At 40.4% G+C, this 202,849-nt stretch overlaps 1 protein-coding gene and 2 pseudogenes across 6 annotated transcripts; 1 reads left to right on the forward strand and 2 right to left on the reverse strand.

Annotated features, from left to right (window-relative positions):
- Positions 1 to 25,671: 25,671 nt before the first annotated feature.
- LOC101013768 (zinc finger protein 92) lies at positions 25,672 to 163,771 on the forward strand. Of its 6 annotated transcripts, XM_031665435.1 has the most exons (8): positions 25,672 to 26,104; positions 70,820 to 71,093; positions 74,206 to 75,796; positions 115,909 to 116,019; positions 126,032 to 126,093; positions 150,535 to 150,661; positions 151,463 to 151,558; positions 161,025 to 163,764. In XM_031665435.1, the coding sequence occupies exons 6-8, from the start codon at positions 150,628 to 150,630 to the stop codon at positions 162,557 to 162,559; spliced, it is 1,665 nt and encodes a 554-aa protein (XP_031521295.1). In that variant the 5' UTR covers positions 25,672 to 26,104; positions 70,820 to 71,093; positions 74,206 to 75,796; positions 115,909 to 116,019; positions 126,032 to 126,093; positions 150,535 to 150,627; the 3' UTR covers positions 162,560 to 163,764. The 6 variants fall into 6 exon arrangements, with proteins under 6 accessions (XP_031521295.1, XP_031521296.1, XP_031521294.1 ...); XM_031665436.1 differs by lacking the exons at positions 115,909 to 116,019; positions 126,032 to 126,093; XM_031665434.1 differs by lacking the exons at positions 25,672 to 26,104; positions 70,820 to 71,093; positions 74,206 to 75,796; positions 115,909 to 116,019 and adding an exon at positions 132,104 to 132,363 and having other exon boundaries at positions 161,025 to 163,771.
- On the reverse strand, positions 95,050 to 95,541 carry LOC101014358 (annotated as a pseudogene).
- Positions 163,772 to 181,783: 18,012 nt separating the features above from the next.
- On the reverse strand, positions 181,784 to 183,378 carry LOC101013410 (annotated as a pseudogene).
- Between the last annotated feature and the right edge of the window lie 19,471 nt (positions 183,379 to 202,849).

The following is a 202,849-nucleotide window of genomic DNA, read 5'->3' on the forward strand; positions in this document are numbered from 1 at the left end:
GACTTCTTCTTTTCCTAACTGAATACCCTTGATTTCTTTCTCTTGTGTGATTGCCCTAGCCAGAACTTCCAACACTATGTTGAATAGGAGTGGTGAGAGAGGGCATCCCTGTCTTGTGCCAGTTTTCAAAGGGAATTTTTCCAGTTTTTGCCCATTCAGTATGATGTTGGCTGTGGGTCTGTCATAAATAGCTCTTATTATTTTGAGGTACGTTCCATCAATACCGAATTTATTGAGAGTTTTTAGCATGAAGGGCTGTTGAATTTTGTCAAAAGCGTTTTCTGCATCTATTGAGATAATCATGTGGTTCTTGTCTTTGTTTCTGTTTATATGTTGGATTATAGTTATTGATTTGTGTATGTTGAACCAGCCTTGCATCCCAGGGATGAAGCCCACTTGATCATGGTGGATAAACTTTTTGATGTGCGGCTGAATCCGGTTGGCCAGTATTTTATTGAGGATTTTTGCATCGATGTTCATCAGGGATATTGGTCTCAAATTCTCTTTTTTGGTTGTGTCTCTGCCAGGCTTTGGTATCAGGATGATGTTGGCCTCATAAAATGAGTTAGGGAGGATTCCCTCTTTTTCTATTGATTGGAATAGTTTCAGAAGGAATGGTACCAGCTCCTCCTTGTACCTCTGGTAGAATTCGGCTGTGAATCCATCTGGTCCTGGACTTTTTTTTGGTTGGTAGGCTATTAATTATTGCCTCAACTTCAGAGCCTGCTATTGGTCTATTCAGAGATTCAGCTTCTTCCTGGTTTAGTCTTGGGAGAGTGTAAGTGTCCAGGAAATTATCCATTTCTTCTAGATTTTCTAGTTTATTTGCGTAGAGGTGTTTATAGTATTCTCTGATGGTAGTTTGTATTTCTGTGGGGTCGGTGGTGATATCCCCATTATCATTTTTTATTGCATCTATTTGATTCTTCTCTCTTTTCTTCTTTATTAGTCTTGCTAGTGGTCTATCAATTTTGTTGAACTTTTCAAAAAACCAGCTCCTGGATTTATTGATTTTTTTAAGGGTTTTTTATGTCTCTATCTCTTTCAGTTCTGCTCTGATCTTAGTTATGTCTTGCCTTCTGCTAGCTTTTTAATGTGTTTGCTCTTGCTTCTCTAGTTATTTTAATTGTGATATTAGGGTGTCAATTTTAGATCTTTCCTGCATTCTCTTGTGGGCATTTAGGGCTATAAATTTCCCTCTACACACTGCTGTAAATGTGTCCCAGAGATTCTGGTATGTTGAGTTTGTTCTCATTGGTTTCAAAGAACATGTTTATTTCTGCCTTCATTTCGTTATGGACCCAGTAGTCATTCAGGAGCAGGTTGTTCAGTTTCCATGTAGTTGAGTGGTTTTGAGTGAGTTTCCTAATCCTGAGTTCTAGTTTGATTGCACTGTGGTCTGAGAGACAGTTTGTTACAATTTCCGTTATTTTACATTTGCTGAGGAATGCTTTACTTCCAACTATGTGGTCAGTTTTGGACTAAGTGAGATGTGGTGCTGAGAAGAATGTATATTCTGTTGATTTGGGGTGGAGAGTTCTGTAGATGTCTATTAGGTCCACTTGGTGCAGAGCTGAGTTCAATTCCTGGATATCCTTGTTAACTTTCTGTCTCGTTGATCTGTCTAATGTTGACAGTGAGGTGTTAAAGTCTCACATTATTATTGTATGAGAGTCTAAATCTCTTTGTAGGTCTCTCAGGACTTGCTTTATGAATCTGGGTGCTCCTGTATTGGGTGCATATATATTTAAGATAGTTAGCTCTTCTTGTTGAATTGATCCCTTTACCATGATGTAATGTCCTTGTTTGTCTCTTTTGATCTTTGATGGTTTAAAGTCTGTTTTATCAGAGACTAGGATTGCAACCCCTGCCTTTTTTTGTTTTCCATTTGCTTGGTAGATCTTCCTCCATCCCTCTATCTTGAGCCTATGTGTGTCTCTGCACATGAGATGAGCCTCATGAATACAGCACACTGATGGGTCTTGACTCTTTATCCAATTTGCCAGTCTGTGTCTTTTAATTGGAGCATTTAGCCCATTTACATTTAAGGTTAATATTGTTATGTGTGAATTTGATCCTGTCAATATGATGTCAGCTGGTTATTTTGCTCATTAGTTGATGCAGTTTCTTCCTAGTATCAAAGGTCTTATTTGGCATGTTTTTGCAGTGGCTGGTACCGGTTGTTCCTTTCCATGTTTAGTGCTTCCTTCAGGAGCTTGTGTAAGGCAGGCCTGGTGGTGACAAAATCTCTCAACATTTGTTTGCCTGTAAAGTATTTTATTTCTCCTTCACTAATGAAGCTTAGTTTGGCTGGATATGAAATTCTGGGTTGAAAACTCTTTTCTTTAAGAACGTTGAATATTGGCCCCCACTCTCTTCTGGCTTGTAGAATTTCTGCTGAGAAATCCACTGTTAGTCTGATGGGCTTCCCTTTGTGAGTAATATGACCTTTCTCTCTGGCTACACTTAACTTTTTTCCTTTGTTTCAACTTTGGTGAATCTAACAACAATGTGTCTTGGAGTTGCCCTTCTCGATGAGTATCTTTGTGGCATTCTCCATATTTCCTGAATTTGAATGTTGGCCTGCCTCTCTAGGTTGGGGAAGTTCTCCTGGATGATATCCCGAAGAGTGTTTTCCAACTTGGGTCCATTGGCCCCATCACTTTCAGGTACACCAATCAGATGTAGATTTGGTCTTTTCACGTAATGCCATATTTCTTGGAGGTTTTGTTCATTTCTTTTTACTCTTTTTTCTCTAAACTTCTCTTCTCACTTCATTTCATTCATTTGATCTTCAATCACTGATACCCTTTCTTCCATTTGATCAAATCTGCTACTGAAGCTTGTGCATGTGTCACGTAGTTCTGGTGCCATGGTTTTCAGCTCCATCAGGTCATTTAAGGACTTCTCTACACTGTTTATTCTAGTTAATCATTTGTCTACTCTTTTTTCAAGGTTTTTTAGCTTCTTTGCAATGGATTTTAACATCCTCCTTTAGTTTGGAGAAGTCTGTTATTACTGATCGTCTGAAGCCTTCTTCTCTCAACTCATCAAAGTCATTCTCCATCCAGATTTGTTCCGTTGCTGGTGAGGAGCTGTGTTCCTTTGGAGGAGAAGAGGTGCTCTGAGTTTTAGAATTTTCAGCTTTTCTGCTCTGGTTTCTCCCCATCTTTGTGGTTTTATCTACCTTTAGTCTTTGATAATGGTGACGTACAGACGGGGTTTTGGTGTGGATGCCCTTTCTGTTTGTTAGTTTTCCTTCTAACAGTCAGGACCATCAGCTGCAGGTCTGTTTGAGTTTGCTGGAGGTCCACTCCAGACCCTGTTTGCCTGGGTATCACCAGTGGAGGCTGCAGAACAGCAAATATTGCTGCCTAATCCTTCCTCTGGAAGCTTCATCTCAGAGAGGCACCTGGCCTTATGAAGTATCAGTCGCCCCTATACTGGGAGGTGCCTCCCAGTTAGGCTACTATGGGATCAGGGACCCACTTGAGGAGGCAGTCTGTCCATTCTCAGATCTCAAAAACTCCATGCTGGGAGAACCACTACTCTCTTTAAAGCTGTGGGTCAGGGACGTTTAAGTCTACAGAAGTTTCTGCTGCCTTTTGTTCAACTATGCCCTGCCCCTAGAAGTGGAGTCTACAGAGGCAGGCAGGCATCCTAGAGCTCAGATGGGCTCCACCCAGTCTGAGCTTCCTGGCTGCTTTGTTTACCTACTCAAGCCTCAGCAATGGCGGGCGCTCCTCCCCCAGCCTCGCTGCCACCTTGCAGTTCAATCTCAGACTGCTGTGCTAGCAGTGAGCAAGGCTCCATGGGCGTGGGACCCTCCGAGCCAGTCAGGGGATACAATCTCCTGGTGTGCCCTTTGCTAAGGCCATTGGAAAAGCGTAGTATTAGGCTGGGAATGTCCCGATTTTCCAGGTGCCCTCTGTCACGGCTTCCCTTTGCTAGGAAAGAGAATTCCCAGACCCCTTGCGCTTCCCGGGTGGGGCAATACCCCACCCTGCTCCATGGGCTGCACCCACTTGTCTGGCAAGGCCCAGTGAGATGAACCCAGTACCTCAGTTGGAAATGCAGAAATCACCCGTCTTCTGCGTTGTTCACGCTGGGAGCTGCAGACTGGAGCTGTTCTTATTCGGCCATCTTGGCACCATCCCCCTTTATATTTTTTTTTGAGACAAGCTCTCACTCTTTTGCTCAGGGTGGAGCGCAGTGGTACAGTCATGGCTCACAGGCATGAGTCACAATGCCCATACCAAATGGCATACTTTAAATATGCATAGTTTATCATATGACAAGTATACATCAATAAAGCTGCTTTTACAAGGGTATGGTGATAAGTAATTTGGCCAAAGTCCCACAATAACAAAATGCCATAGAGTAGATTCACCACATTTTTTTTTCTTTTTTTGAGAGGAAGTCTTGCACTGTCGCCCAGGCTGGAGTGCAGTAGCGCGATCTCAGAGCACTGCAACCTCTGCCTCCTGGGTTCAGGAGATTCTCCTACCTCAGCCTATCGAGTAGCTGGGACTACAGGTGCGTGCCACCATGCACAGCTAAGTTTTGTATTTTTAGTAGAGATGGGGTTTCGCCATTTGGCCAGGATGGTAGCGATCTCTTGATCTTGTGATCCCCCTGCCTTGACCTCCCAAAGTGCTAGGATTACAGGTGTGAGCCACTGCGCCTGGCCAGATTCACCACATTTAATGAGTCCTCTATGATTGGATATAGAGATTTTGTCAATTAGAAATAAAACTGTGATGCAATCTCTCTAGCTGTTTGGTATCTTTAATTATATTGAAACCTATTTCCCTTTTTCTTAAACCCAGTTTCAAGTAGAATTACTACATGGGTCAAAGACTATGGACATTTCTAAGGCTATTAAACAAGTGGGTCTACAGGAAGCTTGTAGGAAGACCATGCCATCTGTTCCTTTAATTAGCCCATGTTCCACCAGAACACTTCCTTACCATGAAGGAGTAAATAAGTTCCCTTTTATCTCTTATTTTAGCCCATGATTTCCCCATTCCTGACTTCCTGTGGAAATACAGACAATGAAAGGGTCCCTCTGAGCTCTTAGTTTGCCAGCCTGTGAGATGAGCTTATGACCCATCTCTCTCCTTGGTAGCTGTGAGGCATGAGGACAGCAGTGGTGGGCAGAGCCTTCCATGAGGACATGGGACTTGGACCAGTCCACTCTGGGATGCCCTTGGCTAAAATCAGCTCCCTGTGAGCCACATGCACCAGGAACAGTGCCCTACCTGCTCCCAGAACTAGGGAACAGTGTTGCTCTCCCCCATTTGTTGGTGTCCACCTCTAGAATGCCCATTGGATTGATTATGATGTTTTTGGACATCTTCTTGTACTTCCCAACCCACAGTGAGATGGTGAGCCGGTTGAGGTGCCCTGTGTACATAAAGGTCTCACTGTCCCACTTTTTCCATTCCAAACACCTGCAATCACAGGACAGAGGCTAAGCTGGCCCCACAAGGGATCCCAAGAGCAGCTCACAGCCCTGCTTTCAGAAAGAGGGAGATGGGAAATGAACCTCAATCCAGGCACTGGGAGAAACAAAACAAGGAAGAGGCCCCCTGTCACCTCCTTGGCTAGTGAGGCCTGCAGAAAAGCTAACAAGTTGCTACAACACAAGGCAGAATGAAGAAAGAACTAGAATATAGGAGCAAGGTGTTTTGAAAACATTAATTCCTTTTTTTCTTTTTTCTTTTCTTTTTCTTTTTGAGACAGAGTTTCACTTTTGTTGCCCAGGCTGGAGTGGAATGGCATGACCTTGGCTCACTGCAACCTCTACCTCCCGGGTTTGAGTGATTCTCCTGGCTTAGCTCCCTGAGTAGCTGGGACTACAAGTGTTTGTCACCATGCCCGGCTAATTGTATTCTTAGTAGAGATGGGGTTTCACCATGTTGGCCAGGTTGGTCTTGACCTCAGGTGATCCACCTGCCTTGGTCTCCCAAATTGCTGAGATTACAGGTGTGAGCCAAGGCGCCCGGCCTGAAAACATAAATCCTAACTGGGAAGTTTGAAAAAGGTTTTGTAATGGTGATAGTAGTGATTGTAAAAAAGAAATCATTACCACTACTGGGTATCCTCACTGTGCTAGGTGTCTATTGCACACTGTCTTGTTTAATTCTCTCAACAATCCCAGGAAGTTAGGATGACACCATTTTGTAGATGAGGAAACTCAGTGGCAAAATAACTTGATCAAGGTCACATAACTAGTAAATGGCAAAGCCCAGATTCGTAGCCAGGATTATTGAATTTCAGGTCTGGAAAAATCGATGGACTTGTGGTAATAGTCCATAGGATAATAGCTAACACCTACTGAGGCTTATTATATGCCAAGCCCTGTTCTAAACATTTGTATGTGTTAACTCATGTATCACCTTGAGGGAAAGAAAAGGGACAGGGAAGGACCACCAAGCCAATGAAATAAAGAGCTCTTGCAAAACCTCTAATGTAAGTGACTAGAGCTCAAACACAGAGAACAATTGTCCCAGGATGACAAGCCCATTAGGACCATTAGGAACACGGAAGGAAGTGTACCCTTCCTACTGAGATCTGTTGTTTTGACCAGCGACCACCATTTTTTTTTTTTTTTTTTTGAGACAGAGTCTCACTCTATCATTCAGGCTGGAGTGCAGTGAGGCGATATCAGCTCACTGAAACCTCCACCTCCCAGGTTCAAGAGGTTCTCCTTCCTCAGCTTCCCAAGTATCTGAGATTACAGGTGTTCACCACCACACCTGGCTAATTTTTGTATTTTTAGTAGAGAAGGGGTTTCTCCATGTTGGCCAGGCTGGTCTTGAACTCCTGACCTCAAGTGATTTGCCCACCTCAGCCTCCCAAAGTGCTGGGATTACAGGTGGTGAACCACTGCACCCAGCCCCTCTTCATCTGCTTCTAACAATCCCTGTCTTCCTTTGGCTCAGGTAAGGCTAATTCTACTCACTGTGCCCCAAAAGGCACATGACTAAAGGCTGATTTTATTCTCCTGGCTACAGAGACAGGTTTAGAGATGGGCCTATGACCCAAATCAGGCCAACAAGACTGGTTCTAGGAAAGGCACTCTGCCTTTGTGGGAGTTGCTAAGCCGAATCTAAGCCTGAAAACTTCTGGGGCCTCTACAGGAAGATAGGCTGCAAAGAATGAAGTCGACCTAGAGGAAAGGAGAGACAAGAAATAGCAGATGTATGAAAAGATGGAAATGGGGAAGAGAAGGATCCTGGGTCCAGCCATGCCTGATCCAGTTTTATTCCTGGACTTCAAAATCCCTTCTTGCTCAAGCAAGTATGATTTGAGCTTCTTTTACTCGCAACCAAAAGGCTGGTCAAATACTGGTCAGGCCTCCTAGGGAAAATCGCACTGGAGTTGGCCAGGCAAACAGCTCCACATGGAAAAGGGCTTTCCTACTATAAAAGGCCAGGGAGCTGGGAGAGAGCTGGTGTTGATGAAGGGATTCTTGTGAGTTAGGGGTGAAGGAACAAGTGGTTGAATTCCATGGCCAATCATGCCTCCCTTCCCAACTCTGCAGCCCCAGGACTTGATACAACCCCAGAGGTGGGAGGGACTGAGTTGGGGCACTGTATTTAAGCTAGAGAGTCACATGAAGTGAACACAGAAGTCAGAAAGCCTGAGGCACTGGGTGGACTGGATCCTGACTAGAGCCAGCCAAGATTTTACGCAGGGAGCCAGTGCCATGAAAACCTACTCTTGGGACTATGTGTAGGTCAAAGAGAGGTGTGGGGTACCTGGAAAAAGGGCAACTGATTAGACAGCTATTACAACAAGCCAGGGATGAGGCAAAGGAATCAGAACTACAGGAGGGAAGGGAATGGGTGGGAAGATTGTCAAGAATTTTGGCTCTGAAATCAGGGTAATCTGGATTCCAGCCCCATTGACTAGCTAGGCCATACTGGATACACCACTCACACCAGAAACTCAATTTTCCCCATTTGTAAAACCGGCACAAGACCTACCAGGGTTGCTGTGAGCATTAGAAATAATGGACATCAATGGCTCATGGCAGGTCCAGGGCAGTGGGTAGTCCAGCTGGGCCTCTTGTCTTCCTGCCCACAGTGAATCCTGTAGTTTAGTTGAGGTTAAGAAGTGCTGACTAGGCTGCTTGGAGCCAGGTCTCATGGGCCAGAGGTGAGTCAGATAAGTGTCCCTGATTTCCAGGAGCTCATAGTCTGATGGAGGAGACAGGAAGAAAAATGGAGAATCTGAACTCATGGAAATAGCTGGGAAAGAGGATGCAATTGAGGAGAAAGGGTAGGCAGGGCTCTGGGGCTAAGACTGTGACCAGCAGAACCAAGGGAAGCAGGCAAAGCGCCTCGAGACGCTGCCTTCCCCCAATCAGACCCGAGGTCTCATCTCTCATAGGAGTGGCTCTCCCCATCCATGCTCACGCTCTTGCTGCAGCACCCCAAGCAGAGCTCACAGAATACAGAGGCTGCTAGGCCTATGGAAGGGTGGCAGCAGGAAACAGAAGCTCTCTGCAACCTGATGCCAGCAAGAGAGGAACAGAAGGAGGGGCAGCGGGAGCCAAGACACAGCCCAGGCCCCACAACCAGGCCAGCCCTGGACGCAGAGTAGGCTCCAACTGGGACATGGAACAACTGCATCTGTCAAGGAGTGAACCCTCCCTCACCGGAGGCTATGAGGCTCTTCCCTCGGGATCCTGCGCTGAGTTCCACCTTCTTACTTTAGTCCTCTCCTCTAAACCGGACAGAAGCACCTTGCTCAAAACTCAAACCTGGCAGCAAGGACCTCTACAACCTAGCTCCAAGCTGACTTTCCAATCTTCTCCCCCTCCTGCCCTAGGCTTTCTCCTTTCCGGGCCTTTGCTCACACCATTCCCAGGCGCCCACACACCTTCGCTCAATCATTTCCTCCATTTCCCATTCTCCAGGCCCACTTCCGCCTCCCGAAAGCCTTTCCTCCTGTGAGACGCTTGGACCAGGTGAGTTACCTGGGTTTTTTTTGTTTGTTTTTTTGTTTTTTTGTTTTTTTGATGAGGAGTCTCGCTCTGTCGCCCAGGCTGGAGTGCAACGGCGCAATCTCTGCTTACTGCAACCTCTACCTCCTGGGTTCAAGCAATTCTCCTGCCTCAGCCTCCCGAGTAGCTGGGATTATAGGCGCCCACCACCATGCCCAGCTAATTTTTGTATTTTTAGTACAGACGGGGTTTCACCGTGCTGGTCAGGGTGCTCTCAAACTCCTGACCTCCTGATCTGCTTACCTCGGCCTCCCAAAGTGCTGGGATTACAGGCGTGAGCCACCGCGCGCGGCCTATCTTAGCATTCTTTATATCCACCCCAGGTACCCGCACATGCCCTGCACACAGCGTACACATCCGGGCAATGTTCTGTTTCCCTCGCACCCTTTTTTTTTGTTGTTGTTAATTTATTTGGTTCCAATCCCCCTCCAATGCCAGCTCTCCATGAAGTCCTGGCTCCCGCCTGCACCGCACCTCCCTTGCTGCCTTAAGTCCCGCTTTCCCTGTCACCCGTGTTCCCGTGGCTCTGGGTCCCCGGCCGCACCAGGCGCGCTCTTCTGTTTCTGGCTGTCCCGCTGGCGCTGCTTCGCTTACACACCCCCCGGCGCGCAGTCGTTGGTAGATGTGGAAGGTACCGAGAGTCGTAGGAGGAAGAGGCGCGCTGACACCCAGCCCCTTCCCGCGCACCCAGAGCAGGAAGAGCAGCGCCCACCCGGCCAGCGACGCGGCGGGCCCCACTGTGCCGCGCGCACTCCGAGCGGGGAGGATTCAGCTAGGCAGGAGATTCCCCAGCCACTGAGGGTGGAAAACTGGCCTTGACCTCAGCAGGTCACGTCACTCCGTGTGCACAAGGCCTCGAGAGACACTTTTTGAAAAAATTTTGAGGTACTTTTCTTTTTTGTCTTTTTCTTTTCTTTTTTTCTGAGACAGAGTCTCGCTCTGTCGAGACTCACACCACCTTGCTCCGCGCCCATCCCAATCCGCACCCGCCTCCCAGGAACCCGGGCTAGCCCTCCGCCTCACAATTGTCTCGGGGCCCGGAGGGTCGGTGGCCAGTGGCCCGGGAGGTGATCACTGAGCAGTCGTGCTGGGGAAATCAGACCAGGAACTCGCTGCTCTCATTGGCTGCGGGAGTCAGACCGTCCCACCCTCTTCTCCCAGCCGCCGCGGCAAGGCCGGGGCGAAAGGAACATGGGCGCTGCTGGGGTCCTGGGCGCTCTGCGGGTCCGGGACTCAGGGCTCCCGGCGGCTCTCAAGGCTGCGTAGCTTCCCCCTCCCCTCCTCCTTAGGTGGCAACTTGTGGACACAGCCAGTAAGCGGTAAGGCGTCAGGTGTCCTCCCGAGGGGTGGGAGGCGCCCTGGCCTCGATTCATCCTTCAGCTAGGCAGGAGATTCCCCAGCCACTGAGGCTGGAAAACTGGCCTTGACCTCAGCAGGTCATGTCACTCCGTGTGCACAAGACCTCGAGAGACAGTTTTTGAAAAATTTTTGAGGCACTTTTCTTTTTTGTCTCTTTTCTTTTTTTCTGAGACAGAGGCTGGCTGTGTCGCCCAGTCTGGAGTGCAATGACGCGATCGCGGCTCACTGCAACCTCTACCTCCCGGGTTCAAGCGATTCTCCTGCCTCAGCCTCCCGAGCAGCTGGGATTACAGGCGCCCGCCACCGCGCCCGGCTAATTTTTGTATTTTTGTATATATATATATTTTTTTGGTACAGAAGGTTTCGCCATATTGGCCAGGCTGGTCTCCAACTCTTGACCTCAGGTGATCCGCCGGCTTCAGCCTCCCCAAGTGCTGGGATTACAGGCGTCAGCCACCGCGCCGGGCCCAGGCGCTTTTCAAAAATGTATTTGAGCTGTGCGGCAGTCCTGGGCAGTAGGTTGTGGTGAATCTCATGTATTCCCGTTGCAATGCCCTACTCCCAAATAAACATCTTCTCTTTGAGAGAGCCTTTCTCTGTTTGTTATTTTGGTTGGCAGTTTGAAAACATATAATGAAGCCGGGCGCTATGGCTCACACCTGTAATCCCAGCACTTTGGGAGGCGGGTGGATCACTTGAGGTCAGGAGTTCCAGACCAGCCTGGGCAATATGGCTAAAACCTGTCTCTACTAAAAATACAAAACTTAGCTGGGCGTGGTGGCAGGCGCCTGTAAACTCAGCTACTCGGGAGGCTGAGGCAGGAGATCCCTTGAATCTGGGAGACGGAGGTTGCGGTGAGCTGAGATTGCACCATTGCATTCCAGCCTGAGTGACACAGCCAGACTCGGCCTCAAAAGAAAAAAAAAGAAAAGAAATAGAAAGAAAAGAAAACAGATAATAAGGAAAATTCACTGAACCTTGCTCATTATAATGAATGTTTGGAGACAATTTAAGTGTCTTTTAGTAACAGACTAATAGAATAAATTAAGCTACACACAGATGAGTGTGCATACACACACATTTATACACAACTAGTGTGTGTGTGTGTGTGTGTGTGTGTGTGTATATATATATATATACATATATATTTTAAACGGAGTCTTACTCTCTGGCCCAGGCTCAAATGCAGTGGCATCAGCTTGGCTCACTACAACCTCCTCTCCCGAGTTCAAGCGATTCTCCTGCCTCAGCCTCCTGAGTAGCTGGAATCACAGGTGTGCACCACCACACCCAGATACTTTTTGTATTTTTAGTACAGATGGGGTTTCACCATGTTGGCCAGGCTGGTCTTGAACACCTGATCTCAAATGATCCACCCACCTCGGCCTTCCAAACTGCTGGGATTACGGGCATAAGCCACCATGCCTGGCTTCTATCTATCTATCTATCTATCCATCCATCCATCTATCTTTTCAGAAGAGATATGATCTTGCAATGTTGTCCAGGCTCTGGGCAAATATATTTCTTTTTAACTTTATCATATTATTTTTAATTATTTTAAAAGTTTAAAAGATTATAACTTTATCATATTATTAGTAAATACACGTAACATGACTGAACTGTATAATAAAATATATTTGATTCTAAATTTTATGTTATGTATTTTTACCACAAACAAAATTTAAAATGACACCTAAAAGAGTTATAAACTTGTTCAAAATTTGCCTTCAAACCTCAAAAGTATTTCTCTCACACTAAAATAATATAAACAATAAATAGATTTTAAAATTAAGACAATTTCCATGACTACTCACCTAGACAGAACCAAACAATTATTGGCCACCAGCCAAGAATAAAAATATACAAATCATAAACAAAATAGAGGTAGTATTTATACAAGCAAACAAACACATAGATAATTATATTGACAATAGACATAGGGCTGATTCATATTTGACTTTTGTCCCACACTCTTAAGGTGTACAGAGTTGAATATTGTCATACAAAATTACAATATATAAATTAAAACTAAAAACACAATAAGCTGATGTGAAGTGGCTTACCCTAAAACACAAAATACAGAAATATAAAATTGCAAAACAGAGTTAAACATTAATCAAAAAAATTCTGACTCGTATACTGCACTTTGTAGAAACCAGAAACACAATAAACTGATGTGAGGCATCCTACTCTAAAAAAAATACAGAAATATAAAATTACAAAACATAATTAAGATAAGCTTTCACCCATAAAATCCTGAGTAAACATAGTGTTTATTCTAGATAACTACATTTTTATTTTTTATTTTTTTTAGACGGAGTCTTGCTCTGTCACCCAGGCTGGAGTATGGTGGCAGGATTGCAGCTCACTGCAACCTCCACCTCCCGGGTTGAAGCAGTTCTCCTGCCTCAGCCTCCCGAGTAGCTGGGATTACAGGCACCCACCACCATGCCCAACTAGTTTTTGTATTTTTAGTAAAGATGGGGTTTCGCCATGTTGGCCAAGCTGGTCTTGAACTTCTGACCTAAAGTGATCCACCTGCCTCGGCCTCCCAAAGTGCTGGGATTACAGGCATGAGCCGTCGCCCCCCCGACCAGAAAACCACAATTTTCAACTCTGCCTGTGCAGCCATGAAGAGCATGAGTTTTGAATCATTAGCCTACAGTTAGGGCAACAACATTTCAGAGAAAACACATTATAATTATTCTTAAAGAGCTTTGATGAGAAAGTTTTAAGGAATAAAAGTTTAAATAATACTAGAGAAATTTAAACTATGCTATTGATACATTGCTGCTCTTCTTACATATAGTAGTAAGGTTGTAATCTAGCCTTTAGAAGAAAAGTCTTACATTTCTAAATACAAGGACAATATAAATATAGTAAGTAGGGTATAAAATGTTGATATATAAAAAATTAGGAATAAATTGTACTAACATTCAGATAAAGTTTTAGGAACATGGATGGAAATGCTAATAATAATATTCTACCTATAGTTAATTAAACATACAAGCCAAATATCTTAATAAATTATTATGTTACTTTATTTTAACATACACGTTCAAGCATGTTATTTTAGAACTTTTGAAACCAAAATTACAGACAAATGTGACATATGACAACTCAGAAAGTGAAAACACAGCCATGGTAATCTTCATATTAAAGAAGACAGAAGTATAAAATAATAATTGAGAAATAAGGTAACAATTGGGAATTTACTATATGTATAACAATGTTCTAAGTTTTCTTATGGCATAAGTTTTTGCAAGAAATCTATGAAATGAGTACACACAGTAAACTCCCTTATAGTACAGGCTGTTGGCATATAGAGTTTAAATTTCTAAGATTAGCTCCTACTAAGAAAGAGAAAATTTTTAAGTGAAATAATTAGATTTTTCTCTGAGTCTTATGGCTGGGTACAGTGGCTCACGCCTGTAATCCCAACACTTTGGGAGGCCGAGGCGGGCAGGTCACGAGGTCAAGAGATCGAGATCATCCTGGCCAACATGGTAAAACCCCATCTCTACTAAAAATACAAAAAGTGGCTGGGCATGGTGGTGTGCCCCTGTAGTCTCAGCTACTGGGGAGGCTGAGGCGGGAGAATCGCTTGAACCCGGGAGGTGGAGGTTGCACTGAGCTGAGATAGTGCTACTACACTCCAGCCTGGCGACAGACTGAAAGTCTGTCTCAAAACAAAACAGAGTCTTATAAAAAGAATATAGGGAGAAATGGCTTAAAAGCTGGTTGGAAAAAATGGAAGGTTCTGATAAACTTTCACATTTCAAAGTGATGAAACAAACAGCACTACCAAAAAAGAATACTTCAAAAATTAGAAAAAAAGAGACTTTCAAAGATAAAAAAAAAAAAAAAGAGCTAAGGGTGTTCAACACCAGGATATTTCTAGAAAAAATGTTAAAGAGAGTTCATTATGTTGAAAAATGAAATGATACTGGACAGCATCATAAAACTGTATGAAAATATTAAGCTCTGTGTTAAATGTAAATATAGATGCAGATATACAATTTTCCACTATAATAATGATGGTGGATAAAATTGCTAAATCTCGACTTGGCACAGTGGCTCATGCCTGTACCCAGCACTTTGGGAGACCGAGGCAGGCCGATCACTTGAAATAGTCAGAAGTCCGAGACCAGCCTGGCCAATATGATGAAATCTCGTCTCTACTAAAAATACAAAAACCAGCCAGGCATGGTGGCAGGCACCTGTAATCCAAACTACTCGGGAAGCTGAGGCAGAAGAATCACTTGAACCCAGGAGACGGAGGTTGCAGTGAGTTGAGATGGCACCACTGTTCTCCAGCCTGGGCAACAGAGCGAGACTCTGTCTCAAACAAACAAAAAAAAATTGTTAAATCTCTGTTAATACACACACAATATATAAATTGTGATGTTAGTAAGAAAGTGGGAAAAAATTTAAAGTATACATTTTGTATATTAATGAAGTTGAAGGCAAAATCCTTTTGCCCTGGGGACCTTAGCACCAGGCAAGGGAGGAGGCAAAGCTGCCATTTTCTCTCTGTCTATTCTTCCATCTCCCCCATCGGAATTTTTCTTGGTCTGCAGGAATAGTCAACGGGGCCAGGCTCTGTCCTGTCACACATACACACACACACACACACACACACACACACACACACACACAGGCTGGTATGGTGTGTATGGATAAAACCTGGAATTTAAAAAAAGTTTAAATTTCCTAAAAGTGGGAAACAGGACTTTGGGCTGGGGAAAGGGTAAGTCCTTGCTTCCTGCCATGTGGCTTCTCAGCAGAGTTGTTGGGGCCTTCTCCCTGCAGGTGTCCCCCAAGGAGATGATGCAGGAGATTTATCTGGTGCTCATGGTCCGTGATGACATGTGTCACTGCACCTGCTTGTCACTGCACCTGGACAGCAACATGCCAGACCACTTCTCAGAGCTATATAGCATTGAGGAGCTACAGGAAGGCTCAGCGCTGTGCACAATGGAGGGTTGGTTTGGAAGTTAGGTGGTCTGTCCTGGCGAAAGTCCCTAGACACAGGGCCAGGCAGCACCTCACCACCCCTTCTGGGGTCTCTGTGTCACAGATGAGCACATGAAGGTGGGATTGGAGCCTAGGTCTGCATCTCAGGCTGTCACACCAGCACCTTCTAACTTCATGGCCCATGACTTAAAGAAAAGAGTTGTGATTCTGAAAAAAAATCAGGCAGTACCGAGCCAGGGCTTGACAGCAGCCCAATCAAAATTTGTAAGGATAAATCATGTTTTATTAAAAAAAAGAAAAAAAACCAAAACTTTAAAAGTTTCAGTCTTCTAATGCCGAAGTCTGCCCAGTACAGCACCACCAACTGGTGTGGTGAGATCAGGTTGGGTGTAAAGCAAAAGCTCTCAGGTACTCAAATTCCCTGGGGAGGAGCCACTCATGTTCCCAGGACCTATCTGCTTCTTAAGAGCAGTGTGGGAAACATCTGTAGCTCAATGGTGCCTATAACTGTTCACAGAACCTTTCTTTTTTCCTAAAAGAACCACCATTAAGCCGGGCACAGTGGCTCACCCCTGTAATCCCAGCACTTTGGGAGGCCAAGGCGAGTGGATCACAAAGTCAGGAGTTCAAAACCAGCCTGGTCAAGGGGGTGAAACCTCATCTCTACTAAAAATACCAAAATTAGCCAGACACAGTGGCAGGCACCTGTAATCTCAGCTACTCAGGAGGCTGAGGCAGGAGAATCACTTGAACCCCAGAGGCAGAGGTTGCAGTTAGCTGAGATCATGCCACTGTACTCTAGCCTGGGCAACAGAGGAAGACTCCATCTCTGGAAAAAAAAAAAAAAAGAACCACCATTAAAATCCCATGATGAGACTGGGAAGGAGGAGGCATCACCACCCAGGCGGTGGTGGAAAGGCTGGAGGAAACACCTAAACATGTGCAATCCCAATGCCCAGCTGCCAGGACCAAATCCATATCTCCCCAACATCAGATACCCTGGAGGTTCCAATCATGCCAATACACTCTTTCCTCCAGGCCCCTTTTCTTCTCTACCAGGAGCTCCCCAGGGAAATCCAGCTTTCCCTCCAGGTGGGCCCCCTCATCCTGTGCTACAGTCAGGGTATCCCAAATGCCAACCCTCAGGTCCCTACCCTCCTTTATACCCACCACCTGCCCCTGGAATGCCTCCTGTGAATCCCTTGGCTCCTGGTATATTAGGACCAGGAGTGATAGTGGACAAGAAGATGCAGAAGGCTGGGCATGGTGGCTCACACTTGTAATCTCAGTACTTTGGGAGGGCAAGGTGTGTGGATCTCCTGAGGTCAGGAGTTTGAGACCAGCCTGGCCAACATGGTGAAACCTGTCTCTACTAAAAATACAAAAATTAGCCGGGTGTGGTGGCGGGCGCCTGTAATCCCAGTTACTTGGGAGGCTGAGGCAGTAGAACCACTTGAATCTGGGGGGAGGAGGTTGCAGTGAGCCGAGATGGCGCCACCACACTCCAGCCTGGACAACAGAGCAAGACTCTGTCTAAAAAAGAAAAAGAAAAAAAAAAGACGCAAAAGAAAAGGAAGAAAGCTCATAAAAACATGTACAAGCACCAGAAGCATGGCCAGTATTCCTCCTCTTCCTCCTCCTCTTCCAGCAGTGACCTGCGTGAATACAGGCCCTGGACCCTGTATTCAGACCCTCAAGTCGCACCAGTTCTGCTCGCCCATCAAGCTTTAGATCCCATGTTGTATTGGAGGAAAGTAGCCCTTGTGCTCTCCACCCTTACCCACGCCTGGGCCTCACCCTGCAGTTCAGCCTTGAGTGCCTAGAGGAAATGGGAAGAGGATTGGATTGCTACGGCACAACTATCTTCTTGCTGCTTGGATAGATCATATAGCCGGTGAATTTAGCAGGGGAACTATTTTCCAAAGATGATGAGCTAAATGTTGAAGACAAGTTTACAATCTGTAAAATGTTATTTTTTATTGCTTCTTTTAATATTTGTGATTGGGGCCAGGTGTGGTGGCTCACGCCTGTGATCCCAACACTTTGGGAGGCCAAGGCGGGTGGATCACTGGAGGTCAAGAGTTCGACACCAGCCTGCTCAACATGGTAAAACTTTGTCTCTATTAAAAATATAAAAATTCGCCGGATGTGGTTGTGGGCGCCTGTAATCCCAGCTACTTGGGAGGCTGAGGCAGGAGAATCGCTTGGGAGGCAGAGGTTGCAGTGAGCCGAGATTGTGCCACTGCACTCCAGCCTGGGCAACGAGAGCAAAACTCCATCTCAAAAAACAAACAAACCAAAAAACAAAAACAAAACAAAACTTGTGATTTAGGGGTTTTGTAGAAATTTAATTATGATGAAAAACCTATATCTTTTTTGTAATGTTGGCATACCTCGGTAATTTAGTGGCAAATACATTTCCCAGTGGGACTTTTGTTGGTGGCACTAACTGCAAGGTTGCTGGGAAGTGGAGTCCATTTCGTGGATGAGCTCTGACTGCCGTTTTGGAACCTCACCTCTACTTATTAGCCCAATATGCTGTCTCAGGTCCTTGTCTCATTCTCCAACTCTCAGTTCAAATAAAGTTATTTCTCCTGGAAAAAAAAAATTCCGTGAAACGCCCATTGGATGACAGTACTGAAGTTGCGTGCCCTGGAAAGTCCTCAGGACACCCCTGCATGAGGGCTGCCCCAGAAGAGCAGGGCAAGGTTGTGGAAGTCTCAAAGCTCTGAAGACCCTGCCTACAGAAGACAGGAGTGCACACAAAACAGTTGGCCTGTGGGCTCCCCAAGACCTACGTGTACCTGAGAGGCATTTGGCAGAAGATTTGTTGTGAACAAAAATCCCTGCCCACTAGGAGGCAGGGGTGTGTGTGTGTGTGTGTGTGTGTGTTTGTGTGCACATGGGCACATGTGTTGAAACCAGAACTCCACCTTATGTGTTCATTGTAGAATTTGAAAATGGAAGCCTAAAGTTGAAAATTAAAATCACCCATGATAGCCGTCAACTATTTTCTGTGCTAGATGGGTTGTTCCAGGGTGCAGGGTCCTGGTAACACCCTTCTTTCTCCCTTCCTGAAAGAGTTACACATACTGCTCAAGGCCTGAATCCACAGGTACCACGTCCAAGCCCTGCTCAAGAGTCTGGACTCATCTGCCACCTTCAGCAGGGTCGACTGAAGCTGCTTGTCCTTCTTGAGCATTTTATCCAATGGTGACCTAAGAGGGATGGGAGGCATTGGTGCCAGGACTGAACAGAGGGAAAGGGAGCAATGGAGGCCAGGGGCTGAGGACCAGGCCTTCTGAGATGGAGGGGTCTGGCCCTGAGACACCCAGACCATGATCACATTTAGGTAGAAAGACAGCTGGCCCCGGTTGGCCCTGTGCTGACCACCAGCCTTGGGTTCCTCATAGATATATAGTTATCACAGATATTCCAACAGTGGGAATTGGAAGAATGGCTTGGAGATGGGCCCTGTCAACTGTGGGTCACCTGAGCACATCCTGCCAGGGACCCAGGAGGGGCCATTGTGTCTCCAGAACCATGACTGGAAGGTGCAACTCCTATGGGGAGCAAGGGAGAGGGTCCTCATTAGGGCAGAGGGTCACACACCAACAGGCCTGGCTTATTCAAACTTGGCCATTCCTGCAGCACTTCCAGTGCCTACCATGAGCAGCTGGAACCCACCTACTGGGAACTGCAAGATGCATGGGGACCTCATGTACCTGTCTGTAATTACAGTCAATGGCCAGTGAGGCAGCATCACTGCATCCACACGGGACTTTTACTGGAACCAGTAAGTATCTGCCAGCACCCCACAGGCTCTTGGGATGCCACTTGTTCTGGGTCTGTGGACAGACAACCAAGGCACTTACTTAGTGCCCATCCACTTCTTATAGGCCCACAGCCTATCACTCAAACCCAAGCCCACCAGCCCCGGCTTCCCAAGCCATTCCCACTGGAGCTGCTCAACCATATCAGCCTGAACTTCACAAAACCCTTTGTCATGCCATAGCAAAAAGGTGATGGCTTTGTCCCACTGTCCCTGCCTTGTGTCATGTCATGTGGGGGTATGGGATGAACTGGCCAGCCTAACTCCAGTGCTTCTGCCCAAAAAACTGCCCCCACTGCCTGAGTCCCCTTCTAGGGAGCTGTCAGTCAATGTGGGAGAGAGCAGCCCTGGGAGGGACCCCATCTGCTTCTGACTTCAGTGCCAAGAAGAACCTAGAGCAGGTAGAGGTCTCAGAGAAGAAGCCTGTGGCAGGGCTCTGAGCTTGGTGGGCTGTGTGTCTCCCTCTCCACTGCCTGCCATGGGGCCTAGCACCACCCATTCAAGAGGACAACCATCCCATTCCAGGTGTGCAGCTGGACGGCTCCCCAGGCAGGGGCTGCCATGACACTGTGTGCTCACAGAGGATGTCTACACCTTGAGGCTGGGCTATGAGGAGAACATTCCTGAACACGTGCACGTAGCCTGGCCCTGCCCTCACTGGGAACCCCCTTCCTCCTGGGTACCAGATAGAATTCTATGCCCTTTTCTGGAGGCTCCATGCTGGTCAGTTCATTTGCAAGTCTTAAGGCTATTAATGAAGAGGAAAAAAAAAAAAAAAACAAAAAAAAACAGAGAGAGAGACTTCTCAGAGCAGGTTGTGGAGCACAGGCTGAGCCCTTGTCTTCCTTCCTGGTCCCTCTGCAGACCTGGGATTGTAAGGAGTTGCAGATAATGAGGAAACTGCTCTGCCAGAAGTGGCCTGATCGGCTGCTTCAAGAAAGAGCCATAATCAAGGTGCCTATAGCCCGTGGTGACTGACTGGCGGCCTCAGGCCCAGCTGCCATCTGCAGGCAGGCTTTCTTGTGGACAGGATGAAAGCAAGGAAAGCTGGAATAAGCCCAGCCCTCTCAGGCACCCTGAAATGCTGTCTAGGTCTCCCTGCAAGGCCTTCTAGCCTTCTGCTTCCTGGCAGGCCACCCATGCACCTTTTTCTGGCCTCTTTGAGACCTTGATTCCTTGGAAGGAGGGGACTCTATTTCCCACTGGGCTGAGTGGCCAGGGCCTTCCCAGTTCCCATCTTCTACTAACAACCATGGGGCTCTCACCTGGGCACACACTGCCTAACCATGCCCCTTCTAAGGCAGGAGCTCATTTGTCCTACACTTTCAGCTTACTAGAACTTAAAAGTTATCAGTGCTGTTACTGAGATAGAGAAATGATGGGAGGAAGGTTACTTTCCCAGTATTCCCATATGGGGTGCAGGGAGTAGGGAGGCAAGTCAGGGCCTGTGGTTGTGCCTTTTGCTGTGCCTGAGGGCAGGCAGGTCAGGGCTGGGCACATGGATGTCTGGGGGACCACCACTGCTGACTCCCTCCCCTTTCCCCGGAGCTATAACCAGGCCAATCCATAATCTTATCATGGAGATAATCAGCACCAGTGACAGCATAGGTGAGGCTGCTGAGGATGCTGGGGGAGAGTTCCCAGCCTGTCCTGGCAGCCGGTCCTTGCCAGGGGTGGCTCATAACTCAGCCTCCGAAAGAAGCAGGCAGACATCTCTGCAGGAAACTGCAGGGCTGTGGCTCAGGGCAGCCCAGCCCCGCTGATGGTGGAGTGGAGCTACCTCCCATCAGACTGTGTCTCCACAGCAGACCCTTGGAGCCAGGAGGCGATTTACGGCGTGTGCAAAGCAGTCAGCTCCATCAGATGCACGGCCTTCAACATTCAATTCAACTCTGACATCTCACCAGAGAAGCAACGGGGACCAGCCAGTGTAAAAGCCCTGCAAAGTTGGACAGAGCCTCATGTTGGGGGGTCTGGGGTCCTCAGTGCTGGTGGGCCTGTCTGCCCATCTGAGCACTGCTCCCTGGGGCTGTGTTTGCAGGCCTCCTGAAGGAGGGCTGTGGGCTCCCCAAGTGAGGTCCTGAGTCTGTGGAACATGCCTGAGGCCACGCTCACAGTGATTTGCGCCTACTTGCACCTCCTTGACCATCCCACTACATTATGAGTGACTGTGCCAAGGTGGGTGTCAAGCACCCTCTGGGCTGTATCAGAAAAGGCCTTTGGACCTGGCCTGGGATTGAAAGATGGCAAATGAGGGGTCTGGGGTTGCATTGTCACCCTACATGGTAACAGGAAGTGAAAGCGTCCAGGCCTACAGGACTGGAACCCTATGGAGGGGGTTAGGAGGCTGTTCACTTTCCTCTGGGCCCATGTGGAGAAGCAGAGGGAGTCTAGGGAGACCCCGGGGAGACTCTTGTTCTGTCTGGGCGTCCCCCAGCTCCACCCTTTGATAACCATTTCCTTGGGAGAGCTCAGGAACCTCTTGTGCTCCAGTGAGGCAGGGCCTCCCCTCACAGGATATTGGTAAGGAGGCATTCTGAGAGTCTAGCTAGAATGAGAAGTTAGCACAGTGCCTGACAAGTACTTGTGGGAGCTGTCATCCTCTGTAACCATCACGTGGCCTTGTAGGGTTCAGACTGCCTGGCCTGGGGCTTGGCAAGGCTGTTTGGGGGTCAGCTGGTTTAGGCTCCCACTCTCTCCTCAATCAAACAGCATCTCTGTTTGGTGTTTATTTATGGGTTTAAAAAAACCTAAGATTTCATTTATAGTAGTTTCAAGCTTGTATGTATTTGTATAGATTTTATTAGAAGGAAGAGGGCTTAAGGCAACAACATTTTTGGCTGTGCGTGGTGGCTCATGCCTGTAATCCCAGCATTTTGGGAGGCTGAGGTGGGCGGATCAACTGAGGTCAGGAGTTCGAGACCAGCCTGAACAACATGGAGAAACCCATCTCTACTAAAAAAATACAAAAAGTAGCCGGGCGTGGTGGTGCATGCCTGTAATCCTAGCTACTCTGAGGCTGAGGCAGGAGAATCGCTTGAACCCGGTAGGCGGAGGTTGCAGTGAGCCGAGATCACGCCATTGCACTCCAGCCTGGGCAAGAAGAGTGAAACTCTGTTTAAAAAAAAAAAAAAAAAAAGAAAAGGAAAAAGAAAACAACATTTTTAAAAGGTCTCAGTGAGGGCATAGACTTCCATCTCACGAACGCTAATGTTGACCTTCTCTTGCTGCCTTTGTGCAAAGTATACATAGGAAGTGCAGCCAGAGGTGACAAGGCTCAGTGTCTAGAACCGTGCTGCTTGGGCTTGCTTGCTGCCCTGCAGCCAGTTGAACTCTGGGTGTGAGGTTATGCCCATCCTAGATCTACAACCCCACTCCCTCTCCCAGGCCCTGTGTAACCAACACAAGGCAGTGCTAATGAGCAGGCTAGTGATGGGCCTCAAGCACCCCAATACCATCCAGGAAGATCTGAATGCCATTTGTGGCTGGGGCTGCCTGGGGACAGGGGCTGTGGCTGCCTTGGCTTGTCATGGCCCTACCACAGATGCACCCGTCCTGTGCTGCTTCACCAGCAGCCAGCTGTCCATGGCCCTGAGCCTGTCACACCATGCTTGCTACCTCATGCTGCTCTTGTGTGAAAAAATTATCCCAAGATGGCGCTGCTGGATGTTAGTGCTGGAAAGGGGGCAGCACCTTTGTCCTGGGGGATTAGGAACTGACCAGATCCTTCCTGACTGACCCCCAGAACAAGTGGGGGTTGATGCTGCGTTGAATGATGACCCTCCCCAAAATGTGTTTGCACTGGCTCAAAGAATATACAATGCAAGGGCCTAAAATGAAGACACATGAATCGTGTTATGTGGAGATTAGCTTGCAGCCAGGAAACAGGTGTCTCTCAGGTATCTCATCTTCCCCAGCAAGTGTGGAATCTGTCCATGCCCATGGTGTGATCTGTCCTTCTTAACTTGTACACAACTCCAGGTCAGTTCTGAGTGAAGGACATGCAGATGAGATTTCTCAGGTCATTTGTATGTTTGACATTATGGCTGCTGCTTTTGCTGCCACTAGCCCTAGACCCAACCTGGCTTAAAGTCTAGGCTTTAGGTAAAAAAGGTGGAGGGCTTCCTGTGTCCTGTGATGGGAAGTCAGAGATCTGTGGTAGGGCTGGGGGTTGGGGTGCACTTTAGTTTTGTGGCAGGATGAGAGCTGCAGTGATTTTATTAATTGTGATTGGCCTGGCCTGGTTATAGCTCCGGGTGAAGGAGAGAGAGTCAGCAGTGGTGGTCCCCCAGACATCCAGGTGCCCAGCACTGGCCTGCCTGCCCTCAGGCACAGGAAAAGGCCCAACCATAGGCCCTGACTTGCCTCCCTACTCCCTAATCCCCAGATGGGAATACTTGGAGGCTACAATCTGAAAGTCTTTTTCTCCTATTTTAACCCCAGCTGCCTACCACGTCGTGGAGATAGGATGGGTGAGGGGCTTTAGGGGAACCAGGGCAGAATCATGGATCCTGGGGGAAAGTTAAAGATACAGGAGTGGTTTTCACCTCTCTGTGGAGCCCAGCTCTCTACCTGGTCATTGCCACACAGCACCTTCTACAGAGACTAGCTCTATGGTGATTGGGAATCCCAACAGCCCCAGGCTGCTCCCTGTCCCCTGCTGCCTGTGCTCCTTCCCTTGCCTGCTGTCAGAGCCCACATGAAGGAGGAGGTTGCCACCCTGTGAGCCTGAGGGAGCTGTGTCTGACTGGGGCTTCTGCCCGGTGTATTGCAAAGAGCTACTTATGGGTATGGTCTGTCCAGATACCTTGTTTCAAGAAGAATGGGTGCAAGCTAGCAAGTGTAGCATCCCCACAACTGATAAATACATTTTTCTTGTTTTTAAACCATCACATCTTTATACGACATTAGAATAAAGTTTTTAAAACCTGCTGCTCCAGTTTCACCTGGGTGGTCTGTAACCCAATCTCGCAATCAAACTGGATTTGATTGTGAGTGCTGTTGTTAGAAATGTTACTAAGAGAGGAATATGTATAAATTAGATCAAATTTAAGGTTATTCTTATAATGCCACTTGAGTGGAAAGCAAGAGGGTGGAGTCACAGGCACTCAGCTGGGGTTTACCTACCTTCCAGTTACTAGACTCATGAGGGTGTGGAACAGGTGAACCTGTCATTGGTGACAAAAGGAAAAAGGCTGGAGTAAAGGCCAGGTCGGGGAGGGGTGCTAGGCTGTGGGGTTAAACCCTGGGCATGTTGGACCTGTGAGGTCCCTGAACATCTAACTAGCTGGGTACCTGCCCTTGTCACATCAGTTGAGGTAAGGGGATTGGGCAGCTCTCTCTAGAAGTCACACTGCTGGGAGAATAGAGGAGTATCTAAAACTTGCCATCCTAGGGTAGGTTTTAGACCAACCTGGATTCTCTTAGACAGCTAATGAGATGGGAGGAAGGCAGTCCCCCAGGTGAACCTGAGGGACAGAGCCTATGAAGTCAGAGTGAGTGTGTGGAGGTGGCCTGTTCCTATGAGAGGGGGAGTCTAAGGCTCATTACTGCTGGTGGCTGCTGCTCAGCCATCCCTCTGCAGAAGAGGCAGGTCCTCGGCCATATATATAGTTCAGTGCCTTTTGGAGTGTTTAGAGAGTCCTTCATGTTTTAGGAATTCTAAAAGCAACAACAACAACAACAAATTCCAATTCTAATGTCTGTTATTTTTCCCGGAGCCAACTGAAAAAAAAATGTCCTTCACCTCAAAGTCTTAAGGGACACCCAAGGATAGCCATCAGTGTCTTGGCCATTGAAGCTTCATGTATGCTCTCTGCCACCAATTTGATTTGCAGCCTCATGGTTGTGTTGTACTAAATATACTTTCCTCTAGCCTTGTCCACATATATAGGTGTATGTGTATATATATATGTGTATGTGTGTATGTGTGTGTGTGAATATATCTTAGCGTTTCTAAGATGAGCATATTGCCTGGGCGTGGTGGCTCACGCCTGTAATCCCAGCACTTTGGGAGGCTGAGGCAGGCCGATCACTTGAAGTCAGGAGTTCAAAACCAGCCTGGCCAACATGGCAAAACCCTGTCTCTACTAAAAATACAAAAAAGTTAGCCGGGGGTGGTGGCAGGTGCCTGTAATCCCAGCTACTCAGGAGGCTGAGGTAGGAGAATAGCTTGAATCTGGGAGGCGGAGGTTGGAATGAGCCGAGATCCAGCCACTGCACTCCAGCCTGGGTAACAGTGAGACTCCGTCTCAAAAAAAAAAAAAAAAAAAAAAGCACGTTTGGGCAACATAATTCCTGCTTATCCGTTCCCAGCCCCCGCTGCCCCTCCATTTCTAATAGCCATCCCACGTTGTGGTCAGCAGTGTGGTACAGCATGCTGAGAGAGGAGCTCAGGGATGGGACAGGGGTCTTTCCTGCATTATCCAAATGATTAGAGAGTTGTTAAAAAAGGTGTCCAGTTGTTCTACTTTCTACTTTTAAATAGCGAATAAGATGCATTATACAAACAGACCCAGGTAAGGGAAAGAGCAAGTGCATTTCAAGGCTCAGCTCACTTCTTAATTAGCTGTGATACTCAGGGCGTGTGACTCCGCCTACAGGGGCCTGTTTCCCTGTCCATAAAGCGCACTAATGCTGGGGACGGTGGGTGTAGAGGAGCGTCCTGGAGCCTTATTCAATCTGTGGCGCCAGTGTAGGAACCGTCCAGGGACGCAGTTGGGGAGGAGGGCGTGGCTTCCGGCGTTTGGCTGGGCCTTTGTCTCCGGCTCGGGCCGGAGCCTGGGATCCATCTCTACTCTTCCGCGTGTTGCCCGTCGGGAGCCCTCGGTGACTTTGTCACAGCCTCTGTTGCCGTGAGATCTGCAGGTACTGGAAGATGCATAGCTAAGATGCCAGGACATCCTGGAAACTGGGAAATGGTGAGTATGCGGGGTTGGGCATCCCAAGAGGGGAGAGTGGGCTGGTTGAAACCGGCGGAACCGGCCTCCCCACGGTCAGCTCCCGGCTCCGCCGACCTGATTCCTAGCTGGCGCAGCTCCGCCCTCAGCCCCTTCGGAGGGTGGGTGGGGGGCGCAAGATGGAGGCTGGGTCAGCGAACTTTGACCCTTAGCGTCCCCTTCCCGCGCCGCGACCTGCCTGAAGCTCCCTGGGCAGCGGTGCACCCGCATCCCCTTCTCTCTCCCAGATTGTTCAGGGATGACAGGCGAGTTATCAGAGCAGAATCCCGACTCGGTGGGTGCGTGGGAGGACCTGCGGCCAGTGGGGTCCCCAGTGTCTGCTGTTAAAAATTTTTTTTTTTTTTTTTTTGAGATGAAGTCTCACTCTGTCACCCAGGCTGGAGTGGTGTGGCGCGATCTTGGCTCACTGCAACCTCCACCTCCCAGGTTCAAGCAGGAGGACATTGTCCAGTGCCTCCTGGGAAGAAGGACATTGAGTAATTTAATGGGCAGCATGGGGATGGGAGAATGTTTTGAGGGTTACCATGGTCTGACTTGACAGTTAAGTCAGACATGTTTGTGTTCCCATCAGCACTGCCACTCCCTGAGTTTGTCACCTTGGAAAGACTTTTTCACTTATTTCCACTTCAATTTTTCAATAACTGTGAATTATGTTTCATCAGTAGAGCTGAAATTTTTTTTATAAAGTCAAAGACCATGAAGAGTGAATTTCAGAAAAATCTAGTCATATGTTTTATTTGTTAAAAAATGTTTCTTTATCTTCATCAGAGTGATTTTAGTAAGTAAATTTCTTTCTGTTCTTTTTGGGTGGTGATTTCAAGCAATTCCAAGGCATTGCTTTGGGAGTGCTACAAGGGAAAAGAAATAGGAAAAATCTCTTTTTCATTATGGCTATAGAAAGTGAATACATTTCCACAAGAAAATATGAAAGATTAATTGATGAAGTGCATATATTTGTCAAAACATCAGCTCCCCTTTTTTGCAGGGTCTAAAATTTGTAACAGTGGGTATCTCTGTTCTGTATTCTGTTGTCTAAATGTCCAAGTTTAATGTTAAATTTTATGAGATAGAACTTGGCACCTTCTGGAAATGTTCACATATGGTTTATCAAACTATTTATCATGAAAGTATGTAAGTGACATGTTTAATGTCTGAAAGAGATAGAGACTTCAGCTTTTCCTGTTGAAGTATAAAATTTAAGTGCCTTACTATTTCCTTACAATATTCTATAAACACGGTGTTTGAGTGATTTTGCTGTTTTCTTTAAACACTGGGCATTAGTTTTAAACTAACGTTAGGCAGAAAAGGGCTTTCTTTCATAAAGAGGAGCAAACTACTAGAAGGTCAGAAAAAAAATGTGGGACAAGGAGGACGGGATAAAACATGGTGAAATCAGATCCTAGATCAGAGAATGTTTTACCTAGAAGTCAGCCTGTTCTTAAGAGGGACATAAGGAGGGGTTTTAAGGTTGGGTCGAAGTTTGGGGTCTGGGGAAGGAAAGAAACTTAAGAAAAGTTTGGTTCACAAGTATTTTGTTCTGTCCACTAGAGACAAACTTATTTGTTTATGAGACAAAAAAATTAAAATAAAATAAATGGGAATTTAGAGAGTCTCTGGCTTTGGGATATCAAAAACAGGAAGGGTGTTTCTTAGCCGTAAGATGCTCTTGAAAAACACAAATGATGGGGGATTTCTTTAATCGCAGCTGTTATCTACCCACCCCATCTTCTCCCACCACTTTTCCTTGCCTTGTACTTTTTTTTCATTTGGCTCTTCTTGATTTGTACCTTTTATAATAAACTGGTAAATGCAAGTATAGTATTTTGCTGAGTTCTGTGAATAGTTGTATCAAGTTATTGAACTTGAGAAGGAGGTTATGGGAGCCCCCAATTTATATGGGAACTCTCCCTTCCTCCACCCCTCTAACAGGCCCCAGTGTATGTGGTTCCCCTTCCTGTGTCCATGTGTTCTAATTGTTCATCTCCCAATTATAAGTGAGAACATGCAGTGTTTGGTTTTGTGTTCCTGCATATTAGTTTGCTGAAGATAATGGCTTTCAGCTCCGTCCATGTTCCTGCAAAGAACATGATCTTGTTCCTTTTTATGGCTGCATCGTATTTCATAGTGTATAAAGCAATTGCAACTGAAGCAAAAATTGACAAATGAGATCTAAATAAACTAAAGTGCTTCTGCACAGCAACAGAAACTATCATCAGGATGAACAAACAACCTAGAGAAGGGGAGAAAATTTTTGCAATCTCTCCATCTGATAAAGGTCTGATATCCAGAATCTACCAGGAACTTAAACAAATTTACAGGAAACAAACAACCTCATTAGAAAGTGGGCAAAGAACATGGAGAGACACTTTTCAGAAGAAGACATTTATATGGCCAACACACGTGAAAAAATAGTTCAACATCAGTGATTATTAGTGAAATGCAAATCAAAACTGCAATGAGATAACATCTCATGCCAGTCAAAATGGCGTTATTAAGAAGTCAAGAAACAGCAGGTGTTGGTGAGGCTGTGGAGAAATAGGAATGCTTTTACACTGTTGATGGGAATGTAAATAAATTCAACCATTGTGGAAGAGAGTGTAGCTATTCCTCAAAGACCTAGAATCAGAAATAACATTTGACCCAGTGATCCCATTACTGGGTACATACCCAAAGGAATATAAATGATTCTATTATAAAGATACATGCATGTGTATGTTCATTTAGGACTATTCACAATAGCAAAGACATGGAATCAACCCAAATGCCTATCAGTGATAGACGGAACAAAGAAAATGTGGTACTATTTCATTTATTTTCTTCTTTTTACCTGATTGCTCTAGCTTGACTTCTTGGTACTATGTTGAACAGAAGTGGTGAGATTTGATATGCTTGTCTTCTTTCTGATACTAGAGGAATAATTTGTTGCATTTCTCTCTTGAGTATAATGGCATCTGAGGCCTTAATATATATGGCCTTTATTGTGTTATAATGCATGCTTTTATATGTACATTGTTGGGAGTTTTTATCATAGAAGTGTATTAAGTTTTGTCAAATGCTTTTAATAATTTTTTTGAGATAATTATATAATTTTCATTAGTCATTTTGTTATTATAGTATATTATTTTTAATGATTTGTGTATGTTGAAACATTCTTGCATCCTGGGGATGAGTCCCACTTGATCATAGTGTATGATCCTTTTAATATGTTGTTGAATTCAGTGTCTAGTATTTTGTTGAGAACTTTTTCTGTATCTTCAAAGGGATATTTGCTTATAATTTTCTTTTCTTGTAGTGTCCTTAACTGGCTTCAGTATGAGGGTACTAATAGCCACCTCAAGTGAGTTTGTAAGTGTTTTTTCTCTTCCATTTTTGGAAGAGTTTGAGAAGGACTGACATTAGTTCTCCCTTAAATGTGTGATGCAGTTCACCCATGCAGTCATTTGGTCATGGGATTTTTAAAAATTGGAGATAGTTGGTTACTGCTTCGATCTCCTTCCTCATTATTGATCTATTCAGTACTTCTGTTTCTTTATAATTTAATCTTGGTGGGTTTGTTTCTAATAATTATTTCTTGAGTTATCAAATTTGTTGTCATATAATTGCTCATAGTAGTCTCTATCTTTTGCATTTCTGTGGGATCTGTTGAAATAACTTAATTTTTTATTTATAACTTTTTAAAAGTCCTCTCTCTTTTTGTTCCCTGGATTAATATAGCCAAAAAGTTTGTCAATTTTGTTTTTTTAAAAAAACTCAGCTCAATTAAAAAATATATTTTCTATTATCTTTCTAGTCTCTGTTTACTTTCTTTTTTCTCTAATTCTTAACATTTTCATAATTAAGCTAACATTGGAATTATTTTGGTCTTCTTGGTCAAGGTTTTTGGGAGTTAAAGTTAGGTTGTTTATTTAAATGTATTTTTTTTATTAGTGTAGGAGTTTATTATTATAAACTTCTGTCTTACAACTGCTTTTGTTTTATCCCAGAAGTTTTGGATCCTTGTGTGCTCAATTTTATTTGTATTGGGATTCTTTCCTATTTCCCTTTTGATTTCTTCTTTGACCCCCATTGGTTGTTTATGAGCATGTTGTTTAATATCCACATATTTATGAGTTTTCCAATTTTCTTCTTGCTATTGGTTTCTAGTTTTATACCATTAGAGTCAGAATAAAAGCTTGACATAATTTTAACCTTCTTAAATTTGAAAAGCTTGTTTTTAATTTTTTGTTTAATATATAATCTCTCCTGGAGAATATTTTATGTATTTTTGAGGTAAATGTGTATTCTTATACTGTTAGGTGAAATGTTATGTTTATATCTGTTTAGTGTATAGTGTTACACAAACACACTTTTTTTTTTTAAGATTTGTTTGAATAATCTGTCTGTTGTTTCAAGTACGATATTAAAGTTTTCTATTATTGTATTCCTATCTACTTCTCCCTACAGGTCTGTCAATATTTGCTTTATATATTTAGAAGCTCCAGTGTTGGGAGCATATCTAAATATGTTTTTTTTTTTAGACAGAGTCTTCCTGTGTCACCCGGAATGTAGTGCAGTGGTGTGATCTTGGCTCATTGCAATCTCTGTCTCCTGGGTTCCAGCAATTCTCCTGCTTCCTGCTTCCGCCTCCCGAGTAGCTGGGACTACTGGTGTGCACTGCCATGCCTGACTATTTTTTGTGTTTTTAGTAGAGACAGGGTTTTGCGTGTTGGCCAGGCTGGTCTCAAACTCCTGACCTTGGCCTCCCAAAGTGCTGGAATTACAGCCATGAGCCACCACACCTGACCAAGCATATATATGTTTAATTGCAATATCCTCTTGACAGATTAGCCTGTTTATTATTATATGGAGAACTCATTTGACTGTTGTGATAGATGTTGCCAGGAGGTCTATTTTGTCTAATTTAAGCATAACTACCAATGCACTTCTTTGGTTATTACTTGCACGGAATATCGTTTTCCATCTTTTCACTTATAGATGGTTGTCCTTATAGCAAATGCTAGTCTCTTGTAAGCAGCATATCATTTTGTCTTTTAAAAATTTATTCATTCTGTTTTAGTCTATTTTGTGCTGCTATACCAGAATATCACAGACTAGGTAATTTATAAAGAGTAAAAGTTTATTTGTCTCATGATTCTGGAGGCCAGGAAGGCAAAGAGCATGACACTGGCATCTGTTAAAGGCCGTATTGCTGCATAATAACATAGCCAAAGGTATGAGGGAGAGAGAACTTCCTTTTATAACAGACCCACTGTTGTTATAATTAATCAGTTCCCATGATGAGGACATTAATCCATTCATGAGGGCAGAGTGCTTATGACCTAATCAATTCTTTTTTTTTTTTTTCTGAGACGGAGTCTTACTTTGTTATGCAGCCTGGAGTGCAGTGGCGCAATCTCAGCTCACTGCAACCTCCGCCTCCTGGGTTCAAGCGATTCTCCTGCCTCTGCCTCCCGAGTAGCTAGGACTACAGGCATGAGCCACCACGCCTGGCTAATTTTTGTATTTTTAGTAGAGATGGGGTGTCACCATATTGACCAGACTGGTCTCAAACTCTCGACTTCATGATCTGCCCACCTCGGCCTCCCAGAGTGCTGGGATTACAGGCATGAGCCACCGTGTTCAGGTTTTTTTTTTTTTTTTTTTCTGAGATGGAGTTTCAGGCTTGTCACCAAGGCTGGAGTGCAATAGTGTGATCTTGGCTCACTGCAACCTCCGCCTCCTGGATTCAAGTGATTCTTCTGCCTCAGCCTCCCAAGTAGCTGGGATTATAGGCGCCCACCACCACCATGGTAATTTTTGTATTTTTAGTAGAGACAGGTTTTTGCCATGTTGGTCAGGCTGGTCTCCACAACTCCTGGCCTCAGATGATGCACCCACCTCGGCCTCCCAAAGGGCTGGGATTAACAAGTGTTAGCCAGTGTGCCTGACCAGTCCTAATCAATTCTTGAAGGTCCCGCTTCTTAATAGTATCATAATGGCTATTGAATTTTAACCTAAAATTTAGAGGTGACATTTTCTGTAGCAGTGTCTGTTTATTGGATAATTTAATCTCTTTATATATAAAATAGTGATAGGTTACTATTAATGTTACCATTAATAAGTTATTATTGTGGTTTTGTTTTCTGACTATCTAAAATTTATTTGTTTGTTTTTTCTTCTTGTCTTATCTTTCCTGTGACTGTGTTCATTTTTGTTGAGACAGGGTCATGCTTTGTTTTCTAGGCTGGAGTGTGTGGCATGGTCATAGCCCTCGGTAGTCTCAATATCCTGGGCTCAAGCAGTCCTCCCATCTCAGCCACCCAAGTAGCTGGGGCTACAGGCATGTTCACAACATGCAGCTATTTTTTGTAGAGATATGGTCTCCTTATGTTGCTCGGGCTGGTCTCAAACTCCTGAGCTCAAGTGATTCTTCCACTTCTGTCTCCCAAAGTGCTGGGGCTACAGGAATGAGCCACTGCACCCAGCCTTAACTTTTTGGGTTTTTTTTTTTTTTTTTTTTAAATATGCTTTAATTGCTTTCTCTTTTTCTTTTGTGTATCTACTACAGTTTTTTCCTAGTGATTATCATGGGACTTACATAAAACATCTTATATTTTAACAGCCTAGCTTAAGATGATAACAATTTAACTTCAATGCTATAGAAAAACTACAGGTTTTCTCCTTTCACACATTTTATGCTATATATCGCATTTTAGAACTTTTTATATTGTGCATCTAACAAATTATTGTGGCTACCTGTATTTTTAATACTTTTTAATAGATCTTACATTAGAGTTAAAAGTGATTTATGCAAAACCATTACACTATTAGAGTATTCTGAATTTCACTACTTACCATTTCCAGTGACATTTATACTTTATGTCTAATGTGTAATGTAATGTTTTTCATATTGTTAGTTAACATTCCATCATTTCAATGTGAAAAATTTCTTTCAGCATTTCTCGTAACACAGGTTAAGTGGTGATAAATTCCCTCAACTTTTTTCTTTGTCTTAAAATGTCTTGATGTCTTCTATGTCTAAAGGACAGCCTTATTAGATATAGTCTTAGTTGTCATGTTTTTTTCTTTTTAAAGCATTTTAAATATATAACTGAGTCTCCTAGCTTGCAAAGTTTCTGCTGAAAAATTCACTGATAACATTATAAAGGTTCCCTTGTATGTGAAGAATCTCTTATCTCTTACTGTTTTCAGGAATTGAGCTTTATCTGTGAATGCTGAAAATTTAATTATAATGTGTTCTAGGGCAATCCTTATTAGGTTCTTTTTGCTGTAAGTATATTGAGCTTCATGAAACTGGATGTTCATATCTTTTTCTAAATTTGGGGGTTTTTTGGTTGTTGTTGTTGGTTTTTTTGAGACAGGGTCTCATTCTGTCAGCCAGGCTGGAGTGCAGTGGCATGATCTTGGCTCACTGCAACCTCTGCCTCCCAGGCTCAAGCAATTCTCCCACCTCAGCCTCCCAAGTAGCTGAAACTACAAGCATGTGCCACCACACCTGGCTAATTTTTGTAGAGATGGAGTTTTGCTATAATGCCCAGGCTAGTCTCAAACACCTAAACTCAAGCCATCCCTGCACCTTGGCCTCCCAGAGTGCTGGGATTACAGGTGTGAGCCACCATGCCTGGCTTAGATCTGGGAAGTGTTTAGACATTATGTCTTTCAATTTCTTTTTCTTTTTCTCTCTCCCTTCTTCTGAAAATTCTAAAATGTGTTGATTTTGTTCTCTTTATGATTGGTCACTTTCAAATAGCCAACTTTGAGTTCACTTAATTTTTTTATTTTATAATTGAGTCTCCTGTTACAGTTTTCTATTGTAGTTTTTCAGTTCTATCATTTTTTTTAACTTTAGCTGCAGGATTTCTGTTTGGTTGTTTTTTATGGTTTCTATTTTCCTATTAATTTTTTTTTTAAATGAGCGATCTTGTAATGTTATCCAGGTTAGGCTTGAACTCCTGGCCTCAAGCAATCCTCCTGCCTCAGCCTCCCAAAGTTTTATTATTACAGGTGTAAGCCACCATGCTTGGTCTACTTCTCTATTATATTTCTCACTTCGTTTCTGTGTTGTTGTTTTCTAAAATTTTTGAGTTATCTATTGTGTTCTTTTGCATCTTATAAAAGTTTCTTAAGGTGATTATTTTCAATTCTTTGTCAGACAATTCTGAGATCTCCATTTCTTTGTAGATGTTTACTAGAGCCTTATTAGTTCTTTTGGTGATGCTTATGTTTTCCTGATTCTTTTTTATCTGTATAGTCTTATGTTTGTATGCCTAAATGTGAAAGAACAAATCTTCCAGTAATTATAGAATAGTTTTGAAAGATAGTTTCTTTTATTGGGATTGGGTCCCTGGGCTGATGAGATTTCAGCTGAGTGCATTTGAGTTTGTTGGAGCCAGATGACATGACTTCTACTTGGCCCTGAGTGGGTTTCATGATTGGCTGACCTGTTATCAGGACATCAGTTATAGATTCTGTCTATTACCTAGAAAGACTCAACTTTCTTCAGAATCTTTATTATTAGAGCTGGTGTTGGGATAAGAAATTGCACTTGTTTCTGCATATAGGGGTGCTTGACTCCTACTGGATCTCTGGTCTAACCCAGTCATTAGACAGTTCACTGGATGGGCAGGACTGACCCCTGATCAAAACTGAGAGCCACTGGAACTGATTCACAGGGCTGCTTCAAGATGTACAACTGAGACTAAAAGTCTTCAGTTTTGTCTCTGGGTCCATGATATATTTCCCTCCGGGTTTCTGGGTGGGCAGGACTGTTCCCAGACGCTGGCCAACAGGGATTAAAACTGGGTTACAGGGCTTGCTTTAAGATTCTCAGTGAGACTGATGTCAGCAGGCCTGCCTCAAGGGGCACAGACTTGGATGCTTTTAAACAAATCCCAGGTTGAGCAAAACTGCTCCTGAACTGTGGCTGCATGAAACAGAGCCAGGTTACAGTGCCATTTCAAGACTCACATCCAGAATAATGTTGATTGTCCTATATCCATGGGCACAGGTGGATGTTTTTCCCTGAGGGTCCCTTAATTTACATATGAATTAGCTGTATGCCTCTTACCTATAGAAATATCTGTGTTTTTCACCTGTGTTGTCCCTACTTTGTTTATGACATATTTCTTCTTGGCTTTCTTTTTTTTTGAAATGGAGTCTCGCTCTGTTGCCCAGGCTGGAATGCAGTGGCGTGATCTCGGCTCACTGCAACCTCCGCCTAGCAGGTTCAAGCGATTCTCTTGCCTAAGCCTCCCAAGTAGCTGGGATACAGGAGCCTGCCCCCACACTTGGCTAATTTTTTGTATTTTTTTAGTGGAGACAGGGTTTCACCATGTTGGCCAGGCTGGTCACAAACTCCTGACCTCAGGTGATCCTCCCACCTCAGCCTCCCAGAGTGCTGAGATTACAGGCGTGAGCCACCGTGCCTGCCCTTTTTTCTTGGTTTTCAATGATTATTTTATTATATCCAGGTGATAGTCAGGAAAATAATCTTAAGTTCACAATGTACTTATAGTTTGAATGTATATGATTGTGTGAGAAGAACACTTTTGTTATTTGAAGGTAATTTAAAAAAATTTTTGTAACTGTCTCTTAAGTAGTCTTAAGTGTTTAATTGTGGTTAAAAACGTACAATTGTCACCTCAAACATTATTAAGTGTACAGTTTAGAATTGTTAAGTACAAGCCTATTGTTTTACAAGAGGTTCTAGATAATTTTTGTCTTACAAAAGTAAAAGTGAGTACCCATTAAACAACAAATTGTCCTTTCTACCTCTTTTCCAGTTCCTGAAGAACACCATTCTACTTTTTGTTTCTATGAGTTTGATTAAATATTTTATACAAGTGTAATTATACAGTGTCTCCTTCTTTTTGATTATCTTATTTTACTTAACATAATGTTCTAAAGATTTATCTTTATTGCAGTACTTGTCAAGATGTCCCTTTTTTAAAAGACTGAATAATATTCCATTGTATATATGTGCCACATTTGTTTAAAATAGTCATCCATAAAGAAACATTTGCTTCCAGGTATTATTTTTTGTGAATAATACTGCAATGTACCTTTAATGTAAAAATAGCTATTCCATGTTCTGCTTTGACTATGGGATATTTTAAATATACTCATTTAGTACCATGTATATGCTCTTGATTTTGTTACCTGATCCTTTACGTTATATCCCCCAAATCATTGCCAAAACCAGTTGTCACGAAGCTTGCCCCTTCTGTATTGTCCTAGGAGTTTTACAGTTATAGGTTTTATGTTAAAATCTTAGTTCATTTTTTTAAATTGACACATGTAATGTTACATATATTGGGGTATAATTATATATAGGTTGTATAATGATAAGTCAGAGTATTTAGTGTATTTATTACCTAATGCAATTGTTATTTTTGTGGTGAGAACATTCAAAAGCCTCTTTTCTAGCTATTTTATCTTATCTTTGTTTTTTGGGTTTTTTTGAGACAAAGTCTTGCTCTGTCACTTAGGCTGGAGTGCAGTGGTGTAATCTTGGCTCACTGCAACCTCCACCTCTCGGGTTCAAGTGATTCTTGTGCCTCAGCCTCCTGAGTAGCTGGGATTACAGGCATGTGCCACCACACCCAGCTAATTATTGTATTTTTAGTAGAGATGGGATTTTGCCATGTTAGCCAGGCTGATCTCGAACTCTTGGCCTCAAGTGATCCACCAGCCTTGGCCTTCCAAAGTTATAGGATTACAGGCATGAGCCAACTTGCCCTTTCTTTCTTTCTTTTTTCTTTTCTTTTCTTTCTTGACAGAATTTTGCTCTGTCACCCAGACTGGAGTGCAGTAGTTGAATCATAGCTTACTGTAACCTCAAATTCCCAGGCTCAAGTGATCCTCCCACTTTAGCTTCCCAAGTAGCTGGGACTACAAAAACATGCCACCATGTCTGGCTAATAATTTTATTTTCTGTAGAGACGGAGTCTCATTATGTTGTCCAGACTGGTCTTGAACTTCTGACTTCAAGTGATTCTTCTATGTCAGCCTCACAAAGTGTAGGGATTACAATTGTGTTTCACCACACCTGGTCTCTTCTAGCTATTTTGTAATATGCAATTTTTAAAAATTAATTATTATCCTACTGCGTAGTAGAAAACCAGAACTTATTTCCCCTATCTAATTGTAACTTAATATTGTTAAGTAACTTCTTCCCATCCTCCCCGTTTACTCTCCTGTGACCCCTGTTGTATTATTTCCTTCTATAAACTCCCCTTTTTTTTTTCAGGTTCCTCATAAAAGCGAGATTATGAGATCATAAAGTATTTGTCTTTCTGTATCTGGCTTATTTCACTTAACATGAAATACTCAGGGCCCACCTATGTTGTTGCAAATAACATAATTTTATTCTTTTTTTATGGCTGAATAGTATTTTATTGTGTATGTCTACCACTTTTTCTTTATGCATTCATGTGTCGCTATACATTTCAGTTGATTCCATATCTTAGCTATTACAAATAATGCTGCAATAAACATGGGGATGCAGATGTCTTTTTGACACATGAATTTCTTTCTTTTAGATATATACCCAGTGGTAAAATTACTGGATCATATAATCGCTCTATTTTTAATTATTTGAGAAAACTCCATACTCTATAGTGGCCATAAATATTTATAATCCCACCAACAGTGTATATATGTTCCCTCTGATTACATCCTCATTAGTACTTATTTTATGTCGTTTTAAAATTTATAGCCATTCGGCTGGGCACGGTGACTCATGCCTGTAATCCCAGCACTTTGGGAGGCTGAGGTGGGCGGATCACCTGAGGTCAAAAGTTCGACCTGACCAACATGGAGAAACCCCGTCTCTACTGAAAATACAAAGTTAGCTGAGCGTGGTGGTGCATGCTTGTAATCCCAGCTACTCAGGAGGCTGAGGCAGGAGAATCGCTTGAACCTGGGGGGCAGAAGTTGTGGTGAGCCGAGATCGTGCCATTGCACTCCAGCCTGGGCAAGAAGAGCAAAAACTCTGTCTCAAAAAAACAAAACAAAACAAAAAAAAAAAAGAAAAAAAAATTATAGCCATTCTAATGAAAGTGAGGTGATATTGTAGTTTGGATTTGCATCTCCTTGATGACTAGTGATGTTGAGCATCTTTTTATGTACCTGTTAGCCATTTGTATGTCTTTTTTTTTGACAAATGTCTATTAAGATCTTCTTTTTTTTGAGATGGAGTTTCACTCTTTGTTGCCCAGGCTGGAGTGCAGTGGCACGATCTTGGCTCACTGCAACTTCCACCTCCCGGGTTCAAGCGATTCTCTTGACTCAGCCTCCCGAGTAGCTGGGATTACAGGTGTGTGCCACCACGCCTGGCTAATTTTTGTATTTTTAGTAGAGATGGGAGTTTCACCATGCTGGCCAGACTGGTCTCAAACTCTTGACCTCAGGTGATCCACCTGCCTCAGCCTCCCAAAGTGCTGGGATTACAGGTGTGAGCCACTGCGCCTGGCCATTTTTAATAGATTAAGTTTGTTTTCTTTTAAAATTTTAAAGTTTTTAATATATTCTGGATATCAACCCCTCTTCATATATATAGTTTGCAAATATTTTCTCCTATTTTCTAGGTTGTCTGTTCATTCTGATAATTGTTTCATATGCAAAAACATTTTAGTTTGATGTAATCTCATTTGCTTATTTTTGCTTTTGTTGCCTATGCTTTTGAAGTCTTATTTTAAAAATTTGTTTTCATTCTAATGTTGTAAAGCATTTTTTCTATGTTTTTATCTAATAGTTTCATAGTTTAAGTCTTTAATTCATTTTGAGTTGATTTTTGTATATGGCGAGGGAGAGAGGTCTAGTTTTTTCTTCTTCATGTGGATATTAGATTTTCCCTGTACTGTTTATTGAAGAGATTAGCTTTTCTGCAAAATGTGTTCTCACCATTTTTGTTAAAAATCAGTTGGTTTTAGGTGCATAAATTTATTTCTGGGCTTATTGGGCACATTGATCTATGTGTATGTTTTTATGTGAGTACAATGCTGTTTTGGTTACTATAGCTGTGTAGCAAATTTTGAAGTCAGATATTGTGATGCCTTCAGCTTTGTTCTTTCTTTTTAAAATATGAGGAGTATTTACTAGACAAGTGGCTGATTACGTTTTTCAACAAAGCCATCTTTGAAAGTACTGGCTGATTCCTCCTTAAAAGGTACAAATCAGTCTTTTAAAAAACGTTTATTTCAGAGGCCAAAGTGGGTGGATCACAAGGTCAGGAGTTCAAGACCAGCCTGGCCAAGATGCTGAAACCCCGTCTCTACTAAAAATACAAAAATTAGCCGGGTGTGGTTGTGTACCTATAATCCCAACTACTTGGTAGGCTGAGGTGGGAGAATCACTTGAACCTGGGAGGCGGAGGTTGCAGTGAGCTGAGATCGCGCCCCTACACTCGCCAGCCTGGGTGGCAGAGCAAGACTCCGTCTCAAAGACAAACAAACAAACAAAAGTTTATTTTAAATTCAGGGATACAAGTGCAAGTTTGTTTTATAGGTAAACTTATGTCATGTGGGGATTTGTTACATAGATTATTTAATAATCCAGGTATTAAGCCTATTACCCATTTGTTATTTTTCCTGATCCTCTTCCTCCTCCCACGTTTCACCCTTTGAAAGGTCCCAGTGTGTGTTGTTCCCCTCTATGTGTCCATGTGTTCTCATTATTTAGCTCCCACTTATGAGTGAGAACATGTGATATTTGTTTTTTTTTTTTTTTCCTGTGCTGGTTTGCTAAGGATAATGTCCTCTAGCTCCATTCACATCCCTGCAAAAAACATGATTTCATTCTTTTTCTGGCTGCGTAGTATTCCATGGTGAATATGTACCACATTTTTCTTTATTCAGTCTATCATTGATGGGCATTTAGGTTGATTCCATGTCTTTGCTATTGTGAATAGTGCTGCAGTGAGCATGCATGTACATGCGACTTTATGGTAGAATAATTTATGTTCTTTTGAATTTATATCCAATAATGGGATTACTGGGTTGAATGATATTTCTCTCTTTAGGTCTTTAAAAAATTACCACACTATCTTCCACAATGGCTGAACTAATTTATACTCCCACCAGGAGTGTATAAGTATTTCTTTTTCTCCACAACCTTGCCAGCATCTGTTATTTTAAACTTTAAAAAAATAACCACTTTGACTGGCATGAGATGGTATCACGTTGTGGTTTTGATTTGCATTTCTTTAATGATCAGGGATGTTGAGGTTTTTATTTTTTTATGATTGTTGGCTGGACATAAGTCTTTTTAACAGTGTCTGTTCATGTCCTTCACCTGCTTTTTAATAAAGTTGTTTGTTTTTGTTTTTGTTTTGTTTTTTTGAGACGGAGTTTCGTTCTTGTTGCCCAGGCTGGAGTGCAGAGATGCCATCTCGGCTCACCGCAGCCTCCACCTCCTTGGTTCAAGCAATTCTCCTGCCTCAGCCTCCCAAGTGGCTGGGATTATAGGTATGCACCACCACGCCTGGCTATTTTTTTTTTCATATTTTTAGTAGAGACAGAATTTCTCCATGTTGGTCAGGCTGGTCTTGTACTCCTGACCTCAGGTGTTCCTCCCGCCTCAACCTCCCAAAGTGCTGAGATTACAGGTGTGCGCCACTGCATCCGGCCAGTTATTTGTTTTTTCTTGTAAATTTGTTTAAGTTTCTTATCGATGCTGGTATTAGTCCTTTGACAAATGCATAGTTTGCAAAAATTTTCTCCCATACTGCAGTTTGTCTGTTTACTCTTTTTTTTTGAGACGGAGTCTCACTTTGTATCCCAGGCTGGAGTGCAGTGGCACAATCTCAGCTCACTGCAAGCTCCGCCTCCTGGGTTCACGCCATTCTCCTGCCTCAGCCTCCTGAGTAGCTGGGACTATAGGCACCTGCCACCATGCCTGGCCAATTTTTTTGTATTTTTAGTACAGATGAGGTTTCACCATGTTGGCCAGGATGGTCTTGATCTCCTGACCTCATGATCTGCCTGCCTCGGCCTCCCAAAGTGCTGGGATTACAGGTGTGAGCCGCTGCGCCCGGCCTCTGTTTACCCTTTTAATAGTTTCTTTTGCTGTGCGGAAGCTCTTTAGTTTGATTAAATCTCATTTGTTAATTTTTGCTTTTGTTGCAATGGCTTTGGCATCTTTGTCATGAAGTCTTTGCCTGTGCCTATGTCCTGAATGGTATTGCTTAGGTTGTCTTTCAGGGTTTTTATAGTTTTGGGTTTTGCATTTAAGTCTTTAATTTCATCTTGAGTTAATTTTTGTATATGATGTGAGGAAGGAATTCAGTTTCAGTTTTCTGACTATGGCTAGCCAGTTCTCTCAACATTATTTACTGAATAATAGAAATTATTGTTCTTTCCCATTTCTTGTTTTTGTCAGCTTTGTCAAAGGTCAAATAGTTGTAGATGTGCAGCTTGATTTCTGGCCCTCTATTCTGTTTCATTGAGACAAAGAAGGGCATTACATAATGGTAAAGGGTTCAGTTCAACAAGAAGATGTAACTGTTCTAAATATAAATGCACCCAATCCAGGAGCACGAAGATTCGTAAAGCAAGTTCTTAGAGACCTACAAAAAGACCTAGAATCGCATATGATAATGGTAGTAGAGTTTAACACACCACTGACAATATTAGACAGATCATCGAGACAGAAAATTAACAAAGATATTCAGGACCTGAACTTAGCTCTGGATCAAGTGGACCTGATAGATATCTACAGAACTCTCCACCCAAAACAACAGAATATACATTCTTCTCATCACCACACAACACTTACTCAAAAATTGGTCTTGTATTGTAAGTAAAATAATCCTCAGCAAATGCAAAGAACTGAAATCATAATAGTCTCTCAGACCACAGCATAATCAAATTAGAATTCAAGATTAAGAAATGTGCTCAAAACCACACAAGTACATGAAAATTGAATAATCTGTTACTGAATGACTTTTGGGTAAATAATGAAATTAAGGCGGATATCAAGAAGCTCTTTGAAACTGAGAACAAAGACACAATGTACCAGCATCTCTGGGATGCAGTTAAGAAGTGTTAAGTGGAAAATTTATAGCATTAAATGGCCTCATCAACAAACTAGAAAGATCTCAAGTCAACAACCCTAACATTTCCACCAAAAGAACTGCAGAACCAAGACCAAATGAAACCTAAAGCTAGCAGAAGACAAGAAATCACCAAGATCAGAGCCAAACTGAAGGAGATAGAGACATGAAAAACCCTTCAAAAATTCAACAAAACTAGAAGCTGGTTTTTTTGAAAAATTAATAAAGTAGATAGACCACTGGCTAGACTAAAAAAGAAGAAAAAAGATTCAAATAAGCACAATCAGAAATGATAAGAAGGAAATCACCATTGAGCCCACAGAAATACAATCATCAGAGAATTTATGCATACATAAACTAGAAAATCTAGAAGAAATGGATCCTTTTTTTTTTTTTACATACACCCTCCTAAGACTGAACCAGAAAGAAATTCAATCCCTAAATTGACCAATAATGTGTTCTGAAATTGAAGCAGTAATAAATAGCCTGCCAACCAACCAACCAAACAAACAAACAAACCCAGGACCAGATAGATTATTCACAGTGGAATTTTACCACAGGTACAAAGAAAAGCTGGTACCATTTCTACTGAAACCATTAAAAAATAATAATAATAAATAAAAAGACAGACTCCTCCCTAACTCATTGTATGAGGCCAGTATCATCCTAGTACCAAAACCTGGCAGACATACAACAAAAAATGAAAGTTTCAGGTCAATATTCTTGAAGAACATTGATGTAAAAATTCTCAATAAAATACTGGTAAACCAAATCCAGCAACACATCAAAACTCTTATCCACCAGAAAGAAATTGAATCCCTGAATTGACCAATAATGTGTTCTGAAGTTGAAGCAGTAATAAGTAGCCTGCCAATCAAAAACAACAACAAAACAAAACAAAAACCCGGGACCAGATAGATTCACAGTGGAATTCTACCAGAGGTACGAAGAGGAGCTGGAGCCATTTCTACTGAAACCATTCAAAAAAATCGAAAAGGAGGGACTGCTCCCTAACTCACTTTATGAGGCCAGCATCATCCTAATACCAAAACCTGGCAATATATAACAACAAAAAAAGAAAGTGTCAGGTCAATATTCTTGATGAACATTGTTGCAAACATTCTCAATAAAATACTGGCAAACCGAATCCAGCAACACATCAAAATGCTTATCCATATGATCAAGTTGGCTTCATCCCCAGAATGCAAGCTTGGTTCAACATATGCAAATCAGTAAATGTGATTCATCACATAAACAGAACTAAAGACAAAAAACACATGCATATTTTAATAGATGCGGAAAAGGCCTTCAATAAAATTCAACATCCCTTTATGTTTAAAACTCTCAATAAACTAGGTATTGAAGGAACATACCCCAGAATAATAAGAACTATATATGACAAACCCACTGCCAATATCATACTGAATAGGCAAAAACTGGAAGCATTCTCCTTGAAAACCACCACAAGAAAAGGACGCCCTCTCTCACCACTCCTATTTAACATAGTATTGGAAATTCTGGCCAGGGCAATCAGGCAAGAGAAAGAGATAAAGCGTATTTAAATATAAAGAGAAAAAAAGTCAAATTATCTTTGTTTGCAGTTGACCTAATCCTATGTGTAGAAAATCCTATAGTCTCAGCCCAAAAGCTTTTTAAGCTGATAAGCAACTTTAGCAAAGTTTCAGAATATAAAATTAATATGGAAAAATTACTAGCATTTCTGTATACCAACAAGAGGCAAGCACAGAGCCAAATAATGAACAAACTCACATTCATAATTGACACAAAAAGAATACAACACCTAGGAATACAGCTAACTAGGGAGTTGAAAGAGAACTTTAGTTCTCTACAAGGAGAACTTTAAGGGCGTGGTGGCTCACGCCTGTAATCCCAGCACTTTGGGAGGCTGAGGTGGGCAGATCACTTGAGGTCAGGAGTTCGAGACCAGCCTGGCCAACATGATGAAACCCTGTCTCTACTAAAAATATAAAAAGATTAGCTGGGTGCAGTGGTGGGCACCTGTAATCCCAGCTGCTTGAGATGCCGAGGCAGGAAAATTGCTTGAACCCAGGAGATGGAGGTTGCAGTGAGCCGATATGGTGCTACTGCGTTCCAGCCTGGACGATAGGTGACTGAGTGAGACTCAGAAACCACTTAAAGAAATCAGAAAAGATACAAACAAATGGAGAAACATTCCATGCTCATGGATAGGAGAATTAATATTGTGAAAATGGCCATATACCGAAAATAATTTATAGTTTCAATATTATTCTTATTAAACTGCTGTTGACATTCTTACAAAGTTAGAAAAAACAATTATAAAATGTATAATGAACCCAAAAAAGAGCCCATATAGTCAAGGCAATCCTAAGTAAAAATAACAAAGCTGAAGACTTCACACTATTCAACTTTAAACAATACTGCAAGGCTACAGTAACCAAAACAGCATGGTGCTGATACAAGAACAGACACAGACCAGTGGAAGAGAATAGAAAACTCAGAAATGAGGTCACACACCTACAACCATCTGATCTTTGACAAACTTAACAAGAAGAAGCAATGGGAAAGGGATTCCATATTTAATAAACAGTACTGGGAGAACTGGCTAGCCATATGCAGAAAATTTAAACTGGACACCTTCCTCTCCACCTTATACCAAAATTAACTCAAGGTGGATTATAGACTTAAATGTAAAATAAAAAACTAAAAACCCGACCGGGCATGGTAGCTCACGCCTGTAATCCCAGCACTTGCGGAGGCTGAGGTGGGTAGATCACATGAGGTCAAGAGATTGAGACCAACCTGGCCAACATGGTAAAATCCCATCTCCACTAAAAATACAAAAAATTAGCTGGGTGTGGTGGTGGGCGCCTGTAATCCCAGCAACTTGGGAGGCTGAGGCAGGAGAATTGTTTAAACCCGGGAAGCGGAAGTTGCAGTGAGCTGAGATCGCACCATTGTACTCCAATCTGGGCAACAAGAGCAAAACTCTGTCTCAAACAAACAAAAAAACCTAAAACTAAAAATCCTACAAGAGACCAAGCATGGTAGCTCATGCCTGTAATCCCAGAACTTTGGGAAGCCAAAGTGAGTGGATCACCTGAGTTCAGGCGTTTGAGACCCACCTGGCCCACATGGCAAAACCCTGTCTCTACCAAAAGTACAAAAAAAAAAAAAAATTAGCCAGGCATGGTGGCACAAACCTGTAATCCCAGCTACTTGGGAGGCTGAGGCATGAGAATCACTTGAGCTGGGAAGGCAGAGATTGCAGTGAGCCAAGATCACGCCACTGCACTCCAGCTTGGGTGACAGAGTGAGACTCCATCTCAAAAAAACAAAAACAAAACAAAAAAGAAAAAACCCTAGAAGAAAATGTAGGCAGTACCTTTCAGGACATAGGCACAGGCAAAGATTTCATGGCAAAAACACCAAAAGCAATTGCAACAAAAGCAAAAATTGACATATGGGATCTAATTAAACTAAAGAGCTTCTACACAGCAAAAATAACTATCATCAAAATGAATAGACAACCTACAGTATGGGAGAAAATTTTTGTAATTCATTTGGCAAAGGTCTAATATCTAGAATCTACAAGGAACTTAAACAAATTTACAAGAATAAACCAACCTCATCAAAAAGTCTCAAAAGAAGACATACATACAGCCAACAAACATTAAAAAAAGCTCAGGCTGAGTGCGGTGGCTCATGCCTGTAATCCCAGCACTTTGGGAAGCTGAGACGGGTGGATCACCTGAGGTCAGGAGTTTGAGACCAGCCTAGACAACATGGTGAAACCTTGTCTCTACTAAAAAACAATACAAAAATTAGCTGGGCATGGTGGCAGGTGCTTGTAATCCCAGCTACTTGGGAGGCTGGGGCAGGAGAATTGCTTGAACTTGGGAGGCAGAGGTTGCAGCGAGCCAATATTGTGCCACTGCAGTCCAGCCTGGGAGATAGAGCGAGATTCTTTCAAAAAGAGAGGAAAAAAAAAAAAAAAAAAGCTCGACATCACTGATCATTAGAGAAATGCAAATCAAAACCATAATGAGATACAATTTCATGTCAGTCAGAATGACTTTTATTAAAAAGTTAAAAACAACAGACCCTGATGAGGTTGTGGAGAAAAGGGAATGCTTTTATACTGTTGGAGGGAGTATGAACCTGTTCAGCCCCTGTGGAAGACAGGATGGCAATTCCTCAAAGACCTAGAGGCAGAAATACCGTTTGACCCAGCAATCCCATTACTGGGTATATACCCAGAGGAAAATAAATCATTCTGTTATAAAGATACATGCATGTATATGTTCATTGCAGCACTATTTACAATAGCAAAGTCATGGAATCAACCTACATGTCCATCAATGATAAACTGGATAAAAAAATATGATACATATATACCATGAAATACTGTGCAGTCCTTTGCCCATATAGTCAAGGCAATCCTAAGTAAAAATAACTAAACTGAAGGCTTCACACTAGAAAAGGAACAAGATCATGTCCTTTGCAGGGACATGGACAGAGTTAGAAGCAATTATCCTCACCAAACTAATGCAGAAACAGAAAACCAAATACTGAATGCTCTCACTTATAAGTGGAAGCTGAATGATGAGAACACATGAACATATGGTGGAAAACAACACTGGGCACCTGTTGCCAGGGGAGAGCATCAGGAAGAATAGCTAATAGATGCTGGGCTTAATACCTGTGTGATCGGATGGTCTGTGCAGGAAACCACCATGGCACATGCTTACCTATGTAACAAGCCTGCACATCCTGCACACATCCTGAAGGTAAAAGTTGAAGAAAAGTTGAAGAAAGTTGAAGTACAGGCAGACAAGAGGCAATAAACAAGAGGAGAGGGAAAGACAAGATGGAAGGGAAAGAAGAGGTAGCCTGGAATAATGAAAGGATCCCCAGGTGGTGTCAGAACATGAGGGCCAGAGGCCTGGCTCTGCCTCTGTCTAGCTGTGTGGCCTTGAGCAAGTCCCTTGGCCTCTCCAGGCCTCTTTTGTAAAAAAGGATAAGTGAAATAGCTGCTTGTGACATTGTCATGAGATTTGTATAAAGTATTAATCAAAGAGTTTTCTGTAAGCAACTGGAAAAGAGCTGTGTCATTCTGAGGACTGGTGACCTGCAGTCTCAGGGGATGTCCCAGGGCACTTGCCAGTTGCAGGCATTAGATTTGTATATTCCTGATGCCCACAACAAGCCTTCACTCTTATTTCTTGCTATGAAAATGTGTTGGCCATCTTTGTTATATAATGCACAGTAGGTTTCAATTTCCTAAGCTCTTTTTCATCCCTGTTATTCTGTCTGCCCTTGACAAAAAACTAAAGGTCAAGTAGGGCAACCCCAGAATCAAGTCAGGGCCTCAGCTCCTCACACAGAAGCCAGCTCTAACTGGAAGGTGCCACCCTGCCAGATCTTTGCTTACTTCCTCAGTTCATGTCGCCCTCAGCCTCACTCTCTGCTTTTAGAACATGTCATGCTTCATCCCACCTTGAGGCCTTTGCCCATGCCGAAAACCCAGCACCTGATAACAGTATCTTTCATGTAATAGGTTCTTAATAAATATCTTTTAAATGTTAAAAATAACAATTTATTTTTTAGCTCCACACTTTGCTTCTGTTTTTATGGTTTTAATCTCATTTTCTTCATGCATTGTTTTTCCTCTTTTGTTTAGTTTTCTGTTTTCTCATTTAGCTGATTAAGCATCTTTAAGATAGATATTTTAGCCAGGCACAGTGGTGTGTGCTTGTAATTGCAGTTACTTTGAAAGCTAAAGCAGGAGGATTGCTTAAGGCCATATGTTTGAGACCACCCTGGGCAATATTGTGAGGCCCTTTAAACATACATATATATATATATATATAAAATTATTATTATTTTTGAGATGGAGTTTCTCCCTTGTTGCCCAGGCTGGAGTGCAATAGCGTGATCTCGGCTCACTGCAACCTCTGCCTCCTGGGTTCAAGCAATTCTCGTGCCTCAGCCGCCCAAGTAGCTGGGACTACAGGCATGCACTACCACACCTGGCTAATTTTGTATTTTTACTAGAGACAGGGTTCTCCATGTTAGTCAGGCTGGTCTTGAACTCCCAACCTCAGGTGATCCGCTCACCTCGGCCTCCCAAAGTGCTGGGATTACAGACATGAGCCACCACACCCAGCTAAAAATATTTTTAAAAATTAGTCATGTGTGGTTACATGTTCCGGTAGTCCCAGGAACTCAGGAGGCTGAAGTGACAGGATTGCTTAACCCCAGGAATTTGATGTTGCTGTGGCTATAATTATGGCATTGCACTCTCGCCTGAGTGAGAGAGTAAGACCTTTTTTCTTGCCTTCTTATACTTTAATTTTTATTTTAGATTTGGGGGGTACCTGTGCAGGTCGGTTACATGGGTATATTGCATGATACTGAGATTTGAAGAATAAATCATCCCATCACCCAGATAATGAGCATAGTACCCAATAGGTAGTTTTTTAGCCCTTGACCCCTTCCCTTTTTCCACCCTCTATTGTTTTCATTTTTATGTCTATGTATACCAATGTTTAACTCTCACTTCTAAGTGAGAACATGCATCTTTTGGTTTTCTGTTTGTGAATTAATTTGCTTAGAACAGTGGCTTCTAGCTGCTTTCATTTTGCTGCAAAGGACAAGATTTTGTTCTTCTTTATGGCTAAGTTGTATTTTGTGGTGTAAAATACCAATGGTAAATCCAATTTACCATTAATAGACACCTAAGTTGATTCCATGTCTTTGCTATTGTGACTAGTGTAGTGATGAACATACAAGCGCATGTGCTATTTTCATAGAATAATTTTCTTTTGGGTGTATACCCAGTAGTGGGATTGCTGGGCTGAATCTTAGTTCAACTCTCAGTTCTTTGGGAAATCGCCAAACTGCTCTTCATGGTGGTGGAACTAGTTTACATTCCCACCAACGATGTATAAGTGTTTCTGTGCCCCTGAAACCTCATCAACATCTGTTTTTTGTTTGTTTGTTTTGTTTTTTAATTTTTTTTTTTTGAGACAGAGTTTCGCTCTTGTTGCCCGGGCTGGAGTGCAACGGCGCAATCTCGGCTCACTGCAACCTCCGCCTCCTGGGTTCAAGCTATTCTCCTGCTTCATTCAGCCTCCCGAGTACCTGGGATTGCAGGCATGTGCCACCATGCCTGGCTAATTTTGTATTTTTTTTTAGTAGAGATGGGGTTTCTCCATGTTGGTCAGGCTGGTCTCGAACTCCTGATCTCAGGTCATCCGCCCATCTCAGCATCCCAAAGTGCTGGGATTACAGGTATGAGCCACCGTGCCTGGCCTGTTTTTTAATTTTTTAACAAAAGCCATTCTGAGTGGTGTAAGATGATGTTTAAGTTTCTTACAGATTCTGAATACGCTTAACACTGCTTTTGCTGCATCCCAAAGATTGTGGTATGTAGTGTCTATGTTTTCATTTATTTCAAAAATTTTTTAAAATTTCTGCCTTAATTATGTTCTTTATCCAAAAGTCATTCATGAGCAAGTTGTTTAATTTCAATGGCATTCTGTGGTTTTGAAAGATCTTCTTTATATTAATTTTTATTGTTTTATGTGGCCTGGGAGTATGGTTGGCATGATTTTTATTTCTTTTGAATGCATTGAGATTTGCTTTATGGCTGGAATGTGGTTAATATTACAGTATATGCTGTGGGCAGATGAGAAAAATGTATATTCTTTAGTTATGTGTGGAGTATACTGTAGATGTCTGTTAGTTCCAGTTGGTCAAGTGTCAAACTCCAGAATTTCTTCATTTAGTTTTCTGCCTAATCTGTTAAACACTGTCAGTGAGATGTTGTATTCCCCAACTATTGTTGTGTGGCTATTTAAGTATTTTTTTAGGTCTAGAATTACTTCTCTTATGAATCCGTGTGCTCCAACGTTAGGTGCATCTATATTTAGGTTAGTTAAGTTATCTTGTTGAATTGAATCCTTTATGCAATGCCTTTCTTTGTCCTATATTGTTAAAATTCTTATTTCTTTAAAAAAAAATGCCAGGTGTGGTTGCTCATGCCAGCACTTCAGGAGGCTGAGGCAGTAGGATCACTCGAGACCAGGAGTTTGAGACCAGCCTGGGCAACACAGCAACATTCTCTCTGTCCAAAAATTAAAAACAACTATCCAGGTGTTGTAGTCATATGTACTCAGCAGACTTAGGTGGCATGACTGCTTGAGTTGAGAAATTTGAGGTTATATTTAGCTATGATTGCACCATTACCCTCTAGCCTGGGAGACAGAGTAAGAGCCTGTCAGTGTGGAAAAAGAAAAAGAAAAATATTTTAAATTTTAAAAAATTAATTCATAAATTTTCACTTTTTAGTGAAAAAAATTTCACTTTTGTTTTGAATATATGTTTTGTTCCTTTGACTGGGCTATGTTTCCTGGTTACTTTTATGTATTGTGATTTTGTTGAGGTTTTGGCCAAGTAAGAAACAACTACCTATTCATCTCTTATGGAACGGCTTTTTACAGGGGAAAATTGACAACATTCAGCTGCACTAGTCATTCTGGGAGCTTTTCTAACCTATTAGCAAAAATGTGTCTTCTCTGGACTACTGTGTGTATTTTCTTGTTAAAAAGGTTTACCTCGGTGGCTCACTCCTGTAATCCCAGCACTTTGAGAGTCTGAGGCAAGTGGATCACGAGGTCAGGAGATCGAGACCATCCTGGCCATGGTAAAACCCTGTCTCTACTAAAATACAAAAAATCAGCCGGGCGTGGTGGTGTGCCTGTAGTCCCAGCTACTCAGGAGGCTGAGGCAGGGGAATCCCTTGAACCCAGGAGATGGAGGTTGAGTGAGCCAAGATCATGCCACTGCACTCCAGCCTGGGTGACAGAGCAAGACTCCGTCTCAAAACAAAAAATAAGGTTTACCTCTTTTTCTGCTCAAGAGCTTTTAATCTCTTCCCTTGGTCACTGTTACAGGCACTGCAGTCTCTCTGTTGTTGCAGCAAGCATTTATCTTCATTTCCCTTGACCAAATCTCTCATTTTAACTGTATCTTTATTCTCTTCAGCAGGAGTTGTTAAAGGAAGCAATAACCAGTCTTTGATAGCCCAAGAATAACTCAGTAACTCAGAAATTTGGGTACACGTTCCACTTTTTTAGTCTTTCCTCAGGGAGAAACAGAAGTGGGAAGATTTGTCCAACTGCATAGTGGTATAGTGCACAAATGTAACAAATCTTCTAAATGTGGTTATTCTTGGCTTTCTGCTCACATGAGGTGTTGCAAACTCAACTGGTTTTGTTCACCCTGTTGTCATTAAAGTTAATATATTGGCTGGGCACGGTGGCTTATGTCTGTAATCCCAGCACCTGGGAGGCCAAGGCAGGCAGATCACTTGAGGTCAGGAGTTCGAGATCAGCCTGGCAAACATAATGAAATCCCATCTCTACTAAAAAATACAAAACTTAACTGGGTGTGGTGGCGGGAGCCTGTAGTCCCAGTTACTCGGGAGACTTGAGTCAGAAGAATTGTTTGAACCTGCGAGCGGAGGTTGCAGTGAGCCGAGATTGTGCCACTGTACTCCAGCCGGGGCAACAGAGCGAGACTCCGTCTCAAAAATAAAATAAAATAAAATAAAATAAAATAAATAAAATAAAATAGAATAGAATCAAATAGAATAGTTGATATGTTGAGAAAAAAGAGATCTCAGGTTTTTGATTCAACTATTATGGTGCTGTTCTTAGCTGGCCTAGTTTTGTGCGTTCGATTTATGTAATATATTTACTTCAATCTAGTAATTGGAAAATTTTAAAAATATTTTTCAGATATGTTTTCTCATTATACCTTAGATATGTTGAGAAAGTGCATAGAAGCTTTTTTCTTTTCTCTTTCTCTCTCTTTCTTTCTTTTCTTTTCTTTTCTTTTCTTTTCTTTCTCTCTCTGTCTCTGTGTCTCTCTCTCTCTTTCTCTCTCTCTCTCTCTTTCTCCCATTCTCTTTTGATGGAGTTTTGCTCTGTCACCCAGGCTGGAGTGCAATGGCGCGATCTTGGCTCACTGCAACCTCTGCCTCCTGGGTTCAAGCGATTCTCCTGCCTTAGCCTCCTGAGTAGCTGGGATTACAGGCTACCACCACCATTCCTGGCTAATTTTTTGTATTTTTAGTGCAGACGGGATTTCACCATGTTGGCCAGGCTAGTCTTGAACTCCTGATCTCAGGTGATCCACCTGCCTCAGCCTGCCAAAGTGCTGGGATTACAGCCGTGAGCCACCACATACGGCCCTAGAAGCTTTTTTTCAAAAAGTAATATTGGGAAGATATGGGAACTGTGACCTTGAGAATTTACCCTTAAGGAGAGTGGGGAAGTAAAGGGTAAGTGTGAAGAACACAATAGATGTTATGATGGCTATACCAAATATAGGACAGCTACCTATAGCAAACATCTCACTTCTAAAAGAGGTCAAGAATATGAAGTATTCCAAAGACAGCACAAGTTATGTCAATTGCTGTTTCTGTACTGTTGTTTTTTTGTTTTTTTTTTTAGATGGAGTCTCGCTGTGTCACCCAGGCTGGAGTGCAGTGGTGCCATTTGGGCTCACTGCAAGCTCTGCTTCCCAGGTTCACGCCATTCTCATGCCTCAACCTCCCAAGTAGCTGGGATTACAGGCGTGTGCCACCATGCCCAGCTAATTTTTGTATTTTTATTAGAGACAGGGTTTCACCATGTTGGGCATTCTGGTCTCAAACTCCTGACCTCGTGATCTGCCCGCCTCAGCCTCCCAAAGTGCTGGAATTACAGGTGTGACTCACCGTGCCCAGCCCTGTACCATGTGTTTCTACAAATATTGATATCAATTTTGAAACATATTTTTCTTTGAAATAAAACTTAGAAAATCTGAATACTAATCTAGACTACATTCAAAATAATTATATGAACCAATTAAAATATAAGACTGGATTAAATGTTCAAAAATATTTCTAAAAAGCAGATATTTCAAAATGAGAATATTTCTAAATACGATCAGTTTAATGGGTCCTTGTTAAAAGGTTTTCACCAAGAAACAATACCTTCTTCTGCCATAATCTACAAATTTCGTCAATATGAGAAGGTATTTATTTACCCCTTAATTATTACTTAGTCAATATCATGGAATAGATAATTGTGGAAAACATCACACATATAATACAGCTTTGACAACCAGTAGGGAAGGTTCTACACTGCATATTTACCAAGATATTTTTATTGAAGAAAAAAATTATCAGTGCAGTAAGTCTGATGAAACCTTGAGCCAAAGCTTAGTCCCTAGAAAACATGAGAAAACTCATGTTCTAGAGAACCACTACAATGTAAAAAGTCTGAGAAAGTCTTTTATTCTTCATCTTTATTATACATCAGAGTACCAGTGTTCAAGAGAAGTCATACAAATGTAACAAATGTGTAGAAGTTTTTAGCCAGTTGTCAAAACATACTCAGCATTAGAGAATCTATATTGGATAAAACTCAGATACAATAAATGTGAGACAGTTCTTAGTCAATAATCAAATCTAAAAAAAATGAGATAATCCGTAATGATGAGAAAACTTACCAATTTAAAGAATGTGGCAAAGCCTTTAACCATAGTTTACACTTTACTCAACACCAGAGAAATTCATACTGCAGAGAAACCCTGGAATTGTTAAAATGTGACAAACTATTCAATTGGTACTCAACCCTTACTTAACATAAGAGAATTCATATTAGAACTCCATAAAAGTAATTAATGTGAAAAGAATTTATCCAAAATATGGAACTTAGAAATCACCATAGAGTGCACACAGAAAGAAACTTCACAGATGTAATAAATGTGAGGAAATATTTGATAAAACTCAAGTATAAATGTGTCAGAAGATTTACACAAGAAAGGACTAAAGCACGAACATTTTCAGACTTTACATCGAACCAGGGTATTTATTATAGAGAATAATATAAAGTCAAGGCAAATAGATAATTTATTTGCTTATTTCTTTCACTCAAGGAAGAACATTGATGTTCTGTCATATTCAGTGGATATATTACTGATACTGGCAGTACTTGAAATATTTGAAAAGCAAGTATTATTGATATAATTCAGTTCTCAAATCAGTTTATGCTATAAATTAATTCCTAGTGTTTATATAAAAATATGAGGTCTGCTTTTTCTGCCTCAGTGCTATGAAAGGTCTATATTAGGTAAAAGTTATTAATGTCATTTTTTAAATTATACTTTAAGTTCTAGGGTACATGTGCATAATGTGCAGGTTTGTTACATATGTATACTTGTGCCATGTTAGTGTGCTGCACCCATCAACTCGTCAGCACCCATCAACTCGTCATTTACATCAGGTATAACTCCCAATGCAATCCCTCCCCCCTCCCCCCTCCCCGTGATAGGCCCCGGTGTGTGATGTTCCCCTTCCCGAGTCCAAGTGATCTCATTGTTCAGTTCCCACCTATGAGTGAGAACATGTGATGTTTGGTTTTCTGTTCTTGCGATAGTTTGCTGAGAATGATGGTTTCCAGCTGCATCCATGTCCCTACAAAGGACACAAACTCATCCTTTTTTTATGGCTGCATAGTATTCCATGGTGTATATGTGCCACATTTTCTTAATCCAGTCTGTCACTGATGGACATTTGGGTTGATTCCAACTCTTTGCTATTGTGAATAGTGCCGCAATAAACATAGGTGTGCATGTGTCTTTATAGCAGCATGATTTATAATCCTTTGGATATATACCCAGTAATGGGATGGCTGGGTCATATGGTACTTCTAGTTCTAGATCCTTGAGGAATCGCCATACTGTTTTCCATAATGGTTGAACTAGTTTACAATCCCACCAACAGTGTAAAAGTGTTCCTGTTTCTCCACATCCTCTCCAGCACCTGTTGTTTCCTGACTTTTTAATGATTGCCATTCTAACTGGTGTGAGATAGTATCTCAGTGTGGTTTTGATTTGCATTTCTCTGATGGCCAGTGATGATGAGCATTTTTTCATGTGTCTGTTGGCTGTATGAATGTCCTCTTTTGAGAAATGTCTGTTCATATGCTTTGCCCACTTTTTGATGGGGTTGTTTGTTTTTTTCTTGTAAATTTGTTTGAGTTCTTTGTAGGTTCTGGATATTAGCCCTTTGTCAGATGAGTAGATTGCAAAAATTTTCTCCCATTCTGTAGGTTGCCTGTTCACTCTGATGGTAGTTTCTTTTGCTGTGCAGAAGCTCTTTAGTTTAATTAGATCCCATTTGTCAATTTTGGCTCCTGTTGCCATTGCTTTTGGTGTTTTAGACATGAAGTCCTTGCCCATGCCTATGTCCTGAATGGTATTCCCTAGGTTTTCTTCTAGGGTTTTTATGGTATTAGGTCTAACATTTAAGTCTCTAATCCATCTTGAATTAATTTTCATATAAGGAGTAAGGAAAGGATCCAGTTTCAGCTTTCTACTTATGGCTAGCCAATTTTCCCAGCACCATTTATTAAATAGGGAATCCTTTCCCCATTTCTTGTTTTTCTCAGGTTTATCAAAGATCAGATGGCTGTAGATGTGTGGTATTATTTCTGAGGACTCTGTTCTGTTCCATTGATCTATATCCCTGTTTTGGTACCAGTACCATGCTGTTTTGGTTTGTGTAGCCTTGTAGTATAGTTTGAAATCAGGTAGCGTGATGCCTCCAGCTTTGTTCTTTTGACTTAGGATTGTGGAGATGCGGGCTCTTTTTTGGTTCCATATGAACTTTAAAGCAGTTTTTTCCAATTCTGTGAAGAACTCATTGGTAGCTTGATGGGGATGGCATTGAATCTATAAATTACCTTGGGCAGTATGGCCATTTTCACGATATTGATTCTTCCTATCCATGAGCATGGTATGTTCTTCCATTTGTTTATGTCCTCTTTTATTTCACTGAGCAGTGGTTTGTAGTTCTCCTTGAAGAGGTCCTTTACATCCCTTGTAAGTTGGATTCCTAGGTATTTTATTCTCTTTGATGCAATTGTGAATGGAAGTTCATTCATGATTTGGCTCTCTGTCTGTTACTGGTGTATAAGAATGCTTGTGATTTTTGCACATTCATTTTGTATCTTGAGACTTTGCTGAAGTTTCTTATCAGCTTAAGGAGATTTTGGGCTGAGACAATGGGGTTTTCTAAATGTATAATCATGTCATCTGCAAACAGGGACCATTTGACTTCTTCTTTTCCTAACCGAATACCCTTGATTTCTTTCTCTTGCGTGATTGCCCTAGCCAGAACTTCCAACACTATGTTGAATAGGAGTGGTGAGAGAGGGCATCCCTGTCTTGTGCCAGGTTTCAAAGGGAATTTTTCCAGTTTTTGCCCATTCAGTATGATATTGGCTGTGGGTTTGTCATAAATAGCTGTTATGATTTTGAGATATGTTCCATCAATACCAAATTTATTGAGAGTTTTTAGTATGAAAGGCTGTTGAATTTTGTCAAAGGCCTTTTCTGCATCTATTGAGATAATCATGTGGTGTTTGTCTTTGGTTCTGTTTATATGTTGGATTACGTTTATTGATTTGCGTATGTTGAACCAGCCTTGCATCCCAGGGATGAAGCCCACTTGATCATGGTGGATAAGCTTTTTGATGTGCTGCTGGATCCAATTTGCCAGTATTTTATTGAGGATTTTTGCATCGATGTTCATCAGGGATATTGGTCTAAAATTCTCTTTTTTGGTTGTGTCTCTGCCAGGCTTTGGTATCAGGATGATGTTGGCCTCATAAAATGAGTTAGGAAGGATTCCCGCTTTTTCTATTGATTGGAATAGTTTCAGAAGGAATGGTACCAGCTCCTCCTTGTACCTCTGGTAGAATTCGGCTGTGAATCCATCTGGACCTGGACTTTTTTTGGTTGGTAGGCTATTAATTATTGCCTCAATTTCAGAGCCTGCTATTGGTCTATTCAGAGATTCAGCTTCTTCCTGGTTTAGTCTTGGGAGAGTGTGAGTGTCCAGGAAATTATCCATTTCTTCTACATTTTCTAGTTTATTTGCATAGAGGTGTTTATAGTATTCTCTGATGGTAGTTTGTATTTCTGTGGGGTCAGTGGTGATATCCCCTTTATCATTTTTTATTGCATCTATTTGATTCTTCTCTCTTTTCTTCTTTATTAGTCTTGCTAGTGTTCTATCAATTTTGTTGAATTTTTCAAAAAACCAACTCCTGGATTCATTGATTTTTTGGAGGGTTTTTTGTGTCTCTATCTCCTTCAGTTCTGCTCTGATCTTAGTTATGTCTTGCCTCTGCTAGCTTTTGAATGTGTTTGCTTTTGCTTCTCTAGTTCTTTTAATTGTGATGTTAGAGTGTCAATTTTTGATCTTTCCAGCTTTCTCTTGTGGGTATTTAGTGCTATAAATTTCCCTCTACACACTGCTTTAAATGTGTCCCAGAGATTCTGGTATGTTGTATCTTTGTTCTCATTGGTTTCAAAGAACATGTTTATTTCTGCCTTCATTTCGTTATGTACCCAGTAGTCATTCAGGAGCAGGTTATTCAGTTTCCATATAGTTGAGCGGTTTTGATTTTCTTAGTCCTGAGTTCTAGTTTGATTGCACTGTGGTCTGAGAGACAGTTTGTTATAATTTCTGTTCTTGTACATTTGCTGAGGAGTGCTTTACTTCCAATTATGTGGTCACTTTTGGAATAAGTGCAATGTGGTGCTGAGAAGAATGTATATTCTGTTGATTTGGGGTGGAGAGTTTTGTAGATGTCTATTAGGTCTGCTTGCTGCAGAGATGAGTTCAATTCCTGGATATCCTTGTTAACTTTCTGTCTCGTTGATCTGTCTAATGTTGACAGTGGGGTGTTGAAGTCTCCCATTATTATTGTATGGGAGTCTAAGTCTCTTTGTAAGTCTCTAAGGACTTGCTTTATGAATCTGGGTGCTCCTGTATTGGGTGCATATATATTTAGGATAGTTAGCTCTTCCTGTTGAATTGATCCCTTTACCATTATGTAATGGCCTTATTTGTCTCTTTTGATCTTTGATGGTTTAAAGTCTGTTTTATCAGAGACTAGTATTGCAACCCCTGCTTTTTTTTGTTCTCCATTTGCTTGGTAAATCTTCCTCCATCCCTTTATGTTGAGCCTATGTATGTCTCTGCATGTGAGATGGGTCTCCTGAATACGGCAGACTGATGGATCTTGACTCTTTATCCAGTTTGCCAGTCTGTGTCTTTTAATTGGAGCATTTAGTCCATTTACATTTAAGGTTAATATTGTTATATGTGAACTTGATCCTGCCATTATGATATTAACTGGTTATTTTGCTCGTTAGTTGATGCAGTTTCTTCCTAGCCTCGATGGTCTTTACATTTTGGCATGTTTTTGCAATGGCTGGTACCGGTTGTTCCTTTCCATGTTTAGTGCTTCCTTCAGGGTCTCTTGTAAGGCAGGCCTGGTGGTGACAAAATCTCTAAGCATTTGCTTATCTGTAAAGGATTTTATTTCTCCTTCACTTATGCAACTTAGTTTGGCTGGATATGAAATTCTGGGTTGAAAATTCTTTTCTTTAAGAATGTTGAATATTGGCCCCCACTCTCTTCTGGCTTGTAGAGTTTCTGCCGAGAGATCTGCTGTTAGTCTGATGGGCTTCCCTTTGTGGGTAACCCGACCTTTCTCTCTGGCTACACTTAAGATTTTTTCCTTCATTTCAACTTTGGTGAATCTGGCAATCATGTGTCTTGGAGTTGCTCTTCTCGAGGAGTATCTTTGTGGCATTCTCTGTATTTCCTGAATTTGAATGTTGGCCTGCCCTACTAGGTTGGGGAAGTTCTCCTGGATGATACCCTGAAGTGTGTTTTCCGACTTGGTTCCATTTTCCCCCTCACTTTCAGGCACCCCAATCAGACGTAGATTTGGTCTTTTTACATAATCCCATACTTCTTGCAGGCTTTGTTCATTTCTTTTTCTTCTTTTTTCTTTTGGTTTCTCTTCTCGCTTCATTTCATTCATTTGATCCTCAATCGCTGATACTCTTTCTTCCAGTTGATCGAGTCGGTTACTGAAGCTTGTGCATTTGTCACGTATTTCTCATGTCATGGTTTTCATCTCTGTCCGTTCGTTTATGGCCTTGTCTGCATTAATTATTCTGGTTATCAATTCTTCCACTCTTTTTTGAAGATTTTTAATTTCTTTGCCTTGGGTATGTAATTCCTCCTTTAGCTCTGAGAAGTTTGATGGACTGAAGCCTTCTTCTCTCATCTCGTCAAAGTCGTTCTCTGTCCAGCTTTGATCCGTTGCTGGCGATGAGCTGCGTTCCTTTGGAGGGGGAGATGCGCTCTTATTTTTTGAATTTCCAGCTTTTCTGCCCTGCTTTTTCCCCATCTTTGTGGTTTTATCTGCCTCTGGTCTTTGATGATGGTGACGTACTGATGGGGTTTTGGTGTGGGTGTCCTTCCTGTTTGTTAATTTTCCTTCTAACAGTCAGGACCCTCAGCTTTAGGTCTGTTGGAGACTGCTTGAGGTTCACTCCAGACCCTGTTTGCCTGGGTGTCAGCAGCAGAGGCTGCAGAAGATAGAATACTGCTGAACAGCGAGTGTACCTGTCTGATTCTTGCTTTGGAAGCTTCCTCTCAGGGGTGTACTCCACCGTGTGAGCTGTGGGGTGTTGGTCTGCCCCTAATGGAGGATGTCTCCCAGTTAGGCTACTCAGGGGTCAGGGACCCACTTGAGCAGGCAGTCTGTCCGTTCTCAGATCTCAACCTCCGTGTTGGGAGATCCACCGCTCTCTTCAAAGCTGTCAGACAGAGTCGCTTGCGTCTGCAGAGGTTTCTGCTGCTTTTTGTTGTTGCTGTTGTGGTTTAGCTGTGCCCTGTCCCCAGAGGTGGAGTCTACAGAGACTGGCAGGCCTCCTTGAACTGCTGTGAGCTCCACCCAGTTCGATCTTCCCAGGGCTTTGTTTACCTACTTAGGCCTCAGCAATGGCGGGCGCCCCTCCCCCAGCCTCACCGCTGCCTTGCGGTTAGATCGCAGACTGCTGTGCTAGTAATGAGGAAGGCTCCGTGGGCGTGGGACCCTCCCGGCCAGGTGTGGGATATAATCTCCTGGTGTGCCCGCTTGCTTAAAGCGCAGTATTGGGGTGGGAGTTACCCGATTTTCCAGGTGTTGTGTGTCTCAGTTCCCCTGGCTAGGAAAAGAGATTCCCTTCCCCCTTGCGCTTCCCAGGTGAGATGGTGCCTCACCCTGCTTCAGCTCTCGCTGGTCGGGCTGCAGCAGCTGACCAGCACCGATCGTCCGGCACTCCCCAGTGAGATGAACCCAGTACCTCAGTTGATAATGCAGAAATCACCTGTCTTCTGTGTCGCTCGCGCTGGGAGCTGGAGACTGGAGCTGTTCCTATTCGGCCATCTTGCTCCGCCCCGCAATGTCATTTGTTTTAATGAAAGTTTAATGGCAAATGTAAAATACATAGAGAGAATATAAAGAAAAATACTTGAATATAAAACAGTAATGCATGTAAAAATATACATGTTCAAGACAGTACAAGGAATATTCTGAATTTTTCAAATTATTGCACCAATTGCTCTTTTTAAAATACTGACATATCTTTGTAGTGGAAGAAAGTAGCAGCATTGGGTACTTTTCGTGATGGAAGACATAGAAGACAAATATTATCTGATAATATTTCAGATATCAGAAAAGTGAAAATAATTTCTATCAGAATAATTGTAAGTTTATTCAAAATTAATATTTATTAGATAGCCTTATGCTTTAAAAATGGAGAAAGCATGAGTCCCTAATCACGGTATTGGAAAAAAAATGCCCCTTCAGTGTTGGTAATTGGATTTTGACCAGAGAGCATATAGGGGATTGTAAATGCTTCATTTAGACTATATGTGAACTTAATTTGGGGTTTCATTATTATTATTTTTTTGTTTCAATAGGTTTTTGGGGGACAGGTAGTGTTTGGTTACATGAATGAGTTGTGATTCATGTGATGATTTTGGTGTACCTGTCACTGAGCAATGTACACTCTACCGAATGTGTAGTCTTTTATCCCTGACTGCCCCCAACCCTTTGCCCTAATTCCCCAAAGCCCAGTTGTATTATTCTTATGCCTTTGCATTCTCATAGCTTAGCTCCCACTTATGAGTGAGAACATTAATGTTTGGTTTTCCATTCCTGAGTTACTTCACTTAGAATAATGGTCTCCAGTTACATCCAAATTGCTGTGAATGCCATTAATTTAATTCTTTTTATGGCTGAGTAGTATTCCATTGTGTGTGTGTGTGTGTGTGTGTGTGTGTATATATATACACACACACACACCATATTTTCTTCCTTTTTTTCCTTTGAGACATATTCTAGCTCTGTCATCAAGGCTGGAGGGCAGTGGTATGATCTTGGCTCACTGGAACCTCCACCTCCTGTGTTCATTCAGTTCTCATGCCTCAGCCTCTTGAGTGGCTGACACTACAGTCATGAGCCACCATTCCCAGCTAATTCTTGAATTTTTTGTAGACACGGGGTTTTGCCACGTTGGCCAGGCTGGTCTCAAACTCCTGGCTTCCAGTGATCCGCCCATCTTGGCCTCCCAAATTGCTGGGATTACAGGTGTAAGCCACCACACCTGGCCACATTTTCTTTATCCACTTGTTGATTGATGGGCATTTGGGCTGATTCCATAGTTTTGCAATTGCAAATTGTGCTGCTATAAACATGCGTGTTCACGTGCCTTTTAATATAATGACTTCTTTTCCTCTGGGTATTTACCTAGTAGTGAATTGCTGAATTAAATAGATCTATATATCTCCACACTGTTTTCCATAGTGGTTGCACTAATTTACATTCCCACCAGCAGTGTATAAGTGCTCCCTTTGCACCATACCCATGCCAACATGTATTATTTTTTTATTATGGCCATTCTTGCAGAAGTAAGGTAGTATCCCATTGTGGTTTTGAATTGTATTTCCCTGATCATTAGTGATGTTGAGCCTATTTTTCATATGTCTGTTGGCCATTTGTGTATCTTCTTGTGAGAACTGTCTATTCATTTCTTTAACCCACTTTTTAATGGGATTGTTTTTTTCTTGCTGACTTGTTTGAGTTCCTTATAGATTCTGGATATTAGTCCGATGTTGAATACATAATTTGTGAAGATCTCCCACTCTGTGGGTTGTTTGTTTACTCTACTGATTATTTCTATTGCTTTGCAGAAGCTTTTTAGTTTTATTAAGTCTCATCTATTTATCTTTGTTTGTGTTGCATTTGCTTTTGGATTCTTGGTCATGAAGTCTTTACCTAAGCCAATGTCTAGAAGAGTTTTTCCAATGTTATCTTCTAGAATTTTTATGGTTTCAGATCTTAGATACAAGTCTTTGATCCATCTTGAGTTGATTTTTATATAAGGTGAGAAATAAGGATCCAGTTTCATTCTTCTATGTGTGGTTGCCAATTATTCCAGCACCATTTGTTGAATAGGGTGTCCTTTCCCCACTTTATGTTTTGGTTTGCTTTGTTGAACATCAGTTGGCTATAAATATTTGGCTTTATTTGTGGGTTCTCTCTTCAGTTTCATTGATCTACATGCCTTTTTTATACCAGTACCATGCTATTTTGGTTACTGTGGTCTTATGGTATCATTTGAAGTCAGATAATGTAATGTCTCCAGATTTGTTCTTTTTGCTTAGTTTTGCTTTGGCTATGCAGTCTCTTTTTTGGTTCCACATAAATTTTAGGATTGTTTTTTCTAGTTCTGTGAAGAATGATGGTGGTATTTTGATGAGAATTGCATTGAATGTGTAGATTGCTTTTGGCAGTATGGTCATTTTCACAGTCTTAACTCTACCCATCCATGCGCATGAGATGTGTTTCCATTAGTTTGTGTCATATGTGATTTCATTCAGCAGTGTTTTGTGGTTTTTCTTGTAGAGGTCTTTCACCTCCTTGGTTAAGTATATTCCTGAGTACTGTATTTTATTTTATTTTCGCAGTTATTGTAAAAGGGCTTGAGTTTTTGATTTAATTCTCAACTTGGCCACTGTAGGTGTATAACAGAGTTACTCATTTATGTACATTAATTTTGTATCCTGAAACTTTACTGAATTCCTTTAACAAATCTAGAAGCTTTTTGGATTAGTTTTTAGGATTTTCAAAATATACAATTATGTCATCAGCAAACAGCAACTGTTTGACTTCTTCTTTACTGATTTGGATGCCCTTTATTTCTTTCTCTTGTTTGATAGCTTTGGCTAGGACTCGCAGTACTGTGTTGAATAGAAGTGGTGAAAGGGGGCTGAGCGCGGTGGCTCACGCCTGTAATCCCAGCACTTTGGGAGGCCGAGGCGGGCGGATCACAAGGTCAGGAGATCGAGACCATCCTGGCTAACACAGTGAAACCCCATCTCTACTAAAAATACAAAAAATTAGCCGGGCGTGGTGGCGGGTGCCTGTAGTCCCAGCTACTTGGGAGGCTGAGGCAGGAGAATGGCGTGAACCCAGGAGGCGGAGCTTGCAGTGAGCTGAGATCGTGCCACTGCACTCCAGCCTGGGCAACAGAGCCAGACTCCCTCCAAAAAAAAAAAAAAAAAGTGGTGAAAGGGGCATCCTTGTCTTGTTCCACTTCTCATGGGGGAATGCTTTCAACTTTTTCCCATTCAGTATAATGTTGGCTGTGTTTGTCATAGATAGCTGCTATTACCTTAAGGAATTTTCCTTCTATGCCGATTTTGCTGAGGGTTTTAATCATAAAGCAATGCTGAATTATATCATATGCTTTTTTCTGCATCTATTGTGATGTTCATGTGATTTTTGTTTTTAATTCTGTTTATGTTGTGTATTACATTTATTGACTTGTGGATGTTAACCCATTCCTGCATCCCTGGTATAAAACCCACTTGATCATGGTGGATTACATTTTTGATATGCTGTTGGATTCAGGTAACTAGTATTTTGTTGAGGATTTTTGCATGTATGTTCATCAGGAATATTGGTCTGTAGTTTTCTCTTTTGTTATATCTTTTCCTGGTTTTGGTATTAGAGTGATACTGGCTTCATGGAATAATTTAAGGAGGATTTCCTCTTTCTCTATCTTTTGGAATAGTGTCAATAGGATTGGTACCCATTTTTTTTTTTTTTAAATGTCTGATAGAGTTCAAGTATGAATCTGGCTGGCCCTGGACTTTTTTTTTTGGTAACTTTTTAATTACATTATAATCTTGCTGCTGCTGCTGCTGCCTCTTCTCCTCCTCCTCCATCTTCTTCTTCCTCTTCTTCCTCTTCCTCATCTTCCTCCTCCTCTTCTTCTTCTTCTTTCTTCTCCTTCTCCTTGTCCTCCTTGTCCTTCTTGTCCTTCTCCTCCTCCTTCTTTCTTCTTCCTCCTTCTTCTTCCTTCCTCTTCCTTCTTCTTCTTTCTTATTCCTTCTTTCTTCTTTCTTCTTCTTCCCTCTTTCTTCTTTTTCTTCTTCTTTCTCCTTCTTCTTCCTTGCTCTGTCACCCAGGTTAGAGTGCAATGGCATGATCTTGACTCACTGCAACCTCCGCCTCCTGGGTTCAAGCAGTTCTCCTGCCTCAGCCTCCCAACTTGCTGGGATTACAGATACGAGCCACTCCCCCAGCCAGAATCTTGAATTAATTTAAAATTTTTAGTGAGCCACCACTCCAGAGAACAGAGGGTGGTATGCACAATAAAAATTCTTAAAAAGCAGCCATATGTTAAAAGTACACTAAACTCTTTGCCCAGTGAAGTGCATTTCTTGGTCTCTGGAAAGCTCAGAAGAAACTCCCCAGAAGAAATTGGATAAGACTCAATATGGTCAGGATTAAAGATGCAATTGGCAAATAAATTTGGTAATTATCTTTTTTGTTTTACACATTTTACTCAAAAGGTGAACCCCCAGGTTTTTTATTATTGCTTAAAAATACTTCATAAAAATTCTGTTTAAAAAAAGAAAACTGAATTGTATCCCGTGTTTGACACAATTGATTGTCTGATTAAAATTAAAGCGAACTTCAGTAAAATCTCATAAACAGATCAGTGTAATCTCAGTCAGCTTTCACCGCTCATAAGATTTTTTTTTTTTTTTTGAGATGGAATTTTGCTCTTGTTGCCCAGGCTGGAGTGCAATGGCGTGATATCGGCTCACTGCAACCTCCATCTCCCGGGTTCAAGAGATTCTCCTACCTCAACCTCCCAAGTAGCTTGGATTACAGGTTCCTGCCACCATACCCAGCTCATTTTTGTATTTTTAGTAGAGACGGGGTTTCACCAAGTTGGCCAGGCTGGTCTTGAACTCCTGACCTCAGGTGATCCACCCACCTCGGCCTCCCAAAGTGCGGGTATTATAGGCATGAGACACCACACCTGGCCCATAATAAGATTTTTTATAAACCTTTGGTTTTTTTGTTTGTTTGTTTTTGGAGACAGTGTCTCACTGTGTCCCCCAGGCTGAAAGTGCAGTGGTGTAATCATGGCTTACTGCAGCCTCAACCCCACCAGGCACAAGTGATTCTCCTACTTTAGCCTCCCCAGTAGCTGGGAATATAGACATTGGACACCATGCCCAGCTAATATCTAAATTTTTTTTGTAGAGATGTGGTCTCCCTATGTTGCCCAGGCTGGTCTCAGACTCCTGAGCTCAAGCAGTTCTTCCTCCTCAGCCTCCCAAAGTGTTGGAATTACAGACTTGAGCCACCATGCTCAACTCTATACATCTTTTATAAACTCTTTTAATTTTTTTCTTTTTCTTTCTTCAATTTCTATACCCATTTAATTGTTCTATCTCTTTTTTCTTTTTTCAATTTAAGAAAACATTTAAATAATCTCTACATTAAGCAAAATTACTGTGTAAGAAAAATCACATCCTCATGTCTCTTTTTCAATATTATCTTTTTTCCAACAAATATATCTTGTTTTCTTTATACACATGGTATACAGAATTGTTCTTTATTTCTAGTTTCAGTCGCCATGTTAGTAAGAATTTTAAATCCTAATGATGTTAATTCATAGTAAAAACCTGAGAAGTAAAAATGTTTAACCCATTCTGTAATGCCAGCACTTTGGGAGGTTGAAGTAGGCCAATCACGAGGTCATGAGTTGGAGACCAGTCTGGCCAACATGGTGAAACCCTGTCTCTACTAAAAATACAAAAAATTATCTTGGCATGGTGGCGGGTGCCTATAGTCCCAGCAACTTGGGAGGCTAAGGCAGGAGAATCGCTTGAACCTGGGAGGTGGAGGTTGCAGTAAGCCGAGATCGTGCCACTGCACTCTAGCCCGGGTGACAGTGAGAGACTCTGTTTCCCCCAAAAAAGAATTTATGAATACACATTTTATAATACTTAGAAACATAATTCTAGTTGAATAGTTTTTCAATTTGGAACAAAACATATTTACTAATATCTAAATATCTTTTGTTTCTCTGAAATAAAAAGCCAAAAGTATATGATTATATTTAGTAATTAATGTCAGTAATTATATCAGTTTTTTCAATTTGGAATTGATCTAGGTGTTTAATGAATAATACTTAATTTAGCTTAGCAAAACTCTAAGCATATAGAAACCTTTGTAATTAACATTATTAAACATTCTATGTTTGTAATCTTTTATTTATATCTATTTTATTCATTTTTAACTATGTTTGGAAAATCTCATGAGCCATTAGAAAAATCTGGTCTTTATCTCCAGTTAAATTATCTGTTAGCTAATTTCATATTACTGTAATTTCATATTACATATAACATAAACTCATGTTAGGCAAGTTTCATAGAGGCAATAAGTTTAAATTTAAATACATGCATATTTTGCTGATAAGTCAGAAGCCAGTTGTTTTTATTAATTCAACAATATTAAACTAATTACATTTACCAAATAATTTGCTCAAGTAATGTGAACTTGAAATATATTTGGACTTATTTATTTAATTTACAAACCCATGTTTATCTGTAAGTTAATTTGGTACCATGTGGATACTATACAAACAGGTATAAACATATACATACATGTAGACACGGTGCATAACTTACGCATATACACATGGATGCATTTAAAACTCAAAGAGATTGAGGAGTACAATTGGAAAGATACTAGAACTTACACCTGAGAGGAACCTTTCTACCTACACAAGTCTTGGGGCTCTGTGAGAAAAAATAACATTACTCTGCCAAAAAAGAGTCCCTTATATCCTGTCTTCTTCGAAGGGTCCCTGGGCCTTTAGAAATTTCCTTCAGGGCCCCTTATATGGTGTCAAAAGTGGCAAAAGGAAGGACTGACAGAACATAGTAAATGAAAAAACTAATTCTAGAGCAGCCAGTTTGAGAATATCTTCTTTATCAAAAAGCCAGTAATGTTTTAGATTATCCTTGGCAAAAAATATGTCAACAAGAGGATAAATGGAGAGTTCGTATAGATAGCAGGAGTTTAAGAAGTGGAAAATTTAGATGACTGAGAAGCTTTTATGGAGAGAACAGAGACCTCAAATAAATGTATATGTCCATATATAGTCTAAATATCAGTTTCAATTAAGTAAACTTTTGACTATAGAGTTCTTAAAATATTTTTGCCAGGTTTTAGCTGCATAAATAGCAAACATTTCTGTTTCTTGGCTATTTTATTCTGAAATTTACACTACTAATAAGTTTTGGAGGTGGGGCATATTTGTTTACTAGAGGTGTAGGATAGTCGTTAGTTAAAACTGTTTGCCTTTGAAATGTTTTAATTATTTTCTCTTTGGGTATATATCTTATTTAGTTTAAGAGAGAAGGCTATACAAACAAAAACACTTTTTATCACATTCTTAACATATACCAAACTTTTAAATCAAAAGGATACCTTAATAAATGTCTCAGAGCTACACAAATAAACACACATGAGACCAAAACCAAGAAGTCCTTTATAGCTGTAATTAAAGTCTCCAAAGAAGAAGCAAAAGCTATAGCCCTTCTAAGATCCACATCTCTCCAACTGACAGCTTAAAGAACATTCGGCTAGCTGCAAATGGGGTGCAAGCCACATCTGTAGGTCATATATTTTAGGGTCCCGGCTTCTCAGCTGACCATCTACAAAGGCCAGATGGAATATTAAAAAATACAGTTGGTAAAACAAGAAAACGAAAGCTGTTCTTGGGTATAGAAAAGCTTACAAATGTAATAAACTGGACTTGGAAGTTAAAATAATTAATGTAGAATAGTTAACTGAGATAACAGTCATGATAAGATTATGTCAATAATTGAACTGGATGAATTAATAGTTTATTTAGTAGGACCATCAACATTTCAATCCTACAGCAAATAAAATTTACATCTTTCTATTTCCTCTTTGCGTGACTACTCAGTTGCCCTCCATTACTTAATTACTAAAACCTAATTCTCAGTGAGGCTTTCCTGGGACCAGCTAAGCTTCAGTCCTTAACCACACTTGCATCAGCTTTCTCTCTTCTCCTTATCTTGCCTAGTGCGAACCACAGTGGTGCTCTGCTTGTCTGTTTCTTTGTATGTGTTTGCATTAAGACACCTGCCTTCATGTCAATTCTAACCAGTTACAGCTATGAGATTTTTTTTTCACAGCATATAAAATGGTTATTTTCTCATTTAAAATCTTGCACATGTTTACCACAGTGTGGGCACTCTTTTGAACTAAATGTTTCTAAAAACACCTTAGATATACAACTTTAGAACACAGCCAAGAAGTAAAATTTTTTACAACAGAAATATTAAACTATAATGGTATTTTGAGTATAAAATCTTTAGATAATGTTTTAAAGAGTCATTGCTTTCAAAGTATATTTGAAAAATAAAAATTTTTAAAAATTAGCTTAAGCAATAGATCTTTTTGGAGACAGAGCTTCACTCTATAGCCCTGGCTGGGTGCAGTGGCACAGTCTCAGCTCACTGCCACCTCCATCTCCCAGACTCAATCCATCCTCCCATACTCAGGCAATACTCTCACCTCAGCCTCCCAAGTAGCTGAGGCCACAGGTACATACCATCACACCCAACTAATATTTGTATTTTTTCTAGAGATGGGGTTTCACCATATTGCCCAGACTAATCTCAAATTCCTGGGTTCAAGCAATCCACGCATCTCAAACTCATAAAGTGCTGGGATTACAGGCATGAGCCACCACACCTGGCCCTAGACTTTTATCTTTTAAGATGGAGTTTCACTCTTGTTGCCCAGGCTGGAGTGCAATGGTGCGATCTCAGTTCACAGCAACCTCTGCCTCCCAGGTTCAAGCAATTCTGCTACCTCAGCCTCCTGAGTAGCTGGGATTACAGGCATATGCCACCATGCCCAGCTAATTTTGTATTTTTAGTAGAGACAGGCTTTCTCCATGTTGGTCAGGCTGGTCTCGAACTCTCGACCTCAGGTGATCCACCCGCCTTGGCCTCCCAAAGTGCTGGGATTACAGGCGTGAGCCAGCACACCTGGCCGGCCCTAGACTTTTAAATGAGAAAATAAAAGGACTTAAAGGGGGTATATTGTAACATAATAGAAAAAACACACTGAAAGTAAGCAAAAACAACAGAATCACATTTCAGTGGTGCTATAATCTAATTTGTTACTTGACATGTTTCACAACTTGCTTTGTGTATCATCACTGCATAATGACATCTTTATTAAGGGCTTCCATCCATTCCAACCAGATGTTATTAAACCATGCTCCCTTGTTGCATTCTTGGATGAAAACACCTTCATTGTCATGTGGAAATGATTCTTGACAGTACGCCCTGAGAGATGACCAAAAGAAAGGCAGTTGGTTTTTGTGCTCTGGCTTCTGAGATTTGGCCTAAGTGTCTCTAGTGAGATACATTAGGGGAGGTGAGAACATGTGGTTGCCTGTGAGTCTCGACCAGTGCTTTTCAGGTGAGTGTCTGGGCTGGGGGGAGACTCGAGGTGTCTCATGGAAGGGAGGCTCTGTTCTCCTGCACAGAGGCTGTCACACTGAGAATTGTCCTGTGATTCTGTTTCTCTCCCAGGGTCAGTGGAGACTGAGAACCATCAACTTAATATAATCAAAAAGTCAGAATCTTGTTTAGACTTTATGTTTGGCAAAATTTAGGGTGACCACAGGGGAGCATAGATTACAGTTTCCCTGAATATACACTCCTATTAGTGTGACAGGCCAATTGTTTTCTAACAGTCACACAGACAGGCCTCCATAGCACTCATGTTATACAGGCAAACTTTCACAGCGTCTGCCTTAACATTAAGTTAGTACTTAACCCTAGAAAAATCAATCCCTGGACACCAAAGCCAGAAATGAAACATATGTTTGGTAAGAGTCTTGTGCAAGTTTCTCCTAAAACCTGGGGCAAGTCAAGATAATGAAGATAGCCCCACATTCCTTGTACCAGGACCAGTCTTGTGTCAAATAAATTTATTGGGCATCTGAGGCAACTCTCCAGACCCAAACCATAGGTAATACAAGATAGAAGTAATCACCCCAGTACCAGGGCCCTCGTAGATTAAGTAGATTTAGGGGACGTTTCTGGCCTCTGACCTTTTAGTTAAAACAAAATTATTTACCTGTAGACATAGGTGAGTATGATACTGCACATAGGCATGTAGTTTGAAACATATATAAGCAGTGGAAAAATGTTAGTCTTGAGTTGATCTGGGGAATTATCTTTGACCTTCTCCCTGTACTTGTTTACAGAAATAAACTCTCTTCTTTCCCAGTTTGTCTGCGTCTTGTTATTGGGCCACAAGAACACACAGCCAGACCCAGTTTGGTCCAGGAACAACATTTGGCAAGCTAGCCAAGAGTCCCTGAAATGGTGCTGCACTCAGTGACCCATGATTGTGGCGAGATGATTATTTGGAGACTCCCAGAAGCTGCTGGATAAGATAGACCTGGGGATTCTCCCAGGGGCTATCCCATGTACAAAAACCACATGTCCCTCTCACCACTGGGGAGGAATGGTGATCAGGCAGGAGCGGATGCACTCATAGGGTGAGTAAAACTGGATCATATGCAGGAAGCCTGTTTTCTTATCTGGCGTATTAAGCCATTTGGTCTGATACCATCAGGAAAATAGTAGGGCTTATTTGTATGCTCACTTGCTGTTTGGTTAGAAGTAAACCTGAAGCTGATTTCAGATCTGTTTTATCCAAGTACACTTCCTTTTGTGTTTGTCTGAAACTGTCTCCATGTTCATGTCTGGTTTTGTCACTTAAAATGGAAAGTGCTGCTCTCCTTACCTCAGGGAGCCCTCTGGGAAAAATCCTGTCAGATTGGAAATAGTACAAGGATCCCCCCATGACTAAGAAGAAAATGGTTTACTATTGTAATGTGGTTTGGCCAATGTATGTTTTAGGATCCAAAAAATGGTGGCCAATTCTGGGGTCTTTAAGCTATTATATCTTTCAGTTACAACTGTTTTATCAATGTTTGGGGAAATGGGAGGAAAGATTTTAAAATTCCCCTACATTCAGGTACTTATGTTGCTACATAACCAAGAGGTTAAAGAGAATAAGTTAATGTTGCTTTGCTCAGACAAAGTGTGTCCTGACCCTGAGGGAGAGGAAGAAAGAAAAAGAGCTGGAGAGTCAGCAATTGCTATACATGCCTAATCCAGTAGAAGCTAGTGCCCCACCACCTAGTCAAGAGAGTGAAGAGTCACCTCCCGCAAAGTACAAAGAGGCTGCAAACATAGTCTCTCCCTCCTGAACTAGGCAAGGCACTAATTTTGGCTGAGGAGCTACCAAGCCTGGGACAGGACAATTTCCCCTCTGACAATATCCCATGGGAGTTAATCAGCAAGAGCCTCTGGCTGGATATTACTGAGCATGAAGCCCTTTTTCCACATCTGATTTACTGAATTGGAAAAGTTCCAGTCCTTCCTACAGGGAAGATCCCCAGAAGATGACTGAACTGTTTACCACTATTTTTGCCACCCATTGCCCTACCTGGGCTGATGTGCAAGCCCTCCTAAATATTATGCTTACTGCAGATGAGTGAAGGCTAGTATTAGACAAAGGAGAAAACATGGCACTTTCATGATGAAAGCCCTGATGATACCCTAGAACCTGGTGAGGTGATTCTGTACAGTGACCCAAATTTGGACCCAAATGAGGCCAGTGTGGCTGGAGTTAATTGTCTGTAGCGTTATAAAAGGTGTATTCTAAAGGACATTAGGTCGGGGTGCCGAGACCTAAAAGTCTGAACAAAGTGCTGGAACTTCAGCAGAAACCTAATGAGGACCCCTCAGAATTTATGGAACTGATCTGTCAAATGTATAGAAAGTATACAGACTTAGATCCACAGGACCTCAAAAATGTCAGAATGGTAAACATGACTTTTGTAGGGCAAAGTGCCCCCAGACATCAGAAAGAGAGTCCAGATGTGGAAGGGGCTATTGAAATGACTGCTTCTCAGTTAATTGACATTGCATTCAATGTCTGTAATAGCAGGGAAGCCAAGGAAACCAAGGCTCTATGGCAGGCAGCAATACTTATAGCCACTGTGGTAGGAAACCCAAAGAAAAAGGGACCCCTGAGGCAGAAGGAAAATATTGAAAAAGATCAATGCACTTACTGTCAGGAGACAGGGTATTGAAAGAAAGACTGCCCCAAGTTGAGTAAGAAGGAGCCCAGGTCATTTATGGCTGTTAAGCCTGAAAACTAATCCAAGGAGGACTGAGGGGCCCAAGACTCCTGATGGCTCCAAGCCTGTCTGACGTTAAGATTTTCCCTCAGGAGCCTTGGGTAAATTTGACAGTGGGGAAATGAAAATTGGACTTCTAAATCCATATGGGTGCTGCTTACTCATCAATTAATACCCCAATTACTGAACCTTTTTTGAGACTGAGTCGCTCTATTGCCCAGGCTGGAGTGCAGTGGCATTATCTCAGCTCACTGCAACCTCCACCTCCTGGGTTCAAGCAATTCTCCTGCCTCAGCCTCCCAAGTAGCTGGGATTACAGGCATGCTCCACTACGCCCAACTAATTTTTGTATTTTTAGTAGAGACAGGGTTTCACCATGTTGGTCAGGCTGGCTCGACCTCCTGACCTCAAGTGATCTGCCCATCTTGGCCTCCCAAAGTGCTGGGATTACAGGCGTGAGCCACCACACCCGGCCTTACTGAACTTTTTGACACCTCTGTCAATATAGTTGGGGTGAGCGGAAAGCTAAAATCAGAACAGTTCTTTCACCCTCTATCCTGAAATGTGGGCAATAACTTAATAACTCATCGGTTTCTTTTTTTCTTTCTTTCTTTTTTTTTTTTTTTAAGACATTCTTGCATTAAGACCATTTGGCAGCCTGTGGGTACAAGGTCTCAAGCAAAAGGGTACAGGGGTACAGATATGCAAACAAACTGTGGGATACTTAGGATTTTTGTTACAGAGAGAAACCAGAGCCCTGACAGTGGAGAGGCAAAATGCAGTTGCCTCTATCATGACACCCACAACCAGAAAGCAGCTAAGGGGCTTCCTGGGAATGGCAGGGTTCTGTAGAACCTGGATTTCCAATTATGGCTGATGTTAAAGCTGCTATATGAACTGTTAAAAGGGGCCAACCACAACCCCTTTAAATGCATTGGAGCTGAAACACCAGAATGTGTTTGAACAACTAAAGCTTAAGATGACATCTGCCCCATCTCTGGGGATGCCAAATCCTCATAAACCCTTGCAACTTTATGTGCATGAAAGACTGGGTCTGGCACTCGGGATCCTAACACAAAAACTGAAAGAAATATTGCAACCAGTGGCTTATTTGTCAAAAGGCTCGATACCGTGGCAAGGGGCTGGACTGGACCCCTTGTCTCAAAGCAGTAGCTGCCACCTGTTTGTTGCTCAAGGGAGCTAAGAAGCTGACTTTGGGTCAGCCCATCATGATTTATGTGCCCCATCAAACCTGGTGTTATTTGAGCAGAAGGGTGGCTACTGGCTGACGGGTTGGCAGATTAGGCTGATATCAGGCCATCCTGCTTGATAATCCTGCAGTAAAACTGCAGACCACTGGAGCCTCAAACCCCGCCATTTTGCCGCCACCTACTGGGGAACAAAGGGACTAGTACACAACTGCCTAGAGGTTATCATCAAGTATTTTCTGGTCTCCCAGATCTAAAGGATGCAGCCCTCCCCTGTGCACACTGGTTGCTGTTCATGGATGGAAGCAGCTTAGTCACCAAGAAAGGAGAAATGCTGCCTATGCTGTAGTAACTCTCTTGGAGGTAGCAGAGGCAAGAACACTCCAGACAGGGACTTCTGCGGAAAAGGCCGAGTTAGTTGCTTTTACCAGAGCCTTGCAACTGTCCCAAGGTGAGAGCACCAATATCTACGCTGATTCCAAATAGTCCTTCATGATAATCCATGCACACGGAGCTATTTGGAAGGAAAGGGAACTGCTAAAAGCTGATAATACTGAAATTTAATATGCTAAGCAAGTGTTGGAGCTGTTGGAGGCAGTAAAAGCTTCGAGAAAAATAGCTGCTGTGCATTGTCCAGGCCATAAGCGCAGCAATTTCAAACCAGCTAGGGGAAACACCTCACCTACCGCACAGCCAGGCATCTAGCCAGCACCAGTGCCAAGGTCCAGGCACCTTTCATTTCCCAAGTAGATTTGGCAGCTTTCAAACCCCAGTATAGTTTGAGGATGAAAAGAGTGCCAAGGACAAAGGGTTTATTCAAGACAAGGAAGGCTGGAAAGTAAATAACGAGGGCCTGGTTTGGGTGCCAGCACAGCTTCCTTCAACCCAATGCTAAAATATATTCATGATAGCACGCATTTTGGATGAGATGCCTCGTTAACTTTTGTGCAAAAAATATATGAAGGAAAAGAGACTGAAGGCTCACTTGAAAAGTATAATACAACATTGCCATCTTTGCACTGAAAATGAGACCAATAACTATAGCAGAGGACAACCCAGACAACAGGCAAGAGGGAAGCATCTACTAGAAAATTGGCAGATTGGCTTTACTCAAATGCCACTTGCCTTTGGAGGGTACAAATACCTCTTAGTTGTAGTGGACACTCTCAGGCTGGGTGGAAGCATACCTATATCATACCGAGTGGCCAACAGAGGTAGTTAAAGTGCAGCTAAAGAACATCATACCCCGATATGGGCTCCCTGACATTATTCATAGTGAAAATGGGCCTTCATTTACCTTGGAAATAACCCAACAAGTAAGCAAAACGCTAGAAATAAAATGGAAGCTGCACTCGGCATGGAAGTCTCAATCCTCTGGACAGACTGAAAGAATTCATCATACTTTAAAGACAACTCTTGCTAAGCTATGTCAGGAAACTCAGTTAAAATGGATTCAGGTACTTGGGATTGCACTGCTCTGGGTAAGAATAACCCCCAGAAATGGGATTAAATTAAGTCCTTATGAAATTATTTTTGAGAGGCCCTTTGTAGCCTTGTCCTGGGTTGCTAGAGTGTCACTGGATACAGAATTAGCTGTTAGAACTTACGTCACTCAGGATGAACTCTTAACCATTTGCATAAGTTTGCTTCTTAGAGGAATGTCACAGATTTTGTAGGAGATTGCCACCCATTTCAGCCTTGTGATCAAGTGCTGCTGAAGGAATGGAGAGAAGCTGATCCTGCCCAACAGCTACAGGAAAAATGGAAAGGGCCCTATGACGTGCTGTTGACTAATGACTTGGCACTGAAGCTGACAGGCATCAAATCCTGGGTTCATCATAGGTGAGTGAAGAAATTCCAGTCAACCGGGGCCTCCACAACGGAAACACCTGCCGCCACTCAATGGGAAATGGAACCCCTGGAGGACTTAAAGTTCCTATTCAGAAAATGATACAGATTTCTTTTATGCTATGCTTCCTTTTACACCTCTTACTATTGCATCACACACTTATAACCCCTGTCTACAGTGGGCACAGGACTATGCAGACAGCCTCCAGCAGGATTCCTGTTGGGTCTGTGGCCTGTAACCACTTTCTAGCACCACAGGTCAGCCTTGGTGGGTCTCACCTGTGCAAGGAAAAGACTAGGCGTACCTACAAACCTTTCTAGGAAATTTAAAAACTGTATTGGGTTGCAAATGACTGGGATAACTAAAACAAGCGTGTCAGAATGGCCCACAAATGAGACTTTAAGTGAGCCAGGACACAAAAAGCCATTCTCTTTAATAGAACAAGGGTCCAAGTTATAGGATTAGCTACTCTTTTATTAGATTCAAAAGTGCCCATTCAAACCTTCAAGCCCCAAAATGTTTGATACAAGAATGACTTTCCCCAAATTTGGGATGGTTTCATTTGGTTAACTGCTTTTACTGGACATTTGAGACAAATAGCCTCCTTGTTCTTTGAGCAATGAAAACATTTCCTTGACCATTGGCCTAATGCAACTCAGGTTATAGGATGGATTCCCTCTGAGTGGTATCAATATATTATAGTACTCCAGCAGAGGGATATGTTCACCACAGATTGGTCTCAAATGGCCTGGCCTAAATTGGTATCCTCCCAGCACAACTCAGTGGCTTTGCAGCACCAACCTATGGCCATGGCTTCCCTTGGGCTGGTAGGGATGTTGCACTCTAGGCTTCCCATAGGCATAAGGTCATTAGGTAAAAACCATTCAAAATCTGCCCAATCTTCCACATATGATTAACAGATGGACCAGGTCAGTCTTTCGCTGGTACAACCATCTATCTGCAATATTCATGCTCTTAATAGGATTAGAAAATGTTACATGGCACATAGAGGCATTAGCCAACTTTACTCAGTGGGCTCTAAGTGACAGCTTCCAAAGCATTTCTCTTATAAATACTGAAATGTATCATATGTGAAAGGCTATTTTGCAAAATCGAATGGCCTTACTGCAGCCCAAGGGGGAGTTCATGCCCTCATCAAAACCGAATGCTGTGTGTATATTCTGAATAATTCTGGGAATGTCTTTCTAACACTAAAGGGTATACGTCAGCAAATTCTAGCCATTTCTAGCCCGCAGTTATCACAAAATGATTGACTTGCATCATGACTCAGCACAGAACCTTCTTGTTGGCAGGAAGTCCTGGCATTCTTTGCTGTTTTCCTAGGCTTAAGTATATCTCTGTGCTGTGTAATGCATTGCTGCTATATACTGTGTGCTGTTTCACAACATTCTCCAAACTCATGCCATCATGTTTCAGCAGGTGCTGCTGCTGAAAGCCTGAGGCGAATAGTATTTCCAAGAGCAAATGAACCTCTGCCACTCTAATCCCATGTTCACTGCCCCCTAACAGTGACCCCCCTCAGCAGGAAGTAGCCAGAATGATCACGATGTCCCGCATCCCAGCAGTCTATCCAGCTTGGGCATGATAGAAATGATGCGCAAATTGACAGTGGGGATTGTGGCAGGCCAATTCTTCCTAACAGTCACACAGACAGGCCTCCATAGCATTCCAGTTATACATTCAGACTTCCACAGCATCTGCCTTAACATTAAGTTAGTAATTAAACCTAGGGAAATTGATGCCCAGACACCAAAGCCAGAAATGAAACATATGTTTGGTAAGAATCTTGCCCAGGCTTCTCCTGAAACTTGAGACAAGTCAAGATAATAAAGAAAGACAGCCCTACATTCCTTGTACCAGGACCCATCTTGGGTCAGATAAATTTATTGGGGCTCTGAAGCAACTCTCCAGACACAAACCATAGGTAAGATAGGACAGAAGTAATCACACTGGTACCGGGGCCCTCACAGATTAAGTAGATTTAAGGGACATTTCTGGGCTCTGATATTTTAGTTAAAACAAAATTAATCACCCATAAACTTAGGCAAGTATAATATTATATGTACGCATATAGTTTGAAACATATATAAGTACTGGAAGAACTTTAGAATCTTGAGTTGGTCTGGTGAATTATCTCTGACTTTCTCCTTGTACCCAGTTACAGAAATAAACTCTCTTCTTTTCCAGTTTGTCTGCATCTTGATATTGGGTTGCAAGAACATGCAGCTGGACCCAGTTCTGGCCGGGAACATTAGCTGCAGTTACATATGGGTTTGTAAAGGGAAATAGCAAAAATAGTTTCTAAGTTGTTTTCCAAGCTTTGCATTAAAATAACGTAAGCAGCCAGGCACGGTGGCTCACACCTGTAATCCCAACACTTTGGGAGGCCGAGGTGGGTGGATCACGAGGTCAGGAGTTTGAAACCAGCTGACCAACATAGTGAAACCCAGCGTCTACTGAAAATACAAAAATTAGCTGGGCGTGGTGGTGCGCACCTGTAACCCCAGCTACTCAGGAGGCTGAGGCAGGAGAGTCACTTGAACCCAAGAGGTGGAGGTTGCAGTGAGCAGAGATCACACCACTGCACTTCAGCCTGGGTGACAGAGTGAGACTCCGTCTCAAAAAAAAAAAAAAAAAGCAAGTTTTATTTTTTCCAGAGGATCTCATCTGACAAGGAATCTCAGAGAAGTAAAAAAGAGAATAAAATGGCTGGTTTTCAGGTAAATGTGTTCAAGTTCAGGGGCTGTGTCCACTTCCTGGAATGTTACATGTTTAGAACTCAAAAACCTTTACTTCTCTACATGTGATATTCCTGCCTAATGTGTTTTATTTATTTATTTATTTATTTATTTATTTCAGCTACATTTTCCCCTTTTCTTCCTGTGGTAGTCAAAGAGCCCTGCAAAATTTCTCTCCACAGTATACCAGAACCTTCCCTCTACTCTCTTCATTCAGGCTTTATACACACCATGACCAAACCTCACTATGAATGTATTGCATGCAATATTAAAAGTGTTCCATTTGGCTAGGCATGCTGGCTCACACCTGTAACCCCAGCACTTTGAGAAGTCAAGGTGAGAGAATCTCTTGAGTCAAGGAGTTTGAGACCAGCCTGTGCAATATAAGGAAACCTTGCCTCTACAAAAATAAAACAAATTAGCTAACATGATGTCACACACTTGTGGTCCCAGCTACTTAGGAGACTGAGCTGGGAGAATCACTTAGGCCCAGGATGCTGAGGCTGCAGTGAGCCATGATCATGCCAATGTACTCTAGCCTACATGACAGAGTGACACCCTATCTCAAAAGAATGTTCTCTTTGTGACAGATCAACATGAGCAGGTGTGGACACCCAAGATTTCTATTGGGGATAGGGTCATGCCCTCAGATATTGGTGAAGGGAACACATGCTGTTTAGGTCCCATCTGGATGCTCCATCTGCTCTATGCATAACAGAATTAAGGAAATGCAGAAAGAGGATGGCATTAATTCCCCCAGAATTAGAAAGTTTTGAACAAAAGAATACTTAGAAGACACTTTTTATGATGCTAAAGAAAAATATTAATTATATTTACTAAATATTACAGAAGCTGGGAGATTTCTGTATGTAGCTTAATCTTTGAATAAAACTGACGTATCTATAATTAGATTCAGATTGTAATTTACTTCTTTGTGTTCAATAATATCACAGCTCTGGGTGCAGTGGCTCAGCCTGTTATCCCAGCACTTTGGGAGACCAAGGCAGGTAGATCACGAGGTCAAGAGATCGAGATCATCCTGGCCAACATGGTGAAACCCCGTCTCTACTAAAAATATATAAATTAGCTGGGCGTGGTGGTGTGCACCTGTAGTCCCAGCTACTCGGGAGGCTGAGGCAGGAGAATCACTTGAACCCGGAAGGTGGAGGCTGCAGTAAGCCGAGATTGTGCCACTGCACTCCGGCCTGGCGACAGAGCAAGGCTCCGTCTCAGACAAAACAAAACAAAACAAAACAAAACACAGCAGTGATATTATGCCCTCTGTGTGAATTAGCACTTATACCAATTCTTTGTATTACAGTTCATGTTAATTTTATTCTGTTGGATAAAGTACTGACAGATTTTTTAACTGTAGAGTTAATGATTTTTCTCTTTATTATTAATAAGTAACTTTAGGAGATTTACCAACTGATGTACATAAATCATCACATATAATCTGGAGGCTCCCAATTCTTTTCAAATTCTCCTTGCTTATAGCTTGCTTTAGAAAAATGGAAGTTCTCACTTTTGTGTACTGGGATAAACCCAGGCTCTGCCATGTACTTAATATTTGACAAAATATTCTCCTTGGGCCAAAAGCATTGGCATAACTGGATAGCTTATTAGAAATTTAGAAACTCAGGCTTGAGCCCAGATCTTCTGAATCAAAACCTGCATTTTAATAAGATCTCCAGTTCATTGTTTTACACATTAAAATTTGAGGCATACCTTCTAACTGACCGTAACTTCTTCATATAAGAAATATTCAGCCAGGCTTGGTGGCTCACGCCTGTAATCCCAACACTTTGGGAGGCTGAGGCGGGTGGATCACAAGGTCAGGAAATTGAGATCATCCCGGCCAACATGGTGAAACCCTGTCTCTACTAAAAATACAAAAATTAGCCAGGCATGGTATTGGGCGCCTGTAGTCCCAGCTGTTCAGGAGGCTGAGGCAGGAGAATTGCTTGAACCCAGGAGGCAGAGGTTGCTGTGAGGTAAGATCTCACCACTGCACTCCAGCCTGGGTGACAGAGCGAGACTCCGTCTGAAAAAATTAAAAAAAAAAAAAAAATCACAACTTAGCCTGTATAATGTAAAAATATATATATCAGTAAAAAAATATATGCATGGGTTAATGTGCTAAATTTTATACTGTCTCATCCACAAAAGCATACTCACTAATCTGGTTTAGTGGATTTTTTGCCGTTCTTCTTCAGCATTAGAGAATAAATTAGAGAGTATTTCTGTGTTAAAAATTTTTTACTGGACAACTCCAGTCACTCATATACATCAGAGCCAGTTCTTTTTACTCTCTATTTTCTTTCTGTTTTTCTTTTTTTTCTTTTCTTTTCTTTTTTCTTTTTTCTTTTAGACAAAGTCTTGCTCTGTTGTCCAGGGTGGAGTGCAGTGGCACAGTCTCAGCTCACTGCAACCTCCGCCTCTTGGGTTCAAGCGATTCTCCTGCCTCAGCCTTCCGAGTAGCTGGGACTACAGGCGCCCGCCGCCTCGCTCAGCTTTTAGTAGATATGGGGTTTCACCATGCTGGCCAGGCTGGTCTGGAACTGCTGACCGCCTCGGCCTCCCAAAGTGCTGGGATTACAGGTGTGAGCCACTGCGCCCGGCCAACTTAGATTTTTCTGCAAATAAAAATTGGATAACCATTGTATACAATATAATGATTTTTTTGAGACTGAGTCTGGCTTTGTTACCCAGGCTGGAATACTCTGGTGTGATTATGCCTCACTGCAACCTCAATCTCCTAAGCTCAATTGATCCTCCCACCTTAGCTTCCCAAATAGCTGGGAGTACAGGTGCAAGCCACCACACCTGGCTTTATTTTATTTTATTTTATTTTAGTTTTGTAGAGATGGAATTTTGTCATATTGCCCACACTAGTCTCAAACTCCTGATCTCAAGTGATGTGCCTACCTTGGCCCCCCCAAAGTGCTGGGATTACAGGTATAAGCCACCATGCCCATCCTGTGCCCATATTAAATGAGCATTTAGTATGTGTATAAATTGTGAAATAATTTTTTGTTTTTTTGAGACAGAGTTTCACTCTTGTTGCTCAAACTAGAGTGCAATGGCGCGATCTCGGCTCACTGCAACCTCTGCCTCCCAGGTTCAAGCAATTCTTCTGCCTTAGCCTCCCCAGTAGGTGGGATCACAAGGCACACTAATTTTTTTTTTTTTTTTGAGATGAAATATAGCTCTGTCACCCAGGCTGGAGTGCAATGGCACGTCTCAGCTCACTGCAACCTCCGCCTCTTGGGTTCAAGCAATTCTGCCTTCCTCAGCCTCCTGAGTAGCTGGGATTATAGGCGCCCACCACCACACCTGGCTAATTTTTGTAGTTTTAGTAGAGATGGGGTTTTGCCATGTTGGCCAGGCTGGTCTCGAATTCCTGACCTCAGGTGATCCACCTGCCTCGGCCTCCCAAAGTGCTGGGATTACAGGTGTGAGCCACTGCGCCCAGCCTAATTTTTGTAATTTTAGTAGAAACTGGGTTTCACCATGTTAGCCCAGCTGGTCTCAAACTCCTGACCTCAGGTGATCCGCCCACCTTGGCCTCCCAAAGTGCTGGGATTACAGGCGTGAGCCACTGAGCCTGGTCAGTTGTGAAATAATTAATTCAATAAAGTTAATGAATACATGTATCATCTTACATAGTTTTCTTTATTGTATTCAAGTATACAAAAACATTATTATCTACTATAATCATGATGCTGTACATTAGATTCACAAACCTTGGTTATTTTATAACTAAAAGTTTGTACCCTTTAAACAACATCTTCCATTTTCCCTACCTCTTGGCTCTGGTATCCACCTTTGTACTCCCCGCGTCTAGGAGTTCAACCTTTTAGATTCGTCATACACGTGAGACAAATAAGAAATATTTGTATCTTCCTATTTCAATTAGCATGTTTTTCTTCAGGTTTATCCATGTTGTCAGATTGACTAAATAATACTTCATTGAGTATATATACAACATGTTTTCTTGATCCATTCAGCATTCAACAACATTTAGATTGTTTTTATATCTTGGCAATTTTGAATAATGCTGCAAGAAATACGGGGATCTAAATACTCAGTATACTAATTTTATTTCTATAGATTATATATATACACACAGAAGTGGGATTGATGTATGGTAGTTCTGTGGGGTTTTTTTCTAAATAATCTCCATACTGATTTTTGTAATGACTACCAATTTATAACTCATTAACAGAGTACAGAATTTTTTTCACACCCTTTTCAAAATGTTATATATTTTTCTTTTTTCTTTTGTATAAACTCTGGGAGCACAAGTGTAATTTTATTACATGAATAGATTGCAGAGTGATGAAATTAGCACTTTTAGGATATTCATTACCTGAGTAACATACATGTCTCATTTTTTTTATATTAGCCATCTTAACAAGTGTGAAGTGATAGCTCGTTGTGATTTTAATTTGCATTTGCCTGATGATTGGTCATGTCGAGCAGCTTTTCACATATCTCTTAGCCATTTGTATGTGTTTACTAAAAAAATTTATTCCTTTACCTATTTTTATTTTTTTATTTTTTGAGACAGAGTCTCACTCTGTCGCCCAGGCTGGAGTATAGTGGCATGATCTTGGCTCACTGCAACCTCTGCCTCCCGGGTTCAAGTGATTCTTTTGCCTCAGACTCCCAAGTAGCTGAGATTATAGTTGCGCACCACCACATGGGATAATGTTTGTATTTTTAGTAGAGACAGGGTTTAATAGAGACAGAGACATCCACCCTCCTCGGCCTCCCAAAGTGCTGGGATTACAGGCATGAGCAATGGTGCAATCTCAGCTCAACTGCAACTGCCACCTCACGGGTTCAAGTGATTCTGCTGCCTCAGCCTCCTAAGTAGCTGGGGTTACAGGCATGTGCCACCACACCTGGCTAATTTTTGTATTTTTAGTAGAGATGGGGTTACACCATATTGGTCAGGCTGGTCTCAAATTCCTGACCTCGTGATGCACCCGTTTCGGCCTCCCAAAGTGCTGGGATTACATGCATGAGCCACCGTGCCGGGCCTCCTTTACCTAGCTTTAAATTGGGTTATTATTATTATATTTATTATTGTTGTTTTCACCTTTGATTTGTATGAGTTATTTATATATTTTGGATATTAACCACTTAACAGATATATGGTTTGCAAATATTATCTCCCATCTTGTGATTTTTCTTGTCGTATTCTGTTTAGAAGCTTTTAAGTTTGATGTAGTCCAAGTTGTTTATATTTGCTCTTGTTTTTGTACTTTTGGTACCATTTCCCAAAAAATTACTGTCAAGACCAACATAGAGGAGGTTTACCATATGTTTTCTTTTCGGATTTTAAAGGATCGTGTTTTATTTAAGTCTTTATTTTATATTGAGTTAATTTTGGGGCATAATTTAAGAAAAATGGTCTAATGCCATGCTTTTGCTTGCAGATACCCGTTTATTTAGCACCAAATATTGAAGAGACTATACTTTCTGCATTGTGCATTCTTAGTACCCTTATTGAAGATTAACTGACCTAATATGAATAGGTTTTTTTTCTGGGCCCTCTACCATGTTCCATAGGTTCTTTTGTCCACTTTTATGTGCATGCCATCATGTTTTTATTACTGTAGTCTTGAAATATAGTTTGAAATCAGAAACTATAATGCCTTCAACTGTTTTCTTCTTTCTCAAGATTGCTTTAGCTATTCAAAGTCTGTTAGAGTTTCATATAAATTTTAAGCTTTTATTTTCTATTACTGTGAAATAGGTCACTAGAATTTTGAAAGGAAATTCATTGAGTCTATAGATTGCCCTGGATAGTGTGAAAACTTTAACAATATTTATTCTTCCAATCTATAAATGTGGCACACTTTTACATTTATGTATTCTCCAATTTTTATTATATATTTTATTTTTCATCATAAAGGTCTTTTACCTGGTTTAATTTCTTTTTAAGAAATGTATTATTTTGATGCTTTTAAAATTTATTTTATTTTTTATTTTTTTTGGAGGTGGAGTCTCGCTCTGTCACCCAGGCTGGAGTGCAGTGGCATGATCTCGGCTCACTGCAACCTCCGCCTCCCAGGTTCGAGCAATTCTTCAGCCTTCTGTGTAGCTGGGACTACAGGCACATGCTACCAGGCCCAGCTAATTTTTTTGTATTTTAGTAGAAATGGGGTTTCACCATGTTGCCCAGGCTGGTCTCGAACTCCTGAGCTCAGGCAATCTGCCCACTTCGACATCCCAAAGTGCTAGGATTATAGGTGTGAGCCACCTCACCCAGCCTCAATGCTATTTTAAATGAGATTTTTTTAAAATTTTTCATTGAATAGTTTGTTGTTAGTGTATGAAAACAATTGATATTTGTATGCTAATTTTATATTCTGCTAATTTACTGCATGCATTTATTACGTTAAACAGCTTTTTGGTGTACTATTTATCGTGTTTTTTTTTTTTTTTTGAGATGGAGTTTCGCTCTTGCTTCCCAGGCTGGAGCGCAATGATGTGATCTTGGCTGCTGGCAACCTCTGCCTTCGGGGTTCAAGCAATTCTCCTATCTTAGCCTCCCAAGTAGCTGGCATTACAGGCAGGCACCACTATGCCCAGCTAGTTTTGTATTTTTAGTAGAGACTGGGTTTCTCCATATTGGTCAGGCTGGTCTCTAACTCCCAACCCCAGGTGATCCACCTGCCTCGGCCTCCCAAAGTGTTGGGATTACAGGCGTGAGCCACTGCGCCAGCTATTTATTGTTTTCTATATGTAAGAGTTTGTCATCTACAAACAGTGACATTTTTCTTTTTTCTTTTTATTTCAGATGGCTTTTTAAATTTTCTTGCCAAATTGTTCTACTTAGGATTTTCAGTAATATGTTAAAATAGAAGTATTTGAATTAGACATAACGTAGTCTTTTTGTAAATCCTTTCTTATTTTGAGCAGACTTTGCTTTCAGAACTTTGTTTTGTAGGGCAGATACCAGGGCAGGGTTCTGCAGTTGGGTTCACATAAGGTAGGCCTGCTAGAAGATGTACAGGTGAGTGTGGCTCCTTTTGAGTACCTGGGAGGATTTCCTCAGGTCTCTGTGTAGGTTCGCAAGTAGGCAGGACTGTCCATGAACTGTGGCTAAAATGGCTAAAACTGAGTCACAGACCTGCTTCAGAGGTCACAGTAAAGACTAAAGGCCAAGTTCTGTAGGCCTGCCTCCATGACCATGACTGAGTGTCCTGAGGCCTCTGGGAAGGACTGCTTCGAGACCGTGGCTAGGAGACATCAGAGATGATTACAGAGTCACTTCAGAATACTCAATGTGACCAAGTTGAGTGAGTCATTTTCTGGTCTGTAACCAAGATAAGGGGCCCTCAAGTTTGCCACCTGAATGAGGGCCTGCCTTCCCAATACAGCCCTCCTCAGTTTTGGGCTTTTGCAGGGTGTCACAATACTCTCCCTGGATCCCAAAACTCTCATAAAGGCACTTTTGTCCATGGATGGCAGCAAAATGATTGTTGCCCTGGCAGGATAAACAAGAGTTTAAGAAGAGTTTAAGAAGAGTTCCACATTCTTGCTGATGTCACTCTCGCAATAAGGTTTCACTTTCTATTTTTCTTTCTTTCAAATTTGTCTATAATTTTAGATTCAAACGTTCAGAACAATATACTGTAATTTACATGTTATGTAAGAAGTTTATTAGATACTAGGCACTCCTTATTTATTAAAATGTTCATTTGTAAGTTTTATAGTAGCCAAAAATAAATCAAGATTTTCATTTTCTCAACCAATATCTAAATTATTATATAATTTATTCCAAAATTTTTATTTTATATGCCAGTGACTCATATTTCAACATACACATTTTTACTTTATTTAGACGTCTAAGGCTTTTTTTTTCTTTTTGCTTCTAAAGACTGAATTTGCTTCTAAAGACTGAATTGCAGACTTTTAATTTTGTGTAAAAATAGCATCAGTATATTAATGGCAAGAAATTATCTTTACCGTCTTTAAATGCTATTTCCTATTAGAGCATTTTCCGAATGACTGTAGTGCATTTTCTGGAAAATTTTACTGCCAAAGCAGGATTTAGACTATGATATAGCTGTTAAGTGCTGTTGTCATTTCCTGTGCTCAAAATAAAGTTGTTTCTTGGCCGGGCATGGTGGCTCATGTCTGTATTCCCAGCACTTTGGGAGGCCTAGGTGGGTGGATCATCTGAGGTCAGGAGTTCAAGACCAGCCTGGCCAACATGGTGAAACCTCATCTCTACTAAAAATACAAAAAATTGCCAGGCATGGTGGCAGTCACCTGTGATCCCAGCTACTTGGGAGACTGAGGCAGGAGAATTGCTTGAACCTGGGAGGCGGAGGTTGCAGTGAGCCGAGATTGTACCACGGGCGACAGAGCGAGACTCCATCTCAAAAAAAGATAAATAAAATAAAGTTGTTTCTTAACTATACCTGTTATTCTCCTGTAGCAACCAGGGATGATTGATCTCATACATGTTAAGAAAGAAAGAGAGAGAGAGAGAAAGGAAGAAAGAAAACCAGGAAGAAAGAGAGAGAGAGAGAGAGAGGAAAGAAAGAAAAGAAAGAAAGAAAAAAAAGGACCAGGTGCGGTAACTATCATGCCTGTAATCCTAGCAAATTGGGAGGCCGAGGCAGGTGGATCACTTGAGGTCAGGAGTTTGAGACCAGCCTACTCACCATGGTAAAAGCACATCTCTACTAAAAATGCAAAAATTAGCCAGGCGTGGTGGCACGCACGTGTAATCCCAGCTACTTGGGAGGCTGAGGCAGGAGAATTGCTTGAACCCAGGAGGCGGCAGTTGCAGTGAGCCGAGCTGGTGCCCCTGCACTCCAGCCTGGGTGACAGAGTAAGACTCTGTCTCACAAAAAAATTATAAAAAAGAAAAAAAATTTACTGCCATACAGTAGACACCAATTATTGCAAATGTGTCCACTCCAGAAGTGCACAAGCACATTTGAACACTGTAGTTATCTAGCAAAATTATTTTTTAATAGTACATCAATGTAGCATGCAGAATATTGTGGGTAAATATTTCTCTTATTTTTGTTGTACAATTCATATTACTGGGTTTCTCTTTTAGGGTAGATTCCTTGACATCAGTTTATTGTGTTTTTGGTTTTACTTATGCATTATAACTTTGGATGACAATTTGCAACTCTATATATGCAATTTAAGTCAATGTGGGGCTTAATTAGAAAATGAATCAGTCAGATGGCTGTCATTCTTAAATTGCACATATGAATGTGCATGTTGTGTCTATAAATATGACCCCAACTTTGTTCACAGCTTATCTTATATGTTTTTTCTTGGCTGATATTTTATGTTTTTTTTTTCTTGTCTAGGTGAGTAGTCAGGAAAATCATCTTAATTTTACGATGTGTTTATTGATGAATCTATATTTTATCTATGTGAAACACTTTCGTGATTTGAAGGTGATTTTTGGATAGCTTTATAACTGATTTTTTTAGTTATCCTTTAAGAAAAATATTGTGGTAAAGAACATAACATCAAATTTACCATCTTAAATCTTTTTTTTTTTTTTTGAAATGGAGTCTTCCTCTGTCGCCCAGCCTGGAGTGCAGTGGCACAATCTTGGCTCACTGCAACCTCCACCTCCTGGGTTCAAGCAATTCTCCTGCCTCAGCCCCCGGGTAGCTGAGATTACAAGTGTGCACCACCACGCCCAGCTAATCTTTTTGTATTTTTAGTAGAGACAAGGTTTCACCATGTTGGCCAGGCTGGTCTCAAACTCCCCACCTCAGGTGATTCAACCACCTCGGCCTTGATCTTTTTAAGTGTATGTTTCAGTTGTGTTATGTATAGTCAGATTTTTTATGCAAAAGACCTCTAGAATGTTTACATCTTGCAACACTTTATATAATAATTGCCTATTTCACCTTTATATAACAACTGCCTATTTCACCTTCTCTCTACCCCTTGACTAATGCCATTCTACTTTATGTTTCTATTTGACTACTAACATATTTCATAAAAATGAAATCATACACTATCTGTCACTTTGTTACTGGCTTATTTCAGTTAACATTCTCAAGATTTATTCTTAGAGAATGTGATCAAATTTCCTTTTTAAAGGCTGAATTACACTATTGTGTGTATATGTGTGTGTATACATATGTTGTGTGTATATATATATACTCACTGTAGTGCACATATGTGAGTATATATATTTGGCATATATATATATTTGTATACACCACATTTTTTTAATTGCTCATTAGGGACATCTGGGTTGCTTCTATCTTTTGGATTTTGTAAACATTGCTGTAATAAACAAATATTGTGTGTGTGCAGATATCTCTTCCAGGTTATGTGTCTTATATTTTGTATGCATACTTAGATGTGGAATTGCTGAATACTATGACAATTCCATTTTTAATTTTTTGAAAAACCTCCATATTGTTTTTTATACTGGCAGAGTCATATTTCCCCACCAGCAGATTACAAATGTTCTCTCTCATTTCTCCACATTCTTGACAGATTTTTTTGTAGTGATTATTCTAATTGGTGTGAGATAATATCTCATTGTATTCTGCTTTGCATGTTTGTAAATCATCCTTTCAAATGCTTATTGGCCATTCGCATATTTTTCAAGAAATTTCAGTTCAATTTTGTTCTCATTTTTAATTTTGTTCTTCATTTTTTTGTTGTTGAGTTTTAGGAATTGTTTATATGTTCTTGGTACTAATACCAATCAAATATGTGATTTGCAAATATTTTTACCTTTTTCTACTTCACCATTTCCTTTGATGTGTAGAAATTTGGAATTTGATATACTCCCATTTTTCTGCTCTTTGTTACTTATACATTTAATTCCATACATAAACAAGTGCTAAGACTGATGTCATATTTTCTCCTATATTTTTTCTAAGAATTTCATTAGTTATGTTTTTTATGTTTAGTTAATCCATTTAAAAGATTGTTTTGTATCTGAAGAAAGGAAAGGATCCAAGTTTGTGGTGTTTTTAATGAAGATATTCAGTTTTCAACATTATTTGTTAAAGACTCTTCTTTCCCCATTGGGTGATTGTGGCAACATTGTGGAAGTTCAGTTGATCACATGCAAAAGAGCTTTCTATTCTGGGCTTTCTATTCTGTTCCCTTATACAATTATCTGTCTTTATGTCAGTACCACCTTGTTTTTATTTCTGTAGCTTTGTTACATGTTTTGAAACCAGGAAGTGTAATGCCTCTTTGTTCTTGTTTTTTTGGGAATACTTGCCTAGTCATTGTCCCTAAAAGAAATTTTAGGATTCTAAAAATATTTCCGCAAAAAAGTGCCATTGGGGTTTTGATAGATATAAAGTTGAAGTTGTACATAACTCTTGGTAGTATTAAAATCTTAAAAATATTAAATTATTTTACCCTTGAACAAAAATATGTTCAAGCATGTGTTTAAATAATTCCAAGTAATTTTGGATTTGCCACTTTTTCTTCTTTTAATGTCTAGTTTCATTTTATTTTGGTCAGAGAAGATATATTTCATGATTTCAGTCTTTTACAATTTTATATGTCTTGTTATGTATCCTAACAGAATTTGCCATGTGCAATTGAGAATATTGTGTATTCTGCCAGTTTTGACTGGAGAGTTTTGTACATGTTTATTAGGTCTATTTGCCTATAATGTTCAAGTTTTCTGGTTTTTTTGATTGACCTTATATTTGATTTTTCTATTCATTATTGAAAGTGAGGTCTGGTCTAGAAGTGCATAATTATTGTGTTGCTATGTATTTCTTACTTCACTTCTGTCAATATTTCATGTAATATACATACATAAATATGTAAATTTATGTAAATTTATGCAACTGTTATAGATTCCTGGTAAATAGATCTTTTTTTATTTTTTAATTTTGTGGATACATAGTAAGTGTATATGTTAATGTGTTTCTTGAGTTTTTTTTTTTTTTTTTACAGGCCTAAAGTGTTTAATAATGACACCAGGGTAAATAAGATATACATCACCTCCAGCATTTACTATTTTTTTGTATCATGAATATTCCAATTATACTTTTTTAGTTATTTTGAAACATACAATAAGTTATTGCTGACTATAGTCACACTGTTGTGCTATCAAATACTAGCTCTTATTCATTCTAATTACATTTTTGTACTCATTAATCATCCCTCCTCACTACCCTTCTCTGCCTCTGATAACTATAATCTACTCTTTATCTCCATGAGTTCAGTTGTTTTAATTCTTAGATCCCACAAATAAGTGAGAACATGCAGTTTTTGTCTTCCTGTACCTGAGTTATTTTACTTAATATAATATCCTCCAGTTCTATCCACTTTGTTGTAAATGATAGAATCTCATTTTTCATGGGTAAGTTGTACTATATTGTGTGTGTGTATGTAGTATATTTTCTTTATTCATTTCTCTGTTGATGCATACTTAAGTGGATCCCAAAACTTTGCTATTGAGAATAGTGCTGCAGTAAACATGGGAGGCCAGATATCTATTCGGTATATTAATTATTTTTATTTTTTAGTATGTATAGCTAGAAGTGTGAATGCTGGATCATATGGTAGTCCTATTTTTAGTTCTTTAATGAAACTCCATACTGTACTTCATAGTCACTGTACTAATTTATATTCCCAGAAACAGTGTATGAGAGTTCACTTTTCTTCACACTTTCAGCAACATGTATTATTGCCTGTCTTTTGGGGAAAAGTCATTTTAGCTGGATATCTAAAATGTAGAGATGATATCTCATTGTAGTTTTGATTTGCATTTCTCTTACAATCAATGATGCTGAGCACCTTATTATATACCTGTTTGTCATTTGTATGTCTTCCTTTGAGAAACAATCATTTTATCCAACCTTAATGGAATTATTGCATTTTTTCCATAGCATTTTTAAGTACCTTATATATTCCTGTTATTAGTCACTAGTCATATAGATACTATGCAAATAGTTTTCCCATACTGTGGGTGTTCTCTTCACTTTGTTAATTGTTTTCTTTGCAGTGCAGCAGCTTTTTAATTTGCTGTGATCCTGTTTGTTCCTTTTTTTTTCTTTTTTTTTTTGAGACAGAGTTTTGCTCTTGTTGCCCAGGCTGGAGTGCAATGGCGCAGTCTCGGCTGTGGTACAACCTCCGCCTCCCAGGTTGTGGTACAACATCTGCCTCCCAGGTTGAAGTGATTCTCTTTCCTCAGCCTCCCAGGTAGCTGAGATTACAGGTGTGTGCCACCGTGGCTGGCTAATTTTTGTATTTTTAGTAGAGATGGGATTTTGCCATGTTGGCCAGGCTGGTCTTGAACTCCTGACCTCAGGTGATCCACCCACCTCAGCATCCCAAAGTGCTAGGATTACAGGCATGAACCAGCGTGCCCAGCCCTGTTTGTTCATTTTTGCTTGGTTGCCTGTGCTTGTGAGGTACTACTCAAGAAATTTTTGATCAGTCCAGTGTCCTGGAGAGGTTCCCTAATGTTTTAGGACTTTTTAGTAGCTTCATAGTTTCAGGTCTTAGATCTAAGTCTTTAGCCCATTTTGCTTTAATTTTTGTATATGCCAAGAAATAGAGATCTAGTTTTATTTTTCAGCATATGGATATTTTTTTCCTCAGCATCATTTATTGACAAGACTGTCCCTTTGCCAATGTATGTTGTTGGCACCTTTGTTGAAAATAGGTTCACTGTAGATATACACATTTTTGTCTGAGTTCTCTATTCTGTTCTGTTAGTCTATGTGTCTGATTTTATACCAGAACCATGCTGTTTGGGTTACTATAGTTCTGTAGTATAATTTGAAGTCAGGTAATATAATTTCTGATTTTGTCCTTTTGCTCATGATGGCTTTAGTTGTTCCAGGTCTATTGTTCAATATACATTTTGGAATCTTTTTTTCTGTTTCTGTGAAAAATGTCATGGTATTTTGATACAAATTGCATCAAATCTCTACATTGCTTTGGGTAATAGGAACATTTTAACAGTATTGTTTCTTCCAGTCCATAAAAATTGAGTATCTTTGCATTCTTCTGTTTTATAGTTTTCATTATAGAGATCTTCTTGTTTCTTTGGTTTAGTTTATTCTTGGGTATTTCTTTCTATTTGTTGCTATTGTAAATGGGATGACATTATTGATTTCTTTTTCAGATTATTCACTTTTGGCATTTAGAAATGCTACTAATTTTTTTTGAGATGGAGTTTTTATTATTATTATTATTGTTGTTATTTTGAGACGGAGTCTTGCTCTTTCACCCAGGCTGGAGTGCGGTGGTGCGATCTCAGCTCACTGCAGCCTCTGCCTCCTGGGTTCAAGCAATTCTTCTGCCTCAGCCTCCCAAGTAGCTGAGATTATAGGCATCTGTCACCACACCCAGCTAATTTTTGAATTTTTCATAAAGATGGGGTTTTGCCATATTGGCGAGGCTGGTCTCGAACTCCGACCTCAAGTGATCTGCCCCTTTTGGCCTCCCAAAGTGCTGGGATTACAGACTTGAGTCACCGTGCCAGGCCACAATGCTACTACATTTTGTATGTTGATTTTGTGTGCTGCAATTTTACTAAATGTTTTAATTAGTTCTAATGGTTTGTTTTGATGGAGACTAGGTTTTCCAAATGTAAGATTATATCATCTGCACACAATATTACTTTGATTTATTTCTTCCTTATTTAAATGCCCTTTATTTCTTTCTCTTGTCTGATTGCTGTAGCTACAGCTTCCCTGACTATATTGAATTAGAGTGGTGAAAGTAAGCATCCTTCTTTTGTTCCAAATCTTAGAGGAAAGACTTTCAGTTTCTCCCCATTTAATATAATTGAGACGTGGTTCTATCATATATGGACTTTGTCATGGTGAAATATGTTCTTTCTATACCTATTTTTTTTAGGGTTTTCTTATGAAGCAATGTTAAATTTTATCACATGTATTTTAAGCATTACTTAAAATATTCATAAGGATTTGTCTTCAATTATATTCATATAATGTATCACATTGATTGATTTGTATATGTTGAACCATCTTTTTATCTCTCAAATAAATTCCAATTGGTCATAATGAATGATCTTTTTATTTATTTATTTATTTATTTATTTTCTTTTAAAATGGTTTTATTTTATGTGCAAATAATGAACAGATGTTGTACCCATAAATTCTACTTTACAAAAACAGGATTTTTTTTTTTTTTAAGAAAACTACATAATAACTTTTAAAAGGCACTGGGATTCCTCTGCTTCTAGATCATTGCTAGGTTAGAAGAATAAAGTTTGTTTTACTAGGAATCACAAGTTAGAACTGAGTATCCTCCAAAGTGAAAATTCTAGAGCGTAGTGCCATTCCAGGCAAAGATTATTAGTTCTCATCCCCAACTTCCACAACTATCTATCAGAATGGTTAAATCAGGTCAAAACAGTCCAGCATAATTAGACTTCATCGAACAATGCCATTATGCTTTCTAAGATGCAAATAAACCAAAACAGGGTATACTAAAATCAAAATAACATTTGACACGGTCATACAAATTGTTAGTTCCTTGTATCTGCCCCCCACTTTTTGTTTTTTTTGTTTTTTTTTGTTTTTGAGACAAAGTCTCACTCTGTCGCCCAGGCTGGAGTGCAATGGGGCGATCTCGGCTAACTGCAACATCCACCTCCTGGGTTCAAGCGATTCTCCTGCCTCAGCCTCCAGAGTAGCTGGGATTACAGGTGCCCACCACTGCACCTGGCTAATTTTTTGTAGTTTTAGTAGAGACTAATTTTAGTTTTACCATGTTGACCAGGCTGATTTCGAACTCCTGACTTCAGGTGATCTGCCTGCCTCTGCCTCCCAAAGTGCTGGGATTACAGGCGTGAGCCACAGTGCCCAGCCATATCCCCCTTTTATAACATTAATAAAGGGAATATTTTACTGCAAAGAAATTTTTTTTTTTTTTTTTTTGAGGCCGAGTTGGGCGGATCACGAGGTCAGGAGATCGAGACCATCCTGGCTAACACGATGAAACCCTGTCTCCACTAAAAATACAAAAAAAAATTAGCCGGGCGCGGTGGCAGGCGCCTGTAGTCCCAGCTACTCAGAGGCTGAGGCAGGAGAATGGCGTGAACCCGGGAGGTGGTGCTTGCAGTGAGCCAAGATCTCGCCACTGCACTCCAGCCTGGGTAACACAGCGAGGCTCCGTTTATACATCACTAGCCATGAATTTTTGCCATTAGTTATTATTGCAAATGCTACCTAGTGCCACTGTCCAAATGGCATAACCATTTTACGTCCACAATTCACTTCTATAGTTATAAGTAGAATTTTCATGATTTAAATAAGTACATCTATCAGTGAAGATTTAACACTGGATGCAGTCTGACATCCGTAATATCTGATGTTTTGTAGATAACAATGTAGGAAAGATATATTTTAATCACTTTTCATTTAAGTGACCTTATGTAAAAAATAAACCAATAATTTAGCAGTTCCAATTCTCTAAGGACATTTTCAAATGTATATAAATGGTTACAGAGATTTTTAAGAAATGTCTTCCATGTCCACATCCTCTTGTAACTGCTGTACCATTTTCTCTTCCAGCTGCTTCCCTTTGCCTGCAAGGCTCGGATAAGATGAATGTTTTGCTTGACTTCTTTGATATCCTGAACATTCTGTAGCTCTTTCTTTTTCTTCAATCTGTTCATTATAAATTTAGCTTGATGTTTCTGTTTGATCTCTTCAACTCTCTTTATTGCATCAATAGTTTTATTCCATAGCTCTCGCTGGTATTTGATAGGTTCATTTCTACGTTTTTCAAATTCAAATGAACTATCCACTGTAAGGTCTTTACCAGCTGCTTTTCAGACGGAATGCTTTGGTCTACCTAACTTTGCGAGGATTGCACTTCTTTTTAAAGTTTTTGTGACATTTAGATTTACAAAATCTGAACACCTTGCAATCATTGCGGATGAACATCATGCCATGGCCAGAATAGATGGGCCCCAAACAGAAATAACACATCTTGACATGCATGTTGAATCCGTGGGTCCCCACCGACTGAATGCCAAGCTTGAGAGGAAGTTGAATGATGTTTTTAATGTGTTGTTAAATTTGATTTTCTAGTATTCTCTTGAGGATTTTTACAATGATGTTTATCAGAGATAAGGCAGTTTTCCCTGCTCTTGCACAGCCTTTCTCACCTGTCACTATGTAAGATGTCCCTGCTTCCTTTTATGCTGTGATTGTAAGTTTCGTGAGGCCTTCCTGGCCATGTGGAACTATGAGTCAATTAAACTTTGTTTATAAATTTTCCAGTCTTGGCCAGGGGCGGTGCCTCACACCTGTAATCCTAGCACTTTAGGAGGCTGAGGTGGGTGGATTACCTGAAGTCAAGTTTGAGACCAGCCTGGCTGACATGGCGAAGTCCCATCTCTACTAAAAATACAAAATTAGTCAGACATGGTAGAGGGTGCCTGTAATCCCAGCTACTCAGGAGGCTGAGACAGGAGAATCACTTGAACCCGGGAGGTGGAGGTTGCAGTAAGCCAAGACTGTACCACTTCACTCCAGCCTGGGCTAAAGAGCGAAACTCCGTCTCAAGAAAAAAAAGAAATTACCCAGTCTTGGGTAGTATTTTTTGTTTGTTTGTTTGTTTGTTTGGTTTTTGAGATAGGGTCTCACTCTGTCACCCTGGATGGAGGGCAGTGGTATGATCTTGGCTCACTGCAACCTCCACTCCCCAAGTTCAAGTGATTCTCCTGCCTCAACCTCCTGATTCCCTGGGACTACAGGTGTATGCCACCATGCCCAGCTAATTTTTGTATTTTTAGTAGAGACAGGGTTTTGCCATGTTGGCCAGGCTGCTCTCAAACTCCTGACCTCAGGTGATCCACCTGCCTGACCCTCCCGAAGTACTGGGATTACAGGCATGAGCTACTGCGCCTAGCCTCAGGTAGTATCTTTATAGCAGTGTGAAAATGAACTAATACAGGAAATTGGTACTGTGTAGAATAGGGTACCGCTATAAGGATACTTGAAAATGTTGAGATGACTATGGAACTGGGTAGTGGGCAGAGGTTGTAGGAATTTGGAGAGCTCAGAAGAAGACAGGAAGCTGTGGGACAGTTTGGAGCTTCCTAGAGACTTGTTGAACGATTTTGACCAAAATGCTGATAGTGATTTAAACAATGAAGTCCAGGCTGAGGTGGTCTCAGATGGAGATGAGAAACTTATTGGGACCTAGAGTAAAGGTCACTCCTGCTATGTTTTAGCAAAGAGGCTGGTGGTATTTTGCCCCTGCCCTAGAGATGGTGTGAAACTTTGAACTTCAGAGAGATGATTTAGGATATCTGGTGGGAGACATTTCTAAGCATCAAAGCATTCAAATGTGACCTGGGTTATTCTGAAAGCATTCAGTTTTATGCATTCACAAAGAGATTATTTAAAATCGGAACCTCCCAGCACTTTGAGAGGCTGAGGCAGGTGGATCACCTGAGGTCAGGAGTTCAAGACCAGCCTGGCCAACTTGGCGAAACTCTGTCTCCACTAAAAATACAAAAATTAGGCTGGGCGCGGTGGCTCACGCCTGTAATCCCAGCACTTTGGGAGGCTGAATCAGGTGGATCACGAGGTCAGGAGATCGAGATCATCCTGGCTAAAATGGTGAAACTCCATCTCTACTAAAAGTACAAAAAAAAAAAAAAAATTAACCGGGCATGGTGGTGCACCTCTGGAGTCTCAGCTACTCGGGAGGCTGAGGCAGGAGAATGGCGTGAGCCTTGGAGGCGGAGCTTGCAGTGAGCCGAGATCGTGCCACTGCACCATCCAGCCTGGGCAACAGTGTGAGATTCTGTCTCAAAAAAAAAAAAATGTATATATCTATATAGACAAAAGTTAGCTGAGCGTGGTGGTGGGCGCTTGTAGTCCCAGCTACTCAGGAGGCTAAGGCAGGAGAATTGCTTGAACCTGGGAGGTGGAGGTTGCAGTGAGCCCAGATGGCACCACTGCACTGCAGCCTGGTCAACAGCGGGAGACTCCGTTTCAAAAAAAATAAATTTAAAACATAAAATTGGAAATTATGTTTGTTTGTTTGTTTATTTATTTATTTATTTTTCAGACACTCTATTGCTCAGAGTGATTGCAGTGGCACAATCTTGGCTCAGCACAACCTCTGCCTTCCAGGTTCAAACAATTCTCCTGCCCCAGCCTCCCAAGTAGCTGGGATTACAGGCACAAGCCACTACTGTCTGGCTAACTTTTTTATTTTTAGTAGAGACAGGGTTTCACCATGTTGGCCAGGATGATTTGAACTCTTGACCTCAAATGATCCACCTGCCTCGTCCTCCTAATGTGCTGGGATTATAGGCGTGAGCCACCATCCCCAGCCAAGAACGTATGTTTAAAAGGGAAGCAGAGCATAACAGTTTGGAAAATGTGCTGCCTTAAGATGCAGTAGAAAAGGAAAATTCATTTTCTGGGAAGAAATTCAAGCCAGCAGCAGAAACTTGCAAAAGTAACAAGGAGCCAAGACAATGGAAAAAATGTCTCCAGGACATGTCAGAGAACTTCACAGCAGCCCCTCCCATCACAGGCCCAGAAACCTTGGACAGAAAAATGGTTCTGTGGGCTGGGTGCAGGGCTCCCCTGTTGTGTGCAGCCTTAGGACATGGTGCATTCTGTCCCAGCCATGACTAAAAGATGCCAACATACAACTCGGGACATTTTTTCAGAGGGTGCAAGCCCCAATCCTTGGTAGCTTCCATGTGGTGGTAGGTCTGCAGGTGCACAGAACTTAGGAACTGAGGTTTGGGAACCTCCCCCTAGCTTTCGGAGAATGCCTGGAAATGCCTAGATGTCTAGACAGAAGCTCACTGCAGAGGTGGACCCCTCATAGCAAACCTCTGCCAAGGCAGTGTGGAAGGGAAATTTGGAGTTGGAGCCCTTATACAGAGTCAGCACTGGGGTACTGCCCAGTGGAGCTGTGAAAAGAGGGCCACCATCCTCCAGACCCTAGAATGCTAGATCCACCAACAGCTTGCACCATGCACCTCAAAAAGCCAAAGATACTTAATGCCAGCCTGTGAAAGTAGCCAGGGTGCAGGGGCTGTACCCTGTGAAACCACAGAAGTGAAGCTCCTCAAGGCTGTGGGAGCCCACCTCTTCTTTCATCAGCGTGACCTGGATGTGAGACACGAAGTCAAAGGAGATTATTTCAGTGCTTTAAGATTTAATGATTGCCCCATTGGATTTTAGACTTGCATGTGGCCTGTAGCCCCTTTGTTTTAGCTAATTTCTCCCATTCGGAATGGGAGCATTTATCCAGTGCCTGTACCTCCATTGTATCTTGGAAGTAACTAACGGTCTTTTTTTTTTTTTTTTTTTTTTTTTGAGACGGAGTCTTGCTCTGTCACCCAGGCTAGAGTGCAGTGGCCGGATCTCAGCTCACTGCAAGCTCCGCCTCCCGGGTTTACGCCATTCTCCTGCCTCAGCCTCCTGAGTAGCTGGGACTACAGGCGCTGGCTTTTAATTTTACAGGCTGCTGAGCAGAAAAGACTTTCCTTGTCTCGGATGAGACTTTGGACTTGGACTTTTGGGTTAATGCTGGAATAAATGAAGACTTTGGGGTACAGTTGTGAAGGCATGATTTGTTTTAAAATGTCAAAGGGACATGAGATTTGGGAGAGGCCAGGGGTGGAAGGATATAGTTAGGCTTTGCGTCCCCACTCATATCTCATCTTGAATTGTAATCCCCAGATGTTTACGAAGAGACCTGGTGGGAAATGATTTGATTATAGGGGCAGTTTTCCCCATGCTGTTCTTGGGATAGTGAATTCTCATGAGACCTGATGGTCTTATAAGGCAGTTTTCCCTGTTCTTCCATGCTCTCTCTCACCTGCTGCCATGTAAGACATGCCTACTTCTGCTTTCACCGTGATTATAAGTTTCCTGAAACCTCCCCAGCCATGCAGAACCGTAAGTCAATTAAACCTCCATTGTTTACAAATTACCCAGTCTTTGTTAGTATTTTTATAACATTGTGGGAATGCACTAATACAGTCTGTTTCGTTAAAAGACTAAGTTTCAACTCGGAGCCAAGATGACTGACTAGACACAGCCAGGGGAAACAACTGACAAGACACTGAGACATTGCAATTTCCATCCCATTCTGAGCCTATCTTCAGATGAAATGCATTGCAAGTGGGCAGAGGGAGGACACAGATCTAGACTGCCAGGTTTTTTTTTTTTTTTTTTTTTTTTTTTTGAGACGAAATCTCATTCTGTCACCCAGGCTGGAGTGCAATGATGTGATCTCGGCTCACTGCAACCTCCGCCTCCCAGGTTCAAGCAATTCTCCTGCCTCAGCCTCCTGAGTAACTAGGATTACAGGCACGTGCCACCACGTCCGGTCATTTTTGTATTTTTAGTAGAGATGGGGTTTCACCATGTTGGTCAGGCCAGTCTTGAACTGCTGACCTCGTGATCCACCCGCCTTGGCCTCCTAAACTGTTGGGATTACAGGCGTGAGCCACTGTGCCCCACCTAGACTGCCTTTTATATTTACTTAAAATTCTAGAGCACTTTAGCCTGAGGGGCTAGCAACAACTCAGGTACCAAGTGCTGGGATAAATAATTTTCTCTGTCTAGGGCTGATCAAAGTGTTCCCGTCATGGGCAGTGGCCAAATTCTGCCTTGGATTACTTCCTACTAAGACAGGGCAGCACTGAGTTTCAATGCAAAGTTCAACAATCCCTTGCTCCCCTTCCCCTAAGCATACAAATTATCTTTGTGCCGCATATTACTGCTGAGAAATGAGGGATAAGTGGTGTAGGAAATTCTAGACTCTTTCCCTCTTCAGTGCCTCTATTTTGTTAAAACCGGGTACTGTAATTACTCACATAATTTTTGGTTGTCGTGAAGGTGCTTTCTTGTGTGAATAGTTGTTCAATTTGGTGTTCCTACATGGGATGATTGCTAGAGGGCTCTAATCAGCCATCTTGCTCCACCTCTGTCTCTCTTCTTTTTTACCATTATGAAATGACAATCTTAGTCTCCTGTGACAGTTGTTTACTTAATGTGTATTTTGTCTAGTATAATTATGACTACCTTACCAAATTGTGGTTATTATTTGCATGGAATATGTTTTTCCATCCTGATACTTTCGGCCTATTTAACTTCTGAGAGCTAATATGACCCTATTGTGGAAAGCATATTGTAACATTTTGTTTGTTGTTAATTCCTTTAGCTGTTGTATTTATTTTCATTAAAGATTTTAGCCCATTTATAAATAACATAATCTCTAATGGAAAAGTTACTATTACCATTTGGTTTATATTTCTTTTCTGTGTTTCCTGTGGATATGTTTTTCTTCATTTGCTCTCTGTCTTCATTTTTTTTTGGTGATTTTGTAGTGACATGCTTTGATTCCTTTCTCATTTTTTTGTTATACTTTCTGTAAGTTTTTTTTATGATCATCTTAAGAAATGCAAAGTACATAAAACATTAAATTTATAGCTATATTTTATTCTAATAAGGTTACTTCAATTAAATCATAACTATACATCTTTACATCTGCCATTGTATTATTGTCACAGATATTTTATTTATCAACAAATATTTATGCTGTTTTTTATTTTTTTCAAATTCTATAACATTTTAAAAGCTTTATGCACCATGATTATAAGAGTAGCAAATTTTTTATCTGTCTAAATATTTCCCTTTAAAAAGAGTGTTATATTTACCTATGGTTTTATGACACTGTCCTGCATTATTTCACTTTTCAACATATTGAACTCCCTTTAACATGTCTTCTACTACTGTACTGGTTGTGAAGAACACACTCAGATTTTGTTTATCTTGGAAAGTCTTTATTATTATCTTAGTTTTTTTTTTTTTTTTTTTCTGACGGAGTCTCAATCTATTGCCCAGGCTGGAGTGAAATAGCACGATCTCAGCTCACTGCAACCTCTGCCTCCGGGGTTCAAGTGATTCTCCTGCCTCAGCCTCCTGAGTAGTTTGGATTACAGGCACCCACCATCACGTCTGGCTAATTTTTATACTTTTGGTAGAGATGGGGTTTCGCTGTGTTGGTCAGGCTGGTCTCAAACTCCTGACCTCGTGATCTGCCTGCCTCAGCCTCTCAAAGTGCTGGGATTACAGGTGTGAGCCACCGTGCCTAGCCTAAGATTTTTATTTCTTAAAGGTCAATTTCTAGAGATTCATTTTTTTTCTTTCAAGGGGACAAGTTTTTTGGTTTCTCTATATGTGCAGTGATCTTTTGATGAAACTTGGTTATTTATGAAACAGCTGTCTAACGTAGTATTTATAGACTGACTTATTATAGGGCAATACTCACAGCAGTCAGCCAGGCTATCAATTCTGGATGCTTTATGAACATATCCTCAGGTATATCTTCTCTGGACTTCTGTATGTGTGTTTTTTTGTTTGTTTGTTTTGGTTTTTTGGTTTTTTGGTGTTTTTTTTTTTTTTGGTGAGACGGAGATTTACTCTTGTTGCCTAGGCTGGAGTGCAATGGCACAACCTCGGCTCACCGCATGCTCTGCCTCCCAGGTTCAAGCGATTCTCCTACCTCAGCCTCCCGAGTAGATGATATTACAGGCATGTGCCACCACACCAGGCTAATTTTGTATTTTTAGTAGAGACGGAGTTTCACCGTGTTGCCGAGGCTGATCTCGAACTCTTGACCTCAGGTGATCCGCCTGCCTCGGCCTCCCAAAGTGCTGGGATTACAGGCCTGAGCCACTGCTCCCCGCCTGTGTGTGTTTTTTGAATTGAAGAGTTTTTTTTTTTTCATTCCTTTTTCAAATCCTGTAATATTGTGATTTCTTTGTTTACTTTCTGTGGTATGCCAATTTCTCTAGTAATATAACAAGCATCAACCTTCTTCTTAGCAGAAATAAACTGTTTCCTTCATTACTTCATCATTTCCTATACTGCACCATGTAGGGGAGATGGAATCTAGTCTACAGTCAGTCCTGGAGAAAGATAAAATTTTAAACACATCTTCTATTGTTCTAATTTTCTCCTGAGAGATATAATGGGAGTTTTTTTGTTTGTTTGTTTGTTTGTTTTTCTGAGTCCAGTTAATATTGTGGAAAATATGAATGGGTATAATGGACAGTCTTTAAACAAGACCTGGTTACTTTGTACAGCAACAGGAATATACATGGAATGTAAAAAGAGAGGAGACAATTGCCATAAATCCTGATGGGTGGGAAGGAATGAACAGATAACACATGTGTGAGGTCCAAAGTTCAGTGGAAAACCAAAGTTTTAAATGTAGCTTAGGAAGCTCTGCTGCAATGGAACTGATTCTTTTTTTCTCAAACAGGGTTTTGCTTTGTCACCTAAGCTGGAGTCTCATAATCTCAGCTCACTGCAGCCTTGACCTCCTGATCTCAAGCAATTTTCTCCCCTCAGTCAGCCAAGTAGCTGGGATTACAAGCATGTGCCATCACACCTGGTTAATTTTGTTTATTTTTTTAAGTAGAAATGAGGTCTCACTATGTTGCCCAAGCTGGTCTCAAACTCAAGCAATCCTTCTGCCTTGGCCTCACAAAGTTCTTTGGTTACAGATATGAGTCACTGTGTTTGTCCTGGAATTGGTTCTTGAGAATTTGAGCTTTATTTGTCTTGTGGCCACAGAGAAAAATTTTCTGCCTATGCTTATAATGTTCTTAAATCCTTAAAGGTTTCTCCTATCCCTCCAGTGATTTTCTAGTGGATTCACAGTTAGAGCCAAAATCCTTTTCTTATCCTGGGAGGGCTTGCATGATCTGACTGCCCTTCCATTGCTTTTGGAGATCTGTAGCAATCTGTGCATATTTTCTGAGACCTGTATGTTATTTTTAATGTTCTGTTTGTGCCTTATGTCCAGATCATTTGAGGAATAGTGGAGAAATTGAGATTTCACTCAGAAATTCCAGAAATACCAGGGACAGATGTCATATGTTTTTATCTTTATAATTTCCACTCAATAGCGTTTTCATATGTGATCTTAAAGAAAATCAGACTTTGACATTTCATCATAGCACAAAGCATCTTACTAAATGTGAGAATAATTATCAATTTTATTTTAAAAATTTATATTAGAAGAAACTCAGCTTAGAAATTTGAACTCCATATGTTTAATGCCTCTAGTGTAGAATATTTTTTATGTCTACTCATCTCAGGAAATTCATAAAGAAACTAATGTCAAAGAGGAACTTGGAACATTACCCAGCATATAGTAAATTTTAATTGTTACTTATTTATAATAACTTTATTTTAAAATTATGTTGGCCGGGCACGGTGGCTTACACTTGTAACCCCAGCACTTTGGGAGGCCAAGGTGGGCAGATCATCTGAGGTTGGGAGTTCGAGACCAGCCTGGCCAACATGGTGAAACCCCATCTCTACTAAAAATACAAAAATTAGCCAGGTATGGTGGTATGCGCCTGTAATCCCAGCTACTTGGGTGACTGAGGCAGGAGAATCATGTGAGCCTAAGAGGTGAAGGTTGCAGTGAGCCAAGATCACACCACTGCACCCCAGCCTGAGTGACAGAGTGAGACTCCATCTAAAAAAAAATAAATAAACAAAAATAAAATTATGTCTTCTTTGACATAAATATTATCAGAATTGTGTGCTATATGTGTTCACTTTGTAATCTGAAATATGCCAAATTTGCTTGCAATTCTAGATTTAAAGGTTCTGAAATAAAATGGTTGATTTTACATGCCTTTTTAAAAAATTGTTTTACTTTAAGTTCTGGAATACTTGTGCAGAATGTGCAGATTTGTTACATAGGTATACATGTGCCATGGTGGTTTGCTGCACCGATCAACCCGTCCTCTAGATTTTAAGTCCAATATGCATTAGGTATTTGTCCTAATGCTCTCCTTCCCCTTGCCCCCATCCCCTGACAGGCCCCGGTGTGTGATGTTTCCCTCCCTGTGTCCATGTGTTCTCATTGTTCAACTCCCACTTTTGAGTGAGAGCATGCAGTGTTTGGTTTTCTGTTCCTGTGTTAGTTTGCTGATGGCTTCCAGCTTTATCCATATCCCTGCAAAGGACATGATCTCATTCCTTTTTTTGGCTGCATAATATTCCATGGTATATATGTACCACATTATCTTTATCTAGTCTATTATTGATGGGCATTTGGGTTGGTTCCATGTCTTTGCTATTGTAAACAGTGCTGTAATAAGCATACGTGTGCATGTGTCTTTATAGTTGAATGATTTGTATTCCTTTGGGTACATACCCAGTAATGGGATTGCTGGGGCAAATGGTATTTCTGGTTCTAGATCCTTGAGGAATCACCACACTATCCTCCACAATGGTCAAACTAATATACATTTCCACCAACAGTGTAAAAGCGTTCCTATTTCTCCACAGCCTTGCCAGCATCTATTGTTTCTTGACATTTTAATAATTGCTATTCTGACTGACGTGAGATGATATCTCATTATGGTTTTGATTTGCATTTCTCTAATGATCAATGATGTTGAGCTTTTTTTTCATATGTTTGTTTCCTGCATGAATGTCTTCCTTTGAGAAGTGTCTGTACACATCCTTTGCTCACTTTTTGATAGTGTTGTTTTTTTCTTGTAAGTTTGTTTAAATTCCTTGTAGATTCTGGATATTAGACCTTTGTAGGATGGGTAGATTACAGAAATTTTCTCCCATTCTTTAGGTTGCCCGTTCACTCTGATGTAGTTTCTTTTGCTGTGCAGAAGCTTTTTGGTTTAATTAGATCCTGTATGTCAATTTTGGCTTTTGTTGCAATTGCTTTTGGCATTTTTGTCATGAAGTCTTTGCCCATGCCTATGTCCTGAATGGTATTGCCTAGGTTTTCTTGTAGGGTTTTTATGATGTCGGTTTTACATTTAAATCTTTAATTCATCTTGAGTTAGTATTTGTATAAGGTGTAAGAAAGGGATCCAGTTTCAGTTTTTTGCATATGGCTGGCCAGTTTTCCCAGCACCATTTATTAAATACGGAATCCTTTCCCCATTGTTTGTTTATGTCAGGTTTGTCAAAGATCAGATGGTCGTAGATGTGTGGTGTTATTTCTGAGGTCTCTGTTCTGTTCCGTTGGTCTGTCTGTTTTGATACCAGTACCATGCTGTTTTGGTTACTGTAGCCTTGTAGTATAGTTTGATGTCAGGTAGTATGATGCCTTTCTTTTTGCTTAGGATTGTCTTGGCTATACAGGCTCTTTTTGTTCCATATGAATTTTTATTTTTATTTTTTTGAGAAAGAGTTTCACTCTTACTGCCCCGGCTGGAGTGCAATGACGTGATCTTGGCTCACTACAACCTCCACTTCCTGGGTTCAAGCAATTCTCCTGCCTCAGCCTCCTAAGCAGCTGGGATTACAGGCATGCGCCACCATGCCTGGATAATTTTGTATTTTTAGTAGAGATGGGGTTTCTCCATGTTGGTTAGGCTGGTGTCAAACTCCTGACCTCAGGTGATCTGCTTGCCTCGGCCTCCCAAAGTGCTGGGATTACAGGTGTGAGCCACTGCACCTGGCCATGAAATTTAAAATAGTTTTTTCTAATTCTGCGAAGAACGTTAATGGTAGTTTAAAGGGAATAGCAATGAATCTATAAATAACTTTGCGAAGTACGGCCATATTTATGATATTGATTCTTCCTATCCATGAGGATGAAATGTTTTTCTAATTGTTTGTGTCCTCTCTTATTTCCTTGCGTGGTGGTTTGTAGTTCTTGAAGAGGTCCTTCACATCCCTTATTAGCTAACTGTATTCCTAGGTATTTTATTCCCTTTGTAGCAATTGTGAATGGGAGTGCATTCATGATTTGGCTCTCTGCTTGTCTATTATTGGTGTATAGAAATGCTTGTGATTTTTGAACATTGATTTTTGTATCCTGAGACTTTGCTGAAGTTGCTTATCAGAGTAATGATTTTTTGGGTGGAGACAATGGGGTTTTCTAAATACACATTCATGTCACCTGCAAACAGAGACAATTTAACTTCCTTTCTTCCTATTTGAATACCCTTTCTTTCTCTTGCCTGATTGCCCTGACCAGAACTTTCAATACTATGTTGAATAGGAGTGGTAAGAGAAGACATCCTTGTCTTCTGCCAGTTTTTAAAGGGAATGCTTCCAGCTTTTGCCCATTCAGTATGATATTGGCTATGGGTTTGTCATAAATAGTTCTTATTATTTTGAGATATGTTCCATCAATACCTAGTTTATTGAGATTTTTTTTTTTAACATGAAGGGATGTTGAATTTTATTGAAGGCCTTTACTGCATCTATTGAGATAATCATGTGGTTTTTGTCATTGGTTCTGTTTATGTGATGGATTATGTTTATTGATTTGTGTATGTTGAACCAGCCTTGCATCCCAAGGATGAAGCTGACTTGATTATGGTGGATAAGCTTTTTGATGTGCTACTGGATTTGGGTTGCCACTATTTTATTGAGGAGTTTTGCATTAATGTTCATTGGAGATACTGGCCTGAAGTTTTCCTCTTTTACTATGTCTCTGCCAGGTTTTGGTATCAGGATGATACTGGCCTCAAAATGAGTTAGGGAGGAGTCCTTCTTTTTCAGTTGTTTGGAATAGTTTCAGAAGAAATGGTACCAGCTCCTCTTTGTACTTCTGGTAGAATTCAGCTGTGAATTCATCTGGTCTTGAGTTTTTTGGTTGGTAGGCTATTAATTACTGCCTAAATTTCAGAACTTGTTATTGGTTTATTCAAGGATTTGACGTCTTCTTGATTTAGTCTTGGGAGGGTGTATGTGTCCAGAAATTTATCCATTTCTTCTAGATTTTCTAGTTTATTTGCATAGAGGTGTTTATAGTATTCTCTGATTGTAGTTTGTATTTCTGTGGGATCAGCGGTGATATCCTGTTTATCATTTTTTACTGTATCTATTTGCTGCTTTTCCTTTTCTTCTTTAGGAGTCCAGCTAGTGGTCTACCTAGTTATTTTTTTCAAAAAAACAGCTCCTGGATTCATTGATTTTTTTGAAGGGCTTTTTGTATTTCTATGTCCTTCAGTTCTGCTCTGATCTTAGTTATTTCTTGTCTTCTGCGAGCGTTTGGATTTGTTTGCTTTTGCTTCTCTAGTTCTTTTAATTGTGCTGTTAGGGTGTTGATTTGAGATCTTTTTTTTTTTTTTTTTTTTTGAAACAGAGTCTCACTCTTGTTCCCCAGGCTGGAGTGCAATGGTGCAATCTCGGCTCACTGCAACCTGCGCCTCCCGGATTCAAGCGATTCTCCTGCCTCAGCCTCCTGAGCAGCTGGGACTACAGGTGCCCACCACCATGCCCAGCTAATTTTTGTATTTTTAGTAGAGACGGGGTTTCACCATGTTGGCCAGGCTGGTCTTGAACTCCTGATCTCAGGTGATCCGCCCGCCTCGGCCCCCCAAAGTATTGGGATTACAGGCGTGAACCACCGTGCCCAGCTGATTTGAGGTCTTTATAGTTTTCTGATTTGGACATTTTGTGCTACAAATTTTCCTCTTAACCTTGCTTTAGCTGTGTCCTAGAGATTCTGGTATGTTGTCTTTTTGTTCTCATTGGTTTCAAAGAACTTCTTGGTTTCTGCCTTAATTTCATTATTTACCCAGCAGTCCTTCAGAAGCAGGTTGTTCAATTTCCATGCAGTTGTGAGGTTTTAAGTAAGTTTCTTTTTTTTTTTTTTTTTTTGAGACGGAGTCTCGCTCTGTCGCCCAGGCTGGAGTGCAGTGGCCGGATCTCAGCTCACTGTAAGCTCCGCCTTCTGGGTTCACGCCATTCTCCTGCTTCAGCCTCCTGAGTAGCTGGGACTACAGGCGCCCGCCACCGCACCCGGCTAATTTTTTGTATTTTTAGTAGAGACGGGGTTTCACTGTGGTCTCGATCTCCTGACCTTGTGATCCGCCCGCCTCGGCCTCCCAAAGTGCTGGGATTACAGGCGTGAGCCACCGCACCTGGCCTAAGTAAGTTTCTTAATCCTCAGCTCCAATTTAATTGCACTGTGGTCTGAGAGACTGTTTGTTATAATTTTAGTTCTTTCGCATTTGCTGAGGAGTGTTTTACTTCCAGTTATGTGGTCGATTTTACAGTAAGTGCCATGTGGCACTGAGAAGAATGTATATTCTGTTGATTCGGGGTGGAGAGTTTTGTAGATGTCTGTTAGGTCCCCTTGATCCAGTGCTGAGTTCAAGTTCTGAATGTTCTTGTTAATTTACTGTCTCATTGATCTAATATTGACAGTGGGGTGTTAATAACATGTTTGAGTTTATATGTCATATAAAAAGTAAATTAAATAATTTTTATTCACCTTGCACCTATTAAAGTGTTTGCCTCATATTTATTGCATGCAAAACATTATTAGCATTTTCATCCACTTTTTTTACCCTTAATGTAAATGATAATATAATTTATTCCTAATTGTTCCTTTAATATATAAGTGTTTCATATTTTATAATATTCATAGTGTTTCTGCACTTGGAAATAAAAGGCTTTTAGTTACTTCTTAAGGCTGGATTGTAGCCTTTCCAGTTTGTGTAAGAAAAGCAGCAATATATTAGTAACAAGTTTTTCTGGTATCATTTTATGCTTATTCTTTAAAATTTTTTATTAAAGCTTTTACTAAATAATCATAATGCATTTTGGTGAAATGTTATTGCTGTCACTGTGATACTAATAATTTTAAAACTGTGCTCTTTTTTTGTTTGTTTGTTTTGTTTTTTGAAATGGAGTTTCTCTCTGTCACCCAGGCTGGAGTGCAGTGGTGTGATCTTGGCTCACTGCAGCCTCCACTTCCCGGGTTCAAGTGATTCTCTTGCCTCAGCCTCCTGAGTAGCTGGGAATACAGGCGTGCACCACCACACCTAGCTAATTTTTGTATTTTTAGTAGAGACAGGGTTTCATCATGTTGGCCAGGCTGGTCTTGAATTTCTGACCTCAGGTAGTCCACTCGCCTTGGCCTCCTAAACTGCTGGGATTATAGTCATGAGCCACTATTCCCAGCCAAATCTGTGTGCTCTTCACGCATTCCCAGTCATAGTAGAAAATTGTAGTTATCTAGAAAAATTTTTCTGGGTAAAATCTTAAGTAGTACACTATTTTTTTATTTAGGTTTTTATGGTTTAAAGTTTCTTTTAAATTTCTTTTGCAATTTTATATTTCTGTGTTTCTAATTTCAGGGTAGGCCACCTTACATAATTTGTGTTTTAGTTTTTATTTATATATTATAGTTTTAATAGAAATATTCAACTGTGTATATTTTAAGAAAGTGTTGCTGGGCACGGTGGCTCACTCCTGTAATCCCAGCACTTTGGAAGGCTGAGGTGGGTGGATCACCTGAGGTCAGGAGTTCGAGACCAGTCTGACCAACATGGTGAAGCCCCATCTCTACTAAAAATACAAAAAATTAGCTAGGCATGGTGGCAAACGCCTGTAATCCCAGCTACTTGGGAGGCTGAGGCTGGGGAATCGCTTGAACCTGGAGGCAGAGGTTGCAGTGAGCCGAGATCAAGCCATTGCACTTCAGCCTGGGCCACAGAGTGAGACTCCATCTCAAAAAAAAAAAAAAAAAAAAGTAAGAAAAGAAAGAAAGAAAAAGAAGGTGTTCAGAAAAACTGAAATATGCATGTCATATGTCACTTGACTTATGTTCCTTGACTCAGATTGTCTTTTGGCAATTTAACTATCTATGCTTTTGTTTGCCTGTATACATACCCTCTCTTTTTTTTTTTAATGATGTATTGTTTTTGGTTGGTGATCAATGGTTGTTCATCCTGTCTAGGTGAGTAGTCATGAAAGTTGTCTTAATTTCTCCATCCGTTTATTGGACAATCCATATTATTTTTGTAGGAGAGAAATACTTTGTGATTCAAAGGTAATTTTTGAAAAGTTTCATAAATCTGTATCTTTTTAGTTTTTATTGTTTATTTTCAATAGTGTTCAAAACCATATAAAATTTATAATCTTAAATATTTTTAATGTATAGTTCAGTCATGTTAAGTATAGTGACATTATCACACAACATATCTTTAGAACATTTTTGTCTTCCAAACCAAAATTCAATACACATGAAAAAACTACTCATTGTTTTTCTATTACCTAGACCTTTCCAAATATCATTTTATTTCTTGTTTATAGATATCTCATATAAGTGGATTCAGACAATATCCAGTTTTTGTGACTACCTACTTTGTTTAACATGTTGTTAAGATTTATCTTTTTTATATGTTACCTTTTCTGGTTTTGAAAAGCTGAGTAATATTTTATTAGTTTTATATTCCAAATTATATTTATTCATTCATTTGATGAGGAAAGTTTTGGCTTCTTTGACCTATCTTCTTTTGCAAATAATGCTGCAATAAATATGGGTATGCAAATAACACATGACTGCATATGGGAAGCTTTATTTCTGAGTACACTGTTATGTTTTGTTTATCTAGTTGTCTGCCTTTATGCTAGTATCAAACTGCTTTAGCTATTATGGCTTCAGAATGTATTTTAAAACCAGGAAGTTCAGGCTGGGCATGGTGGCTCGCGCCAGTAATCCCAGCACTTGGGGAGGATGAGGCAGGTGGACCACTTGAGGCCAGAAGTTTGAGACAAGCCTGGCCGACATGGCGAAACCATGCCTCTACCAAAAATCCAAAAATTAGCTAGGCATAGTGGCACACGCCTGTAACCCTAGCTACTCGAAAGGCTGAGGCATGAGAATCATTTGATCCTCGGAGGCAGAGGTTGTAGTGAGCTGAGATCACACCACTGCACTCCAGCCTCTGTGACAGAGTGAGACTCCATCTCAAAAAGAAAAAAGTGTGATGTCTCCAGCATTGCTTTTGATTTTTGAAAATTGTTTGGCTCTTCATGGTCACTTCATATTCATATGATTTGGGGGTTTTTCTATTTATGCAAAAATAAACTGAGAATTTGAAAAGGATTGCGTTGAATCTGTAGCTCACTTTAAGTAGTATATCATCTACCTAAAGACATCTTCATAATATTAAGTCTTCCCACCCTTAAAGAAGAGTATGCTCAAGAGTGTATTGCTTAATTTCCATATATTTGTGAATGTTTCAGATTTTCTTCTCTTATTTTATTCCATTTTGGTTATAAATAATAATCAGTAAGTTTTCAATTTTTAAAAGTTTAAGACTTGTTTTATGACCTAACATGTATAGTATCAAGAAGAATGTTTTATGAGATATTGAGAAGGTTGTGTATTTTGTTGTGTGGAATGTTTGCCATATATACATCTATTAGGTGTGATTTTACAGTGTTTCAAGTCTTCTGCTCCCTGTGTGTTTTGTACTTTAATTTTGTCAATATTTACTTTATAAATTAAAAACCCTGAGGTGAGATATAAATGAGATATGCTCACATGAGCACACAGACAGACACACATATACAATTGTCATAGGTTTTCAATGAATGAACTCTTTTATTAAAGTCTTTTTTGATTCTTGTAGTTTTGAATTAAAATATATTTTATGAACTATGACAAATTTTGACTTAAAATGTATTTTGTCTAATTAATTGTGATCTCTTATGCTCTCATTCAGTTAACATTTGCATGAAATACCTTTATGTTTGTTTGTTTTTTGAAATATCTGGGTTTTTTTTTTGTTTTTGTTTTTTGTTTTTGTTTTTTTTTTTTGAGATGGAGTCTTGCTCTTTCTCCCATGCTGGAGTGTAGTGGCGCGATGGAGTGTAGTGGCGCGATCTCGGCTGTCTGCAACCTCCACCTCCCGGATTCAACCAATTCGCATGCCTCAGCCTCCCGAGTAGCTGGGATTACATGCACTCACCACCATGCCCGACGAATTTTTGTGTTTTTTATAGAGATAGAGTTTCAACATGTTGGCCAGGCTGGTCTCGAACTCCTGACCTCAGGTGATCCACCCACCTTGGCCTCGCAAAGTGCTGGGATTACAGGCATGAGTCACTGCGCCAGGCCTGAAATATCTTTTTTTATACTGCCACTTTTAGTCTATTTTTGTCATTAGATCTAAAGTGAAACTGTTGTACACAGAATATAGTTGGAGCTTTTAATCCAATTAAAAACATTTTTTTTGCAATATATGATTGTTAATTGGGAAAGTTAGTTCCTAAATATTTAAATAATATTCTGAAAGATGACTTACTATTGCCATATTATTAATTATTTTATTCGATTATTGTAACTATTGCATTCTCTTTTTCTTTTACTTTGTCTTCTTTGTTGTCTCATTTATTTTCATATTGACAGATTTCAGTTCCTTTCTCATTTTTTATGGAATATCTTTCTAGGTAGTTTATGTTTACCATGGGCATTACATAAGACCTCTTAAAGTTACAATATATTTTAAACTGGAAAGATCTTCAGTTGCATCCAATTCTTTTGTTTGTTTGTTTGCTTTTTGAGACGGAGTCTTGCTTTTTCTCTCAGGCTGGAATGCAATGGTGCAATCTCAGCTCACTGAAACCTCCTCCTCCTGGGTTCAAGCAATTCTCCTGCCTCAGCCTCCCGAGTAGCTGGGATTACAGGCACGTGCCAGCACACCCAGTTAATTTTTGTATTTTTACTAGAGATGGGGTTTCACCGTGTTGGCCAGGCTGGTCTCAAACTCCTGACCTCAAGTGATCTGCCCGCCTCGGCCTCCCAAAGTGCTGGGATTACAGATGTGAGCCACCGTGCCCAGCCCTAATTTTTTTAAAGTACATCTACCCTCAACTTTGTTATTGATGTCACTAATTGTATCTTTTTATATTAACAGGTGTTTATAACTCTATTTGTTTTTTTGTCTATCATGTTTATGAGTATAGTCAGTGTTTGCTGCATCATCATTTTATCATTGCACAGTTTTATATATGTGTTACATATATGGCTTTTCCAGAGAGTTATGTATTTTCGTATGATGTGTTGTTTTCTAGCATTTTATTTTCAATGGAAGGGACTCCCTTTAGCATTTTTAGTAGGACAGGTCTACTAGCGATGTACGTTTTCACTTATTTATTTATTTTGAGACTCATTTAAACCTCGGAGGCAGAGGTTGCGGTGACTCAAGATAGCACCACTGCACTCCAGCCTAAGCAACAGAGTGAGACTCTTTCTCAAAAAAAAAAAGTTAAAATACAGAATTTATTTTTATGTAAGACTAAAAGAAGCAAGAGTTTGGTTTTTGAAGAGTTGTAATTATATTTAAAGTTTATTGTTCAATAGTAAAGACTTGGAACCAACCCAAATGTCCATCAATGATAGACTGGATTAAGAAAATGTGCCACATATACACCATGGAATACTATGCAGCCATAAAAAAGGATGAGTTCATGTCCTTTGTAGGGACATGGATGAAGCTGGAAACCATCATTCTGAGCAAACTATCGCAAGGACAGAAAACCAAACACCGCATATTCTCACACATAGGTGGGAATTGAACAATGAGAACACTTGGACACAGGGTGGGGAACATCACACACTGGGGCCTGTCGTGGGGTTGGCGGGGGAGGGATAGCTTTAGGAGATATACCTAATGTAAATGATGAGTTAACAGGTGCAGCACACCAACATGACACATGTATACATATGTAACAAACCTGCATGTTGTGCACATGTACTATAGAACTTAAAGTATAATAATAATTTTTAAAAAAGAAAAATATAAAATAAAGTTTATTGTTTTACATTGAAAGAATTTTAGATTTTTTGAAATATGAGTATCAATGAGCATTTGGTTACCTTACAATTTTTTTTTCATTTTGAAGAAGAATTTTTCTGGTTATAGTATTCTTCCTTGGAAATTTTTCTCTTTCAGGACTTTGACTATATCTCTCAACCTTTTTTCTGGCCTGTAGGGACTCTGCGGATAAATCCACTGCCAATCTCATTGGAACAAACTTATAGACAACACATTAGATTTCTTTTGCTGCTTCCAAGATTCCGTATTTGTCTATAACTTTATTTATTTATTTGTTTGTTTGTTTGTTTGTTTGTTTTGAGACAGAATCTGATTCTGTTGCCCAGGCTGGAGTACAGTGGTACATTCTTGGCTCACCACAACCTTCACCTCCCAGGTTCAAGCAATTCTCCTGCCTCAGCCTCCCGAATAGCTGAGATTACAGGTGCCCGCCACCATGCCCAGATCATTTTTGTATTATTAGTAGAGACAGGGTTTCACCATGTTGGCTGGGCTGGTCTCGAACTCCTGACCTCAGGTGATCCGCCCGCCTCAGTCTCCCAAAGTGCTGGGATTACAGGCATGAGCCACCACACCCAGCCTGTCTATGACTTTACCATTTTTGTTTATAATCTGTCTTGTTATGAGTCACTTTGTGTTTATCCTAAAGTATGTTAAGCTTCTTGATTTTTTACCAGTGTTCTCTTTATGTTTGAGGATTTTTCAGTCATTATATCTTAATATATTGTTTAGCTCCATAATTTTTGTTTCTTTTTATGCTTTTAATCTTTTGGTTGATATTCTCATTTTCCTGCTTTCATTTACCTGTCTGTTTCCCATTTTATGCATTGAATATCACTCAGGTAGTTATTTTGAATTTTTAAGGTAAAATTCATATCTTCATTTCTTTAGGGTTGATATATGGATATTTATAGAGGGTTTTGGGGGCCATATTATGGTGAAACTTTGTATATGTTGTAAGCTTTTATTGAAATTTGTACATTTACAAAAAGCTTCCTGTCACAGTATTTATAAAGTGGCTTTGTCATGAGGGTGTCTGATACCAGTTGACCAAGCTAGAGATTCTAGAACCCTCTCAAACTTGTTCTTCAGGATGTGTCTACTCTGGAATTGCGTGTACATTTTTTAAATTAATGAAGTTTGTCTGTGTTTCTTCTTAAGAGACTATAATCACTTGCTGTACCTGTTGTTTATTTGTGATACTGACCTCTCTGTGCTGCTGTGAGAATTATTTATCTTTGCTCTCAGCAGAAGCAGCCTGCCATTCAAAGTGTAGCACCATTCGTTTTAGCACTTTGTGTTATAGGAGGCAAAAAGCAGTCTTTGAAAAGTTCCCTAAAAGCTGGAATTATGGACATCTGTGCCAGTATTTTCTTTCTCTCTTGAGGGAGAAGTCAGAAGTTTACTTCTAGGGGCATCATGCTGCATTAGAGAGGAAGAAGGACTGTGATGGGTAAATGTAACACACTTTCCTTCTTCTGTTTGGCTCTTGGCATTGTGCTTACCTGTGGTGCTGCAAACTCTTAATTTTTAGAATTATTACAATGGAATTTCACTAAGTATATTCTTGTTAAGTGTATATGTATATAAAGACCTGTGGTATTTTATTATGCCATCTTGCTCTTGTACTTGGTAGAACTTTATACATTAGATTTGTAAAGCATATTCACGGGAGTCTAGTAAGTGGGATAATTTTTTTTTCTTTCTTCCAATGGTGTCTTCTATTTCACTGAAGATAAATTGCCAGGGCAAAGCATAATACATTAATTCCAAAGTGTAATACTGAGAAGACATGGAAACTGCAATCTTCAGAATTTACACATAAGAAAAGACTGAAAACGTGTGGGTGAGTGTATGGGGCATGTTACAATGCACTTAACCAGTGTTCATCCACTATTCATAGCAAAATCTTTCAATGTGATAAATGTGTGAAAGTCTTTAGTAAATCTTCAATAATAAATAGACATAAGACATGCTGGACATATTGGAGGGAAAGTAATTTTAAATGTTAAAAAAAGTAACAAATTATTTTAAATGTCTTAAATTCTAAGTTAACATCAGAGAATCAATACCAGATGGAATCCCTACAAATGTAAATAATGTGGCAAAGGCTTTAATAAGTGCTCACACTTGACTGAAAATAAGGGAAATCATCTTGGAGAGAAACATTACAAATGTAATGAATGTGGCCAAGTGGTTAAATCTTGCTCTACCCTTTCTATTATTAAGAGAATTTATGCTGAAAAGAAACCCAACGAATGTGAAAGACGTGGCAGAGTCTTTAAGTGGTCCTCATCCCTTACTCAACATAAGAGAATTCATCCTGGAGAGAAATCTATAAATGTGACAAATGTGACATAGTCACAGTCTTCAACTTTTACTAAACGTATAATACTTTGTAGTAGAGAGAAACCCTACAAATGTGAAGTGTGGCAAAGCCTTTAAATTGTTTCTATATGCAACATAAGGACATTCATACTGCAGTGAAACCATACAAATGGGAAATATGTGGCAGAGCTTTTTTTTTTTTTTCTCCTGAGATGGAGTCTTGCTCTGTCGCCCAGGCTGGAGTGCAGTGGCGCGATCTCGGCTCACTGCAACCTCCGCCTCCTGGATTCAGGCCATTCTGCCTCAACCTCTGGAGTAGCTGGGACTACAGGCACCCGCCACCACGCCTGGCTAATTTTTTGTATTTTTAATAGAGACGGGGTTTCACCGTGTTTGCCAGGATGGTCTTGATCTCCTGACCTCGTGATCTGCCCGTGGCAGAGCTTTTATATGGTTTTCATACCTTACTAGACATCCTAGAAAGAAATTCTACAAATGTAAAGAATGTGGCAAAGCCTTTAATCAGAGCTCACACCTTAATGAACATAAGAAAGTTCATACCGGAGGGAAACCCTGAAAATGTATAGAATGGGACAAAGCTTTTAACACTCAAATCTTGCTAATCATAAGGCAACTCATACCAATAGAAACCATACAAATGTAAAGAATGTGCCAAAGTCTTTTACCAGTTCTTATACCTTACTATACATGAGGAAATTTAAACCTGAGAAAAATTTTACAGATGTGAAGAATGTGGCAATGTGGCAATGTCTGTAATACCTGTTATCTTACTTGATATGGAAGAGTTCATACTGACTAGTAGTGTTATAAATGTAATTACTGTCTAAAAACATTTTACAAAATATAGATTAGATTGCAAAATTTTAGTGAAGAACAACATTGCAAATACAAAGATGGGTTCAATGCCTTCACTTATATCATGGATCTTTTTGTACACAGGAGAAATTATGCTGGAGAAAAATCCTCACACAGTTGCTCACACTTTATTCAACTTTAGAGAATTTGTATTGGAGACAGACACTACAAATATAATAAATGAAGAAAAACTGTTTGTTCTAAAAATATCAGAAAACATCAGAGTGTTCATATTAAACGATATTTTAGAAAACAGCAAAGTGTTCACATTAAATGATATTTTTCAGATTCAGTAAATGTAAAAAAATAAATATAGCCAAAATAATCATCAGATAATTCACAGGAGAAATCACTAAGGCACACACAACACTTTAGACATTAAGCAGAGTGTTGATTATAGAGATTAATCCAAAATTAAGGCAGGGCTGGGTGGCTCATGCCAATCCCAGCACTTTCAGAGGCCAAGGCAGGTGGATTTCTTGAGGTCAGGAGTTCAAGACCAGCCTGGCAAACATGATGAAATTCTGTATCTACTAAAAATTAAAACAATTTACCAGAACCATAGTGGTGTGGCGCCTGTCCTCCCAGCTACTCGAGAGGCTGAGGCAGGAGAATCATTTAAACCCGGGAGGCAGAGGTTACGGTGACTCAAGATAGCACCACTGCACTCCAGCCTAAGTGACGGAGCAAGACTTTGTCTCAAAAAAAAGTTAAAATACATAATTTATTTTTATGTAAAACTAAAAGAAGCAAGAGTTTGATCTTTGAAGAGTTATAATTATGTTTGAAGTTTATTGTTTTATATTGAGATAAGCTTAGATTTTTTGAAATGTGAATATTGATGTAATTAAACTCTCATCACTTGATGCTATGCCTTCATTTGTAGCATTTATTAAAAAGCATTTGATCAATTGTTGCTGCATTAAAGCTATAAGAAGTTCTTCTGTATTAGATTGACATCATTCATATTCTTTTCATGAAATATTATGGATACTGAAATTTAAGATGCACGATCTTTATTAAGCACATAAATGACAGAATAAGAAATATTATAATCATCAGATGTCATCAAATCACTGCAATACATCAACAATTTATTAGAAATTAGACTTAGTATAGGGTCTAACTGAAAACACAATTGTTGCTGACAAGCATATTGCTAATTTCAAGACACTTAATTCTCAGATGCCCTAGGAAAAAGCATAGGCAGGGGAAGCATAGGCAAAAGTAGCACACAGAAAGACTCTGGAGGGACTTGGTCACAAATACTGTGTTGCCAATATTAGAAAACTGTAAAAGTTCTAATGGAAGTTTTTTTATGTGTGTTTGTTTTGTTTTGTTTTTTGGTTTTTGGTTTTTTTAAGACAGAGTCTCACTCTGTCACCCAGGCTGGAGTGAAGTGGCTCAATTTTGGCTCACTGCAACCTCTACCTCCCGGTTCAAGAGATTCTCCTGCCTCAGCCTCCTGAGTAACTGGGATTACAGGCATGCACCACCACACCTGACTAATTTTTGTATTTTTAGTAGAGATAGGGTTTCACCATGTTAGTCAGGCTGGTCTTGAACTCCTGACCTCGTAATCTGCCTGCCTCGGCCACCTAAAGTGCTGGGATTACAGGTGTGAGCCACCGCGCCTGGCCAGTTTTTTGTTTCTTTTTGTTGTTGTTGTTGTCGATTGTTTTCTGATCATCCTAACTAAGATATTAGTGAATAAACACTTTTTTTAAATCTAAAGGCTTCCAATATCCTTTGTCATCATGTCCATGTGCATAACAATAAAGAGATAATGAGAGTCATACTGTCAAATATTAAATTTGGAGGGATATTTCCAAGTTGGAAATTGGAATTTAAAGAAAAGCATCTTTTGCTTTTCATGTACACTGAAAGTAGTTGAAGTTCTTTTCTCTCTGACATTACTATCTCTAAGTCCACAACACAGACACACAGAATTTAAAATGTCTTATCTAATATTAAGACACTTATGTGATTACATAATTTTGTACTGTTTAATTTTCTTATCAATTTTATGCCCTCATTGGTCACAAATAATTATTATCAATATCTTTTTTCTTTTGATTTCAAAGTACCCTTACTTCAAACTCTCTGTCTTTCATTTTAAGAATCATAGACAACAAAAGGACACTATCCCTACTGAAATAAAACATTAACGTATACATTTTATTAACAAAATTGAAACATACTTTTCAAATTTGTGAATATATCTTAAAAAGCAAATTGCAAATTTAAAATTGTATGAGACTGTATAAGTAAAAAATTCAGAGTTTTTTTTGTTTTTGTTTTTTTGTTTTAAGACAGAGACTCACTCTGTCACCCAGGCTGGAGTGCAGTGGTGCCATCTCGGCTGACTGCAGCCTCCGCATCCTGGATTCCAGCGATTCTCCTGGTTCAGCCTCTTTAGTATCTGGGATTACAGGCGTGCACCACCATGTCTGGCTAATTTTTGTATTTTTAGTAGAGATGGGGTTTCACCATGTTGGTCAGGCTGGTCTCAAACTGCTGACCTCAGGTGATCCACCCGCCTCAGCCTCCCAAAGTGCTAGGATAACAGGCATAAGCCACGGCGCCCGGCCCAGAGGTTTTTTTTTTAATAAAAAGGGAATGCTGTCTTCTTCAATTTTTGCAGATTATTATTCTTTTATTGCTAAAAAGTGTTACCCAGCTGATTAACATGAGTAATATTTTATAACTTAGTTTCGTGATGAGATATGAAATACTATAACTGAATTTATGTTTATATTTATAATTATACTTACTATTAAAAGCTTCTATATCTGTTATTTAGTAACTCTACAAAAATTTAATAAATGCCAAATGCAGATATTTCTAGTTTATAAAAATTAGAACATTTTTGTATTAGCAATTGCTATAACAGAATTAAACTTTTTTAATGGTTATCTGCTACAAGCTAATAAATGAGAAAGGCTGAATAATAATCTTAGGGTTTATTACATCTCAATTTTAAATGGTTGTAAAGAGTATAAAATATACTAAAGTATTTCCAATTCTGAAAAAAAAAATGGGCAGGTGCTGTGGCTCATGCCTGTAATCCTAGCACTTTGGGAGGCCGAGGCAGGTGGATCACCTGAGGTCAGGAGTTAAAAATACAAAAGGTGGATCACCTGAGGTCAGGAGTTAAAAATACAAAAATTAGCCGGGCATGGTGGCAAACACCTGTAATCCCAGCTACCCAGCAGGCTGAGGCAGAAGAATCGCTTGAACCAGGTAGACAGAGGTTGCAGTGAGCCAAGATCACTCTATTGCACTCCAGTCTGGGCGATAAGAGTGAGACTCTGTCTCAAAAAAAAAAAAAAAAAAAAAAAAAGGATGACTGAATTCTGAACAAGTTCCAATATCTTTTATAATAATAACATTCAAAATTTTAGTTATATATATACCATAAATTAAAATTAGAAAAATGAGAAAATGTAAATGCAATTCTAATTCAAAGGTAACAAATTCTTTCAAAATTTTTAAAATCCTTTCAAAATTTATAGCCTAATAAAATTAAAGAAATTGATCTTTTAATTTGGAAACTTCTACTGCATTTAGCTGTTACTCAGTAAGATATATTACTGAAATTATTAGAAGGGAATTATTTTAGCACTTTATTGAGAAAATTCTACCTCATTCCATCACTTACCTGAGTCTTGAACTCTCACTGTTAATAATGCTGACAAATAGACATTTACCCAAATGAGTCCTGAAGTGAGTCTATGTATGAGGGATGAGGCCCCCAATATATACTTACAAGGAAGTAATGCCATTAGCTCATCCCCCTCCAGGCCCATAATTTTAATGTAAACTCTGTAAGGATGACAAGCCCTAGCTTTCTGATAATTAGAAATGGAGCCACAAAAGGAAAAACTGAACTGAATTACTAGAAAACACAATAGGAATAACTGGGTTTTAAATTATTCTGTGTGAGCTCACTCTTCCAGGTAACTTTGGCCTGGTAGATTGTATGGTCTTAGTCTTTGGCAACAAAACCAATACCTCCTAATAACCAAAACATTAAAATAAATAGAAAACAGTGCCAGATTTCCCAATGTATGCCCACCGGTTGAAGTGATTCAGGGTGTCTTCTATGTATATTCTCCAATGGTCTCTAGTTTTTTCACAGTCAGAATTACACCAAAAGTACCTTTGTGGGAATTAGAAAAATGCTACCTCTATCAGACTTCCATATGCAAAGTCCTCAGTCTTGCAGACAACACATCTGTGAGCCAGTGGACCAGACATGGGAGCAAAATACAGGCTGCTTTTCAGCGCTTCTCTCTACTAACTTGTTTAGGTGCATTTACTAAGAGCAGAATGCCTCCATTTTAAACTCCTTGAGTTTTGAGATAACCTGTCTTCTTCAAGAGATCTTGGCTGGGCGTGGTAGCTCACACCTGTAATCCTAGCACTTTGGGAGGCTGAGGTGGGTAGATCACCTGAGGTCAGGAGTTCAAGACCAGCCTGGCCAACATAGTGAAACCTATGTTGAACCTAAAAGTTAACCTTTTAGTCTCTACTAAAAATACAAAAATTAGCTGGGTGTGGTGGCGGGCGCCTGTAATCCCAGCTACTCGGGAGGCTGAGACAGGAGAATCGCTGGAACCCAGGAGGCGGAGGTTACATGAGCCGAGCCGAGATCCGGCCACTGCACTCCAGCCTGGGAGACGAGAGTTGCACTCTTGTCTCAAAAAAAGAAACAAATGAACAACAACAAAAAAAGAGATCTTACTTAGATATGATGTATCGAGCAGTTCTTGTGGTGAATTTGGTCAACCCATTCTTCTATCTCCTCTGCGGCTTATGCTCATAGGAGTGTTTCCTTTCATAGACTAACAGGAAAGTACCCACTTTTTAGCAATCTTTTTCTTTCTGTAAGCCTATGAATCTTAAAACAGAACAATAGTTCAGCTGGTTTATGTTCAGCATGATATGCTGTCATGTGTCATCTTTGATTCTTTAAAAAATTCCTCCTCAGCTGGGCACGGTGGCTTATGCCTGTAATCCCAGCACTTTGGGAGGCTGAGGCGGGCAGATCACGAAGAGGCAGGAGAATAGCTTGAACTGGGAGGCAGAGGCTGCAGTGAGATGAGATTGTGCCACTGCACTCCAGCCTGGGCAACAAGAGCCAGACTCTGTCTCAAAAAAATAAATAAAAAAAAGAATAATAATAATAGCTCCTCATTTGACCTCAGTCAGAACTACTCACCTTATCACCTTATATAATTTTTCATTTTCTTTTCTTTTTTTTTCTTGTTTTTTTTTTTTTTTTTTTTTTTGAGACGGAGTTTCGCTTTTGTTGTCCAGGCTGGAGTATAGTGGTGTGACCTCGACTCACTGCAAATCCCGCCTCCCGAGTTCAAGTGGTTCTCCTGTCTCACCCTCTGGAGTAGCTGGGATTACAGGCACCTGCCACCATGCCTGGCTGTGTTTTTGTATTTTTAGTAGAGACAAGGTTTCACCATGTTGGCCAGGCTGGTCTTAAACTCCTGACCTCAGGTGATCCACCTGCCTCAGCCTCCCAAAGTGCTAGGATTACAGGCATGAGCACCGCGCCTGGCTCACCTTATATACTTTTATTGTCCACAAGTTTTATTCTCACTGCTGTCTCCAACCCAATTTAATATATTATGTTCTGCCATTGATAGGCCTTCCTATGTTAACCCAGTTGGCATTTTTAGGTATTGATTTGTCCTCTTGAAAGGCCTTTCAAGTTTAATTGAAATTCGTTTCCATTTTTCAAAGAAAAACTGTGATGTAAAAATCCTGTACTAAGAAAATATATTTATTAAAACTAAAACCTTTTAGTTTTAATAACTAAGACCTTAGTTATAAAGGCTTTAGTTAGTAAACTATATAAGCCTCAGTTATTAAGGTTTTAATGATTAAAACTAATAACTCTTGAAAGCCTTTCACGATCAATTGAAATTTTTTTATTCCTCAAAGAAAAATTGTCATCTAAAAATCCTATATTGAGAAAATCTATTTATTAAAACTAAATGTAAAATAAACACATTCCAGAGCAAAAAAACTGAGAAACTTTGGTGCTAGCCAACCCATCTTACAGAAAATATTGAATGAAGATTCTTAAGGCTAAAGTCAACTGACCACAGATAATTTGAATTCACATAAAATGACAAAGAGTATTGGTAAATGTAATTGTTATTACAAAAGAAAGTATAAAAGAATATTACTTTTTCTTTATGATTTTAGTTCATTTCAAACAATTGTATAAAAATATGAATATAGGCTGGGCATGGTGGCTCATGCCTGTAATCCAGCACTTTGGGAGGCCAACGCGGGCAGATCATGAGGTCAGGAGTTCGAGATCAGCCTGATCAACATGGTGAAACCCCATCTCTACTAAAAATACAAAAATTATCTGGGCGTGGTGGTGCACACCTGTAGTTCCAGCTACTCCAGAGGCAGAGGCAGTAGAATCACTTGAACCTGGAAGGCAGAGGTTGCAGTGAGCAGCCTAGCGACAGAGCGAGACTCCATCTCTAATTCTAATTGTAAGAATTAGAGAAACAGCTAAGGGTATAATTCCAAAAATATGTGAAGAAAATTATGAAAGAAATTAGACTGTTACACAGTAATAGTTCTCTTAATGCAAAACAAAGCAGAAGTAGAAAAATGTAACAAAATGCATGAGATATATAGAAAAGAAAATAATATAACAAATATAAGCACAGCTATATAAATAATAACATACTTATAAAAAAGATTAAACAGGGCCAGGCGCAGTGGCTCATGCCTATAATCCCAGCACTTTGGGAGGCCAAGGCAGGCGGATCACTTGAGGTCAGGAGTTTGAGAGCAGCCTGGCCAACATGGTGAAACCCCATCTCTACCAATAATGCAAAAATTACCTGGGTGTGGTGGTGCATGCCTGTAGTCCCAGTTACTCAGGAGGCTGAGGCATGAGAATCTCTTGAACCCGGGAGGTGGAGTTGCAGTGACCCAAGATCACGCCAATGCACTGCTTCAATGCCATAGAAATAAAAAATACAATTTAAATATTTAACAAATGCAATGTGTGTTCTCTAACCGTAGTGAAAGAAAATTAGAAACTGATGATAGTGATAAATCTGTACAGATACGTAGACATTTCTCCTTGAAGGTGAAAAGAAAATTATCCTGAATAAAGTGCTTGTAAAAGTACACCCTCAGGTAAAGCAGGCTTGCTTCTTTGTCAGATTTATCCATGCTTAGTCCAGCCTTAGAGAATTTTTTCTTGGCTCTATTTCTTAATAGGCTCCATGCTGAACTCAGTAATTATAGCTAAGAAACAGTAGCAAAGTTAGAAAGACCACCTTTTGAACTAAATTACGACTTCCTGAAATTTATCTTGAAATCCTTTTGTCCAAAAAAAAAAAAAAAAAAAAATCTATGTCTATAAAGGAAATCTCCATTTGTAAGGTGTCTGCAATACATTAAAAATATTTGGTTGAACATTGTGGCTCATGCCTGTAATCCCAGCACTTTAGGAGGCTGAGGAGTGTGGATAACTTGAGGTCAGGAATTTGAGACCAACCTGGCCAACATGGTGAAACCCCATCTCTACTAAAAATACAAAAAAAATAAAAAAATTAGCCAGCTGTGGTGGCAGGTGCCTGTAATCCCAGCTACTTTGGAGGCCGAGGCAATAGAATTGCTTGAGCCCAGGAGGCAGAGGTTGCAGTGAGCCAAGATCAGGCTATTTCACTCCAGCCTGGGTGACAGAAAAAAAAAAAATTAGAATTGTTTTAAATTTACACAAGTCATACATTTAATATGCTTTTCTGACCATCTTCTCTTAACTAAACTTTTATTTACACTGTATTTTCCTTGGTTGAAAAAATAATACAACATTTTAGCCTAAATTGTTAGTTCTGTGCTTTAGAAATATACGTTTTTTGTTTCACCTAAGTTGTCCCATTAGAAACGCAAACTTGTTGCCTAGATAAAAATTGCTTGCAGCAATGAAACAGGCAGCTGGAAGTTTGATAGGCTAAATGAGAAAAATAAAAAGTATTTAAAAGCCAGCAGATGAAAATTGTTTAGAAAAGCTGTAAGATCTGCTTCTATATATTTGTCCTTATGTCTATATGTGTTATGTGTATGTGACCATACTTGGCAAATGAAGGTAGTTTTTAACTTGTTGGTTAAATAGAAATAGCTTTGTAGGCCCGGCACAGTGGCTCACACCTATAATCCCAGCACTTTGGGAGGCCAAATCACTTGAGGTCAGTAGTTCGAGACAGACCTAGCCAACATGGCAAAACCCCATCTCTACTAAAAACACAAAAATTAGCTGGGTGTGGTGGTGGGTGCCTGTAATCCCAGTGACTTGGGAGGCTGAGGCAGAAAATCACTTGAACCTGGGAGGCAGAGGTTGCAGTGAGCCAAGATCATGCCACTGCGCTCCAGCCTGGGCAATAGAGTAAGACTCCATCTCAAGGAGAAAAAAAAAAAGTCTTCATAATAATCATTTAAATATAATTCAATACTTCAGCAAATTTTTGGTTTTGAGCCTGTGGACTCAGGTGTCAGGCACTCAGGTGCCATGTTGAGGCTTGGCAACAAGTTCTCAGTGCCTACACTGGCAGCTACCAGACAGAATCAAGCCCAATATGACTCCTTCTTCTCTGTTCCAGCTTTGCCTCCTCGCTCTTCTTTAAGAGGATGGATTTTTCTTCTGCCCTGTGCTCCACACCTGGTATGTAAATTCACAACTTACTCAAAACCTGCCTTTCATAGCTATCTTGTGTGCTGCATGCTTACTTAAGAGCGAAGATGACTGGGAAATACAATGAGAATAATGCCTGTTTCATAGTTTCAAAATCCTTTAATATAATTTAAAATATTAAAATCATATTATGGTAATTTAATAATAATCATAACATTTCTGAGTCATTTTTGTGTTAAAATACTAAAACATTGGCCAGGCGCAGTGGCTCATGCCTGTAATCCCAGCACTGTGGGAGGCTGACGCAGGCAGATCACAAGATCAGGAGTTTGAGACCAGCCTGGCCACATGACGAAACCCCGTCTCTACTAAAAATACAAAAAAAGGTAAAAAGGTAAAAATCACTAGACCTAGCAGACATGCTTAGTATGCCCCCAAGAAGCAACTGTAGATTATATATGTTACACCATCTCAAAAAAACTAACAAACAAAACATACAATCCTAAGAAGACAACTGAAACTTTGTGTACATTTCTGCTACATGGTAGGCCAGTTAAACATTTATACAGATATTTTATTGTAATTTTTAATGCATGTTTCCTGGTAGTATAAAAGCTTTCTTATGCAAGAAGGCTGATGTTATAACAGAAGCTTAAAGGATATTAGGAAACATGTTTTCTTCATGGGACATTTCTGAAAAAGTCTCTAATGATAAGGATACTTATTTCATTAGAATAGTTGTAAAACGGTTAAATAAAGTATTATAGATCCACTAGTATTGAGCAAAGCTAAGTAAATTGATTGGATTGCTTTTGCAGTTGCAGATTGATGACAATCAGATCCACTTAGAGTGGAAAAAATGTGTTGACCCTTATAAAATAGTCACTGGAAGGCCTATGCCCCTAATAATAGAACCTCATGCATCTTCTGCTACCGAAGTCTAATTATCACTAAATTCAGCAAGGCTTTAATGCATTATGGCCAAGCATATTTTCACCAGGCAAAGAAAGCTAATAGTCTACTGACTGAGGATAGTAAAACCCTTTATACTCTAGAACCCAGAGATTGAGTCTGCTTGCATCTGCACTGCAGCAAGACTTGAGGATCTTGAACCTTGATTTGATAATCTTATAACTCAGAAGGGGCCCTCCAATCTCTTGCAATTGTTAAGGTAAAGCTACCAGGGAAGATTCTTCTCAAAAGAAGACAGCAACCTTGATGTAAATAGCTGTTTACACAAGATCAAAAATCAAGACATCTCTGCTATCATGACACTCTTAGTTCACAGATTTTTTTATGGCTCTATAAATAACAACAATAAAAAAGGGGTCTCTTGTGTGCACTCATGGGTTATACTTTTATATGTAGAGAATTTTGCACCAAACCTTATATAAGAACAAACTTAGGCCTTGATAGGTAAAAGATGAAGGGCCAGCGTAGGTGAGAAATTTTAATGGGACATTTGTTGCCTTATAATACCAGAAACAGAATATTGGTCCACTGCTGTTAACCTACTTCATAAGTTAAAGAGAGCTTGTTCAGAATTGGTTAGGGAGCATTGCCAGGAAGCCATTACTCCTCTGAATGGGCATAATTTTTAGGTCTTTTTTTCCCATGGTTTAGAGTAAATGAGGTAATGGTTAGAAATTTATCCCCCATAATTGGTTCTATAGCAGATTCTACCATAAAGGCTATGGTTGGTTACATGATAGACTTTAAACTTTCTGGTTAAAGTTGTGCTAAATAATGAATTTCTCTGGATTGCTTACTGGATAAACAAAGAAGTATCTGTGCAGTTGCTAATACTTGTATTTGCACTAGAGAAATACATTGGCTATTACAGAGATTCAGTTACAGGAGATTAATGAATAGGATGCTTGGTTGAAATGAAGAGATGTTTATCTAGCTAATTATTTGATTTATTTAATTTTAGTTGGTTTGTTCATGGGGACCCTGGCTAAAAAGCATACTTCAATCTCTTGGTATTACCCTCCTGATGTCAAAATAGTAGTCTCCCTACCGCACTGTATTCTCTCAAAAGTTATAAATGTTTGCATGCAGTCATCTCTAGAATGTCAAATGGTGTCTCATTAACTGGAATAACAAAAACTCAAAGACATATGTAACCATGAGGACACCATAACCTATAACATAACAGATAAGGACAAAAACCCAAAACAATGGAAACTAAGTGGCGCTAAGGCCCTGAGTTTTGGTCACAATCTGACCTACATGAGAACTTAACCAAATGGAAAGAATTTTTAAAACAAAATTATCGGAGGCCACTATTCGTGACTGAGCGTGTGCACTAGGCCCAAGCAGACCAAACCAAACCAAAATGGAGTCCCTCATGCTAAATGTCACATAAACTGAAAATTTAAGGAAAGAGGTAGATCCTTAAGATCTATAGGCCAGGTTTTGTTTTTCTTGTGTAAACAGTAGATTTCAACACAAGGAGATCCTCTTACTGTAAGCCTTTAAGAAATATAATAACCTGAAGCCCTTATTTCCACTTTACAAAACCCACAGTTCCTTTACTTCACAGTGGGATTTGAAACTAAATAAGTACATTTTTAATGGTGACAGATTGATATCAATGTCTAAAGTTTTGGTCTACATCTGAAAATTGAGAAGGTAACCAAATGGGAGAAATTGTTAAATTAATTATAGCCTAAACCTGCCCCCTTTCCTGTATAAGTTTGGTCAATAGGTGTTTTTCAAGATAGTAAACTGAAACCTAACTAGATATGTAAGTAGACTGTAACACATTCTTGTACCAACCACTCTGTTTTTGCCAATAAAAAAGTTAACTGTTCAAACAATGTTCAAATAAGGCAAATCCCAAGCTGTAATCCATCTGGCTGTTTCAGTACCTCACTTTCATTTTCTCTGTGTCATTTTGCTTTTTCTGTCCATAAATCTTTTTCCACCAGGTGGCTGTGCTGGAGTCTCTCTGAGCCTACTTCTGGATCCACAGGCTGCCTCATTTGCAAATTATTTTTTGCTCAATTAAACTCTGATTGGTTTTAAAGTTGGTTGTTTTTAAGTTTTCAAATTTTTTACAATAAAAAATAATGTGTTGGGCTTTGATTTTCTAAACTCATCCCTCAGTGATTTTCCTGAATTATTCTACATTCTTTCAAAATGCTTCTGCAATTTCTTTCTTTCTTTTTTTTTTTAACTTTCGAGATAGGGTCTCACTGTATCACCCAGACTAGAGTGCAGTGGTGTAACCAGTTATGGCTCACAGCCTTGACCTTCCTTGCTCAAGCAATCCTCCTCCCTCAGCTCCCCGAGTGACTGGGACTACAGGCATGCACCATTATACCATTATGCCCAGCTAATTTTTTAGCTTTTTTCATGAAGACAGGATCTTACTATGTTGCCCATGCTGCACTTGAACTCCTGAGCTCAAGTGATTCTCCCACCTCAGCCTCCCAAAGTGCTAAAATTACAGATATGAGCCACTGAGTGCATCTGCAGTTCTTGAGAGGAGTATTACCAATAATTAAACAGTACTATATGGTCACAAATTCGAAAGGAATCTGGCATCTATTCTAGAAGTGTCACTCTCCAGGATTTCAAGCATCTAAGGCAGTTACTTTAGTAGTGTTATTTATGGAGGTGCATGGGCTTTGGGGTCAGACAGAGTTGATCCTGAATCTCAGCCCAGCCACTTAGTAGCTGTGGGTCTTTGGACAAGTTTCTTGATGTGCAAGAGTTCTATAAACCACATATGCAAAAAATAAGGCGGAATGATACTGATTGCAAAAATGGTAGCAATTTTTTATCCCTTCTATATCCATGCCCATTGCCAGGAACTTTTACAGCTGTTCCCATTGAGATCCAGAATCTGTTTTCTGAAACCTAGATCTGGCTGGCCTTATTTGCTCAAGGCAGTAAAAATATGTGAACATGACAGTGTGCTAGTTTGGGGACTAGCAGTCTTGAATGCTTCTGTTTTTCTCTCACAGTGCTGCCATCTCCATGAAAAAAAGCCCATGCTAGGCAGCTGGAGGATAACATACCATGGGGGAGGAGAAGCAAGGTGTCCCTGTTGACAGCTCCAGAAGCAGAAGCTCACATCCAGAAGTACAGCTGCCTAGTTAACAAGCAGCTGATAACACATGTCTGAAGGAGCTCAGCTGAGATCAGAAGAATTGCTCCACTGAGCCCAGCTTAAATGACTGACCATTTCAATTGTGAGCTAAGAAGCCTTGGCTGGGCTGGGCCCGGTGGCTCATGCCTGTAATCCCAGCACTTTGGGAGGTTGGGGTGGGTGGATCACCTGAGGTTGGGAGTTTGAGACCAGCCTGATCTACAAGGAGAAACCCTGACTCTACTAAAAATACAAAAGTAGCCGAGCGTGGTGGCGCATACCTGTAATCTCAGCTACTTGGGAGGCTGAGGCAGGAGAATCGCTTGAACCCAGGAGGCAGAGGTTGCCGTGAGCTGAGATTGCGCCATTGCACTCTAGCCTGGGCAACAAGAGCGAAACTTCGTATTTAAAAAAAAAAAAGTCTTGGTTGGTTTGTCATGCTGTAATACCTAACTAATACACGCACCCAGTGCAGTTAGGATGCCAGGATTTAATGGCAGGTTGATTAGTGGTTGTTATTCCAACAGTTGGCACCCTAAAGGTACTGATTTTTTTTTTTTTTCTGCTTTAAAGTTGGATGTTTTGTAAGAGCAATATTGAGTAATGCAGAAAAATATGTAGGCATGTTTGCATGTGATTGGTACTTGTACTCACATAATCCCCACACCACAGGAGAAAACAGATAAACACACCCTGGCCACTAGGGCCAGGCCAAATAGCAAGATAAGTTTACCTTGAATCTATTTTCTCTATATCTAAACACTGGAAGTGATGACTGTGGAGAGATCTGAAGATATAGAGTTTTAATCTCCTGTGGCCCCATCATCTTTTGTTTACTGTCTGATCTCTGGAAGAAAGGTGGGCAACAGGTGGCCAGCAGTGGTGTACCTGTGGTTATTTTATTCCTGCTGCCCTCTGCTCTTTCTATGGTGACTATCTGTTCCATCCTCAAAACTGAAGAAGGATGTTGATAAAGAGAGGCTGTCCCTTCACTTCTGGCAGAAAAGGGATGTTCAGGCCCTTCACCGTCCTGATGTCAGGGCTGCACTTCAATGTGGCAGCTATTGGCCATGTGTGGCTACTGGCTGCCTGGAATGTGGCTGGTCTGAACTGCAGTGTGCTAGAAAGGTAAAATACAGAGTTAATTTCAAAGATTCAGTTCCAAATAAATATATATACTTTATTAATAATTACATATCACGCACATATTAAAATGATAAGGTTTTAGATATATTGGGTTAAATTGTTACAATCAATTCCACCTGTTTCTTATTTATTTTTAAAGTTTGGCTCCTAAAAAATGTACAATTCATGTGTCGCCCACATTTTATTTCAGAGGATGGCCTTCTTTTTAAAATTTCAGGCTGCCTGCTTAAAAAACCAGAAGCCGGCTGGGCGCTGTGGCTCACGCCTGTAATCCCAGCACTTTGGGAGGCCAAGGTGGGTGGATCACGAGGCCAAGAGATCAAGACCATCCTGGCCAACATGGTGAAACCCCGTTTCTACTAAAAATACAAAAATTAGCTGGGTGTGGTGGTGCGTGCCTGTAGTCTCAGCTCCTTGGGAGGCTGAGGCAGGAGAATCGCTTGAACCCAGGAGGCAGAGGTTGCAGTGAGCTGAGATCGCGCCACTGCACTCCAGCCTGTCGACAGAGCTAGACTCCGTCTCAAAAAACAAAAAACAAAAACAAAACAAGAAAACCAGAAGCCAGGAAGGTCATAAAATCTGAAAATTTTGAATAATTGGTATTCTTTGCATTTGTGAATAGCCATATAATATATTATTTATAAATGCATATGGCCTTATTCACAAGGTTAAATGCAAATACCCTCTAGGGTGGGCCTGACTCAGCTCAGGGAGGAAGCCCTGTCTGAAAAGGCTACAGCTTAGGCTGTCACTCTTCCTTCAGCCCAGCATCTGATCACATCTCCTGTCACTCAGGGCCTGAAGGGGAGGAGGCCTTAAACGTTGCCCAATCAGGAACGCTGAGCTGGGAACCGTCCAATCAGGCACGCAGCTGGAGCGGACAGCACAGCTTCCGGGATTTGGCGGGGCCTTTGTCTCTTACTGCAGCCGGCGCTCCACGTCTCCTCTTCACTGCTCTGTCTCCTCTGCGTCCAGGGTCACATGTGACCCTGTTACCAGCAGGAACTTGGAGCTTCACAACTAAGACTCCAGGATCCCCTGGAAACCTAGAAATGGTGAGCCTGCTGGGTCCGACATCCCGAGAGACGGGGAGGGTCTGGTTGGAACCGGTTGGAAGTGGCTGTGGCGGGCCTCGGGCCTCCCCGCCGTCTGCTCCGAAATCGGCGGCCCGAGTTCTCCTTGGCGCAGCTCGGCCCTCAGTCTCCTTCAGCCATAAGATGGCGGCTGGGCTGACAGCCGGGACTCCGGGCGTCCTGTCTCCTCCCTGCGCAGTGACTGTGCTTTGGCCTGGAGCCCTCTATGGGCAGCTCTGCAGCCGCAGAACCGCATCTCGCCGAGTGTGCAGGGACGACGGGAGAATCGTCAGAGGAGAATCCTGACTGGGGGTGCGGGGTTTATGAATGGAAAGAGCTTTGGTCTGTGCGGTTCCCAGGTCCTCTTTTTTCCTGTTAAAAATTTATGGGAGTGAAGGTATTTTTATTAAAGAATTTAATCAAAGAGCGATTCAGGAAATTTGGAGCACCCAGCTATGGTTTGTAGTTTGCGGTCCATGGGAAGGGCTTAAAGCAAACACTTTTATAAGATGCATGATGAAAAAAAGTTTAATAATTGGTTAGGTACAGTTACGTCGTTTTTTAATTTGTATGATTAAGGTGGAAATTTCCTGGTCATGTAATCAGAGGTGGTCAGTTTACAGTTGGTTAAGCCTGAATTTTGTTCCCTCAGTGTTATTTACCCTCCCTTCCCTCCGCCAAAAATACATTCGAGTTTGATTTTTTCAAAGTTGGAACCCAGGGACTAGAGCCACCTCAGTCTAATTGCCTGCCACTTAATTATTTTCACATCCACAGGGGACTGATTTTCCCCTGCAATTTGCACATGTGTCCCAAGCAGGGTCTCAAGTCTACCCCCCATCCCCCATTCCTCCAGCTTAACTCTGGCTTGCAGTAAAATACTAAATTTCCAGGTCCTTCTGACATTCCCAAATGCCTACTTACCCTCCCTAATTCGCATTATCAACTGTGTTTCTTTAGTGTACATTTTCAATGCCGTATTTTAATTAATCACTTTTGACAAAGCATTGGATGGCACGTTTTAAAAGATTTGTTTCCTGTTTGTAAATATCTCCTATGAGAAGAAAGCAAAGAATAATCCGCTAACATTGTATTGTAAATCTCTGTGCCTCTTTTCTTTTTATCTTCCTTAGGCACAGTGATCTTATCAGAATGTTTTTGGGTCATGATTGCTTTCCCTTTGGAAACTTTAGGGGGTGATGTGTTCTCAGCCACCCTTCAGTTATTTTTCAGTACTGTCTGGGGCAAGATACCTTCCATGGCAATGTTTGCTAGAGCGTCTAGTAAATATCAGCTCCTGGGTCATTTTCTCTCGTAGAACAACCTGAAGTATGGAATGTAGCCTCTCAAGGGAGCAGGTGGATGCCCTGGGACCGAGAGGCATCTCCTGGGCTACTCTTCCTTTGAAAAGCTTACTCCTTGAGATATTAAGATTGTCTTCACTCTACCCAGCTTTCATTTCTTGGAGAAACATTGCTGGTCAGCCCATCAGATACTGGTATTGGGAGGAAAACACCAAAATTATTTCTGTCCCCAGGATTCTGTAAGATTTGTGAAAGAAAAAAAAAAAAAAAAGTATTCCAAAAGATACAACAAAACCCGTCCTGGAGATCGAGACCATCCTGGCCAATATGGTGAAAGCCCGCCTCTACTAAAATACAAATAATAAAATAAGCCAGGCGTGGTGGTGCATGCCTGTAATCCCAGCTACTCAGGAGGCTGAGGCAGGGAAATCGCTTGAACCCAGGAGGGGGAGATTCCAGTGAGCTGAGATCATGCCGCTGCACTCCAGCCTCCAGACTGTCTCAAACAAACGAACAAAAAACGACCCCAGTGAGAGGGTACAAGAACTTGCAAAGTAAAATACACCTGGGGTATAGTGTCTTCTGAGAGGGTGGTTACTGAGTCTCCTTCTATTGCCCAGGCTGGAGTGCAGTGGCGTGGTCTCAGCTCACTACAACCTCTGCCTTCCGGATTCAAATGATTCTCCTGCCTCAGCCTCCTGAGTAGCTGGAATTACAGGCACGCACAACCACGCCCGGCTAGTTTTTTGTATTTTAGTAGAGACTGGGTTTCACTGTGTTGCCCAGGCTGGTCTTGAACTCCTGAGCTCAGACAATCCTCCTGCCTTGGCCTCCCAAAGTGCTAGGATTACAGGCATGAGACACCACGCCTGCTGACAAATCTGTGTTCTGATCAGCACTGCCACTTCCTGGGTTTGTCATCTTGAAAAGATTTTTTTTACTTATTTTGACTTTCATTTTATTAGAGCTTGAAAGGTAAGGCATATTTACAAAGGGCATAAAAGAGGTGAGTTTCAGGAAAAAAATTAATATCTAATCACATATTCCATTTGTTAAAAATTCTTTTACCTTTTTCTTTTTTCCCAGAATGAATTTAGGAATTTTCTCACTTGTTGTTGTTGTTGTTTGAGACAGACTGTTGCTCTGTCACCCAGGCTGGAGTGCGGTGGTGTGATCTCGCCTCACTGCGACCTCTGCCTCGCAGGTTCAAGCGATTTTGCTGCCTCAGCCTCCTGAGTAGCTGAGATTACAGGTGCATGCCACCATACCCAGGTAATTTTTGTATTTTTGGTAGAGACGGGATTTCAACATGTTGGTCAGGTTGGTCTCGAACTCCTGACCTCGTGATCTGCCCACCTTGGCTTCCCAAAGAGCTGGGATTACAGTTGTGAGCCACCACGCCTAGCCCACTTGTGTTTTTTATGGCTGGGTAATTACAAACATAATTCTAAGGCTTAGCTTTTAGAATGCTACCAAGGAAAAGAATAGGGATAATCTCTCTTCCATTTTGGCTGTAGAAAATGAATACATTTCCACAAGAAAATGTGGTAGATAATTGGTGAGTTACATAGATTCACTTTGCAGAGTAAATTTGTTACAGTGAATATGTCCGTTCTGTACCATCTAATCTTGATTTCTGAGTTGCACGCTAAATTTTATGAGATTAAACTTGGTACCTACTAAAAGTATTCCCATATGACTACATGATTTTTAATGGAAATAATAAAATAATAAATCTGTTGTCTGAAGGTAATAGATACTTTTGCTTTTCTTATTGAGGTGTGAAATGTAAGCACCTTAAAATTTCCTTCACTCATATTTATACTGTGTTTGAGTAATTTTGCTGGATTTTTCAGACACTTAGTTTCAAAAACCAAGAGAGTGACTCTAACATGGAAATTAAAGTTTCAGCCCAGTGACTCCAAGCTATGGCTGTTATTGAGCCTGCAAAAGGAGGTTATTAAAGGCCCAGTTAGGTTCTTTTTGGGGAGCCTCCCCTGCAGATGTCCCAGCCTGCTCACCCCAGCCATGGAAGAAGCCTTTATACTGAGAGAAGCTACAGAGCCCTGGAAAGCTGGGGACCCACAGGCAGATGGAGTTAACATTAAGATGGAAGGGGATTGGGAGGGTCTTACTGAAGATAAAGCTGTCATTGTTTTGAGGCAGTTTCTAGAGGTAGTTTATTTTGAGGCAGTTACTCTTTTTTTTTTTTTTTTGAGATGGAGTCTTGCTCTGTTGCCAGGCTGGAGTGCAGTGGTGCAATTTAGACTCACTGCAGCCTCTGCATCCCAGGTTCAAGTGATTCTCCTGCGTCAGCCTCCTGAGTAGCTGGGACTACAGGCAGGTGCCACCATACCCAGCTAATTTTTGTATTTTTAGCAGAGACGGGATTTCACCATGTTGGTCAAGATGGTGTCCATCTCTTGACCACCTGATCCACCCACCTCGGCCTTCCAAAGTGTTGGGATTACAGGCATGCGTGCCCAGCCTGGCAGTTACTTTCTGAAATAAAACAAAGTTAGAATTATGTAAGAACATTTGAATTCCAAAGGAGTATTGTGGCAGGAGGAAGTACCAACTATAAGATCTTTAAGGACTGCAAAGTTTAGGCAGACAAGGGCTTTCTTTCATAGGGAAGAGCAAACAAGATTAGAAAGAAGGTGGGCGGGGAACTGCAAATAGAGGGAATCAAACTTTAGGCCTGGCATGGTGATTCACACCTGTAATCCCAGCACTTTGGAAGACAAAACTCAGCTGGGTGTGGTGGTGGACGACTGTAATCCCAGTTACTTAGGAGGCTGAGGCAGGAGAACCCCTTGAACCCAGGAGATGGAGGTTTCAGGGAACTGAGCATCACTGCACTCCAGCCTGGGTGACAGAGCAAGACTCTCTCTCCAAAAAAAAAAAAAAAAAAAAAATCAGATTTTAGATAAGAGAATGTTTTACCCTGAAGTCAGTATGTTCTTAGGAGGGACATAAAGTGGGGTTGTATGTTGGCTCAGACTGAAGGTAGCTCAAAGTGCAGGAGTTGGTGAGAAGGAGATAAGTAAAGTTTGATTAAGAAGTATATTTGGCCGGGCGTGGTGGCTCACGCCTGTAATCCCAGCACTTTGGGAGGCTGAGGCCGGCGGGTCACGAGGTCAGCAGATCGAGACCATCCTGGCTAACATGGTGAAACCCCGTCTCTACTAAAAATACAAAAAATTAGCCGGGTGTAGTGGCGGGCCACTGTGGTCCCAGCTACTCAGGAGGCTGAGGCAGGAGAATGGTGTGAACCTGGGAGGTGGAGCTTGCGGTGAGCCGAGTGGCGCCACTGCACTCCAGCTTGGGTGATAGAGCAAGACTCCGTCTCACAAAAAAAAAAAAAAAGTATTTTTCTTTTGACCACTGAAGCCAAATTCAGCTGATTTTTTTTAATGAGAAAAATAAAATGTGCAGTCTTTATCTGACTATGTGGTATGTAAGAAAAGAGTGTACCATCTAAGTCATAATGGTAAGGGTGGTTCTTTCCATAAACTGTTCCTGGAGAACACAAAGGATGGAGAATTTTATTAATCACAGCTGTTTACCATGATTATCTGTGTGCTTCATTTTTCCCTACATCTTTTTTCTGTCCTATACATTTTTTCCATTTGACTTTTCCCAGGTTGTATCATTTATAATAAACTGGTCAACATAACTACAGTGTTTTGCTGAGTTCTGTGAGCAGCTCTATCAAATTATTGAACTGGAGGGAGGTTATGGGAGTCCTCAGTTTTTAAGCAGTAGCTAAGAAGAATAGATGGACCCATGAGGTTTGTGACTGACATCTGCAGTGAGGACAATGTTGTGGGACTGAGCCCTGAATCAGGGTCTGTGCTGACTCTGGATAGTGTCAGAATTCAAATGTTAGAAAATGAGTTGGTGTTGGAGAATTGCTTGGTGTTCACCAATCTGTAGATTTGGGGACAGAAGAAAGATATCACAGAGGTCTGACCTGGAATGGAACTCTGGGTGTCTGGGAATGGGAGGCTCTGCTCTCCTGTACACCGGCTGTCACACTGCCCATTGTCCTAGGATTCCAGGTCTCCTGCCATGGTGAGAGAGGACTGAAAACTTAGAGGAAAGAAGCTCTGATAACAGACATCCTTTCCCCACAGCTGCCACCGCATGATTCCCATCCACTCACAAACATACTCACCAGACATTGATGTGCACACACTCCTCCCAGGACTAGGCACCACTCTCAGGAATTTCACCGCAGCATTTTTGAACCTGTTTCTTGCCCACAAAATTGTCTACAAGTGTCCTGGCATATCCCCATCTCCAGACACTGAATCTGCAGCAGCAACCTGCTTTCTCCCTCAGCCTGGAGTTCTGCATTCTGTACCACCTGTTCATAATCTCATCTGCCTGCATGGACACAAATACATCAGAGGACAGCCTCACCTGGGCCACTATCTGTAGCACAAACCAGTCCTTCCACCTACATTGCACTCTTCCCCCACCCATGGATCTTTTCTCTTTTAACTTTTATTTTTGGTTTCGGGGTACACATGCGGGATTGTTCTATAGGCAAAATTGTGTTGTGGGTGTTTGGTGTAGATTATTTTGTCTCTGAGGTACTAAGCGTAGAACCAAATGGGTATTTTTTTTCCTGATCCTCTTTGTCCTCCCATCCTCTACCCTCAACTAGGCCTCAGTGTTGTCTGTTATTCCTCTTATTGTCTCCATGTGTTATTATTTAGCTCTTTCTTATAAATGATAGCATGCATTTCGTTTTCTGTTTCTGCATTAGTTTTCTGAGGATAATGGTCTCCAGCTCCATCCATGTTGCTGCAAAGAAAATGATCTTGTTCTTGTTTTATGGCCATACAATATTCCATTATTTTTATGTGCCATATTTTGTTTTTATTAAATCTTTATTTTATTTATTTCTGAAGACAGGGTCTCACTCTGTCGCCCAGGCTGGAGTGCAGTGGCGTGATCTTGGCTCACTGCAGCCTCAATCTCAATCTTCCGGGCTCAAGCAGTTCTACCTACGCCCCCCAAGTAGCTGGGACTACAGCATGCACCACCACGCCTGGCTAACTTTTCTTTTTGTATTCTTTGTAGAAATGGGGTTTTGCCATGTTTCCCAGGCTGCTCTCCAACTCCTGAGCTCACGCAATCCACCTGCCTCACCCTGCCAAAGTGCTGGGATTACAGGCATGAACCACTGTGCCCAACCATAATGTATTTTCTTTAGCTTACCATTGAGGGTATTTAGGTTAATTCCATGTCTTTGGTACTACGAATAGTGCTTCAATGAACATGCATGTGCATGGGTCTTTATGATAGAATAATTTATATTCTTTGGATATATACCTAATTAGGAGGTGGGTCAAATGGTAATTCTGTTTTTAGTTTTGTAAGGAATTGTCACACTGCTTTTCACAATGGTTGAACTAATTTACATTCCCACCAGCAGAGTATAAGCATTCTCTTTACCCTGCAACTTTGCCAGCACATCTATTATTTTTTGACTTTTTTAGTAATTGCCATTCTTACTGGTGTGAGATGGTATCTCATTGTGGTGTTTTGTTTTTTTTTGTTTGTTTGCATTTCTCTAATGATTAGTGATGAGCAATTTTTAAATATGCTTGTTAGCCACATGTATGCTTTCTGTTTTTTCTTTTTTTTTTTTGAGATGGAGTCTCGCTCTGTCACCCAGGCTGGAGTGCAGTGGCACGATCTCGGCTCACTGCAACCTCCACCTCCTGGGTTCAAGCAGTTCTCCTCCCTCAGCCTCCCAAGTAGCTGGGATTACAGGCACGCCCCACCATGCTCGACTAATTTTTGTATTTTTTTTTTTTTGGTAGAGATGGGGTTTCACCATATTGGCCAGGCTGGTCTCGAACTCCTAACCTTATGATCTGCCCGCCTCAGCCTCCCAGAGTGCTAGGATTACAGGCGTGAGGCACCACACCCAACTGTTTTCTCTTGAAAAGCATGTGTTTATGTCCTTTGCCTACTTTTTAATAAGGTTTTTTTTTTTTTTGTAAACTTGCTTAAGTTCCTTATGGATTCTGGATATTAGATCTTTGTCAGAAGCATAGTTTGCAAATATTTTTCTTTATTCTCTAGGTTGTTTACTCTGTTGATAGTTTCTTGGGGTTTTTGTTTTTGTTTTCTGTGAAGATGCTTTTTAGTTTAATTTGGTCCCATTTATCTAATTTTGGTTTTGTGGTGATTGCTTTTGGTATCTTCTTCATAATATCGTTGGCCGTTTCTATGTCTAGAATTGTATTTCCTAGGTTATCTTCCAGGGTATTTTATAATTTTAAGTTTTACATTTAAGTCCTTAATTTATCTTGTGTTTATTTTTGGATATAGTGTAAGCAGGGAGTCGAGTTTTAATCTTTTACATAGTGCTAGCTAGTTATTACAACACCATTTATTAAATAGGGAATCTCCCCTACATTTCTTTTGTCAGCTTTGTCAAAAATAAGGTGATTGTAGGTGTGCCATATTGTTGCTGGGCTCTCTATTCTGTTGCATTGGTCTCTGAGCCTGTTTTTGTGCTAGTATCATGTTGCTGTGGTTACTGTAGCCCTATAGTATAGTTTGAAGTCCGGTAATGTGATGCTTCCAGCTTTGTTCTTTTTGCTTAGGGTTGCCTTTGCTATTTGGGCTCTTTTTTGGTTCTGTATAAATTAAAAACAAGTTTTTTCAGTTCTCAAGAATGTTGTTGGTAGTTTGATAGAAAGAGCGTTCGATTTGTAAATTTCTTTGGGCAGTTTGGCAATTTTAATGATATTTTTTGCTTTCTATTTTTTTGAGATGGAGTTTCACTCCTGTTGCCCAGGCTGGAATGCAGTGGCATGATCTCGGCTCACTGCAATCTCTGCCTCCCAGGTTCAAGTGACTTTCCTGCCTCAGCCTCCCAAGTAGCTAGGATTACAGGTGCGTGCTGCCATGCCTGGCTAATTTTTTGTAGTTTTAGTAGAGATGGGGTTTCACCATGTGTCTGTGAGGTGTTGTAGTCTCCCAGTATTACTGTGTCAGAGTCTTAAGTCTCTTCTTAGGTCTCTAAGAACTTGCTTTATTCATCTGCACTCATGAATTTTTTATAACACCTTTCTCTCTTCCACTGTTTTCCCCCATAAACATTCTTTCAAGTGCATACAGTATGCCCAAGACCTTAGATTCCTAAAGCCAGTGTCTACTGAAAATCAGATGTTGAAGAGATTAAGAACATGTCCAGAGACCTGGCTGTTGTAGGAGAAAATATAAATTAGAAAGAAGAGGCTTAATTCTTCTACCTGAAAATAAAAGAAAGTATTTTGCTCATCTCTTTTCTTAAAAGCATTTAAATTTACTTTTTTTTTGTTCTTTTGAAATATATGTAAATTATATTAACAGCCAAATAAGCTTTTTGTTATTCTTTTTGACTCAAAATTGTCTTTAGGATCTTGAATTCATTGCTTTGTTTTTGCTTTGGCAAAAGTTTATTTTTTTTCACTTTTAGTGTTTTAAAGTAGACACAGGGCCAGGCGCAGTGGCTCATGCCTGTAATGCCAGCACTTTGGGAGGCCGAGGTGGGAGGATCATGGGGTCAGGAGTTCGAGACCAGCCTGACCAACATGGTGAAACCCTATCTCTACTAAAAATACAAAAATTAGCCGGGCGAGGTGGCGTGCGCCTGTAATCTCGACTACTCAGGAGGCTGAGGCAGAAGAATCGCTTGAACCCGGGAGGTGGAGGTTGCTGTGAGCTGAGATCCTGCCACTGCACTCCAGCCTGGGTGATAGAGCAAGACTCTGTCTCAAAAAAAAATAAAAAAGTAGACACAGACTTGTTTAGGTTTAAGTTCATTTTAGGATTACAGAAGAGTCGAGCACAAAGATGGCATTAAATTCAGCAATACAGAATGATAAAGACTAAAAGATAGTGAGTAATTTTGACAAAAAACTGATTATCCAAGGTAATTATCTAGTATTTTCAGGCTAAAGTACTTACACTGCAAAAGCACGGTTCAGTGTATGAATAGTGGAGTCTGTAGTTGTATTTTGCTTTCTATTTATTACTTCAGAACAATTAGCATAGTTATGCATAATGTTTGTAGATAAATGCATTCATGTAAATTAAACAGTATTTTCTACATAGTATGAATTTAAGGCCACAGTATTTACTTGAAATGAATCCCTTGTTAATATTGTTGTTTATACTTTTTTTTTTCTTTTGAGATGGAGTGTCGCCCAGGCTGGAGTGCTGTGGTAAGATCTCAGCTCACTGCAACCTCTGCCTCCTGGGTTCAAGTGATTCTCCTGCCTCAGCCTCCTTAGTACCTGGGATTACAGGCACCCACCACCATGCCTGGCTAATTTTTTATATTTTTAGTAGAAATGGGGTTTTGCCATGTTGGCCAGGCTAGTCTTGAACTCCTGACCTTAGGTGACCTACCTGCCTCGGCCTCCCAAAGTGCTGGAATTACAGGCGTGAGCCACCACACCCAGCCTGTTATTTATACTTTTAAAATATAAAGTGTTTTAATTGAATTATGTTTACAGACAATTTTTAAAACTTCTACATACCTTATGACTTCTACATACCTTATGACTTTAATATATAAATATTAAAATATTTATACTTATTTACATCTGATATCCAAAGAAAATCCACTACCAAATCTTTACAGTAGATACTGGCATGACAGACTTATTAATTTATCCCATAGGGATAATTACAAATGAGCATGATTTTAGTGTTTTCCATTTCAGTAAATTGGAATGCTGCTGTTACAGGACAAATAAAGGTGATGTGGCCACCCAACAAACATAATAGCTCTTTAGTTAGCCATGTTGCAAGCTCAGATATATTTTACTATATGAACTAAATCAGATTCCAATTCTTTTTTTTTCTTACAGATCACTTTGCATTACTGAACTTTTTCAAATTACAGAATTCAACTCCAAAATAAATAAATGCCTATTAAATTGCTACTCACTTGCGTTTTTCTCTCCTAAAATTTTAACATAGCAAAGCATCTTAAAGACGTGTGAATAGGTTCAGTGCACTCTCAGTGGCTTACAATCATGAGGCAAATACCACATTTATCCACAAAAATATAAGATAAACAGATCAACATTTTAAAATATTGCTGACATAAAAGAAAAAAAATAAGCTACTATACTTTTACCACAATTATTTTGGTAGATGATAGTAGAACATTGTTTAAAATAATGCTCCTATACAGAACACATGCTGTGCTTGGTATACTTGGCACATTAGCAGTTGGTAACTGCTCAGCTTCCATCTGCAGCTTATCTAGCAGGACCCTTATTCAGGCCCACTTTCAAACCCTGAGCTCTGATATGCCTGTCTCCACAGGGACTATTCTGGTAGGAGTCTGACCCTTCTTCCTCCACCTACTCTTAAGACTTCAGTATTCCTCCAGATTCACACTTGCTGCCATCTCCATTTTCAGCAAAAATGCCTAGCACAAAACTCACAAAGCTGAGCATCTCCTCCGTAGTTGTTACCCCAGATGTTGTCTCTTCACTGACTAAATTATGACTATTAGATAAAGAGAATGGGTCTATCTACAAAAATAATTCTCCCTACTTTATAGTCACATCTCCTTCAATGCAAAAATACAGCTTGGTGATGCCTGTTTTATAACTTTAAAACATTCATTGAGTTTAGACAGAATATATACTGCTCTGAAGGTCCTTAAAATCTCTTCTTATTGTTTGTTTTTAAAATCATAAAAGTATAAAAACTGTAAACATTCTACTAAACATATCAGTAGAAACCCTGTTACCCTACTTTTTATTTAGTGGATCCAGAAAGAATAAAAGATTCCAATTCTTTGTCAAAAAATTCTGGTGGAAACTGTCAGATGTATTTCAGTATAGGACCCCCATCCAATGGCTAGGAGATGAGAGAGCAGCAGAGATGGAAAAGAAACCTTATAAAATTTTGCTGAGAATATGCCCCCTTTCTTTATAATGCTCATGTTTCTCATGCTGAGGGTAGCTGTGCACTTTGGCTGTTTACAGAGAAATGTGTTTTAGGGGAATATTTTCTGACTGACTTGATCAATCTTTTATCTGAGTTCTTTCTTAAGATTTTTTGTTTGTTTGTTTGTTTTGAGATGGAATCTTGCTCTGTCACCAGGCTGGAAGTGCAATGGCACTATCTCGGCTTACTGCAACCTCTGCCTCCCAGGTTCAGGTGGTTCTCCTGCCTCAGCCTCCCGAGTAGCTGGGACTACAGGCACATGCCACCACACACAGCTAATTTTTGTGTTTTTAGTAGGGATGTGGTTTCACCATGTTGGCCAGGATGGTCTTGATCTCTTGACCTCGTGATCCACCCACTTTGGCCTCCCAAAGTGTTGGGATTACAGAGGTGAGCCACCACACCCAGCCTTAAGATGCTTTTAACTTCATTTTTTCTCTCAATGTACTCTTTCTCAGACTGAGAGCTGTTTTTCTCTTGAATGCTTTGTGTGTCTGTGTCAGAAGTCTGTGAATGAGTTGGGCTGTCACAGTGAGAACTCAGAGCTCACTCTATTCTGACTCGTGCTGGAAATCTAGCACTATAAGTAGAAACTGAGGCTGCAACAGTGCTCTTGTTCCCATTATTGTGAAGGTACATTCCTACCTAGGAGGCCTGCAGGCTCTCCTGCAGCTCAGGCTTCACTCTCTGATGTGGTTCTGGAGTGCTGCTGTGGCAAAAGGGGTTTACATAAGATGTGATCAGCCAGCTGTGAGCTGTGTGCTGTGGGCATATCAGTGGAAGATGGTAGGAGTCAAGAGAAGACACCAGCCACCAGGAGACAGCGAGCTGGAGTGCTGCAACCCAGTGCTCAGAGTAGAGAGCTATTGCTTTAAAATGCAAATAGCCAAAAAGAGAGCACTATATTCAACCATTTCTGTAGGAGAGTGAGAGCCTACCTTCAGCAAGCACCTGGCTTCAAATTGCAAAACTACCTCCTGTCATGGAGATGTGAAAAGTTTATTTTACCATTGAATATAGCCAATTAGCTTACACAGATGGCCTCCCCAATTGCCAGGTGAATTTAGGATGAACTATGCATAACATGGGACTGTAAATTCTACTTATGGACTAATTATTGTGACTGTCTTTCTGTCTTTGCAATCTCTTAAGCAGATTGACTGTGATGCATGTCACATTCTGGTTTAATTGTGTAATAAAACAGTTTTCTTTCTGTTTTATCATTGTGGAGTTACTCTGGGGCTGGAGAAAACTTTTCTTTTAATTACACTTTCCAAACACTGTTTAAACTTACCACACATGATATAAACATATAAGGTACCAACCAAGCTTTAATCTAGATGGGCCTTTTTGTCTCAGGCTTCCAGTCAACTCATGATTGTGCTGCAAAATGCATGCTGTCCCCTAAATATGCAGGCAGAGTCTTGCCTCTGCTTATTTGGTATCTAGTCCTGTATAATCACATCTAGAGAGGCTAGACCCAATTTCTAAATACGTCACAGAACAGCAGTCAACCATTTTACCTCTTTCAGTGACTCTTGTATCTTTAGACCTGAAACTGATTCAGAGACTATGGGGCCCAGAAACCCAATTAGAGTAGCATTCATGCATTGAGTAGACATATAGGCATGAGAATCACCACTTTCCCCTTCCTCCTCTTTTTAAAATGCCCACAAATGTGCAGGTAACACTGCTATTCCACCCATCCAGGATCTAAACCAGTGGCTCCACATTCTGAATCTGGGTCTTGCAGTAAACCTTTTATCTGAGAAATGCAAATCCTTTTAATTATATGGCTCAAAGAGACATCAAAATGAGACCACAATTATGTCTTTCTCTCTCCTGTGAGCTCTGTATTTATCTCTTGAAACTGCTTGCTATTGCCATGAGTAGCTATAAATTAATAATGCCACACTGAACACTATAACCCACACCCTATACAGTTTAGCAACGTATGTCAATCAGTAATCAAGGTTATTTTTAGTAAATAAGAATTCTTGACAAACAATTTTGCACCAGCCCACTCTCTGTCTGTTTTTGCCTTTAAAAATCCACTTGTAACTGCTGCCAGATTCCAGGCAACTTGAATCTTTGCTCCCAGTTTACAATCTTCAAGCTTGGCCCAATGAACTGTCTACTTATATTCATGTTTCCTCAGCGTTTTCCTATTAAGGAGGAAATTAAGGACATATTATTTAGAATGTGCCAGAGCAGTCTTTATGAGGGGATCTCTCCTTTGGTTGTACTTTTCTTGCTGTAACATCCAGGAATGCAGAGCCAGGTTGACCCCACCTAGAATCCACACATAAGATCTGGCCTCTGCCTGGGATTTACAAGACAGTACCAGACTTTGGATTAAGAATGTACAGAAAACCAACAGGAGGCATTCTCTGCATTGTGAGGTGTCAACATAGACATCTTAAAGCTACCTCCCTTGATAGTGTGGCTATTTGAGTTTTTCAGATCTCATTCAGTGACCTGTTACTGTTACGTGAGAGGTGCCAGGTATAAATAGAATCTGATGGCAGAATCTATAAATGTAAACAAAGCATCTTAGGATTGAGAGATCAAGGCCACAGAGCATCTTAGGAGTGAGAGATCAAGGTCACAAAGTATCCAGAGCCATGACTACAACTATAACTACCTGTAAAAAATGTGATACTGGAGTAGAGTATTCTTGTCCTTCCTCTTACCCAAAGACTACCTGATCAGGACAGGTGAGCCAGGTTGTGGAGCTCCACCAGGGCCGTTCTGTTTTCTATTTAGAATCAGCCTGAGTCTCTACTGCCTGGCTTACCATTGGGCCATCAGCCCAGGATCACTGAGAACCCTCTCACAATCACCTGGGCATCTTTGAAACATTTGAGGATGTCCAGAGTAAAACTGTGTTAGGCTGACAAGAGTGGTTAATTCTGCTTTTGTCTCAGTGTAAGAGAAATGAGTCATGCCAAAATATGTGGGCTTCATTTGGGCCACTTCTTTATATTGCTGTGACTTCTGAGGTCATCATTTGAATGGATGTTTATGGACAGAAGAGTTGTTATTATTATTTCTGTTTCTTTTACCTTGTTAAGAATACATGCTTATCTTCTAACAAAATTACCCTAGAAAACCCTAAGAGATTTGTTTAAATTGCTTATTAGTATATGTTATACAATTGACAGGGCAGTGGCTAAAAAAGATTAAATTACACAAACTGTGGCATTTAAGTTTCTCGTAGGTAAGCTTAGGAAAAACAGAACAGGAAATACCCCAGTGGCGTAGAGAGCAGAGTTCTACATAGTGTCCTCTCCCTGCCCCAATTCTGTTCAGAATCACCCTTTTTGAAGGCCTTAAGCCAAGGTCTGGCTTCACCTTGGAGTCTAGCCTCATAGAACTGATTAAAAGAGATAAGTGTTGGGTGATGAATTCTGCTGCCTTTCTAGAGCTGTTGCTGAGAATTTCCTGAAATCTAAAAGCAGATAAATGGGAAAAATAAAGTAATGTTTTAGGGCCTTAATTTCTTAATTTTGTATTGAAATCAGTGCCTGCAGAGACATGCCATTTAGCAACTTATTCCTTATTCTATTCCTGAAGACCCAGTAGTTGCTCCACAAGCCACAAACAAGTAAATATAAACACAATAAAAATTCCTCCAAACTACATTAAACTCTTTTCCTTATTCCTCTCATCTGTCTATATGTAGCTTTTATTCTGTACATTTTTCAAAAAAAATAATGACAAAGGAGAAATAAAAATGCTGGGCCCTTTATCTAAATTCTGGCAATTATTAAACAACTCCCAGGGTGTTACGAGGATTAAATCATGTAATGTTTTATTCCCAACAGTACTCTGTAACATACTCTTGAGGACATAGTATCTGTTTAATAAACATTGCATTAGTGTATGTGTAAATGTTTTTTTCCAAATGCAGACTTCTTTGGACATTACTGGCCTCTGTTTCCTCTGTAAAGAGCCAGCAAAGGATATACTTTAGGATGAAGATTGATTGTCTTTATTTGTACCAGAAGTATTTATGTTGTGACAAATGTGCTGAGTGTAAGGGACTCTGTCATGTGCCTGCTTTCTCTAGCTAGTGCTATAATGAGTGCAGGGGGAGCAACATCAACATCTATAGAGGACTTGTTTAAAATACCCGTTCATGGACCCTTTTCAAACCTGCAGAATCACATTATATAGAGTGGGGCCAAAATCACCAAGCGATTTATAAGCTCATCAATGCTTGAGAGATAATACTTAGCTAAGTGTTTATCAGCGCAGGCTTCTAATTAAGATTATGTAGCCAGTTTGCAGAAATCTCTATTTGTGCCCCCCCCACAGGTTCTGTTCTATTGTTCTGGAAGCATCCATGTTGCTTGAAGGGCCTCATGTGACTCTAAGGTGAGGCCAGAATCAAGTATGAGGGGTTCAAGATACATTCGTGAGTGTTAAGTTCTGTCTTTGCACTAAAGGGCCTGTTGTCTTTGGGTTTGGTAGGGACAAGGCAGAGTGGCCCATATTTCCATTACTTTAGCAAAAATTGCTGGTGTCTGGTAGGAGAGGGCACCTGAGGACAGGAAAGGAGAAACTTATATCTTTATCTCCATAGAGCAGCTTATTTTTCTTGAATCTCTTCTGTTATAAAGGACGGAAATGGGTGGGCTTTTTCTGCAGGTCTTGGACCTTTTGCCTGTGGGTGTGATGGTAGCAGGTAAACAGGTGGTACCGACACCTTTAAAAGCATATTCTCCAGATTCAGGTGTAATTTCTCCAGAGAATCTCATCTGAGAAGGAATCCTAGAGCAGGAGGAGAAAGATGAAAAAATGGCTATTTTTCAGCTAAAAATGTCTCAGATTAAGAGCTGTGTCCACTGTGCCTCCTGGAATGCCATGTGTTTAGTACTTACAAACCTTTACTTCTCTACTTGTGCTTTTCCTCCCTAATGAGTTTGTTTTAACTACTTTAAAAATTTTTTCATTATAGTCAAGTGTCTGAAAAATTTTTATTTACTTATTTTTGAGACAAAATCTCGCTCTGTCACCCAGGCTGGAGTGCAGTGGCGTGATCTTGGCTCACTGCAATCTCTGCCTCCCGGGTTCAAGCAATTTTCCTACGTCAGCCTCCTAACTAGCTGGGATTACAGGCGCATGCCACCATGTCTGGCTAATTTTTGTATTTTAGTAGAGACGGGGTTTCACCATGTTGGCCAGGCTGGTCTCAAATTCCTGACCTTGTGATCCGCCCGCCTTGGCTTCCCGAAAGTGCTGGGATTACAGGTGTGAGCCTCTGCGCCTGGGCAAATATTTCTTTCCTATATACTGGAGCCTTCTCTACACCATGGCTTCTTAAATGCCATGTAGAATTCTCACCATGGATTTATGATCTGCAATGTTAAAAATGTTCCCTTTGTGGCTGTTTAATATCGGGGGATGAATATACTCAAGATTCCTATTGGGGAAAAGCTGGGGTTCTTAGTCAAGGAGAACACGTAATATTGAGGTTTCATCTACCTTCTCCATTAGCTCTATGCAGAACAGGATTAAGAAAATGCGTTTTGAAACAGGATGACATTTACTACCCAGAAAGTTCTGAAGAAAATTATTAGGAGGTATGCGTTCTCTAGGGTGCTAAAGAAAAACTATTTAAAATTTCTATTAAAAATTACAGAACATGGGACATATCTGTATCTCGAACTTGGCATAAAATGGATGTTTCTTTATGGTTAAATTCAGGCTATAATTTAATTTTTGGGGAAGTAATATCTCAGCAGTGAAGCAGTGATGCTGTGTCCTTCTGTTCATCAGCACATTATAAAAATTTGTCCTAGTTCAGTTGATATTAATGATTCACTTGGTTAAAGAGCTCTCTGACAGATTTTTTCACTTTAGGGTTAGTAATTTTCCTCTTGATTATTAAGTGTTTTCTTTTTTTTCTTTTTTTTTTTTTTTTTTGAGACGGAGTTTCACTCTTGTTCCCCAAGCTAGAGTGCAATGGCACAATCTCGGCTCACTGCAACCTTCGCCTCCTGGGTTCAAGCGATTCTTCTGCCTCAGCCTTCCGAGTAGCTGGGATTACAGGCACGTGCCACCATGCCCGGCTAATTTTTTGTATTTTCAGTAGAAACGGGGTTTCACCATGTTAGCCAGGCTGGTCTCTGAACTCCTGACCTCAGGTGATCTGCCCACCTCGGCCTCCCAAACTGCTGGGATTACAGGTGTGAGCCACTGGGCCCAGCCAATTATTAAGTATCTTTATGCAGCTGATGTGCATAAACCATTAGAGTTAATCTGGCAGCTGCCCTTCTTTATTAGGTTTTCTTTGCATATATCTGTCTTTGGAAAATGAAGGCTCTCATCTTTGTTTATAGGTCAGAAAAACTGGGAAAACCCACACTCCTCCCACTTACTGGATGCTTGACAGAATAATCTTCTTGGGCAAAAATCATTGGCATTATTGGTGATCTTCTTAGAAATTAAGAAATTCAGACTTTATTCCAGATGTTCTGAAAAAATATATGCATAACAAGATCTTCAGTTTATCATACACATTAAAATTTGAGAGGTCCCTTCTAACTCCACATCTTTTCCATCTGAAACATATACACTCAAAAATGTATGTTTGTGTTCATGCCCTTAATTTTATACTTTATCATCCAGAAAAGTGTCATATATATACTCTCATGTCATTCCCTTTTCTCAGAGTTATATTAGAAAATATTTCTATATTGAAAATTATTTTATTGGATAATTTCAATCACTCCTGTAAGTCAGAACTTGTTCTCTTTACTCTTTTGTTTCACCTTAAGTCAAATAAAAAATTCTGCCCATGGCCACTTAGTAAACATATGTGTGTTTGTGTGTGTGTGTGTGTGTGTGTGTTTTTCAGGGACCACTGACATTTAGGGATGTGAAAATAGAATTCTCTCTGGAGGAATGGCAATGCCTGGACACTGCACAGCGGAATTTGTATAGAGATGTGATGTTAGAGAACTACAGAAACCTGGTCTTCCTTGGTGAGGATAACTTCAATACATAATTCCTAACGTACTCTAAAGATTTTATTTCTCCTCTTTGTAGAATGTCTTTTGGTAATTTATGCTTTGCATAAATGAGTTTCAGATCCCAGTTTTCAAGAAAACAGATTTGTCAGTGTAGAAAAGAACTTCTTCAAGATGTTTCATTTTGACCTGAACTCTCCACATTCCTGAGCTGATCTTTATCCTTTACTCTAAATTAGTGGTAATTCCAGAAATTTATTGGCATAAAATATTGTTGCTACCACCAATTTTTCATTTAGTAAATTTAGTAGTACTGGGCAGTATTAAGTAAAATTAAAGATCTACGAATGTAGGCCAGGCATGGTGGCTCATGCCTGTAATCCCAGTGCTTTGGGAGGCCGAGGTGGGTGGATTACCTAAGGTCAGGAGTTTGAGAGCAGCCTGGCCAACATGGTGAAACCCTTTCTCTACTTAAAATACAAAACTTAGCCAGGCGTGGTGGTGGGCGCCTGTAATCCAACTACTCAGGAGGCTGAGGCAGGAGAATTGCCTGAACCCAAGAGGTGGAGGTTGCATTGAGCTGAGATCGTGCCATTGCACTCTAGCCTGGGTGACAGAGTGAGGCTCTGTCTCAAAACAAACAAAAAAATCTACAAATTTAAAATATTTTAAAAATATTTAGATATTTGTCATAAATTAGTATTTGGGGATTAATTTACTAGATTAATCTATTACATCTTCTTTACTGAGCATGTTACTATGTTGGTAATTAGAGAATGTGAGCAAGATTTATGTTACTTATTTTTAATAAAACAGGTATTGCTGTCTCTAAGCCAGACCTGATCACCTGGCTGGAGCAAGAAAAAGAACCCTGGAATATGAAGAGACGTGAGATGGTAGACAAAACCCCAGGTAGGTGACAGTTAATACAACAGATGACACAAATGAGAGGTCCAAAAGTCAAGGAGAAGGCCAATCTTTTTTTGAGACGGAGTTTTGCCCTTGTTGTCCAGGCTGGAGTGCAAGGGTGCGATCTCGGCTTACTGCAACCTCTGCCTCCCAGGTTCAAGCGATTCTCCTGCCTCAGCCTCCTAAGCACTGGGATTACAGGCACCCACCACCACGCCTGGCTAATTTTGTATTTTTAGTAGAGATGGGGTTTCTCCATGTTGGTCAGGCTGGTCTCAAACTCTCGACCTCAGGTGATCTGGCCGCCTCAGCCTCTCCAAAGTGCTGGTATTTACAGACGTGAGCCACTGCACCCAGCCTCGGTCTTTAAAATGTAATTTGGGAAGTTGTTTCCAAAAAAGAAAGTTTCTGGGAAGCCTCAAACTTTTGTTTTGCTCTCACATAGGGGCATCTTCTGTCTAATGCTTTTAAATTTTCTAAGGTGATCTTCCTTCAAGTTTACAGTGAAAGCCAAAGTCCTTTTCATGGCAATAAGAGACTACACAGTCTGACTGCTTTTCCGTTGCTTTTGAGGACACACAAATAACTGCATAATTTTGAGAAACTCTGTTAAACTACTTTTCTTTTTGTTTTTTTGAGATAGAGCCTCGCTCTGTTGCCAGGCTAGAGTGCAGTGGTGCAAGCTTGGCTCACAGCAGCCTCTGCCTCCTAGGTTCAAGCAATTCTCCTGCCTCAGCTTCCCAAGTAGCTGGGACTACAGGCGTGCACCACCACGCCCAGCTAATTTTTGTATTTTTAGTAGAGATGGGGTTTCTCCACGTTGGCCAGGATGGTCTTGATCTCTTGACCCTCGAGATCTCGTAATCTGCCCACCTCGGCCTCCCAGAGTGCTGAGATTACAGGTGTGAGCCACTGTGCCAAGCCCAGAAATATATTATTAATATTATTATTATTTTTCTGAGACGGAATCTCACTGTGTTGCCCAGGCTGGAGTGCAGTGGTGCAATCTCGGCTCACTGCAAGCTCCGCCTCCTGAGTTCATGCCATTCTCCTGCCTCAGTCTCCTGAGTAACTGGGACTATAGGCGTGAACCGCCACACCCGGCTAATTTTTTGTATTTTTAGTAGAGATGGGGTTTCACCGTGTTAGCCAGGATGGAGAAGTGAAGTGTATTGTTTTAATGCTATTACAAATGAAATTGTTTTTTCCTCTATCATATCAGGTAGCTTATTTTAAGTGTGTGGAACCATAGCTTGTATGTTAATTTTATATTGTGCTAATTTTCTGAGTATTAGTTGAGACAGGTATAAATGTTTATGATTTTCTCTGTATAAGATTGTGTGATCTATAAACAGCAACTTTTTACTTATCTGTCTTCAATTTCAATGGCTTTTTAGAACTTTTTAAATTCTTTTGCCACATACTTCCAGTGCTATGTTAAAATAGAAGCATTGACATTGGCACAATATAGTTTTGCATTGGTGTTTGTAAATTTGAAGGAGCAAACACCTCTTCAAGTTTTGATAAACTGGTTTTAGAAGGTAAAAATCTTTTGTTGGGTTCCCAGGGTGATGGGATGCCCTCTGGATTGGTAGTAGAGAGGGGTGTAGCTTGGTCACAAGGCTGCTGGGTCTACACTAGGGTCCACCTTTACTGGCTTGTTACAAGGGGCTTGGGTAATTGTAATTTCCATTTTATTTTTGAACAGACTGAATAGCCTCCAGGACTTTGCTCTGTAGGGCAGACAGTAAGGCAGGTTTCTGTAGTCTGGTCTGCATATAGTGGACCTTATATCAGGATGTGGATGAGTATGACTTTCACTGAGTACCAGAGAGGATTTCCTCAGGCCACTGTGTAAGTTTCTGTATAGATATAACTGGCCATAAACTGTGGCTCAGAGAGTTTGAACTGAGTCATTAAACTGCTTCAGAGACCACAGTAAAGGCCAAGGTCTGCAGGCCCCCCTGCCTGCATGGCTATAAATGGTTGTCTTTCTTCAGGCTGCTGGAAGGGCAGGACCTTTTCCAGACTGTGGCTGGGAGAAGTTTGTGATGGTTACAGAGTAAGTTCAGAATTCTTAGTGGGACCAAGTTTGGTGGGCCATTTTCTGGTCTGTAGCCAAGAACAGGAGTCCTTTAGTTTGCCTCCTGAATGAGGGCCTGTCTTCTGAAAACAACTCTCCTCAATCTTGGGTTTAGCATTTCACAACTCCCTCCCTGGATCTCAAAGCTCTCTTAAAGGCACTTATTTTTGAGATGAGGTCTTGCTTCATAACCCATTCTGTTCTTGAAATCCTGGCCTGAATCAATTCTCCAACCTTAATGTATAATGTAGCTTTCATTACAGGTGTGAGCCGTGATGCCTGACTCTCTCAAAAGGCATTTTTATGAGGGATGGCTGACGCATTTGCTTGCTATTGGAGGATAACAAAATAAGGCACCTTTTATTGTCCTATCTTCTGATGTCACTCTTCCTATACATTTTTACTTTGTATTCTCTATTTCAAATTTGTCTGTAGCTTTAGAATCAGACCTTTAGGACAATATGCTAGAATTTACATGTTATGCCTGAAGTAAATTAGATAATTAGTAGGCACTCCATAATTACTAAAATAGTTATTTATAAAATTAAGTTTGCTGCAGGCGAAAAGGAATAGTATTTTCATTCACCCACTTTCTTTAGCCTATATCTAAGTAATAACATAATGTATCCCCCAAATATTTGTTTTATGTATCAAAGGCACTAACCATATTCAACAAAATAAAAATTTTTTCTTTATTTGGCAAACGTAAAGCCATTCTTTGCTTCTAAAGTTGGATTGCAGCGGTTTCACCTTGTGTAAGAATAGCATATGTTTAAAACATAAAAATTATCTCAATTTTTAAAAATGCTTAGTTATTAAAAGTTTTTTATTAGAATCCTCTATGTATGATTATACTGCATTTTCTCTGAAATTTTACTGCCATACATACTTGCCTTCCATGAGTACACAGTTACAGTCAAATATTGCAGTTATCTAGACAAATTCTTTTTAATGGTACATCAATATTGCAAACCAGATTTTATAAGTAAACATTTCTCTTAATGTTTTACAGTTCCATATTACTGTTTATTATTTAGGTTTCTTATCGGTTTATTTTGTTTCTTGTTTTTACAGTTTTTGCAATTTGCACTACTGTTTGTACACTTTAAGTGAATGTTGAGTTTAAGAAATAAGTCAGCCATATGTCCATCATAGTCTGATTATATATGTGTGTGTTTTTATCTATAAATATGACCTTAATTTTGGTTACAGCATATCTTGTGTATATTCTTTCTTAGCTGATTTTCAATGGTTGTTTTGTCTAAGTGAGTAGTCCTGGAAATACTCTTCTTTTCACCATGTGTTTAATGATAAATATTATATAATTTCCTTTGGGTAAGAGAGATACTTTTGTAATTTGAAGGTAATTTTTGGAAAGATTTATAATTGTATTTTTTTTTAGTTTTTCTTTTAAAAAGTAATTGTTGTAAAAACACATAACCTAAAATTTACCATCTTAAATCTACTTAAGTTTACATTTCCTGGCCAGGCATGGTGGTGGCTCACATCTGTAATCCTCAGATTTTGGGAGGCCAAGACAGGAGCATCACTTGAGCCCTATTTTTTTTTTTTTTTTTGAGATGGAGTTTCACTTTTGTTGCCCAGGCTGGAGTACAATGGCGCCATCTTGGCTCACCATAACCTCCGCCTCCTGAGTTCAAGTGATTCTCCTGCCTCAGCCTCCGGAGTAGCTGGGATTACAGGCATGTGCTACCACACCCGGCTAATTTTGTATTTTTAGTAGAGACAGGGTTTCTCCATGTTGGTCAGACTGTTCTCCCCCTCCCAACCTGAGGTGATACGCCCGCCTCAGCCTCCCAAAGTGCTGGGATTACAGGAGTGAGCCATGCGCCTGGCCAGAACCCAAATGTTTGAGGCCAGCTTGGACAACATATGGAGACCCCTTCTCTACACCTTTTTTTTTTAAATAGCCAGACATGGTGGTTGTCACCTGTGGTCCCAGCTACTTGGGAGATTGAGGGGAGAGGACTACTTAAGCCGGGAAGTTTGAGGCTGCAGTAAGCCTTAATTGTGCCACTGAACTCCAGCTTGGGTGACAGAGTGAGACCCTGTCTCCAAAAAGCTGTACATTTCAGGCATGTTAACTATATTCACATCATTATGCAAGACTTCTAGAAATTTTACATTTTGTAAAACTGAAACTCAGTACCCATTAAGCAATAACTGCCCATTTTACCCTCTCTCCAGCCCTTGACAAACGCCCTTCCACTTACTGTTTTTATGAGTGTGACTGTTTAAGATAGCTCATATAAGTGGAATCACACAGTATCCATCATTTTCCTACTGGCTTATGTCAGGTGACAAAATATTCTCAAAGTTTATCTTAAAATGTGACAAACATTTTCTTTTTTAAGACTGAATAATATTCCATTGTATCGATATGTTACATTTTTGGATGTGTTTATAAATCAAGAAGGCAGTTGGGTTGCTTCATCCTTTTGGCTTTTGTGAATACTGGTACATGGATGTTCAAATATATTTTTAAGATCCTATGTTGCATAGTTTGAATATAGAGTCATAAATGGGATTACTGTGTTTAATAATAATTCCATTTTTAATTATTTGAGAAACATATAATATTTTAAAATAATGGCTGCATCCTTGTTTTTCACCAAAAAATAACATGGGTTTTATTTTCATTGCATCATCAACAGATTTGGTGCCTTTTAAAAAATTTTATAGTGGCTGTTCTAACCGGTGTGAGGTGATTTTGTTTTTCTTTGTGCTTCTTATGCATTTCTCTACAAATTAGTAATTTTGTCTGTCCTTCAAATGCTTTTTCCCATGTATATATCTCTTGATAAAGATTCAGTTAAAGTTCAATATTACTGAACTTTATATGATAAACTTTATATGGTAAAGTTCAATTTCTTAATTTCTGTTCTTCATACCTTCATTTCTCATCAAGTTATTCAACTTTATTGTTCAGTTTGAAGAGTTGTTTATATATTCTGAATATTAACTCCTATCATATGTGATTTGCAAATATTTTCACTTATTGTGTAGGAGACATTGTCACTCTCTTGAATGTTTTCTTTGATGTGTAAAAATTTTGAAGTATAGCGTAATTCAATTTTTCTGTTCTTTTCTTTGTTGCTCGTGCATTAATATTGTAAATGGTGCCAAGACCAATATAATGTCTTTCCTCTATATTTTTCCTAAGAGATTTGTTAGTTATTTTTTTATGTCTAAGTGTTTTATTTAAAATAATTTTTGTATATGGTTCAAGGAAAGGATCAGACTTTATAAGTGTTAATATCCAATTTCACCATTTTTTGAAGAGGTTATCTTTCCTCTATTGTGTGCTCACGGCAACTTTGTGGAAGATCATTTGATCATAAACAGAAGGGTTCATTCCTAGGCTCTCTGTTCTGTTCTTTCATCTCTTTATCTGTCTTTGTGTCAGTACCACATTGTTTTTGTTATTGTAGCTTTTAATATGTTTTGAAATCAGGAAGTATAATGCCCGTTTGTTCTTTTTCATGGGTGTTTGCATAATTATAGCTTTTAATCAAATTTTAAAAATTTAGACAATATTTATGTTAAAAACTATGTGCTATGATATTTTTAGAGAGATTGTGTTGAATTTCTTTACCACTATAGGTTGTATTGACATCTTAAAAAAATGAAGTTTTTTTGTTTGTTTTTTTTTTGAGACCTCGTTTCGCTCTTGTTGCCCAGGCCAGAATGCAATGGCTGGTGCGATCTCAGCTCACTGCAACCTCTGCCTCCTGGGTTCAAGCAGTTCTCCTGCCTCAGCCTCCTGAGTAGCTGGGATTATAGGCACCCGCCACCATGCCTGGCTAATTTTTGTGTATTTAGTAGAGACGGGGTTTCACCATGTTGGCCAGACTGGTCTCAAACTCCTGACCTCAGGTAATCCACCCGCCTCGGCCTCCCAAAATGCTGGGATTACAGGCATGAGCCACTGTGCCCGGCCCAAAATGAAGTTTTTTGACCCTTGAGCAAAAAAATATGTTGAAGAATGTGTTTTATTTTCACATTTCTTTTATTTCCTAGTTTCTTTCAGTTTTGGTCAGAGAACATACAGTTTATTATTTTGGTCTTAAGTTTATTTATTGTTGTTTCTGAGACAGGCTGGAGTGCAGTGGCATAATTTTGTCTCACTGCAGCCTCAGTCTCCTGGACTCAAGTGATCCTTTTCCTCAGCCTCCTGAGCAGCTGGGACTACAGACATGCACTACCATGCCTGGCTAATATTTTGATCATTTGTAGGGACAGGTTCTCACTATGTTGTCCAGGCTGGCCTCAAACTTCTGGCTTTAAGTCATCCTCCCACCTTGAAATCCCAAAGTGTTGGGTTATAAGCATGAGCCCCTGCACCCAGCTAGTATTCTTATGTTAATAAGACTTGATGTATGTCCTAACAGAATACACCAGCTGCAAATAAGAATATTGTGTATTCCCTTGCTTTTGACTAGAAAGTTTTGTACATGTCTGTTAAGCCTAGTTGGTCTATGATATTGATTGGATGTTCACGTTCTCCAAACCTCATGCTGCGATGTAATCCTCAATGTTTGATGTGGGACCTGGAGGAAGGTGCTTGGGTCATGGGGGCAAATTCCTTATGAATGGCTTGGCACTCTCCTCTTAGTAATCAAAAAGTATACACTCCATCAATTCAAGTGAGAACTCGTTTATTAAAAGAGTAGATAGATATGGTAACTATAGATTCCTGGTAAATTGACCCATTTTGCTATTATATAATATCAGTCTATCTCTTGCTGGTACTTAAAGCATGTATGTCTGATATAATTATGACTACCTCACCCAATTGTGGTTGCTATTTGCATAGATATAGATCTTTTTCATTCTGTTACTTTCAGCCTATTTGACTTAGTGCCAAAATGGATCTCTTTTAGGCAGTATATTACATGCTTTCTTACTTATTTATTTACATATTTATTTCTTTTTGAGATAGGATTTCCTCTGTCAACCAGGCTGGTTTGCAGTGGTGTGATTATGGCAATGAGCTGCAGCCTCAACCTCCCAAATTCAGATGATCTTTTCATTTCAGCCTGTCAAGTAGCTGGTTACAGGCATGTGCCATCATACCCAGCTGGTTTTTTGTATTTTCTGTAGAGACAGGGTTTTCCCATGTTGCTGAGGCTGGTCTCAAACTCCTGCAATCAAGTGATCAGCACATCTTGACCTCCCAAAGTCCTGGGATTACATTTCTTTTTATTAAGTAGTTTAATTTATATTTAAAATGATTTTTTAAAGAAATGATGTTACTATTACCAGTTTCATTGTTGTTTCTTGTGTAGATATGTTTTTTCTCATTTCCTGTTTTACTCCTTAAATTTTTGTTTAATCTCATAGTGACATGCTTTATTTTTTGTTTTGCATAGTTTCTATAAATATTATCTTTGTAATCATCTTGAAAAATGAAGATTATAAAAAACATCTTAAAACAGTTTCTAGTTTGTTACTAATATTACAAATTATTTTATATTGTGTTTCTATTAACAGATTTATTCAGATTCATATTTTGTTTTTTGTATTCTGTAGAAGAACTTTAAGGGTTTGATGCTCCATCATTATGATAGTAAAGAATTCTATGTTTGTCTATATTTACATTTAATAGAGAGCTTTTTATTTATATATGGTTTTCTGATGCTGTCCAGCATTATTTTATTTTTCAACATAATGGACTTATTTTAGCATTTCTCTTTTTGTATATGCAGTGTCTCACTATGTTGCTCAGGCTGCTCTTGAACTCCTGGTCTCAAGTGATCTGATTGCTTTGGTCCCCTAAAGCTGTAGGATTACAGGCATGAGCCATGGTGCCTGCTCAGCATGTAGCATTTCTTATAGGACTGTGCAAGGGATAATGAACACCCTTACCTTTTATTTTGGAAAATCTATATTTTTCTTGTTTTTAAAGTAAAACAATTTCTAACCGAGTGTTATTGGTTAGGAATATTTTTTCTCTTATTACGTCAAAATTTGGAAAGTTCTCAGCCTTTTTTATCTTCAAGTATCCTCTGTACTACTTTTTTTTCTATATTCTTCTAAGATTTCTTCCATGAATATATTGATTTAGTTGATGGTGTCCAATAATTTTACATTCTGTGTTTTAATTTTGTTTTGGACTTTGACTACATCACACAGTTTCTTTATGGCCTGCAAAATTTTTGTTGACAGTTCACTGGTTATCTCATAAGACTATGCGTATAAATGACACATTACTTCTGTCTTGCAGCTCCCAAGGCTCTCTTCTTGTCTGTAACTTCTGAAATTGTGCTTATATATGTGTTATAAGTATCTTTGTGTATATCCTAGTTTGTCTAGCTTCTTCATTTTTTATTTTATGATTTTTAGTTACTGTTTTTTCTTGTATTTTTTACCTCTACAATTTCTGAAGGGGTGTTGATATTTTGAATATTTTTGTTGTTATCCTCATTTGTCTGATTTTCAAAAATCATCTGTGTTTCTATTTCACTCATGGAATATTATTCAATTTATTTTCAATTTCTTTAATTTATAACTTTATTTTTTATGGTTGCTTTCTAAAAATTTTTTAATTTTTTGATGGGGCCATGTTGCCCTAATATTTTGTATACATTGTAATCTTTGATTGAGATTTGGACATTAACAAAAAGCTGCCTGTTACAATCTTTATTATGTAGCCTTGTCCTGGCGTAATCTTAAACCAGTTGTCTTGGCTAGAGATTCCCTGAGTCTCTCAAACATGTTCTTAGGATGTATCTTGTCTGAAATTTTGTGTTTACTTTTTAGTTAAAGGAATTGATTTGTGTTTTTTGATAAGTCAGTAATCAGTTGCTACACGTGTTTGTTGTCTGTAGTGCTGCTGCATTCTCTCTGCTGCTGTAATGTTTACCTTTGATCTCAGCAGACAAACTGTCATTCCAAAGTATACCATCATTTCTTTCAGCGCTTTATGGCATGGGAGACAGAAACCAGTGTCTAAAAAGGCCCCTAGAGGCCAGAAATAAAGATGTATGTGCCAGTATTTTTCTTGTCTTCTAAAAAGGAAACCAGGAATTGGCAATTTACTGCTAAAGGCACTAGGTTATTGAGGAGCAGGAAGAGCTGTGTTGTGTAAACATAACAGAGTTTTCTTTTCCTTCTATGTAGCCCTTTGCATTGTTCTCACCTGGGGCACTGTACACATTTAACTAATTTATAACTTTTCCACAAATGTATTTTGGTCAGTATGTTTTTGTTACATTTATATTTCTATAAGGAATTAGGGCCTGTAGTATTTTGCTGTGCCATCTTGCTTATGTTGTAGTTTGTATAATTTTATAGGTTAAATTTGTAAAGTATATTCATCTGAGTCTAGTAAGTGAAGTAACTTGTTATTTTAATTTTTTTCAGTTATGTGTTCTCATTTTACCCAAGATGTTTGGCCAGAGCAGAGCATAAAAGATTCTTTCCAAAAAGTGATACTGAGAACATGTGGAAAGTATGGACATGAGAATTTACAGCTAAGAAAAGACCATAAAAGCGTGGATGCATGTAAGGTGTACAAAAGAGGTTATAATGGACTTAACCAATGTTTGACAACTACTGAGAGCAAAATATTTCAGTGTGATAAATATGTGAAAGTCTTTCATAAATTTTCAAATGTAAATAGAAGTAAGATAAGACATACTGGAAAGAAACCTTTCAAATGTAAAAACCGTGGCAAATCATTTTGCATGCTTTCACAATTAACTCAACATAAGAAAATTCATACTAGAGAGTATTCTTACAAATGTGAAGAATGTGGTAAGGCCTTTAACTGGTCCTCAACACTTACTAAACATAAGATAATTCATACTGGAGAAAAACCCTACAAATGTGAAGAATGTGGCAAAGCTTTTAACCGGTCCTCAAATCTTACTAAACATAAGATAATTCATACTGGAGAAAAACCCTACAAATGTGAAGAATGTGGCAAAGCTTTTAACCGGTCCTCAACCCTTACTAAACATAAAAGAATTCATACAGAAGAGAAACCCTACAAATGTGAAGAATGTGGCAAGGCCTTTAACCAGTTCTCGATTCTTAATAAACATAAGAGAATTCATATGGAAGATAAACCCTACAAATGTGAAGAATGTGGCAAAGCCTTTAGAGTATTCTCAATTCTTAAAAAACATAAGATAATTCATACTGGAGAAAAACCGTTCAAATGTGAAGAATGTGGCAAAGCCTTTAACCAGTTCTCAAACCTTACTAAACATAAGATAATTCATACTGGAGAGAAACCCTACAAATGTGATGAATGTGGCAAAGCCTTTAACCAGTCCTCAACCCTTACTAAACATAAAAGAATTCATACTGGAGAAAAACCCTACAAATGTGAAGAATGTGGCAAAGCTTTTAAACAGTCCTCAACCCTTACTGAACATAAGATAATTCATACTGGAGAGAAACCCTACAAATGTGAAGAATGTGGCAAGGCCTTTAGCTGGTCCTCAGCTTTTACTAAACATAAGAGAAATCATATGGAAGATAAACCATACAAATGTGAAGAATGTGGCAAAGCCTTTAGTGTATTCTCAACCCTTACTAAACATAAAATAATTCATACTAGAGAAAAACCCTACAAATGTGAAGAATGTGGCAAAGCCTTTAACCAGTCCTCAATTTTTACTAAACATAAGATAAATCATACTGAAGGGAAATCCTACAAATGTGAAAAATGTGGCAATGCTTTTAACCAGTCCTCAAACCTTACTGCACATAAAATAGTTTATACTGGAGAGAAACCCTACAAATATGAAGAATGTGACAAAGCCTTTAACAACTTCTCAACCCTTATTACACATCAGATAATTTATACTGGAGAAAAACCCTACAAACATGAATGTGGCAGAGCCTTTAACAAATCCTCAAATTATACTAAAGAGAAACTACAAACCTGAAAGATGTGAGAGTGATTTTGACTACATCTCAAACTTTTCTAAACATAAACCATACTGGTGCCCTAGAAATGTGAGGAATGTGACAAAGCCTTTAAATGGTTGTCACACTTGATTGTAGGTAAGATAATTTATAATGGAGAAAAATCCTACAAGTATGAAGAATGTGGCAGACTTTTAACCAATCCTCACACCTTATTGCACAGGAAAGCATTTATACTTGAGAAAAATTATATAAAGAATATGGAAAAGCCATTTATATCTTCTCACATCTGAACATCAGAGAGTTCATACTTAATAAAATGCGGTTACTGTCAAAAGATCTTTCAGAAAATATAAGCCTTTAACATAAGGAAGAGTATTCTTAAGACAAACATTGCAAATAGAGGGTTGTAGTACCTTTACTTTTGTGATAGATCTTATTGTACACATTTTGTACCAGAGGAAAACCCTAAAGCATTAGTTGCTCAAACTGTTCAACATCAGGGAGTTTATATTGGAGAAAAACCCTGCAAATGTAATAAATATGGAAAAACATTTTTTTCAAAAACTACAGCTTGGAAAACAGTTCATTCTAAAATATATTTTTGCAGATGCAGTAAATATGAAAAATATTTAATCCAAAATTAAGTCTATGTAAATATCAGAGAATTCACAGTGGAAATCATAAGGCATGAGGCACTGACACTTCAGACGTTACACTAAATTAGAGTGTTGAGTATAGGAAATTCAAAACTAGAATTGTTAGATAAGTTATTTATATATAACTTTAAAAGAAGTGGAAGATTTTTTGGAGATTTATAATTACATTCAAAGTATACTTTTTTCTTGAAAAAAATTACAGATTTTTTGAAAAGCAATTAATAATGTAAATTAACTCTCAAATTCATGTTTTTCTTCATTCCTATTGTATTCACATGTGAAATCAAGTGATCAGTTGTTGCTGAATCAGAGCTATGAGAGATTCTTTTTTAAAGGTGGGCATTATTTATGCCCCTTTCTATGGAAGAGTAAGAAAATTAAAATATAAGATGCATGAGGAAAATGTAGAGATGCTCTTTGTGGTTAACTTAGAATATTAAGTGCTGCTTGAGGTACATGTTTAGACTAATATTCTTTTGCAGTATAGTGAGAAAACATTTTCAGTTAAAATTAGTGTATCATTTTGTTGATTGTGCTTTTATGTAATAAAATGCAGTACTTTAAAAAAATTAATTGTGTGTGAACTTAATTTTGTTTAATTAAACATTTTTTTTTAACATACTAAGACTTGTGTATTTGATGAAGTGTTATTTTGCCACTGACTTTAACCTATCCCACCTTACTCAAGGGTGTGGGGTAAAAGATGGTAACAGTATATTATTTGGTAACATAGTGGACTTACATCTCTAGTAATCTTTTCCAGTGGCTTAAACTGCAAATACATTAAAGAATAGTGTTCCCATAGGTTAAATTTTTATCTTTTTAAAATTTAAATTTATTTTTCTTAATATTTTTGGGTACATAGTGTATGTATTTATGCCATATATGCCATATTTTGATACAGACATACAATATGTAATAATGACATCAGAGTAAATGAGGTATTCACCTCTAGCATTTTATTCTTTGTATTACAGACAATCCAGTTCTATCTAACACTTTTATTTATTTTAAAATGTACAATTGTTATTGACTACAGGGTCATTTTTATGGTCATAATAATAATTATACAGAAGTAAAAATAAAATCCATATTTCTGAGACCTAAATTTTATTTTTAAAAATTTGTTTTGTATTTTACTTTGAACATGTGGCCTCTGTGCCTGCAAACGCACACAGACGTTTAGTTTTGATTTACATAAAGATATATTACTGAAAAAATAAACCTTAGGTATAAGAAAATTATGAAGTATGTTTTTGTAAGTATGAATTTCTATTTTCAGAAGAAACTGAGAAAACATTATTTTAATAAGGTGACTACTGGAAAACTAAAAACCTCAAATATGTGTAAGGCAAATCTATATGTTGCTTTGTATTGAATTCATGACTATAAGATCTTATGGCTTATGGTTCATAACCTCCCCAGACAATTTCTCTGTTTTACTTGCCTGGTACTCATGCTAGACCCATAATTTTTCTGTTTCTTATAATGTGTTTTATAGTTTTTGAAGTATTCATTATGTGAGCTCATCAGGGATTATAAATTATTTTTATAAAATTGCACACAAAAATAACTTTTGGATGTAATTCCACAATTAGTGTATTTTATTTAGTTAGAACATTCCATTTTGTTATTTTACTTGGAGAACCCTATATAAGTCTCCCTTTTTTTTTTTTTTTTTTTTTTTTTGAGATGGAATTTTGCTCTTGTTGCCCAGGATGGAGCGCAGTGGCACGATCTTGGCTCACTGCAGCCTCTGCCTCCTGGGTTCCAATGATTCTCCTGCCTCGGCCTCCAGAGTAGCTGGGATTACAGGCACGTGCCACCATGCCTGGCTAATTTTGTTTTAGTAGAGAGAGGGTTTCTCCATGTTGGTCAGGTTGGCCTCGAACTCCCGACCTCAGGTGATTCACCTGCCTTGGTCTCCCAAAGTGCTGAGATTACAGGCGTGAGCCACTGCACCCAGCGGTAAGCCTACTTTTAGTTATTGCTGCTTCCAGATTTTGTTCTGTTTGAGACGTAGGCTTGGTCTTGTTGCCCAGGCTGGAGTGCAATGGCACGATTTTGGCTCACGCAACTTCCACCTCCCGGGTTCAAGCAGTTCTACCTCAGCCTCCTGAGTAACTGGGATTACAGGTGCCCACCACCACACCCTGCTAATTTTTGTATTTTTAGTAGAGACAGGGTTTTGCCTTGTTGGCCAGGGTCGTCTTGAACTGACCTCGTGATCCTCCTGCCTTGGCCTCCCGAAATGCTGGGATTACAAACATGAGCCACCGCGCCCAACTGCTTTCAGATTTTTTAATTGACAAGTAAATTTATGTATTGAGCCAATTTGTTAGGGTATGTACTAGGGAGGCTTCATAAGTCAGGATTTTTTTTTTTTTTTTGAGACAGTCTCACACTGTTTCCTAGGCGGGAGTGCAGTGGTGCGATCTTGGTTCACTGCAACCTCTGCATCCCAGGTTCAAGCGATTCTCCTGCCTCAGCCTCCCAAGTAGCTGGGATTACAGGCACCCACCACCAAGCCCAGCTAATTTTTTGTATTTTTAGTAGAGACGAGGTTTCACTATGTTGGCCAGGCTGGTCTCAAACACCTGACCTTGTGATCTGCCCCCCTTGGCCTCCCAAAGTGCTGGGATTACAGGCGTGAGCCACTGCGCCCGACCAGGATGTTTTTATATATAAATGCAGCAAACAAACATGACAGCGCTTGCTGTATAACAGATGCTTAATGATAACCCATAAGTACACTCTGTCTTGGCTTACTGCAACCTCTGCCTTCCAGGTTCAAGCAATTCTTCTGTTTCAGCTGCTGGAGTAGTTGGGTCTACAGGCACACATCATTACACCGGGCTAATTTTTTGTGTTTTTAGTACAGATGGGGTTTCACCATGTTGGCTAGGGCCTGGTCGTGAACTCCCGATCTTAAGTGATCTGCCCACCTCAGCCTCTAAAAGCACTGGGATTACATGCATGAGCCACTGTACTCAGCCTTCAATGCCATTTTTTATAGATTTAGAAGTAACTATTTTAAAATTCATATGGAAGGATAAAAGAGCCCAAATAGCCACAGCAAGTTTAAACAAAAACAATAAACCTGGAGGTCTCATGTTACCCGACTTCAAATTGTACTACAAGCTACAGTAACCAGTACAGCATAGTTCTGGTACAAAAAATATATATATAGGCTAATGAAACAGAGGAGAGAGCCCAGAAAAAAAGCTACACTTCTACAATCAACTTATTTTTGACAAAGTCAATGAAATAAACCAAGGGAAATAACCCCCTATCCAATAAATGGTACAGGGGAAAACTGGACCCCTACCTCTCACCATATAAAAAATAAAACTCAAGATAGATTAAAGACTTGACAGTGAGACTAAACTATAAAAATCCTAGAACACTTAGAAAGTACTTCACTAGACTTTGGCCTCTAGAAAGAATTTATGACTAACACCTTAAACATGAGTGCAAAAAAAAAAAAAATGGAAGTTGACACCTAATTAAAGAGCTTCTGCACAGCAAAATAAACTATCGACAAATAGACAATCTACAGTATGAAATAAGAGATTTGCAAACTGAATACAACAAGGGATTAATATATATGATCTATAAGAAATTTAATTTTTAAAAGCAGACAAATGATATATAAATAGGCACTTCTCAAAGGAAGACATAAAAGCTGTCAAAAAAAACCAAATTGGCCAGAGTGGGGGTTCATGCCTATAATCTCAGCACTTTGGGAGGCTGAGACAGAAGGATCACATGAGGCCAGGAGTTTAAGACCAGCCTGGCCAACATAGTGAAACCCCGTCTGTACTTAAAATACGAAACTTACCAGGTGTGTTTGTGCATGCCTGTGGTCCCAGCTACTCAGGACGCTGAGGCACAAGAATCACTTGAACCCAGGAAGCAGAGGCTGCAGTGAGCTGAGATTCTACCATTTCACTCAAACCTGGGTGACAGAGTGAGACTCTGTCTCAAAAAAAAAAAAAAAAAAAAAAAAGGTTGCTCAACTTTCTTAATAATCAGAGAGGTGTAAATCAAAATGACAACGTGATACCATCCCACACCAGTTAGAATGGCTGTTATTAAAATTAAAAAAAAAATGTTGAAGTCGTGAAAGAAAGGGAATTTTTGTACACTTTTAGAAATGCAAATTAGTTCAGCCTTAGTGGAAAGCAGTTTGGAGATTTCTCAAAGAACTAAAAATACAACTGCCATTTGTCCTATCAACCCCATTACTGGGTATTTACCCAAAGAAAAATAAATTATTTTATCAAAAAAGACACCTGCACTCACATGTTTATTGTAGCACTATTTATAAATAGCAAAGACATAGAATTAAACTAGGAACCCATGAATCTTAGACTGGATAAGAAAAATGAGATACTTATACACCATGCAATACTATACAGTCACAGAAAAAAAAATGAAGTAATGTCCTTTCAGCAACATGGATGCAGCAGAAGATCATTATTCTAAGCAAGTTAACAGAACAGAAAAATACCACATGTTCTCACTTATAAGTGGGAGCTAAACATGGGGTGCACATGGAAGCAAAGATGGAAAAATAAACACTGGGAATTCTAAGAAAAAGGAAGGAAGGAAGACAAACATTGAAAAACCACTTATCAGGTATGATGTACACTACTTGAGCAATGAAATTATTCAGTGTCAACCAAACATCAACGTCATGCAATATACCTGTGTTACAAATCTGCATATGTACCCCTTGAATCTAAAGTAAAAATAATGAAATGTTCTGTGGTGTATAATGACATATTGCATTTCTCCAGTTTTGGGTTAATAGTCAAAATTAGGGGTGAAAGACACAGAATTATGTCTCTTTTATGCATATGGGTGAATGTTTCAGATGAAAAGTTTCATTTAAATGAAACTTTTAGATATGTGCATGTTCAAATTTATAAATCAGAAACTATAATTTTTTAAATTATACAAAAACTAAAAATATAAAGTATTTATCAATTTAGTTTTCTCAACTTTGAAATACTGTCATTATTTCTAGATGACAGAACACTAGATTTCAGGTTCTGTGGCTGTAGAAACTGGACATGTTTTGATTGACTCTGCTTTACTTCCTGCCTTCCTGTTTTGCACAAACACAGCAGCACAAGGAAGGCCAGAAAGGCTGCACCTTGATTGCAAACACACCAGGGCCCTTCTAGGGGAATATATGTGTGAGCATATTATCTTGGAATTCATGGCATCTTTTGTGGAAGTACAGATGTCTATATGGCAAATAATAAAGAAAAATAAAAATTAGATATTTCAGTAGAATCAGAAAAGTATTCTAAAAGTACTTCTGGCCCATTATTCTTTCTTTTTTTTCATCAGAATGGTTTTGATGGAATGAGCATTTGCAGCAGTGTGGTTTTAAATAACCCACATTCTCTGTCTCATCATTCTTGGGCTATGGCCATAAGAATTTTATTTTTTAAAAAATATTTTCTTTTCCTAATTCGGTAATTTTGCATGATTTTCACAGCCTCACGTTTTCAAAATTAAATGGCTTATTCTAAGAAACATGTGATTAAACTACTCACCATTTTTCCCAAAAAGAGTAAAAGAGTAGCAAACTAACTCTATTGTCTAGTGTAGTTAATAAATAAAAAATAATGCTGTAGAGTCATTTATTTTAGCTGTACATTTGGAAATAAAACATTTCTTGGGTTATAGGCCAAGAGGTTTCAGAGATGTTAGCTTATAGAATTTCAAAAGACCTGGTGTACAAACATTCACCCCTATGCATAAATAGAAATATGTTGTTAAAAATGAGTTTAAAAGAAACTTAACGTGTTCATTAAATAACATTTAAAACCACAGTATAAGTGACTAATTAGCAATTTCAATCTATTTTATTTTAGTCACTGAGAAAACTTAATATACTTTAATTATTTATTGTGGGATCCCATTCAGAATCCAAGGTAGATTCATCAGAAGGGTGAGTATAGGAGTGGATTCCAACTTTTCCCTTTCATTTTGAGGCCTTCTGTCCTCAATTTTAAAATTAAAAAACTGGGCCAGTTAAAAAAAACCTTTAGCGTGGCCATCATTCTCAAGATTTGGACAACAGTTTTGCTGTAGAGAACTTAACAAACCCCAAGTGCCCTCAGGGTGCTGGCAACGTTAGCATTGTTTCAAACTGGTTTCCCGCCATGCAGAGCCTATCCATTGCGTGGGACTCGACGACATCAAGAGGTCAAGATGGTTCCTGTCCAGGGTCACACCCTGGTGTTACCCAAAGACTTCTGGAGTAACCCCAGCCTCCAACAGCCCGACTGGTGTTGGCAACAGGATCTCCAAGCTTTTCCTATTGCAATTTCTCTTCTTTACTGTCGGAGACCATGTCTCCTAACCAGTCTCTGTATGCAATGCTGCAGGAATTTTCACAGTTCAGGGAAATAGTTCTGTTAGGCAAGATCAGGAAATGCCATAGTAACTGGGAACATAACTCAAGGGATTGCCAATTTTGTAATTTTTCTAGGAACAGAGGGTCTTCTTTTCCCACCCAGTGAGCATCTCTCTCTTTAACCTTGGGCTGAAGAGCCCATGGTATTTCAAGGTCAACAGTGCCACCTAGTGGAATAGGAATCCTCTTCATGAGGCACCTTGTTACCGGCCCTTTGTTAAAATAATCTAGTTTCCCAGTTCTCCCTTTTTGCACCCCTCTACTAGAGACCAAATTTTATGCTTCTTCTATGAATGGGAAAACTCAACAATGAGGAGAAAAATGTCCTCCAAAACCAAATTTTAGTCTCAATACTTTTCCATCAGCAGGAAAATTACCATTTGGTCCGTACGTTCTTTTAAGTCATCTATTCTTCCTCCAGTAAAAATTGTACTTAAGGCCGGGTGCGGTGGCTCACGCCTGTAATCCCATCACTTTGGGAGGCCGAGGCGGGCGGATCACGAGATCAGGAGATTGAGACGATCCTGGCTAACATGGTGAAACTCAGTCTCTACTGGAAAAAAAAAAAATATATATATATATATATATTAGACGGGCGCAGTGGCAGGCGCCTGTACTCCCAGCTACTTGGGAGGCTGAGGCAGGAGAATGGTATGAACCTGGGAGGAGGAGCTTGCAGTGAGGCGAGATCATGCCACTGCACTCCAGCCTGGGCAACAGAGTGAGACTCCAACTAAAAAAAAAATAATAATAATAATAATTATATATATATATACACACACTTAAATGGTAAGGGGATTTTATGTCCAGAAGTTAACTAGAGTCACTGCATTTATTTATAAGAATAAATATGTTAGTCCAGGCCATAATAGCAGAACATAGCGTTCAATCCAGTACATTTCCTCCATTAAAGAAGCCTTGCCCAAATACAACTCGTACATAGTCTTTCCTGAGATTTATCTATTGGGGAGTCACACAGATCACATAAACCAAGGAAGTCAAAGGCAAATCCCCAGTAAAGGTCTAGAGCTGCATGGGTAAGCATGACTGACTCCATTGCTTAGTTCCTTTGGATCCATGGCTGAGTGTCACACCTGCATCCATGGGTGACACCTTTAACAAGTGCTGCAGCTCAGGGGACAAAGGAGGACAAACAGTTTGTGGGACACCCCACTGTCTTCCCCTCCACACTGGGGCATTCCAAAGAAAAGAAAGGAGACTAAAAAGAAGACTTTTTCTCACTTATCTTTCTAGATGGGTAACAGATCATCCTTGACCTACACTACTCTGGAATGCATTCTGAAGCATTGGGATGCCTTTGACCACAAGAGTTTTTGTTGTTGTTGTTGTTAAAAAAAAAAAAAAAAAACAGCAAATTTTCTTTTGTGCAAGGGCTTGGCCTTCTTACCATCTTGAACTAGCCTGGCCCATGGAGGGAAGCCTTGGTTTTAAATCCACTTAACAATTAGATCTTTCCTGTAGATGGGAGGGAAAATGGTCTGAGATCCCTATGTACAGGTGTTCTTTTCCCTGCAAGACAACCTAGACCTTTGCAAACATTGAACAATCAACTCAGCTCTTTTAGCAGTCATATCAGGCAGGCCCCAAAAAGTGATTCCCCAAAACTAGAGAATAAACTTCCAGGGGAATCATCTGAGGCAGCTATCAAGTGTCTGGGCCCTTCTTGTTCCCCTCATTTTGGGCCCCCTCCAACCATGCCATCAGCTCCTCCAGCTTCACCATTTCCAAAACTCCCCAATCCCCCAGCTTCAATCTTATCCTTACAGAAAATGCCCAACGGAGGTGATGCCACTAGGATTCAAGCTCCTTTCACATTGCAGGACCAGGACCTTAGGCCAATTTTCTGATGACCCCGATAAGTATATAGAAGCTTTCCAAAATTTAACTCAGGTGTATGAATGCTCATGAAGGGATGTTATGCTGCTCCTAAGCCAAAACTCTAGCCACAGCTGAAAAATAGACAGCTCTGCAGGTAGAAGAGAATTTTGGAGATGAGCAATATGTCTCCTGTAGTAGTCCAAAAAGAAAAAGAGAAAATAGAAAAGGTGAAGAGTTAGGGGAACCATCATTTCCAATAGGAAGAGAGGCAGTACCTCTTTACAACCCTGACTGAAACTCCAATGACTCCATAGATGAATGGAAAAGAAAACATTTTGTAATGTGCGTAGTGGAGGGCCTACAAAGAACTAGGGCCAAACTTTTGAATTACTCTAAACTGTTCATGATAGACCAAAAGCCAGATGAGAATCCCTCAGGCTTTATGGAAAGGCGGAGAGAGGCACTAATAAAACATACCTCTTTCCCCACTAATTCAGTTGAGAGACAGCTCATCCTCATCCTAAAGGGCAGGTTTATTACACAGGCAGTTCCTAATATTAGAAGAAAACTGCAAAAACAAGCTGTAGGACCAGATAGCACCTTGGAAAACCTCCTGAGGATAGCCACCTCAGCCTTTTATAATAGGGACAAAGAAGAGGCTCAAAAGAAAAAGCACAAGAGAAGGACATAGCTGCGTTGCAGACTTTCAAAGTCCAGGATCCCCAAGGGGCATTTACTAGTTGCTACTGGTGTGGCAACTCAGGGCACTTTAGGAAGGAGTGCCCAGGCAGCAAGAAGAAGCCACCTTGACCTTGTGCAGCCTGTGGTGGGAATCACTGGAGACTGGACTGCCCCAAGAAGTGGAGGTCACTGGATTCAGAACCAGTCTCACAGTAGTCCAGCAGGACTGACAGGTCCTGGGGCTCAAATTCCTGGCTCCAGTGGCTCAAAATGCAATTACTGCATAGGAACCCCAGGTGATTAGAGAAACTGAAGAAAGGAGGGTGGACCTCATAGACACTGGAGGTAATCTTTCTCTTCTCCTCTCTAGTCCAGGCCTCCTTTGTCCTTGTAGTTGTAGTTTGGGGGGCCTATTATTTACACATGCCTTTTTAATCATGGCTGAAAGTCCTATTCCTTTATGAAGTAGAGACATTTTAGCTCACATGGGGGCCAGCATCTTTATAGCTCCAGGACAAATTCTTTGTCTCCTCCTGGTGGAAGCTAATATTAATCCAGAAGTGTGGGCAACTCAAGGAAGAATTGGTCAAGCTATAACTGTTTGGCCAGTCTGGATTGATCTTAAGGATCCCACTTCTTTTTCTAACAGAGACAATAGCCCCTAAAGCCAGAGGCTAGGAAATGGCCAGAAGCCATTATTAATAAACAGAAAATGTGGGGCCACCTCAAACCCTGTAACAGCTCCTGCAACACCCCAATATTAGGAGTGCAAAAACCTAGAGGGAATGAAGCACCTTGCCTCATTAATGAAGCTGTAGTTCCAATCCATGCAGTGGTACCTAACCCCTATACCTGAGGGAACTAAATGGTTCTCAGTATTAGATCTAAAGGATGCCTTTTTCTGTATACCATTACATCCTGGCACTCAATAACTATTTGCTTTCAAAGATCCCTTTGGCCAAACAACCCAATTAACATGGATGATGCTGCCACAGGGATTTTGATACAGTCCTCACTTATTTGGCCAGGCACTGTCAAAGGACCTCTCTGAGTTTTCCCATTCTCAGATCAGGGTCTTGCGATCTACAGATGACCTACTGCTCTGCTCATTTTAGCATGCAACCTGCATTGCTTTAACCAATATATTATTCCTTCAGTTTTGATCCTTCAGGATATGATTCAATTCTTCAGGATATGATTCAAGTCCCTTCAAACCGAGAGAAGAATAACTTATTTGTTAAGGTAAGTGATGTAAAAAAATCCCTGATTACTTTTGACCAACATGTCCTCCACTCCTAGCACCCCCCCAATCATCATTCTACCATCTGCTTCTATGAGTCTGAATTTTCTTTTACACTCTACATAAAGATGAAATCATGTGGTATTTTTTTTCTGTGCCAGTGTATTTTACTTAGCATAATGTCCTCCAGGTTCATCCATGTTGTTGCAAATAACAAGACTTTCTTCTTTTTAAGTGTCAGATAGCATTCAATTACATAAATATATAACATTTTCTTTATTCATTCACCTGCTGATGGATACTTGGTTGATTCAATACCTCAGCTATTGTGAACACTTTCTTCCTTTTCTTTTGTTTTTATATCTCTTTTTTCTCCCCTTTTTCATTTCAGGAAGTATTTTTATTTTTTATATAAATAATAACTGTTAAATACCTTTATTTCTATCCCTTCTTTTGGTAAATATTTTGGCTGATTGAAAAAAATAAGTTTCTCTACAATTTTGGATCAAGGCCACTATTTATTATTAACATAATTTGAGTGATTATGCAAAATAGTAATGCAAATCAACACTGATTAGTGAAACAATTATCTAGCTTCTGGTAATATTCTCCTTTCCCACTCAATATGAAAGCTGCATCTTTGTCATTTCTCTCACTTGTAAGAAAAAATCGCTTCTGATCAAATTAATCAGCTTAAGATTTGTAAAATTTAACTTTTTTAGTCTGAAAATTAAACTGATCTATTACCAGAAAAGTTGTTTTTATATGTATTGTTTTACTCCATTTTATTTAAATTCTTCTGAAAAGCTAAACTGACAAAACATGCATTTATATTTTTTGAAAATTAAAAATGCTTAAAAAACATTTTTATCGAAAACATAACTAAAAATAATTTTAGATTCCTAGAGAACATGTCTCAAATCCTTCAAGTTACCTTCCTCTGACCATAGATGTATATTTTTCTATACTGCTGTAATAAAGTTTTGGTTGCCCTTTGTGACCAACTCCATCATTTCTATCCTATTTTGTTGTGCAGTATTTATGTTACACATTTTACATTTTTAAAGTTGTAGTCCATAAACAATTGACAAACTAGTTTCCATGTAAAACTCTCTGCTTAATCAGCAGTCACTTTATCTTCACTCTTCAAAGGCATTTTAACTGCCTGAAAATCAAAGGGACAGTTCAAGTGATTGTGCTGAGCTGGTTCTCTCCAGAGTCAATCTATTCAAACTCACCCAGATAGTCTTCTGGCGAAAGAGGGTTCACTTCAACAGCATTCACACAGCAATGTGGAACAGATGTAATAAAATAAAAGATGAATCACTGCCTTCTAGGAAAAGGAGTTATTTTTTCTTATTCTGTGGATGTGAATGTGGTGGTTGTAAGGTTGAAAAAAAAGCTAAAGTTACACACACACACACACACACACAGAGAAACACTTTATGTTAATAGTGAAGTGCAGATCCTATGCAACCTTCTTGTTTGTCAAACATACCCTGAATGGTTTGGTCAAATGTTATGTTGCTGCATCCATCATTTTTATTAGACTCTGATGATCACTTTCTACTTTATCAGTTTAAATACGCACTTAACATTATTTAGTGTTCTGTCCTTGATGCTTGTGCTCAGACATATAACTATTAAAATACCATTGATAAAAAGATGAGGCTTGATTTATTTATGTTACTACAGAGCAATTGATGCCAGTAAACATAAGTCCTCCAAGCCTTTGAAAATGTGCTTTAGTTTTTCCTTAGTCTGGAAAGCCAAATTTAGCCAAAAGTAAATATAATAATAAACTTGACTCTAAATCACTTTGGAATTGCATCTAAATCATTAAATAAAAAGTTAAATTTGATAAATGTATTTGACTGTGTCAGGAATTTTTTAAAAATTTGGATAGCAAGTGTGATAAAGCTGAAAGTTGAGAAATATGCATGCTTTTATGACAAATCATTTTGTGATCATTTAAATTTTCGGTTTAACAATGTTATATAGTAGACTTCAGTACCAGTTGGCTGTGTTTAAAATGTGAATATTGACATATCAAAGAAGAAAATGGTGATAATAAAGAATACAAAGCAAAGCATGATAGTGTTGATGGCTGTTATGAGACCTCAGTTTTTGATGTCTTAGTTTTAAACAAGAAACACCAAACAAAGGAGTTACACCATAGGGTAATTTATTGCAAAAGAGAAAGACTATTCTAAAAGCTAGGTCCAGAATAGCCAGTACACCCTGAGAGAGAAGGGATTTAGGACAGGTGGCTTATAAGAATGAGACAGCAAAGATCGGAACTCAGGAAGCTTCCAATCATGGCAGAAGGTGAATGGGGAGCCAGTGTATCACATGGAGAGACAGGAAGCAAGAAAGAGAGGAGGAGGTGCCAGGATCCTTTAAACAACCAGTTCTTCACACCTGTAATCCCTGCACTTTGGGAGGCTGAGGCAGGTGGATCACAAGGTCAGGAGATTGAAATGATCCTGGCTAATGCAGTGAAACCCCATCTCTACTAAAAATATAAAAAATTACCCATGCGTGGTGGCGGGCACCTGTAGCCCCAGCTACTCATAAGACTGAGGCGGGTGAATTGCTCGAACCCAGAAAGTGGAGGTTGCAGTGAGCTGAGATCATGCCACTGCACTCCTGCCTGGGTGACACAGCGAGAATCCGTCACAAAATAGATAGGTAGATAGATAGATAAATAAACAAATAAATAACCAGCTCTTCAGTGAACTAACAGAGCAAGAACTCACTCATTACCTTGGAGCAGGCATTAAGCCATTCACAGGGATCCATTCCAGGACCACACACGTCTAACATTGGGGATCATATTTCGATACGAAATTTGGAGGGGACAAACATTCAAATTATATCAGATACTTAGAGTTCTTTCAGATGAAAGTTGAGTCTCCAACCTCCTTGATAGCCAAGATACACAAAGCCGGTTCTCATAACTTTCAAAAGTGAATTAACTAAAAAGGTAGACAGGGGCTTTTGTTAGGTGCTTTGTTTGAAGAGAAATCCTTAGAGGGCTTATTTCTCCTTGGAGCATAACGTCAATTATTATTAATAGCTTAGAATATACTCTTGATAATATTAAGGAAGTATTCTCTTACATGTCTTTATAAGACTTTAAAATAATAATGGATTGACTTGATAAAACATCCTTTAATATCTACTCATTTACTGATTTATAGACTCATTTTCAGAGGTGTAATATAAGCTATAGTAATATTAATGTTTTTCTTAATATTGATCACTTCTATACTTGGGATAAACCGTTTATGCTTTTATATTATTATTTTAATGTATCATTAAATTCTACTTACTGACATTGTTATTAATCACATAGTTTTGTATTCACAAGTGAGATTATTCTAAAATACTTTTGGTTATCTTGGTCAGGGTATTGGGAACAGGAACATCTACCTTATAGGATAAATTTTATAGCTTTCTGTCTTTGTGTAAAGACAGGGAGCAGAAAACACCCACATTAAATATTTCCCATTTGTTTCATTCCTTAGTATAATTTCTTTTTTTTGGAAAATATTTGCAAAATAACTGACAAGGAATTTTAATAAAAATACATAAGAGTTCCTATAACTTGGTAACAAAAACCAACCTAATTAAAAAATACACACTCAAACTCAAAGACATATTAGTAGCCAATAAACACATGAGAACATGTTCATTAGTCAGAGAAATGCAGACTGAAACCACAAGATACCACCACACGCAAAGAAGTCACAATACTTGTGTGCAAATGTTCATAGCAGTTTAATAACACTTGCCAAAATCTAGAAACCAATAAAATGTTCAACAACAGGAAAACAGATGAACAAATTACAGTATATTTATACAATAGAATCCTACTCAGCAATAAGGACTGTTGAACCTCAACAATGTTTATGCTGAAAGAATTACAAAGTTCCAGGGAAGGAAATAAAAATGAACCCTAGTCTATGATGAAAACATTTGAGCATGGTGGTGGTGGAGATTGCTTAATTGCCTGGGTAGAGATAAGTGAGCTCCTTTTGTCGTGGTAAGGTGTGAGTGAAGGAGAACAATTTACCAAAATTATAGCTTAGATTTATGTGTATATATATATAATATATATATATATTTTTTGAGATGAAGTCTCACTCTGTCACCCAAGCTGGAGTGCAGTGGCAGTCTCGACTCACCGCAACCTCCGCCTTCTGGGCCCAAGCAATTCCTTTGCCTGAGCTTCCTGAGCAGCTGGGACCACAGGCATGCGCCACCATTCCCGGCCAATTTCCGTACTTCCAGCAGAGACGGGGATTCACCACGCTAGCCAGGCTGGTCTCGAACTCCTGACCCCAGGTGATCCACCCACCCCAGCCTCCCAAAATGCTGGGATCACAGGCGTGAGCCACCACGCCCAGTCAGATTTATGTATTTCAATTTAAATAAATTTTATCTAAAAAGAGCATGTAATCACTAGAAAGATATGCCTAATTAGAATGGTGGTGTTGGAACTTGTATATAAACGTTTAGTGTATCATTTTGTTTACTTTATATGTTTGAAAATTCTCCATATTAAGACTGGGTGCGGTGGCTTATGCCTGCAATCCCTGCACTGTAGGAGGCCGAGGCAGGTGGACCACCCAAGGTCGGGAGCCCAAGACCAGCCTGGCCAACATGGCGAAATCCTGTCTCTACTAAAAATACAAAAAATTGGCTGGGCATGGTGGCGCGCACCTGCAATCCCAGCTACCCAGGAGGCTGAGACAGGAGAACCACCTGAACCCAGAAGGTGGAGGCTACAGCGAGCCAAGATTGTGCCACTGCACTGCAGCCTGGCAACAGAGTGAGACTCCATCTAAAACAAACAAACAAACAAACAAAAAACCTCCATATTAAGATGTTTACAAATCTAAAATCAATCGTCTGGGTCCCTAGGCCAAATATCCAACAATTTATCAGACACCCCTTGACAAGTCTGTTTGATGGTTTTCTTATTATCTTGAAGTCACATACCTCAAGCTTTGCGTTTCAAATTTCACCATAGGATTCTGTTGAGAATCCAGGAAAACGGTGGCTATTACACAAGTCATGATTTTTGTTTTAAGACAGAGTTTCACTTTTGCTTGGACTGGAGTACAGCCCTGTGAACACAGCTCACTGCAGCCTCAACCTCCTTTTATTTATTGTAGAGACAGGGGCCTGCCTTGTTGCCCAGGCTGGCCTCAAACTCCTGGGCCCAAGCAATCCTCCCACCTCAGCCTCCCAAACTTTTCAGATTGCAGGTGTGAGCCATGGCACCCAGCCCAAAGTTCAGTTTTGGAATAAGAATTTGGACACTTGACCAGGCACGGTGGCTCATGACTGTAATTCCAACACTCTGGGAGGCAAAGATAGGTGGACCGCTCAAGGTCAGGAGACAAGACCAGCCTAGCCAACATGGTGAAACTCTGTCTCTACTAAAACTACAAAAATTAGCTGGGTGTGGTGGCGCATACCTGTAGTCCCAGTTACTTGGGTGACTGAGGCACGAGAATCACTTGAACCTGGGAGGCGGAGGTTGCAATGAGCCGAGATCGTGCCACTGCACTCCAGCCTGGGTGACAGATCAAGAATGTCTCAAAAAGAAAAGAAAAATTTTTTGGACACTTGCCATCATTCAAGGCACTAGCACAGAGGCCTGTGGAGGGCCCTAAGGGAAGAAAATCAGAAAATTGAAACAAACTAATGGAAATGTTTTAGGAAATCACAGGACAGTCTCTGAAAGGAGGAAAGGATGGAATCCAAACTAGCAGCACCTCTTCCATTATGACAAGAGGAAGGGCAAAGTGGATGAGATTGTAAAGCCCGAGGCCTGGAACCCATCAAATCCATCGCAATTATCCATCCAAGAGAATAAAATAATATCACATTTCCACTTATGTGTCTATGATGGAAGCTTGATGACTGCTTACTAATGAACCCCCAAATTCACTCACCTGTTTGTGGCAAATGAATCTTGTGAATTATATATTGCACAGATGTGTAATATTTTGCTTTTCTAGGAACACTATCTGTTTTTAATGACAATTGAGGAAATATTTTCTAACTGAAGCATATTCTGAGAAAGATCAGAAAATACATTTTCATAAGATTTTCAGCTTATTGCACATTTGACTGTAGAACTAAAATGTTGCCAAATAAAGAAAATGACAAAGCCAAGCGTGATGGCAGAAGCCTGCAGTCCCAGCTACCTGGGAAGCTGCAGCAGGACTGCTTGAGCCTAGGAGTTCAAGGAAGCAGTATGCTATGATCGCACCTGTGAACAACCACTGCACTCCCGCCTGGACAACAGAACAAGATCATAAGTTAAAAAAATAAAGAAAATGATCAAGCTTATAAATTTTTCCTGCTTAACAGAAATAACCATGAATGAAATAAGGAAATTCATAGTTTGATCATCCTCAACCAATGTTTTAAGAATCTAGTCTATAATAAAGGTTGGGACCTAACACTTTAAACTTTTCTCTAACTCCAAACTCACAAATACACATTGTTATATTGATTTTAAACTTCAGATATATAGTATTTGGTCAAGCAGACTATTTTAAAAAACAGGACAACAGAAAAGTTTCTGAATGTCAATAGACAAACTTTTATTGAAGCATAAATTGTGGTGTAGAAATACATTTCAACTGATTTAAGTCCAACACTAGTGAAAGGAGAAATTATGGCACCAAAAGATTCCCTCTTCTATCATACCATGATTTAGATTATGATTCAATCTACATTTCTGTTTTCTAGGCTTTGTCCCAAATTTGTGCAGTTTTTCAACATTAGAATTCTTAATTCTATTAGGGAAAAAGAACAGACCTCAAGTCAACAAATCTATTGGGATATTGTTTACAAACAAAGTCCACCTTAAGCATTGGTCCTAAAAACAGAGCTCTTCAAAATATTAGGTGCTGTGCTCATTACAGAATCAAACTGATTGAAAACTTTCTTTTTTTTTTTTTTGGAGATGGAGTCTCACTCTGTCGCCCCGGCTGGAGTGCAGTGGCCGGATCTCAGCTCACTGCAAGCTCCGCCTCCCGGGTTCACGCCATTCTCCTGGCTCAGTCCCCCGAGTAGCTGGGACTACAGGCGCCCGCCACCCCGCCCAGCTAGTTTTTTGTATTTTTTTAGTAGAGACGGGGTTAGCCAGGATAGTCTCGATCTCCTGACCTCGTGATCCGCCCGTCTCGGCCTCCCAAAGTGCTGGGATTACAGGCTTGAGCCACCGCGCCCGGCCGATTGAAAACTTTCTTAATGAAACTTTCAGTCAACAACATGCTTCAAATAAAAGTTAAGCAGTGTTCCAACCACTTGATTTCAAACCAAGTAGATTTTAGGTTTAGAAACACTTTAAAAAGGTGTTTCATTTATAAATATGGAAGGAACAAAAACATCACTGCATCAATCCAGAAACTATCAAAATATTTAGAGGACAAGAAACATAAAATTCAGTCAACTTTGCTGTTTTCTCAGTTCCTTAAAATCCCAGATTATCTGCAAATATAGCTAAAAGGTACCAACTCTTGAAAGCCTATATTACTAGTCATTTCCCATTGAGTATTTTGCAATTTTATTTATGTTCTACTTATTTGTTCATGTCTTCTGCTTCATGATGTTTATCTGAATAATGTGGACAAATTTTCATTCTGGGCAGTCATTCATTTCATCCTATGAATGCCATGGTGAGGGAAACACCTTAGAGGAACAGATGAAGTCAGAACACTCACATGCATCACAGTCTCAGAACTTCAAGTCACAAGATGGAAAAGACATTGGTTCTGCTTTGGATCAAAGTTTATAGAACACTACTTAGTGGAAACTAGTGGAAATAGCTGCTAAAGGAAAAGTTAAGGTGAATGATCCCAGCTGACTTGATTTACTGACTCCAGAGCAAAATTACGTTTAATCTCTCTGGCAGTTAACTAAATAAAAATCATTTTACACTACTACTTAGTAAGTTAGTAAAGGTGTGCTACTCATTAGATGCTAATCTCATTTACTGAGGAACAGAGAATTGTATATGTTTTCCACAGTTCAGCTAGTACATCCTAATCTCAATATACAACTCTGAGTCTTCCCTGCTAATCAACTGTTTCCCAAAAGAGCACATTACAATAAAAAGGAGGCTAAATTGCCATGCCCTTTAAAGAATATTAAGCCCAGGGACTATTTCCCCCATTCCCCATCTGGGGTATAGAATTAGTACATAAACCCACAGTGTTAACAGTGTATTGCTTTATTTGGGGTCCTGGGGGAGACACCAGGAAGAGGGAAGACAACAAAGGACTACAAATGCAGGGTCCAATAATGTTAAAATAGTAAATATGCAAAATGTGTAACTGGAATCATTTTCTTAAGGACTCAACTCATGGAAGAAAAACTTTAATCGCTGTTTCAAAAAACATCTGTATGAAGTAGAAATTGATTTCAATAACATTAGTGAAGAATGTGTTCTAGAAAGTGGAGGTAACTGGATGTAAAATCATGGCAGCAATTTAATAGAACAGTCCCAGAGGGTTAGGCTGAGGCCAACACCTAATGAGGATGAAAGCCTTGTCTGTGGGGAATTTTGGGTGATACTTGGAGAAATATTACACTGTGCACAAACCAAATTGAGTTGCTTTCACAAGTGTTGTAAAGTTTCCTATAGTAAAAGGTTTTTTCTACATGCACCTCAATTTCACAGCAAGAGTGGCAGAGAATACCTAAACTCCGAAGACAGCATTCATGCAAGATAGATCTAACTCCTTGATATAAAAATGCACACAATTCAAAATGATTATGCTGTAATTACATCGAGGGCTTTCTGCACCTGCAGAGTGGTGGTTATAGAAAGCACTGCCCCCAGCATCGACATCTAGAAAGCATCCACCACCTTCTTCATGTGTTCTCTTTTTGCATTTTTTCTTCTTTTTTCTTAATCAACTCTGATGTTGCTGCTTCTTAGCAAAACTGATAAAAACACAATTGTAATCATTGAACATAGCACTCTGGCAATCAAGATGCTTAAAACCTTCTATCTTCTGGGGCGAAGCAAGCTCTGTGCGACATTTAGAACTCTGATAACCAAACAAGGTGGTCACAAATTCTCCTGGCTTGAAGACTTCTACAACTTTCCTGACCAGGTCTTTCTACGAGGTCTGATTTAAGTGTGTTTCAAAGCTAACATAAGAAAATTCTGTTTTTGGAGTTGATGTGAATAGTCCGATAAGTTCCATCCGATTTCATCCCATTCACTGAATACCCACAAGGATTGAACATTGTGGCATCAATGACAGAAGCCGGTATCAGGTCACGAATTCCACCCTCACGAGTGACATCCTTTGCAATAACACCATCTTTCATGTAGAACTGGTCCATAACTGCTGGGTCAAGCTCACTCATCAGAATTTCCAAGGTTTGATCTGGCTGACTGATTACCCGACTCTCTGGGAAATCCAGAGTATGTAAGTACCAACAGACAGAATTCATACGTTCCATACAATATGCTGTTCCATTTGGGAAGATTGCATTAAGAAACTCTATTTCTTCCTGGAAATTCTGGTGTGGGTACACTTTGTGATAAGACTTCATGAAATTCTTATGAGAATAAAAGAAGCTTTGAATTGAGTCAAACCCACTGTAATCCCTAGCAAGTTTCAACAGGGGAACCAGTGCTTTCAGCAAGAGGGTGGTACCACATGTCTTCAGAAAGAAACGTCTCTTGGAGACAAACATGCTACTCTCACTGAGTACATAAGCTTCCTGCTTATCAGTTTTTGTCACACTTATGATTGAACATTGCACATCCTTCAAAAGTATGTCCCACTCAGATCTTGGGATAGTGCGAAGATCCCCAGATCCTTGGTTCGCATCGGGCTGCTGCCGGGAGAAGCAAACCTTCGGCAGCTTCTTGGTCCCTTCGAAAAAATGTGCAGCTTCCATCACCGTGAGATTAGTGAACAACCAACAACCACAGAAAATCAACTAAATTAAACCTCTTCTCCTGCCGCTGCCGCTGCCGCTGTGTATTGTTCCAGCTGTTTTACTAAAGTTCAGGTTCCTTTTTTTTTTTTTGCTATAATTTTATATTAACTTTTTTTTAAAGGACTAATAAAAATTTCCCAGCTTTGTGTGAGCAAAAGTTGAACGTGAGTCTTTTGGAAATAGAGGCAGACACAGTTCAGTCTCTTGTACTCTGCTGCTTTCCCGTTAGAGAGAGTAGAGCGAGCGCTAGCTAATGTCGCCAGCCATACTGTGTAAGCTCCTTAGTATAATTTCAAATTCTTATTTGATCTTATATCAATTTGCCATTATCAATTTATGTTATGTAAAATAATACATCTCATTAAGATGTTTCATAATTTCAGAATATAATTATGTACACCTCATAATTGCATTTATAATAATGCAATAAAAGTGCATTATTATTTTCTATTGTTACACCTCCTTTTTTTCTCTCATGTTTTGAAAATTGCTAGTGTTTTAGTTATTATTATTATTATTTTTTTGATGGAGTCTTACTCTGTTGCCCAGGCTGGAGTGCAGTGGTGTGATCTCTGCTCACTGCAACCTCTGCCTCCTGGGTTCAAGCAATTCTCCTGTGTCAGCCACCCAAGTAGTTGGAATTACAGGTGTGCACCACCAGGCCAGGCTAACATTTGTATTTTTAGTAGAGAGTTCCCCATGTTGGTGAGGCTGGTCTCAAACTCTTGACCTCAAGTGATCCACCCGCCTAGGCCTCCCAAAGGTGATTACAGGTGTGAGGCACTATCCCCGGAGCCAGTTATTTTAGTATTGTATTTAGTATATTTTATTTAATATTAATTACTATTTATTTACTAAATAATATTATTAATATTATTTTATTACCCTTTTATTTTATATTTAGTGTAATATTTTATACTAAAATAACTAGTATTTTAGTTATTCTGTTAGTCTTTTCTAAAATATTTATTGCTGAGTTTCATGGTTTCATGTTGTTTAAGTAGACATTATGATTATTTATTTTTAAATTTTAGTTAGAATGCTTCATTTTGTTTTCACCTTTTATTATGAAATATTCAAAGCTAAGAATTTATTTTGGAGTCCTGCTTTGACCACATTGCAGTCATTCATCACTTGAGAACAGAGATATTTTCTGACAAATGCTTTGTTCGGCAATTCCATCACTGTGTGAACATCACAGAATGAGCTTACACAAGGCTAGATGGTAGGGCCAACCACACACCTAGTGGTATAGCCCATTGTTCCTTGGCTACAAATCTATTCAGCACATGACTGCACTGAATACTGTAGGCAACTGTAACACAATGACATTTGTGTATCTAAACATAGAAAAGAAACAGCAAAAATACATTATTATCTCCTCATGGGAGCACTGTCATAGACACAATTCATCACTGGTCCAAGTGTCATTATGTGACGCATGACTGAATATAGGTTTCTGTAGTGGTTTCAGTGGTGAGGATTATTGTGCGTGTGTGTGTGTGTGTGTGTGTTTCTGAGACAGAGTCATACTCCGTTGCCCAGGCTGGAGTGCAGTGGTGTGATCTCAGCTCACTCCAACCTCCGCCTCCCAGGTTCAAGTGATTCTCCTGCCTCAGCCTCCTGAATAGCTGGGATTATAGGCATCTGACACCATGCCTGGTTAATTTTTGTATTTTTAGCAGAGACGGGGTTTCACCATGTTGGCCAGGCTGGTCTTGAACTCCTGACCTCCCGCCTCAGCCTCCTGAAGTGCGGGGATTACAGGGGTGAGTCACCGCGCCCGGCCTGTTTCTATAGTGTTTTAAAATAAAAAAAGAAGTTTCCTTATTTTCTGAGTAATCTGTGGTTTTAATCTTAAGTTTCGAGACAATTGTTATTTAATAAAATGTTTGTTGAAATTCTATATTCATTGATTGCTTTTTTGAATCTTTGTGCTTTTTAGTGTGTATCATATAATCAATTTGTATAAATAATCATAAATGTAAGAAAAGAAGGTATATTTTCATTAAAGAAAAAACTTATCCTATTCATTCCATCTAACTTATTGCTATTGTTTATATCATTTATATCCATATTTAATTTTTGTATCCTTAATTTGTCATTAACACACAACAAGTAAAATCTTTCTCTAGGCTGAGAAAATCATTCTCCAACCTGTCTCAAAAAAGAAAAAAACAGGCCGGGCGCGGTGGCTCAAGCCTGTAATCCCAGCACTTTGGGAGGCCGAGACGGGCGGATCACGAGGTCAGGAGATCGAGACCATCCTGGCTAACACGGTGAAACCCCGTCTCTATTAAGAAATACAAAAAACTAGCCGGGCGAGGTGGCGGGCGCCTGTAGTCCCAGCTACTCGGGAGGCTGAGGCCGGAGAATGGCTTAAACCCGGGAGGCGGAGCTTGCAGTGAGCTGAGATCCGGCCACTGCACTCCAGCCTGGGTGACAGAGCGAGACTCCGTCTCAAAAAAAAAAGAAAAAAACAGGAAAAAATTTATTCTCTGGTTATGATTTTCATGTCTTTCCCAAGGGTTGTATTTTATTTATTATATTGATTCAAAGAGTAAAACTTTGATAATCTCAAAATTGTATTATTGATTATAGATTTTTATCATAGGTAATTTTTCTGCTTGTCATGGTGAATAATTTTGGCTTGGATGTTATGTCACTATTTTCTACACTAGAAGTCACCTTTTATGTTTTAATTAATATTGCCTTTCTCAACTTTGCTTTTAGACTTTTGAGGTCATTTAGCTTTAGCGAGATGTTTCACAAGCAACAATTTGTTAAACAAATACAGTCCTGTAGTGTGAGAGTCTTTGTTTCTTGGCAGTGGAATTTACACCATTAGGTACAAATCATTGGGGTAAGTGCCTCCTGGATCCAGCCTGTGTCAGTCTATTTCATGCTGTATTTTAATACTCTGCTATTGAATCTTCTATTTGGCCTTCTGATGTCTGGGCAATGCTCTACTTGTTTTCATCTTTGTCACTCATTTGAAAGATAAACGTGCAGTTTTTGATTCTGCTAGGAATTCCCTTAAAACATTAATGCCAAAATTACCTCTCCATAACTAAGCTCTCTAATAAAAAAAATAGCTGTTTTTGCTAATTTGTGGGGGGCGGGGAGAGCTTAGAGTTCTTAAGTCTCTCTCTCTCTCTCTCTTTTTTTTTTTTCTGAAATGGAGTTTCACTCTTGTTGCTCAGGCTGGAGTGCAATGGCATGATCTTGGCTCACTGCAGCCTCGGTCTCCCAAGTTCACGCGATTCTCCTGCCTCAGCCTCCCGAGTAGCTGGGATTACAGGTGCCCGCCACCACACCTGGCTAATTTTTTTTTTTTTTGTATTTTTTGTAGAGATGGGGGTTTCACCATGTTGGCCAGGCTGGTCTCGAACTCCTGATCTCAGGTGATCCATACGCCTCGGCCTCCCAAAGTGCTGAAATTATAGGTGTGAACCACCGTACCCAGGCTATCTTAGCTTTCTTTTATGAAAGACAAGGAAATGTATATTTTTCAGCTTTTTTTCTTCTCTTCACCCCATTCATTTTCACATTTCACGGTATATCTGGGAGCCTGAAACTCCTCCCACCCTCACACTGCCCCCTACAACTCTCCCACACCACCCTCTCCACCTCTACCCTCCCCACTGTGCAGTTAATCTGAGAGTCTAGAAATTGCTTCCCTCAACCCCTTTGATTATCTTATTCTTTTTCCAGGATTTTTTTTTTGATCTTCTGCAAATGACTCTATTCTAAGTACAGCTCAAGTGTTGGCAGACTTCATCAATGTTTGAATTAGACATGAGGTCACATAGATATCAACATCAGCGGCAAATCCCTTCTTTTCTACCTTGCTTTCTCCTTTGGCATCATTTCACCCCAAAATATTTCTGTTCATCTCTTTGGTGGGCAGAATAATGGTCCCCTAAAGATGCCCAAATCCTAATCCCCAGAACATTTGAATATGTTATCTTACATGGACAAAATGATTTTGCAGATGTGATTAAGGTTAAGGACTTTGAGATGAGGATATCATCTCAGATTATCCAGGTGGGCTCAACCTAATCACATGAGTCCTTAAAAGAAACTTTTCTAGCTGAGTTTAGAGTCAGAGAGAGAGGCTGGGCACAGTGGCCTATGCTTGTAATCTCAGAACTTTGGGAAGCTGAGGCAGGAGGATTGCTTCAGCCTACGAGTTTGAAAGAAGACTGGGCAACATAACAAGACTCTGTCTCTACAAAAGAAAAATTTAAAAATTAGCCAGGCATCATGGTGCATGCCTGTAGTTCCTAGATACTTGGGAGGCTGAAAAGGGAGACTCACTTGAGCACAGGGGGTTGAGGCTGCAGTGAGCTATGGATAATATCCCACCTGGATAATCTGAGATGATACCCTCATCTCAAAGTCCTTAATTTTGATCACATCTGCAAAATCATTTTGTCCATGTAAGATAACAGACTCACACTTTCTGGGGATTAGGATTTTGGCATCACTGTACTCCAACTTGGGCAACAGAGCGAGACCTCATCTGAAAAAAAAAAAAGAATCAGAGAGGGAGCTGTGATTATGGGAGAATGGTGAGAGAGATGCAATGTTCCTGGATTTGAAAACAGAGAAAGGGGCTATGCACTGAGAAATGTGATGTGAGCAGCCTCTAAAAGCTGAAAAGGACAAGGAAATAGATGATCCCTAGGGCAGGGGTCCTCAACTCCCAGGCTATGGCCTGTTAGGAACTGGACCGAGCAGCAAGTAGTGAGTGGAGGGCAAGCAAGTGAAGCTTCATCTGAATTTACATCTGCTCCCCATCACTCACATTCCTGCCTGAGCTCCGCCTCCTGTCAGATCAGCAGTAGCATTAGATTCTCACAGGATCATGAACCCTATTGAGAACTGTGCATGCGAGGCATCTAGGTTGCCCACTCCTTATGCGAGTCTAACGCCTGATGATCTGTCACTGTCTCCCATCAACCCCAGATGGGACCATCTAGTTGCAGGAAAGCAAGCTTAGGGATTCCACTGATTCTACATTATGACAAGTTGTATAATTATTTCAGTATATATTACAATGTAATAATAGAAATAAAATGTAATAATAGAATAAGAGAAATAAAGTGCACAGTAATGTAATGTGCTTGAATCATCCAGAAACTACCACCCCCACTAACTGCTTGTGGTCCATGAAAAAATTGTCTTCCACGAATTCGGTCCCTGGTGCCAGAACGCTTGGGGACCGCTGCCCTACTGCCTCCAGAAAGGGGAACATGGTCTCCTTGACACCTTGATTTTAGCACAGTGGGACCGATTTCAGTTTTCTGACCTACCGAATTGCCAATAATACATTTGTATTGATTTAAGCCACTGAATCAGTGGTATATCTGATGGCAGCACTATGAAATTAACGCAGTCCACAACGCACGCCTTTAGATGGCTTACCAACCAGTTGCAGGACCACTCTCCCCCTTTTTCTTCTGCTGCTCTGGTTGGTCAATGTTGGCTGCTCCAGAAGCCACTGGAACAATGTTAACACTACTAGGATACAGCAGAGAAAGGAAAATGGCCAGGACTGGATCCAAAGGCAAATAGGACTTGGACAGGCTTGGGAATGTTGTCAGGATCAAATGAGTTACTATATGCAAAGTGGCTTCAACAGTGCCTGGCTCATGGTGTTATGTTTTAGCTAATGCTTTCTCACTTTGAACACCAGGGGAAGATGACTGAGTTGGTCATACTCCTTACTTCATGATATGTCCTCTGGACCTGTGCATGGCCCATCTTGTTTTCATTCATTCATTCATTCATTCATTCATTCACTCCCTTTAACTGCCATAACTCACTCCAGTTCACTTTTCTTCCCTAAGCAATCATTTTAATGTACCATTTGGGTGTCTCACCTTTTGAACGTGTTCTTACAAAATGCACATTTTAGTTTTGTGTGCATGCAATTTTTAATTTCTGTAAATGACATTAATATAGAACAAGTCACTTGCATAAGAACTAGTTTTTTTAAAAAAAGATATAAGCTTGTGGCCAGGCGTGGTGGCTCAAGCCTGTAATCCCAGCACTTTGGGAGGCCGAGACAGGCAGATCACGAGGTCAGAAGATCGAGACCATCCTGGCTAACATGGTGAAACCCCGTCTACTAAAAAATACAAAAAAACTAGCCGGGCCAGGTGGCAGGCGCCTGTAGTCCCAACTACTCGGGAGGCTGAGGCAGGAGAATGGCATAAACCCGAGAGACGGAGCTTGCAGTGAGCCGAGATGGCGCCCCTGCACTCCAGCCTGGGCGACAGAGCGAGACTCCATCTCAAAAAAAAAAACAAAAAAAAAAGATATAAGCTTGTATCTATATTCATTGCTTCTAACTACTGCCTAGTAGCCCATGGTATAAATTTATTGTGGCTGACTCCTCCACACAGTTAATGTACAAAATGTTTAACCCTTGAACAACATAGGCATGACCTAATGAGGAGGTTGCCTCAATGCGGGGCTGGAGCTGGGTCCCAGAGGCTCCTGAAATTCAGAATTTAATCTTAAATTGCTGCAGCAGGAAAGGTTAGGGTAGGTTTGCATGGCAGATGGAGAGGCATTTAGTAGGCCGGGAAGTAGCTAGTTATCAACCCACATGACATAAGGACACTGTTTCACTATTTCAACAACCCGTGTGGCTGTATCATGCCTATTAGCTGAATATTACCCCTTGTGTTAGTCTGTTCTTGCATTGTTTAAAGAAATACCTGGGGCTGGATAATTTATAAAGAAAATAGGTTTATTTTTCTAATGGTTCTGTGGGCCATACAAGAAGCATGGTACCAGCATCTGCTCCTGGTGAGGCATCAAGAAGCTACCAAACATGGCAGAAGATACAGAGGGAGCTGGCATAACACATGGCAGGAGAGAGAGAGCAAGAGAGGGAGAAGAGGGAGATTCCAAACTCTTAAACAACCAGATCTCACATGAGCTAACTGAGAAGTCACTTATCACCAAAGGACGGTGCTAAGTCATTCATGAGGAATCCACATGCATGATCTGATACGGTTAGGTTTTGTGTCCCCACCCAAATCTTATCTTGAATTGTAATCCTCAGATGTTGAGGGAGAGACCTGGTGGGAGGTGATAGGATCGTGGGGGTGGTTTTCCCCATGCTGTTCTCGTGATAGTCAGTGAGTTCTCATGAGATCTGATGGTTTTATAAGTGTTAGGCAAGTTTCTCCTATGCTCACACTCTCTCCTGCCACCTTATGAAGAAGGAGATTGCTTCCCCTTCTGCCAGGAGGGCTTCCCACGTTTCCTGAGGCCTCCCCAGCCATGCTGACCTGTGAGCCAATTAAACCTTTTTTATTTATAAATTACCCAGTCTCGGCTACTATCTTTATGGCAGTGTGAGAATGAAAACATGATCCAATCACCTCCCAGCAGGCCCCGCCTCTAACATTGGGGATCATATTTCAACAGGTGATTTGGAGAGGACAAGTATCCAAACTATATGACCCCTGCTATCCCTACCTCTCCACTTCTAGTAATGAATTCCCAGGAATCCTCCAACTTCCCCACCATAAACCATAATGTAAAAAACTTCCTTGTACAAGTCCCATTATTGACCCTGAGATAGATACCAGGCAAGGAATTGCTAAGGCATGCGAATGCATATATATAATTTGCATGAGTAACATCGCAATGGTGGTACCAGTCCACCCACCCACCAACAGAGCATGTGGCCTCCCATAGCCCCACCAGCTCTCCAACTGTCACCTAGTCCAGTAGGCATGAAGAAGTAGCTCACTGTGGTTTGCATTTGCATTTGTCTATTTCTAATTACCTGTAATCTTATGGTCAAAACCTTGGTGGCTTCCCATTGTACAAATATCCTTTTCATAGCAATTCTTCTCTTTTTAAAATATGGGATTGCTCTCTTTTTATCACTGATAGGCAGGAGTTTCTTGTATAAAAGTGTCAAGGTATTTGTCAGAGGTGATTCTCAAAGGGCCAGCCCTGCACTAGACTGTGTCAAGATGAGGAGATTGGCTCTCTCAGTGACTCTGCCTCACACACTTTGGGGTCACCTGTATCCCAAAGTAACACTGTGTGTGCTCAGAGTCTCTAAAACTCTCTCTTTTTTTTGAGACAGGGTCTTGCTATGTTGCCCAGGCTGGAGTGCAGTGGCATGATGATGGCTCACTGCAGCCTCAACCTTCCAGACTCAAGCTACCCTCCCACCTCAGCCTCCTGAGTAGCAGAGACTACAGGCGGACACCACCATGCCTGGTTCATTTTTGCATTTTTCTTTTTTTTTGTAGAGACAGGTTTTCACCATGTTGTCCAGTCTGGTCTCAAACTTCTGAGATCAAGCAATCCACCTACCTTGGCCTCCCAAAGTGCTGTGATTACACTGCGTGAAGACAGAAATCTCTTAATGAAAGCCTTTATGTGACTGCTGTCCTTCACCCACTGGCTGAAAACTAGGATTGAAACAAATACCACTGAAACAGCCACATTGAAAGATAGGGATGGTATTTTGTGGTCTAAAGTAAACCATGGCTCAGTCAACCAAAATGCCCTTATGTTGTATCAATCCTATAGAGTTATCAACCCAAACAATCCCCTCATTACAGTATTTTAGTACTTCTTTTTTTTTTTTGAGATGGAGTCTCACTTCTGTCGCCTATGCTGGAGTGCAGTGGCTGGATCTCAGCTCACTGCAAGCCTCCGGTTTACCATTCTCCTGCCTCAGCTCTCCCGAGGCTGGGACTACAGGCGTCTGCCACCTCACCCAGCTAGTTTTTGTATTTTTTTTTTTAAATAGAGACGGGGTTTCACCGTGTTAGCCAGGATGGTCTCGATCTCCTGACCTTGTGATCGGCCCGTCTTGGCCTTCCAAAGTGCTGGGATTACAGGCTTGAGCCACCGCGCCTGGCCAGTACTTCTTCAGTACTTATTTTAGTACTTCTACAATGTCCACGATTTTTCACTTCTTTTTTTTAAAAAAACCTCAAGTTCCGCACCTGTGACAACTTTCTCAGACTCAGCTGTCTGTGGTCTCATAATAGGAATTAGGTGAAGAAAGAGCTTCACGTGCAAATAAGATGGGGAAATCTAGATTCGCTAAAATTTTTTTTTTAAATGAGGACTTTCTCATTATGCATACTATGTGGGTTTTAGGAACATAACTGAGGAAGCGTTAGTGTGGGAAAATGAGTGCTAGTCTTAGAGGAAATAGTTCTCTTATCTCTTCCCTAGCACATATCATACTGCAGTTTGGGCATAACCATTAATGGTTCTGAAGCCTCAGTTTCTGAATCTGCAGAATGGGGGCAATAATATAATTATGCATAAAGGCAGGGGACTTAACAAGATGTTTGACTGACTTTCTGCTCAAGCCTAAGATGCATTCATCTGTAAACCTTTCTTCCTCTGATCCTTCAGCCTCCCACTCAGCCCTTGTGGAAAATATTTGATAGGAAAAACTGAGATGCCACAGCAGCCATGGCCAGCGACGCTCGATATAAAGCCTTTGTTGATTTAGTTGCACTTCTGTAGACCCTGGAGGGGATGCTGTTGGAAGCCCAGTAGTAATTGTATATCTGGACTTCCCACCTTCTGCTCCAACAGGCTGTCGCTGGCAGAACCATGCGCTCCACTGGCACAGACCGTGTTTCCCATCACAGCTTATCTGAGCAGTGTTGAAAGATCCAAAGTTATTATTTACAGCTCAGTGAGGAGAGGACAGAGAATCAGAGGCTGTGGATGAGATCCACACTGCAAATGCTACTCATGGAGAATGACAGCGTCTGAGATGCCTAAGGGGCAGAGAAAGGGATTCTTAGCAACTCCTGATGTCTCAGAGAGCCGCACAAGCTATGCTTCCGCCCTCCAGAAGCCTCCTCTGCTGAATGCAGCCAACATTGATTCCTTCCTTTCCTCACCCACCCTATTCCATATTAGGGTGACCAACTCATCCCAGGTTGCCTGGGACTTTCCTGGTTTTCATACTGAAAGTCCAGTGTCCCAAAAAACTCCTCAATACCTGGCAAGCAGAGCTAGTGGGTCACCCTACCCATACTATCTAGATGAAGCATTTTTTTTTTTTCGTCATTGACTATATTTGGTTACGAGTCTAGCCACACTAACATCAAACACTCACTGGATGTCTAGTGAGTACACTGTGCTAAACTTAGCAGACACACTGCCATAATCTGATTTTTTTGTCTATTTTTCCACAACATGTTACAAAATGCTTTTTATATACCTACCGTTCAGATCTTGTTTTCTATGTACCATTGTCCAAAAAAACAACCAAACAAAAAAATACAGCTTCTTGGAAAAATGGTTGATTCTAGGACCGGGGGAAAAAAAGGTAATATTATGAGCCAGGAACATTTTATGATGCCAGAAACTAAGGTGATGTTCAAGAAAATGTAGAATGAGACAGCACATCAACAAAGTACAAAAGGCCAGGGGAGTGGCTCATGCCTGTAATCCCAGCACTTTTGGAGGCTGAGGCAAGAGGATTACTTGAAGCCAGGAGTTCAAGACCAGCCTGGGAAACAAAGGGAGATGCTATCTCTATGAAAAATTTTAAAAAGTAGCCAAACATGGTGGCATCTGTAGTCCTAGCTACTCCAGAGACTAAGGTGGGAAGATCACTTGAGTCCAGGAGTTAGAGGTTGCATCAACTATGATCATGCCACTGCACTCAAGCCTGGGCAACAAAATGAGATCCTGTCTCTTTAAAAAATTAATGTAAAATAAATAAAATAAAAATTGCTGATTAAGTCCGGGCATGGTGGCTCACCCCTGCAATACCAGCACTTTGGGAGGCTGAGGCAAGTGCATCAATTGAGGTCAGGAGTTTGAGACCAGGCTGGCCAAAATAGTGAAACCCTGTGTGTACCCAAAATACAAAAATTTTTCCCCCATTGCCACAAGGGGAGAAAAAAGCACAGAAGACAACTTGAAGAAGCCCCTAATGAGGCCGGGCGCAGTGGCTGATGCCTGTAATCCCAGCACTTTGGGAGGCTGAGGTGGGTGGATCACCTGAGGTCACGAGTTCGAGACCAGTCTGACCAACACGGTGAAACCCGTTTCTACTGAAAATACAAAAATTAGCCAGGCTTGGTGGTGGGCGCCTGTAATCCCAGCTACTCAGGAGGCTGAGGCAGGAGAGTCACTTGAACCCAGGAGGCAGAGGTTGCAGTGAGCCGAGATTGGGCCACTGCACTCCAGCCTGGCGACAGAGCGAGACTCCATCTTAGAAAAAAAAAAAAAAGAAAAAAAAAGCTACTAATGAGCAAATCTGGGACAATCTGAGCAATGAAATAATAATATCAATAATAATAATGACGCATTCTAATCTATAGAATAAAGTAAATATCTGTGAATACATACTGACATAGATGGATAGATAAAAAATAAATTATTACAATAAAATTCTAATTCATGAATAGTCGAAGTTGAAGTTGAACCAAACTCTTCTGGAGCAATCTCCAGACAAAAAGCTGGCACAGCAGGGTGCTTTGACCTGGTCATTGCTGCCCAGTGGGGATTCATCTATGGGCAGTGTTGGCTGTGGGGTCCTCCTTGCATTTGTCATCCATGGTGTTCTGAGGTTTTCCTCACTGAATCCTGCCCTACGCTCTCCCGGAGGACACCTGCTGCCTGGGTTGAAGAGAAGAGAGAAGCAAGACCAGAACTTCAATTCTTAGTTTCAGGACATTCTGCACCGGCCTCTACAGCAGCTCTCAACCCTTCCCCTTCTCACACACATAGGTGATCTCGACTGTAAACAGCCCTCTGCTTTCCAGCAACTTCTCATGGCTTTTTTCCCCATCCTGACATTTCCCCACCATAGATTCTCTAGATTGTTCTTGGGAGAGGGAGCTGGGCAGGCTGTGCTGAGTTAGACAGAAGACCACTTAGAAACTCTGATTTAGATAATCAGTTAAAGGGCTGGGCATGGTGGCTCACACCTGCAATCCCAGCACTTGGGGAGGCCAAGGAGGGTGGATCACTTGAGGTCAGGAGTTCGAGACCAGGCTGGTCAACATGGTGAAACCCTGTCTCTACTAAAGATACAAAAATTAGCCAGGTGTGATAACAGGCACCTGTGATCCCAGCTACTTGGTAGACTGAGGCAGGAGAATCGCTTGAACCCAGGAGGTGGAGGTTGCAATGAGCAGAGATCACACCACTGCACTCCAGCCTGAGTGACAGAGTAAGATTCCATTTCAAATAATAATAATAATCATAATGATAATAATAATAATACTCAGCTAAGGATTTTAGATGAAGAAAGCGTAAGTAATGGGAAGCAACTGAATGTGTTTGAGCAGGGAAGAGTGATATTACATTCCTAGAAATTTAAAATAAGGCTCTGTGTACCCAACATTCTCATTCAAATCCTGGTTCTATTCCCTGGAGCTTGAGACCCTGTACAAATTAGTTGGTCATTCTAATCCTACTTTTCTCATCTCTAAAATGGAATTAAAAACAACATGTCATGCATAGGACTAAATAGATGAATGCAATCAGAATAGTGTTTGGTTCATAGTTAAGTGCTCAAGATTCTAGTTATTGCTATAGTCCAATTGGAATTTTTCAAAAAGAAATCTTAAGAAACTGTTCCAAATGAGACAGAATGGTTGTCTAAAAGCTGGAAGTTTATTCTGAAAGATTTGGGAGGCAAAGAACTGATTCTTAATCTTGGTTGTCTTTCTTTGTTTTTATCTCTTTCTCCTTCCTGCCTTCCTGCCTCCTTCCTTCCTTCCTTCCTTCCTTCCTTCCTTCCTTCCTTCCTTCCTTCCTTCCTTCCTTCCTTCCTTCTCTCTCTCTCTCTCTTTCTTTCTTTCTTTCTTTCTTTCTTTCTTTCTTTCTTTCTTTCTTTCTTTTCTTTCTTTCTTTCTTTTCTTTCTTTCTCTTTCTTCTTTCCTTTTAGAGGCAGGGTCTCACTCTGTCACCCAGGCTGGTCTTGAACTCCTGGCCTCAGGAGTTCCACCCACCTTAGTCTCCCAAAGCGTTGGAATTACAAACATGAGCCACTGCGCCTGGCCCAGGTCCATGCTCTTAATCATGCCTCAAGCCACATCCCTCCTGTAAATACACATTTCCACTAAGAAAAATGAAAATAGGACAAAGGTGGCTAACAGCAGAAATCCAACTTCAAAGTTTCCCTGAGTCCTTCTGTTGTGTAGTGAGTTCAGAGGCTACAAACGGCCAAGCAAGACACACAGATGATTAAAGGCAGTCAGGTGGGATGCAGTAGGGAGTGCTGGAGACTGTGGTGAAGTGGAGAGTCCCTGAGATGCAACTCAGCATCAATCCATTGCTGCCTTGAAAAAATGAGAGCCCAGTGTGGTCAGGACTTTTGGACAAGTCAGATGTTTTATGTGAAATCTCTGGATTTGTAGTAGAAGATGGAAGACCATTTTTATTTTTTGCTGATAGTGGGATCTTCTGGGGTCCTGGATTAAATATTCAATTTTCCCAGTGAGTTGAAATACTATCTTTGTCCTGATCCTTCCCATTGTTCTTTTATTTATGCTTTTCTTGTTTGTGAACCCAAAGATTATTTTATCCAACTAAAAAAACTCTGTGGGTCACTACTTTAAATTGCATTAAGCTTATGTACATTGGCAGAATTATCATCTTAAGGATGTGAAATCTTCCCTTCCAATTATTCTCATCTTATTTCGTATCCTTTGGGAGGATTTTTTTTTTTTTTAGTTTTCTTCCAAAATATCTTGATTTTTTAAATAATGCCAAAATTCCAAGCTGTTTGAACTACATGGGCCAAGCAACAGCTCCTGGGAGCTGTGTTTGGGTCCAGGGGATCCCTGTTGTCCCCTGAGATTCAGGGCAGCCTCACCCCACAGGGGAGACTGAACACACTGTCATTCAAAGATAACTCTGTCCCAGGCGAGGAGATCTCTAGTGCCAGTTAAGTGGGGGCAGGCTGGGCTGGGAAACTCTGGGATGTTAGCTGCTTGACCCACTCTGTGGGAAGCCAGGATGCCCACTTCCTTCACACTCAGCCAGATAAGCCCGCCGAGGCCGTGCCTTCCTGCTGAGGCCCCTGCCAGCTCATTTTTGATCAGCACTTAAAACAACAATTAAAAATAATCCATATGGTGTGCTTTCCTTTTTAAAAAGCAAAGCAATTTATTTTTTTTTTTGATTTTTGAGACAAGGTCTAGCTGTCACCAAGACTCGAAGGCAGTGGCATGATTATGGCTCACTGCAGCCTCGACCTCCTGGGTTCAAGTAATCCTCCCACTTCAGCCTCCAGAGAAGCTGGAACTACAGGCAGGTACCACCACGCCCTGCTAATACTTTATTTTTTTATAGAGATACGGTCTCACTATGTTGCCCAGGTGGGTGTTGAACTCCTAGACTCAAGCGATCCTCCCACTTCGGCCACCCAAAGTGCTGGGATTATAGGTGTGAGCCACCTTGCCCAATGTGCAAAGTACATTTTTAAAAAATAAGAAAAGACCATCTGTTGGTCCAGGAATATTTATTGAGATCCACTAGTGCCAGGCACTGGGCAAGGCTCTGGCGATGGGGTGAAGTTCCCACTTTTGTGCATCTGAAGCTCTAGTGGGGAACACAGGCAGTAAGCCCAGAAACAGATGAAAAAATACGGTGCATTTCAGCGATGGTCAGGGCATAAAGAGATAAGGTGAGTGGAACAAGAGAGACTGGAGGGCCACCTTAGGCAAGAGCTTGGGGAGGGCCTCTCAGCAGAGGAGACATTTTGCCGAGACAGGAATGACGAGAAAGAGACAGTGGTGGGACTCCTGTCTCAGTGGTCACTCTGATACCCAGGAAACCACTGTGACTTTCGGGCATTTAACTGGCCAAACTGTTTTGCCTAATTGTATTTTTATATTTTGTTATTTATTTATTTAATTTATATATTACATATTTGTATTTTCTAAAATCTGAAAGTGGCCATGCAGTGTTTTATAACTGCCTATTTTTCCTACTTGAAGCCTCAGTTTCCCCATCTGTCAACTGGAGATGTTCTCAGTAGTCACCCCACATGAAGGCAAAACACAGGCCGATGTGAGGATTTACTAAGGAAATGACCTATGGAACACATTTGATCCAAAGATGAGCAATTATTGGTATATTTTTATTATATTTTTTTACTTTTTTATGAGTCCCAAGAGGTGGAGATTGGCATTTGCATTTTGCAGGTGAGATTTTTCAGGCTCAGAGAGTCACACATCAAATGCTGAGGTGCAAGCAGTTGTTGGACCTTCCTTCAACTCCCCAGCCTGGATGCAGTGAAATCTCAACCAGCTAGATACCCTTTATCTGGGGAGAGGAAGTCGAAGTTGAAACCAGTGGCTTCTTTTTGGTCATTTTTTTCCCCTTTCTGTTAAGTTTGTTTTTGTGAACATTGCCCTATCTGATGTCACAGGTTTTGGGAACCTAAACCACAGACATAAATACATTGTGTTGTGCTTTGAAGGACTGTGTAGTGAGACAAGTGAGCTTGGTGATGGGGTGGATACAGCATGGGGATGCAGGGCTTTTTTTTTTTTTTTTTTTTTTTTTTTTCAGAACTAAGAATGTCAATGTTTGTTCTCGGGTCAAAGAAGTCAGTGTCTTTGGTGGGAGCTGGGTCACCATCACCCAGACCACGCTGGGGTGCTAAGTGCCCACATTCTCCCCAGCACTGTCCTCAACAGCCAGGAGGCAGGCACAGGGGAAACCCACCAGCAACACCAGCACAGCGGTGTCCACACCCGCCAAGGATGCTGCAGAAAAGGCCGGTGGACCGGGGTGCCTGGGGGCAGGGCATGCCGGGCACCATCCATCTTCAGGCAGTTTCTGGTTAACCCGAATATCCTGTTTGGTTTTCCTGTGCCTTTTGAGAATGTCCCTCAAACCTCTGAATACTCTCTGTGATCTAAGTGTCATGAGGCCTGCAAAACCTCGCTTTCTGCTGCAGACTTCTCCGCTTCCTGGCCCCCATGAAGACTGTTATCCACATGCAGCCCGAAGGATTCTGTGAAAATCAAAGTCAAGGCAGGGCCCTCCTCTGCTCAAAACCCTCCCATGGCTCCCCACTTCACTCAGGGAAGAAGCCACACCCATACTGTGGTCTCCTCCACCTCTCACACTCACTGCACAGGCGGCCACCAAGCCCCTTTCTACCCCAAAGCGCCTTTGCACTTGCTGCCCCCTTACTTCATTGCAATCCCTTCTTAGCAGAGAGGCTGACCCTGAATTCCCTCCTGAAATAGTGACCCTTCGTAAATAATTCTCCCCTTGCTTTGCCTTATTTGTCCTCATATCTCTTCATCACACCTGACATTTTAGATATTTATTATTTTCTCTCTTGCCATTGCGCCTAAGTTCCCAGGGCCTCCCATGTTTCTCCAGTGCCCAGAGGCTGACTGGCACACGGAGTGAACACAATCACTTCCTTTTGTGTGTAAATAAATGAAAGAAGCTTGGCCCTTACCACTTCAGACCAGGGGGTTTAGCCCAGGTCTCTGGGACAATGAGGATTCTGTAGGATTTTTCACTAGGGATTGACAGAATCAATTGGTTTGGGAGAGATCACTGCAGCTTCTGAAAGAAGTCACCTGTCCCACTAGGGTATGTGCCATGTGGAATACAGACAACTTGATATCAGTGCCTCCCTCCCCGGGGGGAAGTTCCAGGAATTAAATCAGATAACATTGGGATGAGGCTTAGCCCTGTCCTTGGCGCACAGGAAGTACTCAGCCAGTGGTCATGGTCAGCATCAGCTGCAGCATGAATGGATCATGGAGACAGGGGGGCTCGCTGACATCCAAGTTCCCAGATTGGGCAGCTGCATGGAGGGGGTTGTGTGCTGTGGGAATAAAGGAGGAGGGAGTCTGAGGTGGAGCTGAGGCTGAGGGTACTGAGGTCAAAGCAGGATAAAAATCTGTTGGTTCTGTGAGATGTTCAGGTGGCATGCCCAGTCAGTAGCTGGACTCAGGAGAGAGTCCACTAATGGATTTGGGGGTCATTAGTGCCAACGTGGTGACTGAAAACTAGAGAATGGGTGAGGTGGCCCAGAGACCACATATAGAGACAGAAGAGAAGAGCTAGGATGGAATGCTTGGGGCCCCCCAGTGTTCTAAGGGAGAGAGAAGAGGAGCCCATAAATGAGACCAAAGCAAAGTCAGAGAGGTCAGAGGAGCATCAGCAAACAGCGATGGTAAGGAAGACAGTCACCCATGTGACTTTGTGGTTCCTCCCACAAAAGGGATAGAGTGTATTTGCCCAGCCTTGACTTCAGTTAGGTCATGGGACTTGCTTTTGCCAATAGCATGAGATGAAAGTGACAGTGTGTCATTTTGAGACCAGGCTTTAAGATCTCTTGCATGTGGCTGGGTGTGGTGGCTCATGCCTGTGATCCTAGCACTTTGGGAGGCTGAGGCAGTGGGTCACAAGATCAGGAGTTCGATACCAGCCTGGCCAACATAGTGAAGCCCCATCTCTACTAAAAATACAAAACTATTGGGCCAGGCGTGGTGGTTCACACCTGTAATCCCAGCACTTTGGGAGGCTGAGGCGGGCAGCTCACGAGGTCAGGAGTTCAAGACCAGCCTGGCCAACATGGTGAAACCCTGTCTCTACTAAAAATACAAAAAATTAGCTGGGCGTGGTGATGCACACCTGTAATCCCAGCTACTCAGGAGGCTGAGGCAGGAGAATTGCTTGAACCCAGGAGGCAGAGGCTGCAGTAAGCGGAGATCTGCACCATTGCACTCCAGCCTGGGTGACAGAGCAAGACTCCATCTCAAAAAAAGAAATACAAAACAATTATCCAAGCATGGCGGCATGCACCTGTAATCCCAGCTACTTGGTAGAGTGAGACAGGAGAATCGCTTGAACCCAGGAGGTGGAGGTTGCAGTGAGTCGAGATCACACCACTGCACTCCAGCCTGGGCAAAAGAGCAAGACTCCATCTCAAAAAAATAAAAAAAGAAAAAAAAGCTCTCTTGCACGCTTCCACGTGGCTGCTGTGCCTGTGCCCCCACTATCAACAGCCATGCCCAGAATGGCCCATTGGTCCCAGGAGAAGGATGAGGGACCCGTGAGGCAGAGCAGAGCCAGCCCAGCCAAGACAGCCGAACTCCAGCTGAACAGGAAATATATTAATGGGTCCAGCCAAGGTCCCCCAATCTGCAGCCAACTCCCTATTCAAGAGAATAAAAGGTTGGGGGTGGTTTCTCAGGCAGTATTCTTGTAGGCATAGGTGACTGATCCATGCTGTGAGATGGAAATGAAATTGCAGTGAGCTGAACTGAAAAGAGGATGGGACAGAAGAAGTTTTGGTGAATAGAGGTGGAACAGATATCGTCAACTGCCCAACGACAGCTCTTTTCAACTCTCCTCCCTGGTGGGAGAACCCCCTTTTGTTTGAGGGGGCATCAACACATGCCTTCAAGGAAGAGACACCCTCCTGAAACTGAGGGGATAAAACAAGTCTCAGGATGGAAGCCCACACACTGAAGATGGTAGAATGGAAAAAGAAAGAGAACATAGGTTTTGGAAGATGTCTTCCAGCCACTGTATCAACAATTCTTGAACTACCGGGGCAGACACTGCTCAGTACTGCCCAATGCCTTCGCTCCTTTTCTTCCTTATTGATAGAACCCTGACTTTATGGGGATGGCAATGAGCCAGCAAAAGGCACTCACTCCCCTAGACTGCCTTGCAGCCAGGAGTGGCCACATGATGCAGTATGACCAATGATATGGAAGACAAATTTGCCCAGTGGGGCCCCAGGAAGAGCTTTCTGAAAAGAGACAAACATGCTGGACACACTGCTCAGCCCTTGCCCCCTCTTCCAGCCTGTAATGTGGATACAAGCTGAGGGTGGAATGGTCATGCTGCAATTATGGCCAACCATGAGGACTGAAGCCACATGTTCCAGACGGCTGAGCAAAAACTGAGAAAGTCGTCAGGCGCAGCGGCTCATGCCTGTAATCTCAGCACTTTGGGAGGCTGAGACGGGCCGATCACTTGAGGTCAGGAGTTCAAGACTAGCCTTGCCAACATGGCAAACCACGTCTCTATCCAAAATACAAAAATTAGTCAGATGCAGTGGTGGGTGCCTGTACTCTCAGCTACCCGGAACATGTACCTTTTGTATAATAATTAAATGGATATGTTTAAAGGCCCAGGATTCAAAAGTCAGCCAAGTTACATAAACGGCCCCATGCATCAAGACAACTCAGAAAGCAAAAAATCCAACCCCTGCTGCCAAGGCCTGTTTGGCCGGTAGGTGGCATCGCTGGAGAATTTCATGCCAAGATCCAGCTCCTGCCTGTTGTGATCCTCCTAGAGGGCAGGGCCTGGGTTTCAGTCCTGGCTGTGCAAGGAACTTCCTGAGTACCCAGGTGAATCACTGTGCTAAGTATGGTATCTTCCCTGTGGAGGCTGGAGTCCAAGTCAAGTTCATGGATTCTTGCCAGAGGAATCA

Source organism: Papio anubis, chromosome 4, assembly GCF_008728515.1.
Source record: "Papio anubis isolate 15944 chromosome 4, Panubis1.0, whole genome shotgun sequence".
In the NCBI taxonomy this organism is placed as follows: Eukaryota; Metazoa; Chordata; class Mammalia; order Primates; family Cercopithecidae; genus Papio; species Papio anubis.

Coding starts and splice junctions, on each gene's coding strand:
- LOC101013768 (XM_031665434.1), top strand. CDS start 126,060: ATGGATTTTTCTTCTGCCCTGTGCTCCACACCTG. Junction 126,094..132,103: donor TGCCCTGTGCTCCACACCTG/GTATGTAAATTC, acceptor CCTGTCACTCAG/GGCCTGAAGGGGAGGAGGCC. Junction 151,559..161,024: donor GATGGTAGACAAAACCCCAG/GTAGGTGACAGT, acceptor AATTTTTTTCAG/TTATGTGTTCTCATTTTACC.